This window comes from Ovis canadensis, chromosome 2 (genome assembly GCF_042477335.2).
Source record: "Ovis canadensis isolate MfBH-ARS-UI-01 breed Bighorn chromosome 2, ARS-UI_OviCan_v2, whole genome shotgun sequence".
NCBI lineage: Eukaryota > Metazoa > Chordata > Mammalia > Artiodactyla > Bovidae > Ovis > Ovis canadensis.
The window spans coordinates 33,996,067-34,284,424 of record NC_091246.1 but is presented as its reverse complement, the minus strand read 5'-3'; the positions used below and the strand labels follow the sequence as shown (position 1 = coordinate 34,284,424).

Below are 288,358 nucleotides of genomic sequence, written 5' to 3'. Positions count from 1 at the left end.
ACTACCTGTGTTATTATTTAGACCAGGTGCCATCTGACATGCACTCTGAGATGGCTTTTATTTATTTATTTTTAATTTTTATTTTTACTTTATTTTACTTTACAATACTGTAATTGGTTTTGCCATACATTGACATGAATCCACCATGGGTGTACATGAGTTCCCAAACATGAACCCCCCTCCCACCTCCCACCCCATATCATCTCTCTGGATCATCCCCATGCACCAGCCCCAAGCATCCTGTGTCCTGCATTGGACATAGACTGACGATTCGTTTCTTACATGATAGTATACATGTTTCAATGCCATTCTCCCAAATCATCCCACCGTCTCCCTCTCCCTCAGAGTCCAAAAGTCTGCTCTATACATCCGTGTCTCTTTTGCTGTCTCGCATACAGGGTCATCATTACCATTCTTTCTAAATTCCATATATATGTGTTAGTATACTGTATTGGTGTTTTTCTTTCTGGCTTACTTCACTCTGTATAATTGGCTCCAGTTTCATCCATCTCATTAGAACTGATTCAAATGTACTCTTTTTAATGGCTGAGTAATACTCCATTGTGTATATGTACCACTGCTTTCTTAGCCATTCATCTGCTGATGGACATCTAGGTTGTTTCCATGTCCTGGCTATTATAAACAGTGCTGCAATGAACACTGGGGTACATGTGTCTCTTTCAATTCTGGTTTCCTCGGTGTGTATGCCCAGCAGTGGGATTGCTGGGTCATAAGGCAGTTCTATTTCCAGTTTTTTAAGGAATCTCCAGACTGTTCTCCATAGTAGCTGTACTAGTTTGCATTCTCACCAACAGTGTAGGAGGGTTCCCTTTTCTCCACACCTTCTCCAGCATTTATTGCTTGCAGACTTTTGGATTGCAGCCATTCTGACTGGTGTGAAGTGGTACCTCATTGTGGTCTTGATTTGCATTTCTCTAATAATGAGTGATGTTGAGCATCTTTTCATGTGTGTGTTAGCCATCCGTATGTCTTTGATATGATGAGCAAGGTAAGTCTGAGGCCAAGAAGTCAGTTGCAACCAGCTCATGAGACATTAAGTCCATGAAATTCTTACTTTGTTAGCCTTGTGTTCGGAAAGAGATAGAAAATGCACCACGACCATTTGTGGTGTGTTCAGAACCATCACATGTGTGACCTTATCTAATCCACACAGCAACCAGCTGATATCAAGCATTGTTAACTCTACTACAGTGGACATTACAGTGATGTGATGGATGAAGCCCTGCAGCCCAGGGGAAATGAATGGCTCCCACAGGACAATCAGAGGTGGACTGTGGTCTTCTGATTCTGAGACCCACCCAGGGTTACTGCTCCAGGGAGACTCCTGATTCCATTCCTGGCCCAGTTGGCACTTTCTGACCCAGGCATCATGCTAGGTTCTGGGAAGGCAGAGGGCAGTGAGCCAGAGCCCTGGTTCAGCACATGAACCTGAGTTTCTACTGGGGAGTCAGCTTGTGGGGAACAAGGAAATGCACTGAGGGAGTCCCTGGGGTTAGGTGATCAGAAGAACCAAGGAGACTGTACTGGAAATGAGACCTGAAAGTACCAGCCCTGCAAAGATCTCAGAGGGGAGAAGTCCAAGCAGATAAGCAGGATGAACAAAGGCCTTGGAATGGGTGGGGAGTGAACAGGGAGGGGATGGAGGAGCAGAAAGGCCAGTGTGACTAGAGAAGAAGGAAGAATGGAATAGAGACACAGACAAAGAAAACAAACCTATGGGTATCGGGGGGGAGAGAGATGGGATGAATTAGGAGACTGGGATTGATATTTATATGGTATTATTCATAGGTAAGTAATGAGAACCTGCTGTGTAGCACAGAGAACTCTGCTCAATGCTCTCTGGCAACCTAAATGGGAAGGAAATCCAAACAAAGAGGGGATATATGTATACAGCTGATTCACCTTGCTGTACAGTAGAAATTAACACAACATAGTAAAGCAACTGTAAAATGTGCATGCTCAGTCATTCAGTCGTGGCCGACTATCTGTGACCCCATGGACTGTAGCCCACCAAATTCCTCTGTGAGATTTACCAGGCAAGAATGCTGGAGTGGGTTGCATCTTCTTCCTCCAGGGGATCTCCCCAACCCAGGGCTTGAACCTGCTTCTCCTGTATCTCCTGCATTGGCAGGCAGATTCTTTACTACTGAGCCACCTGGGAAGCCCAAAGCAACTATAATCCAATAAAAATTATTTTTAAAAAGGAAAAGAATGGAGAGTATGATAGAGGCAGGAAGGCAACCAAGGTCTTGGTCAGCCAGGACCGCATGTGCCATGGTTGGGTTGTACTTTGAAGTGTGGCAGGAAGCCATTAAAATGTTTTTAGCAGGAAAGTTGACACCATCTGACTCAGATTTTAAAGACTTCCCTGGCTCCTGGGTGGGGAATGGAATCAGAGCCGTCCAGCTAGTTCAGGGGCTATTAATGGTATTTCCAAAGCTGATGGCGCCTGGCCAAGGGCAGAAGCAGGAAAGATGTGGCAAGGTGGACTGTTCTAGTATTTTTGAGGTATTGAGGTCCAACATGTTGGACTCTGGAGATGAACTCTATTCTAACCATGGCAAGTTTGAGGTGCTGGCTAGATAACCAGAGGAATACAGGTAGGCAGCTGAACTGACCTTTTGTGTCATGGAGTGAAAGTTGGGTTATATCAGCTAGTAAATGAGTACAGAGGGGAGTCTGGGTCCTTGTTTAGAAAGTTGGAGCAATGATGCTGCCCACTCCACATTAAAGATGGTCTTCACTAGGACTGAGTGAGGGGAGGGCAGATTTCTGTTTCAAGGAACTGTCACTAAGTTGCAAACACCGCCTCACTGATCCTTTTTCTCAGAGGTAAGATGGTTGATGCAGAAAGATGACTTTGTGAAAAAGCTCTCCTATGATGAAGGGTTGGAGGGAGTCCCAGAGTGAGTGCCACTCTCCCCTCCAGCACCAGCTGGTTTCTCTGAGAACTGGCCTCATTTCAATGAGCCTGAGACAGTTAATAATGAACCAGTCTTCCTCTCCATCCTGCCCTCATTTCTGTGGAGCCCATCCCCATTGCGGAGGAATATTGGGTTGGCCAATAAGTCCATTCCGGATTTCCTGTATAAGTTACAGAAAACCTGTGAGAAGTTTTTGGCCACCCCAATATGTAACATGATGGAGCCTGTCATGTTATTGAGATCCTCATGAAGCTTTGGGGCAGCTGACCTGAGAGGTATGAGTAATGCCAGTGCTTCCTTTTCTCAAACTTTGTAGGCCCATATTTCTCCATGGAGAATGTAACACATGGAAGGTTTCATTTTGTAATTTCCAGATGTTCTTCTGTTATCTATGAGGAAGACAAATTCCATTTGTTTTCTTTGTTTGCATATTAAACACACACACAAAACCATCCTCTCATTTAGCTACAAAGCAGAGAACATTTTCTCTTTGATTTTTATCTTTCCTCTCCCTTTGAATACAGATCAAGCATGGAAAATTTCCAGCCAAAGGAATAATGTTTCCCAAAGCTGTGATGCAAATGAGGAGAGCATGGTAACGACGTACACCTGGATGAGAGGTTGACCACCCATCATTGGCCTCCAGGAGGTCAAACACTGGTTTGGGAGGCCAGCACCCCAAGCTGTGTTCATCCCTCCACAACTTGTCTGGCCACTCAGCCGCCTTGGGCTTTATTTCCCGCACTTCCAACAAAGAGGATGAAGGCATTCCTTTCTCCCCAAGGATGCCAGGGAAAGGGTATGTGAGAATCCACTGTGCGGTGTGTGGTCTGGGCCACTGTAAGATGGAAAATGTAGAAACAGAAGTATGAAAGCGAAAGACAGACTATAAGGAGACAGTCTTCTTTGATCTCACTTGGTGATTAAATAAATCATTATTATTCACCCAATACATATGTTTCCCACTCATTCCCTCAAAGGGCTTTCCAGGTGCCTCAGTGGTGAAAGAATCTGCTTGCCAGTGAAGGAGATGGAGGAGATGTGGATTCAATCCCTGGGTCGAAAAGTCTCCCTGGAGGAGGAAAAGGCCACCCACTCCAGGATTCTTGCCTGGAGAATCCCATGGACAGAGGAGCCTGGTGGGCTGCAGTTCATAGGGTCACAAAGAGTTGGACATGACTGGGTGCACACACACACACATTCCCTTGAAAACACTATATACAAATATATTATAAATGTCTATGTATGTCTATTTGTGTATAGACACACATACTTCTCATATACAATTATATACAGGGACACTGAAGATTGCGTGTGTATTAAACATTCAGAAGTCTTTTCTGAACTCCTATCCTGTGCCAGGTTCTATGCTAAGTGCCACGACTACCGCACAACATATCTTTTCTTGTGGAATTCACTAATAGTGGATGTAGAGTTGTAAACAATCTCAACCTGCTTATCAAGTGCAACACTAGGCATTTTGTTCAGATATACAGAATATTCAGAGAAGGTTCAGAAAATAGAAACTGAATAATGACACCCAAAATATCCATGTCCTTACCCCTGAAGCCTGCAAATGTGTTACCTTACAGGTAAAGGAGATTTGCAGATGTGATTATCCACGTGGGTCCAGTGAAATCACAAGACGCCTTATATGAGGGCTGCCAGGGGATCAGATGCAGAATCAAGAGATGTGACAAAGAAGCAGAAGTTAGAGGGGTATGTTTGCAGTTGAAGGAAGAGGCCACAAGCTGAGAAATAGGGGTGACCTGTAGAGGCTGGAAAAGGCAAGGAATGGGCAGCACCCACTGAAGCCCCCTAAAGGGAACAGCCCTGCTCCCACTGAAGCCCCCTAAAGGGAACAGCCCTGCTCCCACTGAAGCCCCCTAAAGGGAACAGCCCTGCTCCCACTGAAGCCCTCTAAAAGGGACAGCCCTGCTCCTCCTGAAGCCCCCTAAGGAGAACAGCCCTGCTCCCACTGAAGCCCCCTAAAGAGGACAGCCCTGCTCCCACTGAAGCCCCCTAAAGGGAACAGCCCTGCTCCCACTGAAGCCCTAAAGGGAACAGCCCTGTTAATATCTTGAGTTGAGGCTTTTAACCACCAGAACTGAGAGAGAGTAAAAGTGTGCTGTTTTAAGCCACTAAATTTGTAGTAATTGGCTACGGTGGTGGTGACAGGCAACTATTGCTGAAGGCTAGGAAGGGACTCCTGGAGGAGATGAGGTTTATGTTGGAAAGCCAGGAGAATGTTTCAGAAAGACAATACAGGGCAACAGGCTGGGGAAGCTGGACAGGGGACCATCTCAGTAGCAGGTGAGGATGTGTAAGTGTGTGTGCTTTAGTAAGGCTTTGCTTTAGTTTTTGTTCCGTTCTGATGTTAGAGAGTGGCAGAGAGGAGGAAGTGGTGACACTAAATAGTCTGTGAAGGTCTTAGACGGGAAGTATCAATTACCTGTAACCACAAAAATGCTCCACAATAAACTATGCTAAGACTGTAGCTTCAGATACCATGCATTTATAACTTCTCACACATCACCGAGTCACGTGGCGGGCTATGCTGATGTGAGCAGACTCAGCTGATTTAGCTGGGCTTCTCACACATCTGTGCTCAGATCCCAGGTGGACGGTGGATGGTCGGTCTAGGTTGGCTTCAGCTGGGAGGTCCTGGGTATCCATGTGTCCCTCACATCCTTCCAGGGGCCTAACTTGGATATATTCTCTTAGGAGCAGCATGGGGGAGAAGAGAAGAAGCAGAAATTTGCAGGCATTTTTCAGCCTCCTGCTTGCATAAAGACTACTATTGGCAAAAGCAAGACACATGGTGTATTAGTTTGTCAAGGCTGCCATAACAGAGGACCAATGACTAAGTATCTTACACAAAAGAAATTTTATTTTTTCCTTTCTTTTTTATTTTTTTAAATTATGACAGTATGATAACACATTTACAGGGGACTTGGAAAACACAGAACAAAGTTGCATATAGTTCCACTATATATTACAATTATTTTTTAAGTAGATAAATTAAGATTTTTTGAAGTGTCACTATCAAACTCTCAAAAAAATAATAGAATGAATACACACACAACAAAGATTTATTTCCTCATGATTCTGGAGGCTAGAAGCAAAAGATCAAAGTGTCCTCAGGGTTGGTTTCCTCTGAGACATCTCTCCTTGACTTGTAGACGGCCGTCTTCTCCCTGCCTCCTCACATGGTCTTCCCTCAGTGCACGTCTGGTCCCAGCCCCCTCTTCTTACAAGGACACCAGTCATATTGAATTAGGGCCCACCTATGACCTCATTTTTGGAAAAGGCAATGGCACCTGACTCCAGTACTCTTGCCTGGAAAATCCCATGGATGGAGAAGCCTGGTAGGCTACAGTCCATGGGGTCGCTAAAAGTCAGGCATGACTGAGTGACTTCACTTTCACTTTTCACTTCCATGCATTGGAGAAGGAAACGGCAACCCACTTCAGTGTTCTTGCCTGGAGAATCCCAGGGACAGAGGAGCCTGGTGGGCTGCTGTCTATGGGGTCACACAGAGTCGGACACGACTGAAGCGACTTAGCAGCAGCAGCAGCAGCATGACCTCATTTTAACTTAGCTCTTTAAATTTCCTTTCTCCAAATATAGTCACATTTTGAGGTCCTGGGTGGGAGGAGGAGGCTAAGACTTCACCAGCTGAATTTGGCTGGGGACACAATTCAGTCTATAACACATGAACTAATCCAGAGTCACTGTGATGGGGGGTTATCAAAGGACATGGGCCCTTGAAAGCATGAAAATTTGGGGCCACTATATGATCAATCTACCACACAAGGTACTGAGAATTTTCATTTAGATTCATTACATGACTGGAAGTCTGTAGATTTTTAACTGGGGGGCAGGTATGATAACAATAAATTTCACTTAAGGAAATTATAGTTCCAAACATATTTCTTGCTAAACAGAACATTGATTTACAGAATATTAATAAAAGTGGATTTTAAATGCCATGGCTTTGATCCAACATCCCCATTTCAGTTATCTATTGTAAAGTAGCCCAAAATGTAGTGGCTTAAAACATCCACTTATTAGATTTCATAATTTTATGGATCAGGAGCTTGGGCTGGACTAAGCTAGCCAGCCGCTCTGCCCCTCAGAGCACTCAGAGGGAACTTCCAAGAAGAGGAAGTGGAAGACTGTAGTCTTTTAAAGACGGAGCCAGGAAACGGGAAGAGAACCTTCCACTATGCTCTGTTGGTCAAGGCAGTCACAAACAAGCTACCTCTATTCATTTCTAAAATCCTATTGGTTCCTCAGGGGCCTGAATATCTGTGTTTACATGTTGTCTTTTTTGCAGACGTTTGACAAGGGCTTTGCAGAAATGTGAGCAACACTTCAAACCTGCGTGGAGCAGCGTGTGGTCTAGAAGGTGGGTTTGCGGGCCCCTCTCCATTCTCCTGGGGGCTCACATTCTAGAGGACTAACCAAACACCTGTAGGTGGCGCCAGACCCCGGGCCTCCCAGCGCGGGCTCCTGTATTCTCTGCTGCTACCAGCAGCAGTGGGCTCAGTAACCCCCGAAAAGGGGCGGAAAGAATAATAGAGATGATGACCTTCTGGCCCTCTCCTCTTGGTGTTGTCTTGTTACCAGGCCCCGTCCAACAAAGGGGTGAGGGGTGTGGGAGAGCACTATGACGGTCCCTCTACACCCCAAGAGCCTTGGTGCGGGGTGGGGGGCAAGCTCCTCTGAAAAGTGCTCACTTCCTCAGAACCTCCTCACCCCACCCACCCTGCTCAAAAGACAAAGGCAGTTAATTTTCCTGATACGCTAAAATATGTCTTGGGTTTAAGCTCCCTCAAAGCACACTCTGAGACAAGGGTTCAAGTGCAAGAAGTAAGGTGATCCCAGGAGGCACAGTAGGGAAGTGGAGAAATGAAGGAAGCCAGGAGAGGACCTGCTAACCAGCAGAGCACCACGACAGGCAACCAGAACTCACCTTTGCTAGGATCTCTGAGGATGCTGTAGAAGCACCTCAGAGTTGGCCCATCCACGAGGTGGAAGCTAGGATTTTGACTTTCCAGCCTCAGATATCCTAGCTGACAACTGCTCTCAGGGTGCCAACTCCCGTGAATATTGCACCTGCCCCAGGCATGGACCTAGAAGCCAGAGAGGGCCTCAGGCAGAGCCATGGATGCTCACGCAGGAAGCTGCCAGCACGTGCAGAGAAAGAACAGGAAGTGGTGGAGGGATAAGGATGGGATACCAACAATGTCTGCCTCCAACACAAACCCAGGAACCCACATCAGACCTCACATCAAGACCATTTTTACAATTACATCACTGATACATTTTTGGCAAAAAAAAAAAAAAATCAAGTGTTGAATGCTGTGCCTTCAGCAAAACAAAATACAATGAAATAAGTTCAAACAGTACAGACAAGTATGCAATCAAAGCTACAAGATACTCTCATGTCTATCTCCGTATTCCATTCCATGAGGTATCTGCTCTCTTTACTGTTTCTGTTTTAAATGGTTGCTTATAATCATCCCGCTAAATCACATCGTTATCCAAGGACAACTGGCACCAGGAAAAAAAAAAAGCCACTTAAAGTGAACCCATTTAAAATGGAGATCAAAATTTCACAGTAAATGGTGATTAGGAGATTATCTTGGAAACTGAAACTAAAAGGATAAAAATAAATGTATTTTTATTTAATTAAACTTTTACTATAATGGCAAGTGTGCACTAGTTCTTAGAAAGAATAAAGAATAAATCAAGCATTTAAAGCGTTGGGGAGTAATTTTGCAGAGAAAATTGTACAATAACAGGATAGGACATCGTATTTGGTTTTCATGGTTCAATCAGAGAAGAAAGGTCATTTTTGCAAAGAGCATTTGAAGACTTAATAAATTCCAAGCACTTCTCTCTATTGTGTGATACTCAAATTCATTTCCTCTGAATGACTGCACCGTGTCATCCTGCTCAGCCTTTCTCCTCCCAGATCCTTGCATGCTTCACTCCACCAGTCCCTCATCTGTCGCTGGCTTTAAGTGTAATTCATGCAGCTGTTCTATGCCACTTTCAAGTTTGCATAAACTTCCATATCTTATTGAAGGTTTGCAACCAGAAGGAGATCAGCCCTGGGGTTTCTTTGGAAGGAATGGTGCTAAAGCTGAAACTCCAGTACTTTGGCCACCTCATGCGAAGAGTCAGCTCATTGGAAAAGACTCTGATGCTGGGAGGGATTGGGGGCAGGAGGAGAAGGGGACGACGGAGGATGAGATGGCTGGATGGCATCACTGACTTGATGGATGCGAGTCTGAGTGAACTCCGGGAGTTGGTGATGGACAAGGAGGCCTGGCGTGCTGTGATTCATGGGGTCACAAAGAGTCGGACACAACTGAGAGACTGAACTGAACTGAACTGAACTGAATTGACTGAATTAATTATTGTAATAGGTGAAGATAACTATAAGTGTCAAGAAGGGAAGATGTCTTAGTAGGAACTAATTTTACCAATGTTTACACAATCTGGGGGCTTCCTGGTGGCTCAGACAGTAAAGGATCTGCCTGCAATGCTGGAGACCCAGGTTCAGTCCCTGGCTTGGGAAGATCCCCTGGAGGAGGTCATGACAAGCCACTCCAGTATTCTTGCCTGGAGAATCCCATGGACAGAGGAGCCTGGTGGGCTACAGTCCATCGGGTCACAAAGAGTCCAACATGACTGAGCGGTTAACACCTCACTTCACACAATTTTTGAATAGATGCGTACTTCAACAACTTTTGATTCCCTCTACTGCCTCGTAACTACAGAGACCAGCATAATGAATATTCAGATAGCAGGGACCACCATACCCCCATTTCTTAATTTACCAACTTTGGACAATGTCCGCCCACATTTCCACTGTGAAAAATAGGAAATTATTCCCCACAAGAGTTGGGAAATCCCCTCCAAGGCAACTGAAATTAAACTTAATTCAGATCATGTCTCTAGATCTGTTCTGTGATCAGTTTCATGGGGATACTGAAGTGATCAACTGTGCCCAAAACACATATCCATGTGCAGGAGAAAAAAACATCTTTGATGTAACAATCTATTATAAAAATAGGCGCTAACGTCAATGGTAATTTTCAAACCAAAGTACCTGTCCTGTAAAGTGAAATCTAAATCTAAAATCTAAACAAGAGTAACCTCAGGGGCGGCAGTTTCCAAACCTGATAACACATCCCAAGCACCCGAGAGCCTGACTCCCCAGCCTCACTAGTGGCCTCTAGGAGCAGAGCTAGGGACCTGGGCTTTTCATCAGGAACCCCAGGTTTGTGATCCTTCTGGAGTCACTGCAGCCCAGGGCCTCACAAGGGCACTTCAGCAGAACTTCTCTAGAGGCAGCCAGTTACCCTGACTAAGCCAGAGGCACACAAGTGGGAGGAGGAGTGGGGAGGGCAGGGGAAAGCCAGTCCACGTGCACCTCACCCTGCTAGTGCCGCGGCAGGCTCCCCACACGCACTGTCCTCTTGCTTCCCCACAGCACTGCCACCAAGCATTAATATTCCCATTTCACAGATAGAAAAGCTGAAGCTCAAAGAGGCCAGGCAAATTATTCAGGCCATTTAGCTTAAAAATGGGAAAGTCAAGATTCGAACCCACGTAACTTGATTTTGTAAGACCATTTCTAGAGGCAGGGTGGAGAAGAGGGTGAGATGGCATTGAACAAGATTCCCTCAAATTTCACATAGTAAAGGCCTAACCCGCAGCACCTCAGTATCTGACTGTCCTTGGAAATAAGAAATTTCAAAAGGTACACCCAAGGTTAAATGAGGTCATATGGGTGGGCCCCCTCCCAGTAGGATCGGTGTCTTCGTAAGAAGAGAGGGACACCAGATATGCAGCAATACAGAGGGAAGAGCTGTGATGGGCACAGGGAAAAGATGGCATCTTCAGGTCAAGAAGAGAAGGCTCAGGAGAAACCAAACCTGCAGCACCTTGACCTTGGACTTCCAACTTCCAGCTAAAGGTCTGTTGTTTGAGCCAGCAGGTATGTGGGACTGTGCTATGGTAGAGAAGGAAATGACAACCCACCCCACCATTCTTGCCTGGAGAATTCCATGGACAGAAGAGCCTGCAAGGCTAACGTCCATGGGGTCACAAAAGTCAGACACGACTGAATAACTAACAACGACAACTGCGTTATGCTGGCCCTGGCAAACTAACAGGGTAAAGCGGAAAATGAAAGGAGGAAGAAGATAAGGGGAGGGAAAATAAAAGAAAGGGAAGAGAACGAGTAGGAAGAAAGCGTTCGTTTCCGGTGGCACTTGGGGTTTGAGGAAGGGGCTTGCTTATCATAAATCTGTGGAAGAGCAGCGAACAAAACCTGGAGGAATCCTCTTAACCACTGACAGCAAGGTTCCTAGAACAAGCTCTCTACATATGTCCCCGTCGCTCCTGAGCATCAGCGGGCCCCCATCAAGGGATGACCTCTGCTGCCCTGCCTCCTGCATTCCACATGACAGGAAGCCCCAAACAAAGGCATCAAGAGGAAGTGGTGCTGAATTCTGACTAAACAGTTGGATTCTGTTTTTCAAATGGGTTTTCAAATTCATCACAGAGGGATGATTCAGATCTGTGTTTTTCCTAACTTTGCAGCCCTGTGTTTTCCCCACTCTGACCGCTGCTAGTTCTGACTTCAAAGGTCCAGAGAGGTTTAAAGAAGTGAATTGAAGACAAGCAGCTTTGTCTCCATCAAAAGTGGACTCCACAAAGCAGCCGCAGCCCTCCATAGAGAGCGTGTTGATTGCTGCGTGTTCACGGTTAACAGCATGTCAGCTGGGGAGGCGTCCACCCTGGGGCTGCTGAGGCACCTGCCGAGGTGTGTTCACAGCAGATGCTTCAATCTTGCTTTAATGTCATCTAATCATTAGAGGAAATGGAGCTTGAAAGAGATTCTGTCCGAGAATGCAAAGGGCTGAGTACCTCACACTAGTAGCTGAGAAAGCAGGGTCTTCAAAGATGTGATAAATTCATGACCACAGGGAAGTGTTGTTAGTGCTAGAAGGGAGGGAGGGTTTTGGTTTGTTGTTGTTGTTTTTCTTTTTTTTTTGCTGTGTATTAGAGATTCCAAGAAAATAGTTTGTTTTGTCATTTAAAAATAGGAATTTATTTCTCACAGTTCGAAAGCTGGAAGTCCAAGATCAGGGAGCCAGTATGGCCAGAACTGGCAAGATCTACAAACCTCTTTGGATTTGTAGGTGGCCCACTTCTCACTGTGTCCTCTCATGGTGGAAGGAGCCAGGGAGCTCTCTGAGGTCTCTTATGAGAGCACTAGAAGAGGGCTCCACCCTCACAACTTAGTTCAGTTCAGTTCAGTTCAGTTCAGTCGCTCAGTCGTGTCCGACTCTTTGCAACCCCATGAACCACAGCACGCCAGGCCTCCCTGTCCATCACCAACTCCAGGAGTTCACCCAGACTCACATAACTTAATCACCTCCCAAAGGGCAACCAATTCATTGAGGGGTTAGGATTTCAATATATGAATTGCGCGTGGAGGGGACACAGTCAGATCATAGCACAAGGTGACCAGGGAAGACTCCTGGGAGATGTTTGAGCTGAGATTTTCAGTGAAGTGGGACTTCTGTGGTTGCTAGTTATAGATACCTATCTATAGGTATAGATACCTATACCTGCTGGTTATAGATACCTGACTATAGATATCTATATATACCTATCTATAGATACCTATAGATACCTATAGATAACTCAGAGTCACAGGCACACAGACTTCAAAAGAATTTATTGACTTGTCTTATTTCAGAAAGTGGCAGGTAGCTAGGTTCAGGCCACGGCTGAACTTGAGACAAAGTCCTTAGTTGTGTTAGTTTGTGTTTGGCTCTCACTATACCTTTCCCGTCTGAGAACCAGGAAAGCAGCCATGCCCTCCTCCTTCCTTGATTTCAGAGAGGGTTGTGTTGGAAGGAAAACAGCATGAGTTGCCTGTACCCCACTCACCTTTGGTTTCCCTTAACCATGGCATCTGTGGGAGGGTGCCTGCCTGCGGGAGCCTCTAAAATATACCCCAAAACAAGGACATCAGTGCACATAGCTGTTTAGGAGGCGATGCCACCTGATGCTAAGAGATGACTCATTTGAAAAGACCCTGATGCTGGGAAAGATTGGGGGCAGGAGGAGAAGGGGACGACAGAGGATGAGATGGCTGGATGGCATCACCAACTCAATGGACATGAGTTTGGGTGAACTCTGGGAATTGGTGATGGACAGGGACATTAAACTCTGGCGTGCTGCGATTCATGGGGTTGCAAAGAGTAGGATACAACTGAGCAACTGAACTGAACTGAACTGAATTGTCAGGAGGAAGTGAAGGAGGGGAGGAAATGGGCAGGTTAGCAATGTGGGTGACAGGAACTCAGGCCTGCCAAGAAGTTCTGGGAGATGGTGTGGGATGCCTCTGAGATATCCCAGTGAAGAGGGATGTTTATCCAGCAGTTGCACCCATCCCTGGTTGAGGGCTGCTCCTGGGAACATGAGTAGCCCAGGACTTCATCCTGCCCTGTGAGCTGGCCACGGGGCCCCAGAGGCCAGAGGAAGGCAGAGGCCACATGCGCTTGCAGTTGGAAAGGGGTTTCCTATGGGCTTGAGAATCATGAAGGCTGGAGGGACTGAGATGGGACACCACAGTCTCTGCCACGGGTGTTATTCTAAGTAAAGAGAGAGAGGTGTTTCTTTTAAGGACAACAGGAAAGAAGAGAATTCCTAGGAATGAAGGGGTCACAAAGACTGGCAACTTTCACACATAGGTTGGTCAAGACCTAAGGTTATGGGTCCCAGAGGCGTGAAAGGACTGGACAGGCCATCCTGGGTTTGTCTTCCACACTTGGATCCTAGGAATTGCTCCTATCACTGGGGTTTAGCCTCCTAGTGTGAACTTCACAACTGCTGATCAGAAGAAATGCCCAACAAATCTTCAAGGACACTTAACCAATCAGAATAGATATCCAACAAGTTAGAACTGACTTTCAACAGTCAGAACCAACAATGGTCATTAACAACGGGTTGATTCAGGAGGATATTTCTAGCTGTAGGGAAACACAAACCTAAACACAGGCTTGAGGTCAGTGAGGTCTGAGTGTCAATTCCCTGTCTTCTCTGTCTGCATCCTTTCTCTCCTTTCTATTCTCTCTCTTTCAGCAACCCAATAGCTTCATGTGGCCTAGTGTTCTTAGCTTCAGAATTGTCATTCAGGAAATAATCACTTATCAGTCATTTACACTATAGTCTGAATTTAAGACACTAGCACATCTGAACAGTGAGCTGCATCTTGACCCATGGAAAAAAAAGGTAGAATCTACATTAAAGACACAGCCACAACAGAGGGATTTCCCCAGAAATGGCCTCATGGTGACAGCCCACAAGGGTAGGCTAAAATCAGGCCAATCTTACTTTAGTGTTTTTAGGGAGATGGTGGCCTGCCAGTCTTTGCAGACTTGTCACAGGTATTGGGTCTTGTGTCCCTCAAATATCAAAGTCTAATGACATTCTAGGTTACCAACACAGTTCTTCCTACTGCCCTACCCACACATAGCAGTCTCATTAGAAACCAGCTCTGTGTTTTACTACTCCAATATGTGGTGAGAAGCCTCAAGTCTGTTTTAAAAAGAAAGTCTTGTGCCAAGGACAAGATGATACCAGCCAGGCTCCAAAAAACACCGTGCGTGTGCTCTCAGTTATCTAGGATTAAGGCTGGCTGAGGAAAGGTGAGGAATAGCTCCTGTCTATTCCTCCACAGACAGACATCCTGGAATGTGAAGTCAAGTGGGCCTTAGGAAGCATCACTACGAACAAAACTAGTGAAGGTGATGGAATTCCAGTTGAGTTGTTTCAAATCCTGAAAGATGATGCTGTGAAAGTGCTGCACTCAAGTTGCCAGCAAATTTGGAAAACTCAGCAGCGGCCACAGGACTGGAAAAGGTCAGTTTTCATTCCAATCCCAAAGAAAGGAAATGCCAAAGAATGCTTAAACTACCACACAATTGCATTCATCTCACATGCTAGTAAAGTAATGCTCAAAATTCTCCAAGCCAGGCTTCAGCAATATGTGAACCATGAACTTCCAGATGTTCAAGCTGGTTTTAGAAAAGGCACAGGAACCAGAGATCAAATTGCCAACATCCACTGGATCATGGAAAAAGCAAGAGAGTTCCAGAAAAACATCTACTTCTGCTTTATTGACTATGCCAAAGCCTTTGACTGTGTGGATCACAAGAAACTGTGGAAAATTCTGAAAGAGATGGCAATACCAGGCCACCTGACCTGCCTCTTGAGAAATCTGTATGCAGGTCAGGAAGCAACAGTTAGAAGAGGACATGGAAGAACAGACTGGTTCCAAATAGGAAAAGGAGTACGTCAAGGCTGTATATTGTCACCCTGCTCTTTTAACTTATATGCAGAGTACATCACAAGAAACGCTGGGCTGGAAGAAACACAAGCTGGAATCAAGATTGCCAGGAGAAATATCAATAACCTCATATATGCAGATGACACTACCCGTATGGCAGAAAGTAAAGAGGAACTAAAGAGCCTCTTGATGAAAGTGGAAAAGGAGAGTGAAAAAGTTGGCTTAAAGCTCAACATTCAGAAAACTAAATTATGACATCTGGTCCCATCACTTCATGAGAAATAGATGGGGAAACAGTGGAAACAGTGTCAGACTTCATTTTCTTGGGCTCCAAAATCACCGCAGATGGTGACCTGCAGCCATGAAATTAAAAGACGCTTACTCCTTGGAAGGAAAGTTATGACCAACCTAGATAGTATAGTCAAAAGCAGAGACATTACTTTGCCAATAAAGGTCCATCTAGTCAAGGCTATGGTTTTTCCAGTGGTCATGTATGGATGTGAGAGTTGGACTGTGAAGAAAGCTGAGCACTGAAGAATTGATGCTTTTGAACTGTGGTGTTGGAGAAGACTCTTGAGAGTCCCTTGGACTGCAAGGAGATCCAACCAGTCCATTCTAAAGGAGATCAGTCCTGGGTGTTCATTGGAAGGACTGATGCTAAAGCTGTAACTCCAGTACTTTGGCCACTTCATGTGAAGAGTTGACTCATTGGAAAAGACTTGATGCTGGGAGGGATTGGGGGCAGGAGGAGAAGGGGACGACAGAGGATGAGATGGCTGGATGGCATCACCGACTCGATGGACGTGAGTTTGAGTGAACTCCGGGAGTTGGTGATGGACAGGGAGGCCTGCCGTGCTGCAGTTCATGGGTTCACAAAGAGTTGGACACGACTGAGCAACTGAACTGAATTCTTCCACAGCAGCATCAGGCCCCACCTAACTGTCCTCAGAGCCACAACTCACCTGAGATTGGACATCTCAACCACTCCACAAAGCCTAGGCAAGCTTCTCCACCCTGTCTTCCAGCCACTTCTCAACACACTGTCCTGGATTTTGCTTTTTTTTTTTTCTGAATGCACAGCTGGAAGAGATCCATTCCCTCCAGCTGACCTGCCCGTGGGTTCCTGCTGCTTATTCAGAAGTTCAAGGTTGAGTCTGGCTTCAAGGTCATAAAACAGCCAGTGTCATGCATCTTTCCTACATTCTCCCAGGTTCAGAGTCCAGAGAACAAAGCACCCCAACCCCAGTGAGTAAAATAACAACTCTTTAACATGCCCATTGATTCTGTGGATCCAGAACCAGACAGACACAGAGGGGCATCTTTCCTCTGCTCCACCATGGCCTGCGGCCTCACCTGGGAAATGCAGAGGCCAGCGTGACCCAGCATCAGGAGGCTGGAGTCATTGGAACACCCAGGACTGAGCTGGGAGGACAGGACTGCTCACCAGTGCACCCCCATGTGGCCACTCTGTGTACAGCAGCTTTTTCCTTGCCCTGGCTGGCTGAGCTTCATACACAGGTGCTCAGACACCACTGAGTGTTCAGACAGGGCAGGCACTGCAGCTCCTTCTATGGCCTCAGAGTTCCTGTGATGTCACTTGCACTGCATTTTGGTGACCACATACAGGGCACTGGCCACGTGATTCAGAGGGAAGCGACTCAGCTATACCACTTGATGGGGAGAAAAGTATGGAGCATGAGAGATGTTATTGGGATCACCTTTGGAGAATACTATCAACCCCATAATCCAAAGGCATTTGACACACTGGCTCCTGATCAAGCATGTCCACACTCTCCTACCCCTTGTCCCTTATCTTCACCTGTCTAAATCTGACCCATCCCCCAAGGCCCACCACAAAGGCTGCCTCCTCCATGAAGCCAGCACCCCTGCCAAAAGTAAACGCTCCCTCCTCCCCACTGCCCCCATGGTAACTGTTCTTCTCTGGTGCCTGCCCTCTCCTACACTGCATCCTCAGTTCCTGGACCTGCCCTGATTCATGCCTCAACCTCCTGCTAGCCCTTTTATGTCTGGGAATTGGGCTGGCCCACTGCAGATTCAAACTCCATACATTTTCCAAGAGTACACCGTGAGGCGCAAGCATAATGGGAACATCATGTGCTGGGCGTGTGTCTGTGGACAAAATATGTCTCTGCAAAGTTTAGCAGCCTTTGAACACAGCCCAGGGCTGGCTCAGCCCCCAGCTGGCAAGCTCTGGTGAACAAGCTGGACAAGCTGGACATTGTCACTTATATTATCCAGGCCCACATTCCCACCCATGATTCCTTTAATAAGAGTCCCTGAAACGAGGTTCCCTAACACTAGACAGACATTGCCTCTGGAGCTGCATGGGGCAGGCTGGCACACAAAGCTGTTAGCTGTACAAAGTCTCAGGACCTGTTGATCCTCAGATCAATCCGAGACATCTTGTCCATCTGGTCAATGATGCTCGTGTGAAAACCTGTGGCTGCTTCATCCTCTTTCCCCCCAGCTTTATTGATGTATAATTGACAAATAAATTGTAAAATATTTAAAGGGTACATCATGATGATCTGACATGCATGGTGAAATGGTTCCTCCCATGCAGTTAATTTGCTGCATCTTCTCAATCAATTCCTGCAATTTACACCTATGGGCTAAATCCAGCCCATTGTCTGCATTAGTAAGTAGTCTTACTGGAACACGGCCATCCCATTCATTGCATTTGTCCATGGCTTCTTTCCCACCACAGCGACAGAGTGGAATGCTGTGACACGGATCACACGGCCCACAAAGCCGAAAATATTTCCTATCTGGCCCTTTACAGAAAAATTTGCCCAGCCCTGCTCTAAAGCTTCCCGGACGCCATCACCACCCCCAAGCTGGCATGTCCCACTTTCCACTCCACTCAACCTAAACTACAGCCAGGACTTCAAAGAGCAAGGGGAAGACTCCAGAAAGCCCACAAGAGACAGTCCCACATAATGGATCAAAGGCATAGCAGGAAAGAGACTCCTGGGACTATCAGCCACCCCCAGCTTCTGCTCTTTCTGCCTCCCTCATAGAGGTGGGCAAGCTCCCTTCCCCCGCTTTAGTAAGAACTGTACTAAAGGAAAACCCAGAAAAACAGCACAAAAGAAGGTTGGGGTACATCAAGAGCTCAGGGGTGAACCTGTCTACACCTGGAGGGCCGTGCTGCTGATGAAAGGAAAGTCCAGCTCCAGTCAACCAAGCGACAGCTGCCCTCACACTCAGTGCCCACAGTCCCCTTCCACTGGACAGGGGCACTGTGGCTGACTGCTGGTAAAAGCTAGAGCTTCACAAAAGATTCATGTCCAGCATAGAAGATTCTGGTTCTCTTGGGTCCTTTCTCATCTCAAATCACAATTATCACCATTGTCCCAGGACCCCTCCCCATTCTTCCTCACCACGTTGAACCACCTACCAGGTGTCTCCACAGAGGGACACTGTATTCTCGCCTACCTGCAGAAGACAGATGGAGACCCTCCCCTAAGCCCAGGGAACAGAGGCTCTCCTTCTCAGGAACCAACATAGAGCCTTTTCCTTGAGGAAGGAAGATTCCCAAATCCTAGCCCCTATGGCTTTCAAAATAATGAGTTCCAAGAGTGAATCTATCACTTTCCAGCTTTGTAACCTCAAGCAAAAGACTGAAATCTCCTGAGCCTCATTTTCCTTTACTGGACAAGGGATGGTTAAATGATATATATGAGGCTCTTGGTGCACAGGATGAATGAAGACTTTAAATAAGCAGTGGCACGTTTGTAACAGGGCAAGTTTTCTTCCCACACAGCATCTGTGGGGAATATCCTTGTTTTCTCCATTTCATCCCATTTCACCCAATGTGTCCTTATTTTTCCCCCTCATTGAAATGAGAGGAAATTTTCATTCTCTTTTTATTCCATTTTCAGTGTAATAAAGAATAGGGGATACACTTGTAAATTAAATTTCAATGTGCTTAATTATATTGCGTTAAAATTACTATACTATATTGAAATCACACTATATTAAAACTTGGTAGGACAATCCTATACCCCTGCTTCCTTTCTTTCTTACTCCAGACCAAAATTAGTTCCCATATATGGTGCCAAATTTATTTATGAATAGATGTATGTGTACTTGCTTTGTATAACTATTAAAATATTAGGCTTGAATGTCCAAGACCAGGATTCAAGTCTTTATTTTACCACAAGCATTTTGTATAACCTTCAGAGAGCCATTTGACCTCTACGTGCCTCAGTTTACCCATCTGCAATGTAAAAGACTTGGGCTAGATTCTCTTACTTTCTTGTTGTATTATAGGATACAAATGTGAGAAAGGGGTTTGAACAAAAGGATCAGAAGACCCTTCTGATTTAGAGCCAATAAGTCATTGCTGAGTCAAATCTGGCAACCTCCCAGAAATTAGAAACCAGGTTTTTTGGCCAATGATAGAATTTTTTTCATTTTTTATTGAAGTGTAGCTGATTTACAATGTTGTGTTAGTTTCAGGTATACAGCAAACTGATTTAGTTATACAGACATATATACCTACTTTTTTCAGAGTCTTTTCCCTTTCAGGTGATTACAAAATATTGAGTATAGTTTCCTGTTCTATACAATAGATCCTTGTTAGTTATTTATTTTATATATAGTAGTGTGTGTCTCGGAGAAGGTGATGGCACCCCACTCCAGTTCTCTTGCCTGGAAAATCCCATGGACGGAGGAGCCTGGTAGGCTGCAGTCCATAGGGTTGCGAAGAATTGGACACAACTGAGCGACTTCACTTTCACTTTTCACTTTCATGCATTGGAGAAGGAAATGGCAACCCACTCCAGTGTTCTTGCCTGGAGAATCCCAGGGAAGGTAGAGCCTGGTAGGCTGCCATCTATGGGGTCACACAGAGTTGGACACGACTGAAGCGACTTAGCAGCAGCAGCAGCAGCAGCAGCAGCCCTTAGTTTGCATAAGGAAGTAGCAAAATAAGGGATTATTCTAAATGCATCCTCAAAGTCATCTTCAGCCACTTCCAGACACCATTGGACAGGATAGGGTTAGTTCTCAGTCCCAGTAATAGGTCTAGGCCAAGAGCCCCAAGTCTTTGGTCTGGGACCCCAGGGGCCCTGCTCCCTCTTCAGAGAATTGTCATCTCTTGGGAGCATGTCAGGAAGCCATGGGGGAGCTTAGTGGCAGTGGTGAGTGGCCTCAGTAGCCAGGCCAGGAATTCTGCTGCTTTCCCCACTGCATCAGCTCACCCCTCGGCTGTGGGTGACAGCCCAGCACCCACTATACCCACGGCTCTACTCACTGCCCTTACCTTTACTGCAGTCTCCCAGCCAGGGAAGCCAAGCCTAACCCCAAGTAAGGCCCTCTCTTGGGCCTCTCTGGAGCCCTCCTCTCTTCCCATCTGTTTTTCACATTCCTCATCAGTGATATCTGGATTTCATAAATGATCTGGCCACCCGGTGTTTAAAAACATCTCCTGGGAGCTTGAAATTCACTCTATGGTACTATGACATTCAAAGACAGCCTACTCTTGCCAGCATTATTTTTATGTCATAGATGCCTTCCCCACATGCATGCGCACACACACACACACACACACACACACAGTCAGAAACATACACACACAAAGCCACATCCATACACACACACAAATACATTCTACACACATTCACACACACACACAAACACACATTCTTACACACACACACTCCGACTCACCAATTGCTGAATAAGTCCTCTTTGAACTCGCACAACATTGTTCTGCAAATCTGGACTTTAAGATACCATCAGTCAGTGGTGGCCCCCTCTTCTTGTTCCATCTCCTCTGTGATGCAATTGTCTTGCTGGATTGTAAATTATCTGTTTGTATGTCCTTTTTCATCCAAACAGAAAGCTCTGAAGGAGTAAGGGCTGGCAGGTCTATGATTGGAGCATTGCAGGTCTCTCGTAGCAAGTTTGCTAAGCCTATACCTCAGGTAGGGATCTGGAGAACGGATACCTGCTCAAGCATTATCTCCACTATTGACATAACTCACCCTGATCCCCTTTCATTAGCACCCACCATGTCATCTGCCCCATTTGGGGTAAATGCAGTCCTACTAACATTTTCTAGAAATCTCCATGTCCTTATTTTGCAGATCTGTGTTAAAGAGAAGCTTCTCTGCATTCACTCTCATCCATGTGGCATACAGATGAGCAAAAATCACTCTGTACACTACAGGAACTTAAGTCATCCCAGTCCAAGTGGACAACATAACCCAGTCCCCAAATGTACACAAAGAATTATTATTCCTCTCTTTTGACAGCAAAAGTCATTGTCAGCCATCCATAACATGCTTAATTAGACAAATTTCCTCAGTGAGATTTTTTTCTTACCTTTCATTCTCTCTTTCCCTCTTTTTCTCTTTTTTCAACACACTTTGTTATTTAGAGCAGTTTTGAGTTCACAACAAAATTGATAAAAAGGCACGGAGATGTCCCACATACTCCTGCCTTCCTCAAGCTCCCAGATTATCAACACCCCTAAAGAGGGTGGAGTGTTGACATAGGATTCTCACCACAGTCTGCAGTTTCACTAGGTTTCATCCTTGGTGTTGGACCTTCTGTGGGTTTGGATAAATGTATAATGGCATATATTAGTCATTGTAGTATCACACAGAATGGTTTCATTATCCCACACTCTGCTTACTCATCCCTCCCTCCCCTTAACTACCAGCATCCACTGATTTTTTTACTGTCTCCATAGTTCTGCCCTTTCCAGAATGTCATGTAGTTGGAATCATATGATGTATGCCTTTTTCAGACAGGCTTCTTTCACTTACTAATATGCATTTAAGTTTCCTTTATGTCTCTTCATGGCTTGATATCTCACTTCTTTTTAGTGCTGAATAATATTCCATTTCCTGGTTGTACCACAGATTATTTATGCCTTCATCTGCTGAAGGGCAGGTTGGTTGTTTCCAAGTTTGGGTAACTATAAATAAAGATGCTATAAATATCTACATACAGGTTTCTGTGTAGACATAGATTTTCAGCTCCATGGGATAAACGCCCAAAATCATGATCACAGGATCTTATGGAAAGAATATATTGGTCTTGTAAGAAAACACCGAACTGTATTTCAAAGCAGCAGTACCATTTTGCATTCCTACCAACAGTGAAAGAAAGCTCCTCTTGCTCCACATCTTCATCAGCATTTGGTTTTATCAGTGCGTTGCATTTTGCCCATTCTAATAGATATCTTTTTGCCAACAAAGGTCCATCTAGTCAAGGTTATGGTTTTTCTAGTAGTTGTGTATGGATGTGGGAGTTGGACTATAAAGAAAGCTGAACACTGAAGAATTGATGCTTTTGAACTGTGCTGAAGAAGACTCTTGAGAGTCCCTTGGACAGCAAGGAGATCAAAGCAATCAATCATAAAGAAAATCAATGCTGAATATTCACTTCAAGGACTGATGCTGAAGCTGAAGCTTCAACACTTTGGCGACCTGATGCAAAGAGCCAACTCATTGGCAAAGGCCCTGATGCTGGGAAAGATTGAGGGCAGGAGGGGAAGGAGGCAACAGAGGATGAGATGGCTGGATGGCATTATCGACTCACTGGACATGAGTTGGAGCAAACTCCAGGATATAGCAAAGCACAGGCAGGCCTGGTGTGCTGCAGTCCATGGAGCTGAAAAGAGTCAGACACAGCTTAGCCACTGAACAACAACTATAGGTACATCATGATATTTCACCATTGTTTTTAATTTGCATTTTCCTGATGACCTATGGGGTTTACCCTGGGGCTCACATGTTAAAGAATCCGTCTGCAGTGCAGGAAACCTGGGTTCAATCCCTGGGTCAGGAAGATCCCCTGGAGGTGAGAATGGTTGATAACATATAATGTTGAACATTCTTTCATATGTTTCTTTACCTACTATATGTATTCTTTGGTGAGGTAACTTTTAAGATATTTGGTCTATTTTTTAATTGGGCTATTTGTTTTTTTGTTGTTGAGTTTTGAATGTTTTTTATGTATATTGGATAATAGTTTTTTTAATCAGGTATCTACTTCTGCTTTATTGATTATGCCAAAGTATTTGACTGTGTCGACCACAACAAACTGTGGAAAATTCTTCAAGAGATAAGAATACCAGAGCACTTTACCTGCCTCCTGAGAAATCTGTATACAGGTCAAGAAGTAACAGCTGGAATTACAGACTGTTTCCAAATTGGGAAAGGAGTATGTCAAGGCTGTATATTGTCACCCTGCTTAATTAACTTATATGTAGAGTACATCATGTGAAATGCTGGGCTAGATTGAAGCACAAGCTGGAATCAAGATTGCCAGGAGAAATATCAATAACCTCAAATATGCAGATGACACCACCCTTATGGCAGAAAGTGAAGTGTAACTAAAGAGCGTCTTGATAAAAGTGAAAGAGGAGAATGAAAAAGCTGGCTTAAAACTCAACATTCAAAAAACTAAGATTACGGCATCCATTCCCATCACTCCATGGTGAATAGATGGAGAAACAATGGAAACAGTGACAGACATTATTTTCTTGGGCTCAAAAATCACTGCAGATAGTGACTGCAGCCATGAGATCAAAGGATGCTTGCTTCTCGAAAGAAAAGCTATGACCAACCTAGACAGCATATTAAAAAGCAGAGACATTACTTTGTCAACAAAGGTCCATCTAGTCAAAGCTATGGTTTGTCCAGTAGTCATGTATGGATGTGAGAGTTGGACCATAAAGAAGCTGAGAGCTGAAGAACTGATCCTTTTGAATTGTGGGTTGGAGAAGACTCTGGAGAGTCCTTTGGACTGCAAGGAGATCCAACCAATCAATCCTAAAGGAAATAAGTCCTGAATATTTATTGAAAGAACTAATGCTGAAGCTCCAATACTTTGGTCACCTGATGCAAAGAACTGACTCCTTAGAAAAGACCCTGATGTGGGGAAAGATCGAAGGCAGGAGGAGAAGGGGACGACAAAGGATGAGATGATTAGATGGCATCACCAACTCAATAGACACGAGTTTGAGCAAGCTCCGAGAGTTGGCAATGCACAGGGAGGCCTGTTGTGTTGCAGTCCATGGGGTCACAGAGTCAGACATGACTGAGCAATTGAACTGAACTGAACTTCCCAGCACTAGAGACTGCAGGTTGTTCAGAGGGCTCTCAGCAATGAGCACATCCAAGAACTTCTGCTGCCCGTGTCTTTGTCCCCACAGTGAACCACAGCTGCCCCCTGCCTCTGCAGGAGACCCTCCAATACCAGAATATAGATCTGGCCTAAACTCTTATAGGGTCATTGCTTTCTTCTCCTGCGTCTTGGTGCTTACGGGTCCTTGTGCGTGCCCTCCAAGGGTGAAGTTTCTGTTTCCCCCAATCCTGTGCAGTTCCTCCTATCAAACCCTTCTGGGCTTCAAAGCCAGATTACCCAGGGGCATCTCCTCCCTTTTTTGCCAGACCTTAGTCTGGGAAGTCTGATATGGGGCTCAGAACTTTCACTCCAGTGAGAAAACTTCATCTCCACTCATCCCTTGAGGTATTTCTTGGTGAGATATCCAATAGATATGCAGCTCGCAGGAATGTTGTGATGTCAAACCACTCCAAGCACTGGAGGTGCAGAGGCTGAGTCCTAGGTTCTCGAGCTGGGTTTGTATCAACTAAGTGTCCAGACTTATTCAGACACTCAGGAATCAAGTGCCTGAACATCCAGAAATGCTTGTCAGCTCAACTGCTTTTTAACACCTGGATTCTCCCCCTGGGACTGAGCAGAATGTCTTTACAGACTAAGGCCCAGTCTACTTTCTTTTGTATTCACCTGTTGGAAATTACCACTGTGCTTTACACATAATATCCTGGCCAGCACCGTAAGCCTTCTTCATGAGCTGACATAGCATTCTGAGTAACTGAAAGTTGGAGCAAAATCTTAATTTCAAATTTTTAGTATCTCTCCCATACAAAGACCTGAACAAGAAAGGTAATAGCAGTGTTATTCATAATAGACAAAAACTGGAAAAAAACTTAAAAATCCATCAACTGGTGAATGGGTTAAAAATGTGGTATGCCCATGCAATGGAATAATATTCTAAAATAAAATGAAATAGACAACAGATACATGATGAGATGAACGGACTTCAAGAACATTTTATTAAATGAATGAAGTCAGATGCAGGAGACTGGATATGGTATGGTGCCATTTGAAATGTCCAGAAAAGGCTAATATACAGAGACAAAGTAAGTTAGTGATTGTGTGGGATGCAGAACAGGGGGACATGGAGGAACAGGGATTAACAGTAAAGATGCAGAGGAGAACTTATTATGGAAATGTGATTTATGAGTAGTGTACAAATTGGTAAGATTACCCAAAAATAAAATCAATTAATTTAACACTTGAAATGGATAAACCATATGATATGTAAAATATACTTCAATAAGCTATTTTGTTTTAATTCTAAAATTCACAAGCTTGCATTTTGAAATATTTTTGTATTACTCTGCCTCTTAGCCTAAGTCAGTTGGGCAAACTATGTGGCATTTTCATCCAATTATTGCAGGAAATTTTACACTAGAAATGCAGAATCTTCAAATATGGAGCTAACACTGAATCCCACAAGGCCTATGCAGAAAGTTTTGTTTTTTTTTTTTTTAAGCTAACAGATCTCCAGCTTTAATAACCTGCAAAGGTATTCATGTTTCTGTCAGCTGGATTCTAATTGATCAGGATTTTTATCATATTTTCTTCGCTTTTCCTCCAGAATCTCCTCCCAGGGAAGGAGACACAGCTAGACAGAAGCATTTGAAGCAAGCTCAAATAGGAGCCCTATTCATCCTGCACTCCCCGTCACCCAGCACACAGTAGGAGCTCCATGTCTATAGGCTGAATAGAAGGTGGTGGCAGCAGCTAAATTGCTTCAGTCATGTCTGACTCTTTGTGACCCTATGGCCTATATCCCACCAGGCTCCTCTGTCCATGGGATTATCCAGGCAAGAATACTGGAATAGGTTGCTATGCCCTCCCTCCAGAGGATCTTCCCAACTCAGGGATCAAACCCACATCTCTTATGTCTCCTGCATTGACAGGCAGGTTCTTTACTGCTGGCGCCACCTGGGAAGCCCAAGTAGAAAGGCAGGACGATTGTATTTCGTTTGGGAAACATACATGGCCCACAGTCCAAGTACCTCCCAGAGGAGCAGCTGGCTAAATACAGCATCAGTGAGTCAAATTTGTGTTTTCAGGGGAAGCAAATAAAACAGATCAAAGACTCAATGTGATAATTAGAAAAATGCTCAACACTGTTCAGTCACTGCTGAGGATCTTCACCCGCAAAGACAGAGAAAAAGCCACAGGCACTGATTTAAAACTGCCTTCACTCCCTAACCCCATCCCTTAAGTTCAGTTTTCTTCTTCTACTGAGGAGTTGACATTCCCACTTGCCATGATTGCTGGACCAAAGAATTGGTCCCCTTCTTTTCAGGACATTGGCCTCTTATACATCCTCTAAATTAAGCTTAAATTCACGTCCTTTGGGAAGCTGTGCTGGTCCCTCAGGGTTCAGGCTCACAGCTGTTGCAGCACTTTCTGCCACTTTGTTATAAAGCCAGGGGTGAGGCTGCAGACTCATGCTCCATGAGGGCAAAGCCTGCATCTCTCACCTTCATGGGCTTTGGACTGCCCACAGCATCTGGGTGCCCATCATGTATGCAAGAAGGCTCTCAGACACATACCACCAACTCAACAATGACAGTGTCTCTTGCCCTCCTGGAAGGGCCCGTGACACACCCTGCTGCCTCAGGTACCCAGCCTCCACTCACCTCTAGATTCACAAAAACATTCATATCTAATATTCTCTCTGCCTCTAAATTGCTTAAGCCCGTTTTCACCTACTTCCTCCCTGCCCAGAGGAGGAGACACCCTTCCTCCTCCACAAAGCCATGCCTTCCCTCCCATCCACTTCAGTTTCTTTGTTTCATCAAATATGGATGATGCTTCGACGTCTCCCTCCTTCACTTCTCAACCTCTCAGCAGATTCCAGTCAACTCACCCTTGACCTCCCCCTCTCACACACACACGTGACAAGTGACAGTCAGGGATAACGGAAGGGAGGGATGAGAAGAGGAAACCAGAGAGGGAGGACCCAGGAGCAGGCATTGACATGAACACCACCTGTTGGTGGCACAGATTTCTGCCATCAGCCTTCCTTCCAGGCATTCTCATTCCTCCTCTAAGTTTCGGAGCACCACGACCCACAGGCCACTTCTGTCTGTCTTCCCTAGAAGGTTCTGCAAGCACGTAAACATTACCCTTCCCTCCTCCATCCATGCCTCCTTCCACATCCATCTCACTTAACAGCACCTCATCACCTGCTTGTGGGTCACACATGCTGCTCAGGAGGCCTCGCCTTCAGTTAGGCACCGGAGCCTGGTTGCTAAGTCTCCAAATTGATTCTTGAATCCTTCTCTCCTGACACTAACTTTCTTGGCTCTCCAAGGGCCAACAAGCAACCTTAGAGACCTGACTCCTGAGCTCAAGGACTCCAGCCTCCCCCTCAGACGACATTTGATCATGTCACCTGCTCCTACACCTTCTCTGGCTTCTCATCACTCAGAGACTACTGTCCCCAACCTCAGTGTGGCATTTGAGAACTTCTAAAGCCCCCACCCTGAGCTTTTCGGCTCCCCCAACCCTGCATTCCACTAAATGACTTGTCCCTCCTTAACCCCACCATATCTGCCCCGCTCCGTGCTCTATGGTTTTCCCCTCACATCTTTCAAGATACAGCCCCCTTTCTTTGTGCCCACATCAAAATTGAAAATCTGCACTTCCCGTTCTGCCTGAGTTGTCAACCTGTACTTGCTTGTCTGTGTTTCTATCCAAACTGTAAGGATCCAAAAGTAGGCACTCCAATTTGCTCACCTTCACATTGCAGTGCCTCATACAATGCCCAGCACGTAGTAGTCATCTTAATAAGTTTTAATATTATTCAGTCATGGTAAAGCTGACAGATCAGGAGAGGATTGCCATTGAATAAATAGTTCCTAGGAGAAGAGGGCACACCGTGCCTCAGGGGCCACATGGACAAGCATGAGAAATGGTCAGGAGAAGACTTCCCTGGTGGCCCAGCGAATTTAAGATTCCACCTGCAAATGCAGGGGATGAGGGATCCACCTTTGGTAGGGGAACTAAGATCCCGCATGCCAGAAGGCAACTAAGCCTGCAAGCCACAGAGCCCACATGGCATAGCTGGAGAAGCCCAATCTCACGTGCACAACCAGGAGCCCACAGGCAGCAACTAAGACCTGATGCAGCCAGAAAATAATTACTTAGCAGCAACAACAAAAGAAATGATCTGGAGGCAGAGGGAGTGAGGAGGAAATGTGTAAAAGAGCCTTTATTGTGGTTTTTTTGGCAAGGCAGGGTAAACAGGCTTAAAACTGGCTTGTATGAATAGTTTCAGAGCACTCTGGGATATAGGGGCTCTTCCTAATTGCCTGGCATCTGGCTTTTGGATGATAGAGCAAATGGATAGTGGCCATAAGTGTGAAAATCCAGTAAGGGAGGTAGTTGAGGGGTAGACTCTGGATTAATTGCTTTGGAATTGGAAAGGCACTCCTGGGAGGAGGACTTGGGAGTCAATGAGGGATACAGGGCAGCAACACAAGGTGATTCAGGCATATCTGTTTGTCCAGGACGAGGTGTGTCTGACCTACGCGTGCAAGGCATAAGCCAAAGCATCAGGTTTATAAGATGGTAGAAACATGGTTGAGTGAATGGATGGATGCATGCATGGGTTGATGGTGGATGGATTGGTGGATGGAGGGTTGGATGAATGGATAGATGGAGGGTTGGGTAGATGGATGGATGGATGGATGGATGCATGCATGGATAGATGGCTTACACACTACCAGGTTCAGGTGGTCTGGAGTAATCACTAGGGCTCCAAAATCACCCTTCTTGGGCTCCAAAATCACCGTAGCTGGTGACTGCAGCCATGAAATTAAAAGACATTTGCTCTTGGAAAGTAAAGTTATTACCAAACTAGACAGCATATTAAAAAGCAGAGACATTACTTTGCTGTCAAAGATCCATCTAGTCAAAGCTATGGTTTTCCCAGTAGTCATGTATGGATGTAAAAGTTGGACCATAGAGAAAGCTGATTGCTGAAGAATTGATGCTTTTGAACTGTGGTGTTGGAAAAGACTCTTGAGAGTCCCTTGGACAGCAAGGAAATCAAACCAGTCAATCCTAAAGGAAATCAGTCCTAAATACTCATTGGAAAGTCTGATGCATTGGAAAGTATTCTATGGTTCACCCTCAGAATAGTGCTGGAGACCATTTGAGATGCTCAGAGGTGAATGTGAAGCTGAGATCTCCACTGCTCCCAAAAAGAAAGGCACCGGGACTGGTGTAACATGGCTTTTAGCTGAGAGCTAAAAAAAAAAAAAACAAAAAAAACAAAAAAAAAAAACCAGGAAATAGAACACATTACTGCAGTCAGGACTATAGAGATGGTATTTGGCTAAGCGGGCCAGACAGTTTATTGCTTATTTCTTGGACTCCAGTTCATTAAGCATTGCTGTTGAAAACCATAGTGGATCCAAGTTCTAAATGAAGTGGACTCTCCTGGCGATGAGAGATGTCACTAACTGCAGACAAAACCTGTTCAGTTTTTTTTTCCCCCACAGGGTGACAGACCACAGGGAACAGATAACGGGCAATTAGCGTGCCCAGCTGCTGAATCTGAGGATGCAAAGCAACCTTGCGCAAACAATAAGTCATCGTCAGGGGCCTGGGGGGACTTGTGCTGTCAATGTCTCTCTCCAGCCTCCCACACCAGTAACGCATCCCCCCTAGCTTTGTTAGTTCACTGCTGTTTCCTCTGTGCTGGGCTAATTGCAGCAGCACCACTGGGCGAGTCACTACCGCCCACCCTCCCCTACCAAGGTGATCATGTTCCTTCTTTCTGCCCTGCCACTGCCCCTGCACCAGGACTCCTAGGTATCTCATCTCCAGATAAGTTTGTTAACCAGGAAAACTTTCAATTAAAAAAAAATCCTACCTCCTCCCTCACCCCTCAAAATTCCTTGAAGAATTTCTAATTCTAGCCCTAGCACCTACTTAAAACATAGACTCAGGTGACTATGATGCATAAGCCAGGATTGAGAGTCCTGAATATTATCTCTACATGTCATGTAGCAACTGCTATACTGGAATGATAATTTTTGTATACTGGGTTAGTTTGAATATGGACTAGGCAATATTATGAAATTATTGGTAATTTTCTTAGGTGTGATAATAGCACTGTGATTGTGAGGAAAATTTAAACACACAGTCATAGAGATAGAGAAATCATGTATAGCAAAATGTAAATCATTGACTCTAGATGGAGGATATGTGGGTGTTTATTTTACTAGTATTTCAACTTGTCTCAGCTATGAACATTTTTATAAGAAAAAGTTAAAATAAGGAAAAATTCAAATGCATATTACTATTTCAGTATTGACCATCTGGTGATGTCCATGTGTAGAGTGGTCTCTTGTGTTGTTGGAAGAGGGTGTTTGCTATGACCAGTGTGTTCTCTTGGCAAAACTGTTAGCCTTTGCCCTGCTTCATTTTGTTTCTCCAAGGCCAAACTTGCCTGTTACTCCAGGTATCACTTGACTTCCTACTAGCAAGGTAATGCTCAAAATCCTTCAAGCTAGGCTTCAACAGTACATGAATTGAGAACTTCCAGATGCACAAGCTGGGTTTAGAAAAGTCAGAGGAAACAGAATCAAATTGCCAGCATCTGTTGGATCATAGAAAATGCAAGAGAGTTCCAGAAAAACATCTATTTCTGCTTCATTGACTCTGCTAAAGCCTTTGACTGTGTGGATCATGACAAACCATGCAAAATTCTTAGAGACAGGAATACCAGACTACCATACCCACCTCCTGAGAAACCTGTATGCAGGTCAAGAAACAACAGTTGGAACCGGACATGGAACAACAGACTGGTTCAAAATTGGGAAAGAAGTACATCAAAGCTGTATACTGCCATCCAGCTTATTTAACTTATATGCAGAGTACATCATGTGAAATGCTAGGCTGGATGAATCACAAGCTGGAATGAAGATTGCTAGGAGAAATATAAATAACCTCAGATATGCAGATGATACCACTCTGATGGGCTTCCCTCATAGCTCAGTCGGTAAAGAATCTGCCTGCAATGCAGGAGACTTGGGTTCAATTCTTGGGTCGGGAAGATCCCCTGGAAAAGGAAATGGCAACCCACTCCAGTACTCTTGCCTGGAGAATTCCATGGACAGAAGAGCCTGGCAGGCTACTGTGCATGGGGTCACAAGAGTCAGACACAACTGAATGACTTTCACTTTCACCACTCTAATGGCAGAAAGCAAAAAGGAACTAAAGAGCCTCTTGATAAAAGTGAAAGAGGAGAGTGAAAAAGCTGGCTTAAAACTCAACAATCAAAAAACTAAGATCATGGCATCCAGTCCCATCACTTCGTGGCAATTAGATTGGGCAAAAGTGGAAACTGACAGAATTTATATTCTTGGGCTCTAAAATCACTGCAGATGGTGACTGCAGCCATGAAATTAAAAGATGCTTGCTCCTTGGAAAAAAAGCTAAGACAAACCTTATTAAAAAACAGAGACATCACTTTGCTGACAAAGGTCTGTGTAGTCAAAGCTGTGGCTTTTCCACTAGTCACGTATAGACATGAGAGTTGGACCATAAAGAAGGCCAAGCACCAAATAATTGATGCTTTTGAACTGTGGTACTGGAAAAGACTCTTGAAAGTCCCTTGGACAGCAAAGCGATGAAATTAATCAATCCTAAAGGAAATCAATCCTGAATATTCATTGGAAGGATTGATGCTAAAGCTGAAGCTTCAATACTGTATCCACTTGATGAGAAGAGCCGACTCATTGGAAAAGACTCTGATGCTGGGGAAAATTGAGGGCAGAAGGAGAAGGGGACAGCAGAGGATGAGATGGTTGGATGACATCACCAATCCAATGGACATGAGTTTGAGCAAACTCCGAGAGATAGTGAAGGATGGGGAAGCCTGGTGTGCTGCAGTCCATGGGGTTGGAAAGAGCTGAATATTATTTAGCAACTGAACAACAATATTATTGTTACAAAATACTATAACTACAATTTATAATAAGAAAAACTTTAAATATTTATGTAATAAACTTTAAATCTTTATTACATAAAGATTTTCTATGTCAAGATATACTAATCATTAGAAATCTAAGAAAAAGTGATCAAAAAAAGGGTGCTCTGGAGTGATGGTGGGGGTGAGGCTCTTACTCTATAGGGTCTGGCGTCTTTGCACAGACTTCAGGGAGGATAGTTCAGGAATGTTCCTGAAAAGCAATTACTCGGCTAAGAGTTTAGGCTACACAAGTAAAGAAACAGGGCTAAGAAGGATGTAGAAGGATGTTCAATGCAGCACAATTTATAAAAGCAAAAACAGCTGGTAATTAACCAACCACCTTTAGCTTTGGGGCTGACATAGGGTAAGACTCAGGCATCACAATTTAGGATAGAGAGCTGTGTTAACCTGGCAGGAGATATCCACAGCTGAAAAAGGTAGGTTAGGTACAGACAGACACACACAGACAGGGAGACATTAGTCTTTGTTTCTGATTTTAAATGTTCATTTATTACTTTTGTTATTAGTGGGGGAAAAGGCCATTTCCATTTGGGAACCAAAAGGACACATGCCTGGTGACCCACAGTAAATAAATGGGACTCAGCACATCCCACGGGGCCCTACAGTGGCCCGGTCACCCGTCCTGGGGGAACACGTGCATCAGGACCCTTTCCGGGGATGGAAGGTTGTCCCAGCATCCCAGCCCCTGGCTCCCGGGAAGGAGAAGCACAGGGTGTAGTTCTTCCCTCCTGCCAGGCTGCCAGGCTGCATTTCATAGTATGACTGAAAGTGTGCCACCCCGTCTGTCTCTCCACAAACAAATGGAAGATTCAGAGCTTGCAGCATTTGGAGGCACACAGCTTGCATATTTTTATGAAGAAAAATAAACACTGTGTATGGTAACAACCGAGTCCTGATGGAGAAAACACGCTGCTATCCAGAAGGGCTTGTGTAGCCCAAGGCCTCCGAATCCAGACAGGTGGGTGCAGGGCAGCGGGGAGTGGGGGCAGGGGGCGCTGGGAGGCTGCCTGCGCTTGTGCCATGGGGAGGACACCCTTATCTGGTCACGTCGCTGTCATTCCTGAAGAACAAAAGGCACATGTTGTTTACTCTGGTGGCGACAGTCAGTGGCGGCGTCCTGTGAGCTCCTGGTCACGATTCCACCATTCAGGTTCACCCTTCCACCCACCCCCACATCCTCCTGCTGCTCTGCAGACTGGAAGGCATCCACACGATTTTCCAGCCCAGTCCCTAGGAACACTGAGCAGTGGTTCTCAAAGTGTGGTCTCTGGACCACAGCATCCACACTTCGGGGAACTTGTCAGAACTTCAAGGGCCTGGAGAAGGCAATGGCACCTCACTCCAGTACTCTTGCCTGGAAAATCCCATGGATAGAGGAGCCTGGTAGGCTGCAGTCCACGGGGTCGCTAAGAGTCGGACATGACTGAGTGACTTCACTTTCACCTTTCACTTTCATGCACTGGAGAAGGAAATGGCAACCCACTCCAGTGTTCTTGCCTGGAGAATCCCAGGGACGGGGGAGCCTGGTGGGCTGCCGTCTATGGGGTCGCACAGAGTCAGACACAACTGAAGTGACTTAGCAGCAGCAGGACCTGCCCCAAGCGGCTGGAGGGGAAATGGACAAAGAGCGGGGCGGCGGGGGGTGGGGGGTGTCGGAGGGGGATGGGGCTGCGGGAACCTGTACCCACTTACAAACTGGGGCTGCGGGAACCTGTACCCACTTACAAACTGGCCCGAAGGCGCACCCAATGCGTTCCACTGATGTCACTTCAGCAAAATTGTTTTGTATGGACATTGCTCCCTTCCAGGAAGACTTTCTCTTTGGGCCCATTTAGTTGGGGCACAAGCGCACATGTGCACACACACATACACCCAATAAACCAGGGTTCAGCCAGAGAGGAAGAAGAGAAAGAAGGCTGCTGGGAGGTGAGGTGGTGGTGCGTGCCGCAGTTGTTTATGTCTCTTCTTCATCTTCCCTCTCCTGGACTCCTATAGCTAAAGGAGGAAGGAGAAATGTCCACCATCTACACTGGCAGACTGGAGGGTGCTGGAATTGCAGGCTTTCCTGCAGAGTTAATCTAGCTCATCCAAGGATGGGAGAAGGTAACCCCAGCTACGCACTCTCTCTTTCCGCATCTTAGGATAACACTGCCTTCCGTGCTGTTAGACAGACATCCTCCCCTTTCCTCACCAGAGTGCTTTCTACATGGGCTACACACTCACAGACCCCCTCTCTGTCCTGAGCAGGATCTCCGTGTGCCGTGCCCACAGAGGCATCTTCGTCCAGCCCACACAGCTCTGTCTGAACCGAGGGCTGCCCTGCCAGGCCACTGCTCACCTCTCAGGCCTCCTCCTCTCTCTCCACCTTCTGTGCTGACCATACTGAGCACCTGTAGGGATGTTTGAAACCTCTCTGAAACCTTGTGCCTCTGAAACGTTATGCCTGTCTCTCTTCAGGTTTCTGCATATTCTGTTCTTGCTGCTCAGAATTCTCTTCCCTGGCTTCTGAGTTCGGACTTCAGAGTTCAACCACAGGTCCCAGCTCAGCCGTAACTTCCTCCAGAAAGACTGGCCCAGGTGAGGTGCCCATCCTCTCTGTCCACACCAGTCTGCTTGGCCATTGTTCATTGGTACTTTTCCCAGAATCCCATAGACCAAATGATCCAAGACTAAAGCTGTACCAGCAGGTCTGAATACAAACAGCAATGGTAGGAAGAGCCTCGCACTTGTAAGAGGGCATCCTGCGCCTGAGGTAACTGACCTAACTGTCCCCTCACACCAGGATCACCAGATGAACTATTTTTGAGTCTCTTTTGTAAAAGGAAGTCATTGGGCTATAGTTGCTAAATCAGCAGTGAGCAGAAAAAAGAGGGAGGAAGCTGAACCAAGTCTCTAGATTTTACATGATAGTCGAGAAATTACTACTCACCCCCACCAAAGCTGCCCCATACACTCGTCCTGAGAGCAACAGGCAGCTTGACTCCCAAGCCAGTCTCTGAAACCAGGGCCTCATCCCTCCCACTGGTGCCTACTTCCTTTCCTTCTGCCTGGGGGTCTCAGGCAGAAACGCCAAGAATGATAATCAACTGCCTCCAGGCTCCTCGTTATAAACAAAGAAACTTAGCAGGAGTGAAATAGATGTTAAAAAATTTCAGTTCTCACCAGGAGGCCAGCAGACTGCGATAGTCCCCCCAGGAAGCTTGTGGACATGCGTCCTAAGTGACTTCAGTTGTGTCCGACTCTTTGTGACCCTATGGACTGTAGCCCATCAGGTTCCTCTGTCCATGGGATTCTCCAGGCAAGAATACTGGAGTGAGTTGCCATTCCCTCCTCCAGGGGATCTTCCTAATCCAGGGATCGAACACGTGTCTCTTACATCTCCTGCATTAGGAGGCAGGTTCTTTACTACTAGTGCCACCTGGGAAGCCCCAACCAGGAAGTTTGCACCTAATGCCAAAGCAGGCTGGGCTATTTTGGAAGTTCTGGCCCAGAGGGAGGTTGACCTTTCTCTGTCCTCAGTCAGTACATGGACTATGTCAGGCCCTCACACATCTGCAAATAAAACCAGCATTTCTTGCAGAGACCTGGGCAGCTACTCCCAAGGGAACAGAACTATCAGTCATGTTCCTCCTGCTTTCCCCCCGCTACTATGACTGTATTTCTTTGAGGTGCTGTTCCTCACTTAAAAGCTGTAGTCAGAGTAGCTGGGGGAGACCTTTGTAACATGTGTTCCCTAGTAAACAACAGGGGAAATAAAACATGATAATGGAAAAAACAACATCAAAGGAAAGGAGAGGAAAGAACTAATATTCATTTAACCCAGTAGGTGCCCTGCACCATAATAACTATTCTCATTCATTTTCCCAATACCCACAACAATCTTCAGAGGTTTAGGTAGTACCATGTTACAAATGAGATGATTGAAAATCAGAAAAGTTCAGTAATGTGTCCAAGATCACAGAGCAGAGGCGGAAAATCCTAAAAGGATCACTTGTTTTTCTTTTCTTTCTCTCTCACTTTGAGGTGGCTAGCCTTCTGCTCCTCTGCAATGTGAAGGCCACCTGCTCCTCAGAGACTTTCTTCCCCTGCCACCCAGTTTCCTGCTTTGCAGGAGGAGGCTTTGTGTCTGTTTGATGAACCACAAGGGAGGAAGCTATTCCAGGCATGGGTCAAGCAGCAAAGGTTTTTGGAATGAAGGGTTTAAAAATTACCTATTTTGAATGATCCTAATTCTGACAGAAACAAACACAAACCAGAATTCTTTGGCTGCAGTCTGCTGGAATATCTGGACACTTTTCCCAGCATGTGACCTCATTTTCCTTCCAGACTTCTGTGTTAAAAATAGCCTGGCAAACCCTTTGAACTATTGTCTCCTTCAAACACAATATGGATTGTACGTGTGCTTACGACTGGAAGAAGTGCTCTGTGAGATGAGACATGTTGACAACCTGTTCCAGTGGCACAGGGGATCCATAGACTTGTTGAACTTATACTCAACACACACACATGCACACACACACACACACACACACCTGCACAGCACACAGGCCACTCTTACATGGTACAGACATGCGAAACTAGCTCCCTGGACTCCTTTAAACAACCCTATGATATCATTGAATTGACCAAAACCCAGCCGGAAGCCCCATTTTCTCTCTCCCATTCAGGTAGATCAGGAAGAATTTTGAGAAGCTACCATCTTAAAGTTTCTAATTACTTTTCTGCCTGGATAGGCCCAGCAGATTTTGTTCATGGAAGAGTCACTAGGTGACCTTCCTGGCTCTTTAAAGGTGACACCATAGGCCTCCTCTTCCCTGGGCCTTAACAAAGGCCTCTCCTTTTAGGACCACTCTCCATGCGGAGCAGGTGGCTGAAGAGACATGAGGATGTTTGCTGTAGAGCTGGGACACCTCCTGGGTGCATAGGATGGGGAACTGACCTGAGTCTTTGAGGTTCATGATACTAGAGCAGCTGGGTTGGACTGAAACATTCTGGCCATGGCCAGCTAGTAGGACAGAAGCAAGAGCTTTTTAGAAAACAGGCAGTTGACTGACAAGCCCAGCTCAACACCAGGCCCAGCTGGCCGGGCAGCCCTTCTGAACTCGTTGCCCTGAACAAAACTGGCAGAACCTTCAGCAAGTATGTAAGTGGCTTCCCTCAGGAAACCATGGAGGCTGCCAGAGATCTGAGCTAAGGGCTAGGGGGCAGGTGGAGGGAGCAGAGTGGGGAGTGTGGAAACAGGGCTGATCTCTTTAAAGTGCACAAACCCCAGGTAGCAGGGAGACCTCGAGAGGGGACGGTTCTGGACCTTCTATATGGTGGGCAAGCAGGTGATTGCAGCTCACCTTGAATATCACAGGAGGGCTCCACACCCATCACACCACAGCTGGGTCTGACCCTAAGCTGGTCAAGCAGGTCATTCAGGTTACACCCCATGCCCCACACTCAGCTCATAGTAAAGACTGGGGTGTCCCCGGCTGGACTTCTTCCCACTCCAAAGACTGGGTGCTTTGCCCACTTCTGGGGAAAGGGGTGTGGACTGCAGAATTGGGCTTTGTTAAGGATTATCAGGTATCTGAGCTCCAGATAAACAGTGAATAAGTCCTTAGTGCAAGAATGTCCCCAATATCATACTCTACTATTTATCTGAAATTCAAGTTCAACTGCGCATCCTATCTCTTTGCTAAATCTGGCCCAGCAGTGAGCCCCAGCCTCACTGCAGAAGCTGCTATGGGCCTCTTTTTACTGTATTCTTCCCACAAAAGGAACACAGCCCTCTGCCTTCTTCCCGTGAGTCAGAGGAAGGGATTGAACTGAGCAAGGACAAATGTCCCCACCTTCATGGGTGTCAGGAGGGGAGGAGGATATAAGAGAACTGATGCCTTAGGGAAATAGGTTTGATGATCCAGGAGGCCCATGGAAGCTGCAGACTTGAACTCCTACCGTTCTCTGCACCCTGCTAAGCCCTGGGGTGCAACATAATGATCTGTTACGTTTTCTTTTTCTCCCAAAACACTTACATCAACAGTACTCAGGGCCCCAAGTCCCCTGACCAAGATGTTCAGTCACCTGCTAACTGTCCTTTGCGAAGGCTTCACACCATGCAAATATCCCTGTCTATTCACATCCACGGCAGAGGTGACTAGGCCGAGGAGGAGTGGCTGACCCTCCTGTCAGAGCAGAGATGGAGGGACCTGCAGGTAGCCCTCCTGGCTGTACCTCCCTTTGCATCCTTGGGCCAGACCCAGTGCAACAGCTGGTATTAATACAACTGGTTTTGAGTATCGTGCCCAGGGGCAGCAGGAAATGGTGCCCAGCAGAAGAGCCTTCCTGAGTCTGTGCAAAGGCAACTGGAGGCCCAGCCTGGAGAGGCTAGCCACAAGTGACACTGACCTCCAGGCCCAGACTGGCCCCAGGACCATCCACAGTGCAGGCCACCACCAGCCTGCTCTCCTCCTGAGCCACCCCCACCTATCCACCTCTCCCAAGGGTCCCGAAACAGGAGGAGAAGCCTCAGTTTTGAAGGAGCTTTAAAGAACATCTATCTCATCCCACACCCCTGAAGAGATGGGGAGCTCACTCTTTATCAGTCGGCATATTCCACCTTCATTCATCTCCTGAGTCCAAGCCCATCAGTCCTCATACTTTCCCCCAGCACCCACAGAGGCCATCTGGACCCCTGAAATCCTACTGTGTGACCTCTGTACCAATTTATTAAGTGGTTCTCAGCTCTATGGGGTTACAAGCATGAAACCATGTTATTTTTCACCAAAGATTTTTTTTTAATTTTTGCATTTAACTTTATTTTTTTTAGAATGTCTACTTTTGTTTTGTTTTTGTTTTTTTTTAATTTTTTAAATTTTTTTATTTTTTTAATTTTTTTTAATTTTAATTTTTACTTTACTTTACTTAACAATACTGTATTTGTTTTGCCAAAGATTTTTTACTGAAGTATAACTGATATATAACATTATATTAGTTTTAGGTGTACAACATAATGATTCAATATTTGTATGTAATGAAAGTAATCACCACAATAAGTGTAGTTAACATCTGTCACCATACATAATTTTTTTTTAAAAATCTGTTCTTGTGATGAGAACTTTAAAGAACTTTAAGCTTGTGATGAGAACTTTAAAACTTTAGCAACTTTCAAATATGAAGGTGAAAGTGTTAGTCACTCAGTCATGTCCAACACTTTGGGAACCCAAGGACTGTAGCCCACCAGGCTCCTCTGTCCATGGAAAGCTCCAGGCAAGAATACTGGAATGGGTTGCTATTCCTTTCTCCAAGGGATCTTTCTGACCCAGGGATCAAACCTGGGTCTCCCACATTGCAGGCAGATTGTTTATAATTACCTATGGGCTTCCCAGGTGACTCAGTGGCAAGGAATCCACTTGCCATTGCAGGAGACATGGTTCAACCCCTGAGTCTGGAAGATTCCCCTGGAGGAGGAAATGGCAACCCACTCCAGTATTCTTGCCTGGAAAATCCCACAAACAGAGGAGCCTGGAATCTTCAGTCCACGGGGTCACAGAGTCAGACATGACTTAGCAACTGAGCATAACAACAACAACATAATTAACCATAGTTACCATACTATAAATGATATACCCAGGACTCACTCTTCTTATAATTGGAAGTTTGTACCCTTGGACCCCTTCACTCATATTGCCTACCCCCCAACCCCATCTCTTGCAACTACCAATCTATTCTCTATATTTATTTTTTAATATAAATTTATTTATTTTAATTGGAGGTTAATTACTTTACAATATTGTATTGGTTTTGCCATACATCAACATGAATCCACCACAGGTATACACGTGTTCCCCATCCTGAAACCCCCTCCCACCTCCCTCCCCATACCATCACTCTGGGTTGTCCCAATGCACCAGCCCCAAGCATCCTGTATCATGCATTGAACCTGGACTGGCGATTCGTTTCTTATATGATATTATACATGTTTCAATGCCATTCTCCCAAATCATCCCACCCTCTCTCTCTCCCACAGAGTCCAAAAGACTGTTCTATACCTCTGTGTCTCTTTTGCTGTCTTGCATACAGGGTTATCATTACCATCTTTCTAAATTCCATAAATATGCATTAGTATACTGTATTGGAGAAGGAAATGGCAGCCCACTCCAGTGTTCTTGCCTGGAGAATCCCAGGGACAGGGGAGCCTGGTGGTCTGCCATCTATGGGGTTGCACAGAGTCAGACATGACTGAAGTGACTTAGCACTTAGCACCATACTGTATTGCTGTTTTTCTTTCTGGGTTACTTCATTCTGTATAATAGGCTCTGGTTTCATCCACCTCATTAAAACTGATTCAAATGTATTCTTTTTACTGGCTGAGTGATACTCCATTGTGTATATGTACCACTGCTTTCTTAGCCATTCATCTGCTGATGGACATCTAGGTTGCTTCCATGTCCTGGCTATTATAAACAGTGCTGCGATGAACATTGGGGTACACGTGTCTCTTTCAATTCTGGTTTCCTCGGTGTGTATGCCCAGTAGTAGGATTGCTGGGTCATATGGCAGTTCTATTTCCAGTTTTTAAAGGAATCTCCACACTGTTCTCCATAGTGGCTGTACTAGTTTCCATTCCCACCAACAGTGTAAGAGGGTTCCCTTTTCTCCACACCCTCTCCAGCATGTATTGCTTGTAGACTTTTGGATCACAGCCACTCTGACTGGTGTGAAATGGTACCTCATTGTGGTTTTGATTTGCATTTCTCTGATAATGAGTGATGTTGAGCATCTTTTCATGTGTTTGTTAGCCATCTGTATGTCTTCTTTGGAGAAATGTCTATTTAGTTCTTTGGCCCATTTTTTGATTGGGTCGTTTATTTTTCTGGAATTGAGCTGCAGGAGTTGCTTGTATATTTTTGAGATTAATTGTTTGTCAGTTGCTTCATTTGCTATTATTTTCTCCCATTCTGAAGGCTGTCTTTTCACCTTGCTTATAGTTTCCTTTGTTGTGCAGAAGCTTTTAAGTTTAATTAGGTCCCATTTGTTTATTTTTGCTTTTATTTCCAATATTCTGGGAGGTGGGTCTTAGAGGATACTGCTGTGATTTATGTCAGAGAGTGTTTTGCCTCTGTTCTCCTATTCTCTATATTTATAAGCTTGGTTGTTCTTTGTTTTGCTAGATGCCACATATAAGAGACGATACAGTTTTTGTCTTTCTCTTTCTGGCTTATTTGTAATCGGAAAGAACAAATCTGACTCCATATTAGACCTGTTTCTTTTCCTGTGTTTGCTCATGTTGGCTCTGCACCTTTTGTAAAAGACAGTCGCCTACAGCCTGAAAAATACAGGATATCCTATTCTCAGGGCTCTGATCTTCAAGAGCCCATTCATATAGAGACAAAAAGTTGCAGAACAGAGAATAACATTTGTCTTGTTGGAGGATTACAGGAACAGCATGACCTGACATACATGGACAAGTGCCAGAACAAGGGTTCCAACACCAAGAAGCTTGCAGCAACCCACCACGCTCCCCCCGCCCCACCTCACCTGGCCTTTAAAAGGGCCTTGCAGAAACCCTTTGGACAGCTTAGGGTTTTTTGGGGAATGAGCCACCCTCACCCTGCATAGCCCTGCAATAAACCTTTCTTTGCTCCAAACTAGGATATTTTAGTTTGTTTGGCCTCACTGTGCATTTGGAGAATGAACTTGTGTTCAGTAACAATTTCACTTAACAAAACGGTCAATGATTATTTTTAGTCATACTGTGTCAAATCTCCCATTTCCTTCCCTTGATGACATCTGAGTTCACATATTTAACTTCAGATGTGATCCAAGCCTCATCCTCTCCCTCCTCCAGGGCTGACTTGAGGGAAAGCCTGAGTGCAGGCAGAGGAGGTCATGGCTGAACTCCTTGTCATCCCTGGTCTCCCAGGTCGTGCTCCCCCAGTGTGTAGGGGTGAGGAGCAGGGAGAGGCAAACAAGCGTTTCTTTTAGGTCATTGGGTCCCAGTGTAGCCCTCTTCCTGTTGGTTAACTCTGCCTCTCGGGTTAATAGTAAGTGACAAGATTCGGCCCAGCTGTAAACCTCCCAGTTGGTTGGCACAGCTTTCCAGGCTCACATCCAGGGACTGCTGGCGCCCTCTGGAGACAGGTGTATCAGGAGGCCTGTGTCTACAGGGGTCTTCCTCATGACGACACAGTTCCCTGCATGCCCCTTAGCGCCCTCAGCTCGTGCCACCAGCATCCAGCCCCGGGCCCTCTCACAGAAGATGCCAGAAAAGCACCTCCATGTCTGCTCCCACAGTTCCCCTCCCTGGGGCGTCGACACCATGCATCCCTGCCTCACCTTTTCTCTCTGGTTCACTGACTCAGAGCACGCTGTTCACTGGTAATCCCATGTGTATTGAGGCACAATTATGACCACACTTAGTAAAAACAGCCAGAAAATTCCGCCTTTCTGATATTAAAAAGTTAAAATGGCCAAAGTCAAGCCAATAAAATGCAACACTGTAGTAGATTCAAAACACAAGGAAGATAAGACTATGTGGCCAAGAGCACCGTAGAGTGTGCAATTCTCTCTCTGCATCTTGAAAACGACACCACACAAGTATGGATACCAAAACTGGCTGAGCTATTTAAGTACAAAGCAGTCAGGCCACTTCTCAGAGCACTCGTCAGCTATAAAAGACAGTGCTGGGCTGCTTTGCAGTTTCATCTGCTACATTTTTATCTTTTGTTCCCCCCAAACTTAACCCAAACGATTATTCTACACTGAGAATTCATCACATGGAAAGCCTTAAAATTCAACCCATTCCTCACTATTTGACTTTTCTAAACGAGGAAAGTATATTTTCCTCATCATAATTCTAAGGGGGATTAAAATAAACTTTCCAAGCTCTCACAAACAAATAAAAAGCAGCACCTTGAAGCTGAAGCCAAACATGAAAACGTTTAGCTCAAACAACAGGAAAGGTGGTTAGTGTTGTTTACCCAAGGAGCTGAGTTGCAGTTTCGTTAGACACAGGCAGAACTCATCACGTGGGAGCTGGACGGATGTGGTTTTGTTTATGTTCACTCTTCTGGATTCGTTTTCTATTGCTACACATTTAGCAGACAAAAATTATTCCAAATAGAGCAGACTGAACAACAGAAACGTGTTATCTCAGTCAGAAGTCTGAGTCCAGTGGGGTCAGAGGGCTCTCTATCTGGACTGAATCCAGGAGCCTGCAGGCAAGGTGTCAGCAGGGCTGCGGGGCTCTGGGCACCAGCCTGCCTCCAAGGTCACTCAAGCTGTCGGCAGATTTCCTTTCCCTGGAGAACTGGAGATCGGCAACCTTGTTCTGGGCCTGGGTCACCCCCAGTTTCTGGGATTGCCCGCATTCCTTGGCTCACAGCCTCCCCACTTCCATCACCAGAATCTTCAGCAGCAGTGCTTCAATCTCGCTGATGGATTTCTGCCTCCTTTCTCTGAGTCTTCTGCCTTCCTCGTCTGCTTTTAAGGGTTCACACGAGGACACTGACACATCCAGATAATCCAGGATAATGTCCCTGTTTTGAAGCTGGTTGGTAACTTTACATACATCTGCACATCCCTTCAGCAGTACCTAGATGAGTGTTTGATTAACCATGAATGGACATCCTGGACGCATCACTAGAGTTCTGCCAACCACACTCTTCTTCCCTTCCCCTTTGCTAACTTGGCTTTTAGTTTAATTTTCTTCTTTGCATAGATGGAGATTCAAGCACTTTTAATAAGAATTTCACTTGCTTTCCACTCTTCTGATTTGAGGGGTGCTGGAGTAGCAGCATCTCTACCAAGGCAGGTAAAGCACTAGACTTGCCACCAGATGTGTGGGCAAGGGCTTGGGGCCTGGTGTTCACATCAGGGTAACCTGCACACACCATGTTCATCTGCCAAGACAGTCTCCTCAGCTGTGAAATGGGATAATGATACACTGCTTCCAGGACCATTACAACAATTTAACAAGGTAACATACTTGGAAGTGCTCTGTAATTCTACACTGCTGTATATGCATGTACAGACACCGATGCACACACAAACTCTTGATTCAGTTCAAATACCACCTCTCTTGTGACGTCTTCCCCAACCTCTGAAGGCAGAGCCCCTGGGGCTGGGCATGCTGCCACCCTGAATAAAATCAGGACCCTCTTTCAGAGGGAGAGCAGAGCGCATTGTTGCCCAGCAGTGAAGTATCATGCAGATACAGCTGGTATCTCATAATAATCAGTGACACACAAACTTGTTTCAGAGAAAATCAGCAAAATCATACCCCAAAATCTCCAACACACAAAATACACACAAGCAGAGCTTCTCTGCCTCAGCCAGAGTCGGCAGGGGTGGGGTTGGGGGGATACTTTGGACCCCAACCCGTTTAGCCTCCCCCTCACATTACCTATCAGTAAATGTGAGCATGAACCACACACACCACACACACATACCCCACGCAATTGCACATACAGATCAGACCACACACACATACACATATACCACACAATCACATGCCAAATACCGCACATTCATACAGATCACACCACACACACACACACATACACACACACACACACACATCTCTTAACAGGAGAAACTTTCAAATTAGGAAAAAGGTATATAAAAATGGTGGTGCCATTTGTTCAAATAACTTGGCTAATAAGGACATTTTTCATTAAGACAGGTATTTTTCCTCAGAGAGAAGGGGCTGAAGTCCTTCTGCAGGGGGAATACTCCTGCATGGCAAGGACGTCGTCTCTGGTGAGGAGCTGGTTGTGGTGCTCCACACTTGTGCTTGTCTTTAGGTCTTTTAGACTCGGGTATAGAGAGTCATTCCCCCAACCCCCAGAGCTGATGTCCCGACCTTGCCCCAGCCCACTACCTACTCTCAGATCCAAAACTTGCTCCTGCTCCACTGTGGATTCAGCCAGTATTCACATTGAAATAAAGAGTTCTGAAGGCAGGGGAGATCTTGAGGAGCGAGGGGTCCTCACTCCAGGTGAGGGCTAGGAGAGTGGGTGAGGCCCCGACAATGAGAGGGGTGGGGCGGGGGCGGGGCACAGGAGAGACAGCGGATGGGACCCACAGAGGAGAGAGCCTGGTGCTCCTGTACCCCAAGAAGTGGAGAGAAAAATCTGTGGCCGGACTCCTGTTTTTCTCACTTCCTTCTGATCCCCATTACAGGGCACTGGCACACTTCTGAACATTTCAGTGGAACCTCAGCCAGCTGGGTTTGTGAAGTGAAACCTCAGCAGCACTCTCATTGGGATTTGAAGAGCCAGAGACAGGACCCCAGTTGCTGACCTGTCTGCAGAGGACCAGGGTCAAGTTCCCTCCTGCTGGACAGAAAGGAGGCGGCCTGCCTCACAGATTTCCCAGAGGTGAGCAGGACCTGGATGATGGCCTGAAACAAGGCAGATGGTAAGGCATGGAGGACGGGAGCCCCTGGATCTGACCTTCCTCCTCCTTCCTTTCCTTCTCCCTCCCCTTCTCCCTGCCCCACCATTCTTCTTCCTTCCTCAGGCCTCAGTTCAGTTCAGTCGCTCAGTCCTGTCCAACTCTTTACGACCCTATGAATCGCAGCACGCCAGGCCTCCCTGTCCATCACCAACTCCCGGAGTTCACTCAGACTCATGTCCATCGAGTCGGTGATGCCATACAGCCATCTCATCCTCTGTCATCCCCTTCTCCTCCTGCTCCCAATCCCTCCAAGCATCAGAGTCTTTTCCAATCAGTTAACTCTTCACATCAGGTAGCCAAAGTACTGGAGTTTCAGGTTCAGCATCAGTCCTTCCAAAGAACACCCAGGACTGATCTCCTTTAGAATGGACTGGTTGGATCTCCTTGCAGTCCAAGGGACTCTCAAGAGTCTTCTCCAACACCACAGTTCAAAAGGATCAATTCTTCAGTGCTCAGCCTTCTTCACAGTCCAGCTCTCACATCCATACATGACCACAGGAAAAACCATAGCCTTGACTAGACAGACCTTTGTTGGCAAAGTAATGTCTCTGCTTTTGAATATGCTATCTAGGTTGGTCATAACTTTCCTTCCAATGAGTAAGTGTCTTTTAATTTCATGGCTGCAATTACCATCTGCAGTGATTTTGGAGCCCAGAAAAATAAAGCCTGGCACTGTTTCCCCATCTATTTCCCATGAAGTGATGGGACCGGATACCATGATCTTCGTTTTCTGAATGTTGAGCTTTAAGCCAACTTTTTCACTCTCCTCTTTCACTTTCATCAAGAGGCTTTTTAGTTCTTCACTTTCTGCCATAAGGGTGGTGTCATCTGCATATATGAGGTTATTGATATTTCTCCTGGCAATCTTGATTCCAGCTTGTGCTTCTTCCAGCCCAGCGTTTCTCATGATGTACTCTGCATATAAGTTAAATAAGCAGGGTGACAATATACAGCCTTGACGTATTCCTTTTTCTATTTGGAACCAGTCTGTTGTTCCATGCTTGCACTTGGACAAATGTCTCCTCTTCTTGGAAGCAACGGAGTACAAAGAAACTACAGCACTGAAACACACACATCACCATGTACAACAGATGACCAGTGCGAGTTTGATGTATAAAGCAGGGCACCCAAAGCCAGTGTTCTGTGACAACCTGGGAGGCGGTTCAAGATGGAGGGGACACATGTATACCTATGGCCAATCCATACTGATATATGGCAAAAAAAAAAATCACAATATTGTAAAGCAATTATTCCCTTGTGAAGGACAGGGAAGCCTGGCATGCTGCAGTCCTTGGGGTCTCAAAGAGTCAGACACAACTGAGCAACTAAATAATTATCCTCCAGTTAAAATAGATAAATTTTAAGAAATAAATAAAAATTAAAAATAACTGTGCATGCAGGGAAAATTACAAACAGCAAGTTATAAAAAGGCCAAAACTCAACTGCCAGTTCTGAGGTGTAGGGAGCAAAGCAGGGTCCTTCACTTGATCCCTGCACACAGCACCATCAAGGACTGGTTGGACCACCTAGGCTCCATCTCCTGATCCACCAACTCCCCCACTACCCTCACTCCATTTAAGGGACCAGCTCACTGCCCAGGAAGCAAGAACAGAAGCCTGTTACCTGTTTTTGCTCCCTCATATTCCAAGCACATCTTCATGTCTTGAACAGAAGCACAGGTAAGTCTGATGTGACTGTCCCTGTCCATTTCCCACCTTGGGCTGTGGAGCAGGCTGCAGCAGGCCCAGGCTCAGAGGGTGGGCCTGTTTCTGAGGGCTCCTTGTGAGCTTGTCTTTCAGGGGCAGCTAGTGGCCTGAGGGAGCTGGGGGTCAGCTACAAACTCAACCCCAAAGATGGGAGTTGTGAGGCAAACCTAAGAAACCCAATTGGTTGTTGAATCCAAAAGTGAAATCCGGGGTTGGTACCCTTCCAGTCATTCTTTATCTTTCTAAAATGTAACACTAATCCCATTATTTGTTTGCTTAAGATAATTCTGTAGCTCCCCATTGACTTATGGGTACACACTCTGCAGCATAGCTCCCTAGTTCCTCATGACCTGAACCCTGCTCCCCCACCTCTCTTCACCTGCCCACCACCAGCCTCTGTGCATCGTGCTCCCTCCACCTGCAATACCTCCCCAACACCCTCATCCCCATTACCAGCTCCTTTCTCCACTTTTCAAGCCCCCACATCCTTTAAGATCCAGCTGGTCTCACATCCCTGTACCTTTCTCAGAGGTCCACTTGGGGATGGGTCATTCCCATGTGCCCCCTTGGCAATCTTGTCCCTGCAAAACTGGCATCATTGTTTATTGAAGCCAGGCCTGTCTCCTCCATGGGACTCTGAGTTCCTTGTAGATAAGAACCACGTCTTACTCACTTTCACATTCCTTTCACTTGCCACAGTACCATGTACATCAGTACTTAATATTTGGCAGGTCAATGAGTGAATGAATGCTCTCAACTAAGAGCAGCAAAGCTCATAAGCAGATTTTTCTACATGTCTCAAATCAAAAGGCCGCTGGAATTACTCTTCAAAGAACAGAACCATTAAATCACTGAGGCAATAGGAAAGAACAAACAAATTTTTTTGGATAGTCCTACAGTCCTACAAACAATAGAAAGTGCAACTTCTAAACAAGGGATAAGAACATTAAACATAAAGCTTTGGGGGGAAATAATCAGTCCTGAGGTTCTTTTTTCTACGATTCTGCAAAATTATCAAAATCTTAACCAATATTTGGGCCTCTTGACATTTTATGCCTTTCAAAGTACAGAATGTACCAGCATGTACCATGGACCAATGATCAGACAAGAAGTGTCACTGAAAAGTCCATTACCGCATCCCATTTACCCAGATTTATCATTTCACATGAGCTATCATCTTGCTCCTCTCCTATCTCACCTCTTAAAAGCCTCATTATTAGGCATGGGGAGTGCATATTTGGATGGTAGAGAATTTGCAATTATCCTTAAGGTGCTTCCCAAAGCTATAAAGTCAGAGCTATAAATGGCAAGATGGGCAATGTAATTGTCAACAGAATATGAAACAATTCTGAAACTGAGTCAGTCCTGCTTAGCCTAAACTGATGGTGCCAGTAGAGTGTATGTATCAGGGGGATCTTATAAAGGGGGTTCAGGGAGCTGAATCAGAAAATGGGGTCGCCTAAGGCAAGGCTCTTACCCTCTCTTGGACTGAATTCATCTAAAAAAGGAGAGACTCGGTGACCTCTGAGGGCCTTTCCAACACTAAGGATTCTACAGGACAGGAAATTTCTGAAATACTAAGTAGAATAAACGAAATAGAGTCAAATGGGCCACCCCCCACAGGTTACACGATTTACTAAGCTGTTATTTTGTCCTGGGCTTTGTACTTCACACAGTACAAATCTGGGTTTCTATAACCTCACAAGCTGTAACAGTATTTGGTGAGTGAATTAAATACACAGTAAATCCAAGCTAATACAGTACACCTAAGCCCCACAGGTTATTTAAATCGATTCTACTTACACAACAATATGAGAGACTTCTCAAGCCCTCCCAGTAAGCCTTGTGAGGCTTATTCAAAAGGAGGCATATGACAGGGGACAGCCCATGAACAGAGATACTCCTGAGAAGTTAAATGTGACGGCCATCCTGCTACAGTTCCCGAGTTAGCAAGGGGCCTGAGACTGGACTTACTAGTGTACCACTGTACCTGTTCCTTGGGAGTATAAGCAAAATGACAGGCCCACATAAATACACCGTGCTTGAACCATACTGGTCATGAAATGTCCTCCCTGGTGAGATGCTGTGGAATCCAGGATGAAATTTTGTATAATCCCTAATATGGTAGTCCTCAGTAGTCACTTTCCTGCTCAACTTAAGAATCAATTGATGTCCCAACATTTATTAATTTTATGATCTTTAGCAAGTTAGCTTCCCCATCTATGAAATGGGAATAATAGTACCTATCGTAGGGTTGTTGTGAAGATTAAATAGGCATATACACAGTACCCAGGTCAGTGCCTATAACATAGTAGGTGCTCTGTAAATGCTAGCCTTTATTATCATCAAAGTGAAAAGCATTATTTTATTCACTCCAAGTATAGGACAGATGGACATGCTTTGGAGTGGTATTATTAAAAGGTTTTGTATATTTGATGGGCTTAAAGATGGGCCAAGGACTCAGTCATAAACTAATATAAATATAAGGTTGGAGTGTTTGGGTCATCTTATTCTTGCCTTATATTATAAAAGGCTATATTCCTCTAACTAAAATTCAATCTGGAAAGACAGGTTAAAAAACAGCTTATTTCTAAAGCCTATTGATTGGCCCTCAGTTAAAGTGATAAAAAAGAAGAAAGTGTCTTCCTGGTAAAAATATACATTGATTTTTAGATGTACTTTAGGTCGAGTCTATGAGATACAACTAACTTTAGGTAAGTATATTAGACAAAAATCTTTTCCCTCACCATTATAGTTAGAAAAGCAGCCTTAAGAGAAAGCAGAAAAGACAGAGAAAGACTTGTACAAAACCATTACCTAGTTGATTAAACATAAAATAAAAAAGACTCCAGACTCTCTTTCCTTAAAAAATATATATATGGTTAGAAACAAAAACTGGATTGACTGCCTTGCTCCTAACTATCCGTAAAAATACTGGTTGGGAAAATATAAGAATCATTCTCACCCTGGAGAGTGCTTCAGGCACACCGCTCTGCCCACCTGCCTGAAGGGCCCTGCGGTGCGCGGTGACAACACAGCTGCCTATTTCCCCAGTGTCAGCAAACTCCCCACACAAGGCTGATGGGCTAGCTTGCTCACAGAGGTGGCCCAAGCCGCTGGTTACCACCTGTGAGAGAAGTGCAGGTGGTCCGCGGAGGCGCCCAAGGCGGGTCTGAGTCTCTGCTCTGCCACACACTTAAGTTCAGGTCAATCACATGGCCTCTCCAAGCCCTATGTTCCTCACATATTAAATGGAAATGCTAATGGCTCTGTTTATTAATAGTGTTTTTGTGAAGCTCAAATGAGATAACTTAGAAAAGAACTTAAATTTTAAAGAGCTATTGAAATGCCCTTTATCTATGCATCACCTATGGATGAAAGGCAGGGATCTGCAGCTCTAAGCAGTGGCTGGATGGAAATTGCTTTGAGATTATAGCTGAGTAATATTACAACTTCATCCCGTTATATGTGCTCATTGGTTTAACTGATGTAACTCAACAAAGGGAGCTCTGTTCCCTCTCAGCTTGCTCCCTGGGTCCACCTTGTTGTATGATGCACAGAAGATGTACTCACTCTCAATATTAATAGTTCACAACATTTGTGTCCTCTACTGCTACAGAGAACTTGCAAGATACTGAAAAGTCAGCTCTTGGGATAATATTCTCTTGGAACAAGCCAGTAACAACAGGCTTCATCACTTGAGGAAATAATCTCTGAGTTTCAAGTAGGTAATGACAAAAATATGACTCCTTTCTTGCCTGATATACACAAAATAAACGTGAGTTTGTTGGCATGAGGGGCTTCCCTTGTGACTCGGCTGATAAAGAATTCACCCGCAATGTGGGAGACCTGGGTTCGATCCCTGGGTTGGAAAGATCCCCTGCTGAAGGGAAAGACTACCCACTACAGTATTCTGGCCTAAAGAAGTACATGGACTATACCCATGGGGTCGCAAAAAGTTGGACATGACTGAGCGGCTTTCACTTTCACTTTCTGTCTGACATGTATGAGTGGTTATCTGCTGTTTTGACCTTTCCGGAGTGTCTTTCTCTTGTAACTTAAGACATGTGCTTTGCACAGAGCCACCCCTTCAGGGATGGATACTGAAGATGGCTGGGTTTTCAGGTAGGTTTCAGACACACATACCTGTGTAACAGACATAGCCTTTCCTGTAACAGAAAATTCAATTTAAATAGCCTAAACTCAGAAGGCAATTTATAGGCCCATATAACTGATGCAATTGAGGTTTCCTGTACAGCTTGATGTGGGACTGAAGTGAGAAAAAGACTGTTTCTCTATGTCTTTGTCCTTTGATGCTGGCTGTCTCAGATGCACTCCCCTCTCAGGGCTGCATTGCGGCTGCCAGCAGAATATCCTTCATTACCAAGGCAGGGTCTTTGTTTCAGCACTGCCTTCTCCAAGTCCCAACACTCTGTTTGGACTAGTTTAGATCATGTGCCCACTGCAGATGCTCAGCAGAAAGAAGAGCTGACTGACTTGGCTCAGGTCATGTGCTCCACTCTGAAAGTTGGCAACCTCAGAACACAGATTTTGAAGGCTGGTTAGGGCAAAGGGGAGACTGAGTGTGCCCGCTCCATCCTGTAAGTGATCTGGGTCAGACAGTGGTTTAGTTTTTGTTATATTTTCATCTTGTGTAGCTCTTCAGGAGGGGGAAATAAAGGTTGGCAAAACAGTTATGCATTGGACTTTCTTCTATGTGAAATACAATTTATAATCCTTTAATATGACTTTTTTTAGATTCTGAAGTTTATCCCATCCAATCTATGCACTCTGTTTCAAGTGCTCACAGTTTGAAAGAAAAAGAGATGAAATGTCAAACATTTCTAAGAATTAAAAGGAGGAAAAACAATCATAGATAATATAAAATCTAGGAAAGTATAAATAATTTTTAAAAATGACACTGTAAACAGAATACATAACTTGACTTTACTATTTTACCATGAGCACTGAACATGAAAATATGGTCTTAAAAATTCCTAATTACACCTTCAGCTAGAGAAAATAAGCTTACAGATAAGTTGACCTATTTTCAAGAGTGTAGACTTCACATTTATTAAACACTAGCCAGCCTTTCTACTTTTTCAATAATGAGCATCTTTGCCTTTTATAATTTCTTCACATCTGTCATTTATCATGGATCTTCATGTGGTTTAAAAGTACATTAAGCATAATTGGAAGATCAGCATCAGAATTACTCTGAGCAGATTTTTCCTGATCCTCACTTCATCTTCACTTGGTACTCTATCAGTGATGCCTTTGAGATGGATAGTATCATGCATTTGATATTACAAAAATAAACCTTTCTAAATACTCAGAGCCAGATCTCTTTAGCTCTTTAAAGCTGTCTGGGTTTACAGCTAGAAAGGTACCACAAATCCATTTCCATTTCACGGGGGTGACCATCTTCTGCACAAATGCACACCCTCAGAGACTCTGTCCACACTCACCAGTGTCAACCGTGTCCCAGACTCCCAAATAACACTGACTGGCCTGCATGGTGCCTCCCATGCCACCAAAACAGGGCCATTCATTTGGATTTAGGCGCTGCCTGCTTAGCAAACTCAAACTGAAAAAAAAAAAAGAAGGTTTAATGACTCAATACCCTCAACAACCAGCCATTCAACCAGACTTCAACCAAGTCTGAAGGCTTGATTGGATTTGACAAAGGGTGCCAGCAGGTCCAAGCGCCTGAGTATAGAGAAGAAGGTATTTGAGGTGGGGTGGGAAGAATAAGTGGCCATGGACCAAAGTCACTATTCGGGTCTAGAAAGAGGAGGGCACCACCAAGGCAGACTTCCCACAGCCAGTGTCAGCCCAGTACAGGCAAGAGGTGCTTTATAAATACCATTAACAGTGAGAAACAACTGAAATGTAACATTTCAAGGACTCTATCTTCAAAACACTAATCATCATAAAGAAAATGAGACTTTCTTCTGAGTTTTCCTTTTTCAGTGTGGGAATATGCTTAACAATTAATGATAATATTCTGTCATGTAAAGTAGAATTGATGGATGTTAGTAGCTCAGTCGTGTTTGACTCTCTGCAATTGCATGGACTGTAACCCCCCAGGCTCTTCTGTCCATGGACTTTTCCAGGCAAGAATACTTTAATGGGTTGCCATTTCCTTCTCCAGGGGATCTTCCTGACCCAGGGATCGAACCCGGGTCTTCTAGCATTGCAGGCAGAGGAGTCTTTACTGTCTGAGCCACCAGGGAAGCGATAATTAATGATAACATTCTATCATGTAAAATAAAATTGATGGGTTAGTGTGCTTGCTCAGTCGCTCAGTCATGTCTGACTCTTTGTGATCCCATGGACTGTAGCCCACCATGCTCCTCTGTCCATGGAATACTCCAGGCAAGAATACTGGAGTGGTTGCCATTTCCTTCTCCAGGGGATGTTCCCAACCCAGGGATGTTCCCAACCCAGGGATTAAACCTGTGTCTCTTGCATTGGCAGGCAGGTTCTTTACCACTAGCACCACCTGGGAAGCCTTTCAATTAAAATATTGCTTCTACAGGTTTTTCCCTAATGGACAACTAGTGTTTAGCCTTTCAGCAAAATAAGAGAAAAAGTTCATTAATTTTCAATTAATATTTTATAATTATTAAAATAAATATAGGAAAGCAAAAAGATTTATAAAGATACATTTATCATCTCGTTACTGTAATTTATTTCTGGATCATGCACAAAAACAACTCCATTAGTACACTTATTATATTATCCATTTCAGTGCTTATATTAAATATGATTACCTTAATTTGGATAATTGAAATTTAGAAGTATCATATTCACTGTGGTTAATGTACTATCCAAAGTGGAACACCAGCTTACTTATTTGTAATTAGGATTCAGACAAATCTCCATGTTTCTAAACACCACACAAAAACTGGTAGAAGTGGCAGAGACTGATTAAGAACAATACTTAATCCAAAACAAAATCCTGTATTCAAACAACACTATGACTGCAATGAAGAAAAAGCCATTGTGAACCATAGGTTTTTGGCAGATGAATTTTATAAACTCAAGAAAGACCGACCCTTAAGCTTTTAACATTCCTCACTTTAAGGGGAAATGCAAAGGAGAGCATCTCCTTCTTTGGTAAGAACATGAGGCTAGTTGTCAAGAGACCTGGGCTAAAGCCCCAGCTCTGCCCCAGTGACTTTCTTGATCTCTGCCTATTTTCTTGATTCTACAAATTATCTTGCTCTAACTCATCTCTGTTGCTGACTTCCAATTCATAGGTCCTGTGATTCTTAGGAAATTGTGATGCTAACAGAGCATCAGATCATATCAGCGGTTCATACAGTGTGACTCCAATGACATCACCATCTGAGAATTTTTAAGAAATGCACATTTGGGGGCCCGGCCCCAGATCCACAGAATCAGTCATCTGTGTTTTGAGAAGCAAGTTCTCCAGGTGATTCTGATGCACACAGTATATACATAATTTGAGAACCAATGGGTTAGATAAAAACTAGTTATGAAATTCACAGTTCCAAATGTGAAGTAAATCAAGTAAGTCTAAATTCACTTGTTCAGTTCAGTTCAGTCGCTCAGTCGTGTCCAACTCTTTGCTTGTTAGACTTGGTTTATCAACCATGCTTCCCTGATAGCTCAGCTGGTAAAGAATCCACTTGCAATGCAGGAGACCCTGATTTGATTCCTGGGTTGGGAAGATCCACTGGAAAAGGGATAGGTTACCCACTCCAGTATTCCTGGGCTTCCCTCGTGGTTCAGCTGGTAAAGAATCCACCTACAATGCAGGAGGCTTGGGTTCGATCCCTGGGTTGGGAAGGTTCCCTGGAGAAGGGAAAGGCTACCCACTCCAGTATTCTGGCCTGGAGAATTCCATGGACTGTGTGATCCATGGGGTCACAAAGAGTCAGACACGACTGAGTGACTTTCACTTTATCAGCCACATTCATTATCAGGATTATGGCACTGAAGGCATCTCAGTCATTTTATGAAAATCTAAAAAGGTAAAATTTAGGGCATTTTTAGCTACAAATAGCCAATGATATTTAGTTTACCCCTAATTAGAAAAGTTAGGATTTAAATTATTTCTTACTTTTCCAAAGTTATTTATTGTTAGTCATCTCCTAACTATAAAGAACTTCTCTTCAATCTTATGAATAATTATTTAATAAAAAGCATGTTCAGGTGTGCAACATATACTAAAAGATATGCCTCATCAATATAAAGTATGATAGCAGCATATGGTTAGACGTTTTTATACTGCTAACATAAACACACACTCTGAATTATTCTGCATATTCTAGTAGCTGCAGTTGCCTTTCATATAAGACTTCTCTGATTTTTAATTTCTAGTTTTGTAAGAGCCAAGAAAAGTTCACATACAGACATAGTGGCTCTATAATCCACGCTCTGAAAAAATTATAGTTATATATGTAATTACTTTCTATTAATATATAAAATAATAAAATAATTAACTTTACAAATCATTATTAAATAAATAATGCTAAAGTATCCTGATATTTCCTAAATCAGGTCACCACACACTAAGAGGGCTAGTTCAACTTCACAATCTATTTTAGTCTTTACTTTCTGAGATTAGTAAGAATTAGGCTATTTAGAGATAAGACCTCAATATTATGGCCCCTTGCTATGTTTTTAAACATGGTTCCTCTGGTGCCAAAAAGAAGCCACACTGTGGGTGAAATGTCTGAAATAAGACAATGAAAATCATTGATATGGAAAGTGCAAAAATCTGGAACACTTTTATAATTTCTTTTTCATTATTACAGGTCTCTAAAGAAAGATTTTGAAAAATTCTCCAGAATATGTGAAGATAACATGCCAAAACTGAGGCACCCAAACCCTGGCAAGTCTGTTCGTACATTATCTTTTTGGATTTGTTTTGTTACAACAGAAACTTAGTTCTTAGAACATTTATCCAATGTCATTGGACTTGTTTTATTTTGCTTCATAAATAAGGACAAAGTCATTCCTGCAGCAGGACAGCTTAGACTTGGGAAGATGTCACTATAAGAAAAAGCTGAAATTCACTGCCTTTTCTAGGACTCAGTTACAGTGTCAGCATGCCCTAAATGAATTCACGTCAGTACACTTAATAACTGCACAGTTCAGGAGATGCAGCATAAGCTTCATGTACATTTAACACTGGCTCATACCCTCACTACATTTTTAAAGCTTTTTAATAGTCTGCAGCAGCAGACTTTAGGTGCATCCATGAGACACAATTTTAGAGAAAACAGCTATTCAAATATATGCTTACGATAGGTAGGCCTCTACTATATAAACAATGCTATAAGCATTTTTTTCACAAATTTTTATCGATGTATTCAGATGTCTGATTATTGTAATATTTCCCTGAAGATTCTGTAGACCAAATAATCTGAGCTGGTTAAAAAGGATGACAAAATGAATGCAACATTTAATATAGTTTTTATTTAATTTGGTAAATGTAGAATGTAATGGTTTCAAGGCAAACTCTGGATGATTTCAGTCACAACTCAACAGTTAACATGATTGTGAAGAACAGTCTTATCTTCAATATCTACCCATCCTTACACAAACACATCTACAGGAATCCATGTACATATATATTAGTTTTCAGTAACTCAGGATTTTCAACAACTCTGGAATTTAGACTTTATATTCTCACGCACTTCAAAATTATCCATTTGATGCAGGATATATAATCATAAGATTAAAAACTCATGCAGTGACACTCAGGGTTTTTTTTTAAAAAGTAAATCCAATATTTGATACTTCAATGCTATGTAAAGTGCATTGAAAATCTAAAATAAAACAAGTGCCAATTTTATCAGGAATTAATAACATTTATTGTCTTGAAACCAAACAGGTCCAAGATGCTTTCCATCTTTCTGAGTCAGCTTTCTATAAAGTCATTTCTCTCAAATTTCCTATGTAACAAAAACCAAGATATTTCATTTCTTCTTTGCAATTAATAAGTGATGGCAAAGGGTTCAAGATAGGTATGTTCTTGATTCAGAGTCAGAAAGTACTTCTTCTTGGGCAGAAGGTTCATAGTCTCCTGTGTTTTCAGCCAATTCAATATCTAAGTCATCATTACTTTCTGCACTGTAATCAACTTCTTCAAGGAATCGAGGTTCATCTTCATCCAAAACATAAGTGGTGGGGCTGTAGCCAAAGCATACAGAACACACACGACTTAGTTAGGTTGCAAGGCTTTAAAACAAGATTATTTGACTATCCTGGACTAACTTTGATTTCAGTATAATGCAAGCAGTAATTTGGGTTAATTTTTAAAATGTTATCCAAATGAACAAATTAAGACATTTGTTAATAGCTGAAAATAACTGCATTGATAATATAGGGCGAAATGCTAACTTTTAATTATCTGACAAGAGTATCACTATATATCCTACAATTAGATAGCTAAAAAAAAAAAAAATGGACTCTCTCAGTGGGTTACTTCATGGAAGGATTTCATCAATTTGTAGGCTTAGGAGTTTATTTTGATCACTATAAATCAAGTAAAAGATAATTTCAAGAAGCTTTATAAGAAACTGTGGTATCTAATTGGTTCCTCCAGTAATACCCTGAAACCACTTATTCTAAGTCTATAATCATTTGCCATAAGAACAGCCCATATACCCATCCTCTCAGACTCCACTGGTCAAGAATAAAAATAAAAACAAGGGAACATTCCATACCCAGATTAATTACTTTCCCTTGGGACACAGAAGAAGATATTTGCTTAAAAGCGCTAAGTGCTTCTAAATATTTCATTAGGCAGGCTGTTCAGGATTAAGGCAATCCTTCCACTAGGTAACATATTCTTTCCTCTTCAAAATAATCACATATTCTGATTTCTCCCCATTCGGGAGACTTTACACACACACACACACACACACACACACAATCAAAGAAACATTACAGAAATGTCTCAATATCCCCCCTTTGTGACCAAAATGATCTAAATTTCATATAGATCTATGTTTGTTTATAACCTACCTACTTCCAAAAAAGAATTTTCTATTGCTGATGCAATTAAAAGCTATAAAATCAGATAATAAAAAGGGAACAATAATATTTTCAAATGAGCAGAGAAGCTGATGTTATTAGGCACCGAAAATGAAAGAATTCCTGCAATTGAATACTAAATTCAGTTCAAATATCTGAAGTTTAAACAGAAAAGACAAGTTAATGGATTATATGGTTCTAATTTTATGAGAAGGCAAACCTCATCTGATGAGAGTATCATTTTTCCTAGAATTGCCTTAATATTGCTCATTAAAGGAAAGAGAAAAATATATTGCAAAATCAACTTGCTCTTGTATAGTAAACTTCCTCTTAAACGTTCAGAGCTTGCACCATGACACAGTAGTACTGATAAATCAGGCTGAGTGGTTTGGAGGATTGTATAAGACTTTACAACACATCTAATGTTCATAAGAACAATTTCATTGTTACACAACTAAAATATCATCACTGTTAGGATTTTAGGAAAAAAAGTTGATTAATTATTTGCCTTTAAAACGACAATTATTCTTTTACTTTCAAAAACCTATGATTCATTCTATTTTGACCATGGTGCTTCAAATTTTCAGGGTGTTTTTCTCTCTCTGCAATTTTTTTGAAGAGTTTGAGCAGATAGGTGTTAGTGCTTCTCTGGCCCTGGGCTTTTGTTTGCTGGAAGATTTTTCATCACAGTTTTTATTTCAGAGCTTGTGATTGGCCTGTTCATATTTTGTCTTCAGTGCTTGTGATTAGTCTGTTCATTTATGTCTTCCTGGTTCAGTCTTGGAAGGTTGTACTTTTCTAAGAATCTGTCCATTTCTTTCAGGCTGTCCATTTTATTGGCATATAGTTGCTTGTAGTAGTCTCTTATGATGTTTTGTATTTCTGTGGTCTCAGTTGTAACTTCTTTTTCATTTCTAATGTTATTGACTTGAGTATTCTCTTTTTTTCCTGATGAATCTGGCTAATGGTTTGTCAAGTTTGTTCATCTTCTCAAAGAACCAGCTTTTAGTTTTATTGATCTTTGCTACTGTTTTCTTCATTTCTTTTTCACTTATTTCTGCTGACCTTTATGATTTATTTCCTTCTACTAATTTTGTGTGTTTTTTGTTCTTTTTCTAGCTGCTTTAGGTGTAAGGTTAAGCTGATTATTTGAGGATTTTCTTGTTTCTTGAGGTAGGCTTATATTATTTTAAACTTCTCACTTAGTACTGCTTTTGCTGAATCCCATAGGCTTTGGGTTGTGTTTTTGTTGTCATCTGTTTCTAGATGTTTTTTCATTTCCTCTTTGACTTCCTTCAGTGACCTCGTGGTTATTTAGAAGCGTATTGTTTAGCCTCCATGCATTTTTTTTTTTACAGTTTTCTCCCTGTAATTGACATCTAATTTCATAGCATTGTGTTTTTAAAAAAATGCTTGATATGATTTAAATTTTCTTAAATTTACCAAAGCTTGATTTGTGACCCAAGATGTAATCTTTCCTTAAGAACGTTCTATGCGCACTAGAGGAAAAACATCTATTTTGCTGCTTCTGAATGGAATATCCTGATGATATCAATTAGGTCCATCTGATCTAATGTGTTATTTAAGGCTTATGTTTCCTTATTAATTTTCTGTTTGGATGATCTGTCCATTGGTGTGACTTAAGTGTTATAGTCCCCCACTATTATTTGTGTTACTGTTACTTTTATAGCTGTTAGCATTTGCCTTGTATATTGAGGTGCTCCTTTGTTGGGTGCAGATATGTTTATAACTGTTATATCTTCTTCTTGGATTGATTCCTTGATCAACAATTACTGTTCTTCCTACATAACAGTCTTTATTCTAAAGTCTATGTTATCTGGGATGAGTACTGCTACTCCAGCTTTCTTTGGATATCCATTTGCATGGAATATTTTTTTCTAGCTCCTCACCTTCAGTCTGTATTGTTTGCCTAGGTCTGAAGTGGGTCTCCTGTACATAGCATATGTATGGATCTTGCTTTTGTATCCAATCAGCCAGTCTGTGTCTTTTGTTTGGAACATTTAATTCATTTACATTTAAAGTAATTACTGATATTATGATCCTATTACCATTTACTTTATTGTTTTGGGTTTGTCTTTGCAGGTCTTTTCTTTCTCCTGTGTTTCCTGCCCAGAGAAGTTCCCTTAGTACTTGTAAAGCTGGTTTGGAGGGTGCTGAATTCTCTTAACTTTTGCTTGTCTGTAAAGCTTTTGATTTCTCTGTCAAATTTGAATGAGATCCTTGCTGGGTAGAATGATCTTGGTTGTAGGTTTAGTGATTTGCTAGGAAGATTTACAAGATTTAGCACAGAGTTATATTCAAAGCTATTACTTATTACACTGAAGATATACAAAGCAAAATCAACCAAGAAAAAAGGTGCATGGGGCAAAGTCCAGAGGAAACCAAAGCCCAGCAAGAGCCACAGCCAAGAGGTAGAGTAGTCATCAAAGCTTTCAGCAATGTCAAAAGAATGGAGGCAAAAGCTGGAGTTCCAGGCTGCCAAGTTTCCTGGAAGAAAGGAGTTACAGAGATGTGACACCCAACGGTTTTTCTTTGGTGGCATTTGACAAATTCTTAAAATACACAGAGCAAGAAGCTGAAGAGCAAAGCAGAAAGCAGCAAAACAAATACAACAGAAAATAACAGAATTTGGGGCAGTCTTGTGAGAAACCCTGGGCCTACAACTGTGACCTCTGCAAGGGGACACTTATAAAGGGGGCAGGGACAAATGAAGAATTACACGCTTCATAAGTTTTACAAACCTACATCAAATCAGTTCAGTTCCTCTCTAAACTGGGGCAAGCTGCCCTACACTATAGCCTATCAGAGGAGAGACTGAATCCTCTTCAAATGAATATGTGCTCTTCCTTATTCTAACAGCCTTATTTTGAAGTTTCAAATAGACATCTATGTAAGAAGAATAATTTTATTCTTTTCCTTAGGGGTTTTTTTTTTTTGATGTGTACTGTTTTTTTAAAAAAAGTCTTTATTAAATTTGTTACAACATTGCTTCTGTTTTATGTTTTGGTTTTTTGGCGATGAGGCATGTGGAATCTTAGCTCCTCGACCAGATATCAAACCCATACCCCACTGGAAATGCTGCTTAATGGTATGAGGATCTCCTCTGGGCAGATGATTTTAAAAAAAATGGTATTAGACAGAGGTGATTGGAAATATTGTGAACATACTAAATGCCATTAAACTGTTCATTTTAAAATGGTATATTTTATCCTATGTGAATTTCATCTCAATTATAAAAAATCCAAACACTAATTGATTATAAGATAGTAAATAGGCTTCATTTTAAACATGGCTGTATTTTTAATTACAATAAAACACTGTGTAGAGTTTAGTATTTTTCAACTTTACTTTCCCATAATGTTTTAAAACATACTTAAACTCAAAATCATACACTTATTATCCTGAAATTTAGTCACCATCACAAATCCTAATGAGAAATATTATTAACTGTTTTAAATAAGTAAGTGTTAAGTGTTAGTCACTCAGTCGTGCCCAGCTCTTTGTGACCCCATGGACTGCAGCCCTCCAGGCTCCTCTGTCCATGAGATTTTCCAGGCAAAGATAATGGAGTGGGTTGCCATTTCCTTCTGCAGGGGATCTTCCCAACCTAGGGATTGAACCCTGGTCTCTTGCACTGCAGGCAGATTCTTTACCAATGGAGCTACAAGGGAAGCCCATTAACTGTTTTACTAGTTCTCAAATCCTTTAAAAAAGCGTCACTAAAAATACTGTTTCATACTGTTAAGTTATGAGCAACCTAGATAGCATAATGAAAAGCAGAGATATTACTTTGCTGACTAAGGTCCATCTAGTCAAGGCTATGGTTTTTCCTGTGGTCATGTATGGATGTGAGAGTTGGACTGTGAAGAAGGCTGAGCGCCGAAGAATTGATGCTTTTGAACTGTGGTGTTGGAGAAGACTCTTGAGAGTTCCTTGGACTGCAAGGAGATCCAACCAGTCCATTCTGAAGGAGATCAGCCCTGGGATTTCTTTGGAAGGAATGATGCTAAAGCTGAAACTCCAGTACTTTGGCCACCTCATGTGAAGAGTTGACTCATTGGAAAAGACTCTGATGCTGGGAGGGATTGAGGGCAGGAGGAGAAGGGGACGACAGAGGATGAGATGGCTGTATGGCATTACCGACTCAATGGACATGAGTTTGAGTGAACTCCAGGAGTTGGTGATGGGACCGGGAGGCCTGGCGTGCTGCGATTCATGGGGTCACAAAGAGTCGCACACGACTGAGCGACTGAACTGAACTGAACTGAAAAATACTGTTTAACAGTTCAGCTAACAGATAAAAACACTTTTGCTGGGGACTGCCCTGGTAGTCCAAAGATTTAAGACACTACACTCCCAATGCAAGCAGCCGAGGTGCGATCCCTGGTTAGGAAGCTACAGCCTGCATGCTGTAACAGCCCACAAATGGGAATGAAGATTCCAAGTGCTGCAACTAAGACCCAGTGCAGCCAAATTAAAAACTTTTTGCTAAGTTCAAAAACACTATGTGGCCGTGTGTGGCTGGGCCACTCAAGACGGCTTTACTCCTGCTCTGTGTACATCCCTGTTCAAGGAGTCCTTACCTCACCCACAGCCTCTTCACATGATTAACCTTCCCTCTTAATCATAGAGCCTAATCAATAACTTGCCCCACTTCCCATCCCTTCACTCCTGGCTAGTGACTATTCTACTTTTTGGATCAGAATGGCTCCAGCTCAGTTCAGTTGCTCAGTCATGTCTGATTCTTTGTGACCCCATGGACTGAAGCATGCCAGGCCTCTCTTGTCCATCACCAACTCCTGGAGTTTACTCAAACTCATGTCCATTGAGACAGTGATGCCATCCAACCATCTCATCCTCTGTCATCCCCTTCTCCTCCAGCCTTCAATCTTTCCCAGCATTAGGGTCTTTTCTAATGAGTCAGCTCTTTGCATCAGGTGGCCAAAGTACTGGAGTTTCAGCTTCAGCGTCAGCCCTTCCAATGAATATTCAGGACTGATTTCCTTTAGGATGGACTGGCTGGATCTCCTTGCAGTCCAAGGGACTCTCAATTGTCTTCTCCAATACCACAGTTCAAAAGCATCAATTCTTTGGTGCTCAGCTTTCTTTATAGTCCAACTCTCACATCCATACATGACCACTGGAAAAACCATAGCTTTGCCTAGATGGACCTTTGTCAGCAAAGTAATGTCTCTGCTTTTTAATATGCTGTCTAGGTTGGTCATAACTCTTCTTCCAAGGAGTAAGCGTCTTTTAATTTCATGGCTGCAGTCACCATCTGCAGTGATTTTGGAGGCCCCCCAAAATAAAGCCTGTCACTGTTTCCCCATCTATTTGCCATGAAGTGATGGGATGAGATGCCATGATCTTAGTTTTCTGAATGTTGAGCTTTGAGAATGGCTCCATCCACTATTAATAGTTTATCAAAGTGATGATAAGGAACAGGCCCTTTCTGGTTTCCCTACCAATTCCCTGTAAAACTGGTAACACCCACCCCCACCACCATAGCAAAAACTGCTCCTTGTCCTACCCACTGTCTGCTCTCCAGGACCTTACATCAGGCATGTTAGAACTCACTATCAAAGAAAACCACTGATCTCTCTAGCTATCTCTAGGTGCTTTATTTGGTCTTACTGCTGGGCAACTATAAGAATTGCAGGCCTGTAGGGTGCAGCCCAACAAGGTTTAAGTTCTTATATGACTTTCACCAACATTCCCAGCTTTGACCTAAAAGAAACACACCCCCTAGGAAAGTTATAAGGCAGACTTAGTGTTGTATGAAATGGAATTTTTATTATACAGCAAATACAACTGGGTAAAATTAAAGTGATTTGTGTGTGGTAATTTCCAACAAATGCCCTAACGATATAAAATATAATTAAATTATAATTTCTTTTCATTTCACTGAAAAAAAGTTCTATAACTTATGATAAACACAGTGGATCTCAAAAGCCACTAGGATGACAGAAAAAAATAACTTTTTAAAAAGGATAAATACATTAAAAAAAGAAAACTGAAGAGATAATAGCAAAGATGAGATATCAACAAAATGTTGGAAGATGGAAGAAGATGGATGAAAACAAGAGGCTTGAGTTCTAACTTGCTCCACTTTGCTGAGCATCTACAGAAGGGGAGGCCAAGGAAAAAAGTGCCGATTTGTATCACAAAGCACTAGAAAAGTTCAGGAGTTGAAGATAATGGTTATCAGGGGAAACTGAAAATAGAATTGGTAAAAAGGCTTTATAAGAGCAATCAGACCTTTAGATCTCCTTGCTTAGGCCATCCCTAGTCCAAATAGAAGGAAGCTGACTTTTCAAAGATGTTTTATCAGAGACGCTATTCACTTAAGAGTCAAAAGGCAGAAAGGGGGAAAAGTGAGAAGAGTAAGTAAAAGCCTCCTCTAAATAAGTTCTACTGGGCTCCCACAATGCTAGACTTAAAAGCCTGGGCAATGTTTATCAATTTTTTAAAAATCATTCTCCTGAGTCTTTTTTTTTTTTGAGAGTTTCTTTCCCTCTAATCTCCCCTTAATTCATTGCAATTAAGAATTTTGTGTGTGTGTGTGTGTGATCTTACACTGTTGAATTTTATTTTTAATTAATTTATATTTTAACTGGAGGATAATTATAATATTGTGGTGGTGTCTGCCATACATCAACATGAATTGGCCACAGATATACATGTACCCTCCCCAAGCTAATCCCCCTTCTCCACCCTATCTCAGAGCACTGGCTTTGGGTACCCTGCTTCAGACATCAAACTTCCACCATCATCTATTTTACATATGGTAATATACATGCTTCAGTGCTACTCTCTCAAATGATCCCACCCTCACCTTCTCCCACGGAGTCCAAAAGTTTGTTTTTCACATCTGTCTCCTTTGCTGCCTGCATATAGAATCATTGGTACCATCTTTCTAAATTCCATATATATGTGTTAATATGCAGTAGTTGTTCTTCTCTTTCTGACTTGCTTCACTCTGTATAGTAGGCTCTAGGTTCATCCATCTCATTAGAACTGACTCAAATGTGTTCCTTTTTATAGCTGAGTGATATTCCATTGTGTATATGTACCACAACTTCTTTATCCATTCATCTGCTGATGAACATCTAGGTTGTTTCCATGCCCTGCTGCTGCTAGCTACTGTAAATACTGCTGCAATGAACACCGGGACATAAGTCTCTTTCAATTCTGGTTTCCTACACACTGTTCTCCATCGTGGCTGTACTAGTTTGCATTCCCACCAACAGTGTAAGAGGGTTCCCTTTTCTCCACACCCTCTCCAGCATTTATTGCCTGTAGACTTTTGGATATAGCCATTCTGACCTGTGTGAAATGATACCTCATTGTGGTTTTGATTTGCATTTCTCTAATAGTGAGTGCTGTTAAGCATCTTTTCATGTGTTTATTAGTCATCTGTATGTCTTCTTTGAAGAAATGTCTGTTTAGTTGTTCGGCCCACTTTTTGATTGGGTTGTTCATTTTTCTGGTATTGAGCTGCATGACCTGCTTATATATTTTGGAGATTAATTTGTCAGTTGTTTCATTTGTTATTATTTTCTCCCATTCTGAGGGCTGTCTTTTCATCCTGCTTATAGTTTTCTTCATTGTGCAAAGGCTTTTAAATTTAATTAGGTCCCATTTGTTTATTTTTGTTTTTATTTCCATTACTCTAGGAGGTAGGTCATAGAGGATCTTGCTGTGATTTATGTCAGAGAGTGTTCTGCTTACGTTTTCCTCTAAGAGTTTTATAGTTTCTGTTCTTACAGTTAGATCTTTAATCCATTGTGAGCTTTTATCTTTCAGGTTGTTAGTTTGGTGTATCATACGGATTGATTTGAAGATATTAAAGAATCCTTGCATCCCTGGAATAAAGCACACTTGATAACAATATATGATCTTTTTAGTATGGTGTTGGATTCTGTCTGCTAGGATTTTGTTGAGGATTTTTGTATCTGTGTTCATCACTGATATTGGCCTGTAGTTTTCTTTTTTTGTGGCATCTTTGTCTAGTTTTGGTAGAAGGGTGATGGTGGTGGCCTTGTAGAATGATTTGGGGAGTATTCCTTCCTCTGCAAATTTTTTGAAGAGTTTAAGTAGTATAGGTGGTAGCTCTTCTCTAAATTTTTGGTAGAATTCACCTGTGAAGCCCTCTGGTCCTGGGCATTTATGGGTTGGAAGATTTTTTATTACAGTTTTTATTTCTGTGCTTGTGATTGGTCTGTTCAAATTTTCTATTTCTTCCTGGTTCAGTTTTGGAAGGTTATACTTTTCTAAGAATTTGTCCATTTCCCCCAAGTTATATATATGGAATTCTACTACATATTAAGTCAGACAGACCTGACAAGATATATAGCACATGATTTCCAACAGAAAAAAAAAGCATATTCTTCTCAGGCACATATGGAACATTATGCAGGGTAAATCATATCTTAGCCCACAAACAAGTCTTAATTAAGCTAAGAAGACCAAAATCATATTAAGCCTAACCACAACAATACAAAATTCAAAATCAATTGGGAATTCCCTGGCAGTCCAGTGGTTAGGACTCTGCACTCTCAATGCTGAGGGCCTGGGTTCAATTGCTGGTTTGGGAAATAAGATCCTACAAGTCATATGGTGTTGCCAGAAAAGAAAAGTAGAAATCAATTAGGAAAACTGGAAAAGTCACAAATATGTGGAGATTACACATGTTCCTGAACAACCAATGAGTAAAAGAGAAATCAAAATATATCTTGTGAGAAGTGAAAATGGAAATACAACATACCAAAACTGACGACATGCAGCAAAATCATTTCTAAGAGGGAAGTTTATGACAATAAAGGTCTACATGAAGAAAAAAGAAATCTCAAATAAACAATGCAATTTTACATCTCAAGGAACTAGAAAAATAAGAATAAATAAGCCTGGAGTTAGCAGAAGGTAGAAAATAACAAAAAATCAGACAGACATAAATAAAATGGAGACTAAAAAGATAAAAAGATCCATGAAACCTAGAGCTAATTTTTTTTAGAAAAGAATAAACTGTTAAGACTTCCTAAAAAAATGGAGCAATTATAAATGAAAGAGACATCACAAAAGATACATAAAAAATACAGAGAATCATAAGAGATTACTATGAACAATTATATACCAACAAATTGGACAACCAAGAACATATGGAAAAAATTCCTAGAAAGATACAACCCACCAAGACTGAATCATGAAGAAATAAATAGAAAATCTGAACAGAGCAATTATGAGTGAAGAGACTGCATCAATACTCAAAAACCTCCCAAGAAAGAAAATCCCAGGAGCAGATGGTTTCAATGAATTCTACCAACCATTTAAGGAATAAATAGTAGCAATTATTTTCAAACTCTTCCCAAATTAAAAGAGGAGGGAACAATTCCAAATTCATTTTATAAGGTTAGCATTATCCTAAATATCAAAGTCAGAGAAAGAACTTAAAAAAAAAAAACCAAAAAACTATAGGTTAATATCCCTGATGAACTTAGAAGCAAAAGTCCTCAATAAAATGTATTAGGAAATCAAATTCAATAATACATTCAAAGACTCATACATAAATCTTGATCACCTTGCACCCTTGATCACCTTGCACTCTTGTTCAACATATGCAAATTAATCAATGTGATTTACCACATTAACAAAACAAAGGCTAAAAATCATATAATCATCTCAACAGATGCAGAAAAGCATTTGACAAAATTCATCATCCATTCATTCAACCCTCAGCATACCAGGTAAAGAGAAAATGCACTCTTGCATAATAAAAGCTAATACAACAAGCCCACAGCTAACCATGAAATACTAAAAGCTTTTCTTCTAAGATAAGGAACAAAGAAAGGATGCCCACTCTCACCATAGTACTGGCTTAAGCAATTAGACAAGAAAGGAAATAAAAGTCACCCAAATAAGAAAGGAAAAAGTAAATTTTCTCTATTTGCAATAGACAAGACATCATATAGCATCCGTAAAAATACCACCAGCTGCATTTCTACACACTAACAATGAAACATCAGGAACAGAAATCAAGAAAACAATTTCACTTACTATAGCATCAAAAACAAGTTAGCAATAAATTAGCCAAGAAAGTGGAAGATCTGTACACTAAAAACCATTAAGACACTGTACTCTTATGTTCAAAGCAGTATTATTCATATAGTCAAAGTATGAAAACTATCTGACCATCAACAGATGAATGGATAAGGAAAATGCAGACAGATATTATGAAAAGCTATGACAAACCTAGGCAGCATATTAAAAAGCAGAGATAATAGTTTGCCAACAAAGGTCTGTCTAATCAAAGCTATGGTTTTACCAGTAGTCATGTATGGATATGACAGTTGGACCATAAAGAAAGCTGACCACCGAAGAATTGTTGCTTTTGAACTGTGGTGTTGGAGAAGACTCTTGACAGTCCCTTGGACTCGTCCATCCTAAAGGAAATCAGTCCTGAATATTCACTGGAAGGACTGATGCTGAAGCTGAAGATCCAATACTTGGCTACCTGATGTAAAGAACTGACTCCCTGATGCTGGAAAAGACTGAAGTCAGAAGGAGAAGGGGACAACAGAGGATGAGACGGTTGGTTGGCATCACCGACTCAATGGACCTGAGTTTGAGCAAGCTCTGGGAGCTGGTCATGGACAGGGAAGCCTGGCATGCTGCAGTCCATTAGGTCTCAAAGACTTGGACATGACTGAGCAACTGAACTGAACTGATACAATGGAATATTATTCAGCCTTTAAAAAAAGGAAATCTTTTCATTTGCTACAACATGGATGAAACTGGAGGGCATTACACTAAGTGAAATAAGCCAAACAAAGAGAAATACTGCTTGGTGTCATTTACATGTGAAATGTAAAAAAAAAAAAAAAAAATTTGAAACAACTCATAGAAACAGAGTGGCAAAGTGGTTGCCAGTGGGTAGGAGGCAGGCAGAGGAGGCAATAGGGGGAGGTAAAAATAATACAAACTTTCAGTTGTTGAGATAAATAAGGTCTGAGGAAGTAATGAATAACATGGTGACTATACTAGATAATGCTGCATTGTGTAACTGAAATTTGCTATGAGAGCAGAACTGAAAAATATTTCCCAACACACATACACAAAAGTAAATGTGTGATGTGATGTATGGACATGTTAATAACTGAATGGGGAAATCCTTTCACAGTGTACACATATATATACCAAATCATCACATTGTATACTTTAAATATCTTACAATTTTACTTGTGAATTTTACCTCCATAAAGAGGTAACACCAACAATGAAACATTAGGAACAGAAATCAAAAGTACATAAAATAAATGAAAAGGAAGCTTCTAAACATCAATGAGAACAACTTTATGCATGTTTATTAAATAAATAAATATACTTATAATTATTTCCATTATTGTTCACCAAGTGTTTTGAAGTGTAGAGAATGCAGGTAATCACTATCTCAGTTATCACATTATATAAAAATAGAGTTCTAATTAATGTTTTACTACACTTAAAACTGCTAAGTTGATACATACAACAGAGCCTGGCAATAAATTAACAAATCTAATGTCAATGTCTACCAACAAAAATCATGAAGATTCTATAAAATGGGACTATTTCTAACTATATGTATCAAACTATAAAATGCTAAACTCTAGTATTATGATTAAGAAATATGACATCAAATTATGTCTGAGCCTGTATCTGATCTAAATTTACATACATTGAATTTTAGGAGCAAAAGATTACCTACTTAGAAAAATACTTGTCACATGTAGTTAAATTTTCAGAGTGATACTAAATTAGCTGTTTCTAGCCGATGTTACCAGAAGATACTGGAAAGCCATTTGATGTATATAGATTATCAACAAAATAAAATTTCTTTTGAAGTATGAATTTTGGATCCAAGCATTCTTAATTTATATATTATCTGATATATGCTTACTTTTGAGTTAAAAGTAAATCATTAAGAGTACTATAATAGCATTTCAAATATAAGGGTAATTTACTAAAATTTTATTCAAATACCAATGTTAAAAGAATTAAGAATATTATCACATTTTGGAACATACATTAGATGTGCAAACTTATTTATAGAAATTATAAAAATGCTTGACCGTCAAAATCTCTGTGCCTTTCCTCTTACTTAACTATGAAGTCTAACAGTATACTACCATATAACAAAAAAATAACACAAGTGTGTCTTACCTAGTTACTTTGCAGCTTGATTCAATCAAGTCATTCTCAAAGTCAAGCAAGCTGGAAGGTAGATTATATTCCAATGGGGATGTCAGTCTTTTCAAACGCAACAGACCAACACAAAATTTTGCTCCCATCTCTTCCAATTCTCGAGTGCCAATCTGTAAACCCTAGAAGTAAAGCAATAATAAACATGTAACTAGGACATTGCTATCCTCTGACTATATCTCTTTAAAATTACATAAAAGGAATTTGAAGCTATATTAATAAAATAAAAGCCTGTTACTTTGTATGAACCTACAACTCATAAGCACAGTGTCTTAACAATATAAGATTATTTTAAGTCAAAAAGGAAACCATCTTAAAATAAGAATTTCTGAACTGTGTATTCTCATTTACTGTGTGCAAAATATTGTCACCAACACACTGAGAAGGGGGGAAAAAGCAGATAACTATCTTGAAGGTAAGTTATTCTTGGAGCTCATATGTAAAAGTATATTTTCACAAGATCTTGCTAGTACTTGTAATCTACTACTCAGATGCTGACATCGAAATAGTGTTACAATCAAGGCTCCAATCTGTTTACTTGAATATTAGTTTATACATACTTTTTCTACATGATAAATAGAAACCAGTGAGTAAAAAACAAACAAAAGATAGGTGACTATGTTAAAAAAAAAAAAGAATCAAATCTAAGCCAATGAGGTAGAAATAAACTCTTATGTTTCATGTCAGTTAAGAATGCCCATTTCAAATTTGATCTAATAAAACAAAAATAAAATTTTACCACAACACTTTTTAAACTAATAGTTTCCCAATAAACAATATAAGGTTCAGCAAAAGTTAAACATTACCACATAAGGGATAAAAATTAACTACTGTAAATCAAGATACTATTTATCATTTACTTTTCAGATAAAAATGAAACTCTGAAGTAAATAAAATCCTTACACCAACAAAGGCTGCAGGTGTACATTAAGAGTGAACTTGACTTTCAATGACCATCTAAAACCATTACAGCAACTGAAGAGATAAATCATAAAAACTGTTATTTACTCTATGAAGCACATGCCTTTAAAATAATGATTGACTGATTGTTTAAATAGTCTGGCCACCTCCAAATACTCTAGGAAATGTAACCTAACTAACTTTATTAGAAAATGTATTTGCCTTCTTAATCTAAGAGGTTTAGAAAGGCTATGCCTATTCCTGAGTTAGCTCATCGAAAATGAAGAATATTTGAAACCTAAGATTCAGAAATATAAGAACATTCTTGAGGGTGAAAAGGTTTGTTTCTTAAAATATTATTAGACTCACACAACTTATTAGCTAACATTAACAAGTTTGAAAAGTATACATTATGTGGTGGGAGGGGAGGGTGGGGATATATAGGAATTCTGTATTTTACACTCAATTTTTCTGTGAACCTAAAGTTGCTCTTTAAAAAGTTTGCTAGCTAAAAAAGTTTAAAAGAAGTATATGTTATGATAAAAGGATTGAATTTCATACATAAAAACTTATTTTTAGTAGTAAGACATACTTCTCTCTTTAAGAGTTTTATTAAATCAATGTAACTCTACCAGTGTAAATCACATAAAGTATATCAATATAAATCATATAAAAGAGAAATGACTATTCATTGCATGCCCAGTCACTCAGTCATATCAGACTCTTTGCAACCCCATGAACTGCAGCCCACCAGGCTCCTCTGTTCATGCGATTGTTTTTCATGCAAGAATACTGGAGTGTTGCAATTTCCTTCTCTAGGGGATCTTCCCAACCTAAGAATTGAACTCATGTCTCCTGTGTCTCCTACATTGGCAGGCAGATTCTTACCACTGAGCCACCTGGGAAGTCAACTATTTATTATGTATCCATTTTATTTTTAAAAGTTAAAATTAATAATTTTTATAAAACTCATCTAACATTTTATGTTTCAAAATACACTTTGGATATTTTATGTGGTTTTTTCAATGACCAAATACATTTATCAAAGCAAAAGCGGAACATTTAAAATAACCCAATGAAAGTCTGTAAGTAGAATACAAATCTAATAAGAAAATACTGCTGTTATTATGCCATAGATGATTTCAAGGGGTATTTAAGTTTCAGCCTCCCTGACATCCTCTCTCCCTACCCCCAGAGACTAGTTTCACAGACACTGATGCTTTTAGTTTCCTTTTCCAACCTGACTACATAAAGTATCTCTTTAAGAAAAAGTAATTCACAGTCTGTTTCCCTAAATCACAAAGTACCAGATTTTTTTTTTCCTATGGTCATTTACAAAAAGTGACTGTCAAGCTTTTCCCATCCCACACACATACAGTCCACTAAAGCAATAACCATGAGGCACAATTTGCGGGCTGCAGTACTCAAGCTCCTCTCTCACCACAACCATGACTCTGGGAGTCTAGAAGTCACCACTTTACAGTATTTGGAGAGATTTGAAAGGATAGCACATTCTGAAAGAATAGTATTCTGAGGTCAACCTAAAGTCATTAGGGAAAAGTCACTCTCCACAAAGTACTAGAATTTCACCAAGTTCAACCCATCCAGAGCCCCAAAGTTTGAACATCAGTTGTAAAATTTATACCCTTTTTTTTTTCCTAGTTTGTTACAGAATGGAAAAGTCACACAGCTCTCCACTTAAAGATTCTGGCACCAACCATAATATTTAATATATACTAAATATATATTTAATACTTTATATATAACATTAAATATTTAATATATAACATGTTTAATACTAACCACCTGGAAGATTTTTAAACTCCTTCTCAACCTAAAGCTATAACTGCTTTTATGTGAGATACGTGAAAATCACCATGAGATTCACTGTCCTCTTGTACCACATCAAAAAAAAAACAAGACACAACCAAACAGAGTAACAGTTGTTTTACCTAAGGTCTATTTATTTCCTATGACGTGCTCAATCTTTAAAAAATTCAAAGTCACCTAACATTTGTTGTGTGTGTTAGTCACTCAGGCGTGACTGACTCTGTGTGACCTCATGGACTGTAGCCCGCCAGGCTCCTCATTCCATGGAAGTCTCCAGGCACAAATACTGGAGCAGGTTGCCATTCCCTTCTCCAGGGGATCTTCCTGACCCAGGGACCAAACCTGAGTCTCCTGCACTACAGGTGTATCTTTACCCTCTGAGCCACCAAGGAAGTTACTCTTAAATTTGCTCTTAAATTTCAAAAGTCAAGTCTGAACTCTCTTCCAATAAAAGCCTATGGCAGCACAGAAGAGTCTTAGTAAAGAAAAAAAAGTTAGTGAAGGGATATAATTGAAAGGGGTTCTCTGGTGGCTCAGATGATAAAGAATCTGCCTGCAATGTAGGAGACCCAGGTCCGATCCCTGGATTGGGAAGATCCCCTGGAGAAGAGAATGGCAACCCACTCCACTATTACTGCCTGGAGAATTTCATGGACAGAGGAGCCTGGCTGGCTATAGTCCATGGGGTAGCAAAGAGTCGGACACAACTGAACAACTAACAAACACTTTATGCATCCATAAGTCACACATGCACAAAATCTAAATATAAAAAAAAACTTTATAAATAAATGTGTCTATTTCTAGGCTAATGTGTCTATTTCTAAATGTATAAAAATATACTTACATTCAATAAATTTTAATGATAGAACTTTTTATCAGTAATGTACTACCTTCAGAGTTCATTATAAATCATAATCACTAATCACTATTTAAATGTGTACTACAGTGTACTTTCTTAAAAATTATGACTATAAATAGACTCAACTAAAACTTCATAAGAACCCAAAGCAACCTATTAGTTCAGAGAATTAAGAGAGAGAGACTGTTCTTAAGACTGCACATGATTCAATTCCATTATTGTGAATTATATATAACTCAGTGTAACAAACATATCATTTAATATATATTTGAAAACTACTAGCGTATATAAAGGACAGTCTTGAAATATTTCTATGGCTAGAGATCCTGAGATGTTTTACCTTATATTTTCCCTGGTCACAGCCGCACAAAGTACTCTCCATGGTATAGCTTCTTTGTACTCCTATCTCTCTCCAAACTACAACACGAGCTGTAGATTCTTTAGATTTTTCCACTACGAAGCTACAGCTGCTCATGCAAAATGCTGGGGCAATATGGCTTAGAATCTTAGGCAAAGTCTGCAAAGATAAAAATAATAAAATATTTCAAGAGCTTTCTTTTTAGTCATTAATTTTTTTTAACTTCTTTAAAAAAATTTTTATGAAAGCATAGTCATTACAGCAGTCATATGGATCTTCTTCGTATATTCCCTGCTATCCAAAACATCAAAATAATCCTTTTACTAAGTCAGATTTTTCTGCTTTCCCAAACAGTAGTCAGAAAACAGAATGAAAAAGTAATATTCATAGTAATAACCAATAAGTGAAATAAAACTATGTAAGAAAACCATGTTTTAAAATATTAAGAAAAACATTAAAAATGAATGTCATGAAGATGTTTTTTCACTTCAGTCATGAAGATGTTTTGACTAAGAGATTTAACACCGTAAATGTTAATCATCCCTAAATTAATCAATAAAGCTAAGATAATCACAATCTAAATGCCCACATTTTTGCAACTTAAAATTATTCTCAAATTTACCTGAAAATGAAACATAGAATTCCCTGGAGAATTCTGAATCAAAGGCTATGACTAGAGAACTAATCCAACAGATAAATATATATCTAACAGAAGTTAAATGGTGATACTAATGTAGGAATAGCACATCTTTAGAAAGAGAGTTCAGAATTAAAGGTATTTGTAAAAGTTAGTACTCTTAGTTAGGAAGATTGATCATTCACAAAATGCTGACACAGCTGCTCAGCCACTGAAGAAAACTAGCTAAAGTCACTTTCTATCAAATTAAACTCTAATGAGATTGAGAATTTAAATTTTAAATTAGTAAGTTAAATTTTTAAATGAAAGTAAAAGCTCTAAAGTAAATATGAAACTCTACTTTAAAAATCTTAGAATGAGAAAAATCTTTTTAAGCCTCAAAAGAAGAAACCACTTTTTAAAAAATCAACAAATATGACAGAAGTTTTAAACTACTGCACATTATAAAAAAAATGTAATATAATACATATGAAGAGTATTTTCAAAACAGTAGTTAGGTGACTTATACAAAGCAAAGAGAGAATATGAAAAAGGCCATTTTTTAAAACTAGAGATCATAATTGGATCAAACAAACGATCAAAAATAGGGATCAAACATAAGAAAAGATACTTGATGTCATATATTTATAATTACAGATACACAAACTAAAACCATCAGATATTTTTTCACCTGGCAAAGGTGACAGAAAGATGTTTATAGAAACGGCACTATCATTCGTTGGGGAGTACTGATTTGTACAATCTTTATGAGAGACAATTTGGCAATACTAATGAAGTGGCCAACAAGGGAAAGTGAATAAATACATTATGCTATATCCATATAATAATAACAAAAATACACAATGAAAATCTTGTGTAATTGTCAAAAAGAGACAGAGACAGATATAAAGATGAAAAGATGGGCATCAAACATTATGTAAAAAAAAAAAGTTGCTGTGGAGTGTGAAAAAAAAAACTAAAACATCATATACTATGTTTACACACACCTATGAATGAATGTGCTTACAGGCAAGTCTCACAATACACATTGTGAAAGTGATTAATTAGTGATTGAGAGAAGATAACTTTTGCTTACTACTTTATATTTGTGGAGTGTTCCTATTTTTAACATGACTCTACTCATTTATTTTGGAAAGGAGATGAAGAGAGAGGATACCAAAAAGAAAATTGCTTTGATGTTCTGCTAAGGGTAGTGGTATGTTACTGAAACCTGTTTTGGAAAATAATCTGGGGTGCTGATTTAGGCATAAATAGGGTAGGAGAAACACTGGGACAGAATGAAAAGCAGACAAGATGCAAAGCAAAGATCTCACTTCAATCCCAGGCATACCTCAAAACACACCCACACGTGGGAAACAAGGTATGTGACAGACGGCTTTATAGAACCGGCAGAGGAAAGAGGTACTGTGTAATAAATGGCACTGACACAACTGGTTACACGTGGGGAAACAACAATTATATCCCTCCATCTCATACAAAAATACATTCCAGACAGAATAAAAACCTAAGTGTGAAAAGCACTTGTAGAGGACAAGTGTTCAGGTTTTCACTGCTGAGTATGATGTTGGCATGGGTTTGTCATAAACAGCCTTTATTATGTTGAGATATGTTCTCTCTATGCCAGCTTTGATGAGAATCTTTAACATGAATGGATGAACTTTGTCAAACGCTTTTTTCTGCATCTATTGAGATGATCATGTGATTTTTATCCTTCCTTTTGTTAATGTGGTCTATTACAATGATTGATTTGTGGATTCTGAATCCTTCTTACAATCTTAGAATAAATCCCACCTGATCATGGTGTATGATTCTTTTCATATATTCTTGGATTCAGTTTGCTAATATTTTTTTTGAGGATTTTTGCATCTACATTAATCAGAGATACTGGCCTATAATCCTTTCTGCAGTGTCTTTGGATTTCAGTATCAGGGCAATGTTGGTTGGCCTCATAGGATGCATTTAGGTGTTCTCTCCTCTTCAGTTTTTTGAAATAGTTTGAGAAAGGTATGTATTACCTCTACTATGTATGTCTGGTAGAATTCCCTTATGAAGTCATCAAGACCTGGACTTCTGTTTGCTAGGTGTTTTTTGATTACTGATTCAATTTTACTACTGGTGATCAATCTGTTCAGCTTATTTATTTCTTCCTGATTCAGTTCTGGAAGACTGTATATTTCTAGGAATTTATCCATTTCTCTAGGTCTTCCAATTTTGTTGGCATAAAACTGTTCATAGTTTTCTCTTATGTTTTTTTGTATGTCTATGATATTGGTTGACATTTCTCCTCTTTATTTTGTTTATTGGGACCTCTTCTTAAGGAGCCTGGCTATTTTTTTTTTCAACAACAATAAAAAAATTAACTCTTGGCTTCACTGACATTTTCTATTTGAAGGAGATGTGGCAGGGTCTCAATTTTATTTCTGCTCTTTTCATTTCCTTTCTTTTGCTGACTTTGACCTTTCTTCTTCTTTTTATAATTAATGTGTATAGCAGGTTAGGATGTTTATTTGGGATTTTTCATGTAAAGGATCAAGATCAAACTATAAAAATCTGTTGCTTTGCTATACACTAAAAAACCATCATATAGTTCAGGAATCCAAAGGTAATTACATTCTATATCTTATTTTAAAAAATCTAGAAATAAACTGAGAGACCTATACTCTTGACAATCAGAACACTGATGAAGGCAACTGAAGATGATACAAAAAAATGGAAAGACATCCCTGTTCATGAATTGGAAGAAGTAATATTGCTAAACTATCCATACTACTCAAAGCAGTCTACAGATTTAATGCAATCATTATTAAAATACCCAGAATACATAAGGTATTTGTCACAGAAGTGCAACAAATAATCCTAAAATTTATATGGAACCTCAAAGTCTGTAGAAGCAATCTTGAGAGGGAAAAAAAGCTGAGGGTATCACTGACTTTCTGACTTCAGACTATACTACAAAGCTACCGTAATCAAAACAGGATAGTACTGGCACAAACAGACACACAGATCAGCAGAACAGAAGAGAGAGCCCAGAAATAAACCACTAACATATGGCCAATTAATCTATGAGAAAGGAATAAAAAATATACAATAGGGAAAAGACAGTCTTTTCAAAAACTGGTGCTGGAAAAACTGGTTAGCTACGTGTAAAAGAGTAAAATTAAAACATTTCCTCCCATCATATGTAAAAATAAACTAAAAATGAATCAAAGACCTAAATTTAAGATCACATACAATAAAACTCACAAAGATAGGCTGATTCTGACAGGCACTTTGCTCTCTATTTAGTTTACCAGGCTGATTAACCTCCTAGAAGTTAAGTGCTAATTCCGGTTTTCTAAAAACATGAAAAAAGAAAACCGTAAGAAAAATCCAGCTTCCTTATTTCTCTTATGTGAGATATTAGTAGTTTATCTGCTGACTACAAAGATAATAGAATGATCATTGTCAAGAATTTAGTGTCTTCCTTCTCTATCTCTTTTTGAACATGGCCACTGGAACTATCACATGACTCTTTTAGTTATCTTTTAAAAAAAGTTGGTCAACAAGAGGAAGAGACTGCAAATCAAAGTGCTTAAATTTTCAATATTGTTGGAAAAAATGACTCAAAGCACCTGCCCTATAATTAGTGACTTAGGAGAAGGCAATGGCAACCCACTCCAGTACTCTTGCCTGGAAAATCCCATGGATGGAGGAGCCTGGTGGGCTGCAGTCCATGGGGTCGCTAAGAGTCTGACACGACTGAGCGACTTCACTTTCACTTTTCACTTCCATGACTTGGAGAAGGAAATGGCAACCCACTCCAGTGTTCTTGCCTGGAGAATCCCAGGGACGGGGGAGCCTGGCTTGCTGCTGTCTATGGGGTTGCACAGTGTCGGACATGACTGAAGTGACTTAGCAGCAGCAGCAGCAGCAGTTGAGAGTATTAGTTCTTTGTTTTACTGTTAATAAATAACTTTAAACTTTAATTTAGTAAAGAGGAAGTGAAGTTATTTCGTAGCCTTTTAATTTTGTTTAGTGCACTATAAGCTTACTACTACTACTGTCCCCTCATGGAGGGGAGTTATCTTCCTGAAATTTGAACAATAAAAGTATAAAATAAAACAGTACAGAAGTTAAATACAGGAGATATCATGAGGCAAAAGCAGTAAAACTCTGCACACAGAAATACATGCCACAGTCTTGTGTAATTATGAAAGGCAAATTACAGATTTGGTACCATGACTATAGATTTACTCCAGCTCTTTGCCTCTAATAAATAAATAGATTCTGTTATTGATTTGTATATCAGTTTTCTGTTATTTAGACCTTTTAAGCTAGAATCCTGGAGAAGGGAAAGGCTACCCACTCCAGTATTCTGGCCTGGAGAATTCCACAGACTGTATAGTCCATAGGGTTGCAAAGAGTCGGATATGACTGAGTGACTTTCCCTTACCTTCACAATAAAACTCACAGCAGAAAACATAGGCAGAACACTTTCACATAAGTAGTAGCAATATTTTTTTTTAAATCTGTCTCTTCAGGTAAAGAAAACAAAAGCAAAGATAAATAACTAGAACCTAATTAAATTTAAAAGTTTTTACACAGTAAAGGAAATGACTGACAAAATGAAAAGACAACCTATGTAATGGGAGAAAATATCTGCAAATGACTGAGGGGGCTAATATCCAAAATATATAAATAGTTCATACAATTAAATATTAAAAAATAAGCAACCCAATTAAAAAGTGGGTAGAAAAACCGAATGGACAGAAAATGGGTATTTTTCCAGCGAAGACATACAGATGGCCAATAGACACATGAAAGGAGGCTCAACATCACTAATTGGTAGAGAAATGCAAATCAAACCCCATGAGCTATCACTTCATCTGGATTATAATGGCCATCATCAAAGATTCTACAAATAGTAAATGCTGGAGAGGGTATGGAGAAAACGGAACCCTCCTACACTGTTGATGGGAATGTAAACTGACTGAGCCTCTAAAGAGAGCAGTAAAAAAACAAAAATAAAGCTACCATACGATCCAGCAATCCTATTCCTGGGCATATACCCAGAAAACGTGAAAACTAACTCAAAAAGACACACACATCCCAATGTTTATAGCTGCACAATTTATAATAGCCAAGACATGGAAGTAATCTAAGTGTGCATCAGCAGATGAATGGATAAAGAAGATGTGGTACACATATACAATGGAAAATTGTTCAGCCACAAATAATGACATTTTGCCATTTGCAACAACATGGCTGGATCTGGAGAATACTATGTTTAGTGAAATAAGTCAGACAGAGAAAGACAAATACTGTATTTTATCAATTATATGTGGAACCCCCCCAAATAAAACAAATGGCTATATATAACAAAACAGAAACAGACTCATAGATATAAAGAAGCTAGTTGTTACCAGTAGTGAGAGGGATGGGGGTAGTGGCAAGATTAGGATAATGGATTAAGAGATACATACTACTGTGTATACAATAAATAAACAATACAAGGATATACTATACAGCACAGAGAATACAGTCAACATTTTAGAATAACTTTAAATGGAGCATAATCTATAAAAATACTAAATAACCACATAATGCATCCAAAACTAATATAATATTGTAAATCAAGTATACTTTAATTATAAAACATGAAAAGCACACTGTTAGAAGAAACATTTCAATAGAAAAATCTCAAACAGAATAGCAAAATGGCAACATTTACTGACTCTAAGTAATTTCTATGTTTTGTGTTCTGTAGTTTCATGTATGTTTGAAATTCAAAACTTCCTGCCTATTATTATAAACTATAATAAACTATAATAATTTATAATAATTACCCTGTATCCCACATCTTCCACAACATCACATGACGCTGCATTGTCATTTGTATGCCACACCGTCTCTTTGATGCTGCAGCCATACATAAATACATTCTTTTTTCGGGAGTGACCATGATAATCACAATAAACCTTGAAAAGACAACATATTTTTAAAATTAAAATCCTGCAAATTCATGCATTGCCAAGTAAAGCTAGTTAGTATGAAGCCAATAACAGGTCTGTGTTCCTCGGTCATTTTATTGTAAATAAGCCACCATTTAGTAAGTAGAATTCCTAAAAGTAATAGTACATATCTACCTTTGGAAAGGATTTATGATTAATACTAGAATGGCTAAATCCTTTGCAGGCATGTCCTACATCAAGCCATCAGTTCCACTTTCTTTTGTATCTACTATCCATCATCTAAAAAATAATAAATATAATTTTAGGTCAAATGTACAGCTGCATTCATCATTGTCCCAAGGGTTGTTAAAATACTTACCTACTATAAGAGAACATAAAAATGCTCTCATGAAAAACACTTTTTTTAAAGGGGGTAGAGGGTATGGTTTGTAAGAACATCATTTTAAAAATGGAAAACGGTCAGACTTGCATGTCAATTTTGCCACTCTGCAAAATATTCCATCTTTCCCAAAGAAAGATTAAGGCTTAACATGATGGAAACATTCAAAACAAAAGTTGCTGAAAACAGAAGAAATACACAGGCACAGGGTCTCCTACCATGCCTATACTACCTTTCCCATGTGATACTTAAGACCTGCCAGCTTTAGAACTGGCTAAAGAGTTCAAACGGAGAAGGCAATGGCAACCCACTCCAGTGTTTTTGCCTTGAGAATCCCAGGGACAGGGGAGCCTGGTGGGTTGCCGTCTATGGGGTCACACAGAGTCGGACACAACTGAAGCGACTTAGCAGCAGCAGCAGCAGCAGCAGCAGCAAAAAGTTCAAAAATAAGCTTCTAGTGCTTTGAGAACTGGGAAGATACATACTTTTACCCTCGTGTTGTTTAAACACTGCAGTCAAACACCTACAGCTTACAACCAGGAGTGACCAATGTTCATAAACAATAAAGAGAAATAAAAGGCTCATGAGAATTATAAAAATCAAACCTAATGAAATAAGAATATGGATACACTGTATTAGATGCCACAATTAATATACAAGTGACTGATCACAAAGATACTTTAAAGAAACTGCTTTTGAAACTAACATACAGCTTTTATAACCAGACAATTATTTACAAAATACTAAGCTACCGATCAAAATCACCTCTTTGATTATACAAACACACACTGCCACTTACCAGCGGTAAACGCTTCACGGCAGCCAAGTACTGTAGCAGACCCTTGGCATGATAAATTGTAGGGTGCAAGTCTGGATTTGGACTTTGCCATTGTCTATTCAAATCCTCTCCACTTAAGGAACAGCGGTGGCTGCATACATGTAAACACAACAATAGATAAACACTGGGATCAATAAATTCTTATATGCACTTGATTCATTTTATGATTCTATTCCACTAAGTATTTCAAAGAGGTGTAAGTGGTGGGCTCACCAAAATGCATGTTATAATCATTAAGTAAACATCTATTTACCATTTGCTATGTGCCAGATTGTGGGTTACATGCATTTAAACTGTAGTAAGCTTGCAGTTTTACAGGTCAAAATTTTCAAGCTATAGGAAAAATTCTTCATTCTGGGGTTTTGTTCCATGCACTATAAAATGTATTCATGGCCATATTGTCCATTCAGACTACATTTCTAATGCTAACGTTCTGTACTTTGATTGCATTAATTATTATTAAATGTGCTATCTGGACCCTCCAAGAAAGATAAGTATATAAAAAGCGCACATTCTTATAAAAATTCAAATACATTTTCATTTAACTGTAGGTTTTAAGTATTAAACTCGCTGAGCAAAAATTTAAGCAAAGAGGAGGGGCTAACAGAAATATAAACAGAATTCTAACTGGTCAATATGTTTCTGAATTAAAACTAGACATAAAAGCTCATTTTAGTTCCATAATTATACTATCTAGAAAAATTATTCTTTTTTTTTAATTCAAACATTTTCTAAAACATGATAAATATTCATGGTACACTTACTGAAATAAATATAGTACCCTCAACTTTGGAGATGCTCATGATAGCTAGACAAAATCCCACTTTTCAGAAGCAGTAAAGAGACCTTGGTCTAAATTAACACAATAAATGAACTATACTAAACTGTGAGCCACCTCCACTTAAAAAGTAACCTTCCAGTATTTCCACTTTAAAGAATTCCTCCTCATATCAGGAAGAAGTTAGCACATGGAGCTAATTCCATATTAGTGGAAAGAGATCCCAGAAAATTCTATATCTCAGAACAACCAAGATCATGCCACTGATAAATAAGAAAGGAAACTATAAGAGAATGATGTGTTAAAAAAATCTTTCTCATATCCTAATTCTGTGATTTTCCTAAAATGATTCAAGCAAAACATACATTTTATGAAATTATATTCTCATGAATAGATACAGAATTTCTCAAACATATTACCACTACTATACAGTTTAATTTTCATTTAAAAATTTATCACAGATTAATTCTTCACTAAATTTTTTTTGTCCTAGAAAAATCATGATATTTGCTTTCCAAATTAACCTGGATGCTATCATTTCAACAAGTTTACACAGGACAGCCACAAAAATCTAGAATTTCTCTATAAGTATTGCTTAACTTACTTTCCATTGATGACACCATCTGGATTTAGCATAGGGACAATTTTAAAAATATAGGATTCTCGTAAACTCTGAGCAGTAGGGTTATTACTCATGAGATACTCCAATGTTCCTTTCATTACCCAACTTGCATTAGTTTCTCCAGGATGTACTCGAGCAGATAAAAAAACATACGGACGATTTCCTAAAGTGTACATAAAATCTCAAATTAAAATGAACAGCTACTAAAGTACGTATAATGTTTGACTTTGGGGCTTTAGAAATATTTCTACTCAATTGTGAATACTGATATAAAATCAAATTAGAACTCACTATGCACCTACTATTTATAAGTACTGCACTAGGCCCTCTAGAGAAAACAGATATAAAACCCATGTAAGCCATGTCTTATATGAAAATAACATATTAAATAGTATTTGAGTCACTTATTTATTTCCTAATGATTAATCTAAATATACAATTAGTTCTTTAACATTACCTTGATTTCATAAAGAATAAGTAACTGGTGAAATATAGATAAAATATAAATTTTTCATAAAGTCATGGGGAAATTAAGGAAAATATAATCTTATTCTTGTTTTAGAGTCACTATGATAAGCACAGAACAATAGGTATATCTGCTCAGAGATTTACAAAGAAACTAAACATTTAGATATACAAGTCTATAAAATAACACTCAGTTCACCTGCTCACATTTTCATGAATAGCAAGTGCCTACTCTTTCTTAAAAACACCTTCTTATCAAAATTAGAATAGTTCTCTTATATACGTATATATCCTTTTTTTTTTTTTACCACAGCTGTACATTTGAGACAACTTAAAAAATACAAATGACAGGGAAAAACAAGTAGCTATTCATTCAATATTAGCATCAAAACACTTGGGGGGTTTCTGATAGTTTTATTTATAACTAAAATTAACTGTAAATTCTTAAATGGATGGTATAATTTGTTATATTATACTTTGAGTATGACGTCTAAGAATAAGAACTACAGTATATCAATATCAAAAGAGACCTTAGAGGTCACCTCAGGCAGCTCCCTCATATTCAAGATGAGGAAACAGGCCTAGAAGTGGGCCCAGGGCTAGGCAGTAACAAGACCCAGACTAGCACCCAAGGCTTCTGATGCCTATTCCCAGTACTACTGACCTTACAAAATATTCATGAAGCAAAGAAAAATAAGTAATAATGATTGGTACTGCGAGTGAAGAAGACAAACTTACTGAATTGACAGATATGTTCATAATAATTAGACTCTGGCATTGCTGTTATAGTCACCAAGGGACAGCTGTTTCCAGACAGGGTTTCACATAACACATCTTTTCGAAAATAGATTTGCTGAGGATTGTGTGCTGACTCCAATTTTTGAAGATGCATCTTAATAAAAATTTAAAAGCAAAGTATACAATCATTTAAAACCTCCCTATGATAAATAGGAATAAATGCATCCAGATCTCAAACAGAACTAAATGTGAATCAGATCAGGTTCCTAATCCCTTCTCCAAAACCCTCAAGGGTCCAGACACACTTGAATATCAGTATTTGGGGAACTTGAGAAAGGGGACAGATACGGGTTGGATAATTTTAACAATGCAAAGTGCAATATAACCAGTGGAGCTGGCGGCAGCAGCCTATAATCAGCGAGTTATTATTTCTGCAGCAAAACCTATGAAGAGTCACTCTAAGTGGAATCAATATTCTAAATGAGCTCACATCAGGCCAGGCTTTGCTGACAAATGGGTTATGAAAATACTTTTGGTTTCAAAGCCTTCTGAATTTTGAAATATTGTGACTGCAGATCTGTTATCAGCAACCTAAAATATGGAGAATGAAAATCATGTAGCACACATTTAAAAAAATTTTTTCCTTATTTCAAGATTAATATAGGCTCATTGTAAAATGTCTGGAAAACACAAAAAGCACAGGAAAAAATTTAGAACACCTGTGATTGTATCACCTAGAGTACTACCGACAATAGCCAATGTATATAGAAGAAACTGTAATTACATGGAAGACTTAATATAATTTGATTTTACTACTTGGTAATTTATACATAAATATAAATATATTAATAATTATAAATACTATATCATATCATTAAATATGTTCAATATATGTTTTTTGAAAACACAAGCTTTTTATACACCAAATATAAACCGTCTTCTCCCTTATATTAAAGATATTTAGCTGGTTTCCAACTTTTGCCTATGTTCATTCACATAATCATGATTTACTGTGTGATCACTATTTCTTACCTGGAAACTGTGCCAGACACTAAGGATACAACAATAAATAAATGGACTCTGCCCCCGGAAAATACAGAGTGCTATGAGGGCTTATAAAAAGGGAGAGGAACCTTGAAGAGTCTGGGCAGTGAGGAAAGGTCTTCCAAAAAAAATTACATTTAAAGTGAGATCCAAAGGATGAGTGAAATGGATATAAAGTGTGCTGTAGGCAGAAGGAAAGTATACAGGAGGAACATGAAATAATAATTTTTTAAAGAGGACATAGCTAGAACAGAAAGAAACAAATCAAGAATTTAACACAGGAGGAAGGGCTTGGTAGACCAGTCCTTCCCAAAGCACAGTATTGGCACTACTGGTAATTAAGACAACTAAATGGTATGTGGATAACCTTCAACGTTTTTAAATAGATATGTATTTTACTTTTTAAAAAAAGTTTAGCATATTAAACCAGTTATTTCACAGATATTAACTCAGAATGAAGATAATCTTTAATATCCAAAGATAAATATTAAGTAAATAACAGTTCATACAGTACAAAGAAATGGCAAAAACTGTGCAAAATAGTAGAGAAATGACTAAATGTGCCATGGTAAGAATTGTAGATTTCATACACATGGCAAGAGAAATCACTAAGGAGTTTTAAGCAGGGGATCTACATGACTAGACATACCACCAAAGACTCTTCCTCTATAGTGTGCTGAAACACTGATGAAGAAGAAAGGGGGTACAAGTGAAATTTAGGACAAAAGTTACAAAGAGGCTGACCCAAGTCCAAGCGAGAAACAATGGTAATGCCTGGAAGAGATCACCGTAGTGGGACTGGAAGAAAGCAGGGATACTTAGAATGTATTAAGAAGGTAATGTCAGTAAAGAACAGAAACAAAAGACTACATAAATAACAACACTTTATGTTTCTGATGCTATGTTATTCAGCACAATAAAATGCCTATTTATACTTTTACTGCAGATTGTAACTTCATTAAAATAAAGTGAGCTCATTTAATGCTCTCAGCCTTGATATTTCCTCGGCTCTGTGGACTATGTTTTCCTCTCATTTTTATCCTCTCTAATAACTTGGAAGCTTGTTCCTAATCTTAGTGTTCCAATTTCTTTCAATTGATCATATGAAGCTTCATGATCCTTGACTATTAGGACAGACATTCTGTTCTGAGTATAAATCTGTCACAGTAATTACTTGAATTGTTTGTTTTAAAATGCGAATAATAAAAAAGTCTTAAAAGAACCCACAAAACAACTCTTACACCCCATATTCTAAGCAACCTGGATCTACGACTCCATATGAAATCATTAGAAGAAATGAATTCATTACAGAGAAACTTAAATTGCATCCACATTGTCTACTGCTATATTTTCTATGAGATTCAATGCTTCTCATTTAAACAAGTTGAAATTTCACCTAGTTAAAATTTCCAAATTGGGATTTGTAGATTTCTACTCAAAGATAGAAAGCAAAAACCATGTCATTTCTGTAGTATTTCTATTAAATAAAGACTACATTCCCATTTTACTTTAATGGATTTCAACAAATACTGTATTATTTTCTAAAATTGTCAACCCTGGACCTTTTTATTACCTTACTGATTTATTAAAGCAATATTTCTTTTATTATCTAACACATACATACAATACAATAATGGTTGTAATACAACTTAATGAGTTCTCACCTGCAAAGTTGAATATGTATATGGATAATGATAAGCAAAATAGCACACATCATCTTTATGTGGAAAACTGACAGTAAATGTAATTGTATAGTAGGATTTTCCCTTTTGCCCACCTGCAGCAATTGAACTTCTTGAGAAGTGATTTCTGCAATAGAAAAGCATAAAATATGTTATTCATCCACACAAAAATTCTGATTTTTTCTTGTTATTTTATTAAACAGAACTTTAGGGGGGGGAAAAAGAAAACCCATGGTTTGTAAGAAGTCTAAATATTGTTAAAAATTAGACTTGGTACTAATAAAGCAGTTAATTGCTATCAGCTAACATCATGACTTTCCATTTCTGGATTTACTAATTAAACAGAGCTCCTATTTTATGCATCAACAGAAGTTTTAGACCTCCCATTTTTTGACAGGTTTACACATTACTGGATCCAGACAGTGATCAGCAATGGCTGCTACAACCACTGGATGAAAGGCTGACAGATCAGACAGCAATATCTCAGTTCACTGATCGCTTTTAAGATTACAAAAAAAAGAAATAACCAGAAATGATATGTTTCCTGGTGTGACACAACAGGAATTTCCTGCACCCTCTGTGAAGCATTCTTGTCAGAAATGAAACCTGGAGTTGACCAAGCTTCTAAATCTAACTATGAGTTTAGAAAACTGGTGAGAGAGAAGAATTTAGAAGAATTTATTAATACCACAGGGATGCAATCAGCAAAATCCAAAATACGGGAAATCCAGCATGACAAATGATTTAGTTTCTTCAATAAATAAAGGACAAATTTAGAAAGAGAGAAAACGGAAGCCTATAAAGTAAGAGACTTGAGGGACGTATGAAGAAAAATCAAATGCAGTGTGTGGTCCTTTGGTTGGTCTGATTTAAACAAACCAACTATAAAGCTACATTTATGAGACAAGTAAGTCTGAACACTGACTGGATATTTTATCACATTTAGGAGTTTTCTTTGCTGTGCTAACGGTATTGTGGATAGATTGTCTTAAATACGTATCTCTAAATGAAAAAGACTTTTGAAGTATTTATGGATAAAATATATCGGAAAATGCCTTTAAAGATTCAGGGTAGAAGAAGAGGTGAAAGCCTAGCTAAAATAAAACCATGTGCTGATAATTACTGAAACTTCGAGATTAATACATAGGGCCTCATCATCCTATTATTCACTTTTGTAAACGTTTGGAGATTTCAGTGGTAAAAAAATTCTTAACTATATTACTTTCCAGACTTTAAATATCACTGAGATATGATGACTTAATTTCTAAAATTCCAAATCACCTTGCATTATTTAACCATGAACTGAAGAAAAGCCATGGCCTAGAGGTTATTTACTCATGCACACAGACATTCAAGGCAGATCACATCCTTAGCGCTACCCTGGGATCAGGCTTTCTAATGTAATTTTAAGAGAATAAAGCTTGTAATTAATGAAAATTAAAGAACATTGGCATAAAAAATGGTATAGTTTTCATTACTTAGCCATCATATCAGAGAAGGAAATGGCAACCCACTCCGGTATTCTTGCCTGAAGAATCCAAGGGATAGAGGAGCCTGGTGGGCTGCCATCTATGGGGTCGCACAGAGTTGGACACGACAGAAGCGACTTAGCAGCAGCAGCAGCACTATATCTTGAATAGATACTCAATGACAAGGTGCTAAGAGTTGAGGAAAATGCAAAATAAGGTCCAGAAGTAAATCTTGCCAACTCTTTTCCCTCAAAAGTTTATCATCTATTTGGTGGGGGGTGGTACTCATGCCATCACATTACAGCTATGGATTTTATAGGTTATATTTTCTCATATACTCATGGAAGGTAGTTTTATTCTCATTTTACAAATGAGACAAACAAGCAGCAGAGGACAATGCAAAAATAGCAGTTTTTAATGCCCTTATGTAGATTTCAGGCTTGAGGAAAGCAACTGGAGTAGTGTGTGTTGTATAGAAAGTGGTTAATCAATATCTGTCGAATTAGCCTGAATTCCAATTCCAGATTTAGAAGTAGCCAAAAGAAAACAAAATAAAAACTAAAGAAACAAAAATCCTTGCCAGCACCTCTTACATAGAAAAGATGCTATGACCTGAGATGCTATGACCATTCACTTTACATGTAAAAAAGAAAAGTATTCATTGATTTTTTTACTGTATAGAAGACAAGCATGAAGGAAATAATACTTTTTGAAAATCACTGTTTCACCCTTTAACATTTTAAATCAATCTGCCAAAATCTATCCAAGCACTTCCCAGACAATCACTGCTCCACCTCAACTTAAAAGGAAGATATAAATGATGAGGGTGTATTTTTATATTAGCCTAACATGAAAAGAAATGTGAAACTTATTCAGGTAAAAAAGAATTGCATATAACGTTATACTTCTGTTCCTCATATATTTCCTACTTATTTTGCTTAAAAAAAGGGGAGGGGGAACTCTACTGAAATTAATTCCAAGGAACATTTCTTTCTTAGAAAGTAATAGCAGTTAAGATCTAGGTTTTTCCAAAGCCATATCTAAATCATTAAAAACAGCTTAATTTTAGAAGTCTTCATCTATCTGATAAAACTATAAGAAAAGGCATACTAGCACTATTTAAGCACAATATAAAATATTAAAAAGTCAAAATCCACTAAACAGAAATCTCAGGATTAAGATTAATAACAGCAAAGAAACAGGTATGTTAAATTAAGGGCATTCAATAGCAGATAGACGTTATCTTGAAATGCATTACATGCAGAAACAGTAAAAAGAAAAGCAAAGCATACGATAATCCTAGATTACTTAGTCATGAAGTTGAGGAATGATCCAACTTTGCCACTAAAGCAATAAATGACTTCTAGTACTTACTTCTAACTTGATAAACAGATCACCTGTTTGAAGTCAAAGTTGAACTGGCTAAGCTGAAGCAACCTAACTATAGAATACATCTCCTAATAAAACACTCGAAGTTAAAATGAGGTAAATATTTGTGTTTACCTCAAAATCACTGCAGATGGTGATTGCAGCCATGAAATTAAAAGAAGCTTACTCCCTGGAAAGAAAGTTATGACCAACCTAGATAGCATATTCAAAAGCAGAGACATTACTTTGCCAACAAAGGTCCGTCTAGTCAAGGCTATGGTTTTTCCAGTGGTCATGTATGGATGTGAGAGTTGGACTATGAAGAAGGCTGAGCACCAAAGAATTGATGCTTTTGAACTGTGGTGTTGGAGAAGACTCTTGAGAGTCCCATGGACGGCAAGGAGATCCAACCAGTCCATCCTAAAGGAGATCAGTCCTGGGTGTTCTTTGGAAGGAATGATGCTAAAGCTGAAACTCCAATACTTTGGCCATCTCATGCGAAGAGTTGACTGACTGGAAAAGACTCTGATGCTTGGAGGGATTGGGGGCAGGAGAAGGGGATGACAGAGGATGAGATGGCTGGATGGCATCACCAACTCAATGGACATGAGTTTGAGTGAACTCCGGGAGTCGGTGATGGACAGGAAGGCCTGGTGTGCTGCAATTCATGGGGTCGCAAAGAGTCGGACACGACTGAGTGACTGAACTGAAACATTTGTGTGAAGAAAAAAATTATACTTCATATCATCAGAACAATAAAAAGCCACTGTAAATTATTTCCTACAGTTTCTAATTACAGTCTTTCTCAATGAGGTTCCCAAAGTTTTACAGCTATAAAAGAGCTGAGAACATATCTAAATGGGAGAAGCAAGACTGGACATATGTCTATCTACAAAACACATTTTATTGCCACTAAATAAGCCCCCTGAAATGAATCTCAAATTATAAAAAAAAGAAAACCTTTTCTGTTAGAAGTAATACTAAAGCATATAATAATTCAGAGAACACAGTATCTCTTTTATCCCTAAACCAAAATAGGATGAACTAATATTTCATTCTATAAACTGCTGTCCTATTATTGTCAGAATACTTACTTATAGTAACAAATGTCAGTCCCCACACGAATCCACCATGGTCTAGCATTTAATGCTTCCTGAACCGAATACATGAGTGGTTGCATACCTTTGATAGAAAGAAAAAAGAGAGAAAACTCTTTTCAGAATTTCTGAGTTAAAAATTAATCCTGTCATTTTAGAAAGCACTAAACATTCATGAAAGTTAATGAATATACATTTTGGTATTTCAACATGTATTTTAAAAAAATCTGAGATGTGTGTGTGTGTGTGTGTACGTGCACGCTCAGGAATGGTTGACTCTTTGTGACCCATGGACTGTAGCTCACCGGGCTCCTCTGTCCATGGAATTTTCCAGGCAAGAATACTGGAGTGGGTTGCCATTTCCTATTCCAGGGGATCTTCCCAACCCAGGGATCGAACCTATATCTCCAGTGTCTCCTGCATTGGAAGGCAGATTCTTTACCACTGAGCCACCTGGGAAGCCTGAGATCTTTCACGAAGATCTAAGAACTGATGCTTTTGAACTGTGGTGTTGGAAAAGACTCTTGAGAGAGTCCACTGGACTGCAAGGAGATCAAATCAGTCCATCCCAAAGGAAACCAGTCCTGAATAGTCATTGGAAGGACTGACGCTGAAGCTAAAACTCCAATACTTTGGCCACCTGATGTGAAGAACCAACTTATTAGAAAAGACCCTGATGCTGAGAAAGATTGAAGACAGGAGGAGAAGCGGACGACAGAGGATGAGATAGTTGGATGGCATCATATGGACATGATGTCAATGGACATGAGTTTGAGCAAGCTCCGGGAGATAATGATGGACCGGGAAGCCTGGAGTGCTGTGGTCCATGGGGTCACAAAGAGTTGGACATGACTGAGCAACTGAACTGAACTGAAATCAATGAATGATATGTTTTATTTCCAATTAACTAAAATGAGGTTACAACTTCAATGAGTGAAAAGTCATTTAACATTCTGCTATTACCTTTCCTATATTACATCTATTATATCTAATTATTATATACATATTATACAAAAAATTACATACACATAATATATATTATACAAAAATTATACATATATTCCTTATAACAAGTGAAAAAGAATAAAGTTAAATATTATCCCCCCTCCAACTCTCCACAGATTCCCATCTACACCAAGGTAAGGAAAACGATGCCACTGAAACAGCATGATTGTTTTCTTCCTCAACAACAGGTGTTTATACCATGCAGAAGGAGGGAAGGGAGAAGGAGGAGGGACAGTTAGCAAAAGCAGGATTAAATATATAGGATATTTTCTTAGGTAGTTTTAGAAATATACTTTCACATACATTTTAAAATCATTTAAAAGGTTTCCAGGTTTCTAACTAAAATTAATGAAATTTATATGCAAATTTTGGAAAGGTTCACAATTTTTATTGAGATCTGGCTCAACTTTTCTTAAATTATAACCTAAAGATACAATCACCTTTTTCATTTTCTTGCTATAGAATCATTATCTTAAACTTACCTCTGATTATTTTTATTAGTCTTCAATAGTTTCTTGGGTTCTCTAAGCACATAAATCATATCACTTGCAATTTTAAAAATTTTATCTCCTCTTTTAGTATTTATAACACTTACTTTATTTTCTACTTGTATTTCAAGAAATGAAACAATCTCAAAAACTATTCTGAATACAGTGGTAAGAACTAAACTATCTTGCTTATAATTTAAATAAAAATATCTTGCCATAAGATGCAATATTTGCCAATTGTTTTTCTTAATAAGTCAACTTTATCTTATTTAAATAAACAGCTAATATTGAATAATTTCTATGTGCCAGATACTGCTCTTTGTATTTTTATACCTTTTAAATCATTAAATCCTCACAACAGCTCTCTGTGGTAGGTGCTTATTTCTTCCTACAACTGGAGCAGTTTCCCTTATACTTATTACACTTACATGTTTTTAATTGTTTTGTTATATGACTTTTCAGCATCCACAAATAGAATCACATGGCTTTTCTCCTTAAGTCTGTCGATGTAATAAATTGTTTAAATATGTTTACTATTGTGAATTATCCTTGTACTCCAAGAAAAAACTTTTCTCCTACTGCTATATGATGAAATTAGCAAGATTTCACTTAGAATTTTTGCATCTAAAACTTGGTCTTTTTTAAAAAAAATTACCTTTCCCAAGTATTGATATTATACTAGCTTCAGAAAAACATATTTAAAAGGTATCCATCATTTATTAGAATAAAAGAAAAATCTATTTTTAGAAGTAAATACAAATCAGTTGGAATATCATCCTAATATGGTGACTACTAAATACATTTTTAATTTCCTTTTCAACAGCTGTAGTCTGTTCAGTATCTCTACTTTTTTCAATCCGTTTCAGTATTTCTGTTTTGTCCCATTTGTTCTATTTGTTCTATTTCTATCTCATTTTCAGCATTTAAAAAGAATTCTCTTACTTTCTTTTGGTTTTATTTTTTGTTGTTCTAATATCTTGAGTGTTTTAATACTTTTAATTAATACTCAAAATATCTTGAGTATTTTTTTAGTACTTGAGTAGTAACTTATTTTCAGTCTTTTTTATTTTAAATAATGCAGTTATTAAAGGCATTCAGTTTTCCTCCAAATAGCAGTTTAGCTATGTCCCATAAGTCTATAAAGAGTTCTCCTTTGCTGGACTTTCTAGATCAGAGCCATCCAACCGAACCTTCTGCCAGAATGGAAATGTTCCATACCTGCACTGTGCAGTGTGGTGGCCACTAGCCATGTGTGGCTCCTGAGCACAGCCAATAAGCCTATTGCCTCTTAAGAAGTGAATTTTAAATTCTTACAGCAACTGTGTTTTAATCATGCGGTATTTCCTGGAGCCTTTGCTCTAGCTATGTGAGTGCCATGTGGTTATGGTTATTGTATTGTATAAAGGTTAGTGTTCTGTACGGCAAATGAAACCACCAACAAAATGAAATGGCACCCTAACAAATGGGAGAAAATATCTGCAAATCCTAAATCAGATAAAGGGTTAACACTCAAAATATATGAAGAACTCCTACAACTCGATAGTAAAAAACACACAAACAACTGAAAAGTGGACAAAGGATTTGAATGGACATTTTCCCAAAGATATACATATGGCCAACAGGTAAATGTAAAGGTACTCAACATCACTAATCATTAGGAAAATGTAAATTAAAACCACAATGAGACTTCACCTCACACCTGCTTGAATGGCTGTTATCAAAAGGACAAAGAAGTATTGATGAGAATGTAGAGAAAAGAGAACCCTTCTGCATCACTGGTGGGAATATAAATTGGTGCACTCACTGTGGAAAACAGTATGGCACTTCCTCAAAAAATGAAAAAATAGCACTAGCATTTGATCCAGCATTTCCACTCTGGGTATTTATTCTTAAAAAACTATTTCAAAAAGACATATGCCACTCCCTATCATGTTTAATGCATCATTACCTACAACAGCCAACACATGGAAGGAACTTAAATGTCCACTGATGAGTGAATGGATAAAGAAGTTCAGTTCAGTTCAGTTCAGTTCAGTCACTCAGTCGTGTCTGACTCTGCGACCCCTATGGACTGCAGCATGCCAGGCTTTCCTGTCCATCAACAACTCCCAGAGCTTGCTCAAACTCATGTCCATCGAGTTGGTGATGCCATCCAACCATCTCATTCTCTGTTGTCCCCTTCTCCTCCTGCCTTCAATATTTCCCAGCATCAGGGTCTTTTCAAATGAGCCAGTTCTTCGCATCAGGTGGCCAAAGTATTGGAGTTTCAGTTTCAGCATCAGTCCTTCCAATGACTATTCAGGACTGATTTCCTTCAGGATGGACTGGTTTGTTCTCCTTGCAGTCCAAGGGACTCTTAAGAGTCTTTTCCAACACCACAGTTCAAAAGCATCAATTCTTTGGCACCCACCTTTCTTTACAGTCCAACTCTCACATACATACATGACTAATGGAAAAACCATAGCTTTGACTAGATGGACCTATGTCAGCAAAGTAATACCTCTGCTTTTTAATATGCTGTCTAGAAGATGTGGTATGTATATAATGCATGACTCTGTGTGTACACACGTGTGAGCACAATGGAGTATTATTTAGCCATAAAAAAGGAAATTTTGCTATTGGTAACAACGTGGATAGACCCTTGAGGACATTATGTTAATAACTGAAATAGGTGAAAAAGAAAGGCAAATACTGTATAATCTTGCCTGTGTGTGGAATCTTTAAAAAAAAAAAATCATAGAGGACACAATAGAGGCTTCCATAGGCAGGGGGTTGAGGGGTTTGTAAAAGTGGTCACAAAGCATGAACTTCCAATTACAAAATAAGTCAGTCATGGTGATATAATGTTAACTAGACTCACTGCGGTGATCATTTTACAGTCTCTACACACTGAATCATTATGTTACACACCTAAAGCACATTCTACACGCCAATCATATCTCAATGGAAAATGAAGGTTTGCAGTTAAACAGCATCTTCAAGGACTGCAACTTGTAAATACACAATATCTCAGGCTTTTGACCCTGAATTATTCTTTGTCAGACATTAATAATACCACATTTCCTTTATTTACATTTACCTATTAAACCTCTGCCCAATCATTCATTTCAGCTTTATCATTACTATACAAATATTAATTAAAAGATTAGAAAAGATTGAGGGCATGAAGAGAAGGGGAAGACAGATGATGAGATGGTTGAATAGCATCACTGACTCAATGGACATGAGTCTGAGCAAACTCCAAGAGATAGTGAAGGACAGGGAAGCCTGGTGTGCTACAGTCCATGGAATCACAAAAAGCAGGACATGACTTACCAACTGAACAATAACAACAATATTCACATACACACATATTCTCATCTTGCAAATTGTATAATTTTCATTATCTGATTTTTGAGGCCATTCTGACTTATAGTTAATAATGACAGATATACATTTAATTTCATTCCTTCTCCCCTTCCATTTTATTTTCTTTCTACTATTCATTACATGTTTTTTTCCTTCTTTACACCTCCTTATTTTACTTACTTGGTTACATTTTCCACATTTTCTTTTCTTCTTCTGTCATTTGGAAGCTTTCTATTGTGCTTTTTCAACTCCATTTCTCATCCTCACAATTATGATTAACTGTGTGTAGACATTTCTCTAGCACTATGTTATATTAAATAAATAAGCAATCCAACCAAGACAAGTTAGCTTTCACTCCTCTCATATCACTCTTTTTAGAACATTTTCACTTAACACAGTTTATAAATTCTAAGTCTTCTATCTTGATATCTTTGTCATTTATTTTTCTCAGTGAGGGTTCAGGGTAGTATATTTTCTGAATTCTACATACACAAACATGCAGTTTGTTGGCAGTGACAAACAAATGACAGATTTTGCAAAAGACATTTGGCTCTCCTCTAGCTTCCACAGATGAGGGTCCAGTACTAACCTGGTTTTCACACAGAGAACAGCAAAGTGATCAAGAGCACAGTCTGTAACCAGACTATCTAGGTCTGAACTCCGAGTTCACTACGTGCCACATGCATGATCCTGGCAGGTTACTAAACCACTCATGCCTCCTTTTTTCCTTCTGTGGATAACAATCTTACTGGATTGTTTGTTGTGCGAATGAAGAGTATCACATGTGTTAACACTTAAAGAAGCCCTGGCACATGATACAGTTTTCAGTAAATGTTAGCTGTTATTACTATTATTTAAGTACTGCAGCCAGTTCTATACCTGAAACTCAAATATTTCACTGTTATGTATAAAAGATTCCTGTCTTCCTTATTTCTTTCTAGGAGTCAGTGAGTCATTTCAATCCGAAATTTCAACCTCTTCCAGGCACACAAAATTCTTAATAAATGGTTAATTACAGTAAGGCAGAACAAGGTTGAGGCTGAGGTCAAAGGGCATAACAGATTTATCTGAAGTGTTCTAATTTTATACAAGACAATGTATTCTGTTATTACTTTTAAAATGATGGTTAATTCTGGTCACAGTGAAGGGAGCTATATTTGGAAATTCTGATTATAATAAAGATCATCTGAACAAAACAGGACACCCCAGTAAGAATCAATCAAATGAGGTAACTCAAACTGAATAAACCACAATCTATTAATACTCAAGTTGATATAGAAAGGCCATATTTCACTAACTTATTTAACCATTAGCCAAAGGATAAACTTTAATGTGTATAACATAAATATGCTAAGAACTGTCAAGCTTGTCACTTGAATACAATCAAAATATTAAATTGCCAGAGTGAAACCAGCATCTAATGGCACTAGCCTCTAATAATATCCATGTAACGGCTGAAGTTTTATTAAGCACACGCTCAGTAACAAGGGCAGATACAAAGAAAGACAAGATGTTTTAGGCCCAAATCATTAAATGTATTGCGACTCACAGACAAAATTTTCAAGTTAAAGCTAACGCTGTAATTCAAAACATGAGGGGGAGCTAGGTTAATCTGAAGGTACCTACCATAAGCTGCATATGTTATTAGTAACTTTACAGAGAAAAAAATACATGCTTCTAATATGGCAAGTATTATAACAGAAAGCCATACTAAAAATAGGAAGATGAGATTCTTGATCTGGAGGGTAATGGTGGCCATATGAATCGGAATCACTCCACACATCCTCACAAAAACAAATAAAGAAAGTCAACAAGTAGTGCAAATAAAAGCACACATGCCCAGGCCTGCAGCATTACTAGAAGACAGATGTAACAGATTTCAAGTTGCTTATAGGTAGAAAGACGGGCAGATATACCAGGGAAGTGGAAACAAAGTAGACTGCAGGCCAAAACATACTAAGTAAGACAAGGAATTTTATAAAGTCCCAATTCACAGTGAAAAATAATATAGCAAGACACAGTATCTGCACACCAGAAAAGAACAACCTATTACATAAAGCAGAAACTACAGGAAACTACAGAAGAAAGAAACATATTACGGATAGACTCTAACACTCCACTCTCATTACAAGACAGAACAACTGAACAAAAGTTAAGAATATTTATATAGCTCTAAGTAACATAATTAATAAGGCAAATTTTATGTAGATATGTTGAACACTATATCCTGATAGTGGGGAATGCACCTTCTTCTTCTAAGAATATGTGGAATAGTCACAAAAATTGCTCATATATTAGGTCAAAAGGAAATGCCAGTAAGTTCCATATAAGAGAAACATTACAAACAAAAGCCTCTGATCACCATATAAAATAGAGCTACAAATTAAAATCAAAATGAAAATAAACAAAGAGGGCGGATAACCATGCAGAGACAAGGGAGACAGGTTGACTTTGGTCTCAGAGCTTAAACGGAGTGATGAGGGCATCTGCCCAAAAATGCAAAGGAGAGACTGTTAAGTACACTGGAAATGATCAAATAAGTAAATATATTAGGAACTGTATAAGCCAAAGTTCTCCATTTTGGAGAAGGAAGCTGAAAATATGGAAAGAAAACTAGAATAAAATCTGTGCAACTGAAGGTATCAGTGTGACCTCATGGAGATACTATGTGTATGCATGTGTATGTATGTGTATAACATATACACAGAAATAAACATATACGTGATGAAAATTTCTACATACACACTTGTATATACAAATATACATTCCCCAGCTCCCTCCAGGAACAGGTCCAATAATAACGTACATACTATGTACACACAAAAATAAACATATACATACTATAAATTACTACCAATGAAAATTTCTACATAAATGCTTGTATATACAAATATATGTTCCTCAGCTCTGTCCATGGACAGGTCCAGTAACAATGCATACACTATGCACACAGATCTTAGTTTTAAAATATTATTCTCCACTAAAATAAATCAGGGCTCTTTGAAGAAATGACTGCTTCGGATGAGATGGCTGGATGGCATCACCGACTCGATGGACATGAGTTTGAGTAAACTCCGGGAGTTGAAGACGGACAGGGAGGCCTGGCGTGTTGCAATTCATGGGGTCACAGAGTTGGACATGCCTGAGTGACTGAACTGAACTGACTGAGGCTGGGGCAAGGAAAGGCAAGATAAGCCCTGGGCATCTTATGCCAAAACACAAGAACATCCATAAAGAATGACAGGGACATGTCAACAGAACACACAACCCAGCATGAAGGGGTCACAATGGCCAAATCCTGGGCAGCTGAAACACCAAAATACTGATAGCAGCAAACTACAGCCCACTGATTAAACAGGAAACAACTCTATCCTGATATTAACATGTAAAATACTTACTGATTACAAAGAGAAAAAAAGGTGACTTTACAGTGGAAAAGTCTGGCAGACAACAACTTAATCAGGTGATAAAATTATTACTATCAGCAATAAAACAAAATCCTGTGCCACCAACACACAACATCACTACTGTGATGCCTCCACCACAGATGCCTGACTTAAATTAAGTCATGAGGAACATGAGACATCTCCAAACTGAGAACCACTCTACAACATAAGTGCTTTCATTTTCCAAAGTGCCAAGGTCATGAACATTAAAGACCACAAACTGTTCCTGACTAAAATAGTCTAAAGAGACTTGACAACTAAATACAATATGTGGTTTGAGCTGAATTTTTGTGCTATTAAGGTCACTGATGAGAAAACAGGTGAAAACTTAAATGAGGGTCTAAAGATTAGACGGGGTTCAAATATCAATGATAATTTCCTGATGTTGACAGCTTTCCCACAGTTATATAGAACAATACCATGCATAAAATACACCAAAAGTGTTCTAGAATGATGGGGCATCATTTTTGAAGTCCAACATGTAGATAAAGGATACAACTTTTCAGTAAGTTTGAAACTATTTCAAAATAAAATATTTAGAAAACGATCTTTGAACTAGAGTCTTCTTGACATATGTTCGTGCATGTCATTTTAAGCTCCTAATAGGATCTGCATAGCTCATTCAGCCATTACCTCATTTATTTAACAAATACTTACAGAACATCTACTAAATGCCTTACTATAAATACAAAGGCCAGCAACAGAGATACTGTCCCTGATCTTGCGAAACACACAATTGGGGGGGGGGGGGGGCAGGAGGGGTACACAGTGAGGAAAGGTATTAATCAGCCACATACAAAAACAATGTAGAATTGTGAAGAGCGCCCTAAAGGAGAAAATGACAAGCAACATTTATTAAAGGGACTGACTAATCCTGTATGGGGAGTCAGGGAACAGAAAGTCAAGAGAAAGCTCAGCTCAACTTCCAAGTATGGAATTAACTAACATGAGCAAGGTGGGAATGCTAGAGTTGACTCCAAGATTCTTTTTTGCTGCCTGGTTCCATATATGTTCAATTTATACAAGGGAGTGGTTAAAAATCTTCACATACTTTGGAGATACTGCGGAGGAAGGGCAGGGAGAGAAAGAGGGAGCCTGTGAGTATAGCTCTCTAAATTACTAAAACACAAGACTGCCATCTAGTGGTAATTTGAGCAAACCCTTTTTAAGTCAGGTCAGTGGAAGGGAGAGTGACGGATTACAATGGCTGTCGGTGTATACAGTGATATAAATTCATAAACACAAATTCACAAATAAGATCACCCATTGCAAGAAAGCTAAAACTAATAAAGCTAAATATTTAATATAATCACCTAAAAATTCTCCAAGAAAAAGTCAACTTATGAAACAAACTAATTCTGCCCTTTTTTGAGGGACACTGACAAAGAGCAAGACCTCCACTGGGCATACCTGCTAGAAGAACCCAACATTTAAATACTCCCCCAAGCAGCATGTCTCAACAAAAAAACAAAAAGAAACTTACAATTTCCTAATTAATATTACTTCCTGACTTCGATCATGCATGACAATCAACTAAATTCTTCCAGCTGAAGACGTTTCCACTGCAAATATTTTCAGCCATCACCATCCCTGAAGTGAATTCAATATGAATCTCATGACAATTAATTACATAGCTAATTACCGTTTCTTAAAGTGCTGAATTCTAATTTACTAAATGTTGGTCTCTTCCTTCTTCTAACTCTACTGGTAACCAGGCAAACCAAGATTTGCTCTATGTTGCATTAATCTAACAAATCTAGTATTAGGGTTCATTTAAAAATTACATCTACCAAACAGCTCCTTCTATAGCTTCTACCAACGTCCTAGTTAAGTACTTACAAGTAGACTGGCAACAGATAACGTCCTGTCAGAATCTGGGAAAAATCTCTACTAATCTTAAGGCAGATGGAACAGGACTGAGAGAAATCCAGTTCAGAATATGCCTCACAATCTATTTTCAAATACATATTTTGGTTTTCCACAGCTAAAAGAAGTGTTATACTACACTGCGAAGGCTCTTAAAGAATAACACATGAAGAATATAGTGAATAAAACTAGACAACATAAAAAATATCAATTATAAGAACCTTAAATAGGTCAAAATTACATATTAAAAGGCAAGGGTCAAACAACAAAAAACAACCTCTAGTCACAAAAATAATGAGCAAAGACGCATCAAATTCAAACCAATATAATTATAAATATAATTCTAGGCCAAAGATAATGAATGGAATAAATGTGACTGTTTTATATTGTTAATGTGCATGTGTGTGTTCAGTCGCATCCAATTTTTTGCAACCCCACAGATTGTAGTCCACCAGGCTCCTCTGTTCATGGAATTCTCTAGGCAAAAACACTTGAGTTGGTTGCCATTTCCTTTTTCGGGGTATCTGTCCCACCAGCATCAAACCCACGTCTCCTGAGCCTTCTGCACTGGCAGATGGATTCTTTACCCCTGGCACCACCAACGGGTACACACAAAACACAAAAAGGACATGGAAAAGTTATAAATGTCTATGTGCCAAATGGCAGAGCACTGAAATAGAAAACAAAATATTTTTAAGTTGACAGAAAAGGGGCTTCTCTGGTGGCTCTGTGGTAAAAGAATTAATCTGCAATGAAGGAGACATGGGTTCGATCCTTGGGTCAAGAGGATGCCCTGGAGAAGGAAATGGCAACCCACTCCAGTACTTTTGCCTGGGAAATTCCACAGACAGAGGAGTATAGTGGGCTTCAATCCATGGTGTCATAAGAGTCAGACATGACTTTAGCGACTACACTACCACACTGACAGCAGCATAGTAGAAGTGAAAGACTATTTAGTTTTCTTAAGCAAACAGACAATATAAAAAGTAAAAAGGATACAGAAAACTGAATAAACAGGTTCATAACAATAAATTTAACAATTTATCTTAAAATTATGTCCCCAACAGAGAATACATATTTTCCAAGAACCCGTAAACACTAACACTGATCAGATGTTAAGCCATAAAATTACTTCAAATCATAAATTTCACATCTACAAACAAAACTGATTAAAACTTGAATGCAATGACAAAAATCATAACCAAAATAATTTAACCAACTAAAAATGTGACAAACCCTTTTCTAAGCAATTATTGGGCCAGAAAGGATATAAAAATCACACCCAATTAGAAGCTACCTAGAAAATAACAAGGAGGTCTTAGTATCAAAATCTGGAGGGGAGAGGGTATGGAATTAAGTTGTAATCAAAAATAAATTGAAAACCTTGCAGGAGAGTTCCCAACATGGCAGAACTGGAAGACCCTGAGCTCACACACCTCTTCTCAGGAGCACACCAAAATCACAACTATTTGCAGAACCACTGATTAAAAAGACCAAAACGTACCAGAGAAGGTCTTCTACAACTAAAGATATAAAGAAACAGCATAACGAGATACGTAGGAGGGGAAAAGTCATGGTATATTTAAGATCCATGCCCCTCAGTGAACAATTCACAAACAGAAGACTATAACTGCAGAGGTTCTCCCCAAGGAGAAAGGGGTCTGAGCCCCATATCAGGCTCCTTAGCCCAGTGGTCCTGCACCAGGAAACAAGCTTCAAGAATGCCTGGCTTTGAAGGCTAGCAGGGCTTGAATTCAGGAGGATTGGAGGGCTGTGGAAAACAGACTGTACTCCTAACAGATGTACACAATAACTCACATGTTCCAAGATCCAGGGAAAAAGTAGTCCTCTGAAAAGACCCTGGGTCAGACCCAACTGCTGATCTTGGCAAGTCTCCCAGAGATACAAGAGGCAACTGGAGTTCATTCTAAGGACACATACATTGGGGGCAGCAATTTTGGCGTGCTCATTCTTCCAGGAAGACACTGGTGCTGGCAAGTATCATTGTGGAATTCTCCCTCTAGCTTATTAGCCCCAGGACTCAACAGTCTACAGACATCAGTTCTGGGACACCCAAGGCCAAGCAACTAACTGGGCTAAGACATACCCCCGTCCACCAATAGGCAGGCTGCCTTAAGCACTCCAGAACCAAAAAAGCTGCCCCAAACATGTCTATGCCAACCAGAGACAGCCCCACACATCAGCTCCAAGACCTGGCTTCAGCCACCATTGAGTGATTACCAGCCCCAAGATCTCCTGGACCACAGCTCTGTCCACTATTGAGCCAGCACGAGCCCTAGCACCCCTGGGGTTCCACAGCCAGCTATTTCAGGATCCAGCCCCACCAATCAGTGGCTAGCAGCCTCTGCACAAGGCAGGGCCTGGCAACCAATGAGATCAGGGGCGAGCTACACCTACCATACCACCCTCAGTGGTCAGCCCACCACAACAGAAGGACTCAAAGAGCCCACACAGGAGGCACCTCTAGAGCACACAGCTCTAGTGGCCAGAGAGAAGTTTGCTGCTGGGACACACAAAACGTCTCCTACAAACAGGTACTTTTCCAAGGTCAGGAAACACAACCAACACACCAGATACATAAAAACAGAAACTTAGGCAAATGAGGTGACAGAGGAACACGTTTCAAATGAAGGAATAGGATAAAATGCCAGAACTAAGTGACGTAAATATATTCAATCTACCCAAAAAAGAGTTCAAGGTAATGATCATAACAATGATGAAAGAACTCAGGAGGAGAAGAGATATACAGAATAAGAAATTACAAAAGTTTTTAACAAAGAGCTTGAAAATATAAATAACAACCAAACGAAAGTAAAGAATATAATAAATAAAAATTACAATATAAGGAATCAACAGCAGACTAAATGATACAGAAGAGTAGATCAGCAACCTGGAAGACAGAGTTGTGGAAATCACTGAAGCTGAACAGAAGAGAAGAATAAAAAGAAATAAGGACCATCTGAGACCTCTGAGGCAACATCAAGCACACACATTACAGGGATATAAAAAGGACAAGACAGAAAGGGGCAAATAACATATTTGAAGAAATAGTAGCTGAAAACCACCCTAATAGGGAAAGGATATAGATATTCTGGTCCAGAAGCCACAAAAAGTCCCAAAAAGAATCAACCCAAGGAGGACCACACAAGGAGCAAGGAAAAAGTTACATAAACGGGAACTCCCATAAGGTTATCTGCAGAAGCAGACTAGAAGGGAGTGGCATGAAACATTTAAAATGATGAAAGAGAAAAACCTACAATCAAGAATACTGTCTGGCAAGGTTCTCATTCAGATTTGATAGAGAGATCAAAAGTTTTACAGACAAGAAATAGCTAAAAGAGTTCAGCACCAACAAACCAGTTTTACAAGGAATGTTAAAAGGATTTCCCTAAGTGAAAAAGAAAAAGCCAAAACTAGAAATCTGAAAACTACTAGAAAAACTCATCAGTAAAGGCAAACATAAAGTAAAGGTAGTAACACAGACATGTACAGAGTAAGTAGAAAGGTTAAAAAACAAAAGCAGAAAATCAACCTATATCCACAATAAGCAGTAAAGGAATAAAACAAACAGATGCAAAATGTGATATCAAAAATAGTAATTGTGAGGAAAAAAGGTACAAATACAGGGTTGTTAAAATGCATTTGAAATTAAGATACAATCAATCTAAATAATCCTGTATATAAATATAAATTGCTACATATAAGCCTCATGGTAACAACAACAACAACAACAAAAAAAAAAAAACAACAAAATAAAATCTATAATAGATTCACACACAAAACAGAAAGGAATCCAAACATAATACTACAGATAGTCGTTAAATCACAGGAGAAGAAAATAAAAAACAAAACAAAAAAGACTGACAAAAACAACCCTCAAAGAGTTAACAAAACGGCAATAAGTATATACAATCAATAATAACGTTAACTATAAACAGAACAAATGCTCCAATCAAAAGACAGAGAGCAGCTGAATGGTGCAAAAACAAGACTCATTATATGGCAAAAATATATGTTGCCTACAAGAGATTCACTTCACATCCAAAGACACACACAGACTGAAAGTGAGGGAATGGAAAAAGGTATTCATGCAAATGGAAATCAAAATAAAGGCAGTGTAGCAATACTTGTACGAGATGAAATAGATTTTAATACAAAGACAGTGCCAAAAAAGACAAAAGAAGAACATTACATAATGATCAAGGGATCATCCTAGAAGAAAATATAACAATTACAAACACATATGCACACAACCTAGGAGCAGCTAAACACACAGGGTAAATATTAACAGATATCAATGGAAAGATCATCCAGACAGAAAATAAATAAGGAAACACTGAGCTTAAATGACCAATTAAACCAGATGAACAAAGCAGATATATATGAACACTCCATCCAAAAGCAGCAGATAACACATTCTTTTCAAGTGCAGCTGGAACATTCTCTAGGATAGATCTCATGCTAGGCCACAAAGCAGGCCTTAGTAAATTTAAGAAAACTGAAAGCACATCAACCTTTTTTCATGACCACAAATGCTATGAGACTACCAAAAAAACAACAACAACAACAACAACAACCTGCAAAAAGCACAAAGAAATGGAAACTAAACAATATACTCCATAAATAACCAATGATTTCTTAAAGATACAAACAAACAAAAACAAAGAAAAATGAAAAGAAAAACAAAATAAATCCAATGTCTAACTGATGCAGCAAAAGCAGTTCTAAGAATTTTAAATTAATATATTTACCTCAGGAACAGGAAAAATATCTCAAACAATCTAACTTTAAACTTAAAGAAAAATAACCCAACCTTACATCTAAAGGAAAAAGAACAAACAAAACCCAAAGTTAGTAGAAGAAAATAAATTACAAAATCAAAAAAGAAGAAAATAGAGGCTAAAAAAATAGAAAAGATCAATGAAACTAACAGCCAGTTCTTTGAAAAAATAAAATTGATTAACCATTATGCAGACTCATCAAGAAAAAAAAGAAGGCACAAATGAGTAAGTGAGGGGAAAAAAAGGGAGAAGTTACAACCAACTCCACAGAAATAAAAAGGACGATTACTATGAACAGTGGATGCCAATAAAATAGACAAGCTGGAAGAAATGGACAAGCTTCCACAAACAGAAAAACTCCAGAAATGTACAATTTCTCCTGACTGAACCAGGAAGAAATAGAAGACATAAGCAGAGCAAGACCCATGATGAAATAGAATCAATAATTTTAAAACTCCAAACAAGCAAGAGTCCTGGACCACATGACTTCACCAGTGAATTCTGCCAAACATGTAAAGAAGACTTAAAATCTATCCTTCTCAAACTACTCCAAAAATTGCTGAGGAAGGAATACAACTGAACTCATTTATGAGGATAACATCCCTCTGAAATGAAAAATAAGAAAAAGAGATCACACAAAAAGAAAATCACAAGCTATTATCACTGATGAACATAGATGCAAATATCTTCAACAAAATATTAGCAAACTGAATCCAACCATATGTTAAAATGATCCTACACCATAATTCACTGGGATTTAGCAAAAGGATGGTTCAATATCTACAAAACAATCAGTGTGATACATCATATCAACAAACTAAAGAATAAAAACCATATGATTCTCTCAATAGATGCAGAAGAAGCTTTTCATAAAATTCAACATCCATTTATGATAAAATATTTCCAGAAGGGGGTATAGATGGAACATACCTCAACATAATAAAAGACATATTATTAGCCTACACCTAACGCTATCCAATCTGTATGGAGGTCAGGAAGCAACAGTTAGAACTGGACATGGAACAGCAGACTGGTTTCAAATAGGAAAAGGAATACGTCAAGCCTGTATATTGTCACCCTGCTTACTTAACTTATATGCACAGTACATAAAGAGAAACACTGGACTGGAAGAAGCACAAGCTGGAATCAAAATTACCGGGAGAAATATCAATAAGCTCAGATATGCAGATGACATCACCCTTATGGCAGAAAGTGACGAGGAACTAGAAAGCCTCTTGATGAAAGTGAAAGAGGAGAGTGAAAAAGTTATCTTAAAGCTCAACATTCAGAAAACTAAGATCATGGCATCCGGTCCCATCACTTCATGGGAAATAGATAGGGAAACAGTGGAAACAGTGTCAGACTTTATTTTTTGGGGCTCCAAAATCACTACAGATGGTGACTGCAGCCATGAAGTTAAAAGATGCTTACTCCTTGAAGAAAAGTTATGACAAACCTAGACAGCATATTCAAAAGCAGAGACATTACTTAGCTGACTAAGGTTCATCTAGTCAAGGCTACGGTTTTTCCAGTAGTCATGTATGGATGTGAGAGTTGGACTGTGAAGAAGGCTGAGCACCGAAAATTGATACTTTTGAACTGTGGTGTTGGAGAAGACTCTTGAGAGTCCCTTGGACTACAAGGAGATCCAACCAATCCATTCTGAAGGAGATCAGCCCTGGGATTTCTATGGAAGTAATGATGCTAAAGCTGAAACTCCAGTACTTTGGCCACCTCGTGTGAAGAGTTTACTCATTGGAAAAGACTCTGATGCTGGGAGAAACTGGGGGCAAGAGCAGAAGAGGATGAGACGGCTGGATGGAATGACTGACTCGATGGACGTGAGTGTGAGTGAACTCCGGGAGTTGGTGATGGACAGGGCAGCCTGGCATGCTGTGATTCATGGGGTCGCAAAGAGTTGGATATGACTGAGCGACTGAACTGAACTGAATGCTGTGAAGGTGCTGCACTCAATATGCCAGCAAATTCGGAAAACTCAGCAGTGGCCACAGGACTGGAAAAGGTCAGTTTTCATTCCAATCCCAAACAAAGGCAATGCCAAGGAATGCTCAAACTGCTGCACAATTGCACTCATGTCACACGCTAGTAAAGTAATGCTCAAGGTTCTCCAAGCCAAGCTTCAGCAATACGTGAACCGTGAACTTCCAGATGTTCAATGGTTTAGAAAAGGCAGAGGAACCAGAGATCAAATTGCCAACATCTGCCGGATCATGGAAAAAGCAAGAGAGTTCCAGAAAAACATCTACTTCTCTTTATTGACTATGCCAAAGCCTTTGACTGTGTGTATCACAAGAAACTGTGGAAAATTCTGAAAGAGATGGCAATACCAGACCAACTGACCTGCCTCTTGAGAAACCTATATGCAGGTCAGGAAGCAACAGTTAGAACTGGACATGGAACAGCAGACTGGTTCCAAATAGGAAAAGGAGTACGTCAAGGCTATATATTGTCACCATGCTTATTTAACTTATATGCACAGTACATCATGAGAAACACTGGGCTGGAAGAAGCACAAGCTGGAACCAAGATTGTTGGGAGAAATATCAATAACCTCAGATATGCAGATGACACCACCCTTATGGCAGAAAGTGAAGAGGAACTAAAGAGCCTCTTGATGAAAGTGAAAGAGGAGAGTGAGAGAGTTGGCTTAAAGCTCAACATTCAGAAAACTAAGATTATGGCATCTGGTCCCATCACTTCATGGGAAATTGATGGGGAAACAGTGGAAACAGTGTCAGACTTTATTTTGGGGGGCTCCACAATCACTGCAGATGGTGACTGCAGCCATGAAATTAAAAGAAGCTTACTCCTTGGAAGGAAAGTTATGACCAACCTAGACAGCATATTCAAAAGCAGAGGCATTACTTTGCCAACAAAGGTCTGTCTAGTCAAGGCTATGGTTTTTCCAGTCATCATGCATGGATGTGAGAGTTGGACTGTGAAGAAAGCTGAGTGCCAAAGAATTGATGCTTTTGAATTGTGGTGTTGGAGAAGACTCTTGAGAGTCCCTTGGACTGCAAGGAGATCCAACCAGTCTGTTCTAAAGGAGATCGGTCCTGGGTGTTCTTTGGAAGGAATGAAGATAAAGTTGAAACCTCAGTACTTTGGCCATCTCATGCAAAGAGTTGACTGATTGGAAAAGACTCTGATGCTTGGAGGGATTGGGGGCAGGAGGAGAAGGGGATGACAGAGGATGAGATGGCTGTATGGCATCACCGACTTGATGGACATGAGTTTGAGTGATCTCTGGGAGTTGGTGATGGACAGGGAGGCCTGGTGTGCTGCAATTCATGGGGTCTCAAAGAGTCAGACATGACTGAGCGACTGAACTGAACTGAACTGAGCTGAACACCATATTCAATGACAAAAAGTTGAAACCATTTTCTCTGAGGTAAGGAACAAAGCAAGGACACCCACTCTCCTCACTTTTTATTCAACACAGTATCAGAAGTCCTGGCCACAACTGTCAGATAACAACAATAAAAGGAATTTCAAATGGAAAAGAGGAAGTAAAACTCGTTGTTTGTAGATGATATGACAGTATACATAGCAAATCTTAAAGATGCCACTAAAAATACTACTAGAATTCTTCAATGAATTCACGATAGTTGCAGGATGCAAAATTAATACAGCACATTTATAGGTTATATATTATATGGTAATTCCTATAAATGCAAATAGTGAAATAAAATAATTCTTATTTTTAAAAAATCTGTAAAAATAAAAATTCTTTAGTAAGAGAAAGAATATGTATCTCAAAACAAGAGCAAACATACATAATATAAATACTAGTAGTATTTATATTAAGGTCAAAATAAAACATGCCCAAAGTCTTCCTTTAAACAATCTCAATGATCTAGCCAAAAGCAATGAAACAATTAATTACATAACTAAGGATAAGAATAAATTCTAAAGAACTACCAAAAAAATTCAAAATATCAACTGAGAAACACTGAGAGCTAATAAGAAAGTTCAGTAAGGAGTTTGATTTTCAAGGAAACTTCCTTGACTTCCTGTCTGAGCTACCAGGGAAGCCCAAGAAAATGGGAATGGGTAGCCTATCTCTATCTCCAAGGGATCTTCCCAACCCAAGAATTGAACCAGAGTCTCCTGCATTGTAGGCAGATTCTTTACCAACTGAGCTACCAGGGAAGTCCATCAGCTTCCTTAATTCTAAATAATGACAAACTTGAAAATACTCTTTCAGAACGGGGTGGGGGGTGGGGAGGGAAATATATAAAATACTCAAGAATAAAGGTAAAAAGAAGTATACAGAACTTACAAGAAGAAAACTAAAAAATTTAGGTAAGGGAATTAAAAACTTGAGAAAACAAATATATACACCATGTTCTTAAGTGGCAAGATTTAATATAAGAAATCCAGTTTCTTCCACATTATTCTATAATGGAAATTTGGAGGTGTCTGGTAAAATTATTCAGAATAATACTGAGAAAAAATTATTCAAGAAAAATAAAGTTAGAAAAAACTGTTAAATCATTTTTGAAAAAGACTACAGAATGTTAAACTATTTTCAGTTCAGTTTAGTTCAGTCGCTCAGTCGTGTCCGACTCTTTGGACCCCATGAATCGCAGCACACCAGGCCTCCCTGTCCATCACCATAAACTATTTTATGAAGTCAAAATAATTTAAAAATCAAAGTGATATGAGAGCAACAAGGATGGTGCGTGAGACTGAAAAATCAGAACAATTAAAATCTAGTGAGGAAGTAGTCCTAAGATGGTGGAGGTATAGGACAGGGAGACCACTTTCTCCCCCACAAATTCATCTAAAGAACATTTAAACGCTGAGTAAATTCCACAAAACAACTTCTGAATGCCAGCAGAGGACATCAGGCACCCAGAAAAGCAGCCCATTGTCTTCAAAAGGAGGTAGGAAAAAATATAAAAGATAAAAAAAGAGACAAAAGAGGTAGGGATGGAACTCTGTCCCAGGAAGGGAGTCTTAAAAAGGGAGAAGTTTCCAAACACCAGGAAACACTCTCACTGCCGAGTCTGTGGTGAGCCTTGGAAGCACAGAGGGCAACATAACAGGGAGGAAGAATAAATAAATAATTAAAACCCACAGATTATGAGCCCAGTGGTAACTCCCCCAGCGAAGAAGCAGCGCAGATGCCTGCACCCACCACTAGCAAGCAGGGGCTGGGCAGGGAGGTGAGGGCTGCATTGCTTAGAGTAAGGACGGGCCTGAATGCCCTGAGTGCAATCTGACCGAACTAACTTGGGCTAGCAAACCAGACTGTGGGATAGCTACCACGCGAAAAGCCAGCCCTAACCTAAGATACCGCCAGGCCCGTGCACAGAACAAAGGACTGAACAGAGATAGCCGGCTGCAGACCATCCCCCTCCGGGGAGAGGCAGCCAGAGCCAGAAGGGGGCAATCACAGCCCTAGAGAGACATTATCTACAAAACTGTAAGCAGGCTTCTTCGCTAACTAAGACTTCTTGGGGTTCTGGACAGTCAACATCCTCCTGAGAAGGTGCGCCGGTTGTACACCCAGAAAACCGAGCAGCAGGGACGGAGGAGGCAATAGGTCACAGCAGCAACCATGCTCACAAAACACCTCATCACCTGAGCTGCTCGGACCTGGGAAGGGCACAAAACGCAGGCCCAACCGAGTCTTCGCCTCTGAGGACTACCTGAGAGCCTGAACCTGAGCGGCTTAGACCCGGGAGGTGCATGCCGCCCAGGGCCGGCCTCGGACAGTTCCCGGTGGAGCAACCTAGAGCCTGAGCAGTGTGGGCACGGAGGGTACACACTCCATGAATGGAGGCAGGCCCAGTGTGGCTGAGGCACTGCAAGCACACGCCAGTGTTATTTGTTTGCAGCGTCCCTCCCTCCCCACAGTGTGACTGAACAAGTGAGCCTAAAAAAAGTGTCCACCACCGGCCCCTTTGTGTCAGGGTAGAAATCAGACACTGAAGAGACCAGCAAACAGAAGAAGCTAAAACAGAGGGAACCGCCTTGGAAGTGACAGGTGCAATAGATTAAAACCCTGTTGTTGGTACCAACTACATAGGAAGGGGCCTATAGATCTTGAGAACTATAAGCCGGACCAAGGAACTATCGAAAATGAACTGACCCCACAATACCCACAACAACAACAGAGAAAGTCCTAGATATAATTACTATTTTTACGATCATTCATTTAATTTTTTTTAAATTTTTAAGTCCTCTATTACTCCTTTATTTTTCACTTTTATAACCTACTATTACTTTGCAAAAAAAAAAAAGGCCCTATTTTTTTAAAAGCAAACTTCATATATATATATTATAATTTTTGTGACTTTGGGTTTTTTTCTTTTTTTTTCTTCTTTTCTTTAATATTGCATTTTTGAAATTCCAAACTCTACTCTAGATTTTTATTTTGTTATCAATTTTGTACCTTTAAGAACCCAATCTTCAGTACCCATTTTCACTTGGGAGCAAGATTACTGGCTTGACTTCTCTCTCCCCCTTTGGACTCTCCTTTTTCTCCACCAGGTTGCCTGTGTCTCCTCCCTACCCCTCTCTTGTCTACCCAAGTCTGTGAATTTCTGTTTGTTCCAGACAGTGGAGAACACTTAGGGAACTGATTACTGGCTGGATCTGTCTCTCTCCTTTTGACTCCTCCCTTTTATCCTCCTGGCCACCTCTGTCGCCTTCCTCCCTCTTCTCTTCTCTGTATAACTTCGTGAACATCTCTGAGCAGTCCAGTTGTGGAGCGCACATAAGGAAGTGATTACTGGCTAGCTTGCTCTCTCCTCTTTTGATTCCACCTCATCTCATTCAGGTCACCTCTAACTCCCTCCTCCCTCTTCTCTTCTCCATATAACTCTGTGAACCTCTCTAGGTGTCCCTCACTGTGGAGAAACTTTTCATCTTTAGCCTAGATGTTTTATCACTGGTGTTGTATAGAAGAAGTCTTGAAACTACTGTAAAAATAAGACTGAAAACCAGAAGCAGGTGGCTGAAGTCCAAACTCTGAGAACACCAGAGAACTCCTGACTCCAGGGAACATTAATCGTCAGGAGCTCATCAAACGTCTCCATACTTACACTGAAACCAAGCACCACCCAAGGGCCAACAAGTTCCAGAGCAAAACATACCAAGCAAATTCTCCAGCAACACAGGAACACAGCCCTGAGCTCCAATATACAGGCTGCCCAAGGTTACTCCAAAACCACTGACATCTCATAACTCATTACTGGATACTTCATTGCACTCGAGAGAGAAGAAATCCAGCTTCACCCACCAGAACACCGACACAAGCTTCCCTAACCAGGAAACCTTGACAAGCCACCCATACAACCCCACCCACAGTGAGGAAATGCCACAATAAGGAGAACTCCACAAACTGCCAGAATACAGAAAGGCCACGCCAAACATAGCAATATAAACGAGATGAAGAGACAGAGGAATATGTAGCAGGTAAAGGAACAGGATAAATGCCCACCAAACCAAACCAAAGAGGAAGAGATAGGGAATCTACCTGATAATATCGAATAATGATAGTGAAAATGATCCAAAATCTTGAAATAAAGATGGAATCACAGATAAATAGCCTGGAGACAAGGCCTGAGAAGATGCAAGAAAGGTTTAAAAGGACCTAGAAGAAATAAAAAAGAGTCAATATATAATGAATAATGCAATAAATGAGATCAAAAACACTCTGGAGGCAACAAATAGTAGAATAACAGAGGCAGAAGATAGGATTAGTGAATTAGAAGAGAGAATGGTAGAAATAAATGAATCAGAGAGGAAAACAGAAAAACAAATGAAAAGAAATGAGGACAATCTCAGAGACCTCCAGGACAGCATTAAACACTCCAACATTCGAATCATAGGAGTTCCAGAAAAAGAAGACAAAAAGAAAAACGATGAGAAAATACTTGAGGAGATAACAGTTGAAAACTTCCCTAAAATGGGGAAGGAAATAATCACCCAATTCCAAGAAACCCAGAGAGTTCCAAATAGGATAAACCCAAGGCAAAACACCCCAAGACACATATTAATCAAATTAACAAAGATCAAACACAAAAAACAAATATTAAAAGCAGCAAGGGGAAAACAACAAATAACACAAAAGGGGATTCCCATAAGGATAACAGCTGATCTTTCAACAGAAACACTTCAAGCCAGGAGGGAATGGCAAGACATACTTAAAGTGATGAAAGAAAATAACCTACAGCCCAGATTACTGTACCCAGCAAGGAAATCATTCAAATATGAAGGAGAAATCAAAAGATTTACAGACAAGCAAAACCTGAGAGAATTCAGCACCACCAAACCAGATCTCCAACAAATGCTAAAGGATATTCTCTAGACAGGAAACACAAAAAGGCTGTATAAACTCGAATCCAAAACAATAAAGTAAATGGCAACGGGATCATACTTATCAGTAATTACCTTAAATGTAAATGGGTTGAATGCCCCAACTGAAAGACAAAGACTGGCTGAATGGATACAAAACCAAAACCCCTATATATGTTGTCTACAAGAGACCCACCTCAAAACGGGACGCAGACAGACTGAAAGTGAACGGCTGGAAAAAGATTTTCCATGCAAATAGAGACCAAAAGAAAGCAGGAGTAGTAATACTCATATCAGATAAAATAGACTTTAAAACAAAGGCTGTGAAAAGAGACAAAGAAGGACACTACATAATGATCAAAGGATCAATCCAAGAAGAAGATATAACAATTATATATATATATGCACCCAACATAGGAGCACCGTAATATGTAAGACAAATGCTAACAAGTATGAAAGGGGAAATTAACAATAACACAGTAATAGTGGGAGACTTCAATACCCCACTCACACCTATGGATAGATCAACTAAACAGAAAATTAACAAAGAAACACAAACTTTAAATGATACAATAGACCAGTTAGACCTAAATGATATCTATAGGACATTTCACCCCAAAACAATGAATTTCACCTTTTTCTCAAGCGCACACGGAACCTTCTCCAGGGTAGATCACATCCTGGGCCGTAAATCTAGCCTTGGTAAATTAAAAAAAGAAAAAAGAAATCATTCCAAGCATCTTTTCTGACCACAATGCAGTAAGATTAGATCTCAATTACAGGAGAAAAATTATTAAAAATGCCAACATATGGAGGCTGAACAACACGCTGCTGAAAAACCAACAAATCACAGAAGAAATCAAAAAAGAAATCAAAATATGCATAGAAATGAATGAAAATAAAAACACAACAACCCAAAACCTGTGGGACACAGTAAAAGCAGTGCTAAGAGGAAAGTTCATAGCAATACAGGCATACCTCAAGAAAAAGGAAAAAAGTCAAATAAATAACCTAACTCTACACCTAAAGCAACTAGAAAAGGAAGAAATGGAGAACCCCAGGGTTAGTAGAAGGAAAGAAATCTTAAAAATTAGGGCAGAAATAAATGCAAAAGAAACAAAAGAGACCATAGCAAAAAATCAACAAAGCCAAAAGCTGGTTCTTTGAAAGGATAAATAAAATTGACAAACCATTAGCTAGACTCATCAAGAAACAAAGGGAGAAAAATCAAATCAATAAAATTAGAAATGAAAAATGGAGAGATCACAACAGACAACACAGAAATACAAAGGATCATAAGAGACTACTATCATCAATTATATGCCAATAAAATGGACAACGTGGAAGAAATGGACAAATTGTTAGAAAAGTACAACTTTCCAAAACTGAACCAGGAAGAAATAGAAAATCTTAACAGACCCATCACAAGCACGGAAATTGAAACTGTAATCCGAAATCTTCCAGCAAACAAAAGCCCAGGTCCAGACGGCTTCACAGCTGAATTCTACCAAAAATTTAGAGAAGACCTAACACCTATCCTACTTAAACTCTTCCAGAAAATTGCAGAGGAAGGTAAACTTCCAAACTCATTCTATGAGGCCACCATCACCCTAACAAAAACCAGACAAAGATGCCACACACAAAAAAGAAAACTACAGGCCTATATCACTGATGAACATAGATGCAAAAATCCTGAACAAAATTCTAGCAATCAGAATCCAACAACACATTAAAAAGATCATACACCATGACCAAGTGAGCTTTATCCCAGGGATGCAAGGATTCTTCAATATCCACAAAGCAATCAATGTAATACACCACATTAACAAATTGAAAAACAAAAGCCATATGATTATCTCAATAGATCCAGAGAAAGCCTTTGACAAAATTCAACATCCATTTATGATTAAAAAAAAAAAAAAAACCTCTCCAGAAAGCAGGAACAGAAGGAACATACCTCACCATAATAAAAGCTATATATGACAAACCCACAAAACATTATCCTCAACGGTGAAAAGTTGAAAGCATTTCCCCTTAAGTCAGGAACAAGACAAGGGTTCCCACTTTCACCATTACTATTCAACATAGTTTTGGAAGTTTTGGCCACAGCAATCAGAGCAGAAAAAGAAATAAAAGGAATCCAGATTGGAAAAGAAGAAGTAAAACTCTCACTGTTTGCAGATGACATGATCCTCTACATAGAAAACCCTACAGACTCCACCAGAAAATTACTAGAGCTAATCAATGAATATAGTAAAGTTGCAGGATATAAAATCAACACACAGAAATCCCTTGCATCTCTATACACTAATAATGAGAAAATAGAAAGAGAAATTAAGGAAACAATTCCATTCACCATTGCAATGAAAACAATAAAATACTTAGGAATATATCTACCTAAAGAAACTAAAGACCTATAGAAAACTATAAAACACTGGTGAAAGAAATCAAAGAGGACACTAATAGATGGAGAAATATACCATGTTCATGGATCAGAAGAATCAATATAGTGAAAATGAGTATACTACCCAAAGCAATCTATAGATTCAATGCAATCCCTATCAAGCTACCAACAGTATTTTTCACAGAGCTAGAATAATTTCACAATTTGTATGGAAATACAAAAAACCTCGAATAGCCAAAGCAATCTTGAGAAAGAAGAATGGAATTGGAGGAATCAACCTGCCTGACTTCAGGCTCTACTACAAAGCCACAGTCATCAAGACAGTATGGTACTGGAACAAGGACAGAAATATATATCAATGGAACTAAATAGAAAGCCCAGAGATAAATCCACGCACCTATGGACACCTTATCTTTGACAAAGGAGGCAAGAATATACAATGCAGAAAAGACAATCTCTTTAACAAGTGGTACTTGGAAAGCTGGTCAACCACTTGTAAAAGAATGAAACTAGAACACTTTCTAACACCATATACAAAAATAAACTCAAAATGGATTAAAGATCTAAACATAAGACCAGAAACTATAAAACTCCTAGAGGAGAACATAGGCAAAACACTCTCTGACATAAATCACAGCAGGATCCTCTATGATCCACCTCCCAGAATTCTGGAAATAAAAGCAAAAATAAACAAATGGGACCTAATTAAACTTAAAAGCTTCTGCACAACAAAGGAAACTATAAGCAAGGTGAAAAGACAGCCTTCAGAATGGGAGAAAATAATAGCAAATGAAGCAACTGACAAACAACTAATCTCAAAAATATACAAGCAACTCCTGCAGCTCAATTCCAGAAAAACAAATGACCCAATCAAAAAATGGGCCAAAGAACTAAACAGACATTTCTCCAAAGAAGACATACAGGTGGCTAACAAACAAATGAAAAGATGCTCAACATCACTCTATCAGAGAAATGCAAATCAAAACCACAATGAGGTACCATTTCATGCCAGTCAGAATAGCTGCAATCCAAAAGTCTACAAGCAATAAATGCTGGAGAGGGTGTGGAGAAAAGGGAACCCTCTTACACTGTTGGTGGGAATGCAAACTAGTACAGCCACTATGGAGAACAGTCTGGAGATTCCTTAAAAAACTGGAAATGGAACTGCCTTATGAGCCAGCAATCCCACTGCTGGGCATACACACCGAGGAAACCAGAATTGAAAGAGACACGTGTACCTCAATGTTCATCCCAGCACTGTTTATAATAGCCAGGACGTGGAAACAACCTAGACGTCCATCAGCAGACGAATGGCTAAGAAAGCTGTGGTAGATATACACAATGGAGTATTACTCAGCCACTAAAAAGAATACATTTGAATCAGTTCTAATGAGGTGGATGAAACTGGAGCCGATTATACAGAGTGAAGTAAGCCAGAAAGAAAAACACCAATACAGTATACTAACGCATATATATGGAACTTAAAAGATGGTAATGATAACCCTGTATGTGAGACAGCAAAAGAGACACAGATGTATAGAACAGTCTTTTGGCCTCTGTGGGAGAGGGAGAGGGTGGGATGATTTGGGAGAATAACATTGAAACATGTATAATATCATATATGAAACAAATCACCAGTCCAGGTTCAATGCATCTACTGAATGCTTCGGGCTGGTGCACTGAGATGACCCAGAGGGATGGTACGGGGATGGAAGAGGGAGGGGGGTTCAGGATGGGGAACACGTGTATACCTGTGGTGGATTCATGCTGATGTATGGCAAAACCAATACAATATTGTACAGTAATTAACCTCCAATTAAAATAAATGAACTTATATTTTAAAAATTTAAAAAAATAATAAAATCTAGTGAAGCTAGAGCAACAGAATACAACAAAGCTCCCAAACAAATGCTAGACTATCGTGAGGGCCAGAAGTTGATGAGAGTTGTGTCACTGCTTCCACTTTTTCCCTTCTATTTTCCAGGAAGTGATGGGATCAACTGCCATGATCTTAGTTTTTTAATGTTGGGTTTCAAGCCAGCTTCTCACTCTGCTCTTTCATCCTCATCAAGAGGCTCTTTAGTTCCTCTTCACTTTACGCCATTAGAGTGGTATCATATTTCTTATTTTTCCCAGCAATCTTGATTGCAGCTTGTGATTCATCCAGTCTGACATTCTACAGGATATACCCTGCATGGACGTTAATGAAAATATACAGCCTTGATGTAATCCTTTCCCAATTTAGAACGAATTCATTGTTCCATGTCCAGTTCTAACTGTTGCTTCTTGACCTATATACAGGTTTCTCAGGAGACAGGTAAAGTGGTCTGGTACTCCCATCTCTGTAAGAATTTTCCAATTTGTTGTGATCCACAAAGTCAAAGGCTTTAGCATAGTCAGTAAAGCAGAAGTAGATATTTTTCTGCAACTCCCTTGTTTTCTCCACAATCTCAACAAATGTTGGCAATTTGATCTCTGGTTCCTCTGCCTCCTTGAAACCCAGCTTGTACCTTTGGTGGTTCTCGCTTCACATGCTGCTGTGGCCTAGCTTGAAGGAATTTAAGCATAACCTTGCTAGCATGTGAAATGAGTGCAATTGTGCGGTAGTTTAAACATTCTCTGGCATTGCCCTTCTTTGGGATTGGAAAGAAAACTGACCTTTTCCAGTCCTGTGGCCACTGCTGAGTTTTCTAAATTTGCTGACATATTGAGTGTAGCACTTTCACAGCATCATCTTCTGGATTTGAAATAGCTCAACTGGAATTCCATCACCTCCACTAGCTTTGTTCGTAGTAATGCTTCCCAAGGCCAACATGACTTCACACTCCCGGATGTCTGGCTCTATATGAGTGACCACACCATCGTGGTTTTCCAAGTCATTATGACCTTTCCTCTATTGTTCTCTGTATTCTTGCCACCGATTCTTAAATCACTTCTGCTTCTGTTAGGTCCTTTTAACTTTTCTGTCCCTTATCGTGCCCATCCTTGCATTAAGTGTTTCCTTGATATCTCAAATTTTCTTGAAGAGACCTCTAGCCATTCCCATTCTACTGTTTTCCTCTATTTCACTGCACTGTTCATTTAAGAAGGCTTTCTTATCTTTTCTTGATATTCTCTGAATTCTGCATTCAGTTGGGCATATCTTTCCCTTTCTCCTTTGCCTTTTGCTTCTTCTCTTTCCTCAGCTACAAAGCCTCCTCAGACAACCACTTTGCCTTTTTGCATTTGGGGTGTGGTGGGGGGGATGGTTTTGGTCTGTACAGTGTTATGAACTCCATTCCTAGTATTCAGGCACCCTGTCTATCAGATCTAATCCCTTGAATCTGTTTGCCATCTCCACAGTGTAACTATAAGGGATTCTAGTGGTTTTCCCTACTTCCTTCAATTTAAAGCTGGATTTTGCAATAAGGAGCTCATGATCTGAGCCACAGTCAGCTCCAGGTCTTGTTTTTGCTGGCCATATAGAGCTTCTCCATTTTTGGCTGCAAAGAATACAATCAATCTGATTTTGGTACTGGCATTTCATGGCATGGGGAAATGTTATTACCATATATTGTGTAATTTAAAAACACCGCGTATAATGACTTTTCATATTTTGAACCCAAATGTATAAAAGGGTAAAATTTAATTTTAAAATTATGTGAATATGAGTAAGATTAAGGATGGATAACAAAACGCTAAACAGTGGATTTTATCTTCTATTTCCTTCTTAGAGAATCTTCTCTAAAGTTTATTAACTTTACCAAATTCCCTTATTCGGAATATGATCCATATGATCCATGGTTTCATAATCCAAAAAACAAAAACAAACAAACAAACCAAAAAAACCACTTACAGCTGGAAGACAGATAAATAAATTCCACTTCTGTGAATATGTAAGTAAATTACTATACACACAGATATTTAGTATAATACAATAATGTTCATCTCAGTAGTAGTTAAAGTAGAAAATAATTAGATACAACTTAAGGTGTAATAGGGTCACTAAACTTTGTAATCATTTTATAAGTCAAATCATATGCTGTACAGCTTAAACTTATACAGTGCTGTAGGTCAATTAATCTCAATAAAACTAGAATCAAAATAAAAATGGCTTAAAAGTCTAACAAAGGAATAGTTGGATAAATGAGTTACAGAACTTCGACAAGATATCCATTAAACTATGCTTCGGAGGGATATTTGTTTAATGACCAGAAAAATAATGATGATATAATGTTTAGTTAAGATGCAGGTTATGAAACTGTGTTATGAGCATTTTTTTAAAAAACACATAACTATATATATGGAAAGATCACATAATGCATTATTTTAAAAAAAGCTGGAAAGAAACAACAAACATTAAAATAAATTTCTTTGGATGATGTATTATTGATGCTTTTAATTTTCTTCTTACCAACATTCTGTTTTCTAGATTTTATACAAAGTGAGTTTGGAAAGTATGATATATTAATAGTAATACAAACAAGAATACCCAAAGGGCCAGGGTGAAAAGGAGAGGAAACTTAAAAATTCAAGCAGCCATCTGTCTCAATGTTTTGACTTGGTTTTAGTTACAGAATTCTATTCATTTTAAATTTAAAATGACACTAAAGGAAGAAATTATCACACAGAAATACAGTTTTTTTAATAGAGAGATATCACTCCAAAATATGTGCTTTTAATTGTAAAAATTAAAGTATTTTAATAAACCTTAGTGTACTAGTTTATAAAAGCCAAAAAATATAGTTAGTAAAGATACCGTCTACCTAAAACACTAGTATTTGAATAATCTCTATCATTTCTGGAATAAATATGCCTTTATATTTTACTCATAATTGTCCTTCACTCCTATATAATATTATGTTAGCATTATATTGAATATTTATAAGTTAAATAGGGAAAACATAAGATTCTTTACACATTTTTATATTATTTTGAATGATTTTCAATTAAGGTAATTTTTAAAGTTATATGAAAGTTTAACGTCAACAAATGTTTCTAAAAAATAGGACATTCAATGATTAGCAGTCATACCCAAAAGTCAAAAAATAAAACAAGATTTTATCAAGAATATTCATATCAGTATTCATGTAAGTCAATATAACCACTGAATCCTTAGTCAAAATATATTTTTATAAGAATACATCATTTTAAATTAGATTACTTAAGGTTAAAGCGTCTGCCTCCAATGTGGGAGACCCGGGTTTGATCCCTGGGTCAGGAAGATCCCTTGGAGAAGGAAATGGCAATCCACTCCAGTATTCTTGCCTGGAGAATCCCATGGACGGAGAAGCCTAGTAGGTTACAGTCCATGGGGTCACAGAGTCAGACATGACTGAGCGACTTCACCTTCAAAACATTTTTAAAACTTTAAAAATATTTATAACTGAACCAGATATTATGAGCCTTATCTTCCCATAATTATTACATTAAATAGTGAATCTGACTAAAGCTTTATCCTATGTATGCAAAATAATTATCTGGAGTATACAATTTTCTGTTTTCCATATAAATAATGACAATTGGAAAGAATCATATCTTGAAAGCTTCAGTTTTCAGAAATGCCCCCTTATAGAGTATCATCATATTCATGCTTTTAACGTTTTAGAACATTTATCTGAAACAGATAATACAGCATGTCATGCCTTAGCTGTTTTAGCTCAATCTTTACACAACAGAAAAAAATTTTTCTTTTACACAAAATTATCATAAAATAAAAAACTTGGTATCTTAATTTTCAATTACTGATATTAAGTTTATACAATTAAATAATCTTCTACTGAAATAATACCTGACTATAAAAACCTGATGCCTTGGCAAATAACCCCAAGTTAGACATCTATTAAAGTACTAATAAGCACAAAGCCTTAAATGAGGCTATAACTATAGCTTTTTCGCTGGTACAACCCTAGAGTTTTTAAAAACTGCCTCATGAGAAAAACCGTGAAACAAAAAGCTGATTCTTTAAAATATCAACAAAACTGACAGAAAAATAAAGACAAGACACAAGTTACTATTGTCAGGAATTAAATACAGGATATCACTAGAGACCCTGAAGCTATTAAAAAGACAGTAAGAAATACTATGAACAACTTTACATACACATTTGAAAATTTCGAAGAAACTGATCAATTCCTATAAAGAACAAACTACTATAACTCACTCAAGGTGAAATAGATAATCTGAATAGTCCTAAAACTATTAAAGAAGAAATTTAATCTCTAATTTAAAAGAGTACCAAATAAGAAATCTCCTGGCCCAGATGATTTCTCTGGAGAATTCTACCAAGCATTTAAGAATTAATACCAAATATGCATAAGCTCTTCCAGAAAATAAGAGGAGGGAGTATTACTCAACTAGTTTTAGAAATAACTGTTACCATGATATGCCAAAATCAGATATGATATCAAAAAATATATATATATATATCTCAATATACCTCTTGAATAGAAATTTTAAAAATTCTTAATAAAACATTAGCAATTATATACAATGACTATAATGCACATATTTAATTCAGTTCACAGATAAAAAAGGCTGGTTCACTATTCAGAAATGAATTAATACAACATGCCATTTTGACAAGCTAAAGAAGAAAAATCACATGATCAAATCATTCAATGAAAAAAAGCATGTGTCAAAATTTAATACCCATTTATAACAAAAACTCTCAGTAAACTAGTAATAAAAGGAAACTTCTTCAGTTAGATTTTAAAATTTACAGAAAACTACAACTGAATGGTGAACTATAAAGGAGTAGCACAGGCTTGGTGGTACTGAAAGAATTCTCTATCCGAGTTGTGGTGACAATAACAAGAATCTACAAATGTAATAAAAAGGCACAGAATTATGCACCCACACTGTGCCAACATCAAACCCTGGTTTCGGCATTCTAGTACAGTTACATAGGATGTAACCATTAGAGGAAATCTGGTGAAGAGAACTTTTCTGCGACCTCTACAACTCTTTTTAACTTTTTATGACTCTATTCAAAATAAAAAAGTTTAAAAAGAGACTGCTTTATGTAATTCTCCTCTGGATGAACAGACTTCATTAAAAACTTTATTTTAAGTAGCATAGGTAATAAATCTTTAGCTGTATTCAGTTTGGATGAAATGTTGTCTTACCATAATTAAACTGACTGTTGGACTTTTCACAGTTTATGATGTTGAACCTATAAGCAATACTTGGTCGCATTCCACTGACTTCAAAGTAAAACCACTGATGATAATGATTGCTATTTATGTCTGAGTTCAGAATAAGGTCATATTCATTTCTGAAAACAGAAAATAAACAAATTTGATGAAAATTAGGAAAATATCTGTACACAAACAAAATGAGAAGAATTTTAATGACTTACTTTCTAATTTGAATTACTTTACGCAGATTCCCAGATTCAAATTTGGAGTTAAACTTCAACACATCTGCTTCTTCTGGAATGGTATAGCTAAATAAAATTTTAAAGTAAGAATAAAAAATACATAGCATTTAAACAAGTGAGCAAAAACGAAACTACACTGTAGATTAAAAACGCACCATTATTGCTCGCTCACCCTCCTCATTATTTTTAAGCCAAAGAACAAAATAAACACAAGCAAACTACAAACTCTGGCTAATATTTACAGAACAAAATATTATAATTACAAGTAGAGATTTCTTCCACAATTATATAGTGAATATTAATCACAAAAATTTTCATCTCATTAGATGCCATTTCTAAATATTAGAATCTTACGGAAAAGCATAGTTATTTTTTAAAGTGCATATGACTTGTATTGAGTACCAATAATTCTAGAAACTATGCAGTTCTCAGGTAAAACTATTTTTTTAATTTAGAGAGCTTCATTATCTATTATAATTAGTACCCAAAAGGTGGAAGTATTATTCTCACTTTACATATTCCTTACTTTAGCAAGTATTTATTGAGCTCCTACTATGTGCCAGATACTGTTTTAGTTAAAGTTATCTATTTCCCTGACTGAATACAAATTCTTGCTCTTCTAGAGCTTACGTCCTAATGGGGGAAAATGAAGACTCCCAGAAGACCAATGCTTTTGTCCAAAGTCATTTCAGTTAGAACTAGCACTGGCATGTGACACTTCCCTGGGTCTGGAAGATCTCCTGGAGGAGGAAATGGCAACCCACTCCAGTATTCTTGCCTGGATAATTCCATGGACAGAGGATCCTGGTGGGCTATATAGTCCATAGGGTCGCACAGAGTCAGACATGACTGAGCAATTAAACAAGAATATCCTACACTCAAGAGTTCTTGAGGTTCTGTGTTAGCACATTTGTCTGGTCTAACACAGAATTAGAAACACTGAAATAACTAAGAAATTATGAATAGATTTGTTTTTTTATTTTTGAGAATGTTATTTCAAATTCAGTTATTAGCTTTGACATGACTTTACCCTGATTCTCTTAACAAAAATCTTTTTAAATGTCTTATTTCCTCCAAATAAGACTAATGAAATATAAAACCTCTCCAAAATACTAGAATGTTGAAGGAGAGAGAGGGAAAACCCATTCGTGGGCTGATTAAAGTTCTCATTACTGGAGACAAATGCAATGGCACCTAATGAATTATATATAAGTAAATAAATGAAAATGAAAAATGACGAATATGATTACTATTAAATCATTTGTCTCCAGTAATGAGAAGGAGATGGTGAAGGACAGGGAAGCCTGGCAGTCCATGGGGTGGCAAAGAGTCAGACGTAACTGACTGAACAACAACAGCAAAATCATTAAACGCAATGGCACCAGTGATAACCCTAAATTAGAAATTACACTAAAACACTGTTGTGGTTTAGTCACCAGGTCATGTCTGACTCTTAAAATCCCATGAACTGTAGCCCACCAGGCTCCTCTGTCCATGGGGTTTTCCAGGCAAAAATACTGGAGTGGCTTGCCATTTTCTTCTCCAGGGGATCTTCCAGCCACAGGAATCGAAACCCAGGCTCCTGTGCTGCCGACAGTCTCCTGCACTGCAGGTAGATCCTTTACCCACTGAGCCACCAGGGATCACAAACAAATGGCTTCAAAAGTCAGACAAGCAACAAAAACGATTGAAGCAGACTGTAAGCAGTAAGAGACAAAGTGAGAAGTGGGGACTGTGGAAAACTAGGAAGCGTATTTTCCTTCTAAAGGGGATGGTAATTTGTTGTCCTAAGGAAATGAAAGCTCAGTATTAAGGACAAAACTGCAGCATTCATACAAAATCTCCATTATCTTAAGTGGAGGTAGTTTCAGTTTTTAAAAACAAAAGATCAGTTTGTGATGTTCCCTTTATTAAACCCATTAAAAGCCACATAAGAAAAACTAAATTTGTAGCATACTCATTTAACCAAATAAACATGATTTACCTTACCATTACATCTCTGCTAAAAGATAAAAACAAATGAGGCTTAATTAGGTGGAAGTTAACTACATTTCTTTGTCTTTTAAAAGAACACTGAAATTTTAAGATAATAAAACCAACAAAACTAAAACACAAAAATGAGACTTACTTTGGGTTATCTAAGTCATATACCACTCGATCTATGATATCACTCTGATGTATTAGCCTCTCGATATCTTGGGCAATTTTTGTTCTGAAATCATAAAGAAGTTTAACCAAAATTCATTATTATATGCTAAGGCACAACTTTCCTCCAAGTAAATTTTGAATAAAAAATATAAAATGATAAAAATTTCTTAAAAATTATCATCCCTCTACATATTATATGTACAAAATAAATCAGTACATAAAATATAGACAAAAATCAGTATTTTAAAAGTCTAAGTTCTAGAAAAATAACCAGCACAAGGCCAATAGCTTTACTTTAAAAACCTTGAATGACTATATGCTTTTCTATATAGAAATTCTTAATCTAGCATTATAAAATTAAGCATATTTATTTTTAGTTTTTTATTTTACAAAAACTAGCTCATCACTGACACAGCAGTCTATCAAGAAAAAAATCAAGCATCAAAGGATTATGATATAAATCCTTGATTTAGAGTCAGTGTCATAACTTTCAAATAGCAAATTCTTTCTATAAAAGCAAAACTTTTAAAAAGCTAAAATTATAATAATAAACAAATCAAAAATTTATATCACCCAGATCTTCAACAATGAAAGACATAGCACTTACATATACTCAGATGTCCCATACCAATACAAGTGTTCAAGTATGGTGAATGACTAAAAACATCCATTTGTCAAAACCATTTATTAAATATTAAATGTATGAAATACCTACCATAAATGTATAAAAGATTAATACTTATAAAAGTTTGCAGTTTTTCTTAAGAAAAATGGTATTAAAAAGGCTGATATAACATCTCAGTTCTATAGCAACATTCTGCATTGTAAAACAAGATAAGAAAGCTCGATACCCACAGGGCCAGCACGTGATGTACCTGAGGAGGCCTGCTGGGGGACGCTGTGGAAAACTGGGGAACACAGGATCTGTCTAAACACAACCAAATGCTGCCAGGTAGGAAGAGAGGTTAAAGGTTCAATACTAAATTTACGAGAAACAATGGAAACTTGGATCACTACGTGGAGTCTCTCAAATGTTAAAGGCTGGCAATCTATTAAAAAATAAAAACAGGGAGAACAAGATGGCAGAGGAGTAGGTGGACATGGAGTACATCTCTCTCCACAGATACACCAGGAATACACCTTCAGACACAGAAGGGCATACAGAATACCAACTGAGAGCAGACAGGAGTACCTGACCAGAGGAAGCAAATATACAGACCCACACAAAACTCAGGAGGACAAAGGAGGCAGGGAGAAAAACAGGAGTGTTAGCAGGACTGTAACCCCCCCTTGGCGGGTGGGGGAACTGAAGCAGGGGTCCGATCCCCACATCCGGGCAACTGAGTCAGAGGAGAAACATTTAAGTCTGAGAGTGAAACAGCTGATCTGTGGCAGCCTAAACAGAATGCAGTCCTTGTTGCAGCCATACATACCCCGGAAAGGGACACAGATCCCCTGGAAGGTACAGCGGCTGGGAGCTGGAGTTCAGGGATTGTGGAGCAATCCCAGGGCAAGGGGCTGCTACTGACTGCTGAGAGACAGATCAAGTGGATGTGAGGGAGGAGATTGTGGTGGGAAATGCCTGTGGAGGAAAGCCGGACAGCCATGGAAGCAAGGCGATACTGCTGAGTCACGCGTAAGGGGTGGAGCCATCACCAGACTCTCTCTCCACACATGCCACCATCAGCAGCTGAACAATAGAGAGGCTGGCCCATCCAACGCCTGACACACTGAACTACAGAGTAGGACCCCACCCCAGGGTGCCCCTTTAAGTGCCTGATGCACTGATCTACAGAGTAGGACCCCAGCCAAGGGGGCCCCTCTATGTGCCTGAATGGGCAGAGCTACAGAGAAAGACTAGACAAAGAAACATTCTGATCACCAGCTACAAGAGGCTGGAAAAAGACTCTGATAGGGCCATAACTTCTATGGCAGAGGCAGTCCATGTTCCTGCATACTTGGCGCCACCAGGGTCCCCACAAGCCAAGCAGCTGCGTCACCTTCACACTCAACTCTCACTGGGGCAGAGCTGCTTCAGGCAAAAAATTCTTGCATCTAAGCATGCAAGGTTGCTTCGGTAGTGTCTGACTCTTTGCAACCTTGTAGACTGTGGCCTGCCAGGCTTCTCTGTCAGGCCTCCAGGCAAGAATACTGGAATGTATTGGCCAATGCTGGTTGCCATACCCTTCTAGAGCACTGTATTTCCTGCTGCCCTAGCCGCCAACTCCCCTGAGTACCTGGTGCTGTCAGAACCCCTGTGACCCAAGCAGCTGTACCACCTCCACACCTGGCCCTCACTGAGGCAGATACAAGTCCTCCAGGGCAGCCTCAGGAGCAAACCCCAGTGAACGACCCACATGTAGAAGTGGAAATAAAACCACGATTGAAACCCAGGGGCAGTGTGACTAAGGAAGAAGACCCAAAACTTACCACCAGCTCTACAAACTACAGATTAAATCCACATGATCAACTAGGTAGACTGTGTCTATGGAATATATAAAAGGTCACTGAAAGTTCCCACAAAAGAAAATGCACTAGTTCTGATAGCTGTGGACATTTAAAGAACACAGAGGAGTAGGACCTGATTAGAATCTGAGCTGCCCCCAGAACAGGTCCAGAGATCAGCAGTGTTGGAGGGCATCCTAGGGAGGAGAGGTGGACTGTGACTCCCAGTGAGGGAAAGGACTCTGACAGCAGTGACTCAAGAAAAACAATTATCATTCTTATGTTTTGACTTGTTCTATAAATGCTTTTGGATTTTTTTCTTTTTTTTTTTCCTTTTTCCCCCCTATGTTGTTGTTGTCGATTTTATTGGCCCTATGAAATCTAATTAAGCTTTTGGGCTTTTTTTTTCCTCAGCCACATTTTTTATTGTTGCTATAAACTCCTGCCTCTACATTGGGCTTTAGCAGTTCTGGGAAGTTTTCCTGTTTTTTCTTTTCTCTTTTTTTAATGTTTCAAGCCTATTATTACTTTTTCTACATTTAATTGTTTGTTTCCTTTTTCTACTGTTCTTTTCCCCTTACAGTTAATCTTTAATGTATATAAATCTTCTTTATCTACCTCTATTTAACTCTGCATATGCATTCTTTCTTTCTTTCCTTTCCTTTCCACATGTTAGTTTTATTTTCATTGCTTTCTTCCCACTTGGCAAGTGGCTTTAGTTTTGTTTTCCAGTTTTTGCTTTAGTTAGTTTTATCCTGGTAGACATAATTTTTGGTTTCCTTTGTTCACTGGGTCAATCTATTGCTTTATTTTTGTTGGACTGTTTTGACTTTGCTCATGGGTGTATATGTGTATGTGTATAATCCATTATTTTAATTATTATTTGCCTGATTTTGTAACTGACATTTGTCTGGGGTTCATTTTGGTTTCTCGTTTTGGGATATTTGTTTTCATCTCACTTAATACCATAATAAAACACTTGTGGAATCTTCATTCCTGACCAGAGATCAAGCCCTGACCCTTTGGAGTGGGAGCACTAACTCCAAGACCTTAGACTACCAGAGCACTAACCATAGTGAGTATCAAATAGAACTCACACAAAGGAAACCGCTTGAATACAAGACCCAGCATCACCCAAGCACCAGGAGGACCCTGTCCAGGACTCCTCATCTAAACAACAAACAAAACAAAAACACAAAACCAGTCATCAGCTGACAGGATTACCACCTTACTCAGCCTTGCCCATCAGAGGAAAAACAAACAAGCAAACAAAAACTCAGCACAAATCTCACCCTATGTGAAGCCTACACAAATCACTGGACCAAACTTAGCGGGGCAGAAACCAAAAGGAAGAAAGAATTCAACTCTGAAGCCTGGGAAAAGGAGACCTCAGACACAGTAAGTTAAAAAAATAATAATGAAAAGGCAGAAAAATACTACACAAATGAAGGAACAAACTAGAAACACAGAAATCCAAATAAATGAAGAGGAAATAGGCAAACTACCTGAAAAAGAATTCAGAATGATACTAAAGATGATCAAAAACCTTGAAAACAAAGTGGAGAAAATACAAGAATCAATTAACAAAGACACAGAAGAATTGAAGAATAAACATACAGAGACAAACAACACAATTACTGAAATTAAAAATACTCTAGAAACAATTAATAGCAGACTATCTGAAGTAGAAGAACAAATCAGTGAGCTGGAAGATAAAATGGTGGAAATAACTTCCAGGAGCAAAACAAAGTAAAAAGAATGAAAAGAACTCAGGTTAGTCTCAGAGACCTCTGGAACAATAACAAACGCAACAACATTCAAATTACAAGAGTCGCAGAAGAAGAGAAAAAGAAAAGGTATGAAAAAATTTTTGAAGAGATTATAGTCAAAAATTTCCCCAACATGGAAAAGGAAACAGTCAAAGGAAAAAGTCCAAGAGGCATAAAGAGTCCCATACAAGATAAACCCAAGGAGAAACACGCCAAGACACATGCTAATCAAACTAACAAAGACTAAACACAAAGAAAGAATATTAAAAGCAGCAAGGGAGAAGAACAAGTACCATACAAAGGAAACCCCATATGCTTAACAACTGATCTTTCAGCAGAAGGGAATGGCAGGATATATTTAAACTGTTGAAAGGGAAAAATCTACAACCAAGATTACTGTACCTGGCAAAGATCTCATTCAAAATTGATGGAGAAATAAAAAGCTTTTCTGACAAGCAAAAGTTAAAAGAATTCAGTATGACCAAACCAGTTTTACAATAAATGTTAAAGGGACTTACATAGTCAAGAAATACAAGAAAAGAAAAAAAGATCGACAAAATCAACCCCAAACAATTAAGAAAATGACAAAAGGAACATATATATCGATAATTACTTTAAATATAAATGGATTAAGTGCTCCAATCAAAAGACACTGACTGGGTGAATGGATACAAAAACAAGACCAATTTATATGCTGTCTACAAGAAATCCACTTCAGACCTAAAGACACATACAGGTTGAAAGTGAGAGGATGGAAAAATATATTCCATGCAAATGGGAAGCAAAAGAAAGCTCGAATAGCAATCTTCATATTAGACAAAATAGACCTTAAAATAAAGAAGATTACAAGAGATAAGGAAGGATACTACATGATGATCAAGGGATCAATCCAAGAGAAAGACATAAAACTTGTAATTATCTATGCACCCAACATAGGAACACGCAAATACATAAGAAAAATATTAACAGACATAAAAGGAGAAACTGACAGTAACACAGTAACAGTAGGAGACTTTAACACCCCACTCACACCAATGGACAGATCATCAAAACAGAAAATAAATAAGGAAACATGTCTTAAATGATACATTAGATGAGATGGATCTCATTGATATTTACAGGACATTCCATCCAAATGCAGACAAATACACCTTCTTCTCAAGTGCACATGGAACATTCTCCAGGACAGACCACATCTTGGGTCACAAATCAAACCTCAGTAAATTTAAGAAAACTGAAATAGCATCAAGCATCTTCTCTGACCACAATGCTATGAGACTAGATATCAATTACAAGAAAAAAACTGTAAGAAACACAAACACATGGAGACTGAATAACAAGTTTCTAAAGCAACAGGTTACTGAAGAAATCAAAAGGGAAATAAAAAACTTTATAGAAACAAATAACAGTGAAATTATAACAACTCAAAACCTATGGGATGCAACAAAAGCATTTCTAAGAGGGAAGTTTACAGCAATACAATCCTACCTCAAGAAATGAGAAAAATATCGAATAAACAACCTAACTTTACACCTAAAACAACTGGAAAAGGGACAACAACAAAAAAAATTAGTAGAAGGAAAGAAATCACAAAAATCTGAGCAGAAATAAATGAAAAATAAATGAAAGAAACAAGAGTAAAGATTTAAAAACTAAAAGCTGGTTCTTTGAGAAGATAAACAAAATTGACAAACCTTTAGCCAGAAACATCAAGAACAAAAGCGAGAAGAATCAAATCAACAAAATTAGAAATGAAAAAGGAGAGGTTACAACAGAAAATGTAGAAATACAAAGGAGTATAAGAGACTATTATGAACGACTATATGGCAATAAAATGGATAATCTGGAAGAAATGGACAGATTCTTAGAAAAGTTCAATCTTCCAAGACTGAACCAGGAAGCAATAGAAATTATGAATAACCCAATTTCAAGCACTGAAATTGAAGCTGTGATCAAAAATCTCCCAAAAAACAAAAGCCCAGGACCAGATGGCTTCACAGCAGAATTCTATCAAACATTCAGAGACGAGCTAATGCCCATCCTTCCAACTCTTCCAAAAAATTGCACAGGAAGGAACACTTCCAAACTCATTCTACAAGGCCATCATCACCCTGATACCAAAGCCAGACAAAAACAACACAAAAAAAGAAAACTACAGGCCAATATCACTAGAACATAGATGCAAAAATCCTCAATAAAATTTTAACAAACAGAATTCAGCCAACACATCAAAAAGCTCACACACCATGATCAAGTTGGGTTTATTCCAGGAATGCAAAGTTTCTTCAATATATGCAAATCAATCAATATGATACACCATATTAACAAACTGAAAGATAAGAAACACATGATAATCTCAATAGATGCAGCAAAAGCTTTTGACAAAATTCAGCACCCATTTATGATTAAAACTCTTCAAACAAATGGACATAGAAGGAAGCTACCTCAACATAGTGAAGGCCATATATGATCAGCCTACAGCAAACATTATTCTCAACAGTGAAAAACTGAATGCATACCCCCTAAGATCAGGAACAAGACAAGGGTGTTCACGTTCACCACTATTATTCAACCTAGTTCTGGAAGTCCTAGCTACAGCAATCACAGAAGAAAAAGAAATAAAAGGAATATAGATTGGAAAAGAAGAAGTAAAGCCCTTACTGCTTGCAGATGACATGATACTGTACATAGAAAACCCTATAGATAGCATCAGAAAATTACTAGAGCTAATCAGTGAATTTAGCAAAGTTGCAGGATACAAAATCAATACACAGAAATCACTTGCATTTCTATATACCAATAATGAAAAAGCAGAAAAAGAAATTAAGGAATCAATCCCATTCACCATTGCAACAGAAAGAATTAAATACCTAAGAATAAACTTACCTAGGGAGACAAAAGAACTATACACAGAAAATTATAAAGCACTGATGAAAGAAATCAAAGATGACATAAACAGATGTAGAAATACTTCATGTTCCTGGGTAGGAACAATCAATATTGTGAAAATGACTATACTACCAAATGCAGTCTACAGAATCAGTGCAATCCCTATCCAATTACCAATGGCATTTTTCACAGAACAAGAACAAAAAATTTCGCAATTCATATGGAAACACAAAAGACCCCGAATAGCCAAAGCAGTCTTGAGAAAGAAGAATGGAGGTGGAGGAATCAACCTTCCTGACTTCAGATTATACTACAAAGCTATAGCCATCAAGAGAGTATGCTACTGGCAAAAGACAGAAATATAGACCAATGGAGTAAGATAGAAAGCTCAGAAATAAATCCATGCACCTATGGGTATTTTATTTTTGACAAAGGAGTCAAGATTATACAATGGGGAAGGACAGCCTCTTCAATAAATGGTGCTGGGAAAACTGAACAGCTACATGTAAAAGAATGAAATTAGAACACTTCCTAACACCATGCTGCTGCTGCTGCTGCTAAGTCGCTTCAGTCATGTCTGGCTCTGTGTGACCCCAGAGATGACAGGCCCACTAGGCTCTTCCGTCCCTGGGATTCTCCAGGCAAGAATACTGGAGTGAGTTGCCATTTCCTTCTCCAATGCATGAAAGGGAAAAGTGAAAGTGAAGTCACTCAGTCGTGCCCAATTCTTAGCAATCCCATGGACTACAGCCTACCAGGATCCTCCGTTCATGGAATTTTCCAGGCAAGAGTACTGGAGTGGGTTGCCATTGCCTTCTCCGTCCTAATATCATACACAAAAATAAACTCAAAATGGCTTAAGACCTAAATGTAAAACCAGAAACTATAAAACTCTCAGAGGAAAACATAGGCAGAACACTCAATGACATAAATCAAAGCAAGATTCTCTATGACCTACCTCCTAGAGTAACGAAAATAAAATCAAAAGTAAGACTGCAGATGGTGACTGCAGCCATGAAATTAAAAGATGCTTACTCCTTGGAAGAAAAGTTATGACCAACCTAGATAGCATATTCAAAAGTAGAGACATTACTTTGCCAACTAAGGTCCGTCTAGTCAAGGCTATGGTTTTTCCTGTGGTCATGTATGGATGTAAGAGTTGGACTGTGAAGAAGGTTGAGTGCCGAAGAATTGGTGCTTTTGAACTGTGGTGTTGGAGAAGACTCTTGAGAGTCCCTTGGACTGCAAGGAGATCCAACCAGTCCATTCTGAAGGAGATCAGCCCTGGGATTTCTTTGGAAGGAATGATGCTAAAGATGAAGCTCCAGTACTTTGGCCACCTCATGAGAAGAGCTGACTCATTGGAAAAGACTTTGATGCTTGGAGGGATTTGGGGCAAGAGGAAAAGGGTACGACAGAGGATGAGATGGCTGGATGGCATCACTGACTCGATGGACGTGAGTCTGAGTGAACTCCAGGAGTTGGTGATGGACCGGGAGGCCTGGCATGCTGCGATTCATGGGGTCGCAAAGAGTCGGACACAATTCAGCGACTGAACTGAACTGAAACAAGTGGGACCTTATTAAACTTAAAAAATTTTGCACAGCAAAGGAAATGATAAGCAAGGTGAAAAGGCAACCATCAGAATAGGAGAAAATAACAGCAAATGAAACAACTGACAAAGGATCAATTTCCAAAATATAAAAGCAGCTAATAAAACTCAATGCCAGAAAAACAAAGAACCCAATCAAAAAGTGGGAAAAATACCTAAACAGATATTTCTCAAAAGAAGACATACAGATGGGTAACAAACACATGAAAAAATGCTCAACATCACTCATTATTAGAGAAATGCAAATCAAAACCACAAAAAGACATCACCTCACAATGGTCAGAATGGCCATCATCAAAAAGTCTACGAACAATAAATGCTGCAGAGGGTGTGGAGAAAAGGGAACGCTCCTGCACTGTTGGTGGGAATGTAAATTGATACAGTCACTATGGAAGACAGTATGAAGATTCCTTAAAAAACTAGGAATAAAACCACCAAATGACCCAGAAATCCCACTCCTAGGCATATACCCCGAGGAAACCAAAACTGAAAAAGACACATGTATCCCATTGCTCATTGCAGCACTATTTACAATAGCTAGAACACAGAAGCAACCTAGATGTTCATCAACAGATGAATGGATAAAGAAGTTGTGGTACATATACACAGTGGAATATTACTCAGCCATAGAAAGGAACACATTTGAGTCAGTTCTGATGAGGTGGATGAACCTAGAACCTATTATACAGAGTGAAGTGAGTCAGTAAGAGAAAGTTAAATATCATATTCCAATGCCAACATCTGCTGGATCATGGAAAAAGCAAGAGAGTTCCAGAAAAACATCTATTTTTGCTTTACTGACTATGCCAAAGCCTTTGACTATGTGGATCACAATAAACTGTGGAAAATTCTGAAAGAGATGGCAATACCAGAACACCTGACCTGCCTCTTGAGAAACCTATATACAGGTCAGGAAGCAACAGTTAGAACTGGACATGGAACAATAGACTGGTTCCAAATAGGAAAAGGATTGTGTCATGGCTGTATATTGTCACCCTGCTTATTTAACTTCTATGCAGAGTACATCATGAGAAATGCTGGACTGGAAGAAAACACAAGCTGGAATCAAGATTGCTGGGAGAAATATCAATAACCTCAGATATGCAGATGACACCACCCTTATGGCAGAAAGTGAAGAGGAGCTAAAAAGCCTCTTGATGAAAGTGAAAGAGGAGAGCGAAAAAGGTGGCTTAAAGCTCAACATTCAGAAAATGAAGATCACGGCATCTGGTCCCATCACTTCATGGAAAATAGATGGGGAAACAGTGTCAGACTTTATTTTGGGGGGCTCCAAAATCACTGCAGATGGTGACTGCAGCCATGAAATTAAAAGACACTTACTCCTTGGAAGAAAATGATAGCATATTGAAAAGCAGAGACATTACTTTGTGCCGGGAGCCAGCGTGAGGAACTCTGCCCATGGCAAAGGTCATGAGGAAGGAGACTCGGTATTAGGCAAAGGAGAGATCAAGCCTCAGGAGACACCCTGTTTCCGAGCATCTACCCCCAAAACCAGAGTGCCTACTTTACTGTTTTATGCTCTCACTGACACCTCTGACTTTATGGGGGGCTGTCCCCCACCTCTCTGAGAGAAGGAGTTAACCTACAGCTCCAGTTAATAAAAATTCCTGGGCATGACAAGGGTGTCTCAGATCAAACCTCTCTGCTCGCAGACTAGCTTGTGTGACAGGATTATCCACACTCTTGCTGCTATGTACATGACTGTCTATAACTTCTCAACCATAAAAAGCATAGAGAGTTTGGAATATTTTGAAAGTCTTAGTTAGCATTGGGTTTTTCTAAAGATAAAAATCATGTTGGTGAAGGGTTTTCCATTTGTTGGGCCAATATTTGCTGCTAAGTCTCCATATTCCCGGAGAAGGAAGGCAATGGCACCCCACTCCAGTACTCTTGCCTGGAAAATCCCATAAACAGAGGAGCCTGGTAGGCTGCAGTCCATGGGGTCACCAAGAGTCGGACATGACTGAGCAACTTCACTTTCACTTTTCACTTTCATACATTGGAGAAGGAAATGGCAGCCCACTCCAGTGTTCTTGCTTGGAGAATCCCAGGGACAGGGGAGCCTGGTGGGCTGCCATCTATGGGGTCGCACAGAGTCGGACACGACTGAAGTGACTTAGCAGTAGCAGTAGCTCCATATTCCCTGCCCTTATAATGAATATAACTAGCATATAGAAGAAATAAGCATTAACCTTTAAAATTAATCATGTTAACCTTAGGCTAAGTAAATTCCTTTCTTAATTGTAACCCACTACACCCTCATGCTATAGGAATGCAACTTTATCTGGTACCTTTGGAGGGTGGTGCCTGGTTTAAGAAAAATCACCCCTGGAAAATAAGTTTCTGGTTGACTGACTATTATCAGAAAAGAAAGGATCATATAATGTCAGCAGGCCTCATGGCCAGAAGATGATGTAAAACCCCTAAGGCCTTTATGTATACTTTTATATGAAGCACCGGATTTTGATAAAGGTCAGGACTGCTGACCCCCGTGTGACTTTAAAATTTCCATTTGTCTCTATGTGTAACAAAAGGTATATAAGCAAACCTGAAAATAAAGAAAACGGATCAGTTTCTGGAAAGACTGATTCCCCCGTGTCATTCTTTCTTGTTCTCCGTTTTTCTGGCTGAATTCCCACCTGGAGCATGGGTGCTCGCCAAGCCTGCTAATTTTGCCCTGGCTTTTAAGTTCCACACGAGAGGGAGCCCAAGGCGGGGCACCTTCTGATATTCAAGTGGGCGCTGGTGGCATACGTAGGTGGTGCAAGCTTCTTGTCTCGAAGCTTTATTGGTATCCCACGTAAACCAAGCTATTCAGTCTCTTTTTCTCCACTAATTTTCCTACTACATTATTTCTTTCTAATCTCCCTCTATATCTTTAATTAAGCAATTAATTCCTAGGATGCTGATTCCGTCCCTGCTTCGAATTACCCTGGATCCACCAGGGCTGGATCCCGGCAACTTTGCCAACAAAGGTCCGTCTAGTCAAGGCTATGGTTTTTCCAGTGGTCATGTATGGGTGTAAGAGTTGGACGGTGAAGAAAGCTGAGTGCCGAAGAACTGATGCTTTTGAACTGTGGTGTTGGAGAAGACTGTTGAGAGTCCATTAAAATGCAAGGAGATTCAACCAGTCCATTCTGAAGGAGATCAGCCCTGGGTGTTCTTTGAGAAGGAATGATGATAAAGCTGAAACTCCAGTACTTTGGCCACCTCATGTGGAGAGCTGACTCATTTGAAAAGACCCTGATGCTGGGAGGGATTGGGGGCAGGAGGAGAAGGGGACGACAGAAGATGAGATGGCTGGATGGCATCACCGACTCAATGGACGTGAGTTTGAGTGAACTCCGGGAGATGGTGATGGACATGGTGATGCGACCATGGTTGCAAAGAGTCAGACACGACTGAGCGACTGAACTGAACTGAACTGAACACACATATAAGAAATCTAGAGAAATGTTACTGAAGAATTTATTTATAGGGCAGCAATGGAGAAATAGACATAGAGAGCAGACTTATGGATATGGGGAGAGGGGAGGAGAGGGTGAGATGTATGGAAAGAGTAACATTGAAACTTATATTACCATATGTAAAATAGATAGCCAACAGGAGTTTGCTGTATGGCTCAGGAAATTCAAACAGGGGCTCTGTATCAACCTAGAGTGGTGGGATGGGAAGGGAGATGGGAGGGAGGTTCAAAAGGGAGAGGATATATGTATACCTATGGGTGATTCATGTGGAGATTTGACAGAAAACAACAAAATTCTGTAAAGCAATTATCCTTCAATTTAAAAAATTAATTAAAAAAAGACAATCTTGGCTCAACAAGAAAAAATAAATAAAAACAAAACTCTCTGCAAGTGAAACCAAAATCATTAGCAAGCTGAATATGGCCTAGAGGCCACTGGTTTTCAACTTCTGAAACTGTATTTTAGGGGATATAACTCCCCATTTATATTAAACTTAGATTAGACATATACCTAATACTTGAGGGAAATCTTGCCCTGCCCTCAGCCCTCGCTAATAAAGAGGAAAAATAGTCTTTTATTCATATATTTGTGCTAAGTAGCACAACTTTCATAAAAGGATATCAATCCTTCCTTCCTTTACCTCAATCACCTATTAAAATATATCATTCTCCAGTCAAAACAAGTATTTTCCAGGTACCCCTGAGGACTCTAACCTCAAACTTACTAACATTCATCATCAAAGAACAGCTTAGAAGAAAATAATTTGAGCAAGGCAATCTAATAAATGTGCAGTCCACTCAGTCTAGTTAATACTCAAGAGTTCACATGATATATGGCCAAAAGCAAAATTTTAGTTTTGTTAGGTTTCACCCAATACAGAGCAATACTTATGAAAAACAATTTAACACACCTCACTGCCATATTTACTTTACCATAAGGATATCACAGGATATGTTGTTCGTTATTTAAGTGTTCTCTAAGGGTCCACAGAAGATACTCTTCCGAAGAATGGTATAATCTCATATATATGATCACTACATATGAATGAATAACAAGACAGGCTCATGACCTAGACCAGGATGACTCTTCGCTCAGTCATTTACTAGCAGTGTAACCTTGGATAGTTACTCAAGAATCCTACGCTTCAGCATACTCTTCCATTAAATAAGAGAAATAATCGCTATTTCCTCATAGAGCTGCTACACTGTTAAATGACATACTTTAATAAGCATATGCACACTGCGTAACAAAGTGTTTTTTACTTACTTCAATCTGGCCCATAAAGAAAAAAATCAATATAAAAGTTATCTGCTACTGACACTACAATTATACTTCCCTATTGTCATCTCCATTCCAGAAATACTTGAACCATTCTAAACATGGTAAGGCTAAATCCAAGGTTCTGCTTTCCTTATTCTGCTTTTGCCACAATTCCTTCACCTACTTTTAATTTAAAATTTCTGAATAGATAATATTAATACATTGACATGGAACAAAAATCAAATACTACATAAAAGTCTAAAATGAAGATTCTTCCTTTCAACACACCCCACATCCCTCATTCATTCAGTTAATTACTACTTTCCTTCCACAAGCACCTTGATTATTTTATTTCATAACACATCTTATAGCTCTTTCCATTAGTATACTGTTTTTTTGTTTGTTTGTTTTTTAATCACTGCAAAGTATTCACAGAATGGATATACCATAACTTATTTGACTGGTCTCTGATTGATGTGTTTTGGGACATTACCCACCACAAATTGCATATATTAGTTGACAAATATTTGTAGGCAGAGTATATAAAATAAAGAGGGACAAAAGTAACAATCTTCAAATGTCTGAGTATTGTTTCTTATGTAATTCATAAGCATTTTAAGTACATATTTTTATATTAGTTATGCTGCTGCTGCTGCTACTAAGTCGCATCAGTCGTGTCCGACTGTGCTGCCCAACAGGCTCCTCTGTGCCTGGGATTCTCCAGGCAAGAATACTGGAGTGGGTTGCCATTTCCTTCTCCAATGCATGAAAGTGAAAAGTGAAAGTGAAGTTGCTCAGATGTGTCCGACCCTCAGTGACCCCATGGACTGCAACCTTCCAGGCTCCTCCGTCCATGGGATTTTCCAGGCAAGAGTACTGGAGTGGGTCGCCATTGCCTTCTCCTATATTAGTTATATCTAAAGCAATTAACATTATTTGGGGAAGTCCTACACATCTAAATACACAGAATCATACTGTTTTGTATGATTGAAAGAGTTATAAAGTCATATTCCTGCCTCATATCAAACATGTGACACGGAAATTTTCACAAATGATATGAAAATGAAAATTTAGACAAATATGATAAAAGGTGTTCTCCGCAACACTCACTGTCACACAAAATATATAAGCATGCAACAAAAGAGACTAGCAGTCAAAAGTTTTAGATTACATGGTAATTTCTGATGATTCTGCTACAACAAATTAGGCAAAAGTTATTTTTATCAAGGTAAGGTCTCAAAATCAGTGGAGTAAGAAATCTTTGAAACTTGCAGGAGACATACATCACTTAATCCTCTGAGGTTAAGTTCTATTTATCTCATTGAAAATCTTTTGGATTGACTGCAGGCAAAGAGGCTGTAAATTATTGGGTTTTCTATGTTTTCATTTCCTGGAGCTCCATCGCCTTTGCACTTTAACTTGTACCAACACACCCACCTTTAAGACACATATCCCAACTCCCAGGGACCTTTTGCTCTTTTATCAGGCTGTTTAGTATCAAAATTATAATATAAAGCTTTGGTTTGAATAACATATAAATTCTGTGGTATGGCAATAAAAAAAGACAACTACTTCAGGAAATAGTCTGCAGGTGGCCTAATATAGTCAAGATGTTGAACTCTAATCTGTAGATTACATACATAGAGCAATTTGCAAGGTCTGTGTTTCAGGAACAAGGTGAAAAGTATTAATCATAAATAAGAAGAGAGAGGGGAAAGCTGAGAAGAGCAATAGTAATTCAAGTCTGTATTAACTCTTCCTCCACCAGGAAAGGCACAGTCCTGGGGAGACAGCAAATAGAGTGTGGGTCTATGGGTGGAGTAACACTCTCTGAAAGACCCAGTCAGGCAATGACAAAGTCCAACACTAGGAAGAGCTTCTCAGAAAGAATAGAGGTCACCAGGGCTGAAGGTTTAGCTCCCCATCTGCAGACATTTGAGGACCCACAGAATAGGTATAATAGCTATTTGTGGTCATCATATAGATAACCCATTTGTAATACAGTTGCACTTCATTAGAGTGAGTTTCTTCACTTGTCAATATCAAGAAATGAATCAACTGAAAAAATGATCTAATGTTAATTAGAGGCTCTGTTTGGCAGGAATTTATCTCTTTTATTAGCACAAATGCGAAAAACACCTAAATAAGAGTGTTGAGTAAAGTTTTTGAAACATAAATTCCATGAGGGAAAATAAGAAGGCTCCTTGGTAGTTAAAATTAAGGCTGAGAATCAGAGACTAACAAAATAGTTATAGCCCATTTCCACAATCTTCCCTTCCTTCTAATCTTACCTCAGACATAACAGGTTAATAAGGAAAATTAGAACTTTCAGACTGAGGCAATTTAATGAGGAAATCTGCTCTCAGGGTTTAAAGAACACAAAGTTCAGGAAGTGTCTTCTCTAGTCAAGTGGACATCTTTGACTTTGAAAGATAGATAGAGTCTAAGAGGTGATGCTGAAAAGGAGGGAAAACTTAGCTGCTGACTGATTCTGACCTTTTCCAGGCATATCGGTTCAAGTCCTTCAAAAAGCAAATGCCAGACACAAGCACAATCTCTTGCAGCCAACTGTGGAACACACCTATTAGGGGAAACACATGTGAAACACAAAGAAAGGGAAGCAGCAGCAGGTGAGAAGGGCCTTTAGGTCTGTCCAAAAAGCAGATCTACTCCCTAGGAAGAAAGAGAATATTGAGTAGGAGAGCCTCACACTGCAATGTAACTCTGCAAAAGTCTCAACCATGCCAACAGGACACCACAGAGCAAAGACTGCCAGTGAGCAGATCCCTGAACTGGTCAGGAATGGCTCCACTCTAGCAATCCCATCAATGTCAGACAGTAACTGAAGCAATGCAGAAAGGACATGGCCTCAGCAATAACGCTGCAGGAGATCCCAAAATACAGTGGCTGAAGGCTGTGGGTGACTACAAGCTCCACAGCAGGTTCTCTCAAGAAGGGAGCGATGAGAAGCTCTGTCAAGGCTGCCACAGCCCACCCTTGTGCTGCAAGGATCCACTTGTACACTCATGTTGGGAAGCAGCTGCTCTACAGTTCCTGTGGGCCTCTCCTAAGGAGACACTCAGAAGAAAAATGTGAGCAGGACAAACATGGTCCCCATTACTGCAATTATTCTCAGGGCTGCAACTCACCTCCGTCCTCCAGTGTCTATCAAAATTCCCTTCCTTTCACCTATCACTTCTGCAGGTCTTGGTAGCTGGTGTGATTAAGTGACCCAACCACTCTTTAGGTCTCTGAAAGTGTTAGTTGCTCAGTCACGTCCATCTCTTTGCAACCCCCCCATGGACTATAACCCACCAGGCTCCTCTGTCCCTGGGATTCTCCAGGCAAGAATACTGGAGTGGGTTGCCATGCCCTTCTCCAGGGGATCTTCTCAACCCAGGGCTCGAACCTGGGTCTTCTACACTGCAGGCAGATTCTTTGCCATCTGAGCCACCAGGGAAATCCTTAGGAGTCTGAGCCTCTGGCAGTCATATCTTCATCATCCCAGGGTAGTTGTGACATGCCCATTCATGTTAAAATTAGTGGCTCACTCGAGTGCCACCCATAGTCAACCTGCTGCCGCTGTGCAGAAGCAATTTTTACCTCTTTTAGCTCATCTGGGTCCTGCCTGTTGGGCCCTGACACAAGAGTCTAAAGTAAACCATTGCAACCACAGTTTGCAGTGAAACTGTAGCCTTGCTATGTCCTCTATGGAAAGACTGCACCCACTATAGGACTGGGACGACTAACCATGCAGAGCTCAGAGGTGCAGAGATACACACAGCTACATGAAGTACCCCAGTGGAACACTGGGAGCTACAGTAAGTAGAACTACCTGTTTCCACCTCCTGCTTCCCAGACCATGCAGCCTGGGGATAGAGAATCAAGTGGAAATTTCTAATTTAGTGCCTATACTGCATTCTGAAAGATGGCAGCCCATCCTTGCAGAGTATTTCCTCTGAGTTGGAGCTTCATCTGTGGCTTCTCAAGGCTGTTTCAGCATTCCAAGAGGCCAACTGCCTCTGGATGGTACAGTTTGTGATATAACCAGTGGACGCCAAGGCACAGCACCCCTTCCTCACCAATACACACACACACACAAACACACATTTCCCAACAAACTCAGTCCCTTGTTCTAATGCTGCATTGTATGTGATTCCATACCTGTGGATCAAGGACTCAACTGGTAACATTAAACATATACTAAGTTGACAAGTAAAAATGATTAATTATATGCTAAATTTAAAAATCAATAAAATAGTTATTGCCCCAGAAGCCCAGAATCAAATACCCACAGCAATGTCCTACTTCATCAATACATACCATACTTTTAACAAGAACATATAAATGCTCTTCAGGTATTGATAAGCCATCATCACAAACCCTTAATCATAATCACTGAAAATACTCAAGTGGTAACAAAAATGTATTTTTATGCCCAATATTTATTAGTTGGCAACAGTTAATACTAACCATAATTTCCATTGGGTTGGTCACAAAGTTCATTAGGGCTCTTCGAAAAACCAAAATGAAAAATCGAAATGAACTTTGTGGCCAACCCAATAAAATTAATTGGTAATATTTAACAAGTTCAGTTCTATGAATTTTAAATTATTATACTGTACATTTTTAAATCCAAATTTTACAACAAAATGGTGATATATATGTTGCTATTTTTAGATTATATATCTAATTCAAGTTCAAATAATCAAATTACTAAATTAATGTACATCACTAATACAATATTTATTCAAAGATTGCTACATAATCTTTTATATTTTCAGATTCATTCTAAATAGAAACTTTCTAAACTGTCCAATGGCCAGGTTTATTATGCTAACTTCATTTGAATAAGTAATGAACTTAGAAAATAAATCTACACAATTTCAGAACAATGCAATATGTCCAAAAGCAGGATAAAAAATGACCCTAACTTTATTTTTTTCTCTTGACAGTCAAGAAGATTTATTAATATAGGATGCTTCTGAGGGATACAAGCAGGCAGGCAAGGAGCTCTGCCAACACAAACTTTAATTCAGAGTAATTTTCTTCCTGAAAACCCAAAGCAGTTGTTTGTTTGTTTCTTTCTTTCCCATATGCCCCATATGTTGACAATGGTCTTGTTTATGAAGAAAAGGAAATCTGCAACTCACCTTTGTACACCATAAGGCCTTTCCAAAATAGGCTCTTTGAATGGAGGAGGAATGTGACCAAAATAATCAGGATAAGCCACTTCTGAATATTCCGGGACAGACTTTGTATTTTTCACAATCTCAATATAAAGATCAGAGTCATGGAGTGTTGGTACATCAGGGACTTCAACTGACGCTTGTTCCACTGATGAAGTAGACTCCGTGTCTTCATCATCTTCAGTTTCGACTCCGGTACAGCAGAGCTTGCCTAGCTGAACCGTTCTTCCCTCAAACAGAACATTTCCACAAGCAGCCACATGTGAACATGCTTTAGTGCATGTAAGGACAGTGACAGGGAGACTATAGTCCTTCATTCCTGCAGTAAAACCTGGGGCTGTTTGAGATGGAATATTCTGCAACGTAATTCGGTCCAAGGCCTTCACTATATCATTGTTTAAGCCGTGGCCTGATGAAATAGTTCTACTTTCATCACCGAGCTGCTGTTGTAATGTTCTGTCATTATCTTTAATGTCTTCTTTTGCCAGATCCACAGAGGCAGGTTTCTTATTACCTTCATCTCCTTTAGGAGACACAGTCGTCTTCATTACAATTCCTTTCCTTAAATTGCCTGAATTCCCAGATGCTTCCTCTCCCGCTGTGGGAACAACAATAGGACCACGAACTTTTCCCTCAAATACAAAAGGCTTTGGTTCTTTGGAGATTAAATCATAGCCCTTTGAAAATAAAAAAAAAAATATTTACTCTTTTATGTGTAAATATTAACACATATTAAAACACACACAAAACTAAGATCATATTTTATATGCTGATTCAGAAACCTAACAAGTGAAAATTTTAAAGATGGATACAACAGGTACATTTTAAATTTGCTAACAGAAGATAAAATGTTTAACCAGCACAAAATTCATTATACCTGTTTTACTACTATAAAAATAGTTCCTATAAATAACAAACATGGGAAGTTTTAGGAAAGCATAAAGACATTAATATCATTCAAAATCTATTAAAGGAAATACAACAGCTAAATTGTTATTCATTGATTCAACAGATATTTAGAGTGGTTGTTTTGTGCCAAGCACTGTTCCAGGCACTTAAGATTAATCAGGTTAAAAGAAAAAAAAAAAAAAACCTCTTTCCCCTTTGTAGCTTATATTCTTCCAGGGAAGAAGGGGAAAGGACTGTCAAAACCAAAATTAATAAACATTATGAAAATATATTTTATGGAATGTTAGAAAGGGGTAACAGAGGAAAGGGGTAATAGGAATCAGGAGTGCTGGGGGAGGAGAGGTAGGTGGCAGTATCAATGCCATTGGTTAGGGAGGCCTCACTGAGCAGATACAAGCAAAGACAGTGAAGGTGGCTGGTACCCAGGCCCCTGAGTGGGAGAAGGCCTGGTGTGGTCATAGAACAGCAAGGAGTTAACGTTAAGATGGCCAGAACTGAAGGACCAAGATGAATTCCAAGGGGTAAAGAGGGCCAGATACTGTAGGGCCCTGCAAGCTGTTTTAAGAATTTTGGTTTTTACCCTGAAAGAGACTGGGAGTCACTGGAAGGTTTTGAGAAGAGTGCCATGACGTGACTTATTTGGGGAGGGAGGAGCAGACAAAAACCAAAAACTGTAGTACAGTGTTTCTTAACAACAGCATTTAAACATTTGGGGCTAAATAATACTTTTGTTTAATTTGGTTCTGTCTTTCTGGGGAGGAGCAGGGCACCAGAGTGGGGTGGGTATAGAAGTAGGAAGACCAATTAAGAGTCTTCTGCAGGGACTTCCCTGATGGTCCAGTGGTTAAGAATCCCCCTTCCAATGCAGGGGACATGGGTTTTATCCTTGGTTGGGTAACTAAGATCCCACATGCCAAGGGGCAACTAAGCCTGCACACTGCAACTACTAAGCCTGCGTGCTCTAGAGCCTATGAGCCGCAACTAGAGAGAAGCCCAAGCCACAGTGAAGATCCTGTGTGCCTCAACTGAGACCCAGCACTGCCAAATAAAAATAAATAAACAAAAAAAATGTTTTTAAGAAAGAATCTTCTGCAGTTACCTACGGAAGCTGGTAAGAAGTGGTTGTATTTTAAGTGCACTGTCAGCCAGAGACAGGATATCCTAAAATTGACCAGATACAGGGTAGAAGGTACAAATAGAGGTCATAGATGATGCCAAGTGTTTGCCTGAACAACTGAAAAGCATCAGGAGCTAGCTCTGATATGTTAAGTGTGAGCTATTCATATACAGACAAGGACGTAAAGCAGGCAAATGGATGTATGCTTCAAGAACTCAGCAGAAACCTGTATACAGAAGATGTAAATTTGAGAGCCATTCACATATAGGTACTACTCTAAGCCATGAGACTGGAAATTATCAGTGAAAAGACACAGAGAAGAGGAAAAAGACTGTACCTTGGGATATTACAATCTTAAAGAGGTTGAAAAACGAAAATGAAACAACAGGATATGGGGAAGGAAAAACTGCGCTGGAAAGATAAAAAACCAGGAAAGGAAAGTGTCCTGGAAGACAAGTTTAAAAAAGTATACGGCTGACAGATCAAGTAGTCTTTTCTCTTTCTATACTTTTAGACATTATTTTGATCTATATAACACTTTATCAAAGAAAATACCTCAATTAAGCTAACCTTTATTCTATTGTTTGGCATTAAATCTTTTACAAATTAGGGAAGGATTTAAGCCATTTCCAAAATTTTGCTATTAGAAAGAACTCTGCAATGAACATCCTTTTGCATAAAATTTTTTGTTTAGGATAATTTCCTAAGCACTGAAATAAAATTACAGGGTCAGATACTAATCAATTTTAATGTTTAATACAAGTTGCCCAAATGCTTTCCAAAAAATACTTATATTAATACTATTCCCAGTAACTTTATAAGAGAGTATCTAATTCAACTTCTGTATTCTTTGACAACATTAGGTACTACAGTTTTTAAAAGCTTTTTCTAAAGTGGTAGATAAGAAGTATCATCTTACTACCACTTTAATTACTACTGGAAAAGCAAACAATTTTCCATACATCTATTAATCAGTTTAATTCTTCATAGGTAACATATCTGTTGCTAGAATATAGGGTTTTTCTTGTTTTGTAGTATAAATTCGCACATTTATTTACACACACACACACACACACACTCATATACATACACACACACATACACAAATACACATCCCTTAATCCATTTTTACAACAATTTTTCTGGATTTGCAATTCATCCTTTAATTGTATTTAACTTCTACACACACATGATGTAGTCAAAATTAAGAATCTTATCCTCTGTGATTCACTCTTTGAATGTCCACTGTATTTAAAAAAAAACAAACACTGAATCAAACATAATTCACTTTCAATCTCTGTACTCTTATCTAGTCCCAGGAGACAAGGAGGTACAAAGGAAGTAATGGGTAAGTCTCTCTGCATTAAAAGGGTTGAAGAGAAGACATCCGCATTAAAAAAAATCTGTTGTAGGAAACCTGGTGGGCTGGGTATCTACCCGACAGAAACATACACAATTGTTGGATAAAATATTAAGGTATTTTGGAAGTTTCCTAGTGGTCTAGTAGTTGGGATTCAGTACTTGCACTGCTATGTCCTGGGTTCAATCTCTGGTCAGGCAACCAAGATAACCACAAGCCATGTAGCATGGCCAAAAAAAAAAAAAAGAAGAAGAAAGAGATATACTAAAAGACAGGACCCCAAAGTTGATCCCAAACTGAAGGAGGTTTTCACTTGGAAAACAATTTGTAAAAACAGGTGACCGGGGGTTTAGGTTTTCCTATCTCAAAAAATATAAAGAACAGGACAGTAACCCAGAGTTTTCATAAGGTAGGGAGCCCAACAGAAGACCCCTCCTCCCATGAAGATGGAACCCCAGAAAACTAAATCTTCAATATAGAGGACCTAGAAATACCCCACCACAAACCAAATAACAGCAAGGAAAGACAACAGTCTCAAACCTTAGCACTAAGAGGTTGAAGAATAGCACTACTCACAAAATGATACCAAAAGCCTGCCATCAAATCACATGAATCTATAGCCTGATTCACATTACCTGGGTGGTACAGAAACCCTCAATGAAGAATTTAATCTATTACAGTGCCTGTCAAAACCGACAACAACAAAAATTTCTGGAATTTCCACAAACAAAATTATTAAGAAAATGAGCAAAAAGAATTGATGCTTTTGAACTGCGGTGTTGGAGAAGACTCTTGAGAGTCCCTTGGACTGCAAGGAGATCCAACCACTCCATCCTAAAAGAAGTCAGTCCTGAACATTCACTGGAAGAACTAATGCTGAAGCTGAAGTTCCAATACTTTGGCCACTTGATGCGAAGAGCTGACTCACTGGAAAAGACCCTGATGCTGAGAAAGATTCAAGGCAGGAGAAGGGGATAACAGAGGATGAGACAGTTGGGTGGTATTTCCAACTCAGTTGCCATGAGTTTGTGCAAACTCCAGGAGATGGTGAAGGACAGGGAAGCCTTGGTGTGCTGCAGTCAATAGGGTCACAAAGAGTCGGAGTGACTGAGTGACTGAATGGCAACAAAGTTTGCCTTTGAATTTTCCTAGTGGCTCAATAGTAAAGAATCTCCCTGTAATGCGGGAGACACAGGTTTGATCCATGGGTCGGGAAATACCCTGGAGAAGGGAATGGCTATCCACTCCAGTATTCTTGCCTGGGAAATCCCATGGACAGAGTTTGATGGGCCAAAGTCCAAGGGATCACAAAAGAGTTGGATATGATGAAGTGACTAAACAACAACAACAAAGTTTTCTTTTATAATAAAAAGAAAGAAGAAAGAAGGACCCTAATTAACTTCAGAATTTAGTAAAAACACATTTACCATTTAATCAAGATTAACTAGAATTTCTGCATATATATCAAATTTATACTTTAAATGAATACAAGTTTTATACATAAATTATACCTCAAGAAAGTTTAATAAAACAAAAATAACAAGACTTCAAAGTTTTCAAACAAAGGTGAAAAAAGGTAAATGAGGAAAACAATAATCCAAATGAAAGCAAGAGAAGATACAGAGATGAAACAAACAAAAATACAAAATAAGATCTCTTAATTCAAATATATGAATAATTATAAGTAATCTACATGCTCTAGATAAATACGAAAGACTCAGGGTTTAGTCTCAAAATCCAAGTATTAACACATGCTGTTTAACAGATAAACAACTAAGGATACCAAAAAGTTGGTGAAAAGATTTTAAAAGATACTAGGCAAGTAACTAAAATTTATGTAACTATATCAATATTAAAAAAAAAAAAACTTTTGCCTTCAAGTCTTAGAGATAAAAACTAACTTCACTAAATGGTTCAACTCAAAAGGAAAAAAATCAATTTACACTTATACACAATAAATAATAAGCTTCCAAAAATATGTAACAAAAACTGACAGACATGCAAAAAGACAGAAACAAATTCACAATCATAGTGAGAAATCTTTAATACCCTTTTCTCAGTAATTGATTACACAGGAATAAAAATTTAAAAGGACAGAAAAGAACTTCTAAATATAATTAACAATCTTGTTCTTGTATAGGCAAATATACAATTGGGCCTAATGGGAGCAGAATGTTTTTCAAAGACATGAGAAATAGTAGTAAAAGATGACCTCGTTCAAACTCATAAGATAAACCTCAAAAATTTCAAAAGATTATAATCATAAAGAGATGTCCTCTCACTGTACTACAATATGCTAGAATTCAATAAAAAGATGAAGAAACGGCAGATTAAGGAGGCAACTTAAACATTATCCAACGAAAAAAACCATAATGGACAAAAAGCTTCAAAACAAAGACAAAGAGGGCAATAAATAGCAAAATCTGTTTGATGCAACTAAAACAGTCATTAGAGGAAAATTTATAGCCTATAATGTAAATATTAGAAGAAAGGACTGAAAACTACTAGATTAAGTTGATTAAAAAGAGAGAGAGAGAGAATGAAATCAGGAAAAATAAAGACATGGCATATTAAGCATAACATTTAGAAACACGGGGATTAACTTCAAAAACATATGGAAAGTTGATTGTAGGAAACAGTAGATAGGAAGGAGGAAACATTTTTTTCCAATTAAACTATGCAAAACTATTTGCTCTTTAAACTCTGTCCATGCATAACTAATAAAAATTTAAAACCAAATTTAAAAGAAGGGAAAAAAAACAACAAAGTCCATATGGTAAATGACATTATGCTAATACAGATGTATGAAAGAAGAGCTGTGAAAATGCAGGATTCTGATACTTCTAATATTCTGCCATCAAGAAACAAAAGGAAACAAAACTATACTTATCACAACAAATAAATAATTATAGCTTTAAACACATGTGCTAAGTCCCCTTGAAAAAGTCTGTTGTTAATTATGCTGTTAATTCTGTTGACTTTAAATGCACTCATTTTACCTTCATCAGGCCATTGAATAGTACCTTTAATACATCTGGAAATAAACTGAGTGGTGTTAAAGATACAAACAAACACATCAGGTAATTTTAACTTCAGAGATTGATGTTGAAAGTGACATGCATATCCAAGTGGAAAAAGTCATCATCAGTATTAATTCATTTCTGTTCAATAACTCATGACCTGCTAGTATTTGATACAAGGATAGCTGAAAAGATTCTTCTCAACACTTCCTATTTCAGTTCAGTTCAGTTCAGTCGCTCAGTAGCGTCCGACTCTGGGACCCCATGAAGCAAGCACACCCAGCCTCCCTGTCCATTACCAACTCCTGTAGTCCACCCAAACCTATGTCCATTGTGTCGGTGATGCCATCCAACAATCTCATCCTCTGTTGTCCCCTTCTCCTACTGCCCTCAATCTTTCCCAGCATCAGGGTCTTTTCAATGAGTCAGCTCTTTGCATCAGGGGGCCAAAGTATTGGAGTTTCAGCTTCAGCATCAGTCCCTCCAATGAACACCCAGGACTGATCTCCTTTAGGATGGACTGGCTGGATCTCCTTGCAGTCCAAGGGACTACCAAGAGTCTTCTCCAACACCACAATTCAAAAGCATCAGTTCTTTGGCGCTCAGCTTTCTTCACAGTCCAACTCTAACATCCATGCATGATGACTGGAAAAACCATAGCCTTGACTAGATGGACCTTTGTTGACAAAGTAATGTCTCTGCTTTTGAATATGCTATCTAGGTTGGTCATAACTTCCTTCCAAGGAGTAAGCATCTTTTAATTTCACGGCTGCAGTCACCATCTGCAGTGATTTTAGAGGCCAAAAAAATAAAGTCTTGACAGTGTTTCCACTGTTTCCCATCTATTTGCCATGAAGTGATGGGACTGGATGCTGAATGCTTAGTTTTCTGAAGGCTGAGCTTTAAGCCAACTTTTCCACTCTCCTCTTTCACTTTCATCAAGAGGCTCTTTAGTTCCTCTTCACTTTCTGCCATAAGGATGGTGTCATTTGCATATCTGAAGTTATTGATATTTCTCCCGGCAATCTTGATTCCAGCTTGTGCTTCTTCCAGCCTAGCATTTCTCATGATGTACTCTGCATATAAGTTAAATAAGCAGGGTGACAATATACAGCCTTGATGTACTCTTTTCCCTATTTGGAACCAGTCTGTTTTTCCATGTCCAGTTTTAACTGTTGTTTCCTGACCTGTATACAGATTTTTCAAGAGGCAGGTCAGGTGATTTGGTAGTCCCATCTCTTTCAGAATTTTCCACAGTTTATTGTGATCCACACAGTCAAAGGCTTTGGTATAGTCAATAAAACAGAAACAGACATTTTTCTGGAACTCTCTTGCTTTTTTGATGATCCAGCAGATGTTGGCAATTTGATCTCTGGCTCTTCTGCCTTTTCCAAAACCAGCTTTAACATCTGGAAGTTCATGATTCATGTATTGCTGAAGCCTGGCTTGGAGAATTTTGAGCACTGCTTTACTAGCGTGTGAGAGGAGTGCAATTGTGTGATAGTTTGAGCATTCTTTGACATTCCCTTTCTTTGGGATTGGAATTAAAACTGACCTTTTCCAGTCCTGTGACCACTGCTGAGTTTTCCAAATTTGCTGGCATGTTGAGTGCAGCACCTTCACAGTATTGTCTTGTAGGATTTGAAATAGCTCAACTGCAATTCCATCACCTCCACTACCTTTGTTCATAGTGATGCTTCCTAAGGCCCACTTGACTTCACATTCCAGGATGTCTGGCTCCAGGTGAGTGTGAGTGATGATACCATCATGATTATCTGGGTAGTGAAGATCTTTTTTGTACAGTTCTTCTGTGCATTCTTGCCACCTCTTCTTAGTATCTTCTGCTTCTGTTAGGTCCATGCCATTTCTGTGCTTTATTGAGCCCATCTTTGCATGAAATGTTCCCTTGGTATCTCTAATTTTCTTGAAGAGATCTCTAATCTTCCCAACTGAGCTATCATTGGTTCCTATTTAGAACCAACCAATGATAGCTCAGTTAGTAAAGAATCCACCTGCAGTGCAGAAGACCCCAGGTTGATTCCTGGGTTAGGCAGATCCACTGGAGAAGGGAGAAGCTACCCACTCCAGTGTTCTTGGGTTTCACGTGTGGTTCAGCTGGTAAAGAATCCACCTGCAATGCAGGAGACCTGGGTTTGATCCCTGGGTTGGCAAGATCCTCTGGAGAAGGGAAAGACTATCTACCCTAGTATTCTGGCTTGGAGAATTCCACAGTCTGTATAGTCCATGGGGTCGCAAACAGTTAGACACAACTGAGTGACTTTCACTTCACTTTTCACACTTAGTAAAAAATAACCTACTTTTCTCTATTCCCACATCAACTGCCATTTTTATGCACAGTATATAATTTTTATATGTATATAAGACAGAGATGAAAATAGACCATTTCTTCACAGAATAATCAATTCCTACCCCAAATCCCTTCCACAATATTTTTTCTGCTTTGAATTGCCAGTGTTTGTTATCACTGGGTTTTTTAGTGGGCACAAAAGTGTTAAAAGAGCAGCCAGATACTTCCTGTAGGTTGCACAAAAGAAAAATACCCTACATTCTTTCTCAAATGCCTCTTCCTGCCTTATTCTTTTTCTTTTTGACAAATATCCTCTCCTTCACTCCTGTCCTCTTTCCCGACTTCCTCTGTCCTATCACTGATTTCAACATACCCTCCAAGGTCCGCCAAACCTATGGGGAGTACCAAGATAGTAGGCGAGGGAGAGAGGGAGCAACTTGCTGCCTCTTCCATCGCATCCAAAGCTCATTGTTTCCCAGAAAACCTGAACAATTAGAATTGTGAAATGCAAACATTAGCTAGCAAGTACTTCTCTATTTTTATCTCTCAATAGCTTTGCATTTAAGTCTTTTTCTTTAAGCAACTGAAAAATAAGTGTGAAACTTGAGGGAAGGGGTTTACATAAGTAAATCCAAGATTATATGATTCAAACCCTTCATTTTACAATTTAAGCTCCTGGGCAGTTTCAGGAACCCACAAATGAGCAGCAGAGTGAGTGCTAAAAATTAGATCTACTACTTGCCATCAATTCAATCAGCTTTATCATTTAATAGCTATGCAATCCAGGTTGTATATTATATTCTAGAAAATAAATGAGGATTTGTCGTTGTTCAGTCACCAAGTTGTGTCTGACTCTTTGCGACCCCATAGACTGCAACACATCAGGCTCCCCTGTTCTTCATTATCTCCCAGAGTTCACTCAAACTCATGTCCCTTGAGTTGGTGATTCGATCTAACCATCTCATCCTCTGCAGCCCCCTTCTCCTTTTGCCTTCAATCTTTCCCAGCATCAGGGTCTTTTCCAAAGAGTTGGCTCTTTGCATCAGGTGACCAAAGTACTGGAGCTTCAGCTTCAGCATCGGTTCTTCCTGATGAATATTCAGGGATGATTTCCTTTAGGATTGACTGGTTTGATCTCCTTGCTGTGCAAAGGATTCTCAAGAGTCTTCTCTAGCACCATGGTTCAAAAGCATCAATTCTTTGATGCTCAGCCTGCTTTATGGTCCAACTCTCTCATCCATGCATGACTACTAGAAAAACCATAGACGGACTTTGGTCAGCAAAGTGATATCTCTGCTTTAATACACTGACTAGGTCTGTCATAGCTTTCCTTCCAAGAAGCAAGCCTCTTCTAATTTGATGGCTGCAGTCACCATCCACAACAATTTTGGAGCCCAAGAAAAAAAAATCCGTCACTGTTTCCACATGTCCCCCTTCTTGCCATGAAGTGATAGGACCAGATGCCATGATCTTCGTTTTTTGAACACTGAGTTTTAAGCCAGCTTTTTCACTCTCATCTTTCACCCGTATTGAGAGGCTCTTTTGTTCCTCTTCACTGTCTGCCATGACAATGGTATCATCTGCATATCTGAGTTTATTGATATTTCTCCTGGTAATGAATTCTTTAAGTTGCTTCATAAGGAGAGTTGACTTCTTGTCAACATTTCAGAAACAACTTCCAGCTGTCCTCATTCCCTGACATTCCATGATTATATGGTGACTATTAGGAAAAACAATTTAACTAGCACAGACTATATTTTTAATTAAGTATTTTCTCTCATCAGAAATGCCATTCTAATGCTTTTTCAAAGTTAATAAAAACTATGTCAATTATTTTGATTAAAAGAATGATTAAAAAATTTAAAAGCTAGTCCAAAATTTAAATGACCTAGTTCTCTCATTTTACAGATAGCAGTTTCTCATTTTGCAGCTCAGAATGTTGAAACAATTCTCCAAAGTCACTCAGAAAAGCAATGCTAAGTTCAACTTTTAGAAATGAAATGCAGAAAGAAAAGAGTGATTATGGGTCTAAGAAAAAAGAACTCTTTCTTAAAATGAGTTAAGATTCTGAATTATCTATATTTATACCTGAAAATCATCAACAAGCTCAGGGAAAAGGTGTTCATACATTTTAAGTTCTTCTATTGTTCGTCCTGGTTCTTGCTGGGGTTTTAGTTTGTTAATATCCGTTTCAATATCATCATTCTGAAATAATAAAAGTGGAATGTCATTAATTAAGAAAAGTACATTTCAGACTTAAAGTTTCCAAATTATTAATTACATGCACACAGAGAATAATTACTACAGAAAGGCTGCATAAATTTCATTGTAAAATAAAACTTGCTTATATTTTTTGGTTGTTGTATTATTGTTGTCTTGGTTGTTTTGTTTTCTTTTAATCAAAGATTATTCTAACATAATACAGTATTTGGGCTCCTCAAGATAAAAAAACTAACATCAAGATCAATACAAAAGTATGCTCCCTGCCCCCAATCTCACTAACTGCCATCATTTTGCTTAGATTAAAGGGCAGTACAACTTCGGAAAACTAAACTGAAAAACCTAAGTATATGATGGTAGCGGTGATAATCAAAATAACTTTTATCAAGCAATGAAAATATGTGAGGCAATATGCTAAGGATTTTACCTTATGATCTAATTTAATCTGCGTAAGAATACTGTAAAGTAGTATCATCATCTCCATGTAACTAAAGAAGAGACTGAAGTACAAAGAGATTAAGTGGCTTGCAAACAAGAGCAGAATGTAAAATCAATCAGTGATTTCAGAGAATACACTGTTAGCCAACCTAATGCATTGCCTCAAGAGAAAGCAATGGTTATCACACACTCTTATATTCCATGGTCAATAAAGTTCCCTTAGAAAAGATTCAGTATCATCATTCACTCTATTGTTAAGGGAAAAAACACTGAGGAGTGAAACAACAGCTGGAAATGATTTCCATGTCTCCCTGGGCAAAAAAATAGAAGATAAATGTAAAGAAATATGACTTCATAGGAAAATGTATATTAATTATTGTATCAGATACATAAAATATATAATTTCATATATCCTTAAATTAGGCTTTGAAGAACCAAAAATATGTAATTTTCTTGATTAGCATCTATTAAAGTATATAATATTTTCAAAATAATAAAAAAACTTTAAAGATATTCCTTTCTCTAAACATACTAGCAGTCTAATATTCAGGATTAATTTATGATGATATAGCTTTACAGCATGTCCATTTGAAAAAAATTTTTTTTAATTTACCTGTAAAATAGGCACAATGAGGAAAGAAAACTACTTTCAGAAGTCAACAGCAAAATATTTGTGTTTTGGTTTGGGGAAAAACATAAATAAACAGCTCCTAACACATTCAGGAAAAATAAACCTCCTACTTCTTAAAATTCTTCTAAAATTATGGAGGGAAAAAAAGAATACACTGAAGTTTATAAACTGACGAGTTCTGGCAATCTGAAGACAAGTCTTCTAGAACCTCCAAATTTCTACAAATTTTCTGAACTCTGAAAAATCTAGGGCAAAGAGAACGGAATCACTACAGGTTTAACAACTGTGTTCAAGTGTGATTGCAGTCTCTACAACTGATAAACTTTCTGTGTCTTTGGTTTCCAGTTATCAGCCCTGTAAAGCAGAGGTAATAATGCCATATACCTTACAGGATTTAATGACTACTGTAGGCATACCCGGACACAGGTTCAGTTCCAGACCACCACAATAAAACAAATGTCGCAATAAAGCAAGTTAGGGGAATTTTTGGTTTTCCAATATATATAAAAGTTATGTTCACACTATAATGTGGTCCATTAAGTGTTCAATATATAATGTCTAAAAAAAACAATTAATACCTTAGTTTAAAAATATTCATTGCTAAATAATTACAATCAAAATCACTGGTCACAGATCACCATAACAAATATCAATATATTAATAATGAAAAAGTTTGAAATATTGTAAAATTACAAAAAAATGTGACACAGAGACATTAAGTGAGCAAATGCTGTTGGAAAAATGGCACCAAAGGACTTGTCCCACATAAGGTTACCACAAACCTTCTCCAATTTGTTAAAAACACAGTATCTGCAAAGCACAACAAAGCAAAGTGTAATAAAACAAGGTATGTCTATATATGTAAGGCACATGGACTAGCACAGGACTATGTGGTCAATAAATTCAATCTACTACTTTTTCTCATTAAATAATTGCTGTTACAGTAAAATGGGGTAAATGTGAGCAATCTCAAATACCCTAGTGAGTAATACTGCCAAATTTTACAGATGTGAATGCCCAAAAAGAAATCTGTGGAAACTGCCAAAAAAGAAATCTGTGGAAATGTTCTAAATTAAAGGAGACTTAAGAAACAAGATAATTAAATGCAATACCTGATGCTAGATTCTATACTGGAGAGGAAAAAAAAATCTTATAAAGGACACAATTAGATCAGCTAACAAAATGGAATATGGATGGTAAAGATAAAAATGATAGTATCACTTTAAATGTATTAAGCTGGTGACTGTATTGGGTTATATAGGAGAGAACAGCCAGTCCCCCATATCCACATGTTGCCATGCCTCAGATTCAACCAACCATGGCTTGAAAATACTGAAGAAACATGACTCCAAACAATAAAACATGAATTTGTGGCATGCCAATAAGAGTACATCAAGGCTGTATATTGTCACCCTGCTTATTTAACTTATATGCAGAGTACATCATGAGAAATGCTGGGCTGGAAGAAGCACAAGCTGGAATCAAGATTGCTGGGAGAAATAGCAATAACCTCAGATATGCAGATGACACCACCCTTATGGCAGAAAGTGAAGAGGAACTAAAGAGCCTCTTGATGAAATTGAAAGAAGAGGGTGCAAAAGTTGGATTACAGCTCAACATTGAGAAAACTAAGATTATGGCATCTGGTCCCATCACTTCATGGGAAATACACGGGGTAACAGTGGAAACAGTGGCTGACTTTACTTTTTTGGGCTCCAAAATCACTGCAGATGGTGACTACAGCCATGAAATTAAAAGACGCTTACTCCTTGGAAGAAAAGTTATGACCAACCTAGACAGCATATTGAAAAGCAGAGACATTACTTTGCCAACAAAGGTCCGTCCAGTCAAGGCTATGGTTTTTCCTGTGGTCATGTATGGATGCGAGAGTTGGACTATGAAGAAGGCTGAGCACCAAAGAATTGATGCTTTTGAACTGTAGTACTGGAGAAGACTCTTAAGAGTCCCTTGGACTGCAAGGAGATCCAACCAGTCCATTCTGAAGGAGATCAGCCCTGGGTGTTCTTTGGAAGGAATGATGCTAAAGCTGAAGCGCCAGTACTTTGGCCACCTCATGTGAAGAGTTGACTCACTGGAAAAGACTCTGATGCTGGGAGGGATTGGGGGCAGGAGGAGAAGGGGACGACAGAGGATGAGATGGCTGGATGGCATAACCGACTTGATGGACATGAGTCTGAGTGAACTCTGGGAGATGGTGATGGACAGGGAGGCCTGGCGTGCTGTGATTCACAGGGTCGCAAAGATTCAGACATGACTGAGCGACAGAACTGAACTGAATAACTATATACATAGCATTTACATTTTACTTACAACTGTTTATATAGTTCAGTTCAGTTCAGTCACTCAGTCATGTTCAACTCTGCAACCCCATGAATCGCAGCACGCCAGGCCTCCCGGTCCATCACCAACTCCCGGAGTTCACTCAGACTCATGTCCATCGAGTCTGTGATGCCATCCAGCCATCTCATCCTCAGTTGTCCCCTTCTTCTCCTGCCCCCAAACCCTCCAAGCATCAGAGTCTTTTCCAATGAGTCAACTCTTCTCATGAGGTGGCCAAAGTACTGGAGTTTCAGCTTTAGCATCATTCCTTCCAAAGAAATCCCAGGGCTGATTTCCTTCAGAATGGACAGGTTGGATCTCCTTGCAGTCCAAGGGACTCTCAAGAGTCTTCTCCAACACCACAGTTCAAAAGCATCAATTCTTTGGTGCTCAGCCTTCTTCATAGTCCAACTCTCACATCCATACATGACCACAGGAAAAACCATAGCCTTGACTAGACAGACCTTAGTCGGCAAAGTAATGTGTCTGCTTTTGAATATGCTACCTAGGTTGGTCATAACTTTTCTTCCAAGGAGTAAGCGTCTTTTAATTTCATGACTGCAATCACCATCTGCAGTGATTTTGGAGCCAAAAAAAATGAAGTCTAACACTGATTTACATATTATTAGGTATTATAGGTAATCTAGAGATGACAAAGTATACAGGAGGATGTGCATAGGTTACATGCAATTACTTCGTCACTTTATATAAGGAAATTGAGCACCTGTGAATTTTGGTATCCAAGATGGGTTCAGGGACCAATTCACCCCAGGACACTGAGAGATGACTGTATCACTGTCCTTAGGAAATACACACTAATATATTTAGGGATAAACAACCAGGATATATAAGGTATGTAACTTACCCTCAAATGATTTTAAAAAATTTTTTAAATATGGATTCATGCATATACACTGACAACCTCCAAGCAGAAAAATTAGTATCACTGTTTTAAATTCCTATTGAGTTCTACTTCCCTACCAATTTCTATTTTTACATCTGTAGATTACAACATCTGTAGATATTTTTAATAAGGACCCTGAGCCAGAAAGAATAAATTATACTCAAAATACTCTGTTTAATAGACATGGAAACATACATAAAAGAAAGGTTTCCAGCAACACACAAAACTTTAAATTATAAATTTAATGTTGATCTATGAAATTTTACTATCTCTAAATACTCATATCCCAATAAATCCAAACAGTTGATTTTAATATACCTCCTGCTATCTAAGCAACACTTTGTATACAGAATGTAAACTCTCCTGACCTGCCCTAACTCAGATTCTACCAGTTCATTCACTGTATCAAATCCAGAACCACCAACATACAGTTACCCCAGATTTTTTGCCTTGAACACCAGAGCCTGTAGCTTCCCTGGTAGCTCAGACAATAAGAGTACCTGCACTGCAGGAGAACCAGGTTTGATCCCTGGGTCTGGAAGATCCCCTGGAGAAGGAAATGGCAACCCACTCCAGTATTCTTGCCTGGAAAATCCCACAGATGGAGGAGCCTGGCAGGCTACAGTCCATGGGGTCACAAAGAGTCGGACACGACTGAGCCACTTCACTTTCTTTCCAGAGCCTGCACTGTTATTCTTCTTTGTAGCTTCTTGATGCCAGGATGCACACCATCATGTTTTCTAAACTGGCTACCTTTACAATTCTGCCAAAGCTTGCCTTGGTTATCACATAAAACTGGTTCTACATCTGCTGTTAATACAGAAATCTCCTTCCAGTATCTTAGACTCTATCTCCAAAGACAGTCAAATACTCAGTGTAAACCAATTTCAATGTAGCATTTCAAGACAAAAAGGTCCAAGAAGACAACAGTCAAACAAACGCCCTCTGCCCCCAAAGGTACTAAAAGCTCAAACAGTTGAAAAATGAAGGAGTTAAACAAATGTTTCTCTACAGATACTAAAATGGCCCCCTCTACCACTTAATAAAGCAAAATAAGCTGTGACTCAAACTTAGATTTCCTTAGCCTTTAAAATCTAAGTCAGAAAGTTTAGATAAAATCTCTCTGGTCTGAAAAGAGTGAAAATACCTTATTTTAAGGCCCTTTTCAGACAATGTATTTAAAGCAACATTATTTTCCTTTCAATTGCTTAGTGTCCACAGTTATTCACGATAAAAAAAGAAGTGGATAGAACAAATTAATCTACTGTTCCCTGATAGCTCAGTTGGGAAAGAATCCACCTGCAATGCAGGAGACCCCAGTTTGATTCCTGGGTCAGGAAGATCTGCTGGAGAAGGGATAGGCTACCCACTCCAGTATTCTTGACCTTCCTTTGTGACTCAGCTGGTAAAGAATCTGCCTGCAATGCAGGAGACCTGGGTTCGATCCCTGGGTTGGGAAATCCCCTGGAGAAGGGAAAGGCTACCCACTCCAGTATTCTGGCCCAGAGAATTTGGACAAAGAGTCAGACATGACTGAGTGACTTTCACTTTCAATAGCTATATATATCTACCCAATCTTTTTTCTACAATTGTGTATACATTCATAAAATTGATTGAAAACAGAAATTTATACCAACCTTAAAATTTTGATCTAGGTCATCTTCATTTTCAGTTTCATTTTCAGCGTCTAAATCAATATCATCGTTGTCATCACTTTCATCTACTACGTCATCCACTGTGATACAAAATGTGCTATAAGTAGGTCAGAGGTAAGCATTCTATAACATGCACATCCAAAAGTAGAATGTTATATATATATATATATATATATATATATATATATATATAGCACCAGTATCTCAATTACTAAAAGAAAAGTAAATTACATTTTCTTAATAAAAAATGTCTCTAATGTTGTCCCAGGTGTTGAAAAACCTATGAGATGAAGTGAAAATACTTCAATATTTGGAAAAGCACTCTAAAAATGTATGGGCATTTTTTACTAATGTTGGCAAGTTCTAAAAAATTAATGTCTTATATTGCAACAGCCTGAATGAAACATCTTATTTCCTATTTATGATACATTTCAATAACTACTTTCATCCACTTACAATTCACTTCCCATTTATTTCCCTCAATGACTGCCATGTACCAGGCACTGTGTTGTGTGCTGGGAATTTTTTAAAAGATGTGTAAATACAGTTTCTGCCCTCAGGGCGCTTATGAAGTTAAATACAGAAAGACTAAAAATAATTATAATATAAAAGATATATGCTAATGAAGGCATAAACTTAAAAATGCAAGGGAAAACAGGGATGAGAAATAAATACAAACTGCTTGGGACCAAGATTATTAGTAATCACTTCACAAAACAAGTAGTAAGCAGTATCATAGAGGAAAATATAGCAACTTTCTGGGTGAACTTAACAGTGTGTGAGTGTGGCTTTTAAGAAGAAGAAATGATAACCCAAAAATAATTTTAATGATATCTTTGGAAAATAATAAGTTAATCATGACTTAACTTGTATGCTTGAGAAAGTATTAGGAAAAGCAAAGAAGAATGAGAAAGTGAAGGGTATGAGAGGCCAAGTAGTTTAGATTTTCACCCAATGGAAGACAAGTACTAGGCATTTTTAAAAGGAGAGTGGTTTAAGGCTTTTGAAAAGATCACTCTGACAGGCATGAGAAACAGAACACATATGTGGAAGGGGACCAATGAACAGAGGAAAAGACGATAACTACCTGGACCAATACAGTAGTAATGAGGATGAAAAACGAACATACATTAGAGAAAGCCCAGGAAACAGAATGCAAAAATCCATGAGGGCATGGATGTGGGGAACACAAGGAAAGACACTTAGGGGAGAACTCTGAGAGGACTCATGTAAGCAATGAGTGCACTGGGACAAAGTAGAGAATATTTTTAAAGAATATGTTCCCACACTTTGCTTTTATTTTTTATTCTATTGAGGAATAACTGACAAATATAACTGTATATTAAAAGTACAAGATGTGATGATATATGGTAAATCATGGTAAAATGACTGTCAGGATGAAGATAATACCTCCATCATTTCACATGGCTAACACTGTTAATACTTTGTATGTGTGTGTACATATGGTGAGAATGCTTAAGACGTACTCTCAGAAACTTTCAAATGTACAATGCCATATTAGCTAGAATGGGAAAGACTAGAGATCTCTTCAAGAAAATTAGAGATACCAAGGGAACATTTCATGCAAAGATAGGCTCGATAAAGGACAGAAATGGTATGAACCTAACAGAAGCAGAAGATATTAAGAAGAGGTGGCAAGAACACACAGAAGAACTGTAAAAAAAGATCTTCATGACCCAGGTAATCACGATGGTGCGATCACTCACCAAGAGTCAGACATCCTGGAATGTGAAGTCAAATGGGCCTTAGGAAGCATCACTATGAACAAAGCTAGTGGAGGTGATGGAATTCCAGTTGAGTTATTTCAAATCCAAAAAAAAGATGCTTTGAAAGTGCTGCACTCAACATGCCAGCAAATTTGGAAAACTCAGCAGTGGCCACAGGACTGGAAAAGGTCAGTTTTCGTTCCAATCCCAAAGATAGGCAATGCCAAAGAATGTTCAAACTACCACACAATTGTACTCATCTAACATGCTAGTAAAGTAATGCTCAAAATTCTCCAAGCCAGGCTTCAGCAATACGTGAACCGTGAACTTCCTGATGTTGAAGTTGGTTTTAGAAAAGGCAGAAGACCCAGAGACCAAATTGCCAACATCCACTGGCTCATCGAAAAAGCTAGAGAGTTCCAGGAAAACATCTATTTGTGTTTTATTGACTATACCAAAGCCTTTGACTGTGTGGATCACAATGAACTGTGGAAAATTCTGAAAGAGATGGGAATACCAGACCACCTGACCTGCTTCCTGATAAACCTATATGCAGGTCAGGAAACAACAGTTAGAACTGGACATGAAACAACAGACTAGTTCCAAATTGGGAAAGAAGTACGTCAAGGCTGTATATTGTCATCCTGCTTATTTAACCTATATGCAGAGTACATCATGAGAAACGCTAGGCTGGAAGAAGCACAAGCTGGAATCAAGATTGCTAGGAGAAATATCAATAACCTCAGATATGCAGATGACACCACCCTTATGGCAGAAAGTGAAGAAGAACTAAAGAGCCTCTTGATGAAAGTGAAAGAGGAGAGTGAAAAAGTTGGCTTAAAGCTCAACATTCATAAAACGAAGATCATGGCATCGGTCCCATCACTTCATTGCAAACAGATGCGGAAACAGTGGAAACAGTGACAGACTTTTATTTGGGGGGGGCTCCAAAATTACTGCAGATGGTGATTGCAGCCATGAAATTAAAAGAGGCTTACTCCTTGGAAGGAAAGTTATGACCAACCTAGAAAGCATATTTAAAAGCAGAGACATTACTTTGTCAACAAAGGTCCGTCTAGTCAAGGCTATGGTTTTTCCAGTAGTCACATACAGATGTGAGAGATAGACTGTGAAGAAAGCTGAGCGCCAAAGAATTGATGCTTTTGAACTGTGGTGTTGGAGAAGACTCTGGACAGTCCCTTGGACTGCAAGGAGATCCAACCAGACCATCCTAAAGGAGATCAGTCCTGAGTGTTCATTGGAAGGACTGATGTTGAAGCTGAAACTCCAATACTTTGGCCACCTCATGCGAAGTGTTGACTCATTGGAAAAGACCCTGATGCTGGGAAAGATTGAAGGCAGGAGGAGAAGGAGATGACAGAGGATAAGATGGTTGGATGGCATCACAAATTCAACGGAGATGAGTTTGAGTAAACTCTGGGGGTTGATGATGGAAAGGGAAGCCTGGCCTACTGCAGTCCATGGCGTCGCAAAGAGTCGGACACAACTGAGTGACTGAACTGAACTGAAGTGAACCATGCTATATGTTAGATCCTCAGAACTTAATCTTTTTTTTTTTTTTTTACTTTATTTTACTTTACAATACTGTATTGGTTTTGCCATACTGAACTTAATCTTCTCAAAACTAAAAATGTATGCCCTGGGATCTTATCACCCATTTACCATTCTCACAGCTCCTGGAATCCAACATTCTATTCTGTTTTTTTGAAACTGTGTTTTTTTGTTGTTGTTTCAATTCAAAGATTCCACATATAAGTGATACCATACAGTATCTGTCTTCTCTGTCTTGCAAATTTCACTTAGCATAAATGCCCTCCAGATTCATCCATGCTGTCACAAATGATATTTATTTTTCTTATTGGCTGAATCATCTATACAAATCACTTTTCCTTTATCCATTCATCCATGGAAAGACATTAAGGTTATTTACAAATGTTGACTAGTGTAAATAACGCTGAAATGAACATGAGTATGCTGATATCTCTTTAAGATAATATACCATGTTACATTCCTACCAACAGAGTGTAAGGGTTCTGTTTTCTCCAAATCCTTGCTATTTGCTATCTCTTGTCTCTTTGACAATAGCCATTCTAAGAGGTGTGAGGGGATTTTTCTTCGAGGTTTTGGTTTGCGCTTCCCTGATGATTACTGATATACAGCACCTTTTCATTATCTTCTGGCCATTGGTACATCTTTCTTTGGGGAAAATGTCTATTCAAGTTTTTTGCCCATTTTTAATTGCACTGTCTCCCTTTGTACTATTCAGCTATATGAGTTCTGTGTATTTTTTATATTAATCTTTCATCAGATATATAATTTCTAAATATCTTCTCCTATTCTATAGGTTGCCTTTTCAATAAATTCTCCTTTGCTGTGCAGAATCTTTTTAGTTTGATACAGTCCCACTTGTTTATTTTAGCTTTTGTTGCCTACACTTTTGTTACCTTATCCAAGAAATCACTGCTAAGACCAACTACATCAAGGATCTTTTCCCCTAAGTTTTCTTCTAGGAGTTTTATAGTTTCGGGTCTTATGTGTAGTTTATCCATTTCGAGTCAATTTTTGGGACTGGTGGAAAGTAGGGGTCCAGCTTCATTCTTTTGCATTTGGATACCTAGTTTTCCCAGCATAATTCATTAAAGAGACTGTCCTTTCCCCACTTTGTGTTGCTGGCACCCTCATCAACACTTAGCTGACCACATTATGCTTGGGCTTATGACTAGGCTCTCTATTCTGTTCCAGCTCTTATGCCTGCTTTACTTGAGTACTGTACTATTTTGATTACCATAGCTTACAATCAATCCTAAAAAAAAATCAACCCTGAATATTCACTGGAAGGACCGACGCTGAAGTTGAAGCTTCAGTTGGACACAACTGAGGGACTGAACAACAAAGCTCATAATAGCTTGAAATCAGGAAGTGTGATGCCTCCAACTTTGTCCTTCTTTCTCAAGATTGCTTTGGCTATTTGGGTCTTTTATGGTTTCATATAAATTTTAGAATAGTATTCATATTTCCGTGAAAAATGCCACTGAAATTGTGATAGGGATTATATTGATTATGAAGATAACTTTGGTCAGCATGAGCATTTTTATATTAATTCTTCCAATTCAAGAACACAGAATATTTTTCAATTTGTGTGTGTGTCTACTTCAACGACTTACAACTACATTTTATTAATCAGCACACAGGTCTTCAATTCCTTGGTAAAACTTATTTTTAAGTGCTTTACTGTCTTGATGCTACTGTAAATGGGGTTGCTTTCTTAATTTCTCTTTCAGATAGTTCATTATTAGTGCATAGGACTACAACGATGATTTGTATATTGATTTTGTATCGTATACCTTTACTGAATTCATCTATTATTCCTAACAGTTTTTTGGTAGAGATGTTACAGTTTTCTAAATATAAGATCATGTCACTGCAAACAGAGATGATTTCATTTCTTCCTTTCTGAATTAAATGTCTTTTCTTTCTTTTTTCCTAACCTAATGGCTATAGCTAGAATATCTGGTACTTTGCTAAATAAAATGGTCAGAGTGGGCATTCAGCTTTCGTTATTTTCCTGAAGTCTTTATATCTCTTTCATTTCTGAAGGAAATTTGATGGGTGAAGTATTTTTTATTGACAGTTATTTTCTTCAAGCAATTTGAATACATCATCCTACTCTCTCCTGGCATGCAAAGCTTCTGCTTGAAAAATTTGCTAATGGGCCTACCAGGATTATCTTGTAGCTAGGTACCTTGTTACCTGGCAGTGCTAGCAGTAAAGAACCCACCTGCCAATGCAGGAGACATAAGAGTGGGTTCAAGACCTATGCCAGAAAGACCCTGTGGAGGAGGGCACAGCAACTTACTCTAGTATTCTTGCCTGGAAAATCCCTTAGAGAAGCCTGGAAGCCTACGGGCCATGTCGCAAAGAGTCTAAAGCAACTTGGCACACATGTACCTTGTTACCTAGAAGGTATCTCTAATTTTTTCTCTAACTGCTTTGAAAATCCTCCCTCTGTCTTCAGTCTTTAAGAACTTGATGATAATGTCTTGGTGAAGATCTCTTAGGGGTGAATCTATTTGGGAATGTTTGAGCTTATGCACCTAGATAGCCATACCTTCACCAGATTTGGTTAAGTTTGCAGCTATTATTTTTTAGAGTAAGTTTTCTCTCCCTTTCTCTCTCTTCTTCTTCTTCTCCCATTATGTAGATGTTGTTTCATTTAATGGTGTTCCATTATTCACGTAGGCCTTCTTCACTCTTTTTCTTTCTAATGTCTTTTTTCTCCTTTGCCTGTATAATATCCTGAGATTTGTCTACAAGTTCACAGATTCTTTCCTCTGCTTGACTAAGCCTGATACTGAAGTTCTCTACTGCATTATTCAGTGTATTCTTCAGGTCCAGAATTTGTTTTGTTCTTTTTATGATTTCTTTCTCTTCAATGAAATTCTCATTTTGTTCACGTATACTTTTCCTAAGTTCACTGAACTGTTTATCTGTCTTCTCTTGAATTATCTGAGCTTCCTTAATCATTTTGAATTCTTTTTCAGATAACTCCCAGATCTCCATTTCTTTAAGTTCAGTTACTGATGGTGCTAGTGGTAAAGAAGTCACCTGCCAATGTAAGAGATGCACAGTGGTAAGGCTCACTGAGGTTCTTCTGCTCTCCATGGGAAAAACTCTACTGAGGAGAACCTTCCTGATGCCAAACTGCCCTGGACTGGGAGATAAGTGATAGAGATAAAATGCTCCCTGTACTTTTCTGTGTGGCCATTCTTGGGTTTTGAGCTCTACAGTGTTTCTGATGCTTGTTCATTCAAATCTAGAGCTACCTGTGACATATTTTCATCACATTTTCATTTGCTATTTATTGTTTTTGCTGTATTTGCATGGAAGATGAGCACTGGAACCTTTTGCCCCTCTATCTTGCTGATGTAACCTTCTTTAGACTCTTTTTTACTTCTATTTCCAATGTGACTTATTACAGTGAAGATTATAAACTCCTTTCCACTCTTCAAGTATCTGTTCTCTCTTTCAATTCAGTATCTGAACCTCTGAGTTTTAGCTAGAGGTTATAGGTTCCAGCCCCCTTCACAGTAGTTACAGTCATATGATTAAGTTTTGGCCAACAGTATGTGAGGCAAAGTTGTCAATACAAACGCCAGGTCATATTCTTTAAAAAGGAAACTGCCCTCCATTTTCTTTCATTGCCGTTTTCCACACGCACATAAGGAAAACACCATAAGAGATGAAGAAAACAGAATCCTTTTCCTTTGATGACATGGTGGATAGATATCTACTGTCCAGGGTCACCTGACCTGCCCATCTTCTGAATGGATATGTGAGAGGACAAAAAGATCTATTTCATGGCAATATAGCAAATGGGCTCTGGAGACAGAATACATAATTAAAATCCTGAATCCTCCATTTACTAACTATATGACCTTGAACAAGTTACATAAGTTATTTTTGTCTAAGACTAACACTTTCTCTATCCTCATCTATAAAATGGAGATACCCACGCATAGTGTTGTTGGGAGAGTTAAAGGAGTTAATACATGTAATGTGCCAGGTGAAGAGTACATGCTATAAAAATGTCTGTTATTACTACTGTTGCTCAAGTGACAAGGGTACTATATACTGGGTCACTGTGTAACGGCAGTTCAGTCTATCCCAACTAATACAGTTACCAAATTGCTCTAAATTCTTTTGGAAATAAGACTGAAAAAAGTAACTATTTATATTGCATATAGTAACTGGGTCTATTTATGTCAATGTATTAACAGCAGTTAGTCCTAGATAAACAGAGGAAATGACATTTGGAAAAAGAATTGTTAAGAAAAAAGAAGGAACTGAATCAGAAGAGGCTACTGCAAATAAGAAAGAGAAAATATGTTTTTAATCTCTAGTCAAACCTGTCAAATATCTTCCTTTATAGGTATTTTCCTTTGGTTTCATACTCCAGATGGGAAATGCCATATAGCTTAGAGTATCTAAGACCTTCCTTTCTATTCCAATGATCTATTTTTATACCATCAGCACTAAAAATCAATTATTACATCAATAACAATCTCACAACTAAAAGCAGGGAATATAAATCATCCTTGTTAATTTTCAAAATGTTCTCGGCTCATTTATAGTAAAGACAAAGATACAGGGGGAAAAATACTAAAATGGCTATCAACAGGAAACCAGTTAGATAAATTATACAAAATCTGTATGATATAATAATTAAAAGGTATGAGTCAGCACTTTCCATAAGGTTTTGAAATGTATATTCCAATAGGATTTATTTTGTTGGTCCTATTGCTCTTAAAAATGTGATCTTCCCCTTTGTGTTTTCTAATGGTTATTGTGTACGTACGTATATCAAATTCATACACAAATAAACATACACATGCACCCAAAGGAAAGCTAGTGAATTTTATTTATTCACTTATCTTGTAAATAGTACTTCACTGAACTTTCATTTGGTCTAAGATACATTTTATAATTGATTTGCTTCGATTTTCTACATAAATAGCAAAATCCTCCACACACACTGACATAACTTTATCTCACTCTCTTAATGATTAGTATCTTTCCTTTCCCTGTCTTACTGATCTCGGTAGAGTTTTCAAAACAATGTTAACTAATAATGGTTGAGAGAGTCTTCCTCTAACACTTCCTAACTATTTGTGATGTTGGTTACTGATCTGAGTTAGATAATACTCAGCCAGCTTGGAAAATACTCCTTGATTCATTAAGAAATTTAATGTGGAACTAATAATAATTTTTATCAACTCCTTTCATGGCATTTATTAAGATAATCACTGCTTTTCTTTCTTTGATATATTGATAAATTTTCATTAAAGTCTTAATATTACAATAAACATTTTCTAAAATAATCCTTACGTTGTCAAAGTGTCTTATATCTGAAAATGCTGCTCAATTCAATTTGCTAATATTTTTTATTTTTCTATTTATCTTCATTAGTGACAATGATCTATAAATTGTTTCAGGTTTTGATTTCAGCATCATACTAGTTTCTAAACTTCTCTTTATTTCCCATGCTCTGGAAAATCAAGTATAGGAAAATTTCTTGAAGGTTGAGAAAAATAACCTACTGTATGACATCTTCACTGAAGACAACTTGACTGCATACTCAATTGCAGGTTTTCTACTATGTAAGTCAATTTTGAGTGAAAGTCGTTCAGTCGTGTCCAACTCTTTGCAACCCCATGGACTACACAGTCAGTGGAATTCCCCAGGCCAGAATACTGGAGTAGGTAGCCTTTCCCTTCTCTAGGAGATCTTCCCGACCCAGGAATCAAACCGGGGTCTCCTGCATTGCAGGCAGATTCTTTACCAACTGAGCCATCAGAGGAGCCCAAGTCAATTTTAGTTATTTATATTTCCATAAAATATTGTCCATTTCAAATATATTTTCAAATGTATTAACAGGAGGTATCTTTAGCATCCACTTAGATTGACTGGCTCTCCTCTATATAACTTACCAAGAACTTAAGGCATATTAAAATCACTCACTAATGCTGTGTTTCTATCAATTTATCCTTATTATTTAAATAATTATAGCTTTATCTATCTTTGTTTTAGTATTTGGCACACATTATTATCTACTTGCATAAAATCGTCTTTGCTATCTTGTTTTAAACATTTTGTTCTGTATGTATATATTGTAGGGTAGTAATGTCTTCCTCACCTGTTTTGAGCTGGGAATAACAGATATACAGTCACCAATCTGTTTAAGAGTTCACTCTTACTATTTCAAGAGTTTCCAGGATCTATCGGCTACTTAGATTTTGTTTTTAACCCAATCGGAGAGTCTCTTTTTTTACTGGGAGTATTTTATTCATTTAGATATATTATTACTGAAACTGATTTGTTTGTTCTTGCTTTGCATTCAGCATTCTCAGGATTTTGTACGCCTTTGAAGTTTTCCTGCTTGTCTATAGCAGCACTTCAAGAATTTTTTCCAAGAAAAACATACACATAACTTTATATAGAATTTCAAAGGGTTCTTAGTCTCTCAACTAGGAACTTAGTCCAGAACTGGACTTAGTCTAGAGACTAAGAACCATGGATTCCTATGGTTCAGTAGATCCTAGTCTATAGATCTCCGTTCTAGATGTTACTTTTACATTTTAAAACATATGTTTGGGCCATATGTTTTTCTATGTTTTTCCATAGAATTATAGTATTTCTATAATTACTATCTTACAAATATAGCAATATTATAATATTGATAAATATATGAATATAAATTATTAAAAGACCCAGTTTGTGACAGCCGTATATTATCTTTCATCAAAAATTAGTTGATATATTTCAAAATAACAGTAGAACAACTATTTAGTATTATAAAATTTAACAATTTGTAATGTTAAATACAATTACTCTACTACCATGTCTTCTGCATGCCTGATTTCTTAATTCATCACTAGCCTGGCTGGAGTAATATTTCATGTAATTACTTCAGGAAGGGGACCTGGGCAATATGCTTCTGTACTCTTGCCTATCTAAGAATATTTCACCTTTACATATGAGTGGCAACTAATAGGGTTCAGAAATCTTGAGTAAGAACTCTTTTCCTTCAAATCTCCAAGGAGGCTGTTTCACTATCTTTTGGCATTAAATGTTCCAGAGAATAAGTCTTATGGCCAGTTCAATTCATTCACTAACAAATGTTAAATTCACATTCATTATGTCTCATGCAATCTAATGGATGCTGAAGATAAAATGAAGGAAAAAACAACAGTTTTATCTTCATGGAATTTACAGTCTAACTGAGGAACATAAAAAATAATGAAAACTGATAAATATAGTGAAGTCTGATATGTGAGAAAGTGATGAAGAGGAGAAAAACTGTGTTTTCCATATGGCTATGCAAGTGTCATTAGAACCCTTCTCTCACATCTTCTTCCTGAAGGCTTGTTAGCTGATATAAGTAATCATCTCTAGTTCAGTGATACATCAGTCTGACCCTCAATCCAAAGCCAGAGAAACTGCATTTCATAGAAGGGTGAGTTAGAGCTGACACTCTTCTTTAATCTATTCTTTTCTCCACCACATTTGTTGTACATCCTATGTTTATTCCATGAGAATGCTCCTTTTATCTAGTTTTCAGATTCAGTACAGTTTTTGTCCCTCTATTTATTAAGTCTGTTGGTAATTTTAAGTGGAATAAGAATGGAATGGAATTAGATCACTACTTTCACTTAGCTATCTTTAATCAAGTCCCAGACTTAGTCTTAGACTTATACTTTTTAAAGGAAGTTTGTAAATAATCCATTTTGATATTCTGTGTAGACTATTTTAATAACTACTTTAGAAATGAAATCATAAGACTATACTCTGTGATATATCAATGATAAAAAAACTAATTACATTTACTTAAAAACTCTCAAATCACTTATTTCAAAGAATTGCTCTTAATTATAAATAAAAGATTTTTTTAAGTGATCAACTAATGAGGAAATACTTTAGAAATCTTAATAGCCTAGATTACTTTCTCTTTTTAATTTGCTGGCTCTTATCAAAAAAATTCTGTTTTTTTGCCCTCACATTAAGATGTGTAAACTCTTACTTCCTTTGCTATGCACACAGTATTGTACCAAAACGGCAAAGATTCAATTTACAATAATTTGTATTTTCTATCAGGTAAAGAAAGCTGAGCGCAGAAGCATTGATGCTTTTGAACCGTGGTGTTGGAGCAGACTCTTGGGAGTCCTATGGACTGGCAGGAGGGCCAACCAGTCCATCCTAAAGGAAATCAGTCCTGGGTATTCATTGGAAGGACTGATGTTGAAGCTGAAACTCCAATATTTTGGCCACCTGATGTGAAGAGCTGACTCATTTGAAAAGACGCTGATGTTGGGAAAGATTGAAGGCAGGAGGAGAAAGGGTGACAGAGGATGAGATGGTTAGATGGCATCACCAACTCAATGGACATGAGTTTGGGTAAACTCCAGGAGTTGGTGATGGACAGGGAGGCCTGGCGTGCTGTGGTTCATGGGGTCGCAAAGAGTCTGATACGACTGAGCAACTGAACTGAACTGAACTGAAGTAATGGTGCAAGTTTTGTTGAACATAAACTGTAACTTGTTCAGTGATTAGGCATTTTAACTTTTAAAAATGAAGTTCATTAAAAAGCTACAAATGTAAGCTCAAATATAATTACCTAAACATTTCTAAGAATGTTTATACATTCTTATATTTTGAAAATTTATGTAAGCTATCAAATACTGTTTCTACATGGTGCTGAGTTTTTCACAATTCACATTTACACATATGTAGCATATCCCACATTCCTTCCCTTAATCACTCAACCTTAATTTCTTATATTTGAAGAAATATTTATTAACTAAAAAGTAATCTGAAAGCATATCATGTTCATTAAAGCCTTCTTTTGCTAGGGAGATGAACAAAAGCAAAAATAGATAAACTCACACAATTCCAACAACCACTGGAAGCCAGCAAGAAGCATGTGGTCCTACCTTCAGGAGGTAAACTGTAGAGCTGGGCCACAGGTCCAGTCACAGGAATAACAGGTAACTGGAAATGGAAAGAACTTTTAATCGTTGGGAGTGGCAGGCGATTTTTAGGAAAGCATTTCCTCATTATCAGACTGGAGGTGTTGACAAGAGGATCAAGGGTCCTTACTGCCAAACATTCCTGTTTTATAAGAAAAGAAAAAAAAAGGTAATGTGCCTTTGGTGAATAAGTGAAACAATTTTATATTACTTCAGAAAATAATGTGTTAATAATTTTCAAAAGGCACATATCACAAAACTGAATATTTTTATATAATGATAAAGTAGCTTTGAATAATCTGAAATATCTCTTTGTAAGAACCTCATATGGCAAATTTGGCAGCAATTTTCCTCACACATCCTAACTTAGCAGAAATCAGTACCATGTTTGGTTCCAGAACTCACCAAAGCACTAATACCTATGAGTGACTTAGGGAGCATTTTAGCAAGCCTAGGGCATAAAATAAAAATTTAATGGAAAAGATAAAAAGAAGAAAAATTCATAAAGAAAGATATAAGAAATAAAAAGGAACGTGCATTTAGCTGAGCCTTTCTCAGAATTCTATCAGTTATCATGCAATAGCATCTCTAATAAATTAGCTGTTCGACTTAGAAAAGAATAGCCTGAATATCACAATTTTAAGTTTTAAGAATTTAATTTACTATCCTGGTAGCTAATCTTAAGAAGGGCTCTTTAATAGGACATTTGAAACTATTTCATTTAACACTGTTACTATTGACAATTGACACTTAGATGGCTTTAAATGGCACTTTGATAACCTGTACAATTTTCAACAGAAATCTTCACATCTGACCTGTCAAAACAGCTGAGAAACTAAGACTTAGAAATGTGAAGTGGCATAAACCGATCACCCAATCTCTCCCCATATACTGTCTATTTTAGGAATAGTAAAAATAAGTGCATATGATTGATCTACAATAAAAAAAGCTGAGTTAACATAAAATGTGTATTCACATATCTTAACTACTCCCACAAAAAGATTAGTTGTCATGTGTAAGACCAAGAGGGCACAATCAAGATGTTGGCTGGAATTTTCAAGAAGACAGATTTCATTCTAATAACTAGAGTCTTGTAAAAACAAAAGGGTTGCTTTGCAACATCCCCACTCCCCGTCATCAAGAGCCTTCTACAGATGCTAGAATACTATTGAGAAGGTTTATGCGTATGATGGCTGGCAGAACCAGAATCCCTAACTCCAAGTTTCACTTTTGTACCTTCATCATTTAAAAATATTCTCTCCAGAAAAAAGACACAGAGAACACTCACAAATAACATACCTCCCTTACCAGTCATAAAGGATTAATGAATATTTATGAAAGGAACATACAAAACTGAGTATAGATAACAGCAAACCTTAGAAAACATGGCTATATGGAATCCATTCCTGCCCGGGGCAGAGATTTATACATGTTCCTTCTACCTACGGGGGGGAAAAAATCTCATCTTGCAGAGATATACACTAAGTACTTTCTCGAACTTAGTCTAAGGTCACACGTGAGAAACGATTGTGCCTTTTGGTTTTCAAATTTTTTAAATATATTTATCATATTGTACTTTTAGAAATAGTAAGTTTTCTTAAGAATCAAATCCTATCATTAACAATAACAGGAAGAAAATTAAAAACTTACTTGCGAAGTGTTATAAAGAATTTTCATCCCATTGGCATCAATAAATGCTTTTCTTCCCAACTTGATGTTTGTAACACTTTTTAAACTCTGTAAAATTCCTTTTCGAATGAGCATGTTTCTATGCCGATTATCATGGCGGTGCCAATCTACATAAATTGTTAAAAGGACTTGGACATATCCTCTGTCTACAGCTCTCCTGGCATTAGTTTCTTTAACAAAAAAAATTGAAAAAGAATATTTTTAAAATAATAAGAGACACTGGTAAAGTCAAATTGAAAACATAACCATAATATTGTAATAAATTCTTATAATTCCTTTTTTCCAAGAAAAACTATGGCAACCACATATTTAAATATTTTTTAGGTAACAAAATAAATACGATAAGTTCCAGATAACTAAGTATAATTTTCCAGAAATCTGCCTATCTATTGTTTTGAGGTAAATAAATAACAAAATATCTTTAACACAATTAAGGTTGTATCTTTCCAAATGTTAATACTAATGAAACTTTCACAATTTTAAAACCTATTAATATATTAACTTTGATTATACCAAAAGGAATATATAAGCCTTTAACTTACTAGTTGTGACTATGATTTTCTTAAAAGCCACTATCATTATTGCAACTTCCATTACAACCTTTGTGTGAAATTAACTTTGTATGTAAGCACACTTTATTTTGTGTCTAGAAGAGTTAGTTTGCTAAGGTGTGGCTATCAGGCAAAGCAAACTAGCTCTTCCAAACATACAATAGAGGTATTAAGGACTTTTCACGTAAGAAAGCACCCCTCCTACCCCGTGAGTTTCTCCCAGCTCTCTAATATCAGAACATAATGTCTAAGAGGGCATTAAGAAGTTTGTTGATCTCAGTGTCTTTACCTATGTTTTAGGTGTGTATTAGCACATTTAAAACTAGTACTGCAGGCAACTAAAAGCAGCACAGCCTTACTGCTGCATTATCTTAATGTTCATGCCATGAGCCTGTTATTTTAGAGATAAACATAGATGAGGAAGAGACTGGTATTTCTAACTAAACAACCTCAGGTGAGTTGGTATTGCACATTCTCTTGCACTCTTATCATTGGCGCACCCATGTGGTGGTGGGTGGCGATCTATAAAAAGTTCAAATAGTTCTAACTAATAATAGTTTCATGTCTTTTAGACAAATATATATATTTTTGTTTGTTTGTTTGTTTGGAATATATAAACCTTTAGCTTACTAGCTTTTCAGTATCACCAACAATACTTAAAAGATATTACTTATCATAATGTCTTAAAAGACATTACAATTACTGAAACTCCTATCACAAACTGTGTTTCCAGTGGAATTCCCAAAAGCCTAAATGGTATTTACGAGAAATATTTAAATTCTTCATCGAAGATCAAATAAGAAACCTGTCCATAACACAAACACAGAGAGTGACCCTTAGTACAAAGCTATCTGCAATCCAGAGTCATTCTACTTGTCAGTTACTTTTTTACCATTGTGCTTGCCTACCATCCTCCTCTGAAGGAGAAAAAGGGAGGGAGTAAAAGAAAGATTATTATTTAAAACTGAAGAAATCAGCATTTCAATCATTTTAGGTTACTGATTTCTATAAACCCCTGAAACTTATGTTTTAGTTTTTCCTGACTTAGAATTAGTGACTTTGTCATTAGTGATTCTGCAAATTAGTAATAAGCTTTAATAAACATTTAGCTTAATGGGTATTTTAATCTACTCTAAATAAAAAATATATACCTATATTAATTTAAAAATTAATGTTTAAACGCCTTGAACAACAAAGGCAGGGTGGACACATCAAAGCAAGGCTACAGATATCTCTGAAATTAATCCAAGTATTCTAATCTTGGTCTACAGTTTATCACATCAAATATGAAAACAAAGCTATACAGCTAATCTACATGAAAACAAAGGTATACAGCTAATCTAATTGAATACTATGCATTTAAAGGACAAAACTGTCAACTGAACATAGCAGCTATAACATTAATACCTAAGGCTATTTTTTAATTTAATAAATCATTATCAAATATCAGATTTTCAATCAATTAATCATTTGTTACTATTCTTCTCATAATTCAAACTTAAGGGCAAGTTGGTCTCACCCTTGATAGACAGTTTTGGGGAAAAATGACATCAAAAGCCATCAACATAGATCTTTAGGATTGAATGTTATTATGGTTAAATACAATGTTAATTTAATCAACCAGTGAGAATGGGAGTGCTAAAATGTAGATATTGAGTATCATGGAGAGACAGATCCACACAATGTATAGATGGTTACTCTCCAAAAGCAACGTATGGCACATTTCCTCCAACACTTCAATGTCAAAGATTAAAAAAACAATGCTTTAGTTTCTAAATGCATTCAATAAACTCTAAATTTACATTAAGCCACTTTAATGTTACAAATCTGAATTTATGGTAGTAATAAAATTTCTAATAAGGAGGTTCTAATTAAAAATCATACATTTTATAGAGACAGTAGTTGTCAAAGATACTCTTCATAGTAAATGTTCTCAAGGCAAAGTTAGGGTCACTTTTTCAAAATGATACTATATTGTATTTACATGTTACTTTCCCATACTAACAAGGCTTTATATAAGTAATTTAGAGAAAGGAACTAAATATACTTGAAGAAATTACATAAATACACTGATAAACAAGTTAGAGCTCAATAAACATAAATGACATTAGTTATACATCAATCAACTGCACTAAAAGATAAAATCAACTTTGATGTTAAATTATTATGAACAAGCTTTATAGCCATTAACTAAATCTACATTTCCAGTTTCTTTAAAATAGTAGTTAGAATACTCAGAAAAACAGTATCTAGTATTTCTAGTATTTAAAAACTTACTTGATTTTAGCAATGCAGCAAGAGTGTCTAAAGCAACCCTGTCAACATGAGAAAACACAAACAACAACAAAACTAGTAAAATTAATCTACAATAGTAAAGTCATACAATCTTTTCAGATAAGTAATCAGTATCTACTCCAAATGTCATTCCTGGGCTACTCGGTTACATATGGTGCCTCTCTGTAGGCCTCACTTCCTTCAGGTTAAAATTGGTTATGAGGAAGTATCAACAAAGAAGCACCAGAAAATGTTTAAGAAAAGAAAAAGAAGAAAATGAACAATGTTTAAGTCTTCATATCAGAGGTTAGATGAATGGAATCATTGTACCTGTATCTGACTAGGCCAGAGTTCACAAAGGAATACTATTCTGACTGGGCCAGAGTTCACGATGGAATACTATTAACAATCATACTCAGAGTCACAAAAAACTTAAAACAAAAACAAGTTTTAACAGAGTTTGTAACTACAAAATTCTATAGGTATTCATAGCTGTCTCACTTCAAAGTATGTTAGTTCTATCAAGCAATAATCCTAACATTTAATGTGGTAACAAATATGAAATATTTTGGGACAAGGAGATCAGGGAGAGGATGTATGAGCCCTTAACATTTTTCAGCCATATAGCACCAAAGAGAACAATGACTTAATTCATATCTCAAAAATTCTTACTGCCTATTAGAGCACTCAGATTTTCTCTGAACATAAATATGCAGTTACACACAGTGAAATCAATGCCATTCAGCACCTTTAAAAATATATATATCATCACTGTGGAAAACCTGTAATTCAAATGCTTTTTTTAGAAATGAGTTACCAAAGAAATGGTACTTACTTTCAGGAACTTTAAAAATATAAGACTACATAGCACAGTACCTCTTAAGATTTCAATAAGGATAATTAATTTGCATATAAATATGTATATTGTCAAATTTAAGCATTTCACTCATCATTAAGGATTTGTTGAATGCCTACTAGATACCCACAGTAGCAGGTTCTTCATGGTTATAAAATTAGAAAATAAAATTAACTCTTACATAGATTATTTTATAATCTTGACAATGTAATAAAATGTACACATCTATGGAAAAGTAAAAAATTAAAACCAAAAATATCTACTCAAGAAAACAAAACTGAAAACAAGGGAATAAAATTAATAAAGCTGCACACCCATTAGTAGGACACATAGCATGATCAGATGATAACTTTTAAAATGACTTAGAAGATTTCGGATGGATACAGTTTTAAGATGGATGCTGGTTCACAGTAAAACCTGAAACAATAATCTAGGACTAGGCACAAAAGTGCTCATTTATGATAAATGCTCATTATTGTTACCCTCTAGAGCAAGCCGTTAACAATTATACTTCAGTAAAGCAATCATATAAAACTTTATTTATGATAACATTTGGAAGATAAAAGCAAAAGTGTATGCTCTAAAAAATATAAATTCATGCAACTAAATTTCTCAAACAATGTGCAGTTTTGGTAATGGCATGTTGAAAGTAAATGAAAAGTATAAAATTAAAACAATTTTCAGAGCACTGATTCATCAGTAAGAAACTTTGCATAAGCCTTGTAATTAATTACACAGTAATATGCTCTTAAGACTGTAAACTATCAGAACAAGGATGACTTTTAAATTGGTCAAAATTAAATACAGAACTAACTGGGCCTTCTAAGTAAAATGGCAATTGAGGGGAAAAAAATGAAAAGGAAGACTTCATTCAGTAAGACCTGACAAATGCCAAAAATTGTTCTACATGCTTTGTACGTGTTTTTTAGTTGTACGTGCTTTATAGTTTAACTTTTTTTTAATCCTAGTCTCTAGAATTGGCACATTTTATGAATAAAGACACTAAAGATTTCAGAATATAATATGCCTAAGGTCACATAAAAACTAAGTGTGATGAAAAATGACTAAAACGGTTGCTAAGAAAGAAAATTATGAAATCAGAAATGTCAGTCTCCTCCACAAAGATAGGTTGAAGTCCTAACCCCTAGCACCTCAGAATGTGGCCTCATCTGGAAACAAGATCTTTGCAGATATAATTAAGATGAAGTCATGCTGGAATAGACTGCTGATGCATCAAGGCTGATGCTCTAGTAAAAAGAGGGAAGACTATTTGAAGACAGAACCACAAGCTCACCATATAAAGACAGAGTCCGAGACTGAAATGTCGCAGCTACCAGCCAAGGAAACACTGAAGACTGCCAGCAAACATCGAAAGCTAGGGACAGAGAGGGGTTCTCCCCTACAGGCAACAAAGGGAACACCGGTCCTGTTGACAGGTTGATTCTGAACTTCAGCCTCCAGAGACAATTAATTTCTAACATTAGAAAAAATACTAAAGAAAAATCTCATAATAGTTGTGTAGGATACATTTTCCTAAACAAGACAAAATCCAGAAGCCAACACTCTTCCTCTACAGCCACCCTCTCCTCCCTGCATCCTACACTCTAGGTCATCACAGAGCATCAGGCTGGGCTCTTGCATTATATAATAACTTCCCACTTGCTATCTTCTATTTTACACATAATGGTGTAGATATGTCAGTGCAATGCTCCTTGTTCAATTCATCCCACACTCTCCTTCCCTGCTGTGTCCACAAGTTCTCTACATCTCCATTCCTTCCCAACAAATATGTCCATCAGTACCATTTTTCTAGATTCCATATACATGAATTCATATACAATATTCATTTTTCTCTGACTTATTTCTCTTTTTACTTAATAGGCTCTAGGTTCATCCAGCTCACTACCACTGACTCAAATTTGTTCCTTTTTATGGCTGAGTAATATTGCTCTGTATGTATGTACTCGATCTTCTTTATGCATTCATCTCTTAATGTATACCTAGGTTGCTTCCATGTCCTGCTACTGTAAATAGTGCTGCAATGAATATTCGGGCACATGCGTCTCTTAGAATCTGGCTTTCTCAGGGTATATGCCCAGTAGTAGGGTTTCTGGGTCATATGGTATTAATAGGTTTATTCCTAGTTTTTTAAAGAATCTCCATACTGTCCTCCATTATGGCTGTTATCAGTTTACATTCCCACCAACAGTTCAGGAGCATTCCCTTTTCCCAACACCCCCTCCGGCAATTGCTATTTGTAGATTCTTTGATGATGGTCATTCTGACTGGTGTGAGGTGATATGTCATTATAGTTTTGATTTGCATTTCTCTAATTTAAAATTTTAAAAATCTTAAGAGCACTTTGAGAAACATCTTTCTCCCTGCTGCTGCTGCTGCTAAGTCGCTTCAGTCGTGTCCGACTCTGTGCGACCCCATAGACGGCAGCCCACCAGGCTCCTCTGTCCCTGGGATTCTCCAGGCAAGAATACTGGAGTGGGTTGCCATTTCCTTCTCCAAAGCATGAAAATGAAAAGTGAAAGTGAAGTCACTCAGTCGTGTCCGACTCTTAGCGATCCCATGGACTGCAGCCTACCAGGCTCCTCCGTCCATGGGATTTTCCAGGCAAGAGTATTGGAGTGGGGTGCCATTGCCTTCTCTTTCTCCCTATTAGCAGTTCTTTACAACACATGTGAACCAAACAAAAATGCTCCGACATTTTCTAAGCCTTACACTCTATGATTTTTTCTTGATGCTTATTCTTCACACTGGCAAAACTGGGATATACACCCAGTTCCTTCTTCCCATCATGCCTGTTCCATAGCTCCACTAGATTAAAAGAAATTATGAAGTTTGGTGTAAAGTCATCTAGATAGTCTCACCAAGATGTTATTTTAAAGATATTTTTAAAAACTTCAGCACAGAGGAATTTCTGAAATTCTATGTCACTTATAAGTCTGTATGAATTTATAATATAGTCATCAAACAGTTACAGAAAAATATTTATTGAAATGCACATTTTACTGTTAATTAGAATTTCTCAGCATTAATATTTTATACTTCCTCATATATTTTTCCAATCTTCATAAGTCCTACACAGAATAACACAGCTAACAATGGCTTTAAATACAGTTTATGGCTTATTCATTTAAGAGCAGTGAAGAAGGAAAAGCTTAAGCCCCAGGTACTCATAAAGTTATTTCAGTTGGGAGGTCAATCCTTGCAATTACCTCCAAACCTATGTATGCTAAGTTGCTCAGTCATGTGCGACTCTTTGCAACCCTATGGACTGTAGCCTGACAGGCTCCTCTGTCCATGGGGATTCTCCAGGCAAGAATACTGGAGTGGGTTGCCGTGCCCTCTTCCAGGGGATCTTCCCAACGCAGAGATCAAATCTACGTCTCCTGCACTGGCAGGCAGGCTCCTTACCATTAGCACAACAAGGGAGGCCCCTCCAAACCTATAGAGAAACTCAAAATGATAGTGTTACAATAAATTCAGAGTTGCTTCCTTGTAAATTAACAATGTTTAAATCCAAAACCTAAAACTGGAAAGGAAAGGAAATCTAAAAGGGAAGCATCGCTCTTCAAACATAAATAATAATCCTCAATCTTCTTCAACTAAATGCAGGGTACTATTTAAGGACAGGAAGAACTGTGACACAAATGCTCTAGATGTTGAGATTGTTTAATTATGGGGGGAGACCCTATGATTATTCAAAATAATAAAGGAATCATGATACAGATGTCTGATCAATGAATGTTTATCCTTTTCAAAGCAAAGTTTAAAAAAAGGTGTTCTTTTTAAAACACAGAGAAAAGAATGAAGGGATAATTTAGATAATGACATTCCTTTCTCAGAAGTTTAGACCCACTGATTTCTACATGGTTTTAGAAATATATCATGTTGTATATTATAAAGATACTTGTAAAATGTTCTTATCTCCTAGGAACATTGTATATTAGATTTAGTAATGGGTTATAATAGGTTAATTTAGATCTTAAGTAGTGGATCATAGTCATTAGATAAAAATTAATTATGAAGTACTGTAAACATCAAAAAGAGGAAAGGCATAAAAATTTTAAAGATAAAGAATATATTTTTAATATTAACTAGGATTCATTCATCCACATTACTATACTGCTTACCTAAACTAATTACACTGCATTAATATAGGCACTGTGCTAATTACAGGAATTATCTAAACCCTCAAAACAATCTTATGATGTAGGCACCAATACTACTATTTTACAAACAGGAAACTGGGACATAAAAAGTTAGGTAACTGGGGCTTCCCTGGTGGCTCAGTGGTGAAGAATCTGCCTGCCACTGCAGGAGACATGGGTTCAGTCCCTGGTCTGGGAAGATCTTACATGCTGCAGAACTAACTCCATGTGCCACAACAATTAAGCCTGTGCTCTAGAGCCCTGGAGCTGCAACTCCTGTGCCCACATGTCACTACTACTGAAACCCATGTGCACTAGAGCCCATGTTCTGCAACAGGAGAAGCCACCGCAATGAGAAGCCCACGCACCACAACTAGAGAGTAGTTTGTGCAGCAACAAAGATACAGCACAGCTATAAATACTTTACTTCATATCATGAAGCCAGTAAGTGACAGAGCTAACAGGTAGATCCAGTTTCTGCCTGCTTCCAGAGTCCATTCACTGCACCTATTCTGGAAGCTGGTCTTACTAATTGTGATACAATCATTTTCTTTTATCTTGTCACATTTCATCAGATGCTCTAAGACTGTATAATCTTTATATAGGTAAATATGCCACCATCCCACCAAATACTTAATAAATAATTGTATGTGCAAGTAAGCACCTATTTTCAAGAAGGGAACAAGCTAAATATTTGACCTTTATTAAGAAAGGGTGAAAAGACTGGGTATGTTCTGAACCTAATTCACCGCAAAATTTAGCCTATGAATAGTTGATGTGGACAAGTTTTTCCTTATAAAAGATTCACAACTAATAGAAGTAAAAGAATGAGAAAATTAGAAAAGTCATTATTTTGCACATTTTTAAGAAATAATGGATCTAAGCAATGTCATGAAATATTGCTAAGTGATTAGGTGATAGGAGATGGACCACTTCAACTCGACAATTTTAAGTAATGCAAAACAGAGACCCAGCACCACCTATGAAATATTTTGATAATTAAAAAAAAAATCTAATCAAGCCTCAAGCTCCATCAGTCTACAAAAAATTTGAAAGTATACCTACAAGTTAAAAGACCCCAGGATATAGTTATCTTAATCTATGTTGTGACATTCTATTAAATGTCACCCAGATCCTTCACCAAATAAATCAGAAACAAAAAAACAGAGGGACAGGGAATAGTTACTGACTGCAAAAGATTACAAGACTTATCAATCAAACAGAATGTAGAAGAGCTCTTATTTCAATCCTGATTTGAGCAAGACAACTGTAAAAAAAAAAAAGAAAGAAAGAAAGACATTTCTTAGACATTCAGAAGATATTACATGATCTTAAAGAATTATTAATATTGTTGAACAAAAATATGATACTTCGGTAACACTAAAAGAAAAAACTGTCTGATAGTGATAATACTAAAGAATTAACAGAATAAATGTCATGACTGATATTTGCTTTAAAATACTGGTAGGAGGGAGACAAAAAAGGGAAAGATGAAATTTAAATTGCAGAATGTTGACAATTGTTGAAATTGACTGATGGGTATATCAGGGTTCATTATTCTATCTGTGTGTAGATTTGGAAATTTCCTAAATATAATGAGGAATAATGTGTGTACTTTGTTTTAAACAAACCAACTGCAAAAGGGCATTTTGAGATAACTAGAGAAAAGTAGACATACAGAATTTTAGATTGTATTAAGCAATCAATAAATTTGTTGAGTATGATTATAGTATTATGGTTAATTTTAGGTCCTTATTTAGCAGAGTTACATAATGAAGTATTTAGGGGGAAAATGAGAAAATACCTGGTACTTGCTTACAGAAATTCATATATAAGTAAATAATATCTGGGATTTGCTTAAAAAAATACTTTAGGAAACATAAACAAAAGTGTGGAGGGGGAACAAATGAAACAAAAATGGCAGAATGTTCATAATTGTGGAATATAATAAGTAATTAATATAAATAATTCAAGATAGTTAGTTTAATATAATATAAATGCTATATTTGTTTGGAAAATTCCAAAATAATTTTTTTTAAAGAATGACCATTAAAATGGCTTAAGAAAGCGCTAATATAATGAAATAACTGAAAACGCTTTCAAGTTCTGAGGTTGAAAGACACACAAATGAATGTGTGTGTGTATATATATATATTTGTGGGTGTATGTGTATATATATACATATATACACACAAACATAAATATACATATATGTAGTATATATTTTGAGACATACATATATATATACATATCTCAAATAAGCAAAAGAATGACATTATTTAACAAAAAAGAAACATATAAATTTAAAATATACCCAGATAATTGTGAGAATGAAGGAAATAGTCAATGAAAGATTATAAAATTGGGTAGGGAATATAGTAGGCACTCAATAAATGTTTCTGAATGAGTGATACTCTGTAAATATCTTTTTTCCTAGTATCTAGGAATATTCAAAGTCTAAATTTCTATAACAGTATAAATTCAGTTTTCTAATTCTGATATATTTTTGAAGATTAAACTTTATACTAAAGAAAATCTTTGTCATAATTAAATCACTATATAAGAACTAAGAAAGGACCCTAGACATAATTGAACTCAATCATCTCACTATACAGATTAAGATGATAAGGCCCCAAATATCAAAGGGTATATTTGTATTTACACTTAAAACATTTACTCACTTCATAAGACTGGAATTCTTCTTACTAAACGGTCCGATGATTTTAAACATCAGTTCCACAACTCCATTTTTCCCTAAAGATACAGAATTCACAGCTGGGAAGGGGAAAAAAAAGATGAAAAGTGATTTAAAAACCTCAGTGGATAGAAATGTTTATACATGTGGCACATGGCCGAAAAACATATACAAACTGTTTAGTAAATGTGAACTCTAAGTCTCTCATAAAGTCCACCTTAATTGATACTTCAAAGGCATGCCAATGGGAAGATGAAGTGGGAAAAGAAGTAAATAAATTATGAAAGTTCCTAGAAGTTGTTAATTCTTTCAAATATGGTGAATTGCCCAAACGCAACAACAAATCAGATCTGCAGGTCAGATTTTAGAAGCAGGTCAGATCTAACAGCACTATAGGAAAGATGGCTGTGGTCTAGGCGAGAAGTAATGAGGACCTTAATTAAAGCGACTGCAGTAGCCAAAAACAGGTCACAACTTTAGACAGAACATGCAAACAATTACCTAACCAGAAAACTGGGCCTAACATTTTCAATCCTGGAAGAAATATTATTTAAAAATTATAGATATACCATTTACTAGCCTCCTGGTGCTTAATGAAATAAAATGCCCTAAAAATGCAGTTCCTAAAGTTTTATATGACAATTTTAATTTCCTCTTTATCTGCTTATCGCTCCATTATCACTTCTAATTTTAGTCTATTTTGTCTTTCTTTTTCCTAAATTAGGGAATTCAGTGGTTCATCTATTTTTAAACCAATTGTTTTGTTTTTTAATGAATTTTTTTAAATTTTATAATGTATTTCTTCTATTTCATTCTCTACTTTCCTTATGTTTATTGCTCTGTTCCTAATTTCTTTATAAATAGCCAATTCATTAATTTCCTTATGCTCTTTTTAATTACATAAGTGTTAATTATTTAAGTGTTCAAAACTATTTTTCTGTGAGCACACCTTTAGATATACTTTCAAAGTATAGATAGTGATAATAGATAAATACATACACATACACACAAACCTACCACTGAGATTATCATTACTTTGCAATGATGTTCTTATAATAAAACGTACTCTAAAATCTCAATGTCAAGCATCTTGTTAACATTCCAATCTCATATCCATAGTCAGGAAATGGAAAATCCATACCTCGGGTGTTGGGACCTAATATTATATTAGCGAGAGAGAGAGAAAGAAAGAGTATGTATGGGGTGTGTGTGTGGGGTGTGTGTGTGTGTGTGTGTTGTGAGACACTTCATCTGGAAGGGTAGGTGTGGGGGGTGTGTGTGTGTGTATTTGTGTTGGGGGACACTTTATCTGAGGCTATCTCTCCGTGTGTGTGTGTGTGTGTGTGTGTTGTGAGATACTGCATCTGAGAGGGTGGGTGTGGGCGTGGGTGTGTGTGTGTGTTTATGTTGGGAGACACTTCATCTGAGGCTCTCTCTCTGATCACTGCTCTCTACAGCTTCCTCAGAGGCTCCTGTCCTATTAATTTTGGTTCTTCTACTTCCCTATTGATTGCTAAAGATAATTAGCTTCAGGTGTCTATGCCACCACATTCCTTCCTTCTCAATTTTCCTCTCATCTGTAAAAATCCAAATAGACACAGCAGTTTTTCCAGTTGTCAATACTCGGATATTCTTCAACATCTCTTCCACAGGCTGCCTACTTATCAGCCTAACTACACACCTTTACAAATGGGGGGAATTAATGAGAATTCTTAAGACTTTGTCAACTCACCTTCTTACATGCATCACCTTTGAGGGAGTGGTTAGAATTACAAAGAGCCATATTAAATATTCTCGTTCCTTGTCCACAACTTTCAGAGATTTATGGAGTTAAAGTACTTTAAAATTTTCATTTTGTGTTAATGTGACAACATCGAGCTAACTAAAAGCTGCTCTGAAATACTTACAGTTGGCAGAATATACTCGTAAAAGCTGAAGACAAGGCAAAACCAAGCGATGATTCTGCAAATTCTGTTTGACCAAATTCAGGGTTATATTTAGAGCTCCATTAATTCTAGCTTTCACTCCAAATTTTTTGTCTGTTTAAAAATAAATGAAAAAAACATAATTTATTCCTATGTAACTTTTGGTTAAAATTAAAATGTCATAAAACAATGGAATTCCTAAAATTAATGCTATGAATGCTTATTATCAACTATTAATATAAAGTTGACCTGAAATAACTAAAGCTGTAATCATTTTCTTATATATTTTAATACTTCTTACACTTCTAAAACATGGCTTGAAAGAAAGAGTAGGAGGCAGGCAGAAATATAGGGCAGGGCAACAGAGGCTGGAGTGGCCCAACACTTAAACCATTATTGAAAGGAATAACTTAACTGATTTACCCCACACAGGAAAGTCTCTCCAGCTTAACACAGTCAAAGGAATGCCATCACACGGTTAAAGAGAATTGGGAAGAATCTTAATGTACATTACCAACATTATTTACTTAATATTTACTGTACTGTTTTCAGACTTAGAATATGCATGCATGCATACTAAGTCACTTTAAGAGTGACTCTTTGCAACCCTATGGACTGTAACCCAGCAGACTCCCTGCCAATGGGATTCTCTAGGCATTAGAATACTGGAGTGGGTTGCCATGCCCTCCTCCAGGGGATCTTCCAGATCCAGGGATTGAATTTGAGTATCCTATGGCTCCTGCATTGCAGGCAGATTTGTTATTGCTGAGCCACTGGGGAAGCCCAAAAGAATATAATGAACAGCTTATTAGAAAATAATCTAAAAAATATTATCAAATAAATTTCTAGAGGGAGCTAATTCTTAACAAAGAAAAGGAAGAAAAGAAAGTTCTTGATTTTTATTATTAGGAAGAGATTAAAATAGTTAAAAAAAAAACAATCTGGACAACAAGAATTTAAGAATGTTAAGATTTTTAACTAAGGAAGTAAGCACGACTAGCAAGCAGTTATTTCATCAACAGACAATGTAAGTCAAAAAACCTAATATTCCTAAGGGAAAATTATTCTCAGCCCATAAGGGAAAAGTAAAAAAGTTAGAAAACCACCCAAGAAATTCAAATATAATTCAATAATATAAAAATGTAAAACTAGGACAAATAATTAAGGAAACAGCAAAAATTTAGAAGTATAGAGGAAAATATTAAAAGAGCTACAACTTACAAGGGACCTTAAAGAAATAAAAATATAAAGTAAACAATATCTTAATTTAAGCACAAGAAAGATAATGAAAGCTTTATGCTTTAATGAAAAGCATAAGAAAGATAACCTGGTTTTAAATAGAGGAGGAGGCATGATATAACAATATTCACCAATACAAAAAGGTTTTCTCATTTTATTTTTCATTTTCAACAAAAATTTCAGAAAGCAGCCCTTAAATCTCAAATATAAGAGTTTAAAATTATAAGAAAGAGCTAACATGTTTCTTAAATAAACTGAATATATGTTTAAGTCTTAAGGTCCCTAAGATACCTGAAAAATTAAAGTCATCTCAGGGATACCTTAAGACAATGATTACTAACAGTGTTACTTAAATATTCATACAATACTAAAAGATACGCATGAAATACACGTAAGTATACAAACTGCATACACATTTTCAGACACTTTTTAGAAAAAGCACTGTAGCCAAATACTTTAAAGTTTAAAGCCACAAGGCAATGGCAGAACCGTTAAAAAAATCACTGCTCAAAGAGTTTAGAGAGTCATTTCAATTTCTGTGCAGACAGACAACTCTACACTGAGCTTAGGTTCTAGTCAAAGAATGCTTTTCTCTTTTAACCTAATCTAAATCAGCTTCCTCTCTTGTATTATAGCCTATGTTTTTTCAATTTGTAGTTTTCAATATTTTGTGTGTCTTACTATTGTAATAAATCAGTCTTACAATTTTTTATATCTTTTTTGACCTTAACTAGCTTGTAAGCTTTTTAAGCATTGAGACATGACTACCACTTTGTGACAGTCCATCACTGACTCAATGGACATGAGTTTGAGCAAATTCAAGGAGGTAGTGAAGGACAGGGAAGCCTGGCACGCTGCAGTTCAGGGGGTTGCAAAGAGTCGGACATGACTTAACAACTGAACAACAATGAAAAGAAAACACGTTTTATATCTATGCTCCTCAAAGCATCTCCACGCACACTCCCTCCTTCTAGCCTCAACAATATCCATGTTATGTGTATCCTTTATAACATATACATGCCAGAAACACACACACACACACCAAGACACATTTCTGATTCTGACACATTTGTGTCTTCCTTTTTCCATCACATGCAATAGAAATATGTGGGAATTTAGGATCCTCAATTCATGTAGGTCACTAGTTGACTATAAAAAGCATTCCTAACTAAGGCTAAGAATAAGCAGTAAAATTTTAGATTTTAAAGTTTACCAGTTTCAAGGCACACAGAACCAACGTAACAAAAGTAGTTCCACTTGATAGTCATGCAAGTGAAACCCTTACCTTTCGGTCCAATCTTTGCAAGAATGGAATGAATCTGCACCATTAACTCCTCATTCAGGGGTGATTCTTTGCTGGCATTCATAAGTAACTGTAATAATATTTGTGAACCACCTTTGGAGACCAAGAAACTCGCTCTTCGACCTCCACCTAAAAAGTTTTTTGAAAGAAATCTATTCAAACCACAAGTTCTTCCATAATATATTAGATATTGCACCTTGTTAGCATTCAAGTAAAAGTGATGACTTCAGAAGGCAAACAAATAACATAAAAATAAAATTTTACTTTATATTAATTAAAAAATAGCATGGACAGTAAATAAACACTGATGCAAAACTCATGTTCAAGGCTCTAAACCACATGGGTTTGAGGGACACTGGAAGATATCAAAAACAAAGCAACAACAAAGAGTATGACATTTTGGCTTCCAAATTCCAATACTCAGAATAGCCTCTGTATGAGAATCAGAAAATTCCAAAGTATACATGATACATTTTTGATCATTGTTTACAAATAGAAATAGACCAAAGGAAACAAAAACTTACCTGCTGACACCAGCTCAACAAGAATGCTCAAGATATTAAGTGTAGTTTGAAGATCTTTTGTGTTCTGAAATAAACAGTTTATTTGCTTTATTAAAACATTATAAATCTGTGATTCCCAAACTTCTCTCTGTTGGGAACTACCTACATTTACAGATGACCTATTTGGTTTCTCTAAGAATAAATGTATTTAGGTTTTCACTATTCTCATACATCACTTCAGTCTCTTCTTAATGCTCTTAAAAATTCTTGCAAATCACTTGAGCTACTAATATCAACAGGAATTAATTTGTCATTTGGACATATCAACTTCTACCAAATAGATAATACAAATAAATGTATCAAAATATAAAAGGCATGACTAACAGTCACTGAGTTCCCCTCTCAAAGAGTAACTGTATTATCAATTTTTTGTGTATCCAACAAGATAATGTACACACATAAAAGAAATCCAAGGAAATAAACATTTATATATAGATTTCTCCAAAAGATATAATTCTACCTGATATATTCCATTAGATGGCAATGCCATTGGTTAGGTAACCACCTATTAATGTGACATTTAAATATTTAAAATCTTTTGCTATTAAAAAATTGTAACCAAAACCAAGTATATACATTTCCAGGGAAGCAAGTACAACTATACATGGGAAATTCCTGGAATTTCTGGGTCAATGATATGGACATTTATTCTGACAGGTATTATTAACTTGCTCTTAGTGGAGCAATTTACACACCTACCAGTAAAATTGAAGAGTAATTATTAATATTTTCCAAAGTTTGGACAATTTAATAAGAAAAAATGTTTAAATACTGTACTATGGTTATATTTCTCTTACTAAAAGCAATGTTCAGAAAAATAGACAACAGAACTGTGGCCTATTCAAGAAACTGCCTGATCTCAGAATAGAAGGGTTTTACAGTGTTTATTTAGACAAATTTCAGAATTGCAGTGTATCAGTGACTAGAATGGGACTCGTGTTCTAACTCCTTCCAAAAAGGAATAAATATTGTCTCTGCTTCACCATTTAAGGGCAGAAACTAATGGGTCCAAAAATTCAAATCCAGAACAGAAAGAGGACCACACATTAAGCAGAGACCCTTGTCTTAGCACTGAGGGTATTATTAACTGGACCACTGACTCACTGGGGATGAAGTTGGAAGAATAAGAAACAAACATTTGTTAAAGAAAAGAATGGATTGTTACAGGAACAATATTACTATGTGTTTATCTTCTTCCTGGGTACACAGCCAAACCACATTTTCCACATTTTGTAATTAGGTTTGGGACAAATAATTGCGTTCAAGCCACTAAAACCTGAATGGAAGTTACACTGTTATCTCTAGGCCTTATCCAGATAGGTCTCCCTTTTCTAATTCACCACCTCCCATCTCTGCTGACTTCAATAGAGACAGGAGCATACAGAAAAAGTATGGGTAGCAATATACATATCAGACAAAAAACTTGTAAAACAAAAGATAAAGAAGGGAATTATGTAATAATAAAAGGACCAATACAAAAAGAGGATATTAAACTCATTAACATATATGCACTCAATATACAGCACCTAAAAATATAAAGCAAATAGTAACAGACACAAAAGAAGAAATTGACAATAATACTTAAGAGTAGGGGACTTTAACACCCACTTTAACACAATAAGGTATTGAGAGAGTTGACTCCAATAAGAGAGTCAATTCCTAGGCAGGTTGATAAGAATTTGGGAGGGGGTGGTCCCCGAGGAGAAAGAGGTCTGGAACTCAAGGAGGAAAGGACTTTTTTTCTCTACAGTCCTTAGTCTTTGTCACATAAAACTCTTTTTTTTTCTTTCTTTAAGCCCAGGACTGAGGATTACACAACAAACAACTCAATTCAAACTCTGTACTAAGGATTATATAACAACAATATATCCTGCATGAGGACAATTTCTCCTTGAAAGTGAAAGTGAAGTCCTGTCCAACTCTGCGACCCCGTGGAGTCTAGCCTGCCAGGTGCCTCCATCCATGGGATTTTCCAGGCAAGAATACTGGAGTGGGTTGCCATTTCCTTCGCCAGGGGATCTTCCTGACCCAGGGATCAAACCCAGGTCTCCCACATTATTATAGGCAGATGTTTTACCATCTGAGCCACCAGGGAAGTTTTCCTTCTTGAAAACCTGTCTAATCCTGTTCTTAGAATGTATATTATGGGAGTGGGTCTGGTAGGATCTTTCTATTGTTAAATTCTAATCCTGTTATTCTAAAATGCAAATTGTGGGAGTGGATCTGGTAAAATTTTTACAACCTTGAGACATTCTTTGATTTATTGTAATAGCTAAATAAAAAAGTATATAATTCCCTCACTAGAGCTAGCCAGGGGGGCACTCTCCATCCCCCTTCTGATATCTATGTCAGAAGCTTTCTCTGTCTCTTTTCATACTTTAATAAAACACTGCTACACAAAAGCTCTTGAGTAATCAAGCCTGGTCCCGGGTCCCGAAGCCAAATCTTCTTCAGAGATCACAAATCTGACACTGTTCACCATAAACTATCAGTATCATTGTACATATGTTCATGTGCCTTTTAATTTTTTGAGACTTGCTGTGTGGCCTAAAATGTGGTCTGTTCTGGAGAAGTTTCCATGTGCACTTGAAAAGATTATATACTCTGCTATTTTGGGATGTAATGTCCTGCTCACTTCAGTTCAGTTGCTCAGTCGTGTCCGAATCTTTGGACCCCGTGGACTGCAGCACGCCAGGCCTCCCTGTCCATCACCAAATCCCAGAGTTTACTCAAACTCATGCATTGAGCCAGTGATGCCATTCAACCATCTCTTCCTCTGTCATCCCCTTCTCCTCCCACCTTCAAACTTTCCCATCATCAGAGTCTTTTCAAATGAGTCAGCTCTTCACATCAGGTGGCCAAAATACTGGAATTTCAATTTTAACATCAGCCCTCCCAATGAATATTCAGGACTGTTAGGACTGACTAGTTGGATCTCCTTGAATCCAAGGGACTCTCAAAAGTCTCCTCTAACACCACTGTTCAAAAGCATCAATTCTTCTGTGCTCAGCTTTCTTTATAGTCCAATTTTCATGTCCATACATGACTACTGGAAAAATCATAGCCTTGATTAGATGACCCTTTGTTGGCTAAGTAAGAGTGAAGTCGCTCAGTTGTGTCCGACTCTTTGCAACCCCATGGACTGTAGTCTATCAGGCTCCTCCATCCACGGGATTTTCCAGGCAATAGTACTGGAGTGGGTTGCCATTTCCTTCTCCAGGGTATCTTCCTGACCCAGGGACTGAACCTGGATCTCCCTCATTGTACACAGACGCTTTACCATCTAAGCCACCAGGGAAGTTTGAGTAAAGTCTCTGCTTTTTATTGACTAGGCCAAAGCCTTTGACTGTGTAGATCACAATAAACCGTGGAAAATTCTGAAAGAGATGGGAATACTAGACCACCTGACCTGCCTCGTGAGAAACCTGTATGTAGGTCACGACACAACAGTTAGAACTGGACAAGGAATAACAGACTGGTTCCAAATAGGAAAAGGAGTATGTCAAGGCTGTATATTGTCACCCTGCTTATTTAACTTATATGTAGAGTACATCATGAGAAATGCTGGGCTGGATGAAGCACAAGCTGGAATCAAGATTGCTGGGAGAAATATCGACAACCTCAGATATGCAGATGACATCTTCTTATGGCAGAAAGTGAAGAAATAAAGAGCCTCTTGATGAAAGTGAAAGTGGAGAGTAACAAAGTTGGCTTAAAGCTCAACATTCAGGAAACTAAGATCATGTCATCCAGTCTCATCACTTCATGGGAAATAGATGGGGAAACAGTGGCTGATTTTACTTTTGGGGTCTCCAAAATCACTGCAGATGGTGACTGCAGCCATGAAATTAAGAAACGCTTACTCCTTAGAAGGAAAGTTATTACCAACCTAGACAGCATATTAAAAAGCAGAGACATTACTTTATCAACAAAGGTCTGTCTAGTCAATGCTATGGTTTCTCCAATGGTCATGTATGGATGTGAGAGTTGGACTATACAGAAAGCTGAGCACAGAAGAATTGATGCTTTTGAACTGTGGTGTTGGAGAAGACTCTTGAGAGTCCCTTGGACTGCAAGGAGATCCAACCAGTCCATCCTAAATGAAATCAGTCCTGGATGTTCATTGGAAGGACTGATGTTGAAGCTGAAACTCCAATACTTTGGCCACCTCATGCAAAGAGCTGACTCATTGGAAAAGACCCTGATGTCGGGAAAGATTGAAGGCGAGAGGAGAAGGGGACAACAGAGGATGAGATGGTTGGATGGCATCACTGACTCAATGGACATGAGTGTGGGTGAACTCTGAGAGTTGGTGATGGACAGGGAGGCCTGGCATGCTGCAGTTCATGGGGTCTCAAAGGTTTGGACATGACTGAGTGACTGTACTGAACTGATTAGACAGCCCTTTGTTGGCTAAGTAAAGTCTCTGCTTTTTAATATGCTGTCTAAGTTGGTCATAACTTTCTTTCCAAAGAGTAAGCATCTTTTAATTTCATGATTGCAGTCACCATCTGCAGTGATTTTGGAGCCCCAAAAAATAAGGTCTGTCACTGTTTCCACTGTTTCCCCATCTATTTGCAATGAAGTGATGGGACTGGATGCCATGATCTTAGTTTTCTGAATGTTGAGTTTTAGGCCAACTTTCTCTTTACTTTCATCAAGAGGCTCTTTAGTTCTTCTTCACTTTCTGCCATAAGGGTGGTGTCATCTGCATATCTGAGGTTACTGATATTTCTCCAGGCAATCTTGATTCCAGCTTGTGCTTCATTCAGCCCAGCGTTTCTCATGATATACTCTGCATGTAAGTTAAATAAGTAGGGTGACAGTATACAACCTTGACTTACTCCTTTCCCTATTTGGAATCAGTGTGTTGTTCCGTGTCTAGTTCTAACTGTTGCTTCCTGACCTGCATACCGATTTCTCAAGAGGCAGGTCAAGTGGTCTGGTATTCCCATCTCCTTCAGAATTTTCCACAGTTTGTGGTGATCCACACAGTCAAAGGCTTTGGTATAGTCAATAAAGCAGAAGTAGATGTTTTTCTGGAACTCTCTTGCTTTTTCCATGATCCAGCGGATGTTGGCAATTCGATCTCTGGTTCCTCTGCCTTTTCTAAATCCAGCTTGAACATCTGGAAGTTCACGGTTCACGTATTGCTGAAGCCTGGCTTGGAGACTTTTGAGCATTACTTTACTAGCATGTGAGATGAGTGCAATTGTGCGGTAGTTTGAACATTCTTTGGCATTGCCTTTCTTTAGGATTTGAATGAAAATTGTCCTGTAGCCACTGCTAAGTTTTCCAAATTTGCTGGCATATTGAGCGCAGCACTTCCACAGCATCATCTTTTAGGATTTGAAATAGCTCAACTGAAATTCCATGACCTCCACTAGCTTTGTTCATAATGATGCTTCCTAAGGCCCACTTGACTTTGCATTCTGAAGTGAGTGACCATACCATCGTGATTATATGGGTCACGAAGATCTTTTTCGTACAGTTCTTCTGTGTATTCTTACCACCTCTTCTTAATATCTTCTGCTTCTGTTAGGTCCATACCATTTCTGTCCATTATTGAGTCCATCTTTGCATGAAATGTTCTCTTGGTATCTCTAATTTTCTTAAAGAGATCTCTAGTCTTTCCCATTCTATTGTTTTCCTCTATTTCTTTGCATTTATCACTGAGGAAAGCTTTCTTATCTCTCCTTGCTATTCTTTGGAACTCTGCATTCAAGTGGGTATATCTTTCCTTTTCTCCTTTGCTCTTCGCTTCTCTTCTTTTCACAGCTATTTGTAAGGCCTCCTCAGACAGCCATTTTGCTTTTTTGCATTTCTTTTTCTTGGGAATGGTCTTGATCCCTGTCTCCTGTACAATGTCATGAACCTCCATCTATAGTTCATCAGGCACTCTGTGTATCAGATCTAATCCCTTGAATCTATTTCTCACTTCCACTGTATAATTGTAAGGGATTCAAATTAGGGCATACCTGAAGGGTCTAGTCAGTGGGTGTTAAAGTGCCCTACTGTTAAGCATTATTGTCTACTTCTCCTTTTGTGTCCGTCAGTATTTGCTTTATATTTTTAGGTGCTTATACTGAATGCATATATGTTAATGAATTTAATATCCTCTTTTTGTATTCATCCTATCATTATTATATAATGTCCTTCTTTGTCTTTTGTTTTACCCTTTTTTAAAAAAGGGTTTTTTGGTCTGGTATATGTATTGTTACCTATGCTTTTTTCTGTTTGTTCATGTCTCAATTTATTGAGGTCAACAGAGATGGGAGGTGGTGAATTACAAATGGGAGATATAAGGATAATTATTATGGTTTTCCAGGTGGCACCAGTGGCAAAGAACCCACTGCCAATGCAGCAGACATAAGACACAGAGCTTCGATCCCTGGGTTGGGAAGATCCCCTAGAGGAGAAAACGGCAACCTACTCCAGTATTCTTGTGTGGAGAATCCCATGGACAAAGTAACCTGGCGGGGTACAGTTGCAAAGAGTCAGACACAACTGAAGTGACTTCGCACACACACACATGCAAGGACAATTATTATAGAAATGCGAATCAAAACAATGAGGTTTCACCTCACACCTGTCAGAACGGCTATCATCAAACGAACACAAAAAACAAATGTGGCAAAGGATGTGGAAGAAAAAAACCTTTGTACACTGCTGGCAGGAATGTATATTGGTGCAGCCACTGTGGAAAATAGTATGAATGTTTCTCGAAACTAAAAATAGAACAACTGTATGATCCAGCAATTGACTTCTGAGTATATATCCAAAAAAATAAAAGCAACAAAAACATTTATTTTAAGAGATTTATGAACCCCAATGTTCATAGCAGTACTATTTATAATAGCCAAGCTATGGAAGCAACCCAAGTGTCCACCAACAGCCAAACAATATTACTCAGCCATAGAAAAAATGATGAAATCCTACAATTTGCAGTAATGCAGATGAACCCAGAGAATTTTATGCTTAGTGAAATAAATCAGAGAGAAAGACAAATATTATATGCTATCACTTATATGTGGACTCTAAAAAATAATACAAACAAATGGATAAAGCAAAACTGAAACAGTCTCACAGGTACAGAAAACCAACTAGTGGTTACTGATGGGGAAAATGGCATGTTAGGGGTATGGAATTAAGACTTACAAACTATTATGTAAAAAATACAGGCAACAAGAATGTATTGTACAGCACAGGGAATTTACAGTCATTATCTTATAATAATTTTAATGGATATAAACTGCAAAAATACTGAATCACTATGCTGTACGTCTGAAACTATAAAAAATATAATATTGTAAATTAATTAAACTAAAAAAAAAAAAAACAAAAACAGGAATTCCCTGGTGGTCCAGTGGTTAGGACTCTGTGCTTTCACTGCCAAGGGCACGGGTTCAATCCCTAGTTAGGGAAATAAGACCCTGTAGGCCATATGGTGTGGTGCATTCAAAACACAGACACAACACACACACACACTTTGGCCACCTGACGTGAAGAGGCAACTCACTGGAAAAGACACTGATGCTGGTAAAGACAGGTCAGGAGGAGAAGGGGTGACAGAGGATGAGATGGTTGGATGGCATCACTGACTCGATGGACATGAATTTGATAAAACTCTGGGAGACAGTGAAAGACAGGGAAGCCTGGTGCACTGCAGTCCATGGGGTCTCAAAGAGTCAGACATGACTGAGCAACTGAACAACAACACATGAACTCACTCCCTGATCTTTCCCCCCCAGTTCTAATGAGATATAATTTGACATATAACATTGTTTAAGTCTAAGGTATACAATGTACTTAATTCTTATTCTTAACATTGCACTGAATAAAATATAAAATTGTGATTCTGAGCATGTCCTGCTGATCCACCACAAACTTTTATACTAGCACAGAAATGCAATTAATATCAACAGTTATGCAACCAATGTATGAAGTACACTTAATCATGAATATATAGCAACTAACACAGTCAGAATTTCCAATTTCAATCTTTTAAGCTAAAGGTTTATTTCCAACTAGTGTTTTATTTTAACGTTAAGATTTAAAATAGGGTTATCATTATAACCATAGGGAAATAAAGTTAGAGGTTTACCTAATATATATCAGAATGCTTATATCCCCATTGTGAGTAATCTAAAAACTAAACTCCCATTCACTGGCTCTTCCACTAGGATAAAAATTCTGTACTTCAATTTTTTTTCCCCTCAGTACTAGTTGGTATTAACAGCTACATAATTAAAGCATATCAGTGACCAACCTCTAATGTTGACAGCAGAACCTCCATTCCTGTAGAACCTTTGGCTGTCATTTCTCTCCTTGTTTTTTCTGAAAAGTAGGGGGGAAAAAAAGCTTTCTTCTAAAACATGAAAGAAAAAAAAAACTGCATAAAGATTTATCATATAGTTAACATATAATAAGATTTAGTTCAGTTCAGTTCAGTCGCTCAGTCGTGTCCGACTCTTTGCGACCCATGAATTGCAGCACGCCAGGCCTCCCTGTCCAACACCAACTCCTGGAGTTCACTCAAATTCACGTCCATCGAATCAGTGATGCCATCCAGCCATCTCATCCTCTGTCATCCCCTTCTCCTCCTGCCCCCACGCCCTCCCAGCATCAGAGTCTTTTCCAGTGAGTCAACTCTTCGCATGGAGGTGGCCAAAGTACTGGAGTTTCAGCTTTAGCATCATTCCTTCCAAAGAACACCCAGGACTGATCTCCTTTAGAATGGACTGGTTAGATAATGTATAAAACATATAATCAATGTCTCCACTGGCCCAGTAAATACTCTAAATTGGTTCTTAAATGTTCCTTCCACTGATGTTGCTAGCTCTACTCTGTGTGTACTTTTGGATTTCAGTTTACAAGACCTTCCCTGCATTTCATCACAGCTTCTATCATGGACTAAGTGAATCCCTGTCAATACATCTAAAATCTTAAGATCAATATAATAAGACAGGTACCAGAACCAGAGGTGAAGTAGGAACAATAAAGGCAAGCCTCCTTATTATCTTTATGACAAAAACCAGAAATTCATGAAAACAGAAGCCTACCACCATTTTGAAGTGGTTTCATTAAATTAATACTATTTTTTAATTCTGACTTCAATTTTTAAAAAAATACAACACTGTAAATCAATTGTACCTCAATAAAAAAGTTTTTTTTTAATTTGAAGCACATAGAAATAAGACTGATGAAGAACAATTCATGACTCAGATGATCCCCTTCATCACAATAAATAGAAAAAAATCAATATAAATTATTTCTATTGTTTAAAGATTTCTAAATTTCTCCACAATTCTTTTCCTTTAATTAAAAAAGGGGGAAAGGGAGCTTAGAGGCCAATATTTAGGAAAAGAGATACACTTCAAATGTATTTCTATATATTTTACACAAATTTTAAAGGTCACACTCTATGTAGAGTTAAAATAACACTGATTATACTCCTCATGTGTACAATATATCCTTGTAGCCTAGCTTACATCAAATACTTTCTACCTCTCATTCCCCACCACTTAACTGCACCTCCCTCCCCACTAATAATCACTAGTTTGTTCTCTATATCTGTGTAATTGCTTCTTTGTTATATCCCCATTTGTTATACTTTTTAGATTCCACATTTAAGTGATATCATACAGTACTTGTCTTTCTCTGTCGGACTTCTTTCTCTTAGAGTAATGCCACCAAGTCCACCCATGTTGCTGTGCAAATGGCAAATATTGTTCTTTTTATGGCTGAGTAGTATTCCATTTTGCACCTGTGTGTGTGTGTGTGTATCATATCTTCTCATCCATTCATCTGTTGATAGTTAAGTTACTTCCATATATTGGCGACTGTAAATAATGCTGATATGAATACTGGGGTGTAAATATATATCTTCTAAAATTAGTATTTGGGGGTTTTTTGGAATATACTCAGGGGTGGAATTTCTGGATCAAATGGTAGTTTTATCATTAGTTTTTTGAGAAACCTCCATACTGTTTTCCACAGTGGTTGTACCAATTTACATTCCTACCAACAGTGTACAAGGGTTTTTTCCTCCACTTCCTCACCAACATTTGTTATTTGTATTCCTTTTATTGACAGCCATTCTGACAGGTGTGAGGTGAAATCCCATCGGGGTTTTTATTTGCATTTCCCTGAGGATTGGTGACACTGTACATTTCTAAAAATGTGCCTATATTCCCTAGATTGTCCATTTTATTGCTATATAGTTGTTCACAGTAGTCTCTTGTGATCATATCTATTTCTGTGGTATCAGCTATAATGTCCTTTTCATTTCTGATTTTATCATTTTGAGCACCCTCTTTTTTTAATGTATCTGGCTATAGGCTTATCAATTTTATCTTTTCAAAAAACCAGCTCTTAGTTTCACTGACTTTTCTATTTTTTCGGTCTTATATCATTTATTTCTGCTCTGATCTTTATGATTTCTTTCCTTCTAGTAACTCTGGGGGTTTTTTGTTCTTTTTTTCCCCCCACTTCCCTTTGGTGTAAGGCTGGATTGCTTATTTGAGACTCTTGTCTCCTGAGGTCAGCTTGTATCACTATAGACGTGCCTGCGAGAACTGCTTTTACTGCATCCTATGAATCTCAGACTATTATTTTCATTTTACTTGTTTCCAGGTATTTTATGATTTTCTTTGATTTCTTCAATGGTCCATTTCTTGTTTAGTAACATCTGTTTGCTGCTGCTAAGTTGCTTCAGTCATGTCCGACTTTGTGCAACCCCAAAGACGGCAGCTCACCAGGCTCCCCCATCCCTGGGATTCTCCAGGCAAGAACACTGGAGTAGGTTGCCATTTCCTTCTCCAGTGCATGAAAGTGAAAAGTGAAAGTGAAGTCACTCAATCGTGTCCAACTCTTAGCGACCCCATGGACTGCAGCCCACCAGGCTCCTCCGTCCACGGGATTTTCCAGGCAAGAGTGCTGGAGTGGGGTGCCATTGCCTTCTCCATTTAGCTTCCACAAATTTGCGCTTTGCAGTTTTTTCCTTATAGTTGCTTTCCAGGCTCACAGTTTTGGGGTTAGAAAAGTACTTGATATGACTTCAATTTTCTTAAATTTCCCCAAGCTTATTTTGTGGCCTAGCATACAGTCTATCCTGGAGAATGTTTCATATGCACTTGAAAAGAATGTGTACTTTGCTGCTTTCAGAGAGAATGTATACATATAGTTTATTTGGTTTAATGTGTCATTTAAGGCCAGTGTTTCCTTGCTGATTTTCTGTCTGGATGATATGTCCATTGATGTAAGTGGGGTGGGGTGTTAAAGGCCCCTACTACTATTGTATTACTGTCTAGTTCTCCCTTTGCGCCTATTCTCCCTTTATACCTTTAATATTTGCTGCACGCATATAGGTGCTCCTACATTAGGTGCATATTTATTTACAATTGAGTTGACCCCTTGATCATCATGTTAAGTCCTTTTCTGTCTTTAAAGTCTACTTTTTCTGATTTATTTTTTATTTATTTGATTTATTTTATTTTGTCTGATACAAATATTGCTACCCCAGTTTTCTTTTGATTTATATTTGCATGTAATACTTTTTACTGCAGAAGAAATGTTTAAAGCTAACAGAGGCTTAATTCATGAGGCTTAATGAAAGAAGTTGCCTCTATAACATAAAAGTGTGAAGTAAAGCAGCAAGTGCTGATGTAGCAGCTGCAGTGAGTTGGCTACATGAAACAATTGACTTTCAACATAAACAAAATATACTTATATAGGAGAAAGAAGCTATCCAGGGCTTTCATACCTAGGAAGGAAAAGTCAATGCCTGACTTTAAAGCTTCTCTTATTAGAAACTAATGCCATCTTGTGACTTGAAGATGAAACCAATGTTCATTTACAATTCCAAAAACCCTAGGGCCCTTAAGAATTAAGCTCAATCTTCTCTGCCTGTACTGTATCAATGGAACAATGATGCCTGAATGAGAGTACATGGTCTCCAACAAAGTTTACTGACTATTTTAAAACCCACTGTTGAGACTTACTACTCAAAAAAACGAAAAGATTTTTTTCAAAATGGGACTGCTCATTGACAATGCACCTTCTCACTCCACAAGATTAGTGTTGTTTTCATGCCTGCTAACACAACATCCACTCTACAATCCATGGATCAAGGAATAATTTTGCCTTTCAAGTCTTCCTATTTAAGAAATATATTTCATAAGACTGTAGCTGTCATAGGTAGTGATTCCTGTGATGGATCTAGGCAAAGTCAGTTAAAAACCTTCTAGAAAGAATTCATTCTAGATGCCATTAAGAACATTTGTGATTCATTAGAAGAGGTCAAAACATCAACATACACAGAAGTTTGGAAGAAGTTGATTTCAACCTTCATGGATGACTTTGAGGGGTTCAAGGCTTCAGAGGAGGAAGTAACTGCAGATGTGGTAGAAACAGCAAGAGAACTAGAATTAAAAGTGGAGCCTGAAGATATGATCTGCAGAATTGCTGCATTCTCATGATAAAATGTTAACAGATGACGAGCGTTCTTACAGATAAGCAAAGAAAGTGGTTTCTTGAGATGGAATCAATTCCTGGTGAAGACTGAAGTGGCAACAAAGGATTTAGAATACTAGGAAAACTTAGTTGATAAAGGAGCGGCATATTGAGATAAAATCCAATTTTAAAAGAAGTTCTGCTGCAGGTAAAATGCTATCAAACAGCACTGCATGCAGCAGTGAAAAAGTGTGAAAGAGTGTGTGTAGCTCATTTCACTGTCTTATTTTAAGAAACTGCTACAGCCATACCAGCCTTCAACAACTACTACCTTGATCAATCAGCAGCCTATTATGAATATAGAGGGAAGACACTCTAAGAGCAAAAAGGTTATGACTCACTGAGGGCTTACATTTTTCAGCAATAAAGTATTTCTAATTAAAGTATGTACATTTTTTACACATATGTTATTGCACACTTCATAGACTAAAGCACAGTGTAAACACAACTTTTATATGCACTAGGAACCAAAAACTTCGCTTGACTCACCCTATTGCGATGTTTGTTTTATTGCAGTAGTATGAAATCAAACATGCAGCATCTCTGAGGACTCTCTGTACTTACACATATGAGCCATATAATATATCATAAATAATTAATTACTGATAATAGTTGTATAATGTAGTTATACAGTCCCACAGTTTGGCTATATCAAAATTAATTCAACCATTTTCTCACTGTTGGATATTTCAGGTGATTTCTTGAACTCTGATTTTATATACACACTGAAACATCTCCAAATAGTCTTTTTATAATATGATTTTTATTTCACTCAGGTTTCTGAGAGTGAAGTGTTAAATAAAACAGCAAGTGCACTTTAAATCTTAATAACATTGCCAGATTATTTTCTCCAAAGCTTATAATAATCATTACACCACCTACAGTGTATGAGAATACCCTATTTTCCATGCCTTCAACAGTACTGGATATTGTCATTCTCTAATTCCTGCCAAAGTAATTAACGAGAAATAACTTCATTGTTTTCATTAGTAATTCCTGACTTCTAATATATGTTTATTGGCTATTTGTATTTCTTCTTCTTTGAGCCATAAACTCCTAATCATTCTCTCTAAAATGGATAGATGACAGGACAATCTTTCACTACTAATTTATACTTTGTCAACTCTAAACAGAGTCATTGGATTACATAACCTCAGGGGACAGTATTCAAGGGCTGGCTCTCCCACTGGTGGGTGGCAGGGTGAGGAAAAGGACAATGTATGGTAGTCGTATGACTAGGTGAATTTTTAGTGATGGTGTTGGGGTAGGGGCTTCTAGAATGTGATGGGAAGAATCTACAGTCATGAGAGCAGTTAAACATAAGTATCTATAGGTTTAAAAAAATTGTCTTCTCTTGGTTTTTGTTGAGGTGCTTTGTTTTGTTGTAAGGAGTTATTTCATATGAGAGACAGTGAATATACTGGGTATATCTATCTTTGCACTAATACAGTGACTATCCTTACACATTTAACTTAGTTGATAAGCACAATATTTACAAAGGCTAGAATCCAGTATAGCAACTTTCTAAATTAAAAGATTTTGCTAGAAACAAATGCAAAGATCTCTCCTAGGTTTGGGGATGCTGTCAAATATTCCTTAAATGGGCTACATAGGAATAAGTTACCAAAATAAAATAAGGGCCTATGATCATGAAGGTAGGTTAATAAATACCAGCTTCCTGAACATAGTAAATGCTTGCTGAACATCTTACTTCAATTATCTATACCTCTAGAATAATGCAGTAATAAAAAACCAATAAACTAAAATAATTGTGAATTGTCTGGATCTTAATTTTAACAGAATGCTTTCAATGTGCCACTGTCAAATATTAAGGCAGCTGTTGATTTATCCTTATTTAGAAAAAGAAAATTCAAGGTGTTTTTTTCCTTTTTAAATCAAGCACAGATTTTGGAATCCTAAATTTCTTAAATTTAAAACAATTTAAGAAAATCTTAAAAAATCTTAAATTTTTTTTAGCTCCTATTGAGATAATTACATGGGTTTTTATAGGACCTGTACAAATAATGTTATATTGAAATATTTACTCATAATTAGACTTGATTTACTAATGTTTTATTTGGGATTTTTCAAATTAATGTTTCTTAGTGCAAAGTTAATACTTTTCTTCTCTTATACTCTGTCAAGGTTTGATGCCCTATGGTTCAGTGGTGAAAAATCCACCTGCCAAGCAGGAGATGTAGGTTCAATCCCTGGAGAAGGAAATAGCAACCCACTGCAATATTCTTGCCTGGGAAATCCCATGGACAGAGAAGCCTGGCAGACTACAGTCCACGGGGTTGCAAAGAGTCAGACACGACTTAACAACAACAACAGTAGTACTAGCTTTATAAATTGGATAAATTATGCTTAATTACAGATATCATTTATTGAACACTTTTAACATCATTTTTACATACTTCTCATATAAATTTTATGCTAATTACATGATATTTCTTATCTCTATTTCAGAGTCAGTGCAAGTAAGTCCCACAGGTTCAAAACTTCCCTAAGGTCACCCAATCACTGAATGACAGCACTTGCATTTCAAAGCAGGGACAATACTAATAACTAGTATAATACCTGACATCTTTTTGTCAACATTCTACAAGCAGTATTGGAATTAGGTGCTGCCTGAAAAATGGGGAAAGGAGGACAATCATATATGAGTAAAATCATAATCATTTTTAGAAACAATGCTTTGAAAAACAATGTCTTCCATAGTTATTCAATTTTCAATTTCTTGAATCTATATAGAAAGTTCAAATTTTATATATATAAAATCATATCTTTCTCATTTTTAGCATCTACTTTTAAGCAATTAAGAAAGCATTTCAGAAACAAGAGATGAAAGCTTACCCTGACTCTGAGCCAGATGGAGAATTTTTGCTGTGACATATCTGGCAGTATCTGATTCTGCAGATTCAGTATTGATCTTCTCCAGCTGAGCCAGGAGCCCCACGATTCTAGAGTTATTGGCGAGGCTAAAAAGAATATTACTTTAAATTAGGGCACATTCTACATCAATTGTGAATTCCATACTATGAAGATCAGTTGTTAGAAACAAGCCAAAATCCTACCCTGCTAAAAGCGCAGAGCATGCACACATGCCACATATCCTTACTCTGTTTTAGAGCGTATGACAAACATTCAGCTGATTTAAGTGAGAAACGTTCTATTTCAAAAAACCACAAAGGTACATTCGACCCTGCCAAGCAATCTTCCGTCACATCTTGAAAGTTCACCTTTCCAGTTCACCCCCCACCCCGCCCCGACCCCAACCAAGCAGGCTTTTTACATATTCTATGCTCTCCTCAGACTCTAACCATCCCTTCTACCTGACTCCATTTTTCAGTTAGCACCCAACTTCACAACTATTATAAAGTCAAAGAAGAAAACACTTATCTTCACACAACCAGCACCTTAAACCTCTCTGACTCTCTTCCCACATTCTTTCCTTATTCTCATTCATTATACATTTGTACCATTTGACAGTACCATTCTAGATATTGTCAACAGTAAACGAAACAAACAAATTTTACTGCCCCTCAGAGTGAACATTCTAATGAGACAAAGTAAATACACAAATAACTATATAAATAGTATTAAGGTGATGGGAAGCACTATGGAGAAAAGCAGGTTGTGGGGATAGAAGGGGCAAGGAGGCAGATGGCTGCAATCTTGGAAAGCATAGTCAGGAAAAACCTCAAGAGGGCACTATTTAGGGAAAGGCCTGAAAGGAGTAAGATAATGAGCGGTGCAGATACCCACAGAAAGAGCTGTCACAATCATCAAATCACCAAGGCAGGACCATGCCTGCTGTGTTCAATTAAGAACAGCAGCAGACTTAGAGTTGGGGGTGATGCAGAAGACAGCACCATCATTCAGAGCCTTGTAGCCCCTGCAGATGTTGACTTTTTTCAACTAAATGAGATGGGAAGTTTTTGAGAAGAGTAATGTGCTCTGACTTGCTTTTCAAAGGCTTTCTTTCACTGGTATGTTGAGATACAAAGAACCATTCCTCCACTGCATTTCTAGTGTATTTGCTCCTTCCACTTCCTCTGATTCATCATTTAGCTCTCCCATGGAACCGCAACATACCCATCGGCACACAACACGATCTAGGAGCTCCCACCAATTAGCACCCCACTTCTCAGCTACTCCTTGAAGATGTCTGCATTTGCCCTCCCACATACTGCTCACTTGTTCAAAGTTTAGTTTCTAACACTGTGAGGTCTCCCCAAAACCTCCTGCAGTCACAGCTTTTCTTTTCATACTCACTGCTGTCCAAGTCAGCTCCTCTGTCTACACTTTCCTCTTTGGGCTTTAATGGCTCCACACACACCTGATTTTCATCCTATGGCCACTTCTTCTAGATCTCCTCTCCTGGCTCCTCCTCCCACAAAACCCTAGATGCTGAAGACCCCCCAGAGCTCTATACTCAGCCCTCTTCTCCTCACTCTCCCTACTCTACTGCCCCAAGCAACCTCATGCAACCCCACAGCTGCAAAATCAATACACTGCCCAGCTCCTACATTTAATTCCAGCCTCAACCTACTCCTCTTCAATTGTAACTTTCCCAAACTCATATAAACCATCAGTTGCTCAAGACAAAAATCCAGATTCCCTTTCCCACACTCAACTCATTATCAGCTCTATCTCTAAACATCTCAAATCCATCCACTTCTCCCCATATATAATCATTTATCTGGAAAACAAAGGTCTACTATCATGACTGCTACTTAAAAAATTTCATGATAAAATTAGTGGTGATATTAATAAAAATAATTTTTAGAAACTGTGTAATAAAGTGTATCAATATTCAGATATCTGCATAATTTATATGCAGAGTACATCATGAAAAATGCCAGGCTAGATGAATCACAAGTTTCAATGAAGACTACTGGGAGAAATATCAACAACCTCAGATGTGCAGATGATACCATTCTAACGGCAAAAAGTGAAGAGGAACTGAAGAGTATCCTGATGAGGGTGAAAGAGGAGAGTGAAAAAGCTAGCTTGAAACTCAACATTCAAAAACCTAAGATCATAGCATCCAGTTCCATTCAATTCAATTCAGTTCAGTTCAGTCACTCAGTCATGTCCGACTCTTTGTGACCCCATGAATCACAGCACGCCAGGCCTCCCTGTCCATCACCATCTCCCGGAGTTCACTCAGACTTAAGTCCATCGAGTCAGTGATGCCATCCAGCCATCTCATCCTCTGTCGTCCCCTTCTCCTCCTGCCCCCAATCCCTCTCAGCATAAGAGTCTTTTCCTTCAGACTGATCTCCTTCAGAAAGAACTGGTTGGATCTCCTTGTAGTCCAAGGGACTCTTACTTCATGGCAAATAGAAGGGGAAAAAGTAGAAGTGGTGACAGATTTTACTGGGTTCCAAAAATCACTGTAGATGGTGATTGCAGCCATGAAATTAAAAGATGCTTGCTCGCACAAGGAAAGCTATGACAAAACTAAATAGCGTATTAAATAGCAAAGACATCACTTTGCCAACAAAGGTCAAAGCTTCTCATGTACTGATGTGAAATTTGGACCATTAAGAAGGCTGCGCACTGAAGAACTGATGCCTTCAAGTTATGGTGCTGGAGAAGGCTCTTGAGAGTCCCTTACTGCAAGGAGATCAAATCAATTAATCCTAAAGGAAATCAACCCTGAATAGTCATTGGAAAGACTGATACTAAAGCTGAAGCTCCAACACTTTGGCCACCTGATATGAAGAGCCAACTCACTGGAAAAGACCCTGATCCTGGGAAAGACAAAGGCAAAAGGAGAAGAGAGCAGCAGAGGATGTCCACTGACCACTGACTCAATGTACACGAGTTTGAGCAAACTCCGGAAGACAGTGAAGGACAGGAAAGCCTGGCATGCTGCAGTCCATGGGGTCGCAGAGTCGGACATGACTGAGCACAACAACATATATAATACGTATACTGACATATATGACACACTGAACTCAGAAGCAGACAAGAGAATCCAGCTGTCTTCTGATCAGCCAGACATTAAAGAAATGTGCAAAAATTGAATAGAACATTCCACTTTCTGGATTTCCCTGGCAATTCAGTAGTTAAAGACACCAGGATTTCAAGCCTGGGACAAGAATTCAATCCCTAGCAGGGAAACTAAGATCCCACAGGCTGTGTAGCATGACCAAAAAATTAAAATTAAAAAAACTGAAAAAAAATAGTATTTTAAATGCCATCTTATAACTATTTTGACAACTTATTTTAGTAAAAATATTATTACATACAATAATAATGTTGTTATAATGTAACTGGATTATTTCAATGAAATAATTTCTCAATTTTAATTTATCATATGGTAGTATTACTATATTACATATAATTATATTGATATATCATAATATAAATGGCAATATCGATATTATATATACAATATGGTAAATATCAATACATCAAGTAACCTACATCAACAAAAGCTTTTTGGAGTCTCCATTAATTTAAGAGCACAAGGGGGTTCTTAGCCAAAGTTTGAGAACTCTTGTTCCAAACTTCTCTTGTACATTTTGTGCTCAGATCTAGTCTGAACACTAGAGAGGAAATACATCTTTAAAAACAATTCTGTCAACGTATGGCAAAACCAATGCAGTAGTGTAAAGTAAAATAAAGTAAAAATAAAAATTTAAAAAAAAAACAATTCTGTAACTTAGATGTAAGGGAAATTTGCATTATGGAAATCAGAATTCTGAAATTTAATAATTAGGGGATTTTTTTGTTTGTTTTCTCCAATAATATTTCTCTTGAAGGTCATCTGTTAGCATTTTTCAGTAGATAAAACATCTATTAAAAATATCCAAAAACATACGAAACACACTGATCATATCTTCTGTTCCATTTCAAAGTGAGAGGTTTTTTTTTTCAGTAACTCTTAAATTTTTAAATTAAATTACACTGCTACCAAAACAAAACAGCTTGCAATTAAGTGATTCTAAGAATCATTACAAATTACAGATGTATGCATGAATTTTTTGAAGGAAGGCAAACAAACAGAAATTAAGAACAACGTAATAAGCAAGCTGATTTTCCTATTTTTTACTTTTCTCACTGAGAACATAAAAACTGAACAAAATATTCCAAGCCACCTCCAACTCAGCTCTAAAAATGTTAAGACTGTTGACACTAATGTTGAGAGAACTGTAGGGTGAACACTAGAGGGCAGTTCTACCTATTGAATGATTTTTTGTTTTGGTTTAATAGGACTCTGTGACCCCACGGACTGTAGCCCACCAGGCTCTTCTGTCCACAGGATTTTCCAGGCAAGAGTACTGGATTGAGTTGCCATTTCCTTCTCCAGGGAATCTTCCTGACCCAGGGATTGAATCTGCATCTCCTTCTTGGCAGGCAGATTCTTTACCACTGAGTCAATGATTTTTAGACTTTGCCAAATCCAAGCGTAAAGGAGAAAAAACAAATTAAAAAGCTATACAGCTATTCAATGAACAATTTAAGCTACAATTTTTCAGCAAAGCAGAAAATCGTTAAATAAAAAGACTCAGATAAGAATTTATCTTCTCTCCCTTGGCCTATTTTTAGGTGAATCAAAATGAGACCAAAACCAACCTTGGGAAGTTACATTTATAACTGATAACGTTAATTACTTGAATAGTTAGAACATTAGGGAATTGAAAATACGACTGATGTGGAGTATATCAAGTCAAGTTAACTTTCCAATGTATATTTTAAAGACACTATCACAAATATTTGTTTCACTGTAGTGGTCTCCTACTGCTTTTTGATACTCTTGAGTTTACACACAGTCTTACAGCTATTTTCTTAAAAATATAAATTTTTTATATGTTACAAAAGTCTCAATGGTATATACATATTGTCCTGCAATAAATAATTTCCCAAGCAAGTGCAAGGGCTAAAGAAACTATCTTCACATTGCAAATAAATTTTATTACGTTCTCATAATAAAATGTAAATTGCATACAGGTAACACACATGTCTTCATAAATAAGCTATAAACATCTGACAGCAAAAAATTCATTAAAATATACCAAAGTTTTAAACTTAATCAGTAGTCTTAGTAAATAAGACTTAATTCAAACAATATGGTATTATTTCCAAAATATGCACATTATCTTTCAGAAATGGTTGTTCCTCATTTCTAACTCTTTAATTTTTATTTATTTTTACTACTTTTGCTTTAATCACGTTTTTATTGTTTCCAAATACTGAACACAAAACTTTATTTTTCTTTTTTGTTGAGCAAAGGACAATGAAAAATGGAAATTTCACTATCATTCCTTTGTAGAAATAGTTAAATAGTTAAGTATGTAAGATTAGAAAACGATATTCTTCTAACTGGAAGAGAACAATAACTATTTCTCTAACTACTTCTTCTATAATAATTAAATGCAGTAAGGCACAGGCATTAAGCTAGACATCCTGACCAACAGAACGACACTGAGTATAACAGATCTACACTTGTACAAACAACTGACTTTTGATACAGGTACAAAGGAACTCAGTGGAGAAAGGATATTCTTTCTAAAAATGGTGCTGAACAATCAGATATCCAAATGCCAAAAAAAAATGTGCTATCCACACCTCATACCATATAAAAATTAACCCAAATAGGAACACAGACCTAAATGTAAAATCTAAAACAATAAAAAACTGGAAGAAACATAAGAGAAAATATTGATAATATGGGTTATGCAAATATTTCTTAGATATAACTCTAACAGCATAACCCATAAAAGAACAAATAAACAAATGAAAATCACCTAAATTTAAAACTTCTGATCTTAGAAGACACTACATAGGAACGTCCCTGGTGGTCCAGCAGTTAACAACCCACCTTGCAATGCAGGAGACTCAGGATTGAACCCTGGACCAGGAACTAAGAACCCACATGCCTTGGAGCACTGAGCCCCACGTCACAACTAGAGAGTCATGGGACACAACGTGACACAAGAAAGATCCTGCATATGATGCAACCAAGACCTGATGCAGCCAAACAAATAAACAAGTATTAGAGAGAGAAAGATTGAGAAAGAGAGACGACCACCCACAGAATGGGAGAAAATATGAAGGAAAAAAAGTGCAACTGAAAGAAAATGCTTGCAATTCAAGTATCTGATAAACAACTTGAATCCATAATATTAAAAAAAAAAACCTAAAACTCAATTACTAAAACACTAAAATTTCAAAAATTGGAAGATTTGGAAAGAGACTTCACCAAATAAGATATGCTAAAAGATAACGCACCAAATAACTCATCAATTGATTTTCAATATCATCAGCCATTAGGGAAATGCAAATTAAAATCACAATGACATATCAATATACGCCTACGAGAATGGCTACAATTTTAAAAGAATGATCGTAAGAATTTAAAAAGAATGACCAAATTAAAAGATGCTTACTCCTTGGAAGAAAAGTTATGACCAACATAGATAGCATATTGAGAAGCAGAGATATTACTTTGCCAACAAAGGTCCATCTAGTCAAGGCTATGGTTTTTCCAGTAGTCATGTATGGATGTGAGAGTTGGACTGTGAAGAAAGCTGAGCACAGAAGAATTGATGCTTTTGAACTGTGGTGTTGGAGAAGACTCTTGAGAATCCCTTGGACTGCAAGGAGATCCAACCTGTCCATTCTGAAGGAGATCAGCCCTGGGATTTCTTTGGAAGGAATGATGCTAAAGATGAAGCTCCAGTACTTTGGCCACCTCATGCTAAGAGTTGACTCATTGGAAAAGACTCTGATGCTGGGAGGGATTGGGGGCAGGAGGAGAAGGGGACGACTGAGGATGAGATGGCATCACCGACTCAATGGATGTGATTCTGAGTGAACTCCGGGAGTTGGTGATGGACAGGGAGGCCTGGCGTGCTGCGATTTATGGGGTTGCAAATAGTCGGACACGACTGAGCGACTGAACTGAACTGAACTGAACAAGTGTTGGTGAGAATACAGAAGAACTAGACTTTTCATACACTGTTGGAGAGACTATAGGATGGTATTAATGTCTTTGTAAAACAGATCATTGTTAAGTTTCCTAAAAAGAAACACAGACCTACCATATGCTTCAGCCATTCCATTTCTAGGTAGTTAATGAACATGATAAATACATTCATTATTTTCACTGAGATAATGATTTAACCATTATACATAAACCAAAGTTATTAAACTATGTTTAGCTTCTTATAAGATGATTATATGTCAACGCTAAGTCGCTTCAGTCATGTCCGACTCTCTACAACCCCACAGACGGCAGCCCACCAGGCTCCCATGTCCCTGGGATTCTCCAGGCAAGAACACTGGAGTAGGTTGCCATTTCCTTCTCCAATGCATGAAAGTGAAAAGTGAAAGAGAAGTCGCTCAATAAAGCTGTTTAAAAATTCATAGGTGACCTTAATACGTACCGTTGGTGTAGTAGATAAGGCAGGAACTAAACAAGAGTGACTGGAGAGTGTGAAATGAGATGCAGATTGCATTTACAGGCTATTTAAAACTTTTGGCTTTTGAGGAAATCAGATAAATTGAGTAGTAACAGAACTGTACTGTACGGTGCTTGAGCTACCAGGGAAGCCCAGTAACAGAACAGTACAGTCTAAATATGGGAAAGCCCAGATTGGTTTAAATGATATGGAATGGAGGAATTAAAGATTCAACAGAGAAAAATACTAATGATTAAAAGACCAAGAAAAAAGACACATCCTTTGTAGCAAAAAGTAACAGGAGGGTAAGCAAAGGATAGAATCAAATAAAGGGGAGCAAGCAAATTTTGTACAAGAAATATGAGGACAATAAATTGTATTATCTCTAAGATTAGGTCAACTGCTGAGAATATGTACATATACACCTGACAATTTCAAATGCTTGAAAAGTATAAAACAGTCATTCCAAAATTTAGAATCAGAGTAGTTAAGATTGCTGGGCTCAGTTCAGGCTGATTATCAATAATCATTTTAGTAATATCTTCTAAGTTAATTCATCCTCCAGCATCATTCAGCCACTCAGTAAAGGTCTATTCAGGAAAAAGACTTTGTCAGGTATGTGTGATGAAAACATACAAAGTAAGGTAAAAGCATTTCAGGTATTTGCAAGACTGGAATGATAAACAATGGATCCTACACTGGTAAGAGAGGGGCTTCCCTGATAGCTCAGTTGGCAAAGAATCCACCTGCAATGCAGGAGATCCTGGTTTGATTCCTGGGTTGGGAAGATCCCCTGGAGAAGGGAACGGCTACTAACTTGAGTATTCTGGCCTGGAAAATTCCATGGACTGTATAGTCCATGGAGTTGCAAAGAATTGGACACAACTGAGCGACTTTCACTTGATAAGAGAGGAAGTGATGATGACTCAATAGATCAGAGCTAAGGATAAGGCAGAACTCTTGCAGTACAGACACTTGAACAAGAAAGCTGGAAAGATAAAAGTCTATGGATCTCAAAATTTAAGACTTCACTATATACTGGTTAAACCACTACACTGCATTTGTTCAGGTGTTCTCATCAGATTATAAGCCTCATGTAGAAAGAGAATAGGGCTCATTTTACTTCTTTAGAACGTGCTCAACACTCATTTTCTGCAAAGCACTGCATTAAGTGTTATGTTTCTTCCTACTCTCCCAGATTCAGCACTGAGTTAGGTACATAAACCTGTTTAATAGATACTTCATAGTTGAGAAAAAAATCTAAAGGGGGCAAAAAAATAAACAAAAAAGAGCATCCACAGAAGCATTTAAAGATAGAAAATATATAATAAATTTTCTATGGAAACGGATGTGCTTTGATCAAGTCTTACGTAAGGAAAAAAATTCAGTAGCCATACAATATACAAAATGTTATGTTCTAGTAAAATTCTATTTATGTACACTGAAATTTGAATTTCATATGTTCACATTTTTATTTTTATTCCCAACCATTTAGAGATGTAAAAACCACTCAGGCCACACAAAAACAAGCAATAGGTGAGATTCGGCCCATGTGTCAAGTTTAAATGAAAAGTTAAACAGTAATAAACATTAACAAAATAACATAAATATATGATGCTGCATTTAAACAAATGTATTTTAAGGTAATAAGTTTCATACAATCACTTCATGTATTATGTCTATAATTTATACATACTGGTATTTAAAATTACAATACCTTTTCTCTGGTATCACTTTTAACTTGCTCATCTTGAATTACTTCATTTCACCATTGCAGATAATCTAAAAAGAAAAAAATACTGATATTAAACACACAATTTTGTTTTCTATATATTAGATGTCATAAAAGTCATACAACTGATAGTTTTTATTATGGGCAACACAAGATAAGACTAGAAACCACAGGAGAATGTTTGAGTTTTACATGCTTCTGGCAGGTCACTTCAAAGTACAAGGTGTGCCTATTAAACCACTTAAAATCAGTCAGTATAAGGTTATCAAAAATCCAAGTGCTATAAAAGTGTAAAAACATAATTTATACTATAGAGCCAAGATTTCTTTTGAGACCATTCAAATTAGCCTTCCTGTTCTAATACTACACCTTAAAATATTCAAACCAATCCTATGATTAGTGTATTGTCCACCATTCACACAGCAGTCAAACACTGGTAAATATGTATTATTTCTGTATGAAAACATTTTAATTAACAACAAATTGTTTAGATAGAGCAAAATCTTCTCAAAAATCTCTCTCATTTAATATATTTACACATATTTTCCTTCAACCAACAGAGGTTTCATCTTTGGAATGTACATATTATATATTTTAAAACCTTACATCTTTTTTAATTACGGGATCTAAAATAGGAGTTGGTTACACAGATGTTGCAAGGCTGGCAAGCTATAGAGGAAGCCTAGGGAGGCTCAAGATAAACAACTGCAGAAGTAGTTACCACCCTGGGTTTGGAGGGCAAGAGGGAAAAGAGATTTAAAACCCTAAATCTCTATTCACAATTTTTATAATTTTTCAGATTTATTTTACAACTATTCACCCAAAAAAAGACCCGGATATATTTTAATTTTACGTACTGATGCTTATTACTGAAGCAGGAATTTCGTGGCATTTTTAAATAAGAAGTTTAAAAATTATTGTCAATTCAACAAGTTACATCCCTATACAATGTTTAGTAATGCTATATTTAAAGGAAAACAAACATGCCCAAAAAAGAAGAGACTTCAAACTGTATAATATAATAGATTTAGAAGACACAGATATTCTGGGTGTTTTACTACAGTAACAAAGAACTTCTCCTTTAACTAAACATGACTTTTTTTCCCTTTTTTTAAACTCAGTTATAATAGAGGAAACATATTTAGGATTATCTACAAAAATTACATAGGCTGTTTTTAAAGAAGATAAATTTTTAAATGCTAACTACTCCTTTTAACTGACTTTTTTAATGCCCACAAAGTCAAAAGTAACTTTTTCTGATTTCCAAATTAATTAAGAGTCATTATACGTCCAAAGGTGGGGGGAATCTTACATGTTTTCAAAAGCACCGTTGTTGCCATAAACAGAATTAAGCTACTTGGTTAAGTAGTATGATTTTCTCTAAAACTACATTAACAGCAAGCCCATCTCACAAGCTGAAGGGCCTTGTCTCGCCTGTCTGGGATGCCCAGGGTAAAGGGAGCAATAATGCTGACACAGGCAAGCATAATGAAGCAGGATGAGGATCTCACAGGGTTCCAGACACCAGCCATCACCTCCAGCTCTGCTCAGAGGGCTGCTGTGAGAGACAGACTGTTGAAGAGGTTGCAGAACATGAAGCCAAACCATATGTCTAAGCTTACAGAGAGCATTCAGTTGATGGCACTGGATGGGCTCCCCCGAGAACACAGAAGGATGTTGTTTGGGGATTAAACTCTGTTTACCTATCCTCTGAATTCTGATGCTCCCCTGAATACTGAAGCTGCAGAACAAAACATCATTTGTGGGACAAGGAGGACTTGGGCAATAAAGTTGAAGACTACATGAAGAATTATGACAGATGACAGGAGGAGAAGGCTGCAGGCCCACAGACTATGTTGTAAGTTTGTCTCCAACTTAAATCAAAAGGAAGCCCTCCTCCCCAGTCCTCAAGCTTTCTCTTTGTTCCTCTGGGTCATCCAAGTCTGTGACCATGTTATCCTGAAGAAGAACCTCTTCACAACTGCTTATTGTAGATGGAGCATTCTACATATATACAGTAAAAAAAAAAAAAAAAAAGATGTCTGAAATTCCAAAGAGTTGCCTCCTTAACCTTAACATATTTCCTTTTCTGAAACTACTAAATACACTGCTGCTGAGATTCCTGAAAAGTCGTAATGAACTCAGAATTGAGGCTACAGCTTGCTTCTCACCCTCTTCCCAAACAAAATTAGTTCCCTGCACAAATGACACTAATGACATGCTTAGCACAGCTCATAGATCGGTGATAAGAAATCTATTACAAATTGTGATCCAATGTAAATTCTCAGCCCTTTCCTAGATGTCTTGAAGCTTCCAAGAATGCACAGTCATTCACTATAAATCTGTACTGAAAAGGGTATTTTATTTAATGTAAGTATATCTGGAACAGATTTGTAATTTGTACATTTAATGCTTCAATCATTTTTTTCTATTCTCAGTTAGTTTGTATTTTCGTTGTATAGGGCCAACAGAAGGATGTTAAGTAAAGCAACTATTGAAGAGAAAAACAAAAAGAAACATGAAAGAAGGGAAAAAAGTGTACTTCACTAAGCAAATATGTCCTTTACAGCCACTTTTTCTTGCTGAATCCTGAGGCCAGAGTGCTTCAGAGAGAAGGAAAAGCCTTCTTTTTGCTGTGAAAGTTTGTGTTCATTACAGTATGGTGTAATAGAAAGAGCAGGAACCTAGAAGCAGAAATGTTGCATCTCACAAAGTCTGTGGTTTTGCCAAACAACTGTGACAAAGCAAGACACTGAGACTTTATGCAAGAGAGGCTGTAAAGTCCAAGATCAAGGTGCAGGCAGTTACGGTGTCTGGTGAGAACTGAGTATGTGGTTCATAGACCCCCATCTTCTCACTGGACTGTGGCATGGGGGAAGGGCCAGGGGAGATCTCTTGGGTGTCTCTTCCTCCATGAGAAGATGGGGGGTCCCGTGTTCCCTCTGTTTCTCCCAATGGTTACATGACATTTCATGCTAACTCTAGCATAGTGTCAAAGCCAGGAATCTGACATTCATACAACATGTGTTTCTAGTTCTACATCATTTTATTACACGTGTAATTTATATAAACTACCACATTTTGCTATATTTTTAAAATATTAGAAAACATGGATTTCTATTACTTGAATAACTTTTAAAAGATAATGAAAATCACTGTAATCTCAAAATTCATTCATTTAACATTAATGGCTACACAACTTCAATTGTATATGGCCAAAGAAAGTACTTCCAAGGAGATCATTTAATATAACTGATCACGCCTTCTTATAAATACTTTATTATATAGCTGTAGTTTGTTTTCTGCCTACTCACTGCCATTCTTTCTTAAATCTCCTTTACTAGAATGTCCTAGGGCTCAGTCCTTGGCCTTTTCAAATCCACTCTCTTCGCTGGTGACCTCATCCAGTCTCATGACTACTCAACATCTCCACTTGGCTCTCTAATAATATCACAAACTTAACATATCCAAAACTAATCTCCTGACTTTCCTTTCCTCAAATGTATTTAAGAGACAGTTCTCTCTGCAATTCTTCAGTCCAAAACCTTAGTGTCCTTCTTGACTCCTGTTTTATACCCCACATCCAACCCCTCAGGAATTCCTGACAATTCTACTCTCAAAATATATCCAGACTCCAATCACTTCTCCACATCTATCAATACTACCATGGTGGGCCACTGCCCCTATTCATCCCCCTTCTATGTATGGCACCTACAGTCTATTTTCAACACAACACCTTGACTGATCCTTTTAAAAGCCTGGAGAAAAGAGGGGGGAAATATGCAGATAAATCTTGTCATCACTCTGCTCAAAGCCCAGTGGGTGCTGCCCACATATTTAAATGGCATTAGGGGTCCTAAAGGAATGCCCCAGCCCTTCTCTCTGTAACTTGCCTACAACTCCTCTTCCTCACATTGCTCTGGATGCACTGGCTGGGCCTCCATGCTTTCCACCAGCAGGCCAGGCTCACTCTCACCTTACTGTCTTTGCCCAAGCTGTTTATTTTGCCTGAAACGTTCTGCCAGATAGCCCAATGACTAACCAACTCCCAAATTTCCTTTGCTCAAGAATCACCTTTTCAAAAAACACAATCACCTTTTCAATACAGCCTATCCCAACCATCTTATTTAATACTGTAAAACAGCTCCAGACACCAGCATACCCATCACCCCTTACCTCAATGTACTTTTCTCTTTTCCCAGAGCACTTACAGCCTTCTATGACAGGATGATTCAAAAGTAACAGAACACTTTGAAAACTGTACTCAATAACTGATTACATATATATGAACAGGTGTCAAAACAAATTCGTAAAGGAATAGTTTATTTTCCTATACTTACAAATCTCCACCATATGCCCCCATCACATCACATACATCAATCCCGAAATCTAATTCATCCCAGACCCTCAACAGCTTATCACTACTGGTAGCTACAAAAGCAGCCAAAATAAGTTCTTTTATTTCCTCAAGGTTTTGAGGAAAAGAGGCAGAAACCCAAGGTTCTTGATATAAACACAGTTTAATACCTAATATCTTGGTGCAACTCTTTTTAATCACCTTGTAAACTAGGCAATTTAACTATGTGTACTATTTATTATTTATTTCTCTCCATTGAACTAAAGTTCAAAAAGAGCAGAAATCTTTGTTTTGCTCACCACCCCCCAAGTACCTCGTACAGTGCCAGTACATTGTAGGTGGTAAATAGATTTCTGAATGAACAAACAAATGCTTTAAGGACTTGTTTTGAGACAACTTTACTATACAAATGAGCAAGAAGTCTTCATTTTTAAAAACTCAATAATATGATGGATATGGTATAGTGGCACACAGTATATACATTACCTTCTCTCTAGCATGCCTTCCTGTGCTACAGGAATGTAGTACAGGAAAGCTTAAAAAAAAAGGGGGGGGTTCTACTGCAGTTAGGTTCCAGATGTTTTTATACCCGCCAAACTCAATTTCACTGTTTATGAAATTTGTTAGACTGAAAGTCACACAGATGCCACCTGACCTCGCAGTGAAGTACCAACTTAGACATGCTTTGTTCTACAGCAGTGTATACGGAGATTCCAAAGCCTTGTCCAGGGTTCCCCAAAGTGGGGTCCACAAGTTGTTGCTAGAATTCTTTGAGAGTTCAAAATAGAACACAAGGGGTTCTTTTTTTCTTCTCTTTTACTTTTGTGCACCAAGGAGTGACAGCTAATTAATGATTTTATTTCATATCATCTGTGTGTGCTAGTACACAGAAGGACCATGTATATTTGGCTAGAGTTGGCTGTGATAACTGGAGATTGCATGGGACATGGAGAAGGTAATGGGCTAATGAGTATCAGCCCCTTCCTCAAATTACCTCCCCTAAACACCCCTTATGCACTATCAACTGCCTCACAGGAGCAAAGGTTCTACAACTGTAGAACTTGGAGGGAAACTGGAGGGAAAAAAAACTGGAGGGAAATTTTAATATTCATGAAAAAAACTGTATACCCAGATGCACCCATTCCTAACACTTTGCTATTGGGATGAAAATTCCAAACTGTGAACTGAATAAATTATAAGGGCCTTACATTGTGAAATGTTTGGACTTTTTGTGACTTTCTCACTTAGTTGTTTAGTATGTCCTTATGTTTTAGACATTAACATTTGTAATTTACATATATGCCTGATAATCCAATGTGGCAAGTTTTGAGGATGGGGTATGAAAGGAGGGTCAGTGGACAATTCTGGTAAGATTAGCAATGAAGAATTATATCCTCCAAGTCATTTCACTAAATTAGTGCAACAAGAGACACACATAAAAAAGCACATTCTTATACTGAAAACTACTTATCAATAGATTTATACAACGGAATATAGTATTCCATTCTATGCGGGAAATGTTTCAAGTGCAGTAATGGCTCTGCTGCTGCTGCTAAGTCACTTCAGTCGTGTCCGACTCTGGGCGACCCCATAGACAGCAGCCCACCAGGCTCCCCCGTCCCTGAGATTCTCCAGGCAAGAACACCAGAGTGGGTTGCCATTTCCTTCTCCAATGCATGAAAGTGAAAAGTTAAAGTGAAGTCGCTCAGTCACGTCCTAGTCGTAGCGACCCCATGGACTGCAGCCTACCAGGCTCCTCTGTCCATGGATTTTCCAGGCAAGAGTACTGGAGTGGGCTGCCAATGGCTCTAGCAATATTCAAAACATACAGCTGCAAATTATAGTAGTTGGACACATTAAAGGTACTAATGGGATCTCCAAACAAACACAATAAAGCTTTGGGTTAAAAAAAATTACATACAATGAAAAGGCTAAGGTAGCAAGTGATACAGCAGCAGAGTTTCACTGATTAGCAAAAGGAAAGTCACCCCAATTGCTGAGAACCCAGTATGTCCAGAATGTAAAGTTATGCCAAATGAAATACTTTACATGAGATGTAGTAAGAGAAAATTTTAAAGTTCTACAGTATAATAACAGTAAGTCAATATATTGACATGTCATGTGATATTGAAGACTCACGTGATAAATAGGTAACAGGTTTTCCTGTCCAGACTGAATGATGAAATCAAGAAAACATTTTTTGTGTGTGGGACTTCCCTGGTGGTCCAGTGGTTAAAACTGTCTTTCAACACAGGAGACTCAAGTTCAATCCCTGGTTGGGGAACTAAGATCACATATGCCACGGGGCAACTAAGCCTATGTGCTCTGGAGCCCACCTGCACAGTTAAAGAGAAGCCTGTGAGGCACAACCGAGGGCCCACATGGCACAAAGACCCGATGCAGCCAAATTAATAATTTTTTTTTTTTTTTTGCCACAGAATGCTGCCCAAAGCCAGAAAAAGACAGGATAACTGATGTTTTATCTTCCTGTCTAGAAACAAAAGGTCCATCTTGGAAGAACTTTGTTGGCACCTGTGCTGAAAATGTTCCAATAGCTGGCTCCATGTGAGGATGTGCTACTCTTGTTTAACAACCCCACCCTCCAAAAAAACCTGACTTTTTAACACAGTGTTTTCTTCACAGAGAAGAGTTAGTAAATCAAAAGCTCTGAGGGATGAAATGAAAACGTTCTCTTAAGACATCCAGGGGCTTGGCGGATGAAGAGTTCTCGAGCGTGTGTCAGAGCTGAGTGGTGAATTGCAGGGGTACTTTCACAAACACAGTAGGCCAGATTCCGCTGAGCACTCAGGAAGAAGAATGGCTACTGCAACTAGCCAACTTAGCAAACATTTGTTACCATACAAAACAAATCAACCACTACTCTCTGCAAGACCTAGAGAAAGCATTTTGACTTCAAGTAATAAGATTCTTGGGCTTCCCTGGCAGCTCAGTCAGTAAAGAATCCACCCGCAATGGAGGAGACCTGGGTTCGATCCCTGGGTTGTTAAGATCCCCTGAAGGAGAGTATGGCAGCCCACTCCTGTATTCATGCCTGGAGAGTCCCCATGGACAAAGGAGCCTGGCAGGCTACAGTCCATGGGGTCACACTGGGTCGGACACAACTGAGCAACTAAGCACACAATTTAAGATTCTTGGGGAAAAAATTCAAATGACAAAAGGATATGAGAAGATGCTCTTATTGCTGCTTTGGACTTGAGAGTGAAAAGGGGTATCAACAAATTTCAAATCTTGCTGACCTAGAGGAATAAAATTAGAAAATAAAACTGAACAGTATTTTCTCTTTCTTTTCAAATAAATATAAGATGAAATGAGAGGCCCTTTCTCTGAATCATCTGCTTATTCTGAGAACTTGACTGAGGAGGAAGAATTTTTGTGCACTGCAGTGTGACTATAAACTCAAGATGAGACTTACCTGCTCTGTCCCTGCTATTGCTGCTAAGTCACTTCAGTCGTGTCCGACTGTGCGACCCCATGGACAGCAGCCCACCAAGCTCCCCCATCCCTGGGATTCTCCAGGCAAGAACACTGGAGAGGGTTGCCATTTCCTTCTCCAATGCATGAAAGTGAAAAGTGAAAGTGAAGTCGCTCAGTCGTATCCAACTCTTAGCGACCCCATGGATTGCAGCCTACCAGGCTCTTCCATCCATAGGATTTTCCAGGCAAGAGTACTGGAGTGGGGTGCCATTGCCTTCTCCGTGCTCTGTCCCTAAAAAGAGCTAAATTTCTATCAAAGAGTAGTGTCTTGCAAATAATAGAAGGGTAATGAACATTTTGCTGCTGGTTTTCAATTTCTTATGTGTATATGCATCAAGAGCAAGGAGGAAATCATCTCATGTTGGTTGAAAATGAAATGTGAATAGTTATTTCAAGTTCAACAAAAGAAAACAAAAACAAGTTTCATATGAAAGAGATAAACCACTATTTTTAGTTTTTAAAACTAATAACTTTATTGTATAAAACTTTTTCATAAAATGTGAAGTAATCAATATACATACATATATATATATATATATATATAATCATTTGTAACTCTTGGACCTATATTTGAACCTCATTATGCCAGTCAGGGCAAAACAAGTTTTTCAAAATTCTGATACAAATTATTAACAGGCTACATTTTTAATATTACTTTGGCTTATGGTTTTTACTAGCTTTGCTATTTGCACTATCAATTTTCATGCTTTTAATGAAAACTAGTTAAAATCAATTTACACTGGTACTGGCAAAAAGACAAAGAGACCAATGGAACAAAACTGAAAGTCTAGAAATAAACATATACACCTATGGCCAACTGATTATTGACAAGGGTGCCAAGTCCACTCCATGATGGAAAAAAAAAAAGCACTCTCTTCTATTGCTGGGACAAATGGATTTTCACAGGCAAAAGTATGAAGTGGAATTCCTACTCACACCAGAAACAAAAATGAATCAACATTCATCACAATGAATCAACAACATGAATATAAGCAGCTAAAACTCTTAGAAGAAAACATAGGAGTAAATCTGTATGACACAGAATTTGGCAACAGATTCTCAGTTACAGCAACAGAAGCACAAGAAACAAAAGAAAAAGGAAGATAAATTGAACTTCAAATTTTAAAACTTCTGTGCCTCAAATGCCATTATAAAGAAAGTGAAAAGATAACATAAAGAATGAGAGAAAATATCTGCAAATTATATATCTGATAAGGGCTTACTATCCAGAATATGTACAGAACACCTACAACTCAACAACAAAAAAACAGTTCACTGAGCAACTGAACTGAACTGAAAGGACCTGAATGAACATTTTCCCAAAGAAGATATTTATTGTCGTTGTTGTTGTTGTTGTTGTTCAGTCACTCAGTCATGTCCGACTCTTTGCAAACCCCTGGACTGCAGCACGCCAGGCTTCCCTGTCCTTCACCATTTCCCAGAGTTCACTCAAACTCATGCCCACTGAGTAGGTGATGCCATCCAACCATCTCTTCCCCTGTCATCCCTTCTCCTCCTGCCCTCAATCTTTCCCAGCATCAGGGTCTTTTCCAATGAGTCAGTTTTTCACATCAAGTGGCCAAAGTATTGGAGTTTCAGCTCCAGCATCAGTCCTTCCAAATGAATATTCAAGACTGATTTCCTTTAGGATTGACTAATTTGATCTCCTTGCAGTCCAAGGGACTCTCAAGAGTCTTCTCCAACACCACAGTTTGAAAGCATCAATTCTTTGGTGCTCAGCCTTCTTTATGGTCCAACTCTCACATCCATACATGACTACTGGAAAAACTACAGCTTTGACTATACGGACCTTTGTCGGCAAAGTGATGTCTCTGCTTTTTAGGTTTGTCTAAAAAGCAAACCTGTCTGTCTATGTTTGTCATAGCTTTTCTTACAAGCATCTTTTAATTTCACAGTTGCAGTCGCTGTCTGCATTGATTTTGGAGCCCAAGAATATAAAGTCTGTCACTGCTTTTATTTTTTCCCCTATTTGCCATGAAGTGATAGGACCAGATGCCATGATCTCAGATTTTTGAATGCTGAGTTTTAAGCCAGCTTTTTCACTTTCCTCTTTCACCTTCAAGAGGCTCGTTAGTTCCTCTTCGCTTTCTGCCATTAGTTATTAGGGAAATGCAAATCAAAATCACAGTATTACCTCACACTAGGATGGCTATAATAAAGAAAAAAACAGTAAATAAGTATTCTCAAGAATGTGGATAAGTTGAAACCCTCCTAAATCACTCGTGGGAATGGAGCAACCGCTATGAAACGCATTTGGGCAGGTCCTCAAAAAGCTAAATATAGAATTATCATATGACCCAGCAATTCTACTCCTAGGTATATACCCACAAGAATTGAAAACACAGAATCAGATAACCATATTCAATGTACATGGCAGCATTGTTCACAACACCCAAAAGTAGAAACCTAAGTATCTACCAAAAGATAAATGGACAAATAAAACATGGTATATACACACAATGGAACGGTATTTAGTCATTAAAAGGCATAAAGGTCTAACACATGCTGCAATATGAATGAACCTCAGAAACATTATGCTAAGTGAAACAAGTCAGAAACAAACAATATTGCAAGCTTCCATTTATATAAAATATCTGTAAATGCAAATTCATAAATATATAAAGTATATTAGGTTACCAGGGGCTGGGGGCAAAAGTGAACAGAGTTACTGCTTAATAGTTACAGAGTATCTGTAACAGAGTGATGACAAATTTTGGAAATAGACAGTAGTGACTGTTGTATAACATCATGAAAGTAGTTGATGCTACTGAATTTTAAGCTTAAAAATAGTTAAAATGGTAAATTTTATGTTAAACCACAATATTTGACCACATAAAAAGATTTTTTTAATGAGCTTACAATATTTTTTAAACTGCCAAGCCTAGTTTTAAAAAATTAAATCCTATTTCAGCTAAAGCCAGCAATTTAACAGAAATTATTATCTTTACCATATGAGTTTTTAAAAATCACAGAAAGGAAACAGATTAGCTGCAGAATGGTAAGCTAAGTTTAACTAACTACCTGTTTATTTTTCAAGCAAGATTGGTTAAAGTCTTTTTTATTTGCTTTAAATAAAGAAAAATAAAACTCTTATACAAGCCATATACCATAAGCCAGACTTTAGTAATATAGAGTAAAAAGTGTAAAACTCCTAGGCCTACTTTGAATAAAGTAAAAAGAAAAACTACAGTGGGAAATTTAGAAAAAGAAGTCTCTTTTCCTATCTGCATTACTAACTCATGTAAGAGTTTATATCATTTGGAGGGATAGAGATTTATACAAAAGAATAGACTAGACAGCCAAAATAAATAGATGCATAAAAATATCATTCTCTATCAAAAAAGCATTAACAATCATTCCTGGAGTACTGTATCAAAAGGCCTAAAATTTGAAGGGCTGCTCTGACAGCTCTGAGCCTCACAGGGCCCCAGATGCCTAAGAAAAGTTCTCCCAGTCTTGCCATAGCCAATGGGCAAGGCTCCTCACCCAGCTAGGTCCACTATCAGTTAAACCAGCTGCATGCCTCTCAGTCCTCAATCTAAAACTAGTTTCAGTTCCCTGCTAGCCCTCAGAATTATTCAAACAAACTAATCACATTCACTCTCCTCCCAAGTACCGTTCCCCTAGGTTGTGAGTATATATGACTAAACAAACTGCTGTCAGTCTCACCTGACCAGGGTCAGGTAGCAGCCACCTTGCACAGTTTAGGACAGGTGATCCCTCCTTCACCAATGAAGTGAAGGGAGGTGAACAGGAGATAGTCAGACAATTACTGAATCTAAACTTTCTTTTTACACTAATATCACAGCTATAACCTGAGACCCGAAAATTAGTTCATGGATCCTCCAGGGTATAAAAATTGGGAAAAGTTAGTCCAGACTCTTGTAGGCAGCGCTGGTCCAGGCCAGAATGGGTCCAGTGTGGTTCTGGAGCTGGTTAAGTATTAGCAGACGATTCCTGACTACCAGGGCCTCCAGACGACAACATTTTTCCGATTTTAAGACAGCAATAAAGATCTAGAGGCAATTTTACAATTAGACCAGAGGCCTCTTACTCAAAAAGACAATAATTTCCTGAGTTTCTCAGCTGTGTGTAGAACTCAGGTTTTGGAGGTTTGCTCCTTGAGTTTCTTTCTTTAAATGTCTAAACAATTCTATAAAGCACTTAATACCTGTGCCAAGGTATTGAGTTATTGCCCCTCCTGTCCAAAGTCACCCTTTTTGCCTTACTGAAAACAGATTAATGCACTTAAAATACTAATTTCTTTGCCAGCTGGCAAGATATTAAGCTTTGTCAAGAGAGCACTGTAAAGACTCTGCAGGGGTAAAGGATTCTGTTCCTGGTTCCGGCATGCCCACTTGGCTGCAGTAGGCTTGGCTTCTCCAAGACCCACTCCGACAAGTACGGCTTCTCCAGCACCAGTCTCCTGCAGCAAGTGCAGATTCTCCAACAGGAGGTGATGCAATTTTGCAGCAGAGTGCCTCCGACAAGCCACCTCCCCAGGAACAGCTTTCCCTGGCACCCAAGAAGGCACATACCCAGCAAATTCTTCTAGCACCACAAATTAGCTACTTGAACAACATCTAGACTTCAGTGACCCATAGGGCTGGTAACTGCTCTTTATATCACCTAGTCCTGTATTATCTGTTATCTTGACTTCTTACTGGTAAATCCTTCACTGCTCCTATCCCTGTTATAGTCAATACTTCTTTTTTTTAACTTTTTATTGGAATATAGTTGATTTTCAATGTTGTGTTAATTTCTGCTGTACAAGAAAGTAAATCAGTTAGACATATACCCCCTTTTTCAGATTCTTTTCCCACATAGGTCATTACAGAGTATTGAGTCGAGTTCTCTGTGCTATACAGTAGGTCCTCATTAGTTATCCATTTTATATATGTGCATGCGTACTAAGTTGCTTCAGTCATGTCTGACTGTAGCCCACCAGGCTCCTCTGTCCATGGGATGCTCCAGGCAAGAATACTGGAGTGGGTTGCCATGCCCTCCTCCAGGGGATCACCTCAACCCAGGGATCGAACCTGCATCTCTTACGTCTCCTTTATTGGCAGGTGGGTTCTTTAGCACTAGCATCACCTGGGAAGCCCATTTTATGTATAATAGTGCATATACGTCAATCTCAACCTCCCAGTTGATCCCTAATCCTCTTTCCCCCCTGGTAACCATAAGTTTGTCTTCTACATCTGTGACTCTATTTCTGTTCTATAAATAAGTTCACTTGTACCCTTTTCTAGATTCCACATATAAGCAGTATCATACGATATTTGTATTTGTCTGATTTACTTAGCATGATAATCTCTGGGCTCATCCGTGTAGCTCCAAGTGGTATTTCATTCTTTGTTACAGCTGAGTAATATTCCATTGTATATATGTATATATGAGATGTACATTTAGGTTGCTTCCATGTCCTGGCTATTGTAAACAGAGTTGCACAGAACACTGGGACATATATATCATTTCGGAAGATGGTTTTCTATGGATAGATGCCCAGGAGTGATCATATGATAGTTCTATTTTTAGATTTTAAGGAACCTCCATACTGTTCTCCATAGTGGTTGTACCAATATAGTAAGGTTCCCTTTTCTCCACACCCACTCCAGCATTTATTGTCTGTAGATTTTTTGATAATGGCCATTCTGACTAGTGTGAGGTAATACTTCAATACAGTTTTGGTATGCAGTTCTCTGATAATTAGTGATGTTGAGCATCTCTTCATGTGCTTTTTGGCCATCTGTTATGTCTTCATCAGAGAAATGTCTATTTAGATCTTCTGCTCACTTTTTGATATGAGTTGCTTGTCTTTTGGACACGGAGCTGCATGAGCTGTTTGCATATTTCAGAGATTAATCCCTTGTCAGTCACTTCATTTGCAACTAACTTCTCCCATTCTGTGGGTTGTCTTTTCATTTTATGGTTTCCTTTGCTGTGCAGATGCTCTTACGTTTAATTAGGTCCTGTTTATTTTTGCTTTTATTTTTCATTATTCTAGGAAGGATCACTTCAGTTCAGTCACTCAGTCATGTCTCACTCATTGCAACCCCATGAATCACAGAACAGCAGGCCTCCCTGTCCATCACCAACTTCCGGAGTCCACCAAAACCCATATCCATTGAGTCGGTGATGCCATCCAACCATCTCAACCTCTGTCGTCCCCTTCTCCTCCTGCTCTCAATCTTTCATAGCATCAGGGTCTTTTCAAATGAGTCAGCTCTTTGCATCAAGTGGCCAAAGGATTGGAGTTTCAGCTTCAAAATCACTCCTTCCAATGAACATCCAGGACTGATCTCCGTTAGGATGGACTGGTTGGATCTCCTTGCAGTCCAAGGGACTCTCAAGAGTCTTCTCCAACACCACAGTTCAAAAGCATCAATTCTTCGGCGCTCAGCTTTCTTTATAGTCTAACTCTTGCATCCATACATGACTACTGAAAAAATCATAGCCTTGACTAGACAGACCTTTGTTGACAAAGTAATGTCTCTGCTTTTGAATATGCTATCTAGGTTGGTCATAACTTCCTTTCTAAGGAGTAAGCGTCTTTTAATTTCATGGCTGCAATCACCATCTGCAGTGGTTCTGGAGCCCAGAAAAATAAAGTAAGCCACTGTTTCCACTGTTTTCTCATCCATTTTCCATGAAGTGCTGAGACCAGATGCCATGATCTTAGTTTTCTGAATGTTGAGCTTTAAGCCAACTTTTTCACTCTCCTGATTCACTTTCATCAAGAGGCTCTTTAGTTCTTCTTCACTTTCTGCCATAAGGCTGGTATCATCTGCATACCTGAGGTTATTGATATTTCTCCCAGAAAACTTGCTTCCAGCTTGCGCTTCCTCCAGCCCAGTGTTCTCTCATGATGTACTCTGCATATAAGTTAAATAAGCAGGGTGACAATATACAGCCTTGACATACTCTTTTCCTATTTGGAACCAGTCTGGTGTTCCATGTCCAGTTCTAACTCTTGCTCCTTGACCTGCATACAGATTTCTCAGGAGGCAGGTCAGGTGGTCTAGTATTCCCATCTCTTTCAGAATTTTCCACAGTTTATTGTGATCCACACAGCCAAAGGCTTTGGCATAGTCAATAAAGCAGAAATAGATGTTTTTCGGGAACTCTCTTGCTTTTTTCGTGATCCAGCGGATGTTGGCAATTTGACCTCTGGTTCCTCTGCCTTTCCTAAATCCAGCTTGAACATCTGGAAGTTCATGGTTCACGTATTGCTGAAGCCGTTGGGAGAATTTTGAGCATGACTTTACTAGCGTGTGAGATGAGTGCAACTGTGCGGTAGTTTGAACATTCTTTGGCATTGCCTTTCTTTGGGATTGGGATAAAAACTGACCTTTTTCAGTCCTGTGGCCACTGCTGAGTTTTCCAAATTTGCTGGCATATCGAGTGCAGCACTTTCACAGCATCATCATCCAAGATTTGAAATAACTCAACTGGAATTCCATCACCTCCACTAGCTTTGTTCATAGTGATGCTTCCTAAGGCCCACTTGACTTCACATTCCAGAATGTCTGGCTCTAGATGAGTGATCACACCATCGTTGATTATCTGGGTCATGAAGATCTTTTTTGTACAGTTCTTCTGTGTATTCTTGCCACATCTTCTTATATCTTCTGCTTCTGTTAGGGTCACCTGTTCTAAAAGATACAAAATACCTACTATCTGATTCTGATTAGATCAAAAAGGATATTCCTTCAATGAGTGTTCTGTCTGTTTTCCTCTGTCCTGCCTATGTTTTCCTCTAGGAGTTTTACAATGTCTGGCCTTACATTTAGGTCTTTGATCCATTTCAAGTTTATTTTTGTGTATGGTGTTAGAGCTGTCCAGTTTTCCCAGCACCACTTCTCAGCCTTTTGGCTAAGATCAAGTGGTCTATAATTCTTTACTCTTTCCCTATTAAGTTACTACATCCCTTTTATCTCTTGACTGGACCCAGACTGATACATACCAACAATTTTTTAAGCTGTTTAGTATGCCACGGTAAATAAATCATGTCTGCTTAAGTCATATCAAGTGGGTTCTATTCTGTACAATTGAGTCTTCTCTTTTGATAAAGAATTTTTTGCTAAGGGATAGGGGATCATACAATACTCACGACATCATTATTTTAATTGGGAAGTGATACTGATTATACATAGACAGGGTTAAGAATGGCTACTAAAGATTATATTTCTAAGCCTGCCAATTATATACTTCAATTGTAATATTAGAGTACTATCTTTCCTGTAAGGCCTAACTACTATTTTAAAAACTTAAGTCTACAGTGAGATACCACTTCACACCTACTAGAATGTCAATAATAAAGAACACAGATAATGACAAGTGTTAACAAGGATGTGGAGAGACTAGAACCCTCATACACTGCAGATGAGAATGTAAAACAGTAACAGCTGCTTTGAAAACAATCTAGCAGTTCCTCAAAAAGCTAATCATAAAGTGGCCGTAATGACTCGGTCATTCCATCTTTGGGTACATACAAAAAAATGAAACTACATCCATACAAAAACCTGTACACAAATGTTCATGGCAGCATTATTCACTAAAAAAAAAAAAAAAAATAGGAAAGGAAAGGAAACAACCCAGTGCCCTGATGGAAAAATAAAATGTGGTATATCCGCAGAATGTAACATTATTCAGTGACAAAAAGAAACAAAGTATTTCTATGTACCACCTGAATGAATCTTGACAATATTTATGTTAAGTGGAAGAAGCCAGTCAAGAAAGATCACGTAATTATATGATTCAATTTGTATGAAATATTTAGGATAGGTAAATCTACAGAGACAGAAAGTAGATCAGTGGTCATCGAGGACTATGAGAAATGGAGAGAGGTGTGTAGGAAATGGCTTAAAGGGTGTGGGAGCTTTTTTGGGGGGTAATAAAAATGTTCTAAAATTGACAGTGGTAATAGTTGCATAATTCTGTGAATGTTTTAAAATCCACTGAATTGCATAATTTAACTGGTGAAATTGTATGGTGAGTTATATCTCAATAAAACTGTTATATTAATAAAATAACTAAATTAATAATTAATAAAAATTAATTATAATAAAAACTTGATCCCTGCAGGTACTTTCATAATTCAACCATTCCTAAATTAGGGTTAGGGATTTACACTCTCTATACCTCAGTGCCTGCATCCCATGATGGAATACGATATCCTTTACACTAAAGCAAAACTATAGACCCACCTGGCTCTAGGAGAGATGTATTCTGAGTATACCCAAAAGAAGTCTAGGGGAGAGGTGGGAAGCTTCACAATGCTGTCACATAAAAATCCACAGTACATAACTCCCTAAACTGGGGCAAGTGTCTGCACAAGTTGATTTTTATATATTTAAATGTGGCTTACACTAGAATTAAATGTGGGAATCCAGCCTCAGCAGAAAATCATACAAGCAAGATAAACTTGCTCAAGATAGCCCACATAGAAAGAAAAGCAAACAAGTTTGCATATGATAGCTCAATAAATACACACAGAGATTTGGATCTTCTGAATTTTTGAGATTTTCCTGATCTTTTGTTCTCAGCTAGAACTAGTTCCAGAGCCTAAAGAATCTAAAACCTGAAGCCCTCAGTTCCCACTGGCTTAAGCCTGGAATCAAGCCAAGTCAGCCAACCAAGAGCACATCACCCAAGTCAATAGGCATGTGCACACACACATCAGAAGTTCATACACGTAAACTGTCCTCATTTTCATTCCACAAACATGCCACAAAAGAAATTCTGACACATAGCAAAGGTAAAGTTGTACATTCTAATTATATAAATACTTCAATACACATGGTTTTAAATTTATTTCAAGTCAAACTGCTAAAAAAAGAAAAATGCCAAGAACCATATACTGTTCACACTTCAAAGCCCCATCTAAATCTTTTAAAAACAATCTGAGGAAATATGATCCCTTTGACTTCCCTTGCTTAAACAACTTGCTCCAGTTCCCATTCAACCAGAACAACGTCATTATTTTACTCCCCTGTTTACTAAAGGGTCTCCCCACAAGATATCATTAGACAAAAAGTTTCCACTATTTAAAACATTTGAGAATAAAAAAAAAAAAAAAAAAACACTTGAGAAACACTGCTCTAACAGTGATAACCTTTGCTGTTAAATACCAGATAGTTGTTCTTGTTGAAAAGGTTGTGGGCAACAGGAAAGGACTACAGTTAAAGAAGATCTGGGTAGCTGGTTCTATTATGGGGAATGGGAAAACAAGTATGCTGCAAATGCATTATCTTTTTTCAGCACTAACTGTTTCATCATCTGAAAGGAAGAAATCACTTTTCAAGAACTTAAGTGAACTACTACTGTTCTCCCACACCAGTTATGTCAATGTGATGGAAAACTGCAAATCATGATTTAATAAGATCACCAAAACTATGATCATACCCCTTTCCCTTATTAAAGGAAAAAGAAACTTTAAAAGAAGAAGGTAAATATTATCTGCTGTTTAAAGGATAGAAAAATAATATGCCCAGCATTAGAAAGATAGAGATTACTACCATTTAAATTAAGAGACAAACATATACACTGGACATGGCGTGTGTATGTTCAGTTCAGTAGCTCAGTCGTGTCTTGACTCTCTGCAACCTCGTGGACTGCAGCACACCAAGCTTCCCTGTTCATCACCAACTCCCCGAGCTTGCTCAAACTCATGTCCATCTGTGTATGTTAACCTACTCTAAATAACAATATTGAGGTATACATTTTCATTTGGTTACCTTAAACATATGACATTTGATGATTAGCTTGTTGATGTTTTAACCTGTGGATAACAGTAAACTTATAAAAAGATTATACCTTTTACCTTTCTTCATTATGCATCTTCTTTAAAAACACAAGATTTTGGATGTTTCACACACTACTCCACAAAAGATGCTCTGACACTTACAAAGGTCTAATTTGTTCTGCTATATGTTTTAATTATAACACAAATAATAGGGTGTTATTGTTGGAGAAACAGAATCCCAGTACACTTCAATTAAATTAAATAGTTTACTTAATATTTAAAATAACTCTTCTCTCAATACTGATTCCAACTGATTAGTTTTAGACTTAAGTGAAGTGAAGTCGCTCAGTTGTGTCCGACTCTTTGCGACCCCATGGACTATAGCCTACCAGGCTCTAAGGAGCCTCTCAGTCTATGGAATTTTCCAGGCAAGAGTACTGGAGTAGGTTCCCATTTCCTTCTCCAGGGGATCTTCCCAACCCCAGGGATCGAACCCGGATCTCCCGCACTGCAGACAGACGCTTTACCATCTGAGCCACCAGGGAAGCCTTCAACTTTTGTTTAGACTTAAACAAGTGCCAAAATTCCTAAGTCCATATAGGTGATGAATGAGATTAAAATTCTTACCTTGAAACACACATTTTCCTTGCCTCTAACCTATGACTCTACCCATTAAAATGGTTTAAGTTTTGTTTGTTTCTTTCTGTTTGTTTGCTTAAGGAAAGTACCACAGCTCTAAGTCATCTCCCATTAACATCAAAATAGGAATCAAAATACACAGGACATGAGGGACTCAAAAAGCTATAAGGCATCAGAAACAGATGTTTCTTTTGTCTTTTGGACTCTGTGGGAGAGGAAGAGGGTGGGATGATTTGGGAGAATGGCATTGAAACATGTTATAATATCATATAAGAAACCAATCGCCAGTCCAGGTTCGATGCAGGATACAGGATACTTGGGGCTGGTGCACTGGGATGACCCAGATGGATGGTTTGGGGAGGGAGGTAGGAGGGGGGTTCAGGATGGGGAACACGTGTACACCCGTGGTGGATTCATGTTGATGTATGGCAAAACCAATACAGTATTGTAAAGTAATTAGCCTCCAATTAAAATAAATAAATTTAAATTTAAAAAAAGAAACAAACAGTAAAATGACAGAAGTTCCTCCTTACGAAGAATTACTTTAAATGTAAATAAATTAAACTCTCCACTCAAAAGGCAGAAATTAGTAGAAATGGATTCTAAAAACATGATCCAGGAATTTCCCTGGAGGTCCTGTGGTTAAGACTCTGCACCCGCACTGCAGGTGGCACAGGGATGATCCCTGGTCAGGGAACTAAGATCCCACATGACATGCGGTGCAGCCAAAAAATTTTAAAAATAAATAAATAAAAATGAAAATAAAAACAAGATCCAACTATATGTCCTCTACAAGACACTTACTTTAGCTACAAAGGAAAAAATAGGTGGAAAGTAAAAGGATGGAAAAAGATATGCACGCAAATAGTAACTAAATCAATCAATTCAGTCACTCAGTCGTGTCCGACTCTTTGCGATCCCATGAACCGCAGCACACCAGGCCTCCCTGTCCACCACCAACTCCCGGAGTTCACTCAAACTCATGTCCATTGAGTCGGTGATGCCATCCAATCATCTCATCCTCTGTCGTCCCCTTCTCCTCCTGCCTTCAATCTTTCCCAGCATCAGGGTCTTTTCAAATGAGTCAGCTTTTTGCATCAGGTGGCCAAAGTATTGGAGTTTCAGCTTCAGAATCAGTCCTTCCAATGAACACCCAGGACTAATCTTTAGGATGGACTGCTTGGATCTCTTTGCAGTCCAAGAGACTCTCAAGAGTCTTCTTCAACACCACAATTCAAAAGCATCAATTCTTCTGTGCTCAGCTTTCTTTGAAGTCCAACTCTCACATCCATACATGACCACTGGAAAAACCATAGCCTTGACTAGATGGACCTTTGTTGGCAAAGTAATGCCTCTGCTTTTGAATATGCTGTCTAGGTTGGTCACAACTTCCCTTCCAAGGACTAAGCATCTTTTAATTTCATGGCTGCAATCACCATCTGCAGTGGTTCTGGAGCCCAGAAAAATAGAGTCAGCCACTGTTTCCACTGTTTCCCCATCTATTTGCCATGAAGTGATGGGACCAGATGCCATGATCTTCGTTTTCAGAATGTTGAGCTTTAAGCCAGCTTTTTCACTCTCCTCTTTCACTTTCATCAAGAGGCTCTTTAGTTCTTCTTCACTTTCTGCCATAAGGGTGGTGTCATCTGCATATCTGAGGTTATTGCTATTTCTCCTGGCAATCTTGATTCCAGCTTGTGCTTCTTCCAGTCCAGCGTTTCTCATATTGTACTCTGCATATAAGTTAAATAAGCAGGGTGACAATATACAGCCTTGACGAACTCCTTTTCCTATTTGGAACCAGTCTTTTGTTCTATGTCCAGTTCTAACTGTTGCTTCCTGACCTGCATACACGTTTCTCAAGAGGCAGGTCAGGTGGTCTGGTATTCCCATCTCTTTCAGAATTTTCCACAGTTTCTTGTGATCCACAATAAAACAGAAATAGATGTTTTTCTGGAACTCTCTTGCTTTTTTCGTGATGCAGCGGATGTTGGCAATTTGACCTCTGGTTCCTCTGCCTTTTCTAACACCAGCTTGAACATCTGGAAGTTCACGGTTCATGTATTGCTGAAGCCTGGCTTGGAGAATTTTAAGCATCACTTTACTAGCGTGTGAGATGAGTACAATTGTGCAGTAGACTGAGTATTCTTTGGCATTGCCTTTCTTTCGGATTGGAATGAAAACTAGTAACTAAAAGGGAGGCTCTACTAATATGAATGATAACTAAAAAGATGGCTCTACTAATACGAAACAAAATAGACTTTAAATCAAAAACGGTTACAAGAGACAAAGAAGAACACTATATATTAAGAAAAGGAACAAAAGAGCAAGAAGATATAACAATTATAAACACTCTTGCACCTAATAACAGACCACCAAAGCAAATGAAGCAAAAACTCATAGAATCATCTATCAGTTCAGTTCAGTTCAGTCGTTCAGTTGTGTCCGACTCTTTGTGACCCCATGAATCGCAGCACGCCAGGCCTCCCTGTCCATCACCAACTCCTGGAGTTCACTCAGACTCACGTCCATCGAGTCAGTGATGCCATCCAGCCATCTCATCCTCGGTCGTCCCCTTCTCCTGCTCCCAATCCCTCCCAGCATCAGTCTTTTCCAATGAGTCAACTCTTCGCATGAGGTGGCCAAAGTACTGGAGCTTCAGCTTTAGCATCATTCCTATCTATAATCGTTGGCAATTTCAATACCCTACTCTCAAAAATGGATAGAACAACCAGACATAAGATAAGAAAACAGAGGACTTGATAAACACAATAAACATAGACAACTAGACATAACAGACAAATATAGCACATTCTACCTAACAACAGATAAATTCTTCTCAAGTGCAAACAAGACACTCTCCAAAATACACCATATGTCAGGCCATAAGTTAAGCCTCAATAGATTTTAAAAGACAGATAATCATACAAAGTATTTCTTCCAGCTACAACAGAATGAGTTTAGAAATCAGTAAGAGAAGAAAAACTACAAAATTCACAAATTTGTGGAAATTAAACAATACATTCTTTTTAAAATATTTACTCATTTATTTGGCTGTGTCAGGTCTTAGTTGCAGCAGGTGTGGTATGCAGGCTCAGCAATTTTGGCACACAGGCACGTGAGGTCTTAGTTCCCCCACCAGGGACAGAATGCTCGTCCCCTGCACTGGGAGGCGGATTCCCAACCACTAGACCACCAGGGAAGTCCCAGGAATACACCTTTAAACAACCAAAGGGTCAAAGTAGAAATCACAAGGGAAATTAGAAATATTTAAGAAACAAATGAAAACAAAAAACACAACATATCAAAATTTATTAGATACAGCAAAAGGAGTGCTAAGGGGGGAATTTATAAAATTATAAAAAATAAGAAAGACTTCAGGAACAACTTAAGTTTATAATTTAAGGAACCAGAAAAAGCAGAAACCGAAAACCAGCAGAAAAAAGGAAAGAATAAAGATGAGGGCACAGATAAATAAAATAGTGAATAGAGGAAAATCAACGAAAACAAAAGTTGATCTTCAAAAGATTAACGAAATTCACAAAACTTTAGCAAGATTAATTAAGAAAAAAGGAGCAAGTTACTAATCACAAAGTGGAAACATTACTGATCCTACAGAAATAAAAGGGATTTAATGAGAGTACTATGACCAATTGTGCACCAATAAAGTGGATAACCTAGGTAAAATCAACAAATTTCTAGAAACCAACTGAGTCACAAAGAAAGAGAAAATTTGAATGGGCACATAAATATTAAGGAGACTGAAGTAGTAATCAAAAACCTCCCAACAAAGAAAAGCCCCAGACCCGATGGCTTCACTAGTGAATTGTACCAAACATGTAAAGAACATCAATGCTTCTCAAATCCTTCCCAAAAAGCTGAAGTGGAGGGTATCCTTTCTAACTCATTCTATGAGGCCAGTATCACCCTGATAACACAGTCACAAAAAGACATTACAACAAAACTACAGACCAATATTCCTATTGAACACTGATTCAAAAATCCCCAACAGAACACCAGCAAACTGAACTAAGCAGCAAAAATGCAAATCAAAGTCATAATGACATATCATCTCACACCTATCAGGATAGCTACTATGCAAAAAAGCAAAAAATCCAACCACAGAAAATAACTGTTGATAAGGATGTAAACAAATTTGAACCTCTGTATAATGTCGGTGTTGCTGTGAATTTAAAATGATTCAGCTGCTATGGAAACAGCATGGTCAGTCCTCAAAAAAATTTAAAATTACCATATGAGCCAACAATTCCACTTCTGTGTATGTACCTAAAAGAACTAAAAGCAGAGTCTCAAAGAAATATTTGCACATCCAAATACACAGCAGCAGCATTCTTCACAATAGACAAAAGGTAGAAGAAACCCAAGGATCCACTGATGAACAAATAAACAAAATACGATAAATACATACGGCAGAATGTTAGTCAGTGATGAAAAGAAAGGAAATTCTGACAGATACCACAGTGTAGCTGAATTTTGAAGACACATGCTAAAAGAAATAAGCCAATCACAAAAGAGCAAATACAGTATGATTCCACTCACTACACAGAGTAGTCAAATTCACAGAGAGAAAAAGCAGAATGCTGGCTGCCAAGGGAAGGTGGGAAGGGAGGAAATGGGCAGTTTATAACTTAATGGATGCAATTAAGTCTTGCATGATGAAAAGTTCTAGAAATGGATGGTGGTAATGGATGGACAACAATGTGAATGTACTTAATGCCGTGGAAAGAAAGAAAGTGAAGTCGCTCAGTCGTGTTCGACTCTCTGCGACCCCATGGACTGTAGCCTACCAGGCTCCTCTGTCCATGGGATTTTCCAGGCAACAGTACTGGAGTGGATTGCTATTTCCTTCTCCAGGGGATCTTCCCAAACCAGGGATCAAACCCAGGTCTCCCACATTGTAGACAGACGCTTTACCATCTGAGCCACCAGGGAAGTAGGAATTGTATACTTAATATGGTAAAAATGCTAAACTTTATATGTATTTTATCATAGTTTTTAATAATACATTTTTATTTCAAAATATGGACCAAACACATGAGTGAGTCAATAATGTTAAAAATTGGAAAAAATAAATTTCAAATGTAAACACAAAATTAAAACTGATGAGATGAAATTAACAAATGAAAGAGATATTCTCAAGGCAAAGAAAAAAATAATCCCAGAAGTCTAGAGTTGTAGCAAGCTTCAAAGATCTTGTGAAATTCAAATCTTTTCACTCTGTAAATTAGGAGAGAAGCTCTTCAGGGAGGTTAGCTATCTTACATTCACCATCGGTCAGTTCTGCCTACATGCAACAAGAAGCTGTTAATTAATAAATCCCGAGAGTTTTTGGCAAAATAGGATTCTTTTTAATTCATTAAACTCTATTATATGTAGGTAGTGTTCCTATTAATTATTCTACCATAAATTTGTCTTTGACATTATTGTTCCCAACGTAATCTATACCCTTATAATAGTAACTGTAAATCATTCTCCCCATAGAGAAGATGAGAGGCAAAGACAGCAAGTACCTCTCATCTCCTTAGGACTGTTCATCCTCAGCATGAATTAAATGAGAAATGAAAGCAGATGAATGGATAAGAAAGCTGTGGTACATATACACAATGGAGTATTACTCAGCCGTTAAAAAGAATTCATTTGAATCAGTTCTGATGAGATGGATGAAACTGGAGCCGATTATACACAGTGAAGTAAGCCAGAAAGAAAAACACCAATACAGTATACTAACACATATATATGGAATTTAGGAAGATGGCAATGACGACCCTGTATGCAAGACAGGGAAAGAGACACAGATGTGTATAATGGACTTTTGGACTCAGAGGGAGAGGGAGAGGGTGGGATGATTTGGGAGAATGACATTCTAACATGTATACTATCATGTGAATTGAATCGCCAGTCTATGTCTGACGCAGGATGCAGCATGCTTGGGGCTGGTGCATGGGGATGACCCAGAGAGATGTTATGGGGAGGGAGGTGGGAGGGGGGTTCATGTTTGGGAACGCATGTAAGAATTAAAGATTTTAAAATTTAAAAAATAAAAAACTGAAAAAAAAATTTAAAAAAAAAGAAAAAAAATAAAATTATTGGTAAATAAACAGAAAAAAAAAATGAAAGCAGATTAAGAAGGAAGCTAAGTGGTCTTTTTTTTTCCAGCTTATAAACTAGATGTCAAGTGAGCTTTCCATACTGTGCCCTCACTATATTTGTCTAATAAGTAAAACAAAAAAAAAAATTAGATTTGAATATTTATGTGGAAATGTAGTACCAAATCTTTATTTTTAGACAATGTAATTTCAGAACACTAACAATATAGTTCCCTTGTATCAGCGCTGGACTAAAATGCTAAGAAACCTTTCAACTTTCTGTGAATAACCTTTCAGTTCAGTTCAGTTGTGTCTGACTCTTTGCGACCCCATGAATCACAGCACACCAGGCCTCCTGTCCATCACCAACTCCCGGAGTTGATCCAAACTCATGTGCATTGAATCAGTGATGACATCCAGCCATCTCATCTTCTGCTGTCCCCTTCTCCTCCTGCCCCAATCCCTCCCAGCATCAGGGTCTTTTCCAATGAGTCAACTCTTCGTGTGAGGTGGCCAAAGTATTGGAGTTTCAGCCTGAGCATCAGTCCTTCCAACGAACACCCAAGACTGATCTCCTTTAGGATGGACTGGTTGGATCTGCTTGAAGTCCAAGGGACTCTCAAGAGTCTTCTCCAACACCACAGTTCAAAAGCATCAATTCTTCGGCCCTCAGCTTTCTTTATAGTCCAACTCTCACATCCATACATGACTACTAGAAAAACCATAGCCTTGACTAGTCGGACCTTTGTTGGCTAAGTAATGTCTCTGCTTTTGAATATGCTATCTAGGTTGGTCATAACTTTCCTCCCAAGGAGTAAGCATATTTTAATTTCATGGCTGCAGTTACCATCTGCAGTGATTTTGGAGCATGGAAAAATAAAGTCAGCCACTGTTTCCACTGTTTCCCCATCTATTTGCCATGAAGTGATAGGACCGGATGCCATGATCTTAGTTTTCTGAAATTTGAGCTTTAAGCCAACTTTTTCACTCTCTTTCATGTTCATCGAGAGGCTCTTTAGTTCTTCTTCACTTTCTGCTATAAGGGTGGTGTCATCTGCATATCTGAGGTTATTGAGAGCTTAAGCTAGCATTTTTCATTATACCATCTTTACTTAAAAGAATGTCTTAGGTATTTTGGCAGAGGTTTGCTCAGAAATGAAGGAAGTCTTCTTGTCACTTTAGGAAACAACTGCGAATCTTATTTTTGCCAATGATAAAATTTGAACTTTCAAGCAAAAATCAGATTTCTGGAAACCTCATATCCATCATCATGTCACAACAGGGACAGCTTCCCCATAACTTGTTTCTGATAGAATGGGTGATATAACAAATGTGATATTTTAATAGCTTATAATGAAAAGTAACTTACTGAACCAATATTGACAAATGATCAAGGCATGATGTTATACAGTCAGACACAGGCATATGATCCACTCTATGTTCAAACCAATGGATTTTAACGTAACATCATTAAGAAGTCCACTGATACAATTTCAGATTCTAGACTGCAAATGTCAGGGAGGAGGAAAACTTTCCTTTACTCTTCCAGGTTCTTCTGGTTGGTCTAAAAATTAAACTGGCACAAGACAGATTAACAAGAGAAAATCAAGTTTAATTTCATATGCATGGGAATTCCATACATAAGATGGGCCAGACACCCTACATACATGAGAGATTCAAAGATAGAAAGGTAAAATGTGGTGTAAATGTCACTCTGAACTACAGGATGGGATAGGGGCCTGGGGCTTAGAAGAACAGGAGGATCATTCACAGGACAATAAGCAGCAGAGCAGATGTTTCACAATGGGGCCACTAGGATAAAATTTATCTCTGGTAATAACTTTTTTTCTGAGAAAAATCCCCAATTTAAACTCTTCTAGGTGGTTAAAAAGGGGCAGTAGTTTCTCTTGAACCCAAAGGGTCTCATCTGCTCAAAATAATCAATCATGCAAATGTGGCAAATTTCAAGAAGGTTCATTTCAAACTCCTACATAATTTGCTAAAAACTGTTATATGCTGAGTCTTGATGTAGTTAACAACCAAATATACGGCTTTCCACGGGGCTCAGTGGTAAAAATTCCACCAGACAACTCAGGAGACACAGGAGTCACTGGTTCTGCCGGTTCAATCCCTGGGTCAGGAAGATCCCCTGCAAGAAAAAATGGCAACCCACTCTTGCCTAGGCAATCCCATGGACTGAGCAGCCTGGAGGGCTACAATCTTGGGGGATGCAAAGAGCTGGGCACAACTGGGTGACTGAGCGTGCATACACATGTACACACACACACACACACACCAACAAAATATATCCATAATTCCTTGGAGGCTATCAAAATATTCCTCCCTTTTTCAACCATTAACTGTGTGAGGCTGGATTTCTCTCTGTATACGTACTTCAACCCAAACAACATACTGCAATAGACTGAATGTAAAAGCAAATACGAGAATCCTGCTATTTCTATTAAACCAGACATTAGAGATTTACAAAAATCTAAAATGCCAGTGTTCTCACTCCTTCGTTCTTAAAAAACAGTCATCTTTTACTAAAAGAAAAAAAAGTTTATATAAAAAGTTATATCTCTGCTTTAATTTATAATATAATACAGACAAATATAAGACACAAAAGCTCTCTGTGTGCTCAATACTTCTTTTAAGACTATAAAAGAGTCCTGAGACAAAACATTTGAAAACACCTGATTTAAAGAACAGTATCAGATCCCTGCAAAACAAAAGGAACCAGAAGTACTTTTTCTTTTATTATTTTTTTTCGTTTTCCTAAAAGACATTACATGAAAACTGAAAAGGGACACAATGGCAAATCAAAATTATTTGATTCCTTCTATGTAACATCAATAAGAATTTAAAAAAAGAAAAGAATGCTTAGATCAAAGTGATTTTGTATATCCTGGAAACATAATGCAATATCTTGATCAGATAACACACATAAATATATCCATTTGGTAAATAACATTTTTGATAGCTGCATATGACAGCCAAAGAAACGCGCAGTCACAAACTCAAAAACAGATGATTAAAATAGCAGCCGCCACCACCGTGAGGGAGACAATCCAAGGTCCTGTCAGAAGGGACAAACGGATACTTCAGCCACTCTCCAGCAGCATCTCAGGATGCCCAGCTCAGGGTCTAGCTGTTCTATTTTAAACTAAATTATATGCTTCCAAGACAGGACAGTAACACTAAGCTCTCAGCTCCAAAAGAGCAAATGGGTCTTAGTGGGATTAACCTGGAGTAACAGGACTCAATCAGCCCAAAGCCCCTTTTCGGCTATGAGATCCCCTGTGCTGAGGAAACAGAAGCAATAATAATATTTACTGAGCATTTTCTATGTGCTAGGCACTGTGGGCTAAGCACTTAACATTCAAGATCATCTTAAGAGTATACACCATAATTATCCCCATTTTTGGAGTTGAGAAAACTGAAGCACAAAGAAGATAAATAACTTGCCCAAAGCAAAGGCAGGATTTAAATCCGGCCTGTCTGACTCTGAGGCCCAGCCCCTTAGCCACTACACTACAGTACACACAGGCAAGTAACCAACAATAATACATAAAGTTTAAAGTCAACGTCCACTGTTCATACTGCCAAAGAGAAGCTTCCAATTTGCAGAGAGCCCTCTGACAGGTTCATCCATTACTCTGCGGGTGCTGTTCAACTTCCAAGTACCAGAGGACCTCAGGCAAGAGTAGATTTTGGAAGGTAAAACTGCAGAGGACATTTTCCTTTAGTCCAAAATATAGAATATAAGTTAGATAATTTCACAAGTCTTGGACCTCTTTGCCTTCTGCAATTGAAGATAAAACCATTATTATATAAGAATCAACTAGACTATTCCAAAGAGAATAATGCCTCAATTCAAATCAATTGATAGAGCTTTATAAAAACTGCTTTTACAAAATTTCAAATTACACTATACATCTAAATGTTTTGCAATGTGGCTAATTACAAGGCTAGCTCTATGTTTATGCCTTTCACTTCAGTGTTCAGAGTGAGAATGCAGTTTCAAATATGTGTTGAAGCAACTCAAGGCAGAGTTTTAAGGTCATTAAAAATGAACCTAGAACTTCACTGTAGAAATTAATTCAAGCAAAGTGGAAAGGGAAGCAGAATAAGTCAAGTTACAAATCAGCCTTAAGGATAAGGAATAAGGAGTGAATAAGCGCTAACTATCTCACAGTAATTACAGAAGAAAATACTTAGAGATATTTCAGAGTTTTTGTTTAGTTTTAACATTTGGCACACGTTTTAAAATATGTACCATACAAAGTGCCTTAAATAAACTACTATTTTTTTGGCCTACTGAACTGAAAACATTCCACAATATAATTACAGAAATAACTTTCTGGTTTTCTCAGGGATAAAAAAAAAAAAAAAAGACATTTTATAAAACAAATTCAGAGGATAACAAAGAAAGAGATAACTCGATTTACATAAAGATTCCAAGAAAGACAGAAATGGTAAGTGAAAATGAGTGATCCAGCAGACTGTTAAAAGTCCTTTCTACCCACAAACTGTACGAACTACATCACAGACACTGCTACAAATGTACATCATAAACACTGTTACAATTTTGAATACCTGAAAGTAAGAAGAAAAACAAACCCACGCAGAATGAACATTGCCACAGAAAATTTCTACTGAGTCTTAAAACATATTAAGTTATCAGCAATGCTAGACCTGCAGGCACTTGAGGAAGCTATCTTAAAAAAGAGAAACAAGCTTTATGTTATCAACATTCACAATGATGTGTAAAACTCTATTCTAAGATGGATAAATACCCAGGAAAGGAAACCGACCGACTCAAACCTGCAATGGTACATTAAGAGACTTAAAGACGCAGGAGGGTAACCACCGTGGAGCCCAGCAAGCCTTTGCGTAGGGTTGCAGGTACCCCTGCACACTCGCATGAAAAACCCGCAACTCGGGAAGGAAGGCTGGAGGGAAACTCTGCACTGTCATCTAGGGCGATCTCCTTCATGTCCAAATCAAACCCACAAGGCGACAAGTTGTAAGCAGAGAACACACTTCGGGTCAAGTTAACCACAGAAAGGAAGCAAGCTCGGCCATCGCCGTCGTCACACCACTACCCACCTTGAAGCCGGGTGCACTTAGGGGCTGAGAGCTGGGTAGGTGTGGAGGCAAGGCGCGCACCCGGCCCTGCCCACCGCCCCTCCGCACCGCTCAGCTCTGCGCTGCACCGCGGTCACCGCCGAGAGAAAGGAAGAGCAGGGCAGGGGGCCGCCTCTGCTCGGAGACCTCACCGGCTACCCTCTGCGAGGGCTGGCGAGGGGACGACCGAGTGACCATGGGTGGGGGCGGGGTGGGGCGTTTTCCAGAAATCGGCCAAAGCCCCCACCCATCAGGGATTCCCTTCAAGACCCGGTCCACCCCAGAAAGACACGGGTTACACAATCTGTCAGGTAAGCGGCCCAGAGGTAACAGGGCGCAGACCGAGGAGGGCCGGGGGTCGCTCCTTCCTAGCTTCTCCCGCCCCCAAGACACCGCGGCCGGGGAGAGCGAAGTGGTGGCTGGCTGGCGGATTAGCCGCGGCCGAGGGGCTGCCGGCCAGGACGCGCGGACGGCGGCGGCGGCGGGGAGCTCACCGGCTCAGGATGGGGCGCTGGCAGGAACTAGGCAGAGCCGCAGCACCCGGCTCGGCGTCGGCAGCGCGAGCGGCTGCTCTCCCGACACACCGCGGATACCTAGTCGCCCGCCGCCGGGTGTTTTCATACAAACCCCGGTGGCAGGCGAGGAGGAGGAGGAGGTGGCAGTGGCAGTGGCGGCGGCGGCGGCGGCGGCGGCGGCGGAACCTGCTCGCATCCCAGGCAACGTCAGCGCGGCGCCCCGCCCACCGCACTCCTCAGCCCGCCGGCTCGAGCGCGCCGGGCGGGAGGGAGGGCGGGGTGCGCGTGCGCGCGGGCCGGGTGAGCGCGCTCCGCGGAGAGGGCGGGGTGAGCGCGGGCGGGAGCAGCGGCGGGGGCGCGTTAGGGAGCGCGCGTGAGAACGGAGGGAGCGCGCGCATGGGGAGGACTAAGGGAGCGCGCGCAGGGGGAGGGCGGGGAGCACGCGCAGGGGGAGGGCGGGAAGCGCGCGCCGTTGTTTGGGGGCGGGGGAGACCCGGGCGGGATTTTGGAGTGGGTCCTGTTCGGGACGCCGGCTGTTGTACCCTGCAGCTGCTGCTCTACCCAACCAAAGTGGTCTCCGGGCGGCTGCCCACATCCCGAAAGTCACCTTCCTTTACGCTCCCAATTAGAGCCTCCGCTTTTTCCCAAAACTAAGCTGGAGCGCACCCCCACCCTCTTAGGAGGCCTCTGCGGCGCCGGACCAGCGGTTCTTAACTCTCGGACTTACGTGAGGTCGCATTGGACCCTGAGGACCGCGGTAAAATTTAGCCTTTTCCTGACCTCAAAGAGAGCTCAAGATAAGACGATAAAGGCAAACAGCTATCACATCTGAGCTCCCAGAAACAATGAAATTTCACCTTGTGGCAGTGCCTCCATAAATCAGGTATCTAGCTCTGCAACGAGCAAAATAGCGTGCTGATTTATTTTTTGTCTTTTTTGTAAACCTGCGTACATAAGTCTCAAAAATGGTAATGCTAAATTAGCCGCTGAAGGCAGAGATGGAATGTTTTATCTGAACCAAAGTAATGTGTCAGACAGATTAAAATACTGATACACTCTCTTCTGTTTTGACTGTATGTAAATATGCTATAATATATTCCTAATAAAGACTGACATTTACTTTCTTTCAAGAGCATGGATCATCTTTGCTGCTGTTTATAGTAACTGGTAAGGAATGTAAAGTTGTTACAACCAGATAGGGAAATAAATTGAGAGCTCTAAGGTTTTGTTTTGTTTTCTTATCATCCTGTTTAAAAGAAAGTAAGCAGGTGTGAAGGCCATTCAAAAGGTAATCCAAGGTACATCCTGCAATTTGCCCTTGGCAAGTGTCCTACTCAGATAAACAAGAGACTAACATTTTAACTAAATCCTGTAGTTTCCTTGACTGTGAGCACCAAAGGTAGGTTACAGTGCTTTAGATAATTTTAAAACAGTTACCACACCAAACCACCCAGCCTGAAAAGCATTATCTGAAAACACCTAATTACCTAAATATTTAACATTTCACAAAAATTAAATATATGTGATATACACAAAACTTTCTTCAAAGAACATCTTCTTCAATGAATTAACCTGCAATGTAAAATGGTATGGGCTTCTCCGTTGGCACTAGTGGTAAAGAACACACCTGCCAATGCAGGAGACATAAGAGACATGGGTTTGATCAATGAATGGGGACGATCCTCTGCAGGAGGGCTTGGCAACCTGCTCCAGTATTCTCACCTGAAGCATCTCATGGACAGAGAAGCCTGGTAGGCTACAGTCCATGGAGTCACAAAGAGTCAGACATGCCTACAGTGACTTAGCATGCCCACTTAGCATGTACATACCTAAAAAGGTATAGATATAAATGTGAAAGTGTGGTTTGTGGAATTAGCATTCAACTTTAAAAAAATGTCATTCATATGGTTTAATGGCCAGGAGACAGACCCAGTATATTAACCTACACAAGTAAGTAAAAAACAGAACCAGTCGCTGTTGGTGCCTCAGCTTTCTCAACACACCCTATTATGATATTAAAAAAAACGATGTTTGTAATTGTGATGTAGACCAGAGACTGACCATAAATCATATTCATTTAATGATACTATTCAAATCAGTCTAGCTCATGCCTTGTTGTTGTTGTTTAGTTGCTAAGTCATGTGCAACTCTTTGAGACCCCATGGATGTTATACCACCAGGCAAGAACACTGGAGTCGATTACCATTTCCTTCTCCAGAGGATTTTCCCGACTCAGGGATCCAACTCGTGTCTTCTGCATTGGCAGGTGGATTCTTTACCACAGAGCCACCGGGGAAGTCCAGCCTGTGTTGTAGTTATTCAATAAATGTTTGATTATTTTAACTTTGGACTAGACTGGGAGAGAAAGGTGAGCATGGAGCCCAACTATCTCAATCTCCCCTTTTGTTAATTTCCTTACCTCCCTATCTTTATTAGAGAAACATACAAAGTGCAATAAACTTTATAATGAAACTGTATAGCCATAAGGTTTAGAATAATGGTACTTCTCTCAAAAGTGTAGTCATTTCCATCTGAAACCATGAATGTTAGATGCGCAAGCTCAGTTATGAAGTTTCTGACACATATCCAGTCTTCTGGAGATACAACCTCAATCGCAGGGGTCCCCAACACATAGGTCTCAAACAGGTACCAGTCTGAGGCCTGTTAGGAACCGGGCCACACAGCAGGAAGTGAGTGTCAGGCAAGTGAGTGGAACTCCATCTACTGCTCCCCAGTGCTCCCCATCTCTGGCATCACCACCTGAACCTCTTCCCTTCCCATTCCCTCTCACCCCATTTGAGGGAAAATTGTCTTCCATGAGACCAATCCTTGGTACCAAAAAGGTTGGGGACTGTTTCTTTTTAGGATTGCAATAACTATACAATATCATTCAACAGTCATCAATTTATTGAGCACCTCCTATGTGCCAGATGCAATCCTCCTGAAATATTCTGTCAAGTTAAACAAATGATAACGCTCAACAACAACAACAAAAAAAGGTATTCTGTATCAAATTAAAAGGTTTCCCTACACATGAATATCACCAGATGGTCAAAACCCAAATCAGATTGATTATATTCTTTGCAGCCAAAGATGGAGAAGCTCTATACAGTCAGCAAAAAAAAGACCAAGAGCTGACTGTGACTCAGACCAGGAACTCCTTATTGCCAAATTCAGACTCAAATTGAAGAAAACAGAGAAAACCACCAGACCATTCAGGTATGACCTAAACCAAATCCCTTACAATTATACAGTGGAAGTGAGAAATAGATTCAAGGAATTAGATCAAATAGACAGAGTGCCTGAAGAACTGTGGACGGAGGTTTGTGACATTGTACAAGAGGCAGGGATCAAGACCATCTCCAAGAAAAAGAAATGGAAAAAGTCAAAATGGTTGTCTGAGGAGGCCTTACAAAGAGCTGTGAAATGAAGAGAGGTGAAAAGCAAAGAAGAAAAGGAAAGATATACCCATTTGAATGCAGAGTTCCAAAGAATAGCAAGGATATAAGAAAGCCTTCCTCAGGGATCAATGCAAAGAAATAGAGGGAAAAAATAGAATGGGAAAAATTAGGTATCTCTTCAAGAAAATTAGAGATAGCAAGAGAACGTTTCATGCAAAGATGGGAACAATAAAGGACAAAAATGATATGGACCTAACAGAAGCAGAAGATATTAAGAAGAGGTGGCAAGAATACATGAAAAAACTATACAAAAAAGATCTTCACAACCCAGATAATCATGATAGTATGATCACTCACCTAGAGCCAGACATCTTGAAATGCAAAGTCAAGTGGGCCATAGGAAGCATCACTACAGACAAAGCTAGTGAAGGTGATGGAATTTCACTTGAGCTATTTCAAATCCTAAAAGATGATGCTGTGAAAGTGCTGCACTCAATATGCCAGCAAACTTGGAAAACTCAGCAGTGGCCACAGGACTGGAAAATGTCAGTTTTCATTCCAATCCCAAACAAAAACAATGCCAAAGAATGCTCAAACTACCACACAATTGCACTCATCTCACACACTAGTAAAGTAATACTCAAAATTCTCCAAGCCAGGCTTCAGCAATATGTGAACCATGAACTTCCAGATGTTCAAGCTGGATTTAGAAAAGGCAGAGAAACAAGAGATCAAATTGCCAGCATCTACTGGATCATGGAAAAAGCAAGAGAGTTCCAGAAAAACATCTGCTTTGCTTTATTGACTATGCCAAAGCTTTTGACTGTGTGTGTCACAACAAACTGTGGAAAATTCTGAAAGAGATGGGAATACCAGACCACCTAACCTGCCTCTTGAGAAATATGTATGCAGGTCAGGAAGCAACAGTTAGAACTGGACATAGAACAACAGACTGGTTCCAAATAGGGAAAGGAGTACGTCAAGGCTGTATATTGTCACCTTGCTTATTTAACTTACATGCAGAGTACATTGTAAGAAATGCTGAGCTGGATGAAGCACAAGCTGGAATCAAGATTGCCAAGAGAAATATCAGTAACCTCAGGTATGCAGATGACACCACCCTTATGACAGAAAGTGAAGAAGAACTAAAAAGCCTCTTGATAAAACTAAAATAAGAGAGTGAAAAAGTTGGCTCAAAGCTCAACATTCAGAAAACTAAGATCATGGCATCTAGTCCCATCACTTCATGGCAAATAGATGGGGAAACAGTGGAAACAATGACAGACTATTTGGTGGGGGCTCCAAAATCACTGCAGATAGTGACTTTCAGCCATGAAATTAAAAGATGGTTGTTCCTTGAAAGAAAAGTTATGACCAACCTAGACAGCATATTAAAAAGCAGAGTCGTTACTTAGCCAACAAAGGTCTGACTAGTCAAGGCTATGTTTTTCCCAGTAGTCATGTATGGATGTGAGAGTTGGACTATGAAGAAAGCTGAGCACCAAACACCTGATGCTTTTGAACTCCTTGGACTGCAAGGAGATTCAACCAGTCCATCCTAAAGGAGATCAGTCCTGGGTGTTCATTGGAAGGACTGATGTTGAAGCTGAAACTCCAATACTTTGGCCACCTGATGCAAAGAGCTGACTCATTTGAAAAGACCCTGATGCTGGGAAAGATTGAAGGCAGGAGGAAAAGGGGCCAACAGAGGATGAGATGGTTGGATGGCATTACTGACTCAATGGACATGAGTTTGAGTAAACTCCGGAAGTTGCTGATGGACAGGGAAGCCTGACGTACTGCAGTCCATGGGGTTGCAAAGAGTCAGACATGACTGAGCGAATGAACTGAACTTAACTGAAAAGGTGTCCCACAGAAAACCCTGGAGCAGAAGTGCAGCAAGAATAACCTGAGATGAACCTAAACAAACATGACAAGGCTGAGAGGCAACCCCAGCATTTCACAGAATTGAGCAGATCTGGGGGCAAAACCCTTTACAGTGGAAATGGTTTCCTATAGTCATGTGGTAGACTATGAATGACATATGATTCAAAGTCAGAAAAGTTGACTTTTAAGATCTGTATTGGTAAGCCACTACACCTTCACTTTCTTCATGGGTGAAACAGAACTTAAATATTCCTGCCAAAGCTCACATTTGGAAATTTGACATACCCTTATATCCACGTAACAGAAGTTTACCCTAAGGAAATAATCAGTGAAGTGACAGAGATTTAGATAAAAGAATGTTTATCCCACAGTGGTATTATAAACCATCTAAAGTGTTGAAGAGAAGGCACCTGGTTGATTTTACAGCCATGCAATGGATCACCAGGAACAGATATAGAGAATAGACTTATGGACATAGGGAGAGGGGAGGAGAGGGTGAGATTTATGGTAAAAGTAACATGGAAACTTACATTACCATATGTAAAATAGATAGCCAAGGGAAGTTTGCTCTATGGCTCAGAAAACTCAAAAAGAGGCTCTGTATCAACCTAGAGGGGTGGGATGGGGAGGGAGATGGGAGGGAGTTTCAAAAAGGAGGGGATATATGTATATCTCTGGCTGATTCATGTTGAGGTATGACAGAAAACAGCAAAATTCTGTAAAGCAATTATCCTTCAGTAAAAAAAAAAAAAAAATTTTAAAAAATGATGTGGTAGAGAAGGCAGTTTTAACCTGGGGCCCTATAGATATAATTCATTAACAGTCAAGCATTTACCTTGAGGCTAAGATCATGGCATCCAGTCCAATCACTTCATGGCAAATAGATGGGGAAACAGTGATTGACTTTATTTTTGTGGCCTCCAAAATCACTGCAGATGGTGATTGCAGCCATGAAATTAAAAGGCACTTACTCCTTGGAAGGAGAGTTATGACCAACCTAGACAGCATATTAAAAAGCAGAGACATTACTTTGTCAACAAAGGTCCATCTAGTCAAGGCTATGGTTTTTCCTGTGGTCATGTATGGATGTGAGAGTTGGACTATAAAGAAAGCTGAGCACAGAAGAATTGATGCTTTGGAACTGTGGTGTTGGAGAAGACTCTTGAGAGTCCCTTGGACTGCAAGGAGATCCAACCCGTCCATCCTAAAGGAAATCAGTCCTGAGTGTTCATTGGAAGGACTGATGTTGAAGCTGAATCTCCAGTACTTTGGCCACCTGATGCGAAGAACTGAATCATTTGAAAAGACCCTGATGCTGGGAAAGATTGAGGGCAGGAGGAAAAGGAGACGACAGAGGATGAGATGGTTGGATGGCATCACCAACACAATGGGCATGGATTTGGGTGGACTCCATGAGTTGGTGATGGACAGGGAGGCCTGGCGCGCTGAGGTTCACGGAATCATGAAGAGCTGGACACCACTGAGCGATTGAACTGAACTGAACTGATATTATGCTTTTAGATTATACTGTATGTAGTACCTACTAAAATAACTACTTGATTTTTTTTAATTTGAACCTTTTACATTACCTTTTATTTAGAATTTTATATAGAGAAAAGGCTTTCATGTAGTGATCAACCTGTATCCATAAATTAACATATACAGAAACTGTGATGAGAACCAGTCAAATGTCATTACACTGCAAGCTCAAAGTTTAAAAACTCCTCTCAAAAAAGTCATGTGTATGTGGGTGAACATGTGTGTTTGTATAAATTATTAGAATATATACCAGAAGTAATAGTGACTGTCTTTAGATGGTAGATATATTGATTTTCACTTTCTTCTTTTTGCTTTCCTAAAAAAATTTTCTTCTTTTTGCTTTTCCTAAAATAACTTAAAGGACATAAGGTCACTTTTGTAATTAGAAGAGGAGCCAAAGACAGAAACTTCCAAAGACTTAAGTTCAGCTCACCTGACTGACTACATTTTCTGGTTTCCTTGTAGCACAGAGAAAGTTGCCCCATGCAAGAGAGGGCTGTTGGAGAGAACAGCAGCCTGACCCTGATCAAAATCTCAGAAGGGCATTTCTTTACAACGAGCCTGGTCTTCAACATGAGCAGTCAAGACATTTGAATTTTCAGTTGGTGCATCACAACCTTATCAGTTAAGAGGAAGCTAATTAAGATTAACTAATCTCACAAGTGGGCTTCCCAGGTGGCACTAGTAGTAAAGAACCCACAACCCACCTGCCAGTGCAGGAGACATGAGATATGAGGGTTTGATCCCTGGGTCATGAGGAGGGCACAGCAACCCACTCCAGTATTCTTACCTGGAGAATCCCTATGGACAGAGGAGCCTATCAGGCTACAGTCCATGGCGTCTCACAGAGTCAGACATGACTGAATCAACATCACACATGCAAACTCACAAGTAGCTGGATTATATCCAGAAAAATAAATTAGCTTTAATAAGGGATGTGCTTTTCTGGCGAACAGAGTACTCTGGCCTACTATTTTCGAAGCCTTGGTTTTTTTTTTAAAGGTGGTATGCTTTCTCCAAGCAACTGTTTTGTTTTGGATTGTGTATGTATGACCAGTATGTAAAACAGAGAAAGTGAAACTGCTCTGGTTGAAGTTGAAAGACCTGCTCAGCCTGGCATGATCTTCACCTCCTTTCCCCAGATGTCCTCCAGGATGGTTCCTTAGAATCCCCAAGACTTGAAGGAACTCCTTCTGACACCAATCTATCTACTAGGACCAAATAAATAAGCAGAAGGTTGCTTAGTGAGCATGGACGTGAAGCAAAGAGACTTGGAGCAATATTCCATCTGAGTTCTGGGAAATGTCTGGTGAGCTGTCCCAGTTCCACACAATACATGCCTCACTGAGAGATGCAAATTTGTGTTTTCCTGACAGGCCCTCTTTGCCTTCATGAGAGCTAGACAGTGGTAGACAGGTAAACCAACTCTATGAACACTAAACAAAACTAGCAAACAAAAATCCATGTTCTATAGCAACTGCCAATTTCTGTGGTATAACCGCTTTCATCGTGGCTGATTTTAAGGCCAATGGAATTTACTTGAATACTTAACAATTGGTTCTGTAAAAGCTATACTGCCAATTTCAGCAGAACACTGCTGCACATGGGCTCCATGCAAAATACAACTTGCTGTTTCTTCCCTGTTTGTTCACTCGTTTGGGTTACAATGCAGTTCAGGAGACCAGAGCTTTCTTTGGTAATGTTCCTGTCTAGATGATATATGCTGATCAAAATTTAGAGGTTTCTTGAATCTCTGATAGTCACACATTTACAAACCATCTCTGGATGGTTTCTGCCAAAGGTTAATCTATTTGTCATGTGTTCATTTTTTCTACTTTTATTCAGAGGACAACCAAATTCTAAAAGTTTCACTATTTATTGACATCAGTGATTCTGACAAAATGTCTGACAAATCCTGACAAATCTCTTTGGTCTGATGATGACTTAATACTGTATAGCCTTTCCTTCCCTATGAATCATCCTGCTGTTTCTTCCTGGAAATGAGATGGACAATTTTAAATCAATGTTGTATTCATATAGCCACAAAAACAAATAACTTGTTGAACCAGAACAAATAACTGAGTTAGTCCCTTTTTATGTTTATTATCCTTACATGCTGATTTCACACTGTGGACCTGCATGACCAGTTCTGCTGTCCAGGATAAGATAGCTCCTGGTTTAATTTTTTGCAAAATCATGTAAGTTTACCATCTTGTGCAAAAATATAAACACTGTGAAATATTTCTATTCACTTCCTAGGAAGTGTTACCTAGTGTCAACTGAAAAAAAAAGCAGAACCTAAAAGTTGAGAGTTATGTTTTATTCGGCAAACATTCTGTGGACTGAAGTCCAAGGATTCTCAGATCACTCTGAGTGACTGCTCCAAAAGGGCTAGCAGTGGGGAGGGTGGTGAGCCAGGATATGTAGGAGTTTTTGCAACAAAAATCAGATAGTGGGAACATCAAAAGATTACTATTAAGTAAAGAAAACTAAACATCTCAAGTTAAGGAATTTAGTGCTTTTCTATGTATGGGAAGATGCAAGAGTCTGGACTTACTGAAATCATTCCTTTCATGTGCACCCCAACTATCTAGTGCATATAGTCAAAGGTCTATGTGTGTGTGTGTGTGTGTATATATATATATATATATATGTATATATATATGTATGTATAAAATCTGTCTAGTCAAAGCTATGGTTTTTCTAGTAGTCATTTATGGATGTAAGAGTTGGACCATAAAAAAGGTTGAGCACCAAAGAATTGATGCTTTTGAACTGTGGTACTGGAGACAACTCATAAGAGTCCCTTGGACAGCAAGGAAGTGAAACCAGTCATTCCTAAGGGAAATCAACCCTGAATATTCACTGGAAGGACTGATGCTGAAGCTGAAGCTTCAATATTTTGGCCACTCGATGCAAAGAATCGACACTTTAGAAAAGACCCTGATCCTGGGAAAGACTGAGGGCATGAGAAGAAGAGGGTGACAGAGAATGAGATGGTTGGATGGCATCACCGACTCAATGGACATGAGTTTGAGCAAATTCTGGGAGGTAGTGAAGGACAGGGAAGCCTGGTGTGCTGTGGTCCATGGGGTTACAAAGAGTCGGACACAACTTGGTGACTGATCAATGACAACCAACTATCTTGGGCCAGTATTCTACTTTTCTCCATGCTGAGTCCCCTTGGAGTGCACAGTTGGGAGTGGCTGCAGAGGCTGAGGGCTTGGCAGTGGGCAGCCCATTTGTTTCCATTCTGAGTTCCCTCAGGGCTGACCATCTGGGCGGCTGTAATGTGATGACTCAATGGCTGCAAAATCCTTTATTTACTGATATGGCTGGCAATATTTCTTATTCATACTAGCCTGAGTGGCTGATGTGAAATAAAGAAAACCTAAAATAAGTGCCTACCCCAAATATTTCCAGCTGCAGGTTCATCAAGTTACCTGAAATTCTCAACCTGGGAGTCACTTCTCTGAGGTAAATTCTAATTCTCCAAAGGAACTTAGAATTATGAAATAGTTAACTTATGAGGGAGATACATTTAGAGATACACTTCTAAGCATTTAGAAATATCACGTTTAGCTATTTATGAATTTAATGAAAATAGGCCACAAAAGACAGATTACCAGGAAGGAATGGGAGAAAGGTTCAGAACTTGGGAGAATGCCAAGTGTGAACTCTGGGCAGAGCTGAAGCACAGTGAGCTCTGAAACTAAATGCAAGTCCACAGTAACAGGAGGTGAATTGCTCAAAAACAAAATGTAATTCCGTGACTTTTATTCGCTTGCCGGCTTTGATTCTAGCACATATATGATTCTGGAAAACAAAATGCAGCGCTCTCTTTTCTGGTTGAAGTACCTTCAGGTCCTTTGGCACTGTAGTTGAAATTGAAAATTAGATGAGAACTCTGAGATGTATCAGCCCAGTACAGAGCCCTGCCCTCTATGAATTAGCAGTAATCATGAGTGTTAGTCAACAGAGTGTGCCTGGAAGGCCACCAGCGTGTAATGGGATCAGGCATCATTAATAATTATAGGAAAATGAAAGGAGACAGTAGCTAAAGGAGGAATTTGAGCTGAGGCAGGCAGCCTGAAGCAGCTGGAAAGCCAAGTCATTATATGTGCAAAATCGAACCTTCCGGTCAGTCTTCAGGAGACTCACTTATTGCCAAGCAGCATTTAATTCAATTAGCAAAGAGCTGTGGGGAAAAGGCTTGTGCAACCTTGAGCCTGGCTGGATATCTTTAGCTCTAAAGCAAGGTTATTTTAGGAGGATCATCATAATTCGCTTGCTTCAGCACCTAAACCCATCCAGGATGTGCTCCCTGAAACTCAAAGAAACACTCTCACATCCAGTATTTCAGCATTTAACTGTCCATGAATTATACTACTGCTCCCTATTCCCGTCTCTCCTTAACTTCCTACCATAAACTCTCCTCTCCCTGAATTAACTGAGAGCATTGTGAAAGGACCTTAAGTGCAGGAGAGGAGCCATCTCTAAATGGAGCTATGGAGAGAAACACCAATTCAGTGTGTGCCCTTGGGTAAGCCATGATACCTCTTGGGGCCTTGGTTCCCACTTTTCTAAAACTGAGTCTTGAAAACAAACTATAGGGCTAGGCTAAACAAGCTCTAAGGTAGTTCTCAAACAACTGTGCCAGTGACATAAACTTGACTGAAACAGCTTATGGTCAAGCTGACAGTCATTGGGTTGCCCTATTTAGCCACACTAGCATGCAGAAAGATTGAACCCCTTTGCCTTTAGGGCGGCTGAAGCCCTGGAGTTTGCCGCTTCTAGATGCAAACCTTCTAATCCATTTTGGTATGCAGTATATATACTAACTTCTACAGAAAACACTAGAAAACATTAAGATCCCTTTCAGAGAGAACATTCTGTGAATCTGTAAGAGTGGGTTTGCATTTCCCAAAGGGAGAGTCTCCAAAACCCTCAGGACATATGGATAAGAGGCCATGAAAAAGACTAGATGTGAGGATTTTCTTTGGGGACTCTCAGATATTTATAGCAAAGGTAGAGAATTTGCAAGTAGTTTTAACAAGAGTTGGCCTTCAGAGTTGAGTCCGCTAGATGGCATTTCTGGGGCCTCTGAGGAGCTATGGTTTTTCATGTCTCAGCACAGAAAGAATTCAGTGAGAAGCAAAGTGATAGAGAAGTGATTTATTAGAATAGGACACTTGTGAGGCTTACAAGTGGATGGATGAGGGGATGCCACAAGCTGAAAACTTAGTGAGGTACAGTTTTATAATCAAAGGAAAAGTGGGGAGGGGGGAAAGACCACCTTCTTCCTCATTCTTGAGTAGACATCAGCCTTCCATTATCAGTTCCTCCTTCAGATTGGGGACAGGTTTTTTTTGTCCCTCAGGGTCAAGCGGGACTGTCATGGCATGATGGAAAAATTATTTCAGGTCTCAGTACAATGAGGGTCTTTCATTTTGAAGTATCACCTTTCCATAAATTACTGTTTTTACGTGTGCAGAGAGCATGTCCTAAGGAATCACTAACTTCCTGAGCTCATTTGGGCAGGAGTGGGTCTCATTTCACCATTGTTTTATTGTTTGGGGGCTTGTCTCATGCTTCTGCTGTATGGGTTTTGTTGCTAAGCGAGCCTGCTTGGTTTTGTGGTTAGCCAAACCTGCTTTCTTGGATGATTATTAACTTACAAGGGTCTTACATACTTTTTTCTTTGCTTAAAATCTTCTAGTGCAATTAACTGTTTAATTACCTACTTTGTCCCTTTACTCTGTCTCTATCAGAAATATATTAATATTCCATACCTGTATAATAGTAACAATAATAATTAAAAGACAGTCCCTCATACAGATCTGGTATAAAGGGTATACTCAGTAAAAGATGCATAAATATACGCCCTTTACTGAGAGATCACAAGGAACTAGGATTATACCTGTAATCCCAAAGTTTCCTTGGTTAGTCTCAAGATAGCCGGATATGTGTATCTGTTGCCTGCGCTAGACTCTGAGGGCCCCTTGAGCAAGTCCAGTTTGTCTCTTATCACTTAATAAAGTACTTTGGATATAGTGTATGCTTAATACAAATATGCTGAGGTTAATTTAGAGATATCAGTTCAGTTCAGTCGCTCAGTCATGTCTGAATCTTTGCGACCCCATGAACCACAGCATACCAGGCCTCCCTGTCCATCACCAACTCCCGGAGTCCACCCAAACCCATGTCCATTGAGTCAGTGATGCCATCCAACCATCTCATCCTCTGTTGTCCCCTTCTCCTCCAGCCCTCAATCTTTCCCAGCATCAGGGTCTTTTCAAATGAGTCAGCTCTCCACATCAGGTGGCCAAAGTATTGGAGTTTCAGCTTCAACATCCGTCCCTCCAATGAACACCCAGGACTGATCTCCTTTAGGATTGACTGGTTGAATCTCCTTGCAGTCCAAGGGACTCTCAAGAGACTTCTCCAACACCACAGTTCAAAAGCATCAATTCTTCGGCTCTCAGCTTTCTTTATAGTTCAGCTTGAAGCAATTCCTGCTTTTAAAAAATTTACATTGCATGAAGAAAACAAGGCTAATCAGCTTTAATAATTATACACATTACATTTATTAACAACAGTAATTATGGTTATTAATATGGGATGGTTAATCTAAGAATGGTTCTTAATATAAAACTAGAGAAACAATTCAGTTTTTCCTTCACTGTATATGCTTTTAATTTTCCTATCATTGTTCTCCCCTGTAGCCTAAAATTGACATGTTTCTCCTATTTGATGGGAGACTTCTACTTTCTTTTTCGAAACCACAGTCTTCTGCCTGCTCTCTTCATGGCTTGCTCTGTCAAGCCTTCAGGTCTCAGCTGGGTTTTGCTTTGATATCTCCTGGTCTGAGACTGACTTAAGGACTTAGGAAGGGATTCCTGGAAGCACTCTAGAGGGAGTAGAAAAGAATAAGACAGGGAAGAAGGAAACTCCAATAAGGGACCTACTATTGGCTGGGTACCCTCTTATGGGCTACTGTGGCTCCCTCTCTCTAAGAGCCCTCTACTCCACCATGTAGAATGTGCTTCAGAATTGTTCGCTAAAAAGGCTGGAGTCTGAGGCCTTTATCTACTAACTTCTCTCCTCTTTTGGTTAAGGGCTGCCCCTGGTGAATACTTCCAGTTTGCCCTGTACCTGGCAGAGCAGGCTCCCAAAGAATTTCTGCCAAAAAAGCCCTGAGGCAGAATTAGAGGTGGGATGCTGTCCATGCGCAGGGGAACTGACCCCTTCAGATACAGCTCACATCAGACACAGGTGAACCCGGAATGAGGCTTTGCTAAATAGGCTTCCCTTAAGGCATATTGCATAACAGTATTGATCAGCTTTGATTTCATCGTCAGGGTATATCATTTTTTATCTCTGTTCGTAAACATCTAGTGTTTTGGGGCCTCCTTTTTTCTGGAAAATGTACTGCAATTTTTCTCTAGGAAAGTCACTTCTCTATGGACAGCTGTAAGAGCCCACTCCCAGATCTAATAACGGTCAGGAAGCAGTGTGGTCCACAGTACAGTGCATCTGTCTCTTGCTTCAATAATGTTTGGACAGAACAGACCCAGAGACTCTCCTTCCTCCAGTCCCCAACCACCCTCCAACCTTTTAATCACTTGCAACCTTTGGACCAACCACTGAGATATCCTTGGCCTTAGGGGCCAGCCAACATCACTTTCTGAGCTTAGCTCCTTATTGCCAGTCAACCATGAGCTCCTAGATTTATCAGAATTATTCCATGGAGATGGAGACTGTCATCAACTGCCTGGTCTACGTGCATCTGTGGGCCTCCTACACCTACTGTTACACGATAAACTGAGTTTGCCTCTTGATGAGTGTCTAGACAAAAGACAACTGTGGAAGATGTCACCTGCCATATCAGTAAGCAAAGGATGTTGTTCACCATCAGCCACTGCAGCCTCCCTTAATTATGCATCTGACTCTCTATGGAGGCCTTAGACAGTAGATGCATATCAAAGGAATTATTTCAATGAGCTCAGACTCTTGCATCTTCTCCTACATAGAAAAGTGATGATGTCATGTTTTTCTTTAATTAGCAGTAATGTTTTGGTGTTCCAACTGAGGCAGGATGTAGATGACTCCTCCCACCCCTCAAGGTAGATACTCCAAAACAAAAATAGCAAGACTGTCATGGAGAAATATACCATGTTCATGGATCGGAAGAATCAATATAGTGAAAACGAGTATACTATCCAAAGCAATCTATAGATTCAATGCAATCCCTATCAAACTACCAGTGGTATTTTTCAGAGCTAGAACAAATAATTTCACAATTTGTATGGAAATACAAAAAACCTCGAATAGCCAAAGCAATCTTGAGAAAGAAGAATGGAACTGGAGGAATCAACCTGCCTGACTTCAGGCTCTACTACAAAGCCACAGTCATCAAGACAGTATGGTACTGGCACAAAGACAGAAATATAGATCAATGGAACAAAATAGAAAGCCCAGAGATAAATCCACGCACCTATGGACACCTTATCTTCGACAAAGGAGGCAAGAATATACAATGGATTAAAGACAATCTCTTTAATAAGTGGTGCTGGGAAAACTGGTCAACCACTTGAAAAGGAATGAAACTAGAACACTTTCTAACACCATACACGAAAATAAACTCAAAATGGATTAAAGATCTAAACGTAAGACCAGAAACTATAAAACTCCTAGAGGAGAACATAGGCAAAACACTCTCCGACATACATCACAGCAGGATCCTCTATGATCCACCTCCCAGAATTCTGGAAATAAAAGCAAAAATAAACAAATGGGATCTAATTAAAATTAAAAGCTTCTGCACAACAAAGGAAACTATAAGCAAGGTGAAAAGACAGCCTTCAGAATGGGAGAAAATAATAGCAAATGAAGCAACTGACAAACAACTAATCTCAAAAATATACAAGCAACTCCTGCAGCTCAATTCCAGAAAAATAAATGACCCAATCAAAAAATGGGCCAAAGAACTAAACACACATGTCTCCAAAGAAGACATACAGATGGCTAACAAACACATGAAAAGATGCTCAACATCACTCATTATCAGAGAAATGCAAATCAAGACCACAGTGAGATACCATTTCACACCAGTCAGAATGGCTGTGATCCATAAGTCTACAAGCAATAAATGCTAGAGAGGGTGTGGAGAAAAGGGAACCCTCTTACACTGTTGGTGGGAATGCAAACTAGTACAGCCACTATGGAGAACAGTCTGGAGATTCCTTAAAAAACTGGAAATAGAACTGCCATATGACCCAGCAATCCCACTGCTGGGCATACACACCGAGGAAACCAGAATTGAAAGAGACAAGTGTACCCCAATGTTCATCGCAGCACTGTTTATAATAGCCAGGACATGGAAGCAACTTAGATGTCCATCAGCAGATGAATGGATAAGAAAGCTGTGGTACATACACACAATGGAGTATTACTCAGCCATTAAAAAGAATACATTTGAATCAGTTCTAATGAGGTGGATGAAACTGGAGCCAATTATACAGAGTGAAGTAAGCCAGAAAGAAAAACACCAATACAGTATACTAACACATATATATGGAATTTAAAAAGACGGTAATGATAACCCTGTATTCAAGACAGCAAAAGAGACACAGATGTATAGAACAGACTTTTTGACTCTGTGGGAGAGGGAGAGGATGGGATGATTTGGGAGAATGGCATTGAAACGTATATACTATCATGTAAGAAATGAATTGCCAGTCTATGTTCGATACCCGATACAGGATGCTTGGGGCTGGTGCACTGGGATTACCCAGAGAGATGATGTGGGGAGGGTGGTGGGAGAGGGGTTCAGGATTGGGAACTCATGTACACCTGTGGCAGATTCATGTCAATGTATGGCAAAACCAATATAGTGTTGTAAAGTAAAAAATAAATAAATAAATAAATAATAAAATAAAATAAAAATCAAATAACCTAAAAAAAAAAAAATAGCAAGACTGTCAAGAGAGGATGCTGGACTCTTCCCAAAAAGAAGATAAGAGACTACTTATTATTCATTCTCAAAATTAGGAGACCTCCCTGACTACACAGACACAGAAAGCCTCCTTGGAAATCAAAAGGGGAATGACACTAACTGATGACAACTACCCATAGGCCTCTTCAATGGAATCGATCTTGGTGAAGAGATGCATGCGTACACATGGGAGGATCCTGAGATAAACCAAGCATTGACTCTGAACGAGACAAATAAAAATGACTGACCAGAGGAAACCCAGAAAACCCAGAAGAAATGCTCCAAATAAGTGATGTAAACTGCCACAAAGGCACTGCTCTCTGAGTCTGCCTGTGTGTCAGTCCACATGGACTGCACTCTTCTTCCTAATAAATACTTTACTTGTTTCACTGCTTTCTGTCTTTGTGGGAATTCTATTTCTGCAAAGTTTACGAACTGGGGCCGTGTCACTGACCACTGGTCTAGTGGCTAGGATTCAGTGCTCTCACCTGCACAATCTAACTTCAATCTCTGGTGGGGAACTGAAGCCCCACTTCAAGCCACTGCAGGCTGAGGCCAGCCAAGATCACAACTAGGTTTTGTTGTTAAAATCCTTCCATATCCTGGTCTTTCTTTTACTCCTTCAGGAGAAGTCCCACCAGAGCTATCCAAGAGGATGTCTTCTGGGTTTAAGTCCTCAGAAAGTCTTCCCAAATTCTCAACTTTTATCTTGTACCATTTTCCTTCAGTTGACACAACAAAGCCATAGATTAAGAGAAGGATGGATTTTATTATTTGCAGTAAGAAAGGAGAACACCAGGGATCTTTCCCAGAGCAGTGTCTCCCCAAACAGTAAAATTGAGGAAGCTAAGGGTACATGCTGGGACATACAGGAGATTTTGCAATGAAGAAAAAGTAGTTGGGTAGTAAGGTAAATTACAGTACCAAAGAAAATTATATGTGAAAATAGCATACATCTAAGGTGAGCTGTATTCGTTCAGCTCCTGGCAGGAAATGAGGTCCAGATGTTTTAACAAGGAAGGCTTTGATGAAGGGATTATTTAAAGAATCCCTTTATGAAAGGACCATACAAGGAAAGTTGAGGGATCTAGAGCTTACAACAGTGGAAATCTGCTATCATGCCTAGGGTTGAAGGGACAAGCTGAGGAAAAACTGTCATTAGAGCTTAGGGAGAGCAAGGGTAGAGAGAAAGGGCTGTCATGTAAGAGCTAGAGTTCAAGGGAAGTTCAGTTCAGTTCAGTCATTCAGTTTTGTCTGACTCTTTGCAACCCCATGAACCGCAGCACACCAGGCCTCCCTGTCCACCACCAACTCCCAGAGTCCATCAAAACTCATGTCCATCGAGTCAGTGATGCCATCCAACCATCTCATCCTCTGTTGTCCCATTCTCCTCCTGCCTTCAATCTTTCCCAGCATCAGGGTCTTTTCTAATGAGTCAGTTCTTCACATGAGGTGGCCAAAGTATTGGAGTTTCAGCTTCAACATCAGTCCTACTGATGAACACCCAGGACTGATCTCCTTTAGGATGGACTGGTTGGATCTCCTTGCAGTCCAAGGGACTCTCAAGAGTCTTTTCCAACACCACAGTTCAAAAGCATCAATTCTTCTGTGCTCAGCTTTCTTTATAGTCTATCACTTACACCCATACATGGCCACTGGAAAAACGATAGCTTTGACTAGATGGACCTTTGTTGGAAAAGTAATGTCTCTGCCTTTCAATATGCTGTCTAGGTTGGTCATAACTTTCTTTCCAAGGAGTAAGCATCTTTTAATTTCATGGCTGCAATCACCATCTGCAGTGATTTTGGAGCCCAAGAAAATAAAGTCACCCACTGTTTCCACTGTTTCCATATCTAAATGCCATGAAGTGATAGGACCAGATGCCATGATCTTCGTCTTCTGAATGTTGAGCTTTAAGCCAACTTTGTCACTCTCCTCTTTCACTTTCATCAAGAGGCTCTTTAGTTCGTGTTCACTTTCTGCCATAAGGGTGGTGTCATCTACATATCTGAGGTTATTGATATTTCTCCCAGCAATCTTGATTCCAGCTTGTCCTTTTTCCAGCCCAGCATTTCTCATGATGTACTCTGCATAGAAGTTAAATAAGCAGGGTGACAATATACAGCCTTGACGTACTCCTTTCCTTACCACTGTCAAAACCACAGTGCCCCCAGGAAGGGAGAACATAGTGGAATTAATACTCTGACCTCTATCTCCTCCCCAGAAACCTGATGAAACCTAACCAGAAGTCAGTCTGTAAAGTAGCCTGGGTGATACCATCCCTACAGGCAGCCTCCAGAAATATGGAGAAAGGCAAAAGAATGAATCTTGTATGGCAGAATGGAGAACAAGTATTATAAATACAAGAGAAGATTCTCTCCAGAGAATAAAGATTAATAGACCACAGAAAAGAAGAAGGATATAAAATATGAGAGAGATCTTCAAATCAAGTGTCAGTGCTATTGCACTTTCCTCTCATGGTTTGGTTTTTTTTTTTCCTCCTTGTAATAGGTATGTCTCTCTTCATTTTTCCCACTTGAAGTTTATGATTGCCTTCATCCTTCTAATGTTGTCTTTATATATGAGTATTTTTTATTGAAGTATCATTGACATACAATATCGTTTTCAGGTGTGCATCATAGTGATTTGATATTTATATACATTTTTGAAATGGTCACAACAGTGGCCAGTTAACATTTGTCACCATACAAACTTATTACAGAGTTGTTGACTGTATTCCTTGTGCTGTACATTACATCTCTCTGATTTAATTTTTTTTATAGCTCAATGTTTGTCCCTCTCAATCCCCTTCACCCATTTCAGTTGCCCCCACAACACCCTTCCATTGGAACCACCATTTTGTTCTCTATGAGTCTGTTTTGTTTGTTCTGGTTTTTGGATTCCATGTGTATGAGATATCACATGATTATTGTCTTTCTCTGTCTGATTTATTTCACTTAGCATAATAACCTTTAGGTCCATCCATATTGCTGCAATTTTTCATTCATTCTTTTTTTTTGGCTGAATTATATAATACTAACTATATATACTAATATCTTCTTTATCCTTTCATCCATCAACACACATTTAGGTTTCTATATCTTCAGTTCAGTTCAGTTCAATCACTCAGTCATGTCCAACTCTTTGAGACCCCATGAATCGCAGCAGGCCAGGCCTTCCTGTCCATCACCAACTCACAGAGTTCACTCAAACTCACATCCATCGAGTCAGTGATGCCATCCAGCCATCTCATCCTCTGTCATCCCCTTCTCCTCCTGCCCCCAATCCCTCCCAGCATCAGAGTCTTTTCCAATGAGTCACCTCTTCGCATGAGGTGGCCAAAGTACTGGAGTTTCAGCTTTAGCATCATTCCTTCCAAAGAACACCCAGGACTGATCTCCTTTAGAATGGACTGGTTGGATTTCCTAGCTATTGTAAATAACATTGCAAAGGATATATGCATACAGTTGCATGTACCTTTTCAAGTTAGTGTTTTCATTATCTTTGAATAAATTTCCAGAAGTGAAAATGCTGTATCATATCTTAGTACTATTTTTAATTTTTTGAGGAAACTCAATACTATATTCTATAGTGGCTGCACCGGTTTACATTCCCAGTATGCAAGGATTCCCTTTTCTCCACATCCTCACCAAAACTTGTCATTACTTATGACTTTTTGATAGTAGTCATTCTGACAGGTATGAGGTGATATCTTGTTATGGTTTTACTTTGCATTTCCCTGATGACTGGTGATGCTGTGCATCTTTTCATGTGCCTATTGACCATCTGTATGTCTTCTTTGGAAAATGATCTATTCAGATCCTCTGCACATTTTTTAATTAGATTGTTTTCTTTTTTATATTGAATTGTATAGATTCTTTATATATTTTGGATATAAACCTCTCATCAAATATGTGGTTTGCAAATATCTTATCCCATTCATTATGTTGCCTTTTCATTTTTGTTTTTGGTTTCCTTATCTGTGCAAAAGATTTTTAGTGTCATGTAGTCCTGTCCAAAAAAGATCTTCATGACCAAGATAATCACAATGGTGTGATCACTCACCTAGAGCCAGACATCCTGGAATGTGAAGTCAACTGGGCCTTAGAAAGCATCACTATGAACAAAGCTAGTGGAGGTGATGCAATTCCAGTTGAGTTATTTCAAATCTTGGAAGATGATGCTGTGAAAGTGCTGCACTCGATATTCCAGCAAATTTGGAAAACTCAGCAGGACTGGAAAAGGTCAATTTTCATTCTAATACCAAACAAAGGCAATGCCAAAGAATGCTCAAACTACCACACAGTTGCACTCATCTCACACACTAGTAAAGTTAGCCTTGTCTAACTCGATGAAATTAAGCCATGCTGTGTGGGGCCACCCAAGACGGGTGGGTCATGGTGGAGAGGTCTGACAGAATGGGGCCCACTGAAGAAGGGAATGACAAACCATTTCAGTATTCTTGCTTTGAGAACCCCATGAACAGTAGAAAAGGCAAAATGATAGGATACTGAAAGAGGAACTCCCCAGGTCGGTAGGTGCCCAATATGATACTGGAGATCAGTGGAAAAATAACTCCATGAAGAATGAAGGGATGGACCCAAAACAAACAAACAAACAAAATACCCAGTTGTGGATGTGACTGGTGATACATGCAAGGTCCAATGCTGTAAAGAGCAATATTGCATAGGAACCTGGAATGTTAGGTCCATGAATCAAGGCAAATTGGAAGTGGTCAAACAGGAGATAGCAAGAATGAACGTAGACATTCTAGGAATCAGCGACCTAAAATGGACTGGAATAGGTGAATTTAACTCAGATGACCATTATATCTACTACTGCGGGCAGGAATCCCTCAGAAGAAATGGAGTAGCCATCATGGTCAACAAAAGAGTCTGAAATGCAGTACTTGGATACAATCTCAGAAACAACAGAATGATCTCTGTTCGTTTCCAAGGCCAACCATTCAATATCATGGTAATCCAAGCCTATGCCCCAACCAGTAACGCTGAAGAAGCTGTTGGTTCATAAATATTTACAAATATTAAGTCTTCTTGTTGGGTTGACCCCTTTCAGTTCGATTCAGTCATTCAGTCCTGTCTGACTCTTTGCAATCCCATGAACCGCAGCACGCCGGGCCTCCCTGTCTATCACCAACACCCAGAGTCCACCCAAACCCACGTCCATCGAGTTGGTGATGCCATCCAACCATCTTATCCTCTGTCATCCCCTTCTCCTCCTGCCCTCAATCTTTCCCAGCATCAGGGTCTTTTCCAATGGGTCAGCTCTTCACATTAGGTGGCCAAAGTATTGGAGTTTCAGCTTCAACATCAGTCCTACTGATGAACACCCAGGACTGATCTCCTTTCGGATGGACTAGTTGGATCTTCTTGCAGTCCAAAGAACTCTCAAGAGTCTTCTCCAAAACCACAGTTCAAAAGCATCAATTCTTCAGCTTTCTTTATAGTCCAACTCTCACATCCATACATGACTACTGGAAAAACCATAGCCTTGACTAGACGGACCTTTGTTGGAAAAGTAATGTCTCTGCTTTTCAATATGCTGGCCAAGGTGATCATAACTTTCCCTCCAAGGAGTAAGCGTCTTTTAATTTCATGGCTGCAGTCACCATCTGCAGTGATTTTGGAGCCCCCAAAAGTAAAGTCAGCCACTGTTTCCCCATATATTTGTCATGAAGTGATGGGACCAGATGCCATGATCTTAGTTTTCTGAATGTTGAGCTTTAAGCCAACTTTGTCACTCTCCACTTTCACTTTCATCAAGAGGCTCTTTAGTTCTTCACTTTCTACCATAAGGGTGGTGTCATCTGCATATCTGAGATTATTGATATTTCTCCCAGCAATCTTGATTCCAGCTTGTGTTTCTTCCAGCCCAGTGTTTCTCATGATGTACTCTGCATATAAATTAAATAAGCAGGGTGACCCCTTATCATTATGTAATCCTCTTTTTTGGCTTTTGTTGCAGTCTTTACTTTAAAGTCTATTTATTCTAAGTATTGCTACCCGGCTTTATTTTGTTTTCCATTTTCATGGAATATCTTTTTTCATCCCTTCACTTTTAGCTTCAGTGTGTCTTTGAATTTAGTATCAGTAGGCAACATACTGATAGGTCCTATTTTTTTAATTATTCATTCAGCCACCCTATGTCTTTTGATTAGAGAATTTAGTCCTCATACTTAGAGTAACTTAAGTAATTATTGATAGATATGTACTTATTGCCATTTTGTTCATTGTTTTCTAGTTCTCATAATCTGTGTCTTCTTTTCTTCTTCTCTTGGTCTTTTCTTTGAAGAGAAGTTTTCAGCCATTATTTCTTCAAATAAGTTTCCAGCCACTTTCTTTCTTCTCCTCTGAGACTCCTGTAATGTAAATGTAATATCCTTGATGTTGTTCCAGAAATCCCTTTCACCATTTTTTTTAAAATTCTCTTTTCTTTTTACTGTCTTGATTGGATGATTTCCACTACCTTGTCTTCCAGATTGCTGATCCATTCTTCTGTATCACCTAATATGTTTTTGGATCCCTTTAGTGAACTTTTCATTTCAGTTATTGTATTCTGTAATTCTGGTTGGTTCTTTATTATATTTTTGAACTCTGTTGAAGTTCTCACCATATTAATTCATTCTTCTTCTAAGTTCAATGAACATTTTTATGACCATTACTTTGAATTCTTTCTCAGGTAGATTACTTATCTCCCTATCAGGGTCCTTTTTAAGGTTTTGTTTTATTCTTTCATTTAGAACATATTTCTCTGTTTCCTCATTTTGCTTACCTCTCTGTGTTTGTTTTTATGCATCAGGAAAAACTGCTGCCTGTCTGTCTTGAAGGACTGGTCTTGTGTCTGTGATAATCCTTCTCATTCAACTCTGACCTAGCTCTTGGTTGTCTCTCAAATCTTTGTTGTTGTCTATACTACCTGATTTATTCCTAATATAACCCTGCTGTTGAGGGTGAGCTGTCAGTGTTCCAAGGAGAGGAATATCATTTTGCACCTAGTCTCACGCTGATTGGATGACAAGCCCTTAGGCAGCTCTTAATGTGTGCAGATATGTACAGTCCTGTGGACCTGCAATTGTAACCCTGATGGCCTCCAAACCAAGAGATCTAGAGGTGCCCCTGGGCAAGAGTTGCAAAAATCAGGGCTCCTGACAAATGCGTATGCTCCTTCCTAGGGAGTCTTGTCAAGCTGTAGTGATGCCAAGTGAGTTCACAAGGATAGTGTCTCTCTGCTTATATCCATGGGAGTACCTCCTTAGCCTGTAAGTATGTGAGACCTAAACCTTCTCCCTCAGGGTGAAGCTCCAATGTCACTATGAACTCATGGATTTTAAATACATTTGTACTATTTTTACACCTTGTGATTACCATCCTTATTAGTACTCAAATTTCTCCATTGTTGGCCAATGAAAGTACATTCAAGTTGGTTCTAAATCCCTGTGATTCAACCCCAGTATCAGTGATAGTTTTTCTATTGTCTGGTATTAAAAGATATTCTAGCCTCATCTTGTACTTCTGTCCCTAACCTGGAAACAACCATTTCTTCAAGAAATCCTGGTGTTCTTTGCTACTCAGTGAAAATATCTAAAAAGGATAACCCACTGAATAGCAATGAGGACCTGTGGTGGTCAAATCATGGTCTCAAACTAGCACTTTTCAGTAGATCATTGTCTCCATGTCTTTTAAGTAATGACAAGAAATTGTAATAAATGCAAAAATGGGCACAAATGCCTCCCCTTCCTCTATGCAACATGTCTCTGACCTTAACACTCCTCCCACTGAGATGTGGATCTATTTTTCTAACTCTAGAATCTGAATTTGGCCATAATACTAGCCTTGGCTAATGGGCAATAGCAAAAGTGACAAAAACATAGACTTGAAAAGCATAGGTGCAAGGGGGCTTGCTCAGATATTGCTGGGAACAAGCCTGTGTTATCTTCCTTAAGGGAAAAAGACTACATGGAGAGAAGCACCCAACATCACAGATGTCCCAGTTGAGACCCCAGACATGTGAATAAGGCTGTCAAACACAATCCCTCCCCAAACTAGCTTCCCAAACCAGAAGAACTATCCAGCTAACCCACAGAATCATGAGAAATAAAAACACTGTTGTTTTAATCCATTAAGTTTTAGAATGGTTTTGTTAAGCAGTAGAAGTCAACTGATACAAAAATATGCATTTTAAAGCTAACATATATCATCTGTTCTCATTAATACTTGAAGCCAAAATCTAATTTTACAGCTTTTACTTAAGCCTTGATCCTTCACTGAAACTTCTTTGTCCTGCTCCAAAAATTCTTTTATAAACAAAATGAACATGATTAATTATTTTCTCTATCCCAAACTACATATCTAAAGACCTTAGAACAATAGTACAGTTATCCTTCAAAATCCATGGGGAAATTGGTTCCAGGAGCTTCCATGGTGTCAAAACCCACAGATACTTATGTTCATTATATAAAATAGTGTAGTGCAATGAGTACAGTGGGTCCTCCATAACTGCAGGTTTTGTATCTGCAGATATAACTAATTGCAGTTGAATCCACAAATGCAAAACCTGTAGATACTAACGGCGTGCTGCAGTCCACGGGGTCACAAAGAGTCAGACATGACTGAACAACTGAACTGAACTGATAGATAGTAAGGGCCAACAGTACTAATTCTACCTCTGTCACAGATTGTGTTTTCTGGAAGCAGATACTGAGATGGAATTTAGAATACAACATGAGAAAGGAAGGAGGAAGAAACAGAATTGGGCAGCAGCCAGATCAATGTGATGTGATGTGATGAAGGCCCTCCAAACCTTGGCTAATGCACAGGAGGTATGGGATGGATAATGCTTATCCCGGAGGTCTCACATTGGACTGATCTGACAAGACTTTTATATTTCTGTCCTGCTTAGTCACCAGATGTGGACTGCACCAGGAAAGGCATGACCAGGCAGGGTGGCTCTGAACCTAAAGGAATTGATATCCTAAGGCTGTCCTCTGACCACACTGCCTTCCTTCAAAGGGGGTCTGAGCAGCACTTATTTATGTCTACCACAACCTCCAACAATCTGACTGAAACTGAAAACAGCTTAGGATTATGTTTGTAGTTCTTTTTGTCCCTGGGGAGTTTAAGCAATCAATTACATTGATTAATCGATTAATCTAGGTATAATTGATTTATATTTTAAAGACATTTGGAATAATGTCTTGTCTGAAGTTAATGCTAACAGGTGTATTTCTTTTTAAGTTTATTTATATTTTAATTTTTACATTTAATTTTATGTTATGACTATGTGAGACATTTATACAGTTCCAAAATTAAACATATAAACAAAATATATTTGAAGAAATCTAACTTCTTTCTCTGTCCTCACCTTATTTTTAAATATATTGATCTGTCCTGCCATTTCACTGTTACTTTTAAATCACTTGACTAACTAAACAATTTTAGATAAATCATTTCATTGGGAAATTAGAGTAATTTTGTTAATTATACTTGCCTAGAACATCAGTTTATAGAATTCTTTGATGAATGATTGCATTGTATAAAGGGATTTCAGAAGAGAATGTACCATTGACTTTTTATGAACCTGTTCTTAAGTGAGGTGTGCTTCTAAAAGACACACATTATCCTCTCCTGAAAACTAAAAAGATTTAAGCAATTTGTACTTTTCGGTCCAAGTCATCCCATAAGTGGTATGTATGCCAGTATATCAGAGTTGAGCTCTCTGAAAAATGAAGTACATAGGCTTTCCAAGTGTTATTTGGCTCAGGCCCCTCTATTCTCTCTTGGTTCCACTCCAACAGCTAAATTAAGTGAATAAGAAGTTGTAATTCACTTCCACAATGCAGCGCATACAATTTGGAAGGTGGCTGCTAGGTCCTATGGAGATATGACAACAGGCAAGGAAAGCCCAATGCCTGACTTCAGAAGGTAGGAATCCAGTGGATTTTTAAAAAGCAATCCAAACAACCTCTCAGAATTTCTGTGCATTGAAAAGAATCCTGTTTCACATGATTTATTTTCTTTTTTTTTTCTTTTTTAGTTTTTTATTTTTTAAATTTTAAAATCTTTAATTCTTACATGCGTTCCCAAACATGAACCCCCCTCCCACCTCCCTCCCCATAACATCTATATGGGTCATCCCCATGCACCAGCCCCAAGCATGCTGTATCCTGCGTCAGACATAGACTGGCGATTCAATTCTTACATGATAGTATACATGTTAGAATGCCAGCTTCATCAAAGGTAAGCCTTTGAACCAGAGTTTAGGAATATCTTTAAATGCTACTGTTTGTTTATTTTTCTTCAGAATGATTGTGGAAAAACCACCTTCTGACTTTAGGATCATACCCATGGTTCTGTAAAACCATACTCAGAGGTCTTTACCTGACAGAGTATTTCGGTGCAGGGCGGCAGCAATAAGGTATTACAGTGGCTCCCTCCAACACAGAATGTGCCCTTTGTGAACAGAGCCTAGAAAAAAAACAAGCTAAACATGCTGTCAAAAAGACCTACATAACATTTCCACATAGCAGCAGCTGTTTTCTCTCTGAGCTTTTAGCCCAGAATCTCCAGAGAATGTTCTCTAAAACAAAGCTGGTTCAAACAGTTTCACAAAGGATGTACTTTAAAAATGAACTCTCTAAATAATTTTTCACTTGATGTGTTATTTCCCAAACCTCATAATTAGAAAAGAAACCAAAGAAAAGGCAACATGATTTTATCTTATTTTCTGTGTTTTCAGTCCTTCAGAAAGTTAAGAGCACAAAGTTCTGACATTGAAAATTTTAGGGTCTGCAGATAAGAAAGTACTGTTTTTGTGTTTTCCAAAAGGAGGTCAATGAGTATATACAATTGAAATTATCAAGCCACATTGCTTGATTTATAAACATTCACTTTCTAGAGGTAACAAAAATAGTTGATAATACTAATGCTGCTATTGTATCAGTATGACTAAATACCTTGAAAATCCCATGGACGGAGGAGCCTGTTGGGCTGCAGTCCATGGGGTCGCTAAGAGTCAGACACAACTGAGCGACTTCACTTTCACTTTTCACTTTCATGCATCGGAGAAGGAAATGGCAATCCACTCCAGTGCTCTTGCCTGGAGAATCCCAGAGACAGGGGAGCCTGGTGGGCTACCGTCTCTGGGGTCGCACAGAGTCGGACACGACTGAAGCGACTTAGCAGCAGCAGCAGCAACTTTGTACTAGACCAGGAATCAGCAAACTATTTCCTATAGGCTAACTCCAGCTCACTGTATGAATTTAGAATCTTAAAAACATTCTATCCTCATTACTATTTCAGTTTCTTCATAATCTGTTCATTTCTCTTTCTTTCTTGGCAGTTTAAAGAGCTTAGCTTTCTGGGTAGCTTACTTTGATGTGTGGGAGTAGATGTGCAAGGGTTCTGGAGTGATCCTGCCTAAGAATGGTTTTACATTTTGAAATGATAGGGTGGGGGGAATCAAAGAAAGAGAGGGTAATATTTTGTAGTACATGAAAGTTTTATACAAAATTTAAATTTTGGCCTCCATAGACTAGTTATCATTAGTCACTCAGTCGCATGCGACTCTTTGGAACCCCATAGAATATAACTGACCAGACTTCTCTGTCCATGGGATTCTCCAATGAAGTTTAACTGAAACTTAATCACACCCATTCATTTACATATTGCCTAAGTCTGCTTATATGTTGAATTATTGCAACAGAGATGCTACAGGTCTCAAAGCTTAAGACTGCTCTTTGGATCTTTACAGAAAACTAGGGAAGAAGGAAATGGCAACCCACTCCAGTGTTCTTGCCTGGAGAATCCCAGGGATGGAGGTTCCTGGTGGGCTGCCATCTCTGGGGTTGCACAGAGTCGAACACGACTGAAGCGACTTAGCAGCAGCAGCAGCAGGAAAGAATAGGGGTGAGAATACATTGATGTGCCATAGAAGGCAAGATCCCTTGCCTCGTGGATGCCAAGATACTATCTCATTTAAATCTCACAACAATTTTAGAGGAGAAGGTACAGTATTATTATCAATTCCATGAAATTATGAGACATGCTGTTATTATGTCCACAGGAAAACTGAAGTGGAACTTGTCACATCCTAAAAGATGCTGAGGGAAGTGGGATCTTCAGCTCACTCCAGAGCCCTCCCACATATACTGCTCATGGGATAGGCTGCTTAGGAAGCTAAGCTCTTTAAGTTGAAACCTTCATTCACTTAAACCCTTTGAAGAGATAAGTAATGGGATCAGACTTAGGAAGGGACCAGAAACTATCAAGAGATGTTTTTATACATTGTTGAATTCATTTGGTTAATTTGTATGTGTGAGAGTGAAAACTTTCAATTCCAAATTTGTTAGAGACGTTAGTCTGAAATTTCCTTTTGTACTGCCTTTGTCTGATTTTGATATAGAGCAATACTGGCCCCATCTAATTAGCTGGGAATGGTTTCCTACTCTTTCATTTTCTTGAAGAGATTATGTCAAATCGATCTTAATTTTTTTAATATTTGTTAGAATTCTCTGGTCAACCTATCTTGGATTGATAATATCCTTTTCAAAAGTTTTATGTCACAGTTTCAATCTCATTAAAGTTTATAGGAGTATTCAAAAAAAAAAAGAAAAACAAAACAAATCTTACTATGAAGAGAATAAAATAGCAATGAAGATATTATTTTATCAACAGGCTTTATTTTTGGACAGTTTTAGATTTACAAAAAAAAAATTGAGTATATAGTACAGAGAGTGCTAATTCATTACCCTCCACCTCTGCATACATTGCTTCTATTTGTGACACTTTATATTAGGGTAGTACATTCGTGACAATTAAGAAGCCAATAATGATGTATTATTATTAACTTAAGCCCATACTCTATTCAGATTTCTTTAGTTTGCCCCTAATGTCCATTTTCTGTTCCAGGATCTCATCTAAGACACTGCAAATCGTTAGGCCTCCTTAGGCCCCTCCTGGTATGACAGTTTCTTAGACTTTCCTTGTTTTTGAAGACCTTGACATTTTCAGGAACACTGGTAAAGTGTTTTGTACACTGTCCCTCAATTTGAATTTGCCTGATGTTTCTATCATGATAATGAGAGTTCTGGGTTCTGGGAGGACGACCTCAGAGTGAAGTGACATTTTCATCACATCGTATTAACAGTGTAGATGATCAGCATGAGTTGTAACCACTGATGTTGACCTTTGTCACCTAGCTGAAGCAGTACTTGTCAGGTTTCTCCAGCATAAAGTGACCTTCTTTCCCCCCTTTTCCATGGTGTAATATTTGGAAGGAAGTCACTATCACAGCCCACACTTAAGGGATGGATCATCACAATCTCCTCCTTTAGGATGGAGTATCTACACAAATTATTTGGAATTCTTTACAGGAGACTTGTCCCTGCTTATTAATTTACTCAATCATTTATTTATATCAATATGGACTCTACAGATAGTGATTTTATACTTTGGGTCATAATTCAATATTACTTCATTATCCTGCTCAAATTTTCCCAGGTCTGGCCACTGAGAACCCTTCTAGTTGGCTCCCATAGCTATGTTGAAATACTCCCATAGATATTGTTGTTGTTTGAGAACTGGCGCTACAAGGCTTGCATGTATCCTACTCCCGTCTTAGAATCCACCATTGATCCAAAGAGCCCCAGTTCCTTCTACTGGCTCATGGGATTGGAAACAGAAGTGTGGGCAAGGGACATACTTGTTGCAACTAGGTGTCATTCATTTAGGCCTTCTCAACTGACAGAGATAAGAAATATGTGTGTATATAGTAATCTGTGTGTGGTAGGCTGAAAATTATCCCCTCCCCCCAAAAAATAAAGATATCTACCTTAAGTCTCCGAAACCTGTGAATGTACATTATTTGGAAAAATGAAATTTGCAGTTGTGATTAAATTTCTTGCAATGTGGAGATAATCCTGGATTGTCTGCTGCTAAGTCGCTTCAGTCATGTCCAACTCTGTGCAACCCCAGAGGCGGCAGCCCACCAGGCTCCCCCATCCCTGGATTGTCTGGTGGGTCCTAAATGCCATCACATATATACTTATGAAAGAGACACAAAAGGGAGAGATATACAGAGAGGAGGAGGTGACGTGATCGTGAGGTGCGATTGGGGTGTTGCAGCCACAAGCCAAGGAAAGCGTGAAGCCACCAGAAGCTGGAAGAAGCGGGAAGAGACTCTCCCCTAGAGCATCCAGAAAGATGGCAGGCCTGCTGACATGTTGATTTTAGATCCCAGAATTTTGCTTGCTTTAAGCAACCTAGTTGTGGTAATTGTTACACATGTGTGCCTGCTACATGCATGCTAAGTCACTTCAGTCTTGTCTGACTTTTTGAGATCTTATGGACTATAGCCCACCAGGCTCCTCTGTCCATGCAGGTCTCTAGGAAAGAATACTGGAGTGAGGTGCCACTCACTTCTCCAGGGCATCTTCCTGATGCAGGGAACCAACCCATGTTTCTTACATTTCCCACATTGCCAGACAGTTTCTTTACCACTAGCGCCAACTGGGAAGCTGAAATGTTACACAGCCACAGCAAACTGAAGATGGAAATGGCACCCCACTCCAGTATTCTTACCTGGACAAACCCATGGACAGAGGAGCCCAACATGCTACAGTCCATGGGGTCCCAAAGAGTCAGGCATGACTTAGCAACTGCACAACAACAAGAATACAGCAAACTAAAACACCTATGTATATACATAGGGGTACATTTCTATCATTTGTATCAAAGTTAAACGTGAGTTAACTTATTAAGTTAGACATGATTTCTTCCTAATGTCTCCATCTCTAATCCATTACATGGGTCATTCTAAACTACCCTTCAGTTGAGTTCAGTCACTCAGTCGTGTCCGACTCTTTGCGACCCCATGAACCGCAGCCTCCCTCTTCATCACCAACTTCCGGAGTCCACCAAAACCCATGTCCATTGAGTCGGTGATGCCATCCAACCATCTCATCCTCTGTTGTCCCCTTCTCCTCCTGCCCTCAATCTTTCCCAACATGAGGGTCTTCTCCAATGAGTCAGCTCTTCACATGAGCTGGCCAAAGTATTGGAGTTTCAGCTTCAACATCAGTCCCCCCAATGAACACCCAGGACTGATCTCCTTTAGAACGGACTGGTTGGATCTCCTTGTAGTCCAAGGGACTCTGAAGAGTCTTCTCCAACACCACAGTTCAAAAGCATCAATTCTTCTGTGCTCAGCTTTCTTCACAGTCCAACTCTCACATCCATACTTGGCCACTGGAAAAACCATAGCCTTGACTAGACAGACCTTTGTTGACAAAGTAATGTCTCTGCTTTTCAATATGCTGTCCAAGGTGGTCATAAGTTTCGTTCCAAGGAGTAAGGGTCTTTTAATTTCGTGGCTGCAGTCACCATCTGCAGTGATTTTGGAGCCCAGAAAGATAAAGTCAGCCACTGTTTCCACTGTTTCCCCATCTATTTGCCATGAAGTGATGGGACCAGATGCCATGATCTTTGTTTTCTGAATGTTGAGCTTTAAGTCAACTTTGTCACTCTCCACTTTCATCAAGAGGCTTTTTAGTTCCTCTTCACTTTCTGTCATAAGGGTGGTGTCATCTGCATATCTGAGGTTATTGATATTTCTTCTGGCAATCTGATTCCAGCTTGGGCTTCTTCCAGCCCAGCCTTTCTCATGATGTACTCTGCATATAAGTTAAATAAGCAGGGTGATGATATACAGCCTTGACACACTCCTTTTCCTATTTGGAACCAGTCTGTTGTTCCATGTCCAGTTCTAACTGTTGCTTCCTGACCTGCATACAGCTTTCTCAAGAGGCAGGTCAAGTGGTCTGGTATTCCCATCTCTTGAAGAATCTTCCACAGTTTATTGTGATCCACACAGTCAAAGGTTTTGGCATAGTCAATAAAGCAGAAATAAATGTTTTTCTGGAACTCTCTCGCTTTTTGATGATCCAGCGGATGTTGGCAATTTGATCTCTGGTTCCTCTGCCTTTTCTAAATCCAGCTTGAACATCTAGAAGTTCACGTATTGCTGAAGCCTGGCTTGGAGAATTTTAAGCATCATTTTACTAGCGTGTGAGATGAGTGCAATTGTGCGATAGTTTGAGCATTCTTTGGCATTGCCTTTCTTTGGGATTGGAATGAAAACTGACCTTTTTCCAGTCCTGTGGCCACTGCTGTGTTTTCCAGATTTGCTGATTCATAAATTCCCACTTCATTGGTAAGAAACTTGGCTCCCACGTCTGTCATCAATTTATTAAACTGTTCAAGTCCAATATATATGTAGAACAGTCTCACAATTCCATCTCTCCCAAAGGAAACAATTTTATCAGCCAAAGTGCAGTACCACATGCAGTTCCTTTTGCCGTCTATTTTACAGACTCCATTCACTTTCAAAGTTATTTGTCAGCAACTTCCGGCCCCCAATTCCTTCAGTGAGATTGTTTCATATATTGTAACACAGAGTCTCTTGAACCTGCATTAGAGTCTGCATTTTTTCATAGTGTATATGCTGACCACCCAAATTTTTTAAAAAATTGCATACATTGCATTTCACTCTTTGTGTTATAAGGTTCTGTAGGTTTTGACAAATACTTGATATCACATTTGCATCATTACAGTATCATGAGAAGAGTTTCATTGCTCTAAAAGTCCCCTGTGCTCCACCTATTTCTCGCTGGAAACCACTGATCTCTTTATTGTTATAGTTTTGCCTTTCCCAGAATGTCATATAGTTGGAATCCTATAGTACATAGTCCTTTCAGACTGACTTCTTTTCACTTAGCAATATGCATTTAAGATTCCTCTATGTCTTGTAGTGCTTAAGTGATTAATTTCTTTTTGATGCTAAACAATGTGTGCACATAGGTCTTTAATACAAATGGGTAAATATCTACTAGTGATTGTGGGATCATATAGTAAGATTATATTTAGCTTGAGGAGGTCATTTTGATGGATATTCTTATTCTAGAAAAGAAAAGAATTTTGTTGACAACTTTATTCTTTTAACTAAGAGAATCCAGGTCCTATGTTTTAGTATCTGATTGTCTTCTCTATGCCTTCTTATTCTCCATGTCATTTTATTGCATTAGCAATAAAATCTTGCCCATTAGGAAGACCCAATTTGAAATAAAAAAAATCCTGACAGATATTTTTAAAATAGCTTTATTACTTGGGCTTCCCTGATAGCTCAACTGGTAAAGAATCTGCCTGTGATGCACAAGACCCCAGTTCAATTCCTGGGTCAGGAAGATCCCGTGGAGAAGGGATAGGCTACCCACTCCAGTATTCTTGGGCTCCCCTGGTGGCTCAGATGGTAAAGAATCTGTTTGCAATATAGGAGACCAGGGTTTGATTCCTGGGTTGTGAAGATCCCCTGGAGGAGGTCATGGCAACCCACTCCAGTATTCTTGCCTGGAGAATCCCCATGGACAGAGGAGCCTGGTGGGCTACATTCCATGGGATCACAAAGAGTCAGACACAACTCAGTGACTAGGCATATTACTTTCATATATGTAGAGTTATGAAATGAATGGCCAAGTTTGCACTGACTAATACAGTTCTCATTGATTAATAAAGGAATTACTTTCCACTAACAGATAAGAATTGTCAAATATAATACAATATGTATAATTTGGAAACTACATGAAAGCAATATTCTTCCTAATATATGCCTAATATTTGTTGTATTAGGATAGTAAGTTTGCCTTTTCTCTCCAACCACTAATGGGTTAACTGTTTATGACCTATAGTCTACTCCCATTATTTTCTTTATGCATAATTAATGCCATATATTTCCTAATTTCCTTGAAGTGGGGACTATAATCTTTTCAATCCTGATTCTTAGTCCAATCTGATGTATATTGGCTACTCAAGAAATGTTCATTAGGAGAATGGATGAAATTAATAAGGAAACTGTTGAAGAATTTGTGACGCTCAGCACCTTTTTCATTTTACTTCTCCTCAGTATTTATTGTGTATTATGAACTCAGGGATGTATAGTTAAACACAACCTGGACAGCATACCTACCCAACCACAAGAAAGCCATTGCACCCGTGGTAATTGACTACTTGACCATCAGAGCCCCAGGCTGATGGGATTCCACAAAGACCATGCCAGCCAGAAAGACTCTAGGAAAACAAAGGAATTTTCCAGAAGCCAGAGAAATGTGAGATTAGTGGAAAGAGAGGATGTGGAAGATCCTTAAAGGCCTTGCCATCAGAACAAAGGAAAACCATGAGAGAGGAGGAAAGTAAGGCCAGAACTCAGATGGAGATCAGCTTTCATCTCAGCTGAGGTTGGCCACAGTGAAGGGCTCAGCTGTTTGAGAGGAGACTGGTTGGCAGTCTGCAGCAGAGTCAGCAACTGACCTTGACAATGCACGTAAGAGAAAGGGAGAGACAAACACTGTCAGGATTTCTCAAGTTTTAATGTGCATAGACATCACCAGGGAATCTTGTGAAACTGCTGATTCTGATTCAGAAACTGTTGATAAGATCTTGATCCTCATTCAGAAGATCACAGTTGGGACAGAGTCTGCATTTTCAGCAAAATAATGTCCACAGACTACACCTTGACTACCTGTGTATGACTGAATTTCAGTGGAAATTCATAAGAAATCTCTACATCTGAGTTTATCTGGAAGTATCCAGACTAAATTTTCTGATATTAGGCAGAAAGAAGAGCTTGAGATAGAATTTCAGTTCAGTTTTAGAGGCAAAAATTCCATTGATTTTATGACTTGAGAAATGCAGGCTCACTTTTACTCTTTAGTGTCCAATTCAAATACACCCTCCTCCCTGAAGTCTTTCCATGTATGTCCCTGCTTGGAGTTAACTGCTCTTGAAAACTCTTCTCTCATGTGTTAGGGACTGACTCAAAATCCATGTTGAAATCTAATTACCAATGTGGTGGTATTTGGAGGTAATTAAATTATGAGGGTGAGACCCACTTAAGTGGGATTGGTATCCTTATAAGAGGCCAGAGAAACAGCTTGCCTCTTTTTAGCCATGTGAAGACCCAATAAGAAGTCAGCCATCTGCAGCCCAGAAGAGGATCCTCTCCAGAACTTGACCATGCTAAGCACGCTAATCTGGGGTTTACAATCCCCAGAACTATGAGAAACACATTTCTTTGGTTGAAACATCATCCAGTTGATGGTATTTTGTTATGGCAGCCCAAGCTAAGACATCATGTTTCCTTTAAATCTTATTCTAGTGTTTATCCCACATATATCATATATCACAATGTTGAGGAGGAAGAATTTTCCTCTACTCTTCTCGGTTCTTCTGTCTGGTCTGAGAATTAATCTGACATGAGACAGACTAATAGGAGGAAAACAACTGTTTAATAACATATATTCAAGGGAGAGAGAGATCCAGAGAAAGACGCCTAATTTATACTATACTTGTATCTACAGTGAAAACACCCTTCTGGGAAACAAAATCCTGTATCTACATTCTTTTAGACAGTTAGGGGGAAGGTCAAAGGTTCTCTTGGATGTTGACTGTTTTCAGTATGAAATAATTTGCACACCAAAAAGACATTTCAGAGTGGCAAATTTTGTTCCCCTACAACATATATTAAGTATGATAGCAGACATGTGGCTATCTCCTCTTTCTTTCTCCAAAGTGTTTCACAAGAAAAGTAGTGTGATTCCTTCTTGGATTGAAAATATTGATTTAAAATAGACTAGTGATAAAATGAGAATAGTTTCAAAAATTTAAGTACTATGTCATGATATCAAGCATTAATCCATAAACCATTTTGAAAAGACAAAAAAGAAAGCATTGACAGTTGGCTGGGAATTTCTTTAAGGAACAAACAAAAATGTTCTCACATTTTGTGGGATAAGGATGACTCAGCCAAAACAAGTCAGAGTTCTTTAGATAAGTATTTAATCTTTAAGGTGGTTAAAAGACTATCTTCAGTAAATCTAAAAATATCTTATAAAAACTATAAAACTAATAATAGTTATCACATGCAAACTTTAAAATACTATCAAAGTTAGTTTTTACCTTGCAGAAAGCTTCCAAGTTTCAGTTTTCTTTTAGCAATTGTATTTCATAAAGTTACGTACAGTAGAATTGTTTCATACATTGAAAGTTAAGTTCTAATGCAAAATACTAAAATTGAGGTTAATCCCAAATCCTCTTCTAAATCCTTTAAGACATCAGTAATGTATGTATTTGTCATCAATTTTCTTTTTTGTCAAGTACTTATAGTTGAATTCCTATAATTTATATTCACAAAGTAAGCTAGATTTCCACTGTATAGCACTAGGAAAATAAGAATGTTGAAAATGTATTTTATTAAAATCCATTTATAGTTTGTCCTGTTTTTGTTCAGAACAGTAAAGACCTTTTCATCATTTTGCAAATGAATCTAGCATGGACAACAAAGAAGTAAAGCTCGTCTTGGTTAGAAAAACATCCCTCCATTCCCTGGAATTATCGTGTGCATTAGGGCATGAATTAAGTAGGCCTCCAAGGATTTGAGCAATAATATTGTACACTCATCCATTTGCTCACATAGGAGGAGAAGACACGAACTGTGAAATGATTGTTGAAAATCTAGAACCTGTCTTTTAGCCATGAAATCCTGACATAATGATCACAGTCCTTAGAAAAAGAAAAAACAGGAGTTCAAGTGTTTTACTGGTCTTATAAAAGTAAAGAGTGAACTTTAACACTGCTTTTAGGATTTCCAGCTGTCCACCAGTGAGCTATTCTGAAATTGTTACTGAACAGCTGCACCTACCAGACCATGATCTAGAAACTGGAGAGAGCAATCCATGGTTAGCCCTGACTGTTAGTAAAACCAGTTTTTCTTCTGGACTTTTATTTCTCTTGATTTTCCAATTCTTGCGACAATATCAGTGTCTTAATTGCAATAGAAACACCAGTATCTCCATAGCTGATGGAGCAAGTTCTTTTACCTATTCTTCTAGTGCCTTGACTATTTGGGGATCTTTTTTTCATTTTAAAATTTAAATTTATTTTTTAATTTTTAAACTTTAAAAATTTCTTAATTTCTTATACCATTTAATGGTTATTTCCCATTTACAGTTACTGTAAAATATTGGTTCTATTCCCCACATTGTACAGTATACCCTTGAGCCTGTCTTCAGTTCAGTTCAGTTCAGTCACTCAGTCGTGTCCAACTCTTTGTGATCCCATGAATCACAGCACATCAGGTCTCCCTATCCATCACCAACTCCCGGAGTTTACCCAAACTCATGTCCATCGAGTCGGTGATGCCATCCAGGCATCACATCCTCTGTCGTCCCCTTCTCCTCCTGCCCTCAATCTTTCCCAGCATCAGGGTCTTTTCCAATGAGTCAGTTCTTTGCATCAGGTGGCCAAAGTATTGGAGTTTCAGCTTCAACATCAGTCCTTCCAATGAACACCCAGGACTGATCTCCTTTAGAATGGATCTCCTTGCAGTCCAAGGGACTCTCAAGAGTCTCAAGAGTCTTCTCCAACAACACAGTCCAAAAGCATCAATTCTTCGGCCCTCAGCTTTCTTCATAGTCCAACTCTCACATCCACACATGACTACTAGAAAAACCATAGCCTCGACTAGATGGACCTTTGTTGACAAAGTAATGTCTCTGCTTTTTAATATGCTGTCTAGGTTGGTCATAATTTTCCTTCCAAGGAGTAAGTGTCTTTTAACTTCATGGCTGCAATCACCATCTGCAGTGATTTTTGAGCCCCTCAAAATAAAATCTGACACTGTTTCCCCAGCTATTTGCCATGAAGTGATGGACCAGATGCCATGATCTTAGTTTTCTGGATGTTGAGCTTTAAGCCAACTTTTTCACTCTCCTCTTTCATTTTCATCAAGAGGCTCTCTAGTTCCTCTTCACTTTCTGCCATAAGGGTGTTACCACCCACATATCTGAGGTTGTTGATGTTTCTCCAACGTATCTTGATTCCAGCTTGTAGCTCATCCAGCCTGGCATTTCTCGCTATGTTCTCAGTGTATAGATTAAACAAACAGGGTAACAGCAGACAGCCCTGAGGTATTCTTTTCTCAATCTTGAACCAATCAGTTGTTCTCTACAGGGTTCTAACTGTTGCTTCTTAACCTGCATACAGATTTCTCAGGAGACAGGTAAGATGGTCAGGTATTTCCATCTCTTTAAGAGCTTTCCACAATTTATTATGATCTGCATAGTCAAAGGCTTTGACATAGTCTATTAAACAGAGGCAGATACGTTTCTGGAATTCCTTTGTTTTCTCTATGATCCAGCGAATCCTGGCAATTTGACCTCTGATTCCTGTTCCTTTTCCAAACCCAGCTTGGACATCTGCAAGTTCTTGGTTCCAATAATGCTAAAGTCTAGCATGCAAGATTTTAAGCATGACCTTACTAGCATGGGAGTGAGTGAAGTTGCTCAGTCGTGTCCAACTCTTTGTGACCCCATGGACTGTAGCCTACCAGGCTCCTCTGTCCATGGGATTTTCCAGGCAATAGTAATGGAGTGGATTGCCATTTCCTTCTCCAGGGGATCTTCCCGACCCAGGGATCGAACCCACGTCTCCTGCATTGAAGACAGATGCTTTACCACCTGAGCCACCAGGGATGAGTGCAATTGTCTGATGGTTAGCGCATTCTTTAGTACTACCCTTCTTGGGAATTGGGATGAGGATTGGCCTATTCCAATCCTGCGGCCACTGCTGGGTCTTCCAAATTTGTTGACATAATGAACGCACCACCTTGATGGCATCATCCTTTAGGCTTTTAAATAGTTCTATTGTTATTCCATCATATCCACTAGCTTTATTACCAGCAGTGCTTCCTAAGGCCCACTTGACTTTGCTCTTCAGAATGTCTGGCTCTGAGTGGCTGACCATACCGTTGAGGTAATCCAGTTTATTTGGATCTTTTTTGTACAGTTCTTCCATGTATTCTTTCCATCTCTTCTTGATCTATTTAGCATCTACTAGATCTCTACAATTTATGTCCTTTATCATGCTCATCTTTGGGCAAAATGCTCCTTTGATATCTCCAACTTTCCTGAAGAGATCTTCAGTCTTTCCCCTTCTGTTGTTTTCTTCTAGTTTTATAACTGTTCACTGAAGAAGGCCTTCTTTTCTCTCTGTGCTGTTCTTTGGAAATCTGTGTTTAGTTTGATATACCTTTCCTTTTCTCCCTTGCTTTTCACTTCTCTTCTTTTTTTAACTATTTGTAAGACCTCCTCAGATAACCACTGTGCCTTCTTGCTTTTCTTTTCTTTGGGATGGTTTTCTTTGCTGCCTCCTATACAATATCACAGACTTCTATCCATAGTTCACGCACACTCTTAACTAGATCTAATCCCTTGAATCTATTCATTACCTCCACTGCATATTCATAGGGTACCTGGCTGGCCTAGTGGTTTTCCCCACTTTCTTTAGTTTAAAAATGAATTTTGCTATGAGAAGCTGGTGATCTGAGCCACAGGCAGCTCCAGGTCTTGTTTTTGCTAACTGTATACAGCTTCTCCATTTTCAGGTACAAAGAATGTAGTCAATTTGATTTTTATATTGGCCATATGGTGATGTCCCTGTGTAAAGTCATCTCTTGTGGGGTTGAAAAGGGTATTTGCTATGACCAATGCATTCTCTTGGCAGAATTCATTTAGCCTTTGCCCTGCTTC

The 288,358-nt window shown here is 38.8% G+C and overlaps 1 protein-coding gene and 1 pseudogene across 2 annotated transcripts; one reads left to right on the top strand and one right to left on the bottom strand.

Annotated features, from left to right (window-relative positions):
- Positions 1–57,071: 57,071 nt before the first annotated feature.
- AGTPBP1 (ATP/GTP binding carboxypeptidase 1) lies at positions 57,072–247,951 on the bottom strand. Of its 2 annotated transcripts, XM_069575809.1 has the most exons (26): positions 247,861–247,951; positions 216,859–216,923; positions 207,577–207,701; positions 200,477–200,544; positions 192,169–192,232; positions 191,627–191,773; positions 189,085–189,216; positions 187,164–187,257; positions 179,467–179,504; positions 176,600–176,808; positions 174,914–175,091; positions 162,661–162,758; positions 156,579–156,695; positions 145,741–146,453; positions 127,105–127,188; positions 124,956–125,042; positions 124,723–124,871; positions 91,924–92,011; positions 87,975–88,119; positions 85,267–85,420; positions 84,046–84,226; positions 82,625–82,754; positions 81,321–81,452; positions 74,841–75,017; positions 70,873–71,033; positions 57,072–57,810 (listed from the first exon to the last, which is right to left on the bottom strand). In XM_069575809.1, the coding sequence occupies exons 2-26, from the start codon at positions 216,888–216,890 to the stop codon at positions 57,636–57,638; spliced, it is 3,678 nt and encodes a 1,225-aa protein (XP_069431910.1). In that variant the 5' UTR covers positions 216,891–216,923; positions 247,861–247,951; the 3' UTR covers positions 57,072–57,635. The 2 variants fall into 2 exon arrangements, with proteins under 2 accessions (XP_069431910.1, XP_069431911.1); XM_069575810.1 differs by lacking the exons at positions 200,477–200,544; positions 247,861–247,951 and having other exon boundaries at positions 216,859–216,894.
- Positions 218,341–218,696, top strand: LOC138433340 (NEDD8-conjugating enzyme UBE2F pseudogene; annotated as a pseudogene).
- Positions 247,952–288,358: the final 40,407 nt, after the last annotated feature.

What these genes read in the sequence shown, in the direction of transcription:
- AGTPBP1 (XM_069575809.1), bottom strand. Translation starts at nt 216,890, where the DNA reads ATGAGCAAGTTAAAAGTGATACCAGAGAAAAG. An exon ending in ACCTAGATCAAAATTTTAAG is followed by an intron (nt 156,696 to 162,660) that starts GTTGGTATAAAT and finishes TTATTATTTCAG; the next exon opens with AATGATGATATTGAAACGGA. An exon ending in GATGGTGTCATCAATGGAAA is followed by an intron (nt 82,755 to 84,045) that starts GTAAGTTAAGCA and finishes ACATGTATGCAG; the next exon opens with CCACCGCTGTTCCTTAAGTG.